The 286,919-nt window shown below is 46.5% G+C and overlaps 4 protein-coding genes and 2 non-coding genes across 24 annotated transcripts; 3 read left to right on the top strand and 3 right to left on the bottom strand.

The window, feature by feature from the left end:
* Positions 1-312: 312 nt before the first annotated feature.
* On the bottom strand, positions 313-44,897 carry Chd1l (chromodomain helicase DNA binding protein 1 like). 2 transcript variants are annotated; one of them, XM_045138211.1, is made up of 23 exons: positions 44,783-44,897; positions 42,223-42,335; positions 41,431-41,537; positions 40,771-40,885; positions 39,524-39,555; positions 36,332-36,413; positions 33,771-33,933; positions 30,713-30,868; positions 29,687-29,779; positions 27,317-27,413; positions 24,851-24,924; positions 23,407-23,517; positions 18,922-19,036; positions 17,586-17,739; positions 14,539-14,704; positions 8,886-9,034; positions 7,409-7,572; positions 6,182-6,387; positions 4,804-4,902; positions 3,992-4,062; positions 3,085-3,199; positions 2,288-2,396; positions 313-634 (listed from the first exon to the last, which is right to left on the bottom strand). In XM_045138211.1, exons 2-23 carry the CDS (start codon positions 42,244-42,246, stop codon positions 571-573), a joined length of 2,466 nt encoding a protein of 821 aa, XP_044994146.1. In that variant the 5' UTR covers positions 42,247-42,335; positions 44,783-44,897; the 3' UTR covers positions 313-570. The 2 variants fall into 2 exon arrangements, with proteins under 2 accessions (XP_044994146.1, XP_044994147.1); XM_045138212.1 differs by lacking the exon at positions 44,783-44,897 and having other exon boundaries at positions 41,431-41,509; positions 42,223-42,334.
* Positions 44,898-61,181: 16,284 nt separating this feature from the next.
* Fmo5 (flavin containing dimethylaniline monoxygenase 5) lies at positions 61,182-98,640 on the top strand. The gene is made up of 9 exons (XM_045138213.1): positions 61,182-61,419; positions 62,132-62,319; positions 71,745-71,933; positions 74,463-74,625; positions 75,672-75,814; positions 78,733-78,932; positions 80,436-80,788; positions 85,526-85,598; positions 97,329-98,640. The coding sequence occupies exons 2-9, from the start codon at positions 62,185-62,187 to the stop codon at positions 97,672-97,674; spliced, it is 1,602 nt and encodes a 533-aa protein (XP_044994148.1). The 5' UTR covers positions 61,182-61,419; positions 62,132-62,184; the 3' UTR covers positions 97,675-98,640.
* A 2,369-nt stretch (positions 98,641-101,009) lies between these two features.
* Prkab2 (protein kinase AMP-activated non-catalytic subunit beta 2) lies at positions 101,010-118,427 on the top strand. The gene is made up of 7 exons (XM_045138605.1): positions 101,010-101,162; positions 105,667-105,833; positions 106,478-106,571; positions 106,985-107,105; positions 113,076-113,209; positions 113,858-113,926; positions 117,090-118,427. Exons 1-7 carry the CDS (start codon positions 101,010-101,012, stop codon positions 117,165-117,167), a joined length of 816 nt encoding a protein of 271 aa, XP_044994540.1. The 3' UTR covers positions 117,168-118,427.
* A 12,864-nt stretch (positions 118,428-131,291) lies between these two features.
* Positions 131,292-131,363, top strand: Trnaq-cug. The gene has a single exon. It is a non-coding gene; the product is annotated as a tRNA-Gln (tRNA).
* Positions 131,364-141,710: 10,347 nt separating this feature from the next.
* LOC101616723 (myomegalin-like) lies at positions 141,711-283,896 on the bottom strand. Of its 18 annotated transcripts, none has more exons than XM_045138654.1 (44): positions 283,820-283,896; positions 278,900-279,023; positions 278,099-278,274; positions 277,094-277,205; positions 238,159-238,284; positions 236,602-236,721; positions 236,221-236,313; positions 234,274-234,486; positions 231,391-231,549; positions 229,748-229,861; positions 229,488-229,625; positions 228,131-228,310; positions 226,287-226,481; positions 223,426-223,593; positions 222,761-222,842; positions 221,177-221,268; positions 217,306-217,422; positions 216,982-217,119; positions 215,390-215,502; positions 213,870-213,994; positions 200,844-200,932; positions 191,672-191,904; positions 187,502-187,937; positions 186,040-186,232; positions 185,156-185,275; positions 182,327-182,855; positions 180,734-180,969; positions 177,511-177,562; positions 175,755-175,978; positions 174,520-174,669; positions 171,044-171,232; positions 165,145-165,378; positions 163,299-163,439; positions 162,611-162,736; positions 159,063-159,252; positions 157,847-157,971; positions 154,017-154,256; positions 149,954-150,070; positions 149,072-149,298; positions 148,081-148,224; positions 146,581-146,767; positions 146,135-146,181; positions 143,318-143,339; positions 141,711-142,620 (listed from the first exon to the last, which is right to left on the bottom strand). In XM_045138654.1, exons 3-44 carry the CDS (start codon positions 278,239-278,241, stop codon positions 142,292-142,294), a joined length of 7,008 nt encoding a protein of 2,335 aa, XP_044994589.1. In that variant the 5' UTR covers positions 278,242-278,274; positions 278,900-279,023; positions 283,820-283,896; the 3' UTR covers positions 141,711-142,291. The 18 variants fall into 18 exon arrangements, with proteins under 18 accessions (XP_044994589.1, XP_044994595.1, XP_044994579.1 ...); XM_045138660.1 differs by having other exon boundaries at positions 146,629-146,767; XM_045138644.1 differs by lacking the exons at positions 277,094-277,205; positions 278,099-278,274; positions 278,900-279,023; positions 283,820-283,896 and adding an exon at positions 247,648-249,419.
* Positions 219,858-219,924, bottom strand: Trnav-aac. Its single transcript has one exon. It is a non-coding gene; the product is annotated as a tRNA-Val (tRNA).
* Positions 283,897-286,919: the final 3,023 nt, after the last annotated feature.

Raw genomic sequence — 286,919 nt, 5'->3', positions numbered from 1 at the left:
CCACTGCAGTGAAACATATGCAACTTGTTTGAGATGGGAAAATGGAGATTCCGATCCTTAGAGAAAACTAAGTTCAGGAAATAGCTCACTTCAATACGACTCCTGGGTATGGCAGGTTGTGGGAACATTCTCTCACACACTCTTAGAAGTACACATTACCTTCTCTAGGCATCCCTCGATTCAGTAATGTGGATATTACAAACTAACCATTACAGAGCCCTTGGGCCATGCACCTCTCTCTGCTGTTTTCTGGTCAAAACAACATAGGTGGATATAGATAGATAGAGATATGGGAGTAGGGAAGCAACAAAATTATTAGTGGTAAAAATTTTATTATTATACAGCTATGCAAACTGAGCCCAAAGGGCTTTTCCCAGTGTGCTGTATCCCACGCACTAGATCATGGTAACGCTTCCACAGGAACCAATTAGAATTCAGGAAGTTCACTAACCCTGAGGTCTGCCAGATCCTGACTGCTCAAAAAATCTCTAACAGTCACTCTGGACAAGGATCTTAATCGTTCACTGTGAAAGACTGGACCTGATGCTGGGCCAACTGTAAGGGAACCAGCTAGGTGGAGGCGGAAGAGGGCTGTGAGGAGTGGGTGCCAGCTTTGCTCCTAGGAAAGTAGTATCTGACACAGGAAGTTAAGGAAGACACAGGTCGTCACTTTTATTTTATTTTTTGTTTTTTTGAGGTAGGGTCTCCCTCTAGCCCAGGCTGACCTGGGATTCACTATGGAGTCTCAAGGTTGCCTTGAACTCACAGCGATCCTTCTACCTCTGCCTCCCTAGTGCTGGGATTAAAGGCGTGCGCCTGGCACAGCTTGTCACTTTTATTTTTTAATTTTTATTTATTTATTTGAGAGTGACAGCCAGAGAGAGAAGAAGCAGAGAGAGAGAGAGAGGAGAGTGGGCACACCAGGACTTCTAGCCACTGCAAATGAACTCCAGATGCGTGCACCCCCTTGTGCATCTGGCTAATGTGGGTCCTGGGGAATCGAGCCTTGAACCGGGGTCCTTAGGCTTCACTGGCAAGCACTTAACTGCTAAGCTATCTCTTCAGCCCAGCTTGTCACTTTTTGTCATGAGAGGAAGAGAGAGAGAATGGGCCTCTAGCCACTGCAAACGAACCCCAGACACATGCGCCACCTTGTGCGCATGTATCACCAGTGTGCATCTGGCTTGTGGGGGCTATGGAGAGTCAAACCTGGGCTTCACAGGCAAGCACCCTCACTGCAAAGCCCTCTCTAGCTCCACAGTTCATCACTTTAACTCAACTCCGCCCAAACCACCAGTTCCCCAGTTATTACTACAATAAAGTCTAGAAGCAGTCTGTCTTCTTCATATCCTAAGTGCTCCCACGGGTTTTATAACTTGTAACTGCTGCGTCATCCACCGACCTGTACAAATGCATCAAATGTGAATAGCTTTTTATAGTGGCTTAACTATCCTAGACCGCTACTGAGTACACTAATTTCACTAAGAATCTAAGGGAAAAGATGAGCCTTGATGACTGAAGCACTTGGGAGTCAATTCAACTTCTAGTAATTTTGGATATAGTTTCATTGTTCAAAATGGCTAACCTATACAGTAAGGAAGGCTTGAGAAGCAATTATTAGTCTAGCTAAAGTGGATTACGACTTAATGGAATGAATTTCACACAGTCTCTTAAGAGATTATCAAAAGGAGGCTAGGGATGTGGAACTATGCTTTCCTAGCATGTATAGGCCTCCGAGTTCAATCTCCAACACTACAATTAAAACAAAAGACTCCATCAAAAATGTTTCACAGAGCCAGGTGTGGTGGTGCACGCCTTTAATCCCATCACTTGGGAGGCAGAGGTAGGAGGATCACCATGAGTTCGAGGCCACCCTTAGACTCCATAGTGAATTCCAGGTCAGCCTGAGCTAGAGTGAGACTCTACATCGAAAAACCAAAAAAAAAAAAAGTTTCACAATAAAATAGTTCATGCGCTTAACTCCAGTGAATAGAATCAAGGGCTCAGAATTGGGCCTCGTTCCATAGACCTCAGACTCTCTCAAGAAGTGAGGAGAAACAGCAACGTTTCTCCCCAACATCTAGAACGCTTGGGCATGTTGACCTCCTTGGGTGTGCTGGAGATACACAAGCTGAAACGTGGGCTGTGTGTGTGTCTCACTGAAGAGAGGCAGAGGGAAGAAAAGGCAGGAGGAGAAGACTTGGCCTCAGATTACATAGTGCTACAGAAAGCACATTTTTCCCCTCTCAAGTTGGGACAGCAAACTATGAAGACCATCAAAGGATACATGTAAGTCGGAATGCCTCTTGCAGCCAAGTGTTTCCGAATGAGTCGCTCAGTTCCATACCAGTTAAAACCCTTCGTGGCATGTCCGATGCGCGGAAGATGGACGCTTGCTATCACACAGAGAAGATCACGATGTTTTCATGCATTAAAATTTGATTATCAGTATAACATAGACAGAGGAAGAGATAATTACCGATGGTCTCATCCAAAGTTTACCATTACAATGTCAAAAACATTCTAGGGACCGGGCATGATGGTGCATGCCTTTAATCACAGCACTCGGGAGGCAGAGGTAGGAGGATCACTGTGAGTTCGAGGCCACCCTGAGACTCCATAGTGAATTCCAAGTCAACCTGGACTAGAGCATGACCCTGCCTCGAAACACACACACACACACACACACACACACACACACACACAGTCAAGCAATTTAAGAAGCACTAACACCCAGTTGGTTTGAATACAAACTGAACTTCTGAGGAGAACTGTCAGTAAGGTGGACTGTGACTTTCCAAGAGGCATGAAAGCACGTCCCGCCTCATCCCCAGCCTTCTCACCCGTACAATCGAGGTGAACGTCCACTGTACGGCTGTAACCCCGTGACACTTGGCCATAAAGGTGATTTCCATGGGGAACAGGCCACACAAACACAAAATGGAACAGACATGGCCCCTGAGGTTTATCTTTAGTGTGCAAATTGAGCAGGGGTCTTGAAATCCCTCCCCCTTTGAAAGATGCACCTCACGTCTAGAAAGAGAGAGATTCATCTCCCTGCGAGGACAAATGGAGGGGGATTACCTTTCCTTTTCTTTGCTGCTAAAAATATCTTCCTCAGGCTCTCTTCCAGGGCTGCCATTTTGATGCCAGACAGGGTGCCAGAGCGATCGCGGTGCTGGGCCACAACCAGGGCCAGCTGGGAGGAGCAACCATCAAACAGCAGGCGTAAAACAAGATGGCCACGCTGCCAACGAAGTGACACCGGGAGCCAACCTGGTACAGGCCACTCAGACTTGGCTCCTTTCTTTTGGACGGTCTGCCTGCACTGAGGCTTTCCAGCCACTGGGGGACGCGTTGTGCCGGCTCTCCACACATACTCACACCTACTACTGCCTTCAGACATACAAATTTTGAGGTTTTTTTTTTTTTTCTTTAATGCACACAGTGTTGTTTCTTTCTTTTTTTCTTTTTTTTTTAAAAGCATTTTAGATACTGCTGAGTAAGAAAATAAACGGGCTGGAGAGATGGCTTAGCAGTTAAGGCGTTTGCCTGCAAAGCCAAAGGACCCAGGTTCGATTCCCCAGGACCCACGTGAGCCAGATGCACAAGGGGGTGCATGCTTCTGGAGTTCGTCTGTAGTAGCTGGATGCCCTGGTGTACCCATTCTCTCTCTCTCTCCCTCTTTCTCTCTCTCAAGTAAATAAATAAAATATATTAAAAAAAAATACCTCAGGCTATGTGGGGGCATAAATTCACATTCGAACCACCACAGTACGTTTTCAGATGAGTAATGAAAATCTCACAGCCCTACGTCAAGTTTCAATAAGTCAATCTGGTTTGACGAGCATATCCTGTAAGCCAATACTGTGTGCAGTAATGATGGTGAAAATACAAAACAAGGGGTCCCTGCTCCAGGAACTGTGTGGAGGGGGGCAGAAGTTTGGGGCTGAATCTTAGTTCTGATACATGAGATCGAGTGTCCACTTACCAAATCTCGTCCCTTGTCTCTTGACTCTTTATCATCAATAGGAAATAAAAGGGTATCTCCCAAACTCAAGTCTGAGGTAAAGAGGAGAAAGAGAAGCAATAAGATGACCATTTAATTAACTGAGGACCACTGTGCACCTTCGCTTTGCCTTCACATTCCAAATTCATTAGGTTTTTATTTATTCACTAGCTTAAGTGGTTTTTGTTTTTGTTTTTCTTTGGTTTTCCAAGGTAGGGGCTCACTGTAGCTCAGGCTGACCTGGAATTCATGATGTACACTCAGGGTAGCCTAGAACTCACAGCGATCCTCCTACCTCTGCCTCCTGAGTGCTGGGATTAAAGGCGTGAGCCACCGCGCCCGGCGGTTTGGATTTTCTTGAGATAGGTCTTACTTTACAGGCCACACTGCCTCAAATCTATAGCAATGCTCCTGCCTTGGTCTCCTAAGTGATGGGGCTACATACAGATGTGAACAAACAGCTCTGGCTCCAGTTAGGTTTTGAACTTGAGCTCTTCCCTAATGGTTACAAGTGTACGTGGCAATTGGCATTTTTCAATACTTGCATGCTCACCATCCCCACTACAGACCCATGGAGTAGGTGGGAAGAGCATCACTTACAAGTGATGGGTGAGAACAGGCACTGAGGACGAGGGCCGCCTCAGAGTCACTCAGCTAGCTCACGACAGACTCTGGCTCCGCGGGCTCCTTCACTCCTCCAGTGGCGCTTGTTAACCGCGTCCCCCCACGCTCTCTCGAGGGCAGCTCCTACCTGCTTCTGCACTCGACCCGGCCTCACCTGCTCTACTGCGTACCTTTCATTTTCCCAGCTAGCTCGTAGATTCTTCGTGGCTCAGCCGATCGCGTATCCAGAGCCGTGAACAAGCCACCTCTGCCCCAGCGGCCAGAATCATCTGACAGAAGAGAGAAAATGTTCATCGCCAGGAGGCAAGGTCCAGGCTGTGACTTACAGAACCAGAGGCACGTGAGACACGTGGTAGTGAGAGGACAGACGGACATCATAGTTTGGCTTCTCAAATAAGGCTAGGTCTTCTAGAAGACATGTTTGGGCATCATAACAAGAGAACGTTAAGAGGGACCTAAGAAATGCGTGTTGTTCAGAAACGCAAAATCTTCGGTTCGTCTGCAACTGCTGGGAAGGTGGAGGGCGGAGAGGATGGGACAAGAGCATGCACGTGGCAAGACCACAGCACACACCGCACCACGAAAAGGAAAGGACTTCCTCAAGCTTGGACTCGCATGGCTGCTTCTACTTATATTGATCCTCACGGATTCTATAGAAACTGGCTCATCTATATAGTACCTGTTAAGCATTGTCCTTATCAGGGGGGTAGCAGAGGATTAAAACAAAAAAAAAAAATCTGGGCCGGAGAGATGGCTTAGCGGTTAAGCGCCTGCCTGTGAAGCCTAAGGACCTTGGTTCGAGGCTCAATTCCCCAGGACCCATGTAAGCCAGATGCACAAGGGGGCGCACACCTGTGGAGTTCTTTTGCAGTGGCTGGAGGTCCTGATGCATCCATTCTCAATCTCTCTCTCTCTCTCCCTCTTTCTCTCTCTGTCTGTTGCTCTCAAATAAATAAACAAAAAAAAATCCCTGCTCCATGAAGCTAATTTTTTAATGCATTGAGATAGTCAAAAGAACAGACACACATAACAGGTGGCAAAACCAACCAGGACACAAAATAGGAAAATAGGCAGAAAGAGCACAGAAAATAGAAGTGGGGACAGAGACTTTTTTGTTTGTTTGTTTTTTGGTTTCGCGGAAGATTTCACTGAGAAGTAGACAAACGTATAATTCTCAGGGAATTATCTGAGGAACAGTATTCCAGACCGAGGAAGTGAGCCATGCGGTGGCCAGAGGAAAAACACTTAGTTCTGCTCTTTCTCAAAGGATGCGATTGTCTACCAAATGTGCTCATTTCACCTTCTTAAGCACCTCACGGAGAAGGTGAAGCAGATAAAAACAATCCAGGCTCAGGGAGTATAGCAAAGAGCCAAGCCTCAAATCCAGGCCTCCGTGCTGGAAATTGTGCTTCTTTTTAACCACACAACACTGGCAAGGCTATTGCTCTTAGGCCACAGTCTTGCTGCATCCTCTCCTCAGCCCCCATAATTTGGCACCATAAAAACTGAGGCACCCGTGGTGGTCCCGGCCCACTCCACTTCTCGTACCTACACAGTGCACAATGACAGCGTCCTCGGCCCCGGCCTGCGGGTGTGTGACGTCCCCGCTGACGTACTTGATGGAGGTGGAACCTGGGTCTTCAAAACCCAGCTCACCAGCACGGTCATCGGCCCCGTCCGCAACACCCTCCGGCTCACTGTCCGCGGAGGGCAGGCAGAAGGATTGGTAGCTGTTGGCCTCCCACCAGGCCATCCTTAGAAAGCCAGAGAGAAAAAGGAAATTGATGTTTTCTTGTAGCACACGGGCTCGTAGACCATAACGCCAAGAAGAAATGCAAACCGCAAATGACTGGCATTTCCTGCTTATTTGAAGCTACACAAGTCTTACTGATTAGCCTAAATGCCTTCTGACTACACTTCAATAACAAGCATCCACCCAATGTGACTATTTTTAAGAACATGCAATAAAATCTTTAAAATGTTAAGATGCTTTAATTCGATGCTTCCTCATAAAGTAGACTAAATCTTAAACTTTATTTTATTTATTTATTTATTTATTTATTTATTTATTTATTTATTTATTTAGTTTTTCGAGATAGGGTCTCATTCTAGCTCAGGCTGACCTGGAATTCACTTTGTAGTCTCAGGGTGGCCTTGAACTCTTGGTGATCCTCCTACCTCTGCCTCCGGGTGCTGGGATGAAAGATGTGCGTCACCATGCTCGGCTTAAAGTTTAATTTTTAAAAACTTATTTTGAAGCCGGGGGTGGAGGCGCATGCCTTTACTCCCAGCACTCAGGATGCTGAGGTAGGAGGGTTGCTTGATTTCCAGACCACCTTTCTGAGGCTGCAGAGTGAGTTTCCAGGTCAGCACCAACTACAGTGAGACCATGCCTTGAAAAAAAATCAAGAGAAATAAAAACATGTTCTCATGCCAGTAACAACTGCCGGAGGAATCTGGATTTCTTAAAAGCAATGTTCAGCTGTGAATTCAGTATACACGACTGTCTCCCTCACAAACTGTGATCCTTAGCCTGGCATAATACACAAATACTGTCAACCTCAAGCTATGTAACGCACACACACCATGACCCTCTGTCTGTATGACACACACACACCGTGACCCTCCGTCTGTATGACGCACACACACTGTGACCCTCCGTCTGTATGACATGCACACCGTGACCATCAGTTTGTATGATGCGCACACACCGTGACCCTCAGTTTGTATGACGCGCACACACCGTGACCCTCAGTCTCTATGACGCACACGTACTTTTTCTTATGTTCCACTTCTTCCTTTTTCTTCTTCTTCTCCTCCATCAGTTTCTTTCTCTTGGCTGCTGCTTCTCGCCTTTTCTTCCGTCTGTTCTCTAGCTCCTCTGGGCTCAGGATCTGCTTCCTTTTGGTGGATCCTTCTGCGAGGCCTGGGATGAGAACCTTAGGGAGACAAGACCGCAGCCATGAGGGTCAGACCTTGCCTGCCCCTCTTCCGGTCGTGTTCCCCCAAAGCACTCTGTGCAGAAGCAACAAGCTGCGCACTTCGCCAAGCAGTGCGCCTGCGTACCGTCTGTGGGGTCGGCACCAACTTACCGGTCACGTGGCGTGGTGGCTGCGGGGACTAAACGCAGCCAAAACAGTGCCGAAGCTGGTACAGACATGTCAAATCACGTCATTAGGAGTAAGGCACTTCAAAAGCAACAGTTTCTTTTTTTTTTTTTTTTTTTCTTGATTGAAAACATAGCCTGTAGGGTGCCATTTTACAAAGAACTAATTCTAATGGAAGTCTTTATACAAATGTATTATAAAACACCTTTTAAAACAGAGTGCTTCATCACCATGATCAGCTTAATGATAGCCAGCATCCAGAGAGCACAGACCAAGCCCCAAACACCGTCAACAACCCGTGTGTCCTCACGACGGCCATCCTCTCTTGATGACGTGGGGGTCACAATTATCAATAGTAGGAATGGTATGTTCACGTAAAAGAGCGATCCCTTTAGGGGTGACTTAAGTGGAGCAGCACAGCTTTGACGTGCATTAGATCATATAATATGCTCACCATCTTCATTACTGCACGCTTGTCCTTGAGACAGTTTCATGTAGTCAAGGATAGCTTTACACTTCTGAACCCCTGCCTCTGCCTCACAAGTGCTAAGATTATGTGCACCACCATGCCTGATTCCGTATTTTTTTTTTTTTCTTTTTGGTTTTTTGAGGTAGGATCTTGCTCTAGCACAGGCTGAGCTGGAATTCACTATGTAGTCTCAGGGTGGCCTCGAACTCACAGTGATCCTCCTACCTCTGCCTCCCAAATGACGGGATTAAAGGCGTGCACCACCACGCCTGGTTCCTTAATATTTTTTGATAGATGTTCAGATCATTTTTAAAAAATCTATCTCAGAGAGAGAGAAGGAGAGAGAAAGAACAGGCACCCAAGGACCCCTTGTCGCTGCAAATGAACTCCATACACAAGCGCCACTAGGTGCATCTGGCTTGACATGGGTACTAGGGAATCGAGCCCAGGCCGACAAGCTTTGCAAGCAAGTACCTTTAACCACTGAGCCATCTCTCCAGCCCCACATCATTTTATATTAGGGTTCTGCTCATTTGTTATACTCAAAAAAAAAAAAAAAAGACATTCTTGTTTCTTCACAAACTATCCTAAGAAGACAGTGATGCCAACGGCACTTTTCATTTTGTTAGGACAGTAGTTGGGAAGAAGTTGTGGTTTTACATGAAATGGTTCTTACACTGCCTTTGTTCCGGAGTGAACGGCCCTCCTGACTCGTCTTCTCAAGAAGACTCTTCTGAAGATTCACTAGCTGTTCAAATGACGCTCTGTCTTCTTTACTGGGCTCTTTGGAGTAATCTTTGCCTTCAAACACATACATATGGTTTCCTAAGAGCGCAAAAACACACGACAATGTGAGACACAGGAAAAGGGATGTGTTTAGACAAAGCCATGGCCAGATGAACACAACAGCAGCCTGTATTCTAAACAGGTTAAGAGCAGCTTATGACCAAAGTATTTCATTTCCTGTCCTGAACAAACACGGTCTATACATGAGAATCCCAGAGGGTCACTTTTCCAGGGACAGAGAGCGGAGCTGAAAGCACTTCTGGTCCATGTGAGATGGTCAGGGAATGTCTGCTGGACCCCTTCACTGATTCTACATCCTCCTGAGCTCAAAACTCTCTGACTTGGCATTCCCTAGTAAAGCGCATCTAGGTTTTTGTGTTGAACGCATGTTTAATATTCTTTTCCTGGTTTTCTATAATATTCAAATGAACAAGTGGCAAACCATCTGAGGAAATGAATAACCATGAAAATTATCACTGGGATTTATAATACACATTGCAGATCTCACACCGCACCTCTCCCATTCTCGCTTCAATCCTGGTTAAGTAACTTGACTCATGAAAAAGGCAACTGAGGCTCACGCAGGGCTTAAGGAACTCCTAGATTCTCACTGTTAAACAAAGGAAAAGGGCAAGTCTTTCAGATCATCAGGCCACTATGTTTTGTTTTGTTTTGTTTTTTTTTCCAGGTGACTGTTGACAGGAGAGGAGCCAACTGTTTGTCAGGTGGGGACTTCAGTCCTGACATGACTGAACAGCGCTCACTCTGCTGAGGCTCAGCAAGCTCACACCCACTGTCACGCCTGCTTCTCTAGCTGTGTAAAAAGGGCAAAGCAGACATTAACAGCGCCATTTTACAGATAAGAACGCGAAGGCTCAAGGAGGTAAGGGGATCTGCCAAGATCAGAAATCAAGGGTTCATTAGCCACCACCCGGCTACCGCAGACAAGAACATGACTAGAAAGTGAAGCATTTTTAATAGCACATGTTACCAAATAATGTGTTTTCACAGCACTATGAAATCAGCTATAAGTATGTTTTCCCTAGGGAGTATGAAAGCAAAACATTTTCATTCTCAAGAGATCAATTGCTTCACACTTGTACCAAAATCTAACCAGCTGTAATTCTAATTGGCATTTGCTAATTAAATCAGCAGGGGGGCTTTCAATGAGGCACTCTATCAACAAGTGGGGAAAGAAAGAGCTGAGAAGTATCACATGTGAGCACCATATGCAGCTCCATACACCATGAAATTCTCAACTTTTAAAATAAATGTGCTTTTTCAAATAGCTGGCATTCTAGATAAAGCAACGCTGCTTGGGGTTTCATTTTGAATGGGGCTTTAATGACCACGCTTTCATGTTGGCTGATGCTATTTTAAATTGTGCGCCTTGCTGCAACCAAGGAGGCTGGAGTCCACAGGTTTAGGCCCTCATCCATGAGCTGCCAGTGAACCATCCATCACACAGGAGGTCTAAGCCAGTCATCAAAGATGGCATCCGAGCCGGGCGTGGTGGCACACGCCTTTAATCCCAGCGCTCAGGAAGCAGAGGTAGGAGGATGGCTGTGAGTTCGAGGCCACCCTGAGACTATATAATGAATTCCAGGTCAGCCTGGGCTACGGTGAGACCCTACCTTGAAAAACCAACAAAAAAAAAAGACGACATGCAAACATGATCCAACTGGAGCTTCCCCCACCCCCAGTAATTAGATGGTTTGAAAAGAGTAAGGTTTTAAGGTAGTTGGATTGACTGAGAAATATAGTATTTCTGAAAACACTACGATTTTATTTTCTTCCAGTAAGTGTTAAGAAAATAAGCTTAAATTAATCTACGTGATTGCAGAACTAGATGCACACTTTGGCATTTAAGGTAATCAAATATAACTTAAAAATATGACCACATGTATCTGCATCTTCCCCTCACCTGCAACCACTACATGACAGTAAAGGGATTTTAAGGAAGATGTATGAGGCAATGGTCGATGGGAAAGTTCAATGAGCCTGGAGGGGCAAACACCCGATTAGGAAGAGCAGGGGCAGCGGAACACAGGGTCCAGCCAGGACGACTCTGGGAATGATTCTCAAGGACAAGTTACTAGGACGGAGAGAAAACACCCACACCAGTGTGCACAGTGTGGGAACGCCACAAGCCCCTGAGTCACCTTGTCTTTTCAACATAGGCAACAAGTCTACTCTAACCCCTAGCTCTTCGAGGATACCAGGAGATTTGTCTCTGGAGATGCCCAATGAAAAGACTTCAAATATAGGTATGTGGAGAGGTTTTAAGAGAGACAGAGAGAGAAAGTGCCAAGGCCTTAAATCACTGCAAATGAACTCCAGACTCATGGGTCACCTTGTGCATCTGGTTTATGTGGGTCCTGGGGAATCAGAACCTCGGTCGTTTGGATTTGCAGGCAAGTGCCGTAACAGCTAAGCCATCCTCCAGCCCCTTTCTCTGGAATATTTCTTTTAAAAAGTTGTAATAGCCAGGCATGGTGGCGCATGCCTTTAATCCCAGCACTCGGGAAGCAGAGGTCAGAGGATCACCGTGAGTTCAAGGCCACCCTGAAACTACATAGTGAATTCCAGATCAGCCTGGGCTACAATGAGACCCTACCTTGAAAAACCAAAAAAAAAAAAAAAAAAAAGTTATAGAGCCAGGCATGATGGCATATACCTTTAATTCCAGCACTTGAGAGGCAGAGGTAGGAGGATTGCTGTAAGTTCAAGGCCACCCTGAGACTACATAGTGAATTCCAGGTCAGCCTGGGCTAGAGTGAGACCCTACCTCAAAAATTAAAAAAAAAAAATGTGAATGGGACTGGAGAAATAGCTCAGTGGTTAAAGGCACTTGGCTGGCAAAGCCTGATGGCTTGAGTTCAACTCCCCAGTACTGAGTACAGTCAGATGCACAAAGTGGCAAGCGGATCTGGAGTTCACTTGCAGTGGCAAGAGGCCCTGGTGTACCCATTCTCTATCTTTCTCCCCCTCTTACTCCCCTTACAAATAAATAAAATTATGAGAGGGAGGGAGGGAAAGAGAGAGAGAGAGAGAGTTGGCATATCAGGGCCACTAGCCACTGCAGCCGAACTCCACACATGTGAGCCATTACTTTCACAAATTTTTAAAAACTATTTTTATTTGGGCTGGTTCCCCGGAACCCACATAAACCATATGCACAAGGTGGCACATGCATGTGGAGTTCGTTTGCAGTGGCTGGAGGCCCTGGCGTGCCCATTCTCTACCCCCCCACTCTGCCTCTTTCTCTCTCACTCTAATAAATAAATAAATAATGTATTTAAAAAATTATGAGATAACTTTTTTAAAGGTGGATGGTTTATCAGAGGATGATACCCAAGGCTGTCCTATGACACCCACATGCATCCATGTGCACTTGTACATTCACATGTGCTGACCACACACATGACCATACATACCACATGCACACGCATCCATGTGGACTTGTACATACGCATGTGTCCACACACATGACCACACATCACATACAAGTTTTTAAAAAATACGTAGAATTGACCAGATTCTCTGAGAAAAGAAACAAGATTGACAAGCCCATTGCCAAACTAACCAAAAGAAAGCAAGAAACAAAATTAATAAAATGAGAGGTGAAATAGGAATAGATAGACTCCAAGGAAATACAGAGCATCACTGGGGAAGACTTTGAAGATTTATATTCCAAAAGCCTGGAGAAGGTGTGAACAAATTCTTATATATAATGTGTCAAAAATTAAGTCAAGGAGGTATAAACAACTTAAACAAATCCATAAGCACCAATGTGATTGAAGATTTTTTTAAAATCTCCCAACAAAAAGAAAAAAAAAGCTCAGGACCAAATGGAACCATGACCAAACTCTACCAAACTTTTAAAGAAGTGCTAACACTTTCATTAAAAAAAAAAAAAAAAAAAAAAAAAAAACCATCCCAGCACTTGGGAGGCAGAGGTAGAAGGATCACTGTGAGCTCGAGGCTACCCTGAGACTACAGAGTGAATTCAGGTCAGCCTGGGCTAGAGTGAGACCCTACCTCAAAACAAAAACAACAACAACAAGAAAACTCAAACTGTTTTATGAAATACACTCTAGTCATCAAGAAAGCAAATAACAACAAATGCTGGTGAGGGTGGAGGGAGAGAGGAGCCCTCGTCCTCTGCAGGCAGGAGCGTTAGGTTTGTACAGTCACTGTGGAAATCCGTATGCAGATTTCTTGAAATGCTGCAAAGAGAACTTCGATAGACCCGCCTGAGTCTGTACCTAACGAACGTGAGGTCAGCACACCATGGAGATACCTGCACATCCAGGGTTACTGGCTCACTATTCACACAGATGGCCAGGAAAAGGAAGCAGCCTAGTCCATCAACAGATAAGTGGATAAAGAAAATGTGGTAAACATACACAATGGAATTTTATTCCATCATAAAGAAAAAGTGGAATCACGACATTTGAGGGAAATGGATGCAACTGGAAATCACTGTTAAGTGAAAGAAGCCAGCCTCAGGAAGACAAACAGCACAGGTTTTCTTTTATGCAGATTGAAAATTATGTATGTGTGCATATATGTGTGTATACTGGTCAAGAAACTAGTAAGGGGATCATGAAAAAGGAGGAAGATATCTTAAAAGGAAGAGAGAAACAGAGAGGGTCATGAAATATAGGTAATAAGGAAGTAGAAGCGGGGGGCTGGAGAGATGGCTTAGCAGTTAAGGCACTTGCCTGTGAAGCCTAAGAACCCAGGTTCAATTCCCCAGGACCTACGTAAGCTAGATACACAAGGGGGTGCATGCATCTGGAGTACATCTGCCGTGGCTAGAGGCCCTAACATGCCCATTCTCTATCTGACTATCTCTTTCTCTAAGACATGAGTAAAATAAATTTTTTTTTAAAAGAAAGAAAATAGAAGCCAGGCATGGTGGCGCATGCCTTTAATCCCAGCACTCGGGAGGCAGAGGTAGGAGGATCGCAGTGAGTTCGAGGTCACCCTGAAAGTACGTAGTGAATTCCAGGTCAGCCTGGGCCAAAGTGTGACCCCACATCGAAAAAAAAAAAAAGAAAAAGAAAAAGAAAGTAGGAAAGGGAGACTAAGGAAAAAAAAAGTGAACTTTGAAGGAGAGTGGTATGGGGGATGGTAGTGGGGAAGGGGCATGAACAAGAACAGAGTATAATGACACACATGTTATAAAGATGCCAGGACCTAAAAAGTCAATATTTTAAAAACCAAGCCATTCTGTCCAGAAGGAGTCACTGCATGCAGAGCACCGTGGGAGCGACGGTTGGCTTTATGGAAATAAGAAAGCACCAAGGTCGGAAAGGCACAAAGTGAACCCCCAAGACAGACGTGGCCGCAAGCATTAATACTCTGGTTTTACTTCAAAGTTTTACTCATGAAGTGTTCTTCAATGGAAGACTGCACCAATGGAGCCAAAGTGCTAGGTAGGAAATCATGTCCCGGGGAGCAGGGCTGGGGACTGCCAGAGGACGACCTCACTCGGGGTGACTGTGCCGTCTGCTCCACCCAGGTTCCCAACTCACTTCCTTCCTCTCGCTCTCTGCTCCCTCCTCCCGCCGCAGGCAAGACATCCGAGACCCACTGGCCATCTCTGGTGGTCCCCACAATGGACTCCAGGTCTATTTCATCCACGGTGCTCCCCTCGGAGGACAGCAGCTTATCCAAGCCGAATTTGAGGATCTCACTTAGCTGGAATGGACGAAACAGAAGTGGTTAGTTCTTCTAAAGACAAACATCAGGATGTGGGCGACGTGGGACATGATCCGAGGCACATCCCTTCCGGATCAGATAGCCCAGCCCTTCTTTTCCCCCATCACAGGTGACGTCAACCACTGGGTGGTGGGGTAGTAGACAGGTGATTGGATATTGACTTTGATAAGCTTCCATGATAATAAAAAAAAGAAAGGAAGAAAACTGCTGTTTCCCATTAATCATCGTAGCCATTTCCAGCATTTTCTATAGCGGATCCCACCAGCTCTCTGACAGGCTTTCCCGGGAACCATACGGGAAGTCTGAGGCCCTGTTCGCTGCTTCGGTGGCTCTCCTCACTGCCAAACGTCTTTACCTCAACGTCAGATGACTCCTCTCTTTTGGCAACTTGCTGCCCTGTCACAGGGTTCTGTGGAAGCCACTGTGGCAAAGACCAGTACCAACTCCTGACAACATGACCTGAAGGCCACTTCTCAGGCTGAAGCTTTCTGGCAAGTCCCTGGGGACTCACTGTCCCGCTTCCTCCCTCCCCGCTGCTGAGGGTACCCTCAGTGTGTCCTCTATGGCTATGGGAACGAGAATTCTCCTGGCTCTCGCCTGCTTACTTCCACCTTTGTACCTTTGTACCTTCCTAAGTGCTGACTTAGAGAGGCAACGATTGACGGTAAGGGTTCGTCTACACTGGGACCCTCCCTTCAGCCTCCTGAACTGGCTCCTCAGGTTATTTTGCATGTGGGAGTCACTAAGGCCTGTGTTGCTGTGAGAAATGATATAAACAGTAATTAAGGTTATGTGCTTTGAGGTTAAAGTTAATCCCCGGGCTGGAGAGATGGTTTAGTGGTTAAGGTGTTTGCCTGAGAAGCCTAAGGACTCAAAGGTTCGATTCCCCAGGACCCATGTAAGCCAGATGCGCATGGTGGTGCATGCATCTGGAGTTCGTTTGCTGTAGGCCCAGATGTGCCCATTCTCATAGTCTCTCTCTCTCAATAAATAAAATGAAATGTCTTTTTTAAAAAAGACACAAAGGCACAAAAAAAGGCACAAAGGGGAAGGAGATCAACGCAGAGAAAAATCAACTCCTACCAAATCAGAGAGCCCGAGCCTCAGAGGCCCCCAACACCTCATCACTGAAGCAGACTAAAAATGAACCCAACATGGCTCAGGGAAATCTTGCGGAAGAGGGGGCGGAAAGAATGTCAGAGTCACATGTTGGGTCATGATTTGCAGAGACATTTATCACACTAATAACTGGGGGCTAACTCCACAATGCACGACCCATTTTCATTAACAAGGAGGGTCTAATGGGAGGGGGTAGATCACAGATGAGCCTAAATAATGGTACCAAACTGCCTGTATTCACTGAAATGAAAACTAATAAATTAAATTAAAAAAAAAAGTTAATACTCAGGCTGGATGGATGGCTCAGCAGTTAAGGCACTTGCCTGCAAAGCCAAAGGACCTAGGTTCAATTCCCCAGGACCCACGTTAGCCAGATGCACAAGGGGGTGCATGCATCTGAGTTTGTTTGCAGTGGCTGGAGGCCCTGGTGTGCCCTTTCTCTTTCTCTCTCTCTCTCTCTCTCCCTCTTTCTGTCAAATAAATAAAAATTTTAAAAGTTAATACCCAAGATAGATATGGTTTCAGTTCACAGTTTCACAGTCAGATGCATCTCCAGTTAGCTTCTGAAGGTCTAAGCATGCATGAAATTGGACAAATCCCCTGAGATGGGTGAAGGTAGGACCAGACACACTCTGTGGTCACTCACAAACGCCGGGCAGAGTGCCTCTGACAACACGCAGCACGCAGCAAGAACTCAGTAACTCCTCACCGCGCCTCCTCCTGCTTCTGCTTCTCCCGTCAGGGCTTCCCAACTCCACACTACTTAGACTTACCTAGCAAAATCACATCTTTTCTTCTTTTTCAACTTTATTTTTATTTATTTATTTGAATGAGAGAGAGAGAGAGAGAATGAGCACACCAGGGCCTCTAGCCATTGCAAACCAATTCCAGATGCATGTGCCCCCTTGTGCACCTGGCTAATATGGGTTCTGGGGAATTGAACAGAGGTCCTTTGGCTTTGAAGGAAAATGCCTTCATTCCTAAGCCATCTCTCCAGCCTTAAAAAAAAAAAACAAACAACACTTAATGTTTATTTATTTATTTGAGAGAGAGCAAAATCACATCTTTGAGGAGGAAAAAAAAAAAAGAATCCAGGTGGAAGGGTGACTTAGCGGTTAAGGCGTTTGCCTGCAAAGCCAAAGGACCCAGATTCAATTCCCCAGGACCCACGTTAGCCAGGTGCACAAGGGGGCGCATGCATCTGGAGTTCGTTTGCAGTGGCTGAAGGCCCTGGCACCTGGTTAGTACACTGCTTTGGGCAAACACAAATGACTCACACAGTCTGGATGGGGAGGAGAGAACACCCACTCATGAGGACCCCAAGGAGCCCTGGAGGTCTGTCTAAAGACGACTCTGTACTGTACCTGGAGGTCAGTCTAAGGAGAAGGACACTGAACTCCACCTAAGGGTTGTTCTTATTTTTAAACATTTTATATACATATATATATTTTTTAATTGACAACTTCCATTATTGTAAACAATATCCCATGGTAATTCCCTCCCTCCCTCCCTCCACTTTCCCCTTTGAAACTCCACTCTCCATCATAACCCCTCTACCTGGAGGTTGTTCTTAGGAGGACCAGGGGGACAGTCTAAGGAGACGGGCACGGTACTCTACCTGGAGATCTGTATGCCCTACCTGGAGGCTGCTCTAGGGAGGACAATGCTTATCTGGAGGTAGCTCTAAGGAGAACACCGAATCTGCCTGGAGGTGGTCCAAAGGGAAGGCGTCTGCACCTACCTGGAGGTCGGCCTCAGCTGAAGGTTTCTGGGCTCCCAGAGTCAAATGGCCTCCTTCTATGACCGTGCTGGTCAGCTGCAGTTTGGAGACTGCTTTTCTGTAGATGATTTCTTCCACAGTGTCCCGACCAAGCAGCCGGATGACTTTAACAGACCTGTGTGCAAGTCAAATGATAGCACAACGTGGCTAAGTGCCTACAAAGCTGGCGGGCTTGCTAAGCGCACCGGAAGGAAACAGCCAACCACTATATACAGGGTCCAGTTGAAAGGACATCTCTCGGGCTGGAGAGATGGCTTCGTAAGTGGTGAAGGCGCTTGCCTGCGAAGCCTAAGGACCCAGGTTTGATTCCCCAGGACCACATAAGCCAGATGCATAAAGTGGCGCATGTGTCTGGAGTTCGTCTGCAGTGGCTAGAGGCCCTGGCGCACCCATTCCCTCTCTCCCTCTCTCTCTCAAATACATAAATTAAGTAATTTTTTTAAAAAAAAAAGGACGTCTTTTTATCTGGAGTTGTGTATTTGCAAGAGATGTCTGGCCCGCAGCTCTCTGTGAGCCTGCCCAAAGGGTCACGGAAAGGGTGATGTGGTAACAGCAACACTGGCACCCCACCTGTTGCCCAGGTGTCTCTGGCAGGTGTGCATTATCCTCAGGTCAGAAAGGAGCACACATCTTTTCGACCAAATTCCATAATCCCTTAAATCCCAAATTTAGGCCCACTCAAGAAGGATGAATTAAACAACTTCTAAAGATTCCTTCTAATTCTTTCATAATTTGACTTTTTTAAATTTATTTTTTTTTTAGGCCAGGTGTGGTGGTGCACGCCTTTCATCCCAGCACTCGGGAGGCAGAGGTAGGAGGATCGCCACGAGTTCGAGGCCACCCTGAGACTACATACTGAATTCCGGGTCAGCATAAGCCAGAGTATAACCTACCTTGAAAAAAAAAATATATATATATATATATAATTTGAGAGAGAGAATGGGCATGCCAAGGCTTCCAGCCACTGCAAACGAACTCCAGATGCATGCGCCCCCTTGTGCATCTGGCTTAAGTGGGTCCTGGGGAATCGAACCGGGGTCATTAGGCTTTGCAGGCCTTAACTGCTAAGCCATCTCTCCAGCGCACTAATTTGACTTGCTTGCTCAACAAAGTTGGTCTGGATGGCGGTGTGACCCAGCCGCACGACTGCAGCTATCATCAGCAGGAAAGCAGGCATCACGCGTCTCTCAAGCCCTAGCTTGGCACTGCCACCCACATCATGGTCTCCTCTTCCTCCCCAACCCAGAAGTGCTCCGGAGCAAGGAAGTGGAGGACCGCCGGTGCTTAACTCGCTCACTTGTTCTGGCCAATTCGGTGAGCCCTGGCAGCTGCCTGCAAGTCATTCTGGGGGTTGAAATCACTGTCCACGAAAATGACGGTATCTGCTGCTGTTAAGTTCATGCCAACTCCCCCTGAAAAGAAGGCAGACGGGAATGCGATCAGCTGGGCTGGTCACACGGCGAGCTGAAATCGGTCCTACCAACACCCCAGCCCACACCAGGGCCTGGCATGGCCACATGTGCTCTCACTGCCTGATGGGAAGACTCAGTGCTGCGCACAAGAGCATAAGGGGGGACAGGGGGGACAGCAAAGGCGAGTGCTTTACTGGACAGTGGCCGGCCAGCGTCTATCTCCTCCATGTAAAAATCCTGACGGCAGTTAGCCTAGGAGAGTGTGAGACAAGAGGCACTTTTCTTTTTTGCCAGAAAACAGCTGAAGCATGAGAGAATCTGCTGTGGGCATTAGTGAGAGGGGAGCCCTTGGCCGCACTTACGGCTGCAGCTGGGGGGCAAGATGCTGGCATGAGAAGAGGGGTGAAGAGTACTCCTGCACAGAGCACGAGCCCACTCCCCGGCTGCCCAAACCACGGAGGCTTCCTGCCACTGCCCGTGTCAGTGGACAGCAATGTAACAAAAGCAGCTCAAGCCGGGCGCGGTAGCGCACGCCTTTAATCCCAGCACTCGGGAGGCAGAGGTAGGAGGATCGCCGTGAGTTCGAGGCCACCCTGAGACTCCACAGTGAATTCCAGGTCAGCCTGAGCTAGAGTGAGACCCTACCTTGAAAAACAAACAAACAACAAAAAAAAAAAGCAGCTCAAGACAGAAACATCCCATGCAACCTCTCTCTGGGTTTTTCCTGGGCGCTGGGGGAAAAGGGTTGAGGAGGGACCTTGGGTGGTGGGAACTGAGAGAATCACGGAAGAAACGTGAAAACAAAAACATGAAGACAAAACGCACTCACTCTAGCCAGGGTCGTTAGAGCTCGGGCCTGGGAAGGGCTTGTTCCCAGAGCCTGAATGAATTAAGGGCTGCTCGTGAGAAGGATGGCTGACTCTCAGCTGGATCCCAAGAGAAGCCAGGCAGGAATATGCTAATTAAGCCTTCATATAAAATTAATGTTGGGGGCTGGAGAGATGGCTTAGTGGTCAAGCGTTTGCCTGTGAAGCCTAGGGACCCTGGTTCGAGACTCGATTCCCCAGGACCCACGTTAGCCAGATGCACAAGGTGGCGCATGCATCTGGAGTTCGTTTGCACTGGCCGGAAGCCCTGGTGTGCCCATTCTCTCTTTCTCTCTCTGTCTGTCACTCTCAAATAAATAAGTAAAAGTATTTTTTTTAATTAATGCTGGAACAAAGAGGTAATAATGACTGATATTGAGAGATGCTATGGTACCCAACAGTGAAAGCTACACTTTAGTTACCACTTATGCATTATTCTAAACACCTCTCCCCCCCCCCTCTCTCTCTCTCACACACACACACACACACACACACACACACAAACGTGCACACGCACACTCTGCTACAGCAACCTTATCAGTTGATATTTACTGCCATTCTGTAGGTATTGAAATGGAAACAGAGAGGTCACAGGACTATTTTGAAGTGGCCGAGGGAGAGGCGAAGAGCTTGGATTCAGCCTCACATGGCTGGACTGAACCTATGGGTTTATCTGAGAGGCCTGTGGCGTTGTCTTCGCAGTTTTAAAAGAGAAAGAGAAAGAGACAGATAGAGAATGGGAGTGCCAGGGCCTCCAGCCACTGCAACTGAACTCTAGACATATGCACCACCTTGTGCATCTGGCTTATGTGGGTCCTGGGAAATAGAACCTGGGTCCCTTGATTTTGCAGGCAAGTGCCTTAACTGCTAAGCCATCTCTCCAGTCCCTGTTTTTGTTTGTTTGTTTGTTTTTTTCTTTTGAACGATTCTCACTAGGTTGCCCGGGGTTAACCTCACGTGAGCTGACACGGTCTTCCTGACCGAGCGTCCCAAGGGGCTGGGACTACGGGCCATGCCACCTCCAGGCACTGCTTTCATTTAGAAGTGTGGAGCACCCTGCTGGCCTCATGCTTAGGATCGGGTGTTCTCACTGAAAAGCACATGCTTTTCATCTTCACTGAGGGCGATTCTTTGGGTTTTGTTGTTGTTTGTTTGTGTTTTTGAGGTGCTGGTAATGAAACCATGGACCTGGCCCAAGCTACACTTCAGCCCATGGGGGCCTCTATGTGTATAATCTCTGCTCATAATTGTTAAAAGCATACTCACGAGCTGTCATTGCCACCTGGTGGCCACAGGACTCCAGCACAGGAACACTTAAAAGGCTGGAGGACATCGGTCAAATAAAATGGAAAGGCCGCAGGCCTACGGCAGAGAAAGGGCGGCAAGCGTGACGTGCAGCGCTTGGGACGGGCGGACATCCAGGGCTGTGTCTGTACCCGCCAGACCAGCGCGGAGGCCTTCGGGAGCTTAACACGCAAGCAGAGAGCTCTGCTCTCCAAATGTGAGATAGTTTCAATAAAATGCTGCTGTCTGAGTAAGGAAGATGACGAAATCTTTAAAGCACGATGGGATTGTTTTCCCCCCACGGATGCTACGTTTGACCTCGAGTTTCTCCCATGACCACTGAAGACAAATAATCACATAAATAGATGGCTGAGATACAAGGTGTGATTGGAAGAAAATGAGGCCAAATGAATTTGATTCTATCTCCTGTTCATATCTTTATCACAGAGCTAGGGCAGACACTGGCGAAGTAATCTCCTTGTATTCAAGCACGGTATCTAATGCTTCCTTTATATACCCTTATTGTACTAAGTACTTAATAAGCTTTCTAAATATGACCAAACTCTCTTTCATTGAGATATTGATCTCTCTTTAATAGAGGGACATGCATCCCTCCCATGCCCCAGACCTATTTCATGAGAATTTAGAGCTGTAAGAAATAAAATAATGAAACTAAGATTATGAGCTAAAAAAAAAAAAAACTTAAAACTTAGAATCTGTGAAAAAAATTTTCATCTCCAAAAACTCATCTCAAAATTATTTAACAGCACATGAAATCAATATAGCTGACAAGTCACCGCAAGGTCACATGTAATATTTATAATTTAAGTCATGTACAGACACTGCCATAGATAATTCTAGGTAGCTGGCAGTTTCGTCACATTTACATTTTAAAACAACTGAGTGTTTGCAAAGCTTTTGCAATGCTGTTGCAGAAGTCTTTCTTGAGACAGGTCCCTAGACAAGAGGTTATCTGCCTTGACAAAGAGGTTTCCCCAATGCAGGGCTGGGGAGGCGGGCTGCCCCCACTGAGTATAAAAGAAATTTTCCAAGCCGGGCGTGGTGGCTCACGCCTTTAACCCCAGCACTTGGGAGGCAGAGGTAGGAGGATCGCTGTGAGTTTGAGGCCACCCTGAGACTCCATAGTGAATTCCAGGTCAGCCTGGGCCAGAGTGAGACCCTACCTCGAAAAAAAAAAAAAAAAAAGGGAACTTTCTGCCAGTCATTTTCAGGACATTCCCCATGCCATGGCCAAAGCAGATTAGATTTACTCCCAACAAGGCACGGAGGGCAGCACCTCTCGGCTGGGGCAGCGCTTGCCTGGCATGGTCACAGACCTCGGTTTGATCTCCGGCACCGCACAAACCAGATGCAGGGGCACACACCTGCAAGACCAGCACTGGGAAGGTGGACAGCAGAGGAGGAGGAGAAGTTCAAGTTTATTCTTTCTTTATTATTGTTTATTTGAGAGTAACAGACAGACAGACAGAGAGACAAAAAGGCAGAGAGAGGGAGAGAATGGGCACGCCAGGGCCTCCAGATGCATGCGCCACCTTTTGTATCTGGCTTACATGGGTCCTGGGGAATCGAGCCTTGAACTGGGGTCCTTAGGCTTTGCAGGCAAGCGTTTAACCGCTAAGCCATCTCTCCAGGCCTCAAGTTCATTCTTAACTACATAGTGAGATCAAGACCAACCTGGCATACATGAGACTCGTTTCAAAAAAATAAAAAAAAGAAAGAAAGAAAGAAAAGGAGGGATGGAGAGATGGCTTAGCGGCTAAAGCACTTGTCTGTGAAGCCTAAGGACCCAAGTTTGATTCTCCAGGCCCTATGTAAGCCAGATGCACAGGGTGCCACATGCGTCTGGAGTTCGTTTACAGCGGCTAGAGGTCCTAGAGCGCCCCTTCTCTCTACCTGTCTCTCCCTCTGTCTCTAATAAATAAATAAAAATAAAAACTTAAAAAAAAAAAAAGAATTACTTGCAACAACCCAAGATTTAGCCTGTTATTTGAGGAGCTCATACCCTGGCTGGTTTGGATAGAAAATTTCTCGCACCCAAGTCCAGAACCTGAGACAGCGCAGCATTACCTCAATCCCTTGCTTTCTTGGTAATAACTTTACCTTTTTCAGAGAGTGTTGGAGAAATGTATTAGTGGCTGGGATACGTAAGTATCAGACCCGCCCTCACTGTCGGCTCTCATCAACACCAAGGAGGCCTACCTGCCCTGGTACTCAGGAGAAAAATAAAAATAGGCTGCTGTCCAAAGTTCTTGATGGCCAGGTGTCTCTCCTCTCCTCTCACGGAGCCGTCCACACGCTCGTAGCTGTAGCCTTCACGAAGAGGAAAAGCAAGAAAACTATAACTCTGTGCTCAGGAACTCCGGGGGCACAGAAACATTTCAGTCGGTCCGCGACCAAGTGTGAGGTTCGTTCCTTTCAACACGCAGGCAGGCATGTCCCTATTTTAAACAATCCCCACGGGGAAAATCTAAATCTGGGGAACAACTCGTTGTTTTGGGAAAGAACACATCGTAATGTACACACATCCTCTGGAGTTCGCAAATACACACAGCGGGCTCCCAAGCAGCCCTCCATGTCCACTACGGCGGCGCGTGTCCACTGGACGCTTGCTAAGGCCAGCAGGAACGAGAGCGCCGCGGAACGGGGCGGAGCCTGGCTGATGCCCACATTTGCCTGTTGATGAAGTCCCAGGTTTTCCCACCTGTCACCACACTATTCTGCAGACCTGGGAGGGGAGTTAGGAATGTGGGTGTGCACTGCACTAGGCACTTCTGAGGCACTGGGGGGAAACCAAGGGGAGCTGGGGACACGGGGGGACACCAAGGGGAGCTGGGGACACACTCTGAACTTGACTTGGGTCAGGGGCTTGTAAGTCCTCAGCACTGAGCTGGAGACCACCCAAAGTTGCAGCTCTTTCTGTCTAGCCCCCATCCATTTTATTAAATATTCAGCAAAGGGCTGGAGAGATGGCTTAGTGGTTAAGCGCTTGCCTGTGAAGCCTAAGGACCCCGGTTCAAGGCTCGGTTCCCAGGTCCCACGTTAGCCAGATGCACAAGGGGGCGCACGCGTCTGGAGTTCGTTTGCAGAGGCTGGAAGCCCTGGCGCGCCCATTCCCTTTCTCTCCCTCTATCTGTCTTTCTGTGTCTGTCGCTCTGAAATAAATAAATAAATAATGAACAAAAAATAAAAAAAAATATTCAGCAAAGTTCTCGGGCAAAAATCTATCTTCCCTTTTGTTTCTAGGGAAATAATTGGCCTCACCTTTCGCCTCCTTGATTTGTGGGGTCTCTGTAAGTTTACTATTCATCCTTCTACTAATCCCAAATAAGTACTCAGTTGCTACGCTGAAGGTTGCGTGACACTGAAAGTTCTTGTCACAGACTTGGTGCATCAAACATTTTCAAAAACATTTAAGTCTTGTAACATTTGCTCCAGGGCCTTGGTGTCACATCCCACAGCCAAAAGGAATGTGGGTGGCATCTCTTTCTACCCACACATCCCCACCCTCTCAATCCTGACTTCAGACACCACTCTGCGTTTCCCTGACGCCTCATCTTCTGTTGGCTCTGAATAATGTTCATGATCCTACCTGACTGTTGAATCTAGGTAGGGTTTAGGGAATGCAGTGGTCAGGGGGCGTCACCTCGGTAATCCATGTAGTCTTGGAGAATATCCAGCATCTGTGTCATCTGAGAGAAAAGTAAAACCCGATGGCCCCTGGCAAGAAAAGAAAAGAGAGGGCTGGAGAGATGGCTTAGCAGTTAAGCGCTTGCCTGTGAAGCCTAAGGACCCCGGTTCGAGGCTCGGTTCCCCAGGACCCACGTTAGCCAGATGCACAAGTGGGCGCACGCGTCTGGAGTTCCTTTGCAGTGGCTAGAAGCCCTGGCATGCCCACTCTCCTCTCTCTCTCTCTCTTTCTCCCCCTCCCTCCCTCTTTCTTTCTGTCTGTCGCTCTCAAATAAATAAATAAAAATAAACAACAAAAAAAATTTAAAAAAAAGAAAAGAGAAGCTGCCAGACCTAGCCTGCTTCGACAGGCAACACTTACTGAAGAATCCAAGCTTATAAATAAGCAAAATACTAGAGCATAAATATAACTTAGAAACTTTCTCAAACACCAAACACTTTACATAAAGCACACACCTCAGGGCAGGAGAGGTGGCTCAGTATTTAAAGGTGCTTGCTTGCAAAGCCTGAACAGCCTGAGTTCAATTCCCCAGTACCCACATAAAGCCAGATGCACAAAGTAATATATATGTCTAGAGTTCATTTACAGGAGGTCCTGGTGTGCCCATACTTATTCTCAACCTGCCTCTTTCTCCCTATCCCTCTCTCAAATAAATAAAAAAGAATTTTTTTTTAAAAAGAACACCTCCACCTGTCTACAAATCTTTCAGAGCATTAGTTAGTCTTAAACAAGAGCAGAGATATTCCCTGAGGCATGTGGCAATGCAGCAGAGAGTCAAAGAATTCCTGGAATCATCAAGGAGCCTCTTACTGAAATGTCAATTCACTCAGCGGAAAGAAATGCCAACTTTCATCCAATAGCAAAATAAATACTTATGTGCAGAGAAAAGTACAAAATTTAGATACACACACACATACATACACTTCATGACCTGGAGGGCTTGGTCAGCCATCTACAGCTATTCCTACCTGAGGAATAAGCCACTAACATCTATAGCCACATTGGTTGAAAAGTCTGAGAAATATCACTTTAGAAAAGGGGCAGGTGACATATCATCTCCCATGACACATAAGAAAACATATAAAAGAATATATGGAGGATGAAGGCAAAATGACTAAGAATGAAGTCAACAAGGGACTCTGTCTCAAAAAAACAAGCAAAAAAAAAAAAAAAAAAAAAAGGCATGGTGGCTCATATTTCTAATTCCATCACCTGGGAAGCAGAGGCAGGAGGATCACCAGATGTTTAAGGCCAGCCAGCCTGGTCTAGTCTACACATCAAAATCTAGGTCAGCCAGGACAAAATAGCAAGACCTTGAAAAACCATGAAGCATGAAGTCAAGGCTGGGCATGATGGCACATGCCTTTAATCCCAGCACAAGGGAGGCAGAGGTAGGAGGATCGCCATGAGTTCAAGGCCACCCTGAGACTACAGAGTGAATTCCAGGTCAGCCTGGGCTAGAGTGAGACCCCATTTCCAAAAGCCAAAAAAAAAAAGAAGCAATGAATTAAGGCTAGAGCCTCCTGTTACCAGATAATACTTTAAATTTCCATAAATAAAGAAGCACAATGCTGTGGAAACAATACTCTCGTTAAGAAAGTTTGCATCCATGAAAGGAATTTAACAGCAACACAGAGAACTCCGGCAGGACAGCCCCATGTGAGGGGACAACTTGAACTGAAAGGGAAGAACCTCAGTTCTCAACTCAACTCTGCCATGGGCTGGCTGGGTAGCCCCCGACAACCACACACCTAACTTTTCTGAGTTTGTGAAATGAAAAAGGTGAGTTTTTGAGTTTCCTATTTATGAGTTTTCAACATCCTTATGGTAGATACTTCAGAGCCAATAAAATACAGCACGATGGGCTGGAGAGATGGCTTAGCGGTTAAGCACTTGCCTGTGAAGCCTAAGGACCCGGGTTCGAGGATCAATTCCCCAGGACCCACGTCAGCCAGATGCACGGGGGGGGGGGGCGTACACGTCTGGAGTTCGTGTGCAGTGGCTGGAGGCCCTGGTGCGCCCATTCTCTCCCTCTCTCTCTGCCTATTTCTCTCTCTGTCTGTCGCTCTCAAATAAATAAATAAATAATTTTTTTTAAAAAAAAGAAATGCTTAGTGTTATCCCTGGCCTTGGGAACAAAGCAGGATGGAGTGAGAAGGACGTGCACTGATCAAGCAGGCTGCAGTCTGGGGGGGGTTCTGCTAATACTGGATTAGGATCCCAACTGTTTAGAGTTCAGGAGCAAAGGACAATAGAGTAAAGGGGGGGGAGGAGAAAGAGAATACCGTGGGCTGGGAGCGCAGTTGCAGAGAAGGAAGAACTGAATGAGGGTCTTGAAAACAACCTCAAGAAACCAGTAGGTTCCTCAGTAGGTCTTAGGAATCACTAGCTCAGAGCGGTGACCACGCGCCTGCGGCCCACCTGGAATACAGGAACGCCAGCAGCTGATCCAGCAGGCGAAGCTTCCCACTAGCTTCAATCAAGTGGTCTCCAACTTCAAAAGGCTCTGGCTCCACACCTGGTAAGGGAAAAACACCCACTGCCAGGCGCGTGTGCCAACAGAGCAGACCGCGAGGAGGCCAGCGGCTGCCGGGCTACAGAGCAAGCACACCGCCGCTCCTAATGCATGACAGGCGCGGGCTGACCTCGGCTCGAGGAATTCCACAATTCCTTGTCTGTGTGATGATCTCAACGCTGCTTCACAACAGGCACACAGCCTGGCACACCCCAAAAAGCCCAATAAGTGCTTATCTAGGGATCAAACCCAGCCTCTGGGAAATCAAGGCACCACAGGGAGACGTTAATGGCCAAGAAGATTCAAACCCGGAGTGTCTCGCGGCTCACAGCTCGCTCTCAAAAATAAATCTAGGCTGGGGGCTGGAGAGATGGCTTAGCGGTTAAGCGCTTGCCTGTGAAACCTAAGGACCCGGGTTCGAGGCTCGGTTCCCCAGGTCCCACGTTAGCCAGATGCACAAGGGGGCGCACGCGTCTGGAGTTCGTTTGCAGAGGCTGGAAGCCCTGGCGCGCCCATTCTCTTTCTCTCCCTCTATGTCTTTCTCTCTGTGTCTGTCGCTCTCAAATAAATAAATTAATTAATTTTAAAAAATCTCTAAAAAACAATAATAAATCTAGGCTGGGAGTGGGGATGCACACCTCTAATCCCAGCACTCAGGAGGCAGAGGTAGGAGGATCGCCGTGCATTCGAGGCCACCCTGAGACTACATGGTGAATTCCAGGTCAGCCTGGGCTAGAGGTAGACCCTACCTCAAAAAAAAAAAAAAAAAAATCTATGAATAGGTTTAGTTGTAAAAACCAGGGACCCTGTGGTAGTCAGAATTTCCTATAGGACTTCCTTGAAAACCTACATGTTCCAGCCAGAGAGCCTGCCTAGCATTGAGAAGGTCCAAGTAGGCCTGAAAGGCGGCTTGAGTTTGATCTCCAGCACCCATATACACAACTGGGCACAGTCACACTCATCCGTAACCCCAGACCCAAAGGGGAACCAAGATGGGAGAATCAGCGGAGCTCACTAAAAACTGTAAGCTCTGGGCTGGAGAGATGGCTTAGTAGTTAAGGCGTTTGCCTGCAAAGTCAAAGGACCCCGGTTCTATTCTCCAGGACCCACATTAGCCAAGCACAAGGAGGCACACGCTTCTGGAGTTCGTCTGCAGTGGCTGGGGGCCCTGGCATGTCCATTCTCTCTCTGCCTCCTTCTCTCTCTCTTTCAAATAAATAAAAATAAAGTTAAAAAGAAAAAACTGAGCCAGGCGTGGTGGCACACACCTTTAATCCCAGCACTCGGGAGGCAGAGGTAGGAGGATCGCTGTGAGTTCAAGGCCACCCTGTGACTCCATAGTGAATTCCAGGTCAGCCTGAACTAGAATGAGACCCTACCTCGAAAAACCAAAAAAAAAAAAAAAAAAAAAAAAACCCTGTAAGCTCTGGGATCAGTAAGAGACCCCGGCTATAATAAGGATGGGTGGAAGAGCAATGGAGTGGGACACCCAGTGTTCTGTTCTGGCCACTAACTGCAGACAAGCACGTGGGCATCTACACGTGCATACACCACCATCCCCCCCATACACACACGCACGTTAAAATATATTCTATATGTTCCTAACATTTCCTCTTTCAGAAACTAACAGCTGGACACGGTGGCACTCGCCTTTAGTCCCAGCATTCAGGAGGCTGAGGTGGGAGGAACGCCATGAGTTCAAGGCTACCTGGGGCTACAGAGTGAGTTCCAGGTCAGCCTGGGCTGGATTGAGTCCCTGCCCGGGTAAAAAACAAAACAAAACAAAACACCGTGTCAGGTTTCTGAAGAGCCAACTAAAAACATGAACTTGGCCCACTGCAGAACCGACATGGAGACCATCACGGGGGAGCTTTTGTGTGCCGGTGCAGAAGGCTGGCCGGTGGGTTCAAAACAATGGGAAACCTAATTATCAATAATGCCCAGATAAATCCATCACACACTGTAAAACCACAGGCTTTGATGCTCCCAAACTGTCAATAATATGAGAGAAAAAGTCAAGAGAAAATGCTTAGAAACATTCCTAGCTGATTGGAGAATAAAGAGATGAATTCATGCAATGAGGATCTTCGACTGGATATTGGATTAAACAAACAAACAAAAAAACTGCCAAAAGGAATCAGGGAGACCTGTGTTAGGTAACAAGCACAGATAAACTGAGCATTAAAAAAAAAAAAAAAGACAGATCTTTCTGCTATGGTTTCAGCCACAGGACAGTTAAGAAAACAGTCATGTGGGAGTAAAGGACACTGCCTCACCATCAAACAAATACGGGTGATCCACACACTTTCGAAGCTGGGATAAGATGTTCTGAAGTTTAACTTTCTTTGCCACCTCATTTTCAAATGCATCTGCAAGTTTGGAGAGACAGAAGAAAGATGGACTATCAAACCAGCCTCCCACAAATTACCTTACACTTTTCACTGTGTATCCCTCAAACCTGTTTCCACATCCCAAACGGCACTGAACTTCATTGAGAACTAACGGCACATCCATGTGAAATTTTCTCAGCCATCACTTTGTTTCAAGAAGGGAGGAGTCTAACTGGGCGTGGCGCACGCCTTTAATCCCAGCACTCGGGAGGGAGGCAGAGGTAGGAGGATCACCGTCAGTTCGAGGCCACCCTGAGACTACATAGTGAATTCCACGAGAGCCTGAGCTACAGTGAAATCCTACCCCCCAAAAAAAAGAATGGATTCTAAATTGTAAGCTCAACTTAGTGGGACTTGGTTATCCTGGAGTCAAGGAACAACCATGATAAAATGCCAGCAAACTGTCTCATTCTGGCCCCCCTTCTCACTCCCAGTTCCTCTGGGAAGGGGGTGGTGGTGATTTGATTCAATAAAGTTTTACAACTTGTTAAGTATCTGATAGGGTAAGAAGATAAAAGGCACAAAGGAGCACTTAAAAGTGCTTGCTTAATTAAAGGCAATGAGGGGGGCTGGAGAGATGGTTAAGCACTTGCCTGTGAAGCCTAAGGACCCTGGCTTGAGGCTCAATTCCCCAGGCCCCACTTACGCCAGATGCACAAGGTGCCACATGCATCTGGAGTTCGCCCTTTTTCTGTCTCTCTCTCTCAAATAAATTAATACATAAAATAAAGGCAATCAGGAAAACTGTGTGAGAGGAAAAAGGAAAACTTCCTGACTAGAACATCCAAATCTGATTAAGCTCCCTGCGGCTGACCTCCGCAGCCCCCCCTCCACTTTCTTGTTACGCAGAATTGGGACTTCCTGTATGAAAATCGTCGTGTCAGTTCTCACTGGACACATCCCCTCGATTACCTAGGTCTTTCATCAGGATAGCTTTGTAGTACTTTTTCTGCAACGCGGACATGCCGTGGTACATCACGACTTCTGTCTTCCTGGGAAGGTCTGCAGCGACCTCGGCTTTCACCCGCCTCAGCAGAAACGGCTGCAAGAGTTTGTGTAGCTCCCTTGCTGGGTGAGAAAAACCACAGGAACGTGAGACAAAAGCAGAACCCACCGGAGGAGACCATACGGCAATTTCTTAATTCTCGTTTTCATATTAATTCTATATTCTATGTCAGTAATTTTTCATACTCCAGACACTCCAGGACTTTCAACGGGGCGACACCCAATTGTGCACCTATAAACTCATCAGTTTGAAAATATCGTTAAGTTGAAAATGCAGTCAATGCACTTAACCTACCAAACACCCTAACTTATCCTAGCCTACCTTAGTCAGTGTACAGTTAGGCAAAATAATCTAGCATAAAGCTATTTTATTTTATTTTTTTAAATTTTTTTTGGTTCATTTTTATTTATTTATTTCAGAGTGACAGAGAGAGAAAGAAGCACAGAGAGAGAGAGAGAATGGGTGCACCAGGGCCTCCAGCCACTGCAAATGAACTCCAGACATTTGCGCCCCTTTGTGCATCTGGCTTACATGGGTCCTGGGGAAATCAAACCTCGAACCGGGGTCCTTAGGCTTCACAGGCAAGCACATAACCACTAAGGCATCTCTCCAGGCCTTTATTATTTTTTTAAACTGTTGAGTATTTCATGTAATTTATTGATACCTGTATCCAAACAACAGGGCAACACAGGACACTACTTTTAGGTCAGGACAAAAAAAAAAAAAAATGGAGTCACAGAAGGAGGGCCACAGAGACATAAGGAAGTGGGTCATCCACATTCCTCAAGGAACCACCCAGCCATCATCCCTTCCTTGCCTAACAACGCCCCAGATCTAGGTTTCCTGCCTCCTTCTCTCTCAGGTCACCTGGTCACTGCTGGTCTCACACCCAGTTTTGCGAAATGGCTAATATAAAGAACAAGGGACCTCTTTTCCCTTCCTCACCTTCCCCCAACTGAAGAGCTCCACACAGCCCACTATCTGGAATCTCAAAAGTCGGCTGAGCTCCGCTCCCGACAGTCAGTCCTGGCAGCCCGTGCTTTTCTCCTGAATAAAAGCTTCCATCATTGCCTCAGAGTGGTCTCCAAGGTCTTGGTCACTCCCAGACCTTACAACTATGATGTGTCCCTCATTTTCATGTTCTACTGAGGAGCGGAGAGTGCAGGGACAGCTCGCCATGACGAGACAGCGTCTTACCACATGCCGGTGATGTGAGAGAAAAGGTCAGAACCCACGTGGTTTCAGTGGCTGAACACTATTCCACTGCGTTCATGCTCCATGTTCTTTTTATCTGGTCACCCAGTGGAGAGCATATAGGTGAGCTCCAGGCCCTGACCACTATGGATAGTGCAGCAATAAACGTGGCTGTTGTGAGGCAATTGCCTCCAGATCGAAATGACCCGGATAGATAGATAGATAGATAGATAGATAGATAGATAGATAGATAGATAGATAGATATAGATATAGATATATGAATGTATATATATTTAATTATTAGATGTGAACATATTTTGTATGTAAACATCACATGTTGGTACCAGTCTTTCCCTCCTCCCTGCCCCTTTTCTGAAGAGGCCTTCCTCATTGGGACGCAGGTCAACCCCATGGGGATTGTGGGTCATGCGTTATGCGGGCAGCAGTCAGTTATGGGGGAGAGGCAATATCTCTGTGCAACATGACCCAACTTGTGGCTCTAACAATCTTTCCACCCCCCTCTTCTGCAAGATTTTCCCTGAGCCGTGCTGGGAGCATTTTAAGTCTACTTCAGTGCTGGGCACTTAGGAGCCTCTGGATCTCTGGTTTGGTAGGTGTTGATGTTCTCAGTGTCTGTCTCCTTCACCCTTGTGCTGATGTCGGCTTAACCGAGGGCCTGACTTCACTCTCTGGCCTGACTCCACCCTGGCCCCAGCTGAAACCACAGAGGAATTGGGGAAATGAGCGAGAGTGCTAGGCTCTCAGGGAAGCTGAAACATCTCCTCTTAGAGGGAACAGGGACGCTCAGGAGGTAGACACCACCAGTCTTGAACAGCTGAAAATCAGAGGCTCCACACCGTACCTCCCCAAGATCACACAAGCGGTTAATAACTGCTTGGAAGAAACTGCCCAGTCAGAGCTGCCTGTAGTCCTGTGAGGGGATCCCGAGACATGGCCTTCGTGAGTCATCCATGCTGAGGTGAGCTTTCTGGCGATACAGCTGCCTTTGAGTCGTCCAGTGCTCCCGAAAATAACTCTTCACTTGTGCTTCTGGAAGTCACTCCAATAAACGTCTGGTTCACCAAGTTGGGCTTCAGTGTAACCATACTTGGGTATGCTAGCTATGCCCAATCTTGGGGGAAGATGTCTGTTCATATCTCCTGGCGGGGGGGGGGGGAATACCACAATGGTGGGGGTGCAGGTATTGTTGACATCTGATTTCACTTCCTTCGAACATATACCCAATAGAGGGATTGCTGGGCATATGGTAGCCCTAGTTTTAGTTTCCTGAGAAACTTCCATCAATGTGTTTTCCATCATGGCTATACTAATGAATGCTTCCCCATGTGTGTAAGAGTTCACCTTTCTCCCCAAGCTCACTGACATGTTTCTTGTTGTTGTTTATTTTTATTTATTTATTTGAGTGAGATAGACAGGCAAAGAAAGAGAGAGAAAGAATGGGTGCACCAGGGCCTCCAGCCACTGCAAACGAACTCCAGACGCGTGCACCCCCTTGTGCATCTGGCCAAAGGGGGTCCTGGGGAATCGAGCTTCGAACGGGGGTCCTTAGGCTTCACAGGCAAGCGCTTAACTGCTAAGCCATCTCTCCAGCCCACGTCTCGCCTTCTCTTGTGGGTCTTTACCTCCCTGCAAGTTGTCTGGTCAGCACTTCTTTCTTACTTACTCTGCTTTACTTAACCATTAAGCAGCAGGGCAGTTTCTGTGACAAGATTTCTTGGGGACGGGTGATTTGCAGAAGAGGAACTTGCCTGATCTGGACTCCTTCTCGATGTCCTGGTAGCGCTGAACAAAATCGTCTGCCTGCTCCTTGGAGAAGAGGTCGGGCTCCACAAAACTGAGGAGGGAGTACAGCTCGCGCAGGCTGTTCTGGATGGGCGTCCCAGTGAGCAAGAGACTGAAGACCACTGAGAACTCAAATACAGAAACGAACAAACCTTAGACCCCCCCACCCCACTGGGAAGGACTGAGCCGCCCGCTGGAACATTGATTCACATGGCGGGCAGCAGGGTTTAGTGGGATGTCGGAGGATTGGGTTTGAGTCCTGTGACGAATAACTCTGGTTTCCACTATCAAAAGGGGTTATTAAACCTACAAAGAAGATGGGGTTACAAGGATGTGGCATCACTCTATGAAGTCCACAGTATTACAAGTATTTGGCGTGGTTGCTGTGCTGCAGTCTACATGGAGATTCAAACTCTGTGTACGAGCTACATAGAGGGGTTTACTGATACAACTGAGGCGGTATGTGTATATTCAAGAGTTTGAGAGGGCTGGAGAGATGGCTTAGCAGTTAAGCGCTTGCCTGTGAAGCCTAAGGACCCCGGTTCGAGCCTCGATTCCCCAGGACCCATATTAGCCAGATGCACAAGGGGGCACACGTGTCTAGAGTTTGTTTGCAGTGGATGGAGGCCCTGGTGCGCCCATTCTCCCTCTTTCTCTCTCTGTCACTCTCAAATAAATAAATAAAAATTAAAAAAAAAAAAAAAAAAGAATTTGAGAAGCTGGACTATAGCCTCAGGCCCCTCCAGGCAAGAAGCAAGATCTATGCCAAAAGATGACTTCTGTACAACCCCATGGTATATCAAGACTCCTGGATGCTTCTGGGCATCCTGCCCTACACAAACACAATGGAAAGGGCTTCCCCAAACCTCAGCCACAAATGAACACACCAAGAATAAGAAATTTCTCACCAATAATTAAACATTAGCAATTAATTCAATAAAAGGCTAGGGAAAACAATGGATATTGACCTAATCCCTATTAGCAAGGTCAACCTCTGAACTGACATTAACAAGAAGTTATACAATCAGAATGACAATTGTGTAGCAAAGTGGGAATGCCACATCCTATGTATGTCTATTATTTTAAACGTCAAAATACTATATTTTCATGAAGGTACATATACTAGATTTGGATATTTAAGGTATTTTTATTTGAAAGTGCTTATGCATGTTTGCATAGATACATCTATGCATGCATACATCTACCAATTACTAGTGTGTTTTCCTTTTCTGCTCGTTCTGTATCCTGACCAGGGAGCAATCAAAAGATACTGTTTTCTTAATAAGAAAAGCGATGTGGGCTGGAGGGATGGTTTAGCGGTTAAGGTGTTTGTCTGCAAAGCCAAAGGACCTCGGTTTGATTCCCTGGGACCCACGTAAGCCAGATGCCCAAGGGGGCGTCTGGAGTTTGTCTGCAGTGGCTGGAAGCCCTGGAGCACCCATTCTCTCTCTCTCTCTGTCTCTTTCTTTCTCTCAAATAAATAAATAAAAATAAAACATTTTTTTAAAATTATCAGTTCTTTAAAAGAAAAGAAAAGTGGCATGCCCCAATCAATGAGCACACTCCATGTGACTAGTATTTGCCGACATGATTGTTCGTGCAGCCCTGCTTGGCAAACACACTGGGAGGAAGCAGATCAATTGATAACCACTTCCATGTAGGTTAATTACAACTTCCATAAGAAACTGAAAACAATATTGAGGATACACTCTCTCCCAGAATCCTGCTTCCCACCTCTCAGCTCCATAAACACATGCACTTTCTTTTCACCCATCTACTGATCTGTAATCCCAGCCATACCTATCAGGAATCCCAAGAGAGGCCGCAGCAATGACCTCCCTGCGTCCCTGAGCTGAGTTCAAGGCCACCCTGAGATGACAGAGTTAACTCCAGGTCAGCCTGGACCAGAGTGAGACCCTACCTCAAAAAAACAAAACAAACAAAAAAAAAAGTTCACCTAGCCCTGCAGAAATATAACTGGGGGTGGGGGGAGTTTCAATTAACTTGATTCTATTCAGGCCTAAACTATTTTTGTTAGGTTTTTTGAAGCACAGCCTCGCTAGGCAGCCCCTCCCCCTTCCTCCCCCCCCCCCCCCGCCCCCGCCACACCAGCCTTCCCAGTGCTGGGCTCACAGGCATGCACTCTGACATGGGGCTGATTATTTGTAAAGGGCGGCTTCAAGGGAAGAGATGAGTAACTGGGACAGAGTATTTGGGGGGCAGTGAACCCACTATGCTTCAACACCAGTGCAGAGATGTCAGTATGCGTTCACCCAACTCACAGATATACAGTACTGGGAGCGAACCTGCACGTCACGGCCTCTAAGAGACAGTGCTTAAGTCAGCACACCTCACTGCTGGGCAGTGCTGGAAATGCGGGAAAAGCTATTCAGGGGAGAGGGCAAGGGGGTAAAGGACAATCTCTGTGTCTTCTGCTCACGTGTGTCCCGAAATTAAAATTCTGAAAAAGAGAGTCATGAATAGGGGGCGAGGTAATATCAAAACTACAACTGTCCTGTCCATTTACCTCTGAGAGTGTCTTATGCAGCAGGGAGCTTTGGTTTTTCAACCTGTGAGCTTCATCCACAACAAGAACATTCCAAGAGAAGCTGCGAGAGAAAACCCAAACTTTCAGTGGTGTTTAACTCGAAACGCAGAGCTCACAACCTGCTCCGACATAAAACTGCAACTATTGCTTTTTTAAGAAAAAATATATTCCAAACTCTATTATAAATATATCCAGGACTAGAGAGACAGCTTAGCAGTTTAGGCACTTGCCTGCAAAGCCTAAGAATGCATGTTTGAATCTCCAAGTCCCATGTAGCCAGATGTACAGCGATGAAAGCATGCAATGTCACACATGCGCACAAGGGGACGCATGTGTCTGGAATTGGTTCACAGAGGCTGAAAGGCCCTGGCACATGCATTCTCTTTCTCTCTCTTTTTTTTTTTTTGAGGTAAGGTCTGACTCTAGCCCAAGCTGACCTGGAATTCATTCTGTAGTCTCAGGGTGGCCTCGAACTCACAGTGATCCTCCTGCCTCTGCCTCCCGAGTGCTGGGATTAAAGGTGGGCGCCACCACGCCTTTAAAAAAAGAAATATATCCATACAGCCTTCCTATCTAAGAGACTCCATAGAAGGGAGTTCAAGGAAGGGAACTGTTTCCAAGATTGGGAAGACTACGCAGAAGGGCAGGAACCAAGCCAGAAGGTGAGGCAACACTTAACGCCCGTCTCCTATGTGCTCAATATTGAGCTCGTGACTGCTGTTCAGCCCAACAGAATATGGCAAGTACCCACAACTGGGTCAACAAGGCACGGAAAGCTCAGAAGGTAACTTGGTCAAGGTCAGAAAAATAGAACTGGGATTTAAACCCACCAAAAAAAAAAAAAAACTGAGAAAGTACCATCATCATAACAGTCAAAGAAGTGGCTTTTTTTTTTTTTAATGGAGAAATAGAAGTGTCCAGGAAGTGTCTCAGGTGAGCTTATTAACATGAAGATCACTGGGGCCACTGTCAAAGGGTGCATTGCAGAGTTAGATAACAACAGTGTCTCCCAAGAGGCTTTGGCTACAAAAACACTTACACTGGGCAGGCTGCTGCTCTTCCCACCGATGGCCTTATTTTGTGAGGATATGAATCCTCACTATCCATCAACTGGACTTCACGTCGCCATAGGGTTATTTATTCTATGACTAACGGCTCTTGGAATAGCTCAGTTCCTTTCCAGCTTGTTGGTCAACAAGAATTCAGATTGATATTAAGAATAAAAACATTACTAGGCATTAATTCCCTCCTGCGGAGCAGGCCTCCAGTCCAATCTGAGAGTAGCTGGTTTCATATATGAAACATAGATGCTACCATCACACCAGTTGGCACATTAGGTCTGTCTGGCCAGATGTAAGGAATTCATGCCTGGTACTGAAAACCTAGTCAAAAGCCTATGGCTGGGGAGGTCATAAACCTTGGGGGGGACTACAACTGTTGTCTGCCTAAATGCATAATATATGGTGCCCACAAAACTGCCTTCTAAACACCTGTGTTTATGCCCATATATTAATGCTACTCTCACTTTTGGTTAGAGAAGCTTTTCTTTTCAGAGGGCGGTGACCTCTTGGGATGGCTCAAAAGGCACCACAGCGCTGAAAAGAAGTGACGGTGGAGTGCTCAGCACTGAGACGTCTCTATCACACCTGCCAAGGCCCAGGGTCCCTTGCGGAAGAGGTGGCGGAGAGAATGTAAGAGCCGAAGCAAGAGGAGGAGTGCTTACGGACGACACTGTCTTCAGACACAAATGGCCTCAAAATTCATGACATCGCAGAGGCTGACCCGACCTACACAAGAACTGCGTGACAATGACATCGAGGCAGAAGAGAGTCTAACTAGAAAAAAGAAGGGGGGCGGGCGTGGCGGCGCACGCCTTTAATCCCAGCCCTCGGGAGGCAGAGGTAGGAGGATCGCCGTGAGTTCGAGGCCAGCCTGACACTCCATAGTGAATTCCAGGTCAGTCTGGGCCAAAGTGAGACCCCACCTCAAAAAACCAAAAAGAAAAAAAGAAGGGGTTCTGCAGAGAGGTGGTTTAGGAAGGTGAAAGAGGGGTCACAGAGGAGATTACGATCATGGTATACTGTCTATACTTATCGAAGTTTTCACTAAGAAGTTAAAAGCCAGGCGTGGTGGCGCACGCCTTTAATCCCAGCACTCGGGAGGCAGAGGTAGGTGGATCACCATGAGTTTGAGACCACCCTGAGACTACATAGTGAATTCTAGGTCAGCCTGGGCTAGAGTGAGACTCTACCTTGAAAAACCAAGAAAAAAAAAAAATTAAAGCAGACAGAGAGAACATATATTCCATAATATATTCTTCTCCTAAAAGCTAAGATGATACGCTCACTTAGTGAAACTTAAATAAAACAAACTTTTGAAAAGACACTAAGTCTTCGGTACTTCAAAGCAAGACAAGTCAGAAGTCCATTTCTGAATATTAGAAATGCAAAATTCCCGCCAGGCTGTGTCATGACTGCACAAGTTCCAGCGAATGAAACCCTGTCAAGATCTCTTCCTTCCTTTCTCCTAACACCAGCTCTGAACTTCTGTGGTATGTATCAACGTGACGTCATCATATACCGTATGTATCAACGTGACATCATCATGTACCGTGACACCCCATCCCTGCAGCCAGGTGGGGGACCAGTACGAGTTTTGTCTAAGTGTGAGTCAGTAAGAAGCCCCAAAATTTAACTGACGATCATGGACTTCAAACTCCCTTCTGCAGTTAATTCCATGGCACTGATGGTTCCGTTAGCATATTTCCAGGAACCAGTTATTCACCTTCTGTGTTACAGTAAGTCAGTCTCCAAACAGGAGTGTGGGAAAACGTCTACGCAGGCTGGCAGCCATGGGAGGAAGCTCGGCACTGCTCGCTACCAGCCTCGAGCAACTGAATGGCACTAACACCTACAACAGCCGTCCGTGGTAAGAACCTTAATGAGCCCAGTTTACAGATGAAGAAGCTGAAGCTTGAGGCTATCGGAGACATGCAGCTGAAGAGAAGGCTCTAACACAGTACGCCTGCCTTGCATGCCTCGCCCCGACGAGGGCTCACAGAACACACCAGACACACCAGGACACACAGGGTGGCAAAGTGCCACCACACAGTGAGGGAAAGACCTGGCTTCGTGACCCCTGGACGGTTTTGAAGTAGTGCAGCCTACTCACGATTTTAGAAATGCAGCATCTTTCAAACAGATCTGAAAAGTAAAGAAAGAGACGTTTAAAAGGATGAATTGATAAATACTGACATTAACAGCTAGTTTCTCGTTCCCTGTTAACTCTCTTAAAAAGTTTATTTAACGCTTTCTTATTCACGAAGTGTGTAAAAAGAAAAATCTCCAAGGGTAACTTTAAGTAGTGCTGCCTTACAAATAAAAGGAGCTATGAGGCCAGGCGTGGTGGTGCATGCCTTTAAGCCCAGCACTCGGGAGGCAGAGGTAGAAGGATCACTGAGAGTTCGAGGCCACCCTGAGACTACATAGTGAATTCCAGATCAGCCTGGGCTACAGTAAGACCCTACCTCAAAAAACCAAAAAAGGAGGTTATGGTTAAAGGGAAGGTCTTGCTTACAGTGGCCTCTTGTTAGCTTAGCAAGCTTTTTTATTTTAATGTTTTATTGCCAGCTTCCATAATTATAGACAATAAACCATGATAATTCCTTCCCTCCACTACCCTTCTCCCCCTCTCAAATCCACCCTCCATCAAATCCTCTCTCCCTTTCAATCAGTCTTTTATTTTGATGTCATCATCTTTCCCTTCCAGCATTACAAAAGTCTTTTATAGCAAGGATTTGAAAATAAAACTGGAGCTAAGTATCTTCCATGCCTATGGTTGTTAGCAAGCATGATGGCTCAGCAAACAGGCCCCTTCCCCTGTTTGCCTGCTGTTCATCACCAAGAGGCAAGAGTGTCACCTCCCTGGGATGCCAGTCTCCTTGATCTGGGGGGGCATGGATCGGGACACATCTAAGTACTGTGAAGCTGTGACATTTAATGTCCCTTCACTTCTTAGGACCACAACGCCTCTTTGAAAATATGATAAAGACAGATTTTCCTCCCGGAGGGTGGGGGAGGGTTTTTTTTGTTTTTGTTTTTTGGGGCAAGCCCAAAAGAACTTTTTTTTTTTTTTTTAATGCATGCCCAAAAGAGAATTAGAGTGCCAGGTCCACTGCGGTTGAATTCCAGATGCGTGCGCCCCCTTGTGTGCACGTGCAACATTGCGTGCCTCTGTCACTGTGTGTCTGGCTGACGTGGCACCTGGAGATTCAAATGTGAGTTTTTCGCAGGCGAGCACCTTAACCACTAAGCCATCTCTCCAGCCCTCTCAAAAGTATTCACATGTAATCTCGGAGGATTTAACAACTTCCAGTGGGCCAAGTTGGGAGTTCTTGCTACAGAGAAACACATGGATACCTCATAGGTGGTCAGCAGCACATTAAAACGTGATGTCCGTTGTAGGTCTTGCTGAAGGCAGGCTCTTTCCTCCTTGTCACCTGCGTATGTTACACAGGAAAGACCTGGAGCAAATCTGAAGCCAAAAAAAAAAAAAAAAAAAAAAAAAGGCAGATGAGCCCAAATATTAGAGCCATGGGACAGGGTGTGATTATCTGGAAATCACACTTCCTGAAATACTACAACATGGAGATCTCACAAGGCCACAAAGTGACCTTGGGCCTCCACATACTACCTGGTAATGGATAAACCTCACGGTTAAGTTCCATGTAACTGTTTCAGCAGAACAGTCAAGTCTAAGAGGGCCCTATGCGGACTCTGGAAATTAAACTACTTTGCCCACGTTGAGCTATTTCTTATTTCACTATGAAAAAGGATGGCTCTCCTTTAGTTCAATAAATGTTACTAAAAACGACTATGACTTTTAAATAGCCATAAAATAGCAACGGCATCCACTGAATGCTCTCTCCCTACCAGATTCCCAGTGTCTACCTTCCTTCAGAGCTTTCTAGAATAAACTCATTATGACAAGATAATAGTTTATCACACTTAGTATATCATCCAGAAAAAAAAAATGCAAGTATTGTAAACGATAAAATTCCATCTACATTTACTCCACACCTTTCCATTTCTTCTTTCCAGTTGCTCAAGACAGACAAGGGACAAAGAATCAGAAATGGTCCTTCATCATTTAATCTTCCTGCCAAGTAAACGAACAGAGCAATTGTCTAGAACACAGAAAAAGAAATCAGTTTTGACCACATCTTCTCAGGCAAAACAACCACAAAGTCCGCACAACCCCAGAGAACAAACAGAACTTGTTTTACAAAGCAGCTGTGTGTTGTCTTCCACACATGAGAGTACCCCATTCCCCTGGGGAAATGGTGTCGCACTCCTCAAACCTGCCCAAGGAACTGATGGCATTCAATTCCTTCACTAGTCAGCAATCAACGGCTTGGTCGGTATTCGTGTGACTGAACCTCCAGTGTCAGGGTATAAGCCACTAAAGAATAGAAATCAAGGCTGGAGAGACGGCTTAGCAGTTAAGGTACTTGCCTGCAAAGTCTAAAGACCCAGGTTTGATTCCCCAGGACCCACGTAAGCCAGATGTACAAGGTGGTACATGCGTCTGGAGTTCCTTTTCAGTGGCTGCAGGTCTTTGCCCATTCTCTCTCTTTTTCTCAAATAAATAAATTTTTAAAAATTAAAAAAAAAAAGCAGTCCAAAAATGCCTTGAATCCCAAGCACTTGGGAGGCAGAAAAATCATTTCCACGTTTGTGGTCTCGTAACAGATTGTAAGCATCTCACATCCTACTAAACACATGCTGTAGCAGTTAAAGATGGTAATGAGTTGTGTTGAGTGAGAAGTTATTTAGATAGAAGTGAACTGTGTTTATTCCACTGTGACTTACCTGACAGGTCTTACCCAGGCCCATCTCATCTCCCAGGATACAGCCATTTTGGCAATGAAAGCACTGGGCTAGCCAATTGACTCCCTCCAGTTGATAAGGGCGTAGATGAATCCCTGGAAATAAAAAATATATATACATTTCAGTACATACATAAGTTAAGGTCACAAGTCTCTGTTGAAGAATATGGCCTAAATTCTCAGAGCTCCAAAGTTTATTGGCCATATCATTTGCTGGGAAGCTTTTAGATAGCTAAAACTCTGCTGACCTCCAATTACTTTTTAAGCAGAATTAAGTCACCCTATACCATCCATTCAAAGTCCTAAAACAACCTGTCATTGTTTCTTTTTCTAAATTTTTTTTGTTCACTTTTATTTATTTATCTAAGAGCAACAGACAGAGAGAGAAAGAGGCAGATAGAGAGAAAAGGAGAGAATGGGCACACCAGGGCCTCCAGCCACTGCAAATGAACTCCAGATGCATGCGCCCCCATATGCATCTGGCTAACGTGGGTCCTGGGGAATTGAGCCTCAAACTGGGGTCCTTAGGCTTCGCAGGCAAGCGCCCAACCACTAAGCCACCTCTCCAGCCCCTGTCATTGTTTCTTAAATCCACTTGATGAGAAAGTCAACTTGGGGAGCTGGAGAGATGAATTAGTGGTTAAGGTGCTTGCCTGCAAAGCCTGAAGGACCCAGGTGTGATTCTCCAGAACCCACATGAGCCAGATGCACAAGGGGGTGCACGCATCTGGAGTTCTTTTGCAGTGGCTGGAGGCCCTGGCGTGCCCATTCTCACACTCACTCTCTCTCCCCTCTTACTCTGTTAAATAAATAAATAAAGTAAGTAAGTAAGTAAAATAAAAATGTGCCAATAAGAGGAGAATATATTACTGATCTAGAACTCACTGTAGTCCCAGGCTGGCCTTGTATTTTAAAAAAAGGGGGGGCGAAATAATTTAAGAATTATAAGTCAGAAAAGTTGACAAATTTAACAGTGAAGATCTTCAAGCAACTGCATCAAAGAGGAGGCTTCTGGAAAGTGTAATTATCTACTTCCCTGAATGGTGGTGTCCTGACCAGGCAAATGGACCCCGTAGGATTAACTCTTAAGGGAGTGGCCAATAGTATGCCTTTATAATATATTTCTGTTAGCTTACAATGTCAAGTCTCCACCCAGGACCAGAGACAGAACTCAGGTTCTATTCTTTTGACCAAAGGGAAAGTAACTTCTTCCTTTATAGCCCTGATACCTCCACCCTCCTTCCTCTCATATGGGTACTTTCATCTTAAAGAGGGCATTTGTGATAATTCCCTTTTTAAAAATTAGTGTTATTGGGGGAAATGAGAGGCAAGCCCACAGCTGATTGAGGCCAGGGTCCATCCTCAATGGCCTCCAAGTCTGCTAATGCCTATCCAGACACCTAACAGAGGGGCTCAACCTCGCTGGTGTCTGCAGTCTCTACACCACCTGCCCAGAACAAAACCTCACAGTTAGTGTTATATTAGGCACACAGCAAGTGCTTAATGAATACTTCCTTATATATATATATTTTTTAAATATCTGTTTTTACATTTTATTTTTATTTATTTGAGGGGGGCAGATAGAGAAAGGGTGAGGGACAGAATAGGCAAGCCAGGGCCTACAGCCGCTGCAAACGAACTCCAGACGCATGTGCCACCACGTTCATCTGGTTACATGGGCTCTGGGGTATCGAACCTGGGTTCCTCACAGGCCTCACAGGCAAGCGCCTTAACCACTAAGCCATCTCTCCAGCCTTATACTTTTAAAAACACTGCATTGGATAGTCTACAAACTCCGAGTTGCTGTTTGGTTCATGTCTATACCCAGAACCTAACAGAACACTATTAGTAGCGTCCAAAACATAATAAACGGATCCATAAGATGTTAATCCATCAGCAGCATCACACCATTCCATTAAGCCACCACTACATTCCCATGGGGAAAGTGAGGAGGAGGAGGAGATGGGCGAGGCTGAGAGCGAGGGTGCGGCTGGGCTTGCGTCCCCCTGGCACCCAGGTACTCAGAAGGGCAGGTGGGCTGGCCTCTGAAAAGGCAGCACTCACCAGAAGACAAACTTTGCTCGGCCCATGCGTCCAAATGCACAGGTCACCAGTAGCGAATCAAGTGCTCACTCAACGCGCTGGGGGGGGGGGGGGGGACGACGACAAACCCACGCCTTTAATCCCAGCACTCGGGAGGCAGAGGTAGGAGGATCGCCGTGAGTTCGAGGCCACCCTGACACTACATAGTGAATGCCAGATCAGCCTGGACTAGAGCGAGACTCTACCTCGAAAAACCAAAAAGAAAAAAGAAAAAAAAAAAAAAGAGGAAAGGGGAGAGAGAAGAGTATAATAAAAAGGGGGGGGGGGGAAAAGATCCCCGCGCGGTGGGCATCGCGGGGAGCTGCCGGGCCAGGCCTCCGGGCACACGGCCGGGCGGAAGTCGGACCTCCCGGGTCCGGGCACGGTCTCGGCGGATCCCGGGCCCAGCCAAGCGGGATCGCCCTCCCCCCGCCTCCCCCCGCGACCTGCGGGCCGCTCACCTGTCAGGCCCCACTGCCGCAGGTCCGGCTCCTGCACGCGCGTGGGCACCCGCGTGGGCACCGCCTCGGGTCTGCCCGGCGCCTGCAGCGCGCGGAGGAAGCGCGGCGCGCCGCCCGCCATGGGACCTCGACGCCCCGCCCCGCAGCCCCGGCCCCGCGCCCTCGGGCTGGAGCGCCGCGCGCCGCCGCTAGAGGGCGCACGAGGCGCGGGTTTCTGCACGCCGCAGGGCGCTCCAGGGATCCCCCTTGCCACCACCACCGCTAAAAACAAAAAACAGCCTTCTGGAAGTTCTAGGACCAAGGACCCTAAAGATTCTCTGTTCTCCCTAGGCGTGCTTGCAAGGGTCTGTCTTAAACTCCGCTTTTGCCGGGCGTGGTGGCGCACGCCTTTAATCCCAGCACTCGGGAGGCAGAGGTAGGAGGGTCGCTGTGAGTTCGAGGCCACCCTGAGACTCCATAGTGAATTTCAGGTCAGCCTGGGCTAGAGTGAGACCCTACCTCGAAAAACAAAAAACAAACAAGCAAACATTTTTGCTAAAAGCTCTGACTCTTTCCTTGGGCCTACAAGATGCCCCATGGGGAGCTAAAAGCAGGATGCAAACTTGGCATCTTTGTCTTCACTTATTAGGTCTCTTTTACTTAAACCTCGGGGTCCATTCCTGATAAATATTCAACATAAGACATTTAAGAAGTGTCTACAGCGGGGCGTGGTGGCGCACTCCTTTAATCCCAGCGCTTGGGAGGATGAGGTAGGAGGCTCACTGTGAGCTCAAGGCCACCCTGAGACTACATAGTGAATTCCCCATCAGCCTAGACTAGAGTGAGACCCTACCTCGGAAAAAATAAAAGGGGGAGGGGGTCTGGAGAGGTGGTTAGCAGTTAAGGTGTTTGCCTGCAAAGCCAAAGGATCCCAGTTCAATTCTCCAGGACCCACATAAGCCAGATGCACAAGGGGGCACATATGTCTGTAGTTTACAGTAGCTGGAGGCCCTGGTGCACCCATTCTGTCTCTTTCTTTCCCTCTTTCTTTCTCAAATAAACAAATAAAATAAAATATGATTTTTTTTGAGCCAACAGGTGCAATAGTGGCACATCTGTCATGGTGGAAACCAGTTGCCCTCTAATTGGACTGGAGGCCCACTCCATGGGAGGGAATACATCCCTGATTCTGAAAACCTAGCCATGAACCCAAGGGGTGTAATGTCTGCTGCTCTCTGGCTAAATGTATACACTATGCTTATCAAACTGCCCAGTAAGCACATCTCTTAATGTTCATACCCTTATATTAATGCCACTCTCACTTTTGGCAGAGAATCTTCTCTTTTCAGATGGCAGTGACCTTGGGATGACTCAGAAGGCATCATGGTGCTGGAAAGAAGTGACCGGAGTGCTCAGTACTGTAACATCTCTATCATACTTTCCAAGGCTCAGGGTCTAATGGGGAAGAGGTGACAGAAAGAATGTAAGAGCCAAAGGAAGGGTAGGACTCCTTACAACGTGCTCCCTCCAGACACAAAATGGCCTGGATATCCATGACCTCACAGTGCCTGACACTACCTACACAAGACCCTCATAATAGGAGGAAAAGATCATGACATCAAAATAAAAGAGAGACTGATTGAGAATGGGAGGGGATATGATGGAGAATGGAGTTTCAAAGGGGAAAGTGGGGGGGGGGGAGGGCATTACCATGGGATATTGGTCTTTTTGGGATATTGTTTACAATCATGGAAGTTGTTAATAAAAAAATAATTTAAAAATATGATTTTTTTTTAAAAAGGAAGTGTCTACAGGGATGGAGAGATGGTTAAGGAGCTTGTCTGTGAAGCCTAAGGACCCAGGTTCAATTCCTCAATACCCATGTAAAGCCAGATGCAACATGGTGGCACATGTGTCTGGAGTTCGTTTGCAGTGGTTAGAGTCTCTGGTGTGCCCATTCCCCCTCTCTCTTTCTCTCTCTGTCTCTCAAACACATAGAAATAAAATTTTGAAATAAACAAGTATCTACAAACTGGTAATGCAGGGTTGATTTGTCTTAAATTTACCCAACCTGTCTTTCCTCATTCAAGATATGCAGATAAGATAAATTTATCTCATATGATCTGTTATTTTCCAAGAACAGGGGCTGTGGGTATATATCTGTAAACCCAGCACATGGGAGGCTAAGGCAGAATTGTGAGTTTAGGTCATCCTGGGCTACATCAAGAACTTGACAGCCGAGAAGGAGAGTCGGTCCAGGTTCGATTCCCACTACCCATGTAAAGCCAGATGCACAATCTGGAGTTCATTTGTCGTGGCAAGAGGACTTGCTATGCCTCCATATTCTTATTTATCTCTTATAAATAAATTTTTTAAAGCACTTGTCAATAAATAAGCATCATAATGGCAGTGACCTTGAGATGACTCAGAAGGCATTATGTTGCTAGAAAAAAGTGACCAGAGTGCTCAGCACTGCAATATCTCTATCACACCTTCCAAGGCTCAGGGTCTATTGCAGAAGAGATAGTGGAAAGAATGTAAGAGCCAAAGGAAGGTTATGACTCCTTACAATGTGCTCCCCCCAGATACAAAATGGCCTGGATATCCATGACCTCACAGGGCCTGACACTACCTACTCAAGACCATCATAATAGGAGGAAAAGATCATGACATCAAAATAAGAGAGAGACTGATTGAGAGGGGGAGGGGATATGATGGAGAATGGAGTTTCAAAGGGAAAGTTGGGAGTGGGGGGAGGGAGGGGGGTATTACCATGGGATATTTTTTGGAAGTTGTTAATAAAAAAATTTGAAAAATAAAATAAATAATAAAAGCTATAAAGAAAGTTTGTAGACCAGAAAAAAATAAACATCATAAGCAAATGTGAGAAAGTTATTAGTTCCCTTTACCGATACTGTATAGTTTTTTCTAAGTTTTTATATTTTACCTACTGGTTTATTTGAGAGAGAGAATAGGCATGCCAAGGCCTTCAGCCATTGCAAATGAACTCCAGAGGCATACTCCACCCTGTGCATTTGGCCTACATGGGTACTGGGGAATCGAACCTGGGTCCTTAGGCTTCACAGGCAAGTACCTTAACTGCAAAGCCATCTCTCCAGCCCTGTTGTATTTTTTTTTTCAAGAACAGTGAGCTAGGAAGTAGCATCAGCCCATGAAAGAACAGAGGCTGCTCCCACTGTGCAGAAGCAATCATCTAATAACGGAGGAAATTCACCCCACTGCTGATCAAGGTTTCCCAGGACTGGACAGAATCAGACCAGAAATAAATTATCAACCAAATTGAGGCTACTTAATTAGGCCTAGCTGTTGATGTCTGGCCCAAGTCTTCTTCAATGAAACCTGAAGCTTGTGCTGGTAATCTCCCACACAGTGGAACTGGCCTGCTGGAACTCAGGGTGCCTGTCACTAGAGAATCCGGTGCACAGGGATAGGAACCAAACCTTTACGTGGCTGTATTCAGAGAGTCAGCAATGTGGGAGACCGAGGAAAGCCTTGAATCACATCTTCTTCTAGAATATTTTTCTAGGAACCAAAGCAAGGATAAGAAATCCATCCAAGGCTGAATCTTGTCCTACTAGCCAGCCCTGTGTCTGACTGAGATTCATCTTTGTGCTTCCAGCCTGCCCCCTTCCTCCATCTCTCTATGTAGCATGGGGTTTGCATACACCGTGGCAGTTTGACTCGGGTGTCCCCCATAAACTTAGGTGTCTTGACTGCTAGGTTCCCAGCTGATGGAGACTTGGGAATTAACGGCTCCTGGAGGCAGTGTATTTTTTTTTGGGGGGGGGAGGCTTTATGGGTGTTATAGCCAATGTCCCCTTTGCAGGTGTTTGGCCCTTTCTCCTATTGCTATTGTCCACCTGATGTTGGCCAGGAGGTGATGTCCACCCTCTGCTCATGTTGTTGTTTTCCCCTGCCATCATGGAGCTTCACCTCAATCTGGAAGCCAAAATAAATCTTTTTTTTTCCCACAAGCTGCTCTTGGTGGGGTGATTTCTGTCAGCAATGCAAACCTGATTGCAACGCATACCAAGGCCACTGAGTCTTGCGTTCCTCTAAGGCAAAGTCCCCATATGGATTCCATCTAGGTTAAAGGGTAATTCAGGGGGCTGGAGAAATGGCTCAGCAGTTAAGGCACTTGCCCGCAAAGCGTGATGACCCTGGTTTGATTCCTCAGTACCCAAGTAAAGCCAGATGCACAAGGTAGCACATGCATCTGGAGTTAGTTCAGGCCCTGGAGCGCCTATTCTGTCTCTCTCTCTCTGCCTATCTTTGCAAATAAATAACATATTTTTAAATGTTTATTTATAAGAGAAAGACAGAGAGAGAGAATGGGCAAACCAGGGCCTCTAGCCACTGCAAATGAGCTCCAGAAGCATGTGACATCATGTGCATCTGGCTTAAATGGGTTCTGGTGAGTTGAACCTGGGTCCTTAGGCTTCGCAGGCAAGTGACGTAACTGCTAAGCTATCTCTCCAGCCCAGTTTTTTTGTTTGTTTGTTTGTTTTTCGAGGTAGGGTTTCACCCTAGCCCAGGCTGACCTGGTATTCACTATGGAGTCTCAGAGTGGCCTCAAAGTCATGGCAATTCTCCTACCTCTGCTGCCCGAGTGCTGGGATGAAAGGTGTGTGCCACCACACCTGGCCCAATAAAATATTTTTAAAAGGGTAATTCAGAACAAAACATGAGCAATGTGTGCATTATGGCTGCTCACAGTGGGCACTTGCAGACACCTTTCTAGACTGTGAAGTAGAAATCGTCCTCACATCACAGAATATTAAGTCTCCCTATCTGTCCCTTGTAAACAAAGTAGAGGACCCGTGGTCCCCCTTGTTTTCCTGATGGAGCCATACTGAACAAATTTCCTACTTCATCATTATTTCTTCCATTTTTGGAGGAAGTCGCTGCACCTGGTTTGTGGGGACTCCCATGAATCAGGTTTCACTCTGGCCCAGGACTCTGCTAACACTTCTGACTGTGCCCTTACATGCTCAAGGCCTGGAAATGGTCACCAAAGGATCCACATTAATTGTCATGGGTTCAACTGGGCTCTGGAGTGAAAGAATTCAGTCACAAAGGATAACACCCATTTGCTTTACACTAGGAATAAATTAGTGTATGCCCTGAAATCCCTTTCCCATAACCAGCAACAAGAATTGCAGACCAGGGGCTGGGGAAATAGCTTAGCGGGTACGGCATTGGCCTGTGAAGCCTTAAGGACCCAGGTTCGATTTCCTAGGACCCACGTAAGCCAGATGCACAAGGGAGCATATGTGTCTGGAGTTCCTATGTAGAGACTAGAAGCCCTGGCATGCCCATTCTCTCCCTCTCTCTCCCCCTCCCTCTCTCCCTTTCTTTCTCTCTCATAAATAAATAAGGTAAATATTTTTTTAAAAGAAAGAATTGTAGATCAATGCTGTCTGCTGTTGCCTGAGGAGGTCTCCCTGAGGGACTTCAACTCAAGTGTGGCTTGGCTCTTGTCTTAAGACCACAAAAAGAATTCCAAGAAGAGTGAGTTTGAAGCAAAGTTTGGGACTTATTAAGGAAGATAAAGTACACACTTCAGATTTAAGTTTGGGCTCTGAGAGAGAGAGAGAGAGAGAGAGAGAGAGAGCGATGTGTTCAAGTGCAGCTAACTTAGGCATAAGTGTGTCTATTTATAACTAGCTGTGCCTAACGTGTGTGTGTGTGTGTGTGTGTGTGAGATTTTGTGATTTTTTTTTAGAGTTATACTGATCAAAGAATATAATTTATAGGGCTGGAGGGATGGGTTAATGGTTAATGTGCTTGTCTGCAAAGCCAAAGGACCCAGGTTTGATTTTTCCAAGACCCACATAAGCCAGATGCACAAGGTGGCATGTGTGTCTGGAATTCATGTGTAGTGGCTGAAGGTCCTAGTGTGCTCTCTCTCTCTCAAATAAATAAAAATAAAAGAATGTAATTTATGAGCAAGTTCAAAGATTAAACAAAGTTTAAAAATTAGGTAAAAACACAAGTTGGACCAGGCATGGTGCCGCATGCCTTTAATCTCAGTACTCAGGAGGTAGAGGTAGGAGGATCGCCATGCATTAGAGGCCACCCTGAGAAAACAAAGTGAATTCCAGGTCAGCCTGGGCTAGAGTGAGACCCTACCTCGAAAAACAAACAAACAACAACAAAAAAAAGAAGCTGGAGAGATGGCTGAGTGGTTAAGATACTTGACTGCAATGCCTAATGACTCAGGTTCAATTTCCCCAGGACCCACATAAAGCCAGATGTACAAAGTGGTGCATGCATCTGGAGTTCATTTGCAGAGGCTATAGGCCCTGGCACACCCATTCTCATTCTCTCTTTTTTCCTCTCTATCTTTGCAAATAAATACATGGATATTAAAAACAAAACAAAACAAAAAGACTAGAATGACTCCACTAATAATATCAGTGCAAGACATGGGATTACTCCCAGCGAGCTGTTGGTCAGGGAAGCTTCCAGAAGCCATCAAAACAATGCAGTTTCCATGGCTCTTGGCTGCCCAGCAGAACTGAAAAGTAAGAGCCTGTTGCTGAAGACAGCACACACGTTGGCTGCGGGACATAGAGAAATCAAATGGGACCAGAGGCGGAAACTTCCTTCCTGCTGATTCCACGGTGCTGGAAGGGATAATGCAAGCTGCTGACGAGAGAGAAGCCATCAACAGTCCCACCCAGAGGTGGGTCCTGCGTGCTGCAATACTGACCCACTGGCAAGACACGCTCTGGGCTGCAGCAGTGGCCTCACGGCTGTGTGTGCAACCACCTCTGATTCGATGTGAGCCAAACTCCACAAGAAGGAATTCGTGGTCAGTACTGAAAGCTAGGTCCAAAGCCCAATGGCTGGGGAAAACCACAGGCTGAAGGGAAGAACCTCCTATTGTATTGTTAAATGGTCGTGTTGCCAAACTGCCTCTTAAAATATTTATCTTCCTACCCGTAAACCAATGCAGTGGTGAGCCCCGTTAGAAAAGCCCCATCGCAAAAGCTCGCAGCGGCCCTGGTGAGCTGCGCGCGCACGATCCAGTCGGCGGCCGTGGTGAGCTGCGCGCGCACAACGGGGTCAGTCGGCGGCCCTGGTGAGCTGCGCGCGCACTACCCAGTCGGCCCTGGTGAGCTGCGCGCGCACGACCTAGTCAGCGGCCCTGGTGAGCTGCGCGCGCACTACCCAGTCGGCCCTGGTGAGCTGCGCGCGCACAACGGGGTCAGTCGGCGGCCCTGGTGAGCTGCGCGCGCACTACCCAGTCGGCCCTGGTGAGCTGCGCGCGCACGACCTAGTCAGCGGCCCTGGTGAGCTGCGCGCGCACTACCCAGTCGGCCCTGGTGAGCTGCGCGCGCACTACCCAGTCGGCCCTGGTGAGCTGCGCGCGCATGGCAGGCCCCGTCAACATTTTGTTATGGATACAGGAGGGTTATGAGGCTACTCCTTTCACTGTTTAAGCTAATGACAATTAATTTTTCGGGTGGGGGGGTAGTGATTTTCATCCATGTTGTAGCTCTGGCTAGTAGTGGGCAGAATAAGGGGTACAGTGAGACCAGAGAGGATGAGGGCGGTACATGTGATCAAAATGCAATATATATGTATGAAAATATCAAAATACAAATTTTGTTTTGTTTTGTTTTTCGAGGTAGGGTCTCACTCTAGTCCAAGCTGACCTGGAATTAACTATGCAGTCTCAGAGTGGCCTCAAACTCAGGTGATCCTCCTACCTCCACCTCCCAAGGGCGTGTGCCACCATACCTGGCAAAAAAATAAATAAAAGAATGAAATTCTGTCACTTAAAGCAACATGCTTGAGCTTTAAAAATACTATGTTGGAGGCTGGAAAGATGGTTTAGCAATTAAGGTACTTGTCTGAGAAACCTGAGGACCCAGGTTCAACTCCCCAGAACCCACGTAAGCCACCTGCACAAGGTCATGCTTTCACACAAGATGGCACATGTGTCTGGGTTTGACTGCAGTGGCTAGAGGCCCTAGCACACCAATTCTCTACTTCTGTCTCTCTCCTAATAAAAACACAATGTTGGGGATAGAGAGATGACTTAGCAAGTAAGGTGCTTGCCTGCAAAGGACCCAGGTTTGATTCCCCAGTATGCTTGTAAGCCAGATGCTCAAGGTAATGCATGCATCTGGAGTTCTTTTGTGATGGCTAGAGGCCCTGGTGTGCCCATTCTCTCTCTCTCTCTCTCTCACTCTCAAATAAATAAATGAAATGATTTTTTTAAAATGTTAATGAAAAGCCGGGCATGGTGGCGCACACCTTTAATCCCAGCACTCAGGAGGCAGAGATAGGAGGACTGCCGTGAGTTCGAGGCCAACCTGAGACTCCATAGTGAATTCCAGGTCAGCCTGGGCTAGAGTGAGACCCTACCTCGAAAAACAAAAACAAAAACAAAAACAAACAAACAAACAATACACACACACGCGCACACACAGACACACACACACACACACACACACACACACACATATATGTTAATGGGCTGAAACTTGCTTCTCTGGGCTGCCCGTCCAAAGTTACAGGAGAGAAAAACTGCACTAGGCTGACCACCCAGATGGTGGCCCCCAAGGAAACATATTTTACCTGCCCTAAAGCTATCCATCGCTTATTATCCAGGAGGGAACTGTAAGCTGGTATTCCTAGCCCCCGACTTGGATGTGTTCCGGGAGATAATGTCCTTCGATACCTCCAACCTGGGGGAGGGGGGCGGGATGGAAGAGTCCTGGTGCTCATGCCCCTTTTGTCAGGATTTGCCCTGGCAGAGGCAGCAGCCATCAGTGCCACCACAATAGTGCCTCCAACAAATCAGCACAGTCGACTTTCCAGCCGGATTCAAAAGGACCTGACCCTGGTCCAACAGAACATAGCCACCCTCCAGACCCCAATAGACTGGTTGGCAATGGTGGTCCAGAACCAGAGAAGACTAGATTTAATTACTGCCGAGAGAGAGGAGTACGTATGTGTTCCTGGGTGAGGAAGGCTGCTTTTTTTTTTTTTTTTGTGCCAATCCATAGGGGTTAATAAGAGAAAATGCTAGGCAATTGTCAGAAAGAATGAAGACTGGGAACAAAAAGGAAGGTACACAACGGGAACTGGTTTGGATGACGTGGGGAGCTTGGCTTATGCCCTAGCAGGACCCCTAACCATGATCTCATTGGGCCCTGCATTCTTATTTTTGTAAAGATTTTATTTTTATTTAATTATTAGAGACAGAGAGGGAAAGAGAGAAAGAGAGAGAATGGGCATGCCAGGGCCGCTAGCCACTGCAAACGAACTCCAGGCGCACGCGCCACCATGTGCATCTGGCTTACGTGGGACCTGGAGAATTGAACTGTGGTCCTTAGGCTTCTCAGGCATATGCCTTAGCCACTAAGCCATCTCTCCAGCCCTCTTTTTAAAATATATATATATTTGAGAGAGGGAAAGAGGCAGAATGAGAGAGAGAGAGAGAGAGAGAGAGGGAGGGAGAGAGAATGAGCGCACCAGGGCTTCCAGCCACTGCAAACAAACTCCAGATGCATGCACCTCCTTGTACATCTGGCTTACATGGGTTCTGGGGAATCGAACCAAGGTCCTTTGGCTTTGCAAGCACGTGCCTTAACCACTAACCCATCTCTCCAGTCCTTTTTTCTTTGGAGTGGGGGCTACATTCTTAACCTTTTATCTAGGTTTACCAAAACTCAGACGCAGTAAAACTGTGGGTGCTATGCCAAGAATACCAATGAGTTCCCCCAAGATAAGGGGAATGACATCAGGTATTATGTAAGTAAAGATGGGGGAATGTGGTGGAATGATGGAAAATTACAAAGTTGCTAGGAAAGAAGGCCTGAGGCTGCTATAGCAACCCCCTTCCTACCCAAGGGACATGGGACCCTCTAGTCCTGCTTGCTAAAGATAAGAACTGTACATTCTCAGTTTTGGAAGCTATCCCTGGTACATCCCCTCCCTATCTCCTTGTGTGAATTGCAGCGGCTAGCCATCATGTATCTGCTTCTGTAACGCCCACTTGCTTGCTTGGATCCACTTATCGCTGAAACTATGCACTGGAAGGACACGCAGCACTTCAGGCCAGGGACTTACAGGAGATCTCCTGGCTCTGGACTGTGCATGAATAATAATAATAATAATAATAATAATAATAATAATAATAACCTTTTCTCTGCCCAATTTGGTGTCAGATCAATTTTTGGCGGAGCGCTTCCACAACAGAATTATTTTTCTTCATTGTTTCTTTTTGCTTGCTTTTGTGTAACGCGGTGTGTGTGGTGCGATGAACGCAATTATCTAGGGGGACATATGGGGGCTCACCAGATTGGAGTACATGCCTACAGAGGACACATTGGCCTATGGGGAGGAGGCAAGACAGAGGGCTCCACTGTGGTGGTCACCAGAGCTGAACTTGGGCATCCAGGGTGTGTATGTGTGTTTTGTATCTCTTGCCCATGTGATAGATATCAATGTTTGTTTGTTTGTTTTTTTCCCTAGCCCTGGTCATTTTCTGGTCTCTGCTCCACTTAGTGGGAATGGTGTTACAGGTGTGTGTGACCATGCTCAACTGTTTCTGTGGGGTCTGAAGACCTGTACTTACACACTAAGCCATTGCTCTATCCCCCAGCAGAATTTTGGTTGCGCTACATTGGCATTGCCAGCTGATGTTAGGAGACTGAAACCACTGGTCATCCTTAGCACCCTGACCCTCTGTCTGGGACACAATACTTACTCCTCACATTCTGTCCTTCAGGCTTTGTTCTTTTATTCACACAGTTCTTGAATATTTCTTTCGGGTTTATCCTTAGGAATTGTTTCGTCTTACCCTCTATAGGTAATGAGCTTCCACATTCTGTTACTTCTCAGGGTCAGTACATAGGACAGCAACAGATTCATGTATGTGATTTTATGTTCTGCCTCTTTTTAAAAATATTATGTTTATATTTATTTATTTTGATTTTTTGAGATAGGGTCTTGCTCTAGTCCAGGCTGACCTGGAATTCACTTTGTAGTGTCAGGCTGGCCTCAAACTCACTGTAATCCTCCAGCCTCTGCTTCCTAAGTGCTGGGATTAAAGGCGTGTGCCTCCATACCCAGCTTAAAAAAGAAATATTATATTTATTTGTATGCATAGAGAGACAGAGAAAATGGTGTGCCAGGGCTGACAGCCACTGCAAACAAACTCCAGATGCATATATCACTTTGTGCATCTGGCTTTATGTGAATACTGGGGAATTGAACCTGGGTCGCCAAGCTTTGCAGACAAGCGCCTTAACTGATGAGCCATCTCTGAAGCCCTATATTCTGCCTCTGCATTGAACTTGATTTTTAAACATTAATACTTATTCACCTCTGTGTGTGTGTGTGTGTCTCTCTCTCTCAAATAAATAAAAAAATGTTAATGAACTCCAAATGGAACAAGGACCTTAATGTAAGACCTAAAACTCTGAACCAGCTAGAGGAAAAGTACATTTCAATGCACAGACATAAGGACTTTCTGAAGACTGCATTTACCCAGGATATAAGGTTAAAAAATCAGCAATCATGAATTCATGAATCTTGAAAACTTCTGTACAGCATAGGAGACCATCAACTGAGTAAAGAGGCAGCCCACTTATTGGGAGGGAATCTTTGACAGCTATACACCTGACAAACAGAAAATTAATATCTAGAATAAACAAAGAGTTAAAAAAAAAACTAGGGGGTTGGGCTGGAGAGATGGCTTAGCAGTTAAGTGCTTGCCTGTGAAGCCTAAGGACCCCGGTTCGAGGCTCGGTTCCCCAGGTCCCACGTTAGCCAGATGCACAAGGGGGCGCACGCGTCTGGAGTTCGTTAGCAGAGGCTGGAAGCCCTGGCGCGCCCATTCTCTCTCTCCCCCTCTATCTGTCTTTCTCTCTGTGTCTGTCATTCTCAAACAAATAAATTAAAAAAAAATTAAAAAAAAAAACTAGGGGCTAGAGAGATGGCTTAATGGTTAAGGTACTGCATACAAAACCAAAGGACCCAGGTTTGATTCTCCGGGACACATATAAAACCAGATGCACAAGGGGCACACACATCTGGGGTTTGTTTGCAGCTGCTGAGTTCCTGATGTGACCATTCTCTCTCTTTCGCAAATAAATAAGTAAATATATTTTTAAAAAACTAAATACCAAGCTGGGTGTGGTGGTGCACACCTTTAATCCCAGCATTGGGAGGCAGCAGTATAAGGATTGCCGTGAGTTCGAGGCCACCCTGAGACTACATAGTGAATTCCAGGTCAGCCTGAGCTAGATTGAGACCCTACCTCGAAAAAAAAAAAGAGAGAGAGAGAGAGAGAGAGAGAGAAAGAAAGAAAGAAAAAATGAACAACCCAATCAAAATGTGGGCTACAGAACCAGAGAGTGATCAAAAGAAGAAATACAAATGGTTAATAAATGTTTTAAAGTAATAGTCTGGTTTCTCTTCAGATCGCATAAATCTTTTGCCTTTTTAAAGTGTTCAACCTCTTTAGCCATCAGGAAAATATAAATTGAAATTGCTTTGAGATTCCAACTCACCAGAGTCAGAATGTCAATCATAAAAAAAAAAAAAAAGCTGGAGAGATAGCTTAGCGGTTAAGCACTTGCCTGGAAGCCTAAGGACCCCAGTTCTAGGCTCGATTCCCCAGGACCCACATTAGCCAGATGCACAAGGAGGCACACCTGGAGTTTGTTTGCAGTGGCTGGAGGCCCTGGCGCGTCCATTCTCTCTCTCTCGCTCTCTCTCTCTGCCTCTTTCTCTCTCCGTCGCTCTCAAATAAATAAATAAAAATGAACAAAATAATTTAAAAATAAATAAATAAAATTTTAAAAATGCCAGGGCTGGAGAAATGGCTTAGTGGTTAAGGCACTTGCCTGCAAAGCCAAAGGATCCAGGTTCGATTCCCCAGGACCCACTTAAGTCCAATGCACAAGGGGGCCCCTGCATCTGGAGTTTGTTTGCAGTGGCTGGAGGCCCTGGCACACCCATTCTCTCCTCTCTGTCTCTCTCTAGGCTCTCTCTCTCTCTTCAAATAAATAAAGAAAAATGAAATATTTTTTAAAATGCCAGTGAGGATGTTGTGAGAAGCGAACTATTACTCACTGTGGATAAGAGAGTAAACAGGCACCACTACTATGGAAATCATTGTGGGAGTTCCTCAAAACATCAAAAATAAAGTTACCCTGTGACCCGTCTGTACCGCTCCGGAGCACATACTCTGAGGACTCTGTAGCCTGCTACACAGATACTTAACACCCACGACCATTGCTGCTCTATTTGCAATAGCTAGGAAATGGAACCAGCCTAATGGCATCGGCTGAATAATGGATAATGTGAATGTGGTGCATGTACACAATGGATTTTTTTTTTTTTTTTGAGGTAGGGTTTCACTGTAACCCAGGCTGACCTGAAATTCACTATGTAGTCTCAGGGTGGTCTCAAATCTACGGTAATCCTCCTACCTCTGCCTCCCCCAGTGCTGGGATTGAAGGGGTGCACCACCATGCCCAGCCACAGTGGAATTTTATTCAGCTGTAAAAAATGAAATTTTCAGGAAAATGGATGGAGCTGGTATTTTATTATTTTTATTTATTTATTTGACAGAGAAAGAAGGAGAGAGAAAGAGAGGGAGAGAATAGGTATGCCAGGGCCTCCAGCCACTGCAAACGAACTCCAGACAAGTGCGCCCCCTTGTGCATCTGGCTAACATGGGTCCTGGGGAATTGAACCTGGGTCTTTTAGTTTTGTAGGCAAGAGCTTTACTGGCTAAGCCAACCCTCCAGCCCGGAGATGGAAATTTTTATATTGAATGAGATAACCGGGCCCAGAAAAACAAGTGCTAATATATTTCATATATACACACATATATGTATATACATATTTGAATAAATGGAAGTTCACAGATGGATAATGCTATCCCTAGTGGTTATCAAACAATAATATCAGTGCCAGACATAGGATAACTCCCTGTGAGTTGCTCATCAGGAAGGCCTCCGAAACCCCGAAACAATACAGTCTATGACTGTGGCTCTTGGCTATCCACCAGAACTGAAAGGTGAGTACATAGTGCTGATGGCATTCCACAAGTTGGTTGCAGAACATAAAGAAATCAATTGGCGGGCTGGAGAGATGGCTTAGTGGTTAAACACTTGCCTGTGAAGCCTAAGGACCCTGGTTCGAGGCCCGATTCCCCAGGACCCACATTAGTCAGATGCACAAGGGGACGCATGCATCTGGAGTTTGGTTGCATTGGCTAGAGGCCCTGGCATGCCCATTCTCTCTCTATCTATCTATCTATCTATCTGCCTCTTTATCTCTGTTGCTCTGAAATAAATAAATAAAAATGAACAAAAAATTTTCAAAAAAAAGAAATCCATTGGCACTGAATCAGTAACCTTCTTCCTGCTGCTGAATTCTCACAGTGCCTTGAGCTGCTGTGCAAGCTGGTGGTAGAGAGGAGTTAGTTATCAATGATGTCTCCTACGGGAGAACCCTGCACCCTTCAATGCTGGTACAGAGTTCTGGATGGGCAAAAGCCATCAGGAAGAATTAAGTAAATCCCGATGAAGTATGGGCTTGTCAATTTTGGTCCACTGATCACGAGCACTGGGTCATATTAACTCATGTAAGATGTTAAGAGTGGGCTTAACTAGAGGTGAGGACTGTGGGAACTCTGTACTACTTTCCTAATCAATTCCATAAATCTAAAACTATTCAAAATTGGACATATACTTGAACGTTTGTTTGTACAAAAGTAATTTTTTTTTTCGCTTTTTCAAGGTTGGGTCTCACTCTGGTCCAGGCTGACCTGGAATTAACTACGTAGTCTCAGGGTTTCCTCGAACTACTGACAATCCTCCTACCTCTGCCTCCCGAGTGCTGGGATTAAAGGCATGCGCCACCACGCCCAGCACAAAAGGAATTTTTAAAAATTTAGATTAATGATTGGAAGAGTCATTTTTGGATCAGGATGTTTGTAAAGGGCACATTCCTAACTTCTGCATTTGCTGCGTGATCTTTGCTGGTTGTTTAGCCTCGCTGCCTCTATTTTCTAACTGCCCAGTGAGGCTGACCACACTAGTCCTTGTCTTCTGAGGTTGTTGGGAGAGTTAACATGGCTTGATTCCATGCAAGGTAAGCCCTCGACAGACAGTACAATACCCCTGGGAAGAGCGCTTTTAGTGTTCAGTCAGGAAGTCTGAACCCAGAGCCAGCTCTGATTTGACCCAAGTCAACCCAGGAAGTGTATGGTCATGACATGGCTTCAGCCACCATCCAGGCTGACTACAAACCCTTACATCCGTCACACTAAAGCTGGGCTAGAGGTTCCCTCATACTGCTCCAGGGTCAGAAATCCTATGCCCAGTGGGTTCTACATATTATTTTTAAATCTTACCACATTTCAGAAGTGGATTTTTTTTTAACTACTCATTTATGACTATAGGAGAGAAAACACATTTTTGCACCACACCCCCTCATTGTGGGCATGTTTGACCAGTCATCCCAATGATCCCCGCCTACGCCTCCTTAGCACTGGGGATATAGGCATGTGGCCAAAATTTGAGAGTGACAGAAAGAGGCAGATAGAGAGAGGGAGAGAGAATGGGCACGCCAGCGCCTCCAGCCACTGCAAACTCGTGCGCCCCCTTGTGCATGAGGCTAACGTGGGTCCTGGGGAATGGAGCCTCGAACCAGGCAAGCGCTTAACCGCTAAGCCATCCCTCCAGCCCCACAGAGGAGTTTTAAATGCTTGCCTTGAAGGGTGGATTCGAAGGATTCCTGTCTGTGAGACGGTGTAGTGGAAAAGAAGAGGAAGCTGGAATGGCGCACTAAGTCACTGTAAGACAGACAGACGTCTTCAGCAGCTGAAGGAACTCCCAAAGACAAAACCGTCTAGGGGGACCCAGAGGGAAGGACAGTTTAGGCTAAAATGCAGCCACACAGAGCTCATGGTTAGGGTGACCCGACTACACGATCCACATGCACGTTGATTCATAGGCATGTTTTGAAACATTGTCTTGAATCCTTCTGTAAACCAGCTGCCCGGCTTGCTCGCTCTCCCCTCCCCTCAGCTGTGAACATTATAAAACGAAAGTAACATCCCAGTTTAACCCCGACGTTCCTTTGGAGAGCGATCCCAACCTCTGTCGTCGCCTCCCCCCACCCCACCCCCCAACCCCGGGGAAATCAACTCCTCCACTTTCACGCATGCTGGCGTTGCAGGGATCTTTTCCGGAAAGTTCCGCAACGGTGGGGAGGGAGAAGCTGGGGAGCACGATGCCCTGCTCCCACAGATCCCAGGTCGGCGTCCCCGTCGCAGGCCTTGAAGTTCGCTTCCGACTTGCCCGAGCGTCGCCTCCTAGATGGGCCTTTGCCACTTTAAGATCCAAGCAGGAAGTTCGTGGTGGAAGAGAAAAGGAAAGTGGACCGGGGTGGTGCGCCCCAGGACCGCTCTCTCTCCAGCCGCTGGCATTACGGGCACAGGCAGCTGTGAAGTTGTGTGTGTGTGTGTGTGTGTGTGTGTGTGTGTGTGTATCCAGGCGTGGTGGCGCACGCTTTTAATCCCAGCACTCGGGAGACAGAGGTAGGAGGATCGCCGTGAGTTCGAGGCCACCCTGAGACGATACAGTGAATTCCAGGTCAGCATGGGCTAGAGCGAGACCCTATCTCGAAACCCCCTCCCCCAAGTATATATATAAATATAAATAAGTTATACACACACACACACACACATACATACACATATATATTCGTTCCCAGGGTGGAATCAATCCACGTTTTCTTCGCGGTTAAGGGGGGAGGATGCTGGGCCGGGCGTTGGCTGCCAGCGGGAGGGACGGCGCAGCCTCACCCGGTGGGCGGCTGCCGAGGCTTGCCCTTGAGTAACTGGGAGGTGCGCCGCGCACCTGCAGAGCGCCAGCGACCGACTCCGGGGCAGGTGGGGCGCGGAGCTGGGAGCCCAGAGCACCGAATCCGGGACGCGGAGCGCAAAGCCCGGAGCGCAGAGCGCCAAGCCCGGATCCGAGTGCGCCAAGCCCGGAGCCGAGAGCGCAGAGCCCCAGCCGAGAGCGCGGCACCGCCGTTACTTTCCACGCACAGCTCCGGGCGCGGGGCGCAGCGATCCTCTCCCTCCCCTCTCCCCTCTCCCCTCTCCATCTTCCCCCCTCCCTCCTTCCCTCCCTCCCCCCCCCCCCTCTCTCTCTCTCTCTCTCTCTCTCTCTCTCTCCCTCTCTCTCTCTCCATCGTCCAGGGGACACCCCACCACCACCACCACCACCGGCTTCCCCCGACGCACCTCTGGTTACATTCCCGTGGATCACTGGCCTCTGCGTGTTTTCTGTCTTTTGTCAGGCTTTAGGACAAGTGACAGGGCCCTCCCGCGGGCGACGCGCTCTGGAGCCGCGATGGCCAAGAAAAGAATCGCCGTGATCGGGGCAGGATCCAGCGGACTTACTTGCATCAAGTGCTGCCTGGAGGAAGGCTTGGAGCCCGTCTGCTTTGAAAGGTCTAATGACATCGGAGGACTCTGGAGGTTCCAGGTAAATCTGGCCCCCTTAAGATACCGAAGACGGTGCCAGTGACCGGACATTCTGGAATTCAACCTGAGCAGCCATCACCTGAGGTTTTTAGGCAAGGAGGTGCCGTGCACAAGTCATTTGTTGCCTTTTTTTTAAATTGTCCATGAAACTGCAGAGACCCGTTTCCATCGCAAGAGGTTTGCTTCTGCCAGGAGAGAGAGAGAGAGACACCTTGTGGAGTAAAAGCTAGAAAAGTGTTTCGTGTGCTGTGAAAGTGAATGTGGTGGAATAGTTAAGTGGGTATGTGGAGAGAGGAGGCATGGGAGGAGGGTCAACCAAAACTAAATATGAAAATGCCTTAGGAAGCTGGGCATGGTGCCGCACGCCTTTAATCCCAGCACTTGGAAGGCAGAGCTCGCCGTGAGTTCGAGGTCACCCTGAGACTACATAGTGAATTCCCGGTCAGCCTAGACTACAGTGAGACCCTACTTCGAGAAACCAAAAAGGAAAAAGAAAAGAAAAGAAAACGCCATAGGAAATTCTGCTATTTTGTTAGCTACCTTAAAAAAATCATATACCTATGTTAGGCTGGAGAGATGGCTTAGCGATTAAGATACATGCCTGTGAAGCCTAAGTACCCAGGTTCAATTCTCCAAGTCCCACAGTAAGCCAGCTGCACATGGGGGCACATGCATCTGGAGTTTGTTTGCAGAGACTAGAAGCCCTGGTGCACCCATTCTCTCTCCCTCGCTCATAAATGAAAATACAATCTTTTTAAAAATTACATACATATAAGCTGAGTGTGGTGGTGGACACATTTAATCCCAACACCTGGGACTCAGAGATAGGAGGATTGCTGTGAGTTCGAGGCCACCCTGAAACTACATAGTGAGTTCCAGGTCAGCCTAGGCTAGAGTGAGACCCTATCTCAAAAATAAATAAATAAATAAATTACATACACATATATAACTTAAAGGAAGGAAACTGTAGAAGATTATCTCAACCTCTGCTACAGCAGGTAATGATCTGGAACTATCTACTTACAGCTCCCACTAAAAACCCCTGTTCAACCTTCAACCTTTTTTTGGTCATTGAAATAAGAAGAACTTTTGATTCACTTTAGGAAATTCTTTGACAACCCTTTGCCCTGTTTGCATTGAATTTTTCCTTTCTTGGAAGTCCAAAGTACTTTGTCCTTGCAAAAGAGGCGAGAGAACACCCAGTGCTGTCTCACACAGCTATTGGTTAATGATGGTTCAAAGTACCATCTACTTAAGTAATCAATCCTTGTGCCATTGTGTTTTATTGCATGCTAAAGAGTGTCATCCATCTTCATTGATGCCCAAATGGGCTTGCACTGGACTTGGTTTCTAAAGTCATGTTCATTTGGAATCAGTGAGCGATATGGAGGTGCCACATTATGTTTCATTTTTTTATAAACATTAACAGTGTTTTCCTAGCACTCCTCAGTTGAATAGAAGTACAGCCCTTCTGTTTATTTTTTTTATTTATTTGAGAGCAACAGACAGAGAGAGAAAGAGGCAGAGAGAGAGAGAGAGACAGAGAATGGGCACTCCAGGGCCTCTAGCCACTGCAAACAAACTCCAGACATGTGCGCCTTCTTGTACATCTGGCTAATGTGGGTCCTGTGGAATCGAGCCTCGAACCCGGGTCCTGAGGCTTCACAGGCAAGCACTTAACCAATAAGCCATCTCTCCAGCCCAGTACAGCCCTTCTGTGTCCTGGCTGTGTTCTGAGGACTGGAGCTGTACAGTGACCTCCTTAGCCTTTATCATAATCAATCCTGGGCATAGGCTAAAAAGCTTGTGAATTTGTGTTTGTTTGTATTTTGTAATCAGAAGAAAATTCTACTTTCCGAAACCAGCCAAAAACTTGTTAAGATGGAGACAGGCATGGAGGTGCACGCCTTTTATTTATTTATTTATTTATTTGAGAGCGACAGACACAGAGAGTGCATCTGGCTAACGTGGGACCTGGGGAACTGAGCCTCGAACCGGGGTCCTTAGGCTTCACAGGCAAGTGCTTAACCGCTAAGCCATCTCTCCAGCCCAGTGCACGCCTTTAATCCCAGCACTTGGGAGGCAGAGGTAGGAGGATCACTGTGAGTTCCAGGCCACCCTGGGACTACAGAGTGAATTCCAGATCAGCCTGAGCTACAGGGAGACCCTACCGTGAAAAACCAACCAAATAAACAAACAAGCAAAGAAATCAAAGCCAGTGTTGGTCATCTAGTAGGAATGTAGCCCCGGGGAGATCATTAAGCTTCTCTGTGCCCAGGGTTGCTTCATCTCTAAGAAGGAACTGTAATGCCTACATTGTAAAATGGGGAACAAGTGACTGTGTAATTGTACCTACCGGTCACTTACCACGGTGCAGGGTGTCCAGTACTACTTGCCGGCTTTTGGTAAGCCTGCATCAGAACCCGTACGTTTGGTGTCTGTACTAAGTATCCTGGCTACGTATGGCTACTGTAAACAGGCATGAAATCAACTCAAGAAAGGAGTTGGGGGCCGGGCGTGGTGGCGCACGCTTTTAATCCCAGCACTCGGGAGGCAGAGGTAGGAGGATTGCCGTGAGTTCGAGGCCACCCTGAGACTCCATAGTGAATTCCAGGTCAGCCTGGGCCAGAGTGAGACCCTACCTAGAAAAAGCAAAAAAAAAAAAAAAAAAAAAAAGAAAGAAAGAAAGAAAGGAGTTGGAAAATCTCCAACATCCTGCCTGGATATCCAGTTTGTGCACTTGGGTCTCCAAAGTGATTCGACTCGTCATTGTTTTTCTGGTTATTTTCTTGACATAATTTTAAGACCTTATGAATGCTTCCTGAGACATTCACAGTGCTTTGGTGTCTGTTAGGGTTAGAGCATGCCTGCCTGCTTGGCTCGACATTCTATTCTAGAGCCACGTGCAATATCTGGCACATATTAGTTTCACAATATGCTTAAGTTTAATAAAAGAATCAGATGGAGCCACGCGTTGTGGGACACGCCTTGAATCCCAGCCCTTGGGAGAATGCATAGTGAATTATTCCAGGTCAGTGAGACCATACCTAAACTCCATCCACCCCCCCCCCCAAAAAAAAAGGCGGCAGTAGATGGTTCTGATGGCTGCTTAAAATACCGTGGAGCTGAAGACTTGCGTTCTCCTATTTGCTACGGCTCCACAGTTGTGAGCCCCGGGGTGTTAGGACGCCTGCAGTTGAACTAGACATGTCACATGCAGGCAGCGTTGCCCTGCAGAATGCTCTCCGTGTGAAATGTGCTTCTCCGTCTCTCCCTCACTTATTCTTTGGAACCTTGCTATCCTTGTCTCAGTTCTCCCAAAAGGCGAGTGCCACCATGCCTGGCTTTGATCACAGATTCTGACAAAGACAATCTTATCTCGGGCACTTTGGAATTTCACCGCTGGGCTGCCAGGAAAAAAAAAAAAAACCTTGTTGCACCTGCCCAACAGGTATCCGCCCAGATGTTGACATTCCTACTTTCCACCTCTGTTCTCTTTCTGTCCCACCTGCCTAGCTGCTATTGCCCTCCTCCTTTAAATAGGTTAATATTTTCTGGCAGTAATTACATAAGTTCTCATTAGGTGTGGTGCTTCACGCCTGTAATACCAGTCCTTGGGAGAATCACCACAAATTCAATGAATACAGTGAAAAATGCAAAATGACAATGGCAACGTCAATAAAAGACAAATTAAAGCCTGGGAAGATGGCTCAGTGGTTAAAGATGCTTGTTTACAAAGCCTGTTGGCTCGGGCTCAATTCCCCATCCACCCATATAAGCTGCACACAGAAAGTGGAACAAAGCCGGGCGTGGTGGCACACGCCTTTAATCCCAGCACTTGGGAGGCAGAGATAGGAGGATCGCCATGAGTTCGAGGCCACCCAGAGACTACATAGTGAATTCCAGGTCAGCCTGGGCCAGAGTGAGACCCTACCTTGAAAAACAAACAAACAAACAAACAAAAAAGTGGAACAAGTGTCTAGTTAATTTGCAACAGCAAGAGGCCCTGGTACATGCACATAAGCAAATGAATAAATATTTTAAATATATTTTAAGGGCTGGAGGGATGGCTTAGCAGTTTAGGTGCTTGCCTGCAGTCTAAGGACTCATGTTCAACTCTCCAGGTCCCACCTAAGCCAGACGCACAGTGACGCAAGTGTGCAATGTCACACATGCACAAAAGGGCACACACATCTGGATTGATTTCAATTGCAATGGCTAGAGGCCCTAGTGTACCAATTCTCTCTCTCTCTCATAAAAAAGGCCAGTATGTTGGGCTAGCTTCCCTCTCTCTCTCTCTTTCTCTCAATATATATATATTTTAAGTCAGAAGTTAAAGATGTACCCTTTATAAACAAATCACTCTTCCATTTATTAACCTAATTTTATAAATATTACTTTTGTACAAACAACATGTTTAAGTATATGTCCAATTTTGAATAGTTTTAGATTTATGGAATTCATTAGGAAAATAATACAGAGTTCTCAAAGAGCTCACATCTAGCTAGCCGACTGTTAACATCTTATATTAGTTAATATGACCCAGTGTTCATGAGCAGTGAACCCATATTGGCAAGCCCATGCTTCCTCTGGAATCATGTAATTCTTCCTGATGGCTTTTGCCCATCCAGGATCCCACAAGATATTTGGTAGCAGTGTCTCCTGAGCCTCCTCTGAAGTGTGATAATCTCTGAGATTTCCCTGTTTTTGGTGCCCTAGGCAGTTTTGAGGATGACTGGTCAGGTGTGTTGTAGAATAGCCCTTGTTGGAATTTGTCTGCTAATTTCCATGGTCAGCCCTATTTCTGGAGTTTGTGAAGGAAAACCCTGGAGTTGAGGGTGCCATTCTCACTGCATCACATCCAGGGCACTTACTCCTGGCATGTCGTCTCTGTTTGCGTTAACTTTGATACACTGGCCTGGACTTTGTCAGGTTTTGCTGGTGTAAAGTTCAGCTTTCCTCGCATTGGAAGTTAGTACTCTGGAAGCAAGTTACCGTGCACAGCTCACAGCTAAGGTCAAAGATGAATTTTGTTGTTGTTTTGTTCTCTCTCTAGCCCAGGCTGATGTGGAATTCACTATGTAGTCTCAGGGTGGCCTCAAACTCATGGCGATCCTCCTATCTGCCTCCTGAGTGCTGAGATAAAGGTGTGTGCCACCATGCCCTGCTCCAAAGGTGACTTTTGAAAATATTTTATTTGTATTTATTTATTTAACAGAGAAAGAGGGAGAGAGAGAATGGGTGCGCCAGGGCCTCCAGCCACTGCAAATGAACTCCAGACGCGTGCGCCCCCTTGTGCATCTAGCTAATGTGAGTCCTGGGAATTGAACCTGGGTCTCATAAATGATTTTTGTTTTTTGTTGCTTTTTTGTTTGTTTCTTTGAGGTAGGGTTTCACTCTAGCACAGGCTGACCTGCACTCACTCTGTAATCCCAGAGTGACCTTGAACTCACAGCAATCCTCCTACTTCTGCGTCCTGAGTGCTGGGATTAAAGGTGTGTGCCACCACACCTGACATAACTGATATTTTTAAAATATTTTTTAAATTCATTTTTGTTTATTTTTATTTATTTGAGAGTGATAGAGAAAGAGGCAGAGAGAGGAGAGAGAGAGAAAGAATGGGCGCGCCAGGGCCTCCAGCCACTGCAAACGAACTCCAGATGCATGCACCCCCTTGTGCATCTGGCTAATGTCGGTCCTAGGGAATCAAGCCTTGAACCAGGGTCCTTAGGCTTCACAGGCAAGTGTTTAACCACTAAGCCCTCTCTCCAGCCCTAAATATTTTTAAATATATATATATTTTTTTATTTGAGAGAGATAATGGGGGCACCAGGGCTGCCATTACAAATGAACTCCAGATGCATGCCTCCCCCCTCCCCCGTGTATCTGGCCTACGTGGGTCCTGGAGAATCGAACCAGGATCCTCTGTCTTTGTAGGCAAATGCCCCAACCACTAAGCCATCTCTCCAGCCTATAAGATTATTATTATTATTATTTTTTTTTTTTTGGTTTTTCGAGGTAGGGTCTCACTCTGGCTCAGGCTGACCTGGAATTCACTATGTAGTCTCAGGGTGGCCTCAAACTCTCGGCAATCCTCCTACCTCTGCCTCCCGAGTGCTGGGATTAAAGGCGTGCGCCACCACGCCCGGCTAAGATTATTTTTATATTTATTTATTTATTAGAGACAGACAGAAGGAGAGTAAGAGAGAGAGGGAGAATAGGTGCGCCAGGGCCTCCAGCCACTGCAAATGAACTCCATACACAAGCACCATCTTGTGCATCAGGCTTATGTGGGACCTGGAGGATATAGCCGGGGTCCTTACGCAGAGGCAGGAGGATCGCCATGAGTTCGAGGCCAGCCTGAGACTACATAGTGAATTCCAGGTCAGTCTGAGCTGCAGTGAAATCCTACTTCGAAGAAAAAAAAAAGGGGGGGGGGGGCGTTGCTGGAGAGGTGGCTTAGTGGTTAAGCACTTGCCTGTGAAGCCTAAGGACCCTGGATCAAGGCTTGATTCCCCAGTACTCACATAAGCCAGATGCACAAGGGGGTGCATGCATCTGGCATTCACTTGCAATGGCTGGAAGCCTGGTGTGCCCATTCTCTCTCTCTTGCTCTCAAATAAATAAATAAAAATAAAATAAAATAAAAGCGGGGCAGGGTTGTACATGCCTTTAATCCCAGCACTGGGGAGGTAGAGGTAAGAGGATCACCATGAGTTTGAGGCCACCCTGAAACTACAGCCACCCTGAGACCACATAGTGAATTCCAGGTCAGCCTGAGCTAGCGTGAGACCCTACCTCAGAAAACAAAAACAAACAAACAAAAACCCCAAAACAAAAAGAGGAAGACATAGTCCATACTCTCAGGTCCCTTAAGATCACAGACACGAGTACATAAATACATAATAACACAGCGTGTTTAATTTTTTTTCTGTGTCCTGGGGGTGGATGGGCTCCCAGCTCTCCAGGGAGCAGGAGAGTCTTCCTCGGTGAAGTGGCATTGGACCTGACTTGTGACTGACACATAGGAATATTCCAGGTGAGCCAGAGTAGTGGTGTGTGTAAGTTTCGAGTGTGTTGCAGGCTTACAAATGACATACAAAGGAGGGCTGCATTACGGGGAACACTAAGTGAAAACTAGCAGGTAGATTGGGCCCAGTTTTCCAGAAGAAAATCAGAAAGCCAAGAAGCAGTGACGGCGGGGTCTGCTGTATGGTTGGCGGCGGCCTGTGACGTGGTGGATGGAGTTCTGCCTCTTGTTGACACACTACAACTTACTAAACTAGTAAGGGGACTGGAGACATTTTGTGTTGTTTTTCCTTGATCTGAAATTAATTAATTAGGGGTTAGAGAGATGGCTCAGTGGTTAAGGCATTTGCTTGCAAAGCCTAAGTGTCCAGGTTTGATTCCCTAGGAGCCTTGTATGCCAGATGTACAAGGTGGCACATGTGTCTGGAGCTTGTTTACAGTGGTTGAAGGCCCTGGTGTGCCCATTCTCTCTCTCTCTCTCTCTACCTCTCTGTCAAATAAAAAAATATATTCCTTAGGATTTATTTTTTTAAAAAAAGACTTATATTTTGGCAAAATCCCCAAGTGATTCAGATGCACATTGAAACTAAGAAGCTGCCCCTTCAATTTTAAGGGGTTTTTGTTGTTGTTTTCTGTTTTGGTTTCTCGAGGTAGGGTCTCACTCTAGCCCAGACTGACCTGGAATTCACTCTGTAGTGTCAGGGTGGCCTCGAACTCATGGCGATCCTCCTACCTCTGCCTCTTGAGTGTGGAATTAAAGGTGTGTGCCATCATGCCTAACCTAAGGGTTTTTTTGTTTTGTTTCTTGTATAGGTGGTGGCCTTGCTCGGAAAACATTATCTTAACTTTTATTTTCCTCAGTAGATGTTCCCAAGTATCCTGTTTTTGTCCCCTGCAATGGCCAATACTCAGGCTGGATGAAAACGGGATAAAGATGAGTAGACCGTGGAGAAAGCATGAGTCAGCACAGTGTTTTCTGGGAGCAATGCGGGTGACAGGTCCTAGGGGGTCACCCACAGGCTGAGAAGTTCTTGCCTGGAATCTCAGGGGACTGCACTCAGGCGACAGCGTACTTTATGGTGCCTCTTTCTTTGCATGTTTAGGACTTCAGTTGAGAGAGCTGTCGTTTTGGAGGACTGAGCGAATACTTCAATGCCCCAGATATTCCCTTTCTCGGCCTATGTTAGCCGTCCGGCCAGTATGGTGGTTTCAGAATAAATCGGACTTCTTTTGGCTTCCACCAGCGTGAGGCCCAGGCAGAGGCTGTGAGATTACTTATGACGTAGCCTTGGAAGTCATTCGGTGCCATTTCAACTGCATCCTGTGGGTCAAAAGCGAGTCATGAAGATAATTTAGGGGCTGGAGAGATGGCTTCCTGGTTAAGTCACTTCCCTGCAAAGGCTAATGACTGGAGTTCAATTCCCCAGTACCCATGTAAAGCCAGATGCACAAAGTGGTGCATGTATCTGGAGTTCATCTGCAGCAGCTGGAGGCCCTGGCATGCCCTCTCACTCTCTCTCTTTCTCACTCTCTCTACCTCTCTCAAATAAATAATTACATAAATATATATATTTTTAAATTTCTTTTTGTTGTCTATTTTATTTATTTGATACTGACAGAGAGAGAAAGAGGCAGATAGAGAGAAAAAGAGAGAGAATGGGCATGCCAGGGCCTCCAGCCACTGCAAACAAACTCCAGATGCATGCGCCCCCTTGTGCACCTGGCTAACGTGGGTCCTGGGGAATCAAGCTTCTAACTGGAGTCTTTAGGCTTCACAGGCAAGCACTTACCTGCTAAGCCATCTCTCCAGCCCATAAATATATTTTAAATTATTTATTTATTTGAGACAGAGAAAGGGAGAGAGAGAATGAATATGGGCATGCCAGGACCTCTAACCACTGCAAATGAACTCCAGATGCATATGCCGCCTTGTACATCTGGCTTACGTGGTTCTTGGAGAATTGAACCTAGGTCCTTAGGCTTCGCAGGCATGTGCCTTAATGGCTTAGCCATCTCTCCAGCCCTAAACTAGTTTTTAAAAAGGTAACAGACTTAAGAGTAAGGGAACAGCTGGGTGTGGTAGTGCACACCTTTAATCCCAGCACTCGGAAGGCAGAGGTAGGAGGACCCCGTGAGTTCAAGGACACCCTGAGACTACATAGTGAGTTCCAAGTTAGTCTGAGCTAGAGTGAAACCTTTCCTCAGAAAACAAAACAAAAACAAACAAACAAACAAAAAAAGAGTAAGGCTCTACAAGAGATACGAATATTGGGAGATGTGGAAGTGTGTTTATGTGGATTACATTTCATTCAGAAAACTTTTCAGATGCTTCCTGGCTATTTATGAGATCCTGGAGCTAATTCTTAAATTGTCATCGATGCTTCTTTCTCGCCACAGGAAAATCCTGAAGAAGGTCGGGCCAGCATTTACAGATCGGTGATCATCAATACCTCCAAGGAGATGATGTGCTTCAGTGACTATCCCATCCCAGACCACTTCCCGAACTTCATGCACAACTCGCAGATCATGGAGTACTTCAGGATGTATGCCAAGGACTTCGACCTGCTAAAGTACATCCGGTTCAAGGTAGGCGACTCTGTGGGCCTCCTTGTGCTTGAAGTTGTTCATCAAGTTAGTGAGGAATGTGGCTTCATTTGCTTATGCGTAGGTAGCAAGACTGGCTTCATAGGGAGCTGGAGAGAGGGCTCAGTGGTTAAGACACTTACTTGCCTACAAAGCCTAAGGACCCAGGTTTGATTCCCCAGATCCCACGTAAGCCAGATGCACGATGTGGCTCATGTGTCTGGAGTTCATTTGCAGTGGCTGGAGGCCCTGGTGCACCCATTCTCTCTTTCTCTTTACCTCACTCTCATAAAAAATAAATAAAATGAGCTGGGCATGGTGGCACATGCCTTTAATCCCAGCACTCACAAGGCAGAGGTAGGAGGATCTCTGTGAGTTCCAGGCCAGCCTGAGACTACACAGTGAATTCCAGGTCATTGTGGGCTACAGTGAAACCCTACCTCAAAAAGTAATAACAAATAAAATAAAATAAAAATTTTAAACAGTAAATTAATTTTTTTAAAAAAAGATTGGCTTAATAGTCATATACATCATCCTGGCTAAGACTCCATTCTTTGTCATCTCTGAATCAGAAAAATATGCAATGGAAGGCCTTTAGAATACATTTTGGCTAAGGAGATAGGAAGTCTCCTGCTGGAGTGTTTTCAATGGCCTCATTTCAGAGTCATTGATCTTCATGAAATGGGTGATGGGAACGTGTAGGGAGGGCGGTGTTAAGACCCGGTTCTGGTTCTACAATGTGTCCACAGTCACTTGCCTCCCTTGCATGTGCTCCCACAAGCCCGAAGGGACCACAGACTAGTAAGGAAGCCGAGAACTGTGGATTCCAGGAGGACACCAAAGTAGGGAGCAGAGCCCACAGTTAAGGACCATGCCCTACCACAAATGGACTTGTGATCCGGGAAGCTTCTCAACAACTTCAGTGTGTCTTAATTTCCTTGTTCACAAAACATGATTATCCCACATCATTTCTGCCTCCTTTTGCCTACGAACTCTTCCTCCTCCCCTACCCTTAGGCATCCTCAGACCCCCAGTGTCAGCTTACCCCAAATCTTATTCACAGTGGCTAGCCTTAAGCATGTGACTGACATACACAGCTCCCTTTCCACTGAAAATGGAAGTGCCCCTCACTTTATGCAATGGAGTCTTGCTACCATCTACACATGCCCATGCCTGTTTCACAAGTGACCACAAAGGGGATGTGAGATGGGACAGTCAGTGGCACTATTTTTAGCTTTGTAAAAATAATAATAATAAATAAATAAATAAACATGGGTTATTCTACTGAACACCTAACTTAATCTCCTGAATGGGTTTCTAGGGCCTGATCATAATAACAGGGTCTTGGTGGATTAACAGAGATCGTCCATTCCAAGTGTTACTCATCCTGAACTATGCCTGGTTGTTCTCTACCACGAGTGCTGACCCAGGTTTTTACTTCCTCTGCTTGGAGGGCAGATCCCCACTCATCCTGCAAGGTTTAGCCTGAACATTCTCTGCTTTGAAATTCCATTCTCCATCATATTACCTCCCCATACCAATCATTGTACTTACCTGAACATTCTCTGAACTTCCCTGAAGCCTGATACTTCTTGCCCTAATGCTCAAACATCCTCCTCTGAGCTGCAGTGTACAAGTCTCCATAACACTTGTCATTCCATAATTCTTTACTTTTATTAATTAAATGTATAATAAGCCGGAAGTGGTGGCACACACCTGTAATCCCAGCACTCAGGAGACAGAAGTAAGGTCAAGGCCAGCCTGAGACTACATAGTGAATTCCAGGTCAGCCTGAGCTAGAGTGAGACCCTACTTCAGAAAAAAAAATTTTATATATATATATATATATATATATATATATATATAAGTGAACATGTTCTCCAGGGTTGGAGAGATGGTTTATCAGTTAAGCGCTTGCCTGTGAAGCCCAAGGACCCCTGTTTGAAGCTTGACTCCCCAGTACCCATGTAAGCCAGATGCTCAAGGAGATGCATGCATCTGGAGTTTGTTTGCAGTGGCTGGAGGCCCTGGTGTACCCATTCTCTGTCTCTCTCTCTCTCTCTCTCTCTGTCTCTCTCAAATAATTAAATAAAAATAAACAAAAAAATTTTTTTAAGGTTCAGCTATTCTTGTCTTTGCATTTTCATTGCTTATCACAGTGATACTTCTTCAAGCAAGAAGTATGAGGCTTTAGGGAAGTGTGTCTCTTAAACAACAGAAATGCCACTGGATTGTAAATGACAGGCCTTGGAGGTTATAATTGAATACTACCTTTTCATTACCCTCATTAAGCACAGAAAAGGGCATGATTTAGTGGCATGGTCAGGAAAGGCCTTGGACTTCTGCCTGATCTCATAAACATGTGCTCTTCTATGGCCATGATTATATGAAAGTATAGAAAAATTGTGGAAGACTTTGTAGGCAAAAGGAGGCAGAAATGATGGAGGATAATCATGTCATATACATATATATTTCTTTCTCAAATTAATTAATTAAACTGTGCTGCCACTCTTTTTTGGCATCACTTTTCAGACCATTGTGTGCAGCGTGAAGAAGCGGCCTGATTTCCCTGCTTCAGGCCAGTGGGAGGTGGTCACTGAGAGTGAAGGGAGAAAGCACACGGATGTCTTCGATGGAGTCATGGTTTGCACGGGCCATCACACTGATGCCCACCTGCCCCTGGAAAGCTTTCCTGGTGAGTAAGCTACCAAGAGGGAAGACCCTGGAGCCATGACTTGGGCTGATCCATGAGGAAACTGAGGGCTAAAGCCTTTAAAAATAAAGGCTTACCCTATTAGGCATGCTCCCCTGAAAATGTTGGGTGAAGAGTATGGCACTTTGGAGGATTAGAATAAAATGTGAGGTCTATCCATAGTCACGAGTCACATAATGTCATTTTATCCAACGATGGGCTGCATAGATGTTGATGACGCCATAGGATTATAATGGAGCTGAAAAATTCCCATTGCTGGGGCTGGAGAGATGGCTTAGCAGTTAAGGCATTTGCCTGTGAAGTCTAAGGACCCAAGTTTGGTTCCCCAGTACCCACATAGGCCAGATGCACTAAGTGGCACATGCATGTGGAGTTCATTGCAGTGGCTTGAGGCCCTGGTGTGACTATTTTCTCTCTCTCTCTCTTTCTGTCAAATAAATAAATAAAATATTTTTAAAACCCCAGTGCTTAATGCTTAGCCATTGTAACATTGTAGCACTAAACTGCTTGTGGAGGCTGGAGTGATGGCTTAGTGGTTAAGGCATTTGCCTGCAAAGCCAAAGGACCCAGGTTCGATTCCTCAGGATCCACATTAGTCAAATGCACAAGGGGGCTCACACATCTGGAGTTCATTGGCAGTGGCTGGAGACCCTTGCACACCCATTTTCTATCTCTCTCTCTCTCTCTCTGTCTCTGTCAAATAAATAAATTAAAATAAATATTTTTAAAGAAGAGAAGACAACAGAATGGAGGTTTTCTGAGGCAGTTTGGACTTGTGAATCTGAAAATCCAAACTACAAATCACAAGGTCCTATCCTGAGATGAAGAGAGAAGAAAATAAGCAAAAAAAATGGGCAGAAAAGCAAAGCTATAGATTCATAAAGGGGGAATGTGCCAAAAAACATACTGTTTTTTTTTCCCCTCACTTCCTTAACTTGAAACTGCGAAAGAAAACAAAACAAGTGATTTGACACATAATATCTGACATATAATCCATCCCCCGATAATTATTCTTCTTTCTCTTCTAGGAATTGAAAAATTCAAAGGACAGTACTTCCACAGCCGAGACTATAAGAACCCGGTGGGATTCACTGGGAAAAGAGTCATTGTAATTGGCATTGGGAATTCTGGCGGGGATCTGGCTGTCGAGATTAGCCACACAGCCAAGCAGGTTTGAACCCACAAGTGACTTACGTTAAGGAAGCTGACTCAGGGATGGTCATGGGGACAAGCGCAGAGCCCATCTGGGCCAGCCGTAAACACACAGCGCCTGGCTTCTCTGCCTGCGTCTGGACTGTGCTAGATGCCAATGGAGGAAGCCAGTCAGAATCCCACTGTTAACTGGGCCTCCTGTTAAGGAATAAGTTCATGGCTGAGGACAACCCTCATGACCCACGTTAGCTTTTGGGTTTGTTGAAGACCAAGTGATTGTTAGAAAAGAACTGTTTAAACATAACAGTGAAAATGTGGGGGGGGGGATGGAGGGTTATGGTAGAAGAATGTAAAATGAGGGGCTGGAGAGATGGCTCAGCAGTTAAGGCACTTGCTTGCAAAACCTAATGACCAGAGTTCAATTCCCCAGTACCCACATAATTCCCATAAAATTGTAATAATAGCTGGGCATGGTGGTGCATACCTTTAATCCCAGCACTCCAGAGGCAGAGGTAGGAGGATCGCAGTGAGTTTGAGGCCACCCTGAGGTTACATAGTGAGTTCCAGGTCAACCTGGGCTAAAGTGAGACCCTACCTTGAAAAAAACTAAAAACAAAAACAACAAAAAAGCTATATTAATGGCAAAAATGACAGAGGGTTTTGTATTAAATAATCTCCAACTGTTTTCAGCTTTAGCATTCTATCATTTTTTTTCCACCTGAGGCAAGCCCAACAGACTGGCCTTTTTTTTTTCTTTTCAATGCTTTTTTTATTAACAGCTTCCATGATTATAAAAATATATCCCATGGTAATACCTTCCCTCCCCCCCACTTTCCCCTTTGAAGCTCCATTCTCCCCCTCTCAATCAGTCTCTCTTTTATTTTGATGTCATGATCTTTTCTTCCTCTTATGATGGTCTTGTGTAGGTGGTGTCAGGCACTGTGAGGTCATGGATATCCAGGCCATTTTGTGTCTGGGGGAAACACGTTGTAAGGAGTCCTACCCTTCCTTTGACTGTTACATTCTTCCCTGCACCTCTTCCGCAATCGACCCTGAGCCTTGGAAGGTGTGATAGAGATATTGCAGTACTGAGCACTCCGGTCATGTCTTTCCAGCACCATGATGTCTTCTGAGTCATCCCAAGGCCACTGCAGACTGCTGGCCTTTTTTTCTTTTTTTCTGGTTTTTCGAGGTAGGGTCTCACTCAAGCCCAGGCTGACCTGGAATTCACTATGGAGTCTCAGGGTGGCCTCAAACACATGGCAATTCTCCTACCTCTGCCTCCCGAGTGCTGGGATTAAAGGCGTGTGCCACCACGCCCGGCTAAGACTGGCCTTTTTTGATGCATGAGAGCAAAAGAGAGGGAAAAAGAGTGACAGAAAGGATAGGGGCATCAGGGCTCCCAGCCCTGTATTTAAACTCCAGACCTGTGCGTCTCCTTGTGTGCATGTGCCACCTTGCATACTCGCATCACTGGGCATCCGGCTTATGTGGGACCTAAAGAGTTGAACATGAGTCCTTAGGCTTTGCAGGCATGCACCTTAACTGCTTAGCCATCTCTCTAGCCCCACTCTATCATTTTTTAAAAATTTTTTATTTATTTATTTGAGAGCGACAGACACAGAGAGAAAGACAGATAGAGGGAGAGAGAGAGAATGGGCGCGCCAGGGCTTCCAGCCTCTGCAAACAAACTCCAGATGCGTGCGCCCCCATGTGCATCTGGCTAACATGGGACCTGGGGAACCGAGCCTCGAACCGGGGTCCTTAGGCTTCACAGGCAAGCACTTAATCGCTAAGCCATCTCTCCAGCCCATCCCACTCTATCATTTTTAATGAGTTCTATAGTAGTTAAGTACTGGGAAAGCTCAAGAGGTGGAGAGAAAATGATCACCTTGAAAGATCAGTGGTGTCCTCATGGAGGAGGGAGACTTCAGTTGGGGCTTGTTAACAAATGCAGGTTTGGGAGGAGTAAGAAGAGATGTGGGGAGGGGGCCAGGGCTGGGCAGATGACTCCGTGCTTAGGTGGGCCTCCTGCGTAAGCATGCGCACCCAAGGGGTGCTGAAAGTCCCTGAATTCGAATCTCCAGATCCCATGGTAACAGCTGGCCATGGCCACGTGCGTCTGTAACCCCAGTCCTGCAAAGGGGAGCAGAAAGCAGGCAGGCTCAGGGAAGGCAGCACACTCCAGTATCAGTAAAGAGACTCAACTAGGAATGGGTCGAAGAATGACGGAGCAGGCTACACCATGTTTGGCTCTGGCCGCTGCAGGAGAGTGCCCCCACCCCCCGGCACAGGCAAGCACATGGGACTCTGAAAGGGCACATACACACGCATACACCACACACGTGCACCGCAGGAACATACGATCTGCAAAAAAGAGGGTGGGGAGCTCGTCAGGCATACTTCAGAAATGCAGCGGCCGCAAGAAGTATTTACAAACAGTGAAGCTTAATGGTGAGCTTAGTATTTGGGAAGGAAACAGCAGGATGTTTTCCGCAAAAGACTGTGCAGACAGCTGGAGAGATGGTTCCGCTGTTAAGGTGCTTGCATGCAAAGCCTAATGACCTGGGTTTGATCTTCCCCAGTGCCCACGTAAAGCCAGGTACACAAAGTGGCACAGGTGTCTGGAATCCATCTGCAGTGGCTACAGGCTCTAGGGTGGTGTGCCTGTTCTCCCTCCTCCTCCCCCTCCTCCTCCTCCTCCTCCTCCTTCTTCTCTCTCTCTCTCCTTGGAAAGAAAGTAAGAAAAAAAAAAAAAAGAGGAAGAAAAGGAAGGAAGAAGGGGGAGGGGACAGAAAGGACGGGAAGAAGAAAGACTGTATAGAACTAAAAAGTCAGACTAGTGGGTTTGAGCTTAACCTTGACAAAAAAACAAGGGTAATTTTGAAAGATTATGAGCCAGACTGATAACAGCTAACAATGTTTTTCATCCCCCAGGTATTTCTCAGCACCAGGAGAGGGGCTTGGATCCTGAACCGTGTAGGGAAACATGGATACCCTTCCGATGTGTTGCTCTCTTCTCGACTTTACAATTTTTTGTCAAAGTTGCTTGGTAAATCACTAGGAAGTAAATTTTTGGAAAACCAGATAAACCACAGATTTGACCATGAGTTGTTTGGCCTGAAGCCTAAACACAGGTATGTTCCCACGATGGGCAATGGCCATGGTACAAGAATAAGGACTTACTGGGCTGGAGAGATGGCTTAGCGGTTAAGCACTTGCCTGTGAAGCCTAAGGACCCCAGTTTGAGACTCGATTCCCCAGGACCCAAGTTAGCCAGATGCACGAGGGGGCGCACGCGTCTGGAGTTCATTTGCAGTGGCCGGAGGCCCTGGCGCGCCCATTCTCTCTCTGTCCCTCTCTGCCTCTTTCTCGCTCTGTCTGTTGCTCTCAAATAAATAAATAAACAAACAAAATTTAAAAAAAAAAAAGAATAAGGACTTACTGACATGGGCTCACCATAGAGCTACCTCTGCCCAGATGTTAAGAAAACCCGTGGAGGGGCTGGAGGGATGACTTAGGGGTTAAGGCACTTGCCTGCAAAGCCCAAGGACCCAGGTTCGATTCCCCAGTACCAACATAAAGCCAGATGCACAACGTGATACATTTATCTGGAATGCACTTGCAGTGGCTAGAAACCCTGGCGTGCCCATTCTCTCCCTCTTCCTCCCTCCCTCTCTCTCTCTCTTTCTCTCAAATAAATAAATAGGTAAATAAATAAATATAAAAACCCATGGTATCTGAAATCATTTTTCTAACTTGTCTAATACAGAAAATCAAGATCTGGTGATCTGAAGGTTTTCAGTCTGCCATTCTCCTTGGCATTAGCCATTTTCTCACGAGATCAGTTCTTTTTTTCTTTTTTTTTTTGGTTTTTCAAGGTAGGGTCTCACTGTAGCCCAGGCTGACCTGGAATTCACTACGGAGTCTCAGGGTGGCCTCAAACTCACGGCGATCCTCCTACCTCTGCCTCCCGAGTGCTGGGATTAAAGGCGTGCGCCACCACGCCCGGCTAGAGATCAGTTCTTTAATATGACACTCAACAGCAGTGAAAAGGTAGTAGAGGGTAGTGTTCATTCGTCCAACAAACATAAGGAGCTTGATAGGAGCTAGGCACTATGCAGTGCATGGAACACAAAGGGAAAATATATAACCGTAATATTAATACAGATAGTAAATACCTTACCTTTTAGAGGACTTTATATATGGCAAACACAGTGCTCATGGTGGCACACGCCTTTAATCCCAGCACTCGGGAGGCAGAGGTAGGACTGCTGTGAGTTCAAGACCACCCTGAGACTATATAGTGAATGACAGGCCAGCCTGGGGTAGAGTGAAACCCTATCTTAAAAAAACAAAAAAAAAATTAGTCTTATAGAAATGAAGTGATTTTTTTTTTTCAAGGAGCAAATGACAGACTTCAAAATGGACCTTTTAAATATATCAATGAAAAGAAAAGCAACAGGCTTGTATAGATTTGAACTTGACTCCATCTAGAGACCAAGGGGAAAATGCTCACACTGTTTAACTGCCTCCGCCAGAGTAGAATTTTACTTATATGGTGTCAGCTTCTTTCTTTCTCTCTCTCTCTCTCTCTCCACTCTCATTTCTCCTTTTTGTCTTTTTTTGATCACTTACAGACTTCTGAGTCAGCATCCAACGGTAAATGATGAACTGCCCAATCGTATAATTTCCGGCTTGGTGAAGGTGAAAGGAAATGTGAAGGAGTTCACAGACACAGCTGCCATATTTGAAGATGGCTCCAGGGAGGATGACATTGACGCTGTCATCTTTGCCACCGGCTATCGTTTTGACTTTCCTTTTCTTGATGGTTGTGTCAAAGTGGTCAAAAACAAGGTGTCCCTGTATAAAAAGGTCTTCCCTCCTAATCTGGAAAAGCCAACTCTCGCAATAATCGGTTTAATTCAACCCCTGGGGGCCATTATGCCCATCGCAGAACTCCAAGGACGCTGGGTCACTCAAGTATTTAAAGGTAAGTAACAGCGTTATGGGGGTCCGGTGTCACGCAACTAAGACCAATGACTCACAGGATGTGAGGCAAAGTTTTATTGGGTAAAAACAAAGAAAAGGTAAAGAAAAAGATAGAAAGTCGGGGGCTGGAGAGATGGCCTAGCGGTTAAGCGCTTGCCTGTGAAGCCTAAGGACCCCGGTTCGAGGCTTGATTCCCCAGGACCCACGTTAGCCAGATGCACAAGGGGGTGCATGCGTCTGGAGTTTGTTTGCAGTGGCTGGAGGCCCTGGCGCACCCAATCTCTCCCTCTCTCTCTCTCTCTCTCTCTCTGTCACTTTCAAATAAATAAATAAAAATAAACCAAAAAATTAAAAAGAAAAAAAAGATAGAAAGTCGGATGCACCAGGGCTACACCCCAGAGGTGGGGACCTCAGGATGCAGCCCCGAACTGTTCACTGTTCGGAGTGTCCGCTTTTGTTGGAAATCACCACATATTTGTAGCGCAAACAGGATGGAAGTTAAACCACAAAAGTTAAACAAGGGGGAGGGCTCTTACAAGAAGTCACAAGGTTACACAGGTCACATAGGTAGAACTGAGGCAAGAAACGTGCTACGCTATATAATCACAAAGATATTTAGAAACAAAGAGACCCAGGAAGGCCTTGGTACATTGCACAAAGGGATCATCCCATTCCTTTCACATTCCATTATCCAATAGTACAAATTTGCTACTGAGTTTCTTGATGCTTTTAAACACCTAGAGAATATGTGTAATTTTAACCATGCCTGGCACAAAGCTAGAACTAGAAACTTTTATTTTAAATGAATCTAAAGTAGTAATCCATAACCATAGACATATATAAAAAATCATATCAGAAAATTTTCAAAATTAGGCATGTTTCAATGCTATCCCTAGCAATACTTGGTAGGGTCGGCATCAGATCTTTGAGAAAAATGTTCCCTAGACAACCATGTGTCTAGATTTTTAGATAAGTGGTGACTTGTGAAGCAAATGAATTTCATATTTCATTACAGATAAAGTCAAATATAGACAAAGAATGACTTAATTTCAGCCAAAAATTAAAACCGCTTGGAGATTAGTCCAGAATCTAGAATATTCGTTCAGTGTCTCAAATGTTCACTTTCCCCACTTCATGTTTCCTCTTTCCGTTTCTGCTATAAGCAAATGAAAAACATTTTGGGGTTTAAGATAGAAGAAATATGAGCCAGAAAAATGATAAAGCTTCAAAAGGCATCTGCATAATTATAGGATTATAGGAGTAATATTGTTCTTCCGTAATCTGGTCATAACAGGCATCTGAAGACACACTGTGAAAGACGGTGCAAGGAAACAGACAACAAGGGTTTAAGGGATTTGAAAATACATTTGAATGCAAATGAAGAAGCTAGAGAAGCTTAGGCTGGGGATGGGTTAAAGGAGATATGAGTTCCTTTCAAATACTTTACTCAGTGTACTTTGTAGGGTCAAACTACAACCAAGAAGTGACGTCTTATGGGTTACGTAACAAAACAAAACAAAAATCACTTCTTCCTATCAGTTAGTTCCACATCTGGATGACACAGACGAATAGACAGCCTCTGAAATAGTAAGGAATCCAAGCAAAGCAGAAAAAGACCAATGGCTGGCTGGCCACTTGGCTGGGAACAGAGGTATGGAAGAGATGCCTGCCTCGAGATACAGATGACCTTTAAGGTTCCTTCTAAGATTTTTATATTATTTACTACCAATACTTAATTAATGCTATTTAATTTTTTTTTGTTGTTGTTTTGTTTTTTGAGGTAGGATCTTGTGCTAACCCAGGCTGTCCTGGAATTCACTATGAGTCTGGCCTCAAGGGTCTTTTGCAACTGCAAACACCAGATGCGTACATCCAGTTTTATGTGAGTGTTGAGGAACTGAGCACAGGCCATCAGGCTTTACAAGCAAGTGCGTAAACAGCTGAGCCAGCTCCCCATCCCTGAGCATCCTAAGGGACCTGTGCTTAATCTCATGTGAAGCATTCCAGTGTTTCCTCATTGGTTTGTGAGACATAATTCTTTTTTATTTTAAATATTTTATTTTTATTTAGTTATTTTTAGACAAAGAAGGACAGAGAGAGAGAGAGAGAGAGAGAGAATGGGCATGCCAGGGCCTCCAGCCACTGCAAACAAACTCCTGATGCATGTGCCCCTTTGTGCCTCTGGCTTACATGGGTCCTGGGGAATCAAACCTGGGTCCTTTGGCTTCTCAGTCAAGCACCATAACACTAAGCCATCCCTCTGACACATAATTTTTATGGCTAAAATAAGACTCATGAAAAACCACAGAAGGTTTCTTCTGAACGCTGGATTTCTGAGACCTGTACCCAGAGCGGGTGAGCCAAGATGGCAGAGAACGTGAAACCTGTTGTATAAGAGTTTAGGATTAATCAAAAAGATTACAAAGCTTACAGGAATTCTAATGTTTCAAGACTTGCCAAATGTTAAAGTTCAGCTCTAAACAATTATATCATCTCCTTGGAAAGCAATGAGCAGAGGTGTTTGAGGAGTAATGATATAACTGCTCGACAGCAGTCTCATAGAGAGGAGGCCTGCATTAGGTGAGATCTAGTCCCGTTCTGAAATTCTGTATTCCAGAACTTGATGAAATAGCACTTTAGGAATGGCTGTGGGTAAGAATGTATACATGGCATAGAGCCTACCTGTCTGTGCATAAGACCAACTGTTTGAGCTGGAGTTGTTGATTTGTTTGGTTTGGTTTGGTTTGGTTTGGTTTTTCAAGGTAGGGTCTCACTCTAGCCCAGGCTGACCTGGAATTCATTATGTAGTCTCAGGGTGACCTTGAACTCATAGCGATCCTCCTACCTCTGCCTTCTGAGTGCTGGGATTAAAGGTATGTGCCACCAGGCCTGGCTATGGAGTTACTGATTTTGAGTTAAGTACTATTTGTCCTTGGGCTCATATCTTTGGTGTTAAATTCCTACTTTTGGAACTGTGTGTTCATTGGTGCTTAAATAGCGAAGATTGGGTACTGGGAGCTGCTCTTGACCTTACTGTAACCCCACTCTTTTTTTTTTTTTTGGTTTTTAGAGGTAGGGTCTCACTCTAGCCCAGGCTGACCTGTAATTCACTATGTAGTCTCAGGGTGGCCTCGAACTCATGGTGATCCTCCTACCTCTGCCTCCCGAGTGCTGGGATTAAAGGCGTGCGCCACCACGCCTGGCTCCCACTCTTATCAAATATAAGAATTACCGAATAAAAATTGGATTTAGTGTAAAATGCCCCTGAGAGGTGTGCGCGTAGCAGGTGTGGGCCATGACATGCGTATAGAGGTCAGGGGACAGCCTGGGGTTGTTTGAGGCAGGGTCTCCTTATAAGTCTCCAGGCTGGCTGACCTTCGAGCTTCCAGAAGATTTTTCTGCTTTCGCTTTCCTCTTCTCCCTAGGGTCCCTGGGATTACAGGTGCCCACTGTATCCAGCTCGCTGAGAGTTTGTTTGTTTGTTATTTTTTTCGAGGTAGGGTCTCACTCTAGCCCAGGCTGACCTGGAATTCACTCTGTAGTCTCAGGGTGGCCTCGAACTCACAGCGATCCTCCTATCTCTGCCTCCCAAGTGCTGGGATTAAAGGTGTGCACCACCACACCTGGCTAGGTGTTTTTTTTTTTAATTATTTAATTTAATTTATTTATTTGCAAGCAGAGAGAGAGAAGAGAGACAGACAGAGAGAATGGGCATGCCAGGGCCTCTAGTCACTGCAAACGAATTCCAGACGCATGCACCCCTTGTGCATCTCGCTTATGTGGGTCCTGGGAAATTGAACCTGGGTCCTTTGGCTTTGCAGACAAATGCCTGAACCACTAAGCCGTCTCTCCAGCCCTTGTTTTGTTTTTTAATTCTCCTTTTTCTCTCTTGATATCTGATGTCAGCGCATGTTTGTCTCCCTGCTGCCCCAGCTGTTGACATTATGCTTCCCTTCCCATGGACTTTCCAGACCCCTATCATTTCCTCGTGTTCATACTTCACTGCCTAACCTGGAGACAATCTTGGGTATTGGTTGGAAGGCTGAGAAGGACAAATGCCTTCCCAGGACAAAGCGGGATAGGGCAAGGCACACTTGTTCCGGTGAGAGGATGCTTAAGACCAAATGAAGTGGTCCAGATTTCAGTTTTGAATTTGTGTGTACACAGTGAGGCATCTTGGGCACAGAGCCCAAGTCTAAACACGAAAGCAATTCGTTTCTCATAAACACCTTTGTACAGGACTTTGTACAGTCACAGGAATATTTTATATAATTGTGCCTGTGTTTTGAGCGTCATTTGTGGGATGTTGTACCTGTTGCATCTTACCAGTGTTTGAAGGATTTTGGATCATTTCAAATGTCTGCTTTTCAGATTCAGGGTGCTCAACAGATTTTGGTAGTGGTTGACTAAGCAAACTTTTTAGTCTCAGCCGGGCATGGTGGCACATGCCTTTAATCCCAGCACTTGGAAGGCAGAGGTAGGAGGACTTCCATGAGTTCAAGGCCACCCTGAGACTACAGAGTGAATTCTAGGTCAGCCTGGGCTAGAGTGAAACCCTACCTCAAAAAAAAAAAAAAAAAAAAAAAGAAATAAAAGTGAAAAAAACTTTGCAGTCTCTGAGTACAGAAAATTATCCAGTAATTCTGACTTCTCCATAGTATAATAATTATTAGTAGGGTTATTGTTCCTCCTGAGGTAATTTTATACATACATACATATATATATTTTTTCTTTTTAGGGTTGAAGACATTGCCTTCACAAAGTGAAATGATGGCAGAAATAAATAAGACTCAAGAAGAAATGGCCAAACGGTAAGAAATTCTCTGAGGAAGATACATCGTTGTCAACTTATTTTTCAGTAAGAACAACATTGTGATACAGTTAGTTTGTTGTTGTTTTTTTTTTTTTCTTTCCCATTACTGTAAGGATTTATGTTACACTTTGAAGAAATAGCACCAGTAGTTTCCATGTGGAGGACAGGAAAGAGGCTGATGAAAAGTGGTTAAAGGTAGGGCTGGGGTGATGGCTCAGCAGTTAAAGGCACTGCTGACCCAGGTTCAATTCCCTAGTGCCCATGAAAAGCCAGATGCACAAAGCGGCACATGCATCTGGAGTTTGTTTGCAGTGACAAGAAACCCTGGTACACCCAAGTGTGCTCTTTCTTTCTCTCTCTCTGATCAGAAATAAATAAATAAAATTAAAATATTTAAAAAGAAAAGTGTTTAATGACTGTGTTTAGGGCCTAAGAGAAAAGCTAAGTTGGGAGAAGCACACACAGAGAGGATCAGGTGTACCCCTCGGGGGAGGATTACTTACATGTCAGAGAGCCAGAGGAAGGAGATTATGCTAGATAACTCTCCCTTCTCAGAGAGAGGCCATGTAAGATTAGATGTAACACCTGCACCCTTACTTCAGCTTATGGAAAGAAAATTCAATGTGTGTTCTCTCCACTGAAGGGTGTAATTTCCTGTGTTCTGCCCACTGTCCACTGCTCGGCTTCTGCAGTGCACTGCCTGAACCCAGGGCTCTCTGGTCTGCCCTCTGTTCCTTCTCCCCTTTCTGAATTCCTGAAACTGCCCACTTGAAGGTCACTCACAACCAGAGTCAGCTACTTTCCTCTCACTCCTGAGGTTGGCACTTCAACATCCTGCCTTCCTGGAATGCTTTCTGTTCTTTTTGGCATGAAGCTATAATTTTTAATTTTTTAAGTATTTTTATGAAATAAAAAATACTTTCTTAGAAAATTTACATAACCCCTTCCCACCATCCACCTCCCCCCGCCTCCACTGAACCCTGACTTTCCCCTATTCTGTCTTCTATATTAATGCCTAGCATATTTGCTTTCTTCCATTACCCACAACAACCTGTTGGTGGGCCCAATATTTTGCAGGTCTTGTGCAGATAATGACAGCTGCAGTGAAGTCATGAATACAACAAACATTTTACATCTGAGGGACAGTATTCCAAAGCATTCCTCCCTATTCTGTGCCTCTTACATTCTTTCTGCTGTCTCTTCTGCTGTAGCTCCTGAGCTACTGGAGGATTTGATAGCAATGCCTCCTTAAGTGCTGAACATCCCATTGTCACTTGTCAGCACTTGTATAAGTTTTGTGTCTCCCCAGCAGTCACTGCCATCTGAAAAAAGAAGGAATTATTTAATTAAGAGTAAAAGAAGGGCTGGAGAGATGGCTTAGCGGTTAAGCGCTTACCTGTGAAGCCTAAGGACCCCGGTTCGAGGCTCAATTCCCCAGGACCCACGTTAGCCAGATGCACAGGGGGCTCACGTGTCTGGAGTTGGTTTGCAATGGCTGGAGGCCCTGGTGCACCCATTCTCTCTCTCTGCCTCTTTCTCTCTCTCTGTCACTCTCCAATAAATAAATAAAAATAAACAAAAAAATTATAAAAAAAAGAGTAAAAGAAGCACTAATATATATGCATAAATGTAAATATTTAGAGGGCAATTTGGTAATATATATATTATATTATATATATATTATATTGCATATATATATATATACATATATATATGCAAGTGTGTGTGTGTGTGTGTGTGTGTGTGTGTGTGTGTGTGTGTATGTGTGTAGGCAAACAACAGTAGTCATTCCTCTAGGGGTTGAGACCTTCCCAGTTATAGGCTTTTGACTAGTTTTCAGTATCTGACATGAATTCTGTCCCAAGAAGCAGATCTCAAATCAAAATCAGAGAGCAGTTGGTTATCTCCATAACAGACATGCCACTTTTTTTTTTTTTCTTTTATTCTAGTGGGCACATCTTGCCTTGGTGGCCAGTGGTGTAGCTTGCATGGCAGGGTCTACTGCTGTTTAAGCCTGTTAATGATTTTTCTTTTTAAAAAAATACTTTTATTTAATTTATTAGAGAGAGAGAAAGAGAGAGGGAGTGGATGGGCACACCAGGGCCTCCAGCCACTGTAAATGAACTCCAAATGCATGCACCCCCTTACGCATCTGGCTTACGTGGGTCCTAGAAAATCAAACCGGAATCCTTTGGCTTGGCAGGCAAATGCCTTAACCACTGAGCCATCTCTCCAGCCCATGACTTTTCTCCTCTAGCAAGTTACATAGCACTTTCCAGTACTATGACAGCTAGTCAACAGAGAAGCAGCTTCCAGCTCAGTTCTAGTTGGATTTCTCAGTGTCCTGCAACCGAAACATGTGGTGTCTTCAGCAGTAGGGTCTTACCATCTAGTTCTGGTAGGTAACCAAGAGCCTTGGCAATAGCCTGTGTTGTTCTGGACACCTTGCTGACCAACACGCCTCACTGGGAGGCATCCCAACTCTGGCTGTGACATTTCTCTGTAAAAATCTATGGCTTCTGGACACAGTATTTATATCTGTCCCTCCCAAAGGTACTTCTGATTTTGATATCAGGGTAATAATACTGGCTTCATAAAAGGAAGTAAGTAGTGTTCCTTCCTTTTCTATTTTATGGAAGCATTTGTGTCAGTTCCTCTTTGAAGGTCTGGTAAAACTCACCAATGAATCAATCCATCTGGTCCTGGACTTTAAAAAAATATTTTATTTTTATTTGCTTGTTTATTTGACAGGGAAAGGGGGGGGAGAAAGGGAGAGAGAGAGCATGGGCATAACCAGGGCCAGCCACTGCAAATGAACTCCAGATGTGTGCATCCCCTTGTGCATCTGGCTAACGTGAGTCCTGAGGAATCGAACCTGGGTCCTTTGGCTTTGCAGGCAAGCCCCTTAACCACTAAGCTATCCCTCCAGCCCAAGTCCTGGACTTTTTGTAGTTGGGAGCTTTTTGTGACTTCTTTGAATCTCATTGTTACAGGTCTGTTTAAATGGTTTATTTCATCTTGATTTAATCTTGGTAGGTCATATATATGTAGAAATTCCTGATAGGTTTTTAAAATTTCACCAGTATCTACTGGAATGGTGCCCTTTTCATCTCTGATTTTATTAACTTTGGGTTTATCTCTTTCTTTTAGTTAGTTTTACTAACTAAATCTTGTTTATCCTTTCAGAGAACCAGCTCTTTGTTTCATTGATTCTTTGTAAATTTTTTTGTTGCTATTTGTTTCTATTGCATTAAGTTTTGCCCTGATCGAACTCACAGCAGTCCTCCTACCTCTGCCTCCTAACTTCTGGGATTAAAGGTGTGCGCCTCCACGCCCAGCTAAATATAATCTTATAATAGAAAAACCAGAAATCTTAATCTTTAAAAAAAATTTTATCCATTTGTTTGCAAGTACATAGAGAGAGATAGAGAGAAGAGAGAGACAGAGAAAGAATGGGCACTCCAGGACCTCCAGGCACGGCAAACAAACTCCAGACGCATGTGCCCCTTGTGCATCTGGCTTACGTGGGTCCTGGGGAATTGAACCTGGGTCCTTTGGCTTCGCAGGCAAATGCCTTAACCTCTAAGCCATCTCTCTAGCCCCAGAAATCTTAATCTTAAAATTCAGTTTTCCCAGTAGTTGAAAACTGGATAGATAGAGGAACATAGCTAACTCAGTTAAGCATTTTAAAGCTAGGGGTTTTTTTTGTTTTTTTTTTTTAATTATCATAAGCAACAAGTTAGGATTTCCTGTTTAGTCTGGCATAAGCCCCAGGCAAGTCCAGTGGTAGTCTTTTGTACTTTAAGAAGTTTAATAACTTGATTAAGCACTTCAAGACTCAGTTTACCAATTTTATTCTTCTGTGTGGCAAAAATCTTATATTCTAGCAGGAAATAATGGAATTTTGGTGAGCTGACAGAGAAGTACACAAGGCAAGAGCAAAAATCAACTTATATTACCTTGTGCTGTTTGTTTTCCCTTGTCTTTATCATTGGGTCAGATGGCCAGGCTGAGTCAAGAGAAGGTCTTGGGACACATATGAATTAATTTAAATCAGCTTAGGTCTGACACAGGGGAGCCTTGACCTTCAACTCACCACCAGCTTGTACCACTGTTAAGCAGCACATGACAGACTATTAGTTATAATTTATACTATCAAGGCCAAGAAAAGTAGTAGAACAGAGAATTGGATCTTTGCATATGTCTAATAAATTTTTCAGTTACAGCTAAATTGTTTTGTTTTACTCTGAGTTCACAGAGAATCATATTAGAGTCATTTTAAAACCCATGTGTGGGGCTGGAGAGATGGCTTAGCGGTTAAGTGCTTCCCGGTTCGAGGCTCGGTTCCCCAGGTCCCACGTTAGCCAGATGCACAAGGGGGCGCATGCGTCTGGAGTTCGTTTGCAGAGGCTGGAAGCCCTGGCGCGCCCATTCTCTCTCTCCCTCTATCTGTCTTTCTCTCTGTGTCTGTCGCTCTCAAATAAATAAAAAAACAAAACAAAACAAAAAAAAAACAACCCATGTGTGGGCTAGAGAGATGGCTCAGCAGTTAAGGCACTTGCCTGTGAAGTCTAATGACCTCTGTTCAATTCCCCAGTACCCACATAAACCCAGATACACAAAGTGGCATGTGAGTCTGCAGTCTGCAGTGGCTGGAGTCCCTGGCATGCCTATTCTTTCTGTCTGTCTCTCTTCTATCTCTCTCTCTCTTTGCTTGAAAATAAATAAATAAATGAAGAGAAATATTTTTATTTTTTATTTATTTATTTTTTTTAGAGACTATTCTTTTTTTATTTTTTTTGTTCATTATTTATTTATTTATTTGAGAGTGACAGACACAGAGAGAAAGACAGATAGAGGGAGAGAGAGAGAATGGGCGCGCCAGGGCTTCCAGCCTCTGCAAACGAACTCCAGACGCGTGCGCCCCCTTGTGCATCTGGCTAACGTGGGACCTGGGGAACTGAGCCTCGAACCGGGGTCCTTAGGCTTCACAGGCAAGCGCTTAACCGCTAAGCCATCTCTCCAGCCCAAGAGAAATATTTTTAAACCCATTTGTTAGTATAAGCACTTGAGATTGTCTACTTAATATGCCCAAATAATAAACATTTTTGGAATCATCTGAAATCTTGGCCTTAGATTAAATCTGAAATGTAATTTAGTAACATCTTAAAACAATCTAGGTAAACATCTCAAAATATCAACATTTGCTGGCCAGAGTCAGTTAAGTAGCTCTTGAACATGAAACATAAACAATTTAGGCAGAAATATGACTATGTAGGCATAGGCATTTTTAAAGACTGACTACATGAAACACACATGAGCACACAGTAGCTAGCCAGACAGAGAGAATGGGCACGCCAGCTGCTGCAAACAAACACCAGTTGCATGCACTATTTTATGCATCTGGCTTTATGGGGGTACTGGGGAATTGAACCCCAGTCATTAGGCTTTGCAGACAAGCATCTTAACTTCTGAGTTATCGCTCCAGCCCTAGCAGCTTGGATTTTAAAGGGACACATCTTTTTCTAACATGCAGACAGTAGGGGATGAGCAGTTACAACAGCAGCTCTGTGGCTCTGTCCTGGACTCTGTGATTCTTTGTCTTAGAGAGGGCACGTGGTGGCCACTCACAGGGACTGTGGAGTCTTATCTGTTTAAGCGTATGGGGGCAAAAATAATTTTGTCTTGGGGCTGGAGAGATGGCTTAGTGGTTAAGCATTTGCCTGTGAAGCCTAATGACCCTGGTTCGAGGCTCGATTCCCCAGGACCCACGTTAGCCAGATGCACAAGGGGCGCACGCGTCTGGAGTTCATTTGCAGTGGCTGGAGGCCCTGGTGTGCCCATTCTCTCTCTCTTTCTCTCTCTGCCTCTTTCTCTCTGTCTGTCACTGTCAAATAAATAGGAATAAACAAAAAAAAAAATGGCTTAGCAGTTAAGACATTTGCCTGCAAAGCCAAAGGACCACAGTTCGATTCCCCAGGACCCACCCACAAGGTGGTGCATGTGTCTGGAATTTGTCTGTAGTAGCTGGAGGCCCTGGTGCACCCATTTTATCTCTCTCTCTCTCTCCCCTCTTTCTCTCTCAAATAAATATATAAATAAATAATATGGGGGCTGGAGAGATGGCTTAGTGGTTTGTTTGCAGTGGCTATAGAACCAAGTGGCCCCGTTCTCTCTCTCTCTCTCTCTCTGCCTCTTTCTCTCTCACATTCAAGTACATAAATATAAACTATATATATATATATTTATTTATTTATTTTTTTTTTTTTTTTTTTGGTTTTTCGAGGTAGGGTCTCACTCTGGTCCAATTAACTGGAATTAACTCTGTAGTCTCAGGGTGGCCTCAAACTCATGGCGATCCTCCTACCTCTGCCTCCTGAGTGCTGGGATTAAAGGCGTGCGCCACCACGCCCGGCTTTAAATTTTTTTTTTAATTAATTATTTATTTATTTGAGAGCAACAGACACAGAGAGAAAGACAGATAGAGGGAGAGAGAGAGAATGGGCACGCCAGGGCTTCCAGCCTCTGCAAACGAACTCCAGACGCATGCGCCCCCTTGTGCATCTGGCTAATGTGGGACCTGGGGAACCGAGCCTCAAACCAGGGTCCTTAGGCTTCACAGGCAAGCGCTTAACCGCTAAGCCATCTCTCCAGCCCCACTCCCGGCTTTAAACTAAATAATTTTTAAAAAATTATCAAAAGGGGCTGGAGACATGACTTAGTGGTTAAAGTGTTTGCTTTCAAAGCCAAAGGACCCAGGTTTGATTCCCCAGGACCCACGTAAGCCAGGTGCACAAAGTGGCACAGGCATCTGGAGTTCGTTTGCAGTGACTAAAGGCCCTGGTGTGCCCATTCTCTCTCTCACTCTCTGTCTGAAATAAATCAATTAATTTTAAAAAATACACAAAGAAATTGAAAAGTTTTTAACAGGATGGTTTGATCGGCAGCTAGCTGTCATGTGGGTTTCCATGGGTGACTTTTCTATGAACAGCCTGTCCAGACTGTAGTGGAACATCCCAGTCACTGGTGGGCTTTTAGAATGTGATGGAATATGAGAAGGAGTGAGATTTTAGTGGGAGAGATCGAAATTGCTTATGATTAACAAAAGCCGGAGGGCCCTGGGTGGGGGGTGTCTAACCATTGGAGCCAGTTTAGGAAATGTCAGCCGAGGGACCTGGTGGGTCTTAATCATGATCTGTGCGACTCTGGGGAATGTACTGAAGAGTCAGACAGACAGAGAGGGAGGGGCCAGCCAGTTCCCTAGCCAGTGGTCAAGTGGCCCTCTGTTCTCGCACATCCCTCTGGACTGTGTGACCTGGTTGCACACAATGACCATGGACAAAACTGAAACGTCTCTCAAATTCCTCTTGGGTCCAGGCCCGGTGAGCTGTGTCCAAGCAGGATCTGAGCCACAAGTCCTCGCAGGACAGGTGGGCGTGGTGGGATCATCTGGGATTGGTCCCAGAGAGTAACTCCATCCGATGGATGTGAAGAAGGAGGTGGGTGGGGGCCGGGCCTGAGGGTCGGCACTGTTCGGACAGGAGCCTTCTCACTGCCTTGGAGGAGGAGGTTCTTTTGCGAGGCGCACCACGGGCAGCTGTGGCTCATTGCGGTAGGGAGTTCAGGGTCCAAGTGTGGATGTCTGAGCCAGGAGCGGGGGCAACAGATCAAGGCCGAAAGTAGGAGCGAGAGAGAACAGAAGCCCATGAGTGCAGTGGCCCCAGAAACACCCCTTTCCCGTTCAGGGAACCGGCGGTGTGTCAGTTTTGGGTTCTGATAAAGAGATTGCGTGATGGCGCACGCCTTTAATCCCAGCACTCGGGAGGCAGAGGTAGGAGGATCGCCGTGAGTTCGAGGCCACCCTGAGACTCCATAGTGAATTCCAGGTCAGCAGCCTGGACCAGAGTGAGTGAGACCCTACCTTGAAACACGAGAGAGAGAGAGAGAGAGAGAAAGAGAAAGAGAGAGATTGCGAGTGGGTTGGTTAAATGGGGGGTACTCATTGCCTGAGAGGGGGAGGGGAAGGCTGCAGGGTGAATTGCAGGGGACATCCCAGGGAGCTGCTGGCACATGGCTGTGGAGCTGAGAGAGGAGTGGAGAAGGGAGTGGGAGGGAGGAAGTGAGAAAAGAGAACAAGCAAATGAGAGACTAGAGGCAGAAGGTAGGTTGTGTTGGACAGGCAGGAAGATAGAAAGAAACGCACGAGATCAGAACAGAGCGAGGTGGGTGGCGGCGAGCTTTGCACAGGTGTCTCCGGGCACGAGGGAGCACTCTTGAGGCGCCCAGTTGTCGGGGTCCTCCATGAGGCAGGGGAGACTTCCATTGGGAAAGGAAGGGAGCCTCTGGGACTGACAGTTATGTGGCGTTGATTTTTTGTTTTGCTTGTATTTCTCGTATCACCGCGTTGGGATTTTCGCATCTCGGGTTACTGGCATTGCTTGCATTCTCTGTTTGCGCTGTCAGCTGTGAAGCCAGTTTCCTCTTGGGCTTGTGACAGCTGGCCGTGTCAGTCACAAGTTTGGAACAGCTGGTCTAAAGACTGCACGGGAGAGGGGCGAACCCTTGGCTTCCCGCTGCCATGTGAGGGATGGGGGGCCCCCCCGGAACTCTGCCTGGAGGTACCCTGCAGCAGCTGGTCCCCTGTGTTCTCTCCCCCAGGCTCCCCTGATCCTTGGGGGATGCTGGTGTGAGTGGGGAGAGCCCCTCCCAGCGGTCCCTAAGGCTCCTGTGGGCTCAGGCAGGGCAGGGGCGCAAGACAGCTTCCGGGTCGCAGCAGGTTCTCTGTGGGGAGCCTGACTTTTGCAGAAAATGTGGGAAAAAGGAGTGGATCTTGTATTAACTTGCCTCCTTTTTTTTTCCCCCCTCTCAGATTTCTTTGGTGAGGCTCCTATTCAGCCATGTTAACCAGAAGTCTGGGGGAGGGGGACGTGGCATGAAGATACCTTATTTGAATTGCATTGTTTCCTTTCACTTACAGGTCTCTAACCACCCTCTGGCTGTCCCCAAGGATATAATTCAACCTCCCGTGAGGGTTGGCAGTGTGCCCACATTTAGCGTTTCATGCGCATAGCACTGATTCATTCCTCACAACCCTGCAAGGCACAAACCAGTGAAGCCTTTTTGTGAAACTGTCATGAATACTATAGCTTTGGTTAAAATCTTATTTATTAACTTATTTATTTGCAAGAAAGAGAGAGAGAGAGAGCCGGGCATGATGGCGCATGCCTTTAATCCGAGCATTTGGGAGGCAGAGGTAGGAGGATCACCATGAGTTCAAGGCCACCCTGAGACTACACAGTGAATTCCAGGTCAGCCTGGGCTAGAGTGAGACCCTAACTCGAAGAAAAAAAAAAAAAGAAAGAGAGACAGAGAGACATACAGAGAGAGAAATGTCACTGCTAACAAACTCCAGATGCATGTGCCACTTTGTGTGTCTGGCTTTACACGGGCACTGGGGAATCAAACCTAGGCCATCAGGCTTTGCAAGCAAGTGCGTTTAGCTGTTGAACCATCTCTCCAGCCCCAGTGAATACTATGGCTTTTGACCTCCGACTATGGGATAAGTGGGTGCATGGCCATAACTCTGCAGCCTGCATAGCCCCCAGAAAGGCAGGTTTCACAGTCTCCCTGCCTCTTCCACACCCTCTGCCGCCACATCTCACTGGTTCTACTCAAGGGCAGCTCCTGCGACTTGCTCCTGTCTTTTGGCTTCCCCGATCTCACGTAGCTTGGCAAGGCTTTTCCTACGCCCATTCTGTCCTACCGCTCTCTTATATTGTCATCAATGTGGGCAGTTTTTCACCTGCTGAAGCAAAAGCATTCTACTTACAAAACACTCTCTGCTGACACTATTTTTTATGTTTTGGCTTTACAAGGTAGGGTCTCACTCTAGCCCAGGCTGACCTGGAATTCACTATGGAGTCTCAGGCTGGCCTCGAACTCACAGAAATCCTCGGGGGCCACTACGCCCGGATAGGACACTATGTTTCGAGAAGGACACCTGGAAGGCTGTGAGCAGTGTTGAGGTGTCTGTCCCCCAGCTGCTAGGGAGGTCTGGTAGAGGCATCTACAGCCTCAGGTCAGCCAAAGCCGTCTCCCGTTTCTGAGATAAGGAAGGGCTACTTACTTGGTTTTGCATGAGCCATTGTCTGTATCAACTCAGCTTGACCCCTGGACACTGAGCTGTTATCATCTTGTAAAGTGCTGATTTTGGCACTCTTAGCGGGTATGGCTTTGAGTTCCCTGGTTCTGTTGACTCGCCGCCAACCCCCCCCCCATCCCTCGGGCTCAGGTTCAGTTCCTCAGCACACTGGTCTTTCAGGATCTGGAAACAAGTTCACTTGCACCAGCACGTGAGGCCGACGGTCACAGAAGGTGAAATGTGAATGGCCTGTTTCCTTTCCAGATCCATTTCCTCCCAGATACTCCTGTTTACCAGAGCTCCCTGCCGTGGTGAGATCATTCCACCTGACTCCACGCGAAGGGCCACTTTACCCTTGAGGGATGTCACCATCCCTCATCCTTTCAGGGCTCCAGAATAACAATGGCCCCAGGAAACCTTGCTCCTTGGACTTGCGTAAATCACTGAGGGGCCAGTGCACGGCATTCTCTCATTTAGCATTGCTGTCCAGGCATCCTTTGGCTCTGGCTCGGCTAGGCATGCCTCTCCACACCCGCCGTCTTCCACTGCTGTAGGCATGTCATGCCACCGGCATTTAGTGCCCAACGTATACCCATCCCTGCCTTCCGTCTTCACGGTGCTCATCACCTCATTGGCAATATTGTAATGCTTCCCTTTGTTCTCGCCTTTTCCTTGCCTTTTATTTCATTTCTTTACCTTTTATTCATTTGAAAGAGAGAGAGAAAGAGGCAGATAGAATGGGCGTGCCACTTGTTGTCAGCTGCTGCTAGCGAACACCAGACGCATGTGCCGCCTTGTGCATCTGGCTTACGTGGGTGTTGGGGAATCAAACCCATGTCCTGTGGCTTTGCAGGCAAGTTCCTTAACCACTAAGCTATCTTCCCAGCCCTTCTATACCTTTTCTATCCTTCAAGAATCTGCCACAGCCACTTTTTTAATAAATATTTTTATTAGCCGGGCGTGGTGGCGCACGCCTTTTATCCCAGCACTCAGGAGGTGGAGGTAGGAGGATCGCCGTGAGTTGGAGGCCACCCTGAGACTACAGAGTGAATTCCAGGTCAGCCTGGACCAGAGTGAGACCCTACCTTGCAAAAACAAAAGCAACAACAACAAAAAAAACTAGATAAATATTTTTATTTATTGGAGAGAGAGGAAGAGAGAGAATGGGTGCACCAGGGAATCCAGCCACGGCAAGCGAACTCCAGATGCATGCACCACCTTGTGCATCTGGCTTATGTGGGTCCTGGGGAATCAAACCCGGGTCCTTAGGCTTTGCAGGCAAGTGCTTTAACTGCTGAGCCATCTACCCAGCCCCCACAGACACTTTTTTCCTGTTCTCCATGTTTCCATTTCACGGTCGTCCTCAGACACGTACCAACACCCTGTCACTCTGGACTTCATCATGTCTAGCTAATCTCCTTCACTGCATTATAAGATCCTTAAGGATGGTGACAAACATCTTGTCTGTTTCCCACAGTTCCCAGCCCAATACTAAAGCCATCAGCAGGCATTCCTAAAGCACCGACTGGCTGCTGGTTGCCCTCAACTGTTGTTGATGGCCTGTGACCTTTGTCTCTCTTGCTTTAGGTATGTGGACAGCCAGCGCCACACCATCCAGGGAGATTACGTAGACACCATGGAAGAGCTTGCTGACCTGGTGGGTGTCAAGCCCAATCTCCTGTCCCTTGCCTTCACCGATCCCAAGCTGGCATTCCAGTTACTGTTTGGCCCCTGCACTCCAGTCCATTATCGTCTGCAGGGCCCTGGCAAGTGGGATGGGGCTCGAAAAACTATCTTGACCACGCAAGATCGTATCCACAAGCCACTGATGACAAGGCCAGTGGAAAAGAGCAGTTCCGTGATGCCAGCCGCGACAGTGGGCATGTTTATGGTAGCTGTTGTCTTCCTTGCTGTGTTCCTGGCTTATTTTTAGGCGTCCCAGGGCCAGTGTTCCATCTAGAGATGCCTTCAGAGCCCAAGACCAAACACTCAGCTTCATACTGCCCAGAAATCGACTTGTGTCTCTCTTTCTCACACACACACACACACACACACACACACACACACACGCACACACTCTTCCTGTACTCCTTCACTTGTCGGCTCACGTGCCCTCCTCTCTTGGCCTGCCACTTCTCTCATCGTTCCCACACGGTGAGCTTAAAGCTGTAAAAGTCACCCTTAGGTCTTCTAGCCCTGCCCACTCTGGACCTCACACGTGATGCATCTTGGGAAGAGAGCCGGCATCAAGTGATGTTGGGCTTTAACTTGGAAGTTGAGGCAACGCGTACTTTTCAGGGATTCCAGCAGAGGGCAGTCAAGAAAGAATAATCATGGGGGCTGGAGGTATGGCTTAGCCGGTAAGGTGCTTGCCTGCAAAGCCAAAGGACCCAGGTTCAATTCCCCAGGACCCACGTAAGCCAGCTGCACAAGGTGGTGCATGCGTCTGGAGCTTGTATGCAGTGAATGGAGGCCTTGGCATGCCCATTCTCTCTCTCTCTCAAATAAAACAAAAATTTTTTAAAGAATGTCTTTCTGAAAGTTGGGGAAGTCCAAGATCAAGGGGACAAGATTGAGGGCTTCCTTGCTGCATCATTAACACAGGTGTGTCCTTAGCAAAGTGTATATATAAATATAATGTAATTTTTCTAATAGGATTTTGTTTTCTGGGAGGAGATTAATTTTGCTTTAATATTGTAACTGAATGTATGTTTTCTGAGATAAGGGCTACATTGATCTCACAATGGTTATGTATAACTAAGACAAGACATATACTTCCCTAGCCCTTTGCTTTTACTTTCTGTTCTCTGGTGTACCTGGTAACTGGTTAGTCTTATTCCTTTTCCCTAAGTAATATTTGTGTAATTTTATTAAAAAAAAATTACTAGGGGTGAAGCTACTACTGTTGTCTTGCTAAATTGACGTGCTGTGTCAATCAAGCTGCCTTATAAACATTTGCGTCCATGCCCACAGATCAGTGCCACCTTAGCCTCAGTCTGAGACTCTTTTCAGTGGGTGGTGATTCCTGGGGAGACTCAAAACTCATCAAAGTGCTAAGAAAAAGTGACTGTGGGGCACTCAGCACTAAATGGTGGCATCTATTATGTCCCTGCCCAAGGCTCAGGAAACACTGTGGAAGAGGGGATGGAAAGAACAGAGTCTGGAGGGCGGGGAAGAAATGCTGTGGAGCGCTGTCTTTCCAGACATGACGTGGGCAGTCTACTCATGAACTCAGTGTAGCTGCAATCAAGACCTGGGCAAGACTGGGGCGGTCCTCATGGGGACCTCATCCATCTCTGAGGAGCTATTAATGGTTAATGGCTGCTAAGGGAATGGGAATCGTTTTGTAGTAGCAGTGTAGACACTGCTGGGTGGCTCATGCTTTGGTAAATAACACCTGCTTCTCCATGTTTGTGCAAACAACCCTAATAAAACTCTGCATTACAAAAAAAAAAAAAAAAAAGAAAGAAAGAAATCAAAGCAGAAGGGGGACCAGTTGGGAAGGAGTGGGAAAGGGCCAAGAACAAGGGAAGGTAATGAGGGGGGGCAAATGTGATCAAAGCACATTACATACACTTGAATCAAACCACCACACCCACGAAACACTAAGTAGAGTCTCCACCATATCCACGAGCCATTCTTCATTTTTCCAGTCACTCTTCTTCTGTCCCACTATTCTAGTTGATTTTTTAATGCCTCCTAACTGGCGGAACCTCAAACAATTTGTCCTTTCTTCTCAAGCTACCTTCTCAACTTTTGTTCTCAAGAAAATAGAAGCAGGGCTGGAGAGATGGCTTAGCGGGTAAGCACTTGCCTGTGAAACCTAAGGACCCTGGTTCGAGGCTCAATTCCCCAGGACCCACGTAAGCCAGATGCACAAGGTGACGCATGCATCTGTTCGTCTGCAGTGGCTGGAGGTCCTGATGCACTCATTCTCTCTCTCTCTCTCTCTCTCTCTCTCTCTCTCAAATGAATAAATAAAAAAGAAAAGAAAGAAAGGTAACAGGAAAAAAAAAAAAAAAAAAACCTGCCAGCGTTTATATGAGGCGTGCGCAGGATGACAGATACAACTCTGGACAATTCGATGGGACAGTTGTCAAAGTAAGGCTTCTCGTAGTTCTAAGAACCAGGCCTTAGATTCGGCATTTCTAATAATGAAGAAGCAAATGGTGCGCAGGAGGGTTTCAAGTTGGGAGAGAGAACGGATGTAATGCTAATACAGCTGCTATCTGTAAATATCCCATCAGTTCCCTCATCCCCTATAATACAATCCTGGACCGTTCTCAATCCTAGGATTGCGTGTCTTATTCATTCCTTTCGTGTGTTTGCCTCAGCTCTTATTTCTTCCGGAATGAACCCATCTACATCTCATCCATTGCTCAAGCGCTATCTCTTCCTTGGGGGACTCCATTTGGGGCTGACGGCCCATCCTCGCGTCTCCCCCGCCGGGGTTCCGGGTTTTACCCTCTAGCCTCGCTCCACTGCTCTCTTCTGCCTCAGCACAGGCTCCGTGTTCTCATTCCCTTTTAGGTCGGCCTCTCCGGGTCACCTTTCCCAAACAGGAGTCGAGAAGATGCCCGCGAGGCTGCCCCTCGGGCGGGCACCACCCTCCACACTGCCCTTCCCCACCCCCTCGCCCCCGCCCCCGCCCCCGCCCCCGCCCCGCATCCTTTGGCGCCGCCTAGCGGCCGGGAAGCTCCGCCCTCCTCCCTCCCCTCTAAGCGCGCGCCCACCTACCATCGAGACGCGGGCGCCTGGGCTGCTAGAGCGGCGGGCGGCGTCGGGGGCGCGCGCGGGGTTGGGTGGGAAACGAGGGAGGGGGGCGGGGAGCGTGCCCGCGCCTGCGGAGGAGCCTTTGTAGCCATTTTAGGAGGAAACCCCGGATCGCCCGGCCGCGCGCGCGAGGGTGGGGCGGGGCGGGGCGTGGGCGGAGTGGGCGTGGCTTCAATTTCAACAACTTTATTGGTCGCCTTGTGTTCCGGACAGCCGCCGCTCCCTCGGCCCGGGCGTCCGGGGAAGCGCCGGGGGCGTTGAGGTGAGCGGCGTGCGGGACGTCCCCGGAGCCGGCTCGCGCGACAGGAAGCCGGGAAGGGAGCGGGTGTCGCTTCCCCGGACCGGGGATTCCCTTCCGGTCCCTCCCCCTCCGCTCCCCCCGGGCGCAGGGGCGGGGCCGGGGCGTCCTGACGCGGTCGCCGGGTGTTCTCGTCCCCCATCACCGCGGCGCAGGTGCCCGTAGCGGCGGCGGCAGCAGCAGCAGCAGCAGCAGCCATGGGGAACACCACCAGCGAGCGGGTGTCGGAGCGCCACGGCGCCAAGGCTGCCCGCGCCGAGGGCGGCGGCGGCCCCGCGCCCGGCAAGGAGCACAAGATCATGGTGGGCAGCACCGACGACCCCAGCGTCTTCAGTCTGCCCGACGCCAAGGTGAGGGGAAGGGGCGGCGGCGAAGAGGCCCGGGTGCAGGCTCCCGCCTCCCCTCCTCCCCAGCACCCGTCCCCTCCGTGCGGGGATTCCCCGCTGTCCTCCGCCTCCTGGTCCACGCTGAGGACCGTACGGGAGACGACGTCCATCCCGTCTCCCTCCCTCCCAGCCACCTACCCAAATCCTTGCAAGCCAGAATTGAGGTTGGGCAGCTTGACATGGGGTGCGGGGGTGTCTGAACGGCTGACCTTGGTGGCACTTCTGGCACATTTTCCTTCACATGGTTAAATGAGTATCTTTTCCTGAAAAATTGCTTGGTATAAGTAGCTTTTCTTTTTTGCTCTCCTGGAAAGTCTGCACGTTTGATCTTCCCTATAGCGTGGCTCTGAGCGGCCACCACTCGCCTATTTCTCCATATATATATATATATATTTTTTCACATGTTCGCCTAGTCTTGGGGATTGATCCAGAACATCTTTTGGTCGCTGTCACTTTTTGACCTGTACTTGGTAGTTGTGGTGGCCTGTGGTTGTGCTTTTCACACCCCGCTGCGCCTCTAGTGGGACCTTCGGGTTTCTTCACTCTTTAGTACTACCAGCTGCAGCCTGGAATGCGATGACTGCCTGCCCGCTGCTGCCCTGGACGCCTTGTTCTTAATCCCAAGGACTTTAAGCAAGAGGCAACTTGTGTGTGCTCTAAAGAAAGGGCCGTTAGAGCTGTGCTTACCTGTCCAGATGGTTGTCATCGCTTTTAGAAATGTCAGCAGTAGGGCTGGAGAGATGGCTTAACGGTTGAGGCGCTTGCAAGGATCCAGGTTCGATTCCCCAAGTACCTACGTGAAGCCAGCTGTATAAGGTGGCACAAGCATCTGGAGTTCGTTTGCAGTGGCTAGAGGCCCTGGAACCACCATCCTCTCTTTCTGTCTCTCAAAAAAGTAAAAAAAAAAAAAAAAAATCTGCTTGGGTTTTATTTTTTACTTATTTATTTGGAGGGGGAAAATGGGTGCACCACAGCCTCTGGCTGCTTCAAATGCATGAGCCACCTTCTGCATCTGGCTTATGTGGGTCCTGGAGAATCGTACCTGGGTCCTTTGGCTTTGCAAGCAGATGCCTTAACTGCTGAGCCATCTCTCCAGCCCAAAGAAAATATTTTAACAGCAAAAGAGAAATGTCAGCATTAAGTATATTCAGTTCCTCCAGGTAGGCTCTCTGGAGTGAAATAGAAACACTGGAGGGATGGAAGAGGTTAGGAAGTATTTGATGGTTATCATTTCATCACCTTCCATGGAACCAGGGCTGTAGACAGTAGAAAGTTTAATTTGCCACTTTGAAGGAACACGAGCTTCAGGTTCTGTCATTTGTTGTTTCCTTGGACCCCAGTCGAGAACACTGTCACAGGAAGAGAAGTGAGAGCGATGGGCAGGGGCATTTCTGGGATTTCTTTCCTGGCCCACTTCAGGACTTCCTCGTTTGCACTGTCTGCTGGGCCTGGGTTCTCTTCTTCAGCCCTGTCTGAGGGTGATCGGCCTAGCAAGATTTTTGCTTTGGCCCTACGCTGATGACTCAGGGTTTGAGTACCAAATGTGATTGCAGTATTTGGTGTCCAGGAGGCTCTGTGTGAATCTGGGCCTGTTAGGGGTCATTTATTCTCAACCTCCGTGGTGCCATTTGTGAAATGAGAGACCCGGTTCAGGCGATTCTGAACATCTCATCCAAATCGAAAGCCCCGTTTTCCTCTAAGTGTCTTCGGGCTGTAGCTTGAACTGTCGCCTCGCTGCTCTCCGTGGTGGTTTTGCTGGCTGGCTGACTGGGCGTACACAGTCTTGCTGCTGGTCGGCTGCCTCCATTCCTGCCATAGAAATGTCATGTCAGAAGTGGAGGGGCTTTATTCAAAAGTGTGATGTACAGATCGTTTGCAGCTTGCACGTTTTAAACTGAAGATCTGTCATAAAAGTAATTGGCAGAAGTAGTGGCAGTGAGGTCTCCTCCTTTTGCTTTGGATGCCAGCCAGTGATTCTCAATCCTGTTGTCACATTAGATTCATCCAGGGGTTGCTTAAAGACTTCGGAAATTTTGAAACATTTATGAAATAGAACAGAAGGGACTGTATATTCCCATCACTTGAGCTAGACAGTGATCGTAAATGAATATATATCACCTGTACCGAAATCATCGTCCCCCCAGTTATTGTGAAACAAATGCCAAACATCATAGCAAATAGTATCTGTGACATTTTAGCATGCTCCTCAAAAGATGGTTTGTAGCTGGGAGTGTTGGCTCGATGCCTGTTTACCCCAGCCCTTGGGAAGTTGAGGCAGGTGGGTCACCAACAGCTATAGTGAGACCCTACCTCAAGTAAAAGAAAAGCCTCTTTCCCTTTGATGATTGTACTATAATCAGAATAATTTTTTAGAAAGAGATTCCCAGGTCCTATGTCAGAGTTGGAATTCGAGGATTGTTCTTGGGAATTCTGCAGCCAGGCAGGCAGAGAGCATTGCTTGGAGAATGTGGAGACCAAGGTTTTCTCTCAGGCCTTAGTAATTCCCTCAGTAATGTAAAAGTCCTTTCTTTCCTCCCTCCCCATTTTCTTCAGTTTCTCATACTGTTTGAAGGAATATCAAGACACCGAATGAAAAGTAAACTTTCCCATTTAGCGGTGGAAGAGGGAATCCCATGAATAAGCTGGTCATTTATTTATTTATTTGAGAGGGAGAGAGAGAGAAAGAGAATGAATGGATGTATCAGGGCCTCCAGCCACTGCAAACGAACTCCAGTTGCATGCGCCCTCTTGTGCATCTGACTTACGTGGGTCCTGGGGAGTTAAACTTGGGTCCTTTGGCTTTGCAGGCAAACACTGTAATTAGTGTGTTTGTTTTTTCTTTGTCTTGATCCTGTACAGTCTTATTTCCTGTTGAGCAGTTGATTAAAGTCAGTTTTTCTGTGGAAGGCCAGAGAGCATGTAGACTCTGTAGATCATGCAGCGTCAGAGCTGCCCAGTTCTGTCAAAAGCAGATGTGGGGAACAGGTGTTTACCAATGAGCGCAGCTGTTTCACCACAAACAAACTTCACGAAAGCATCTGACTTGCTGGCTAGGCTTGGCCAGCTGCTGTCCCGAAAATGGTCATGAAAAGAAACTAAGGTGTTAACTTTTTTCCAGAATCCTACAACCCTCATTTGATATGGAACTGCTTTTATTAAAGGAAGCTGTGTTTTCGATCTTTTGCTCCTTCAGGCACCAAACTTTGCATCCCTGCTCCTGAAATAAGTAGTATAAATCTGGCATAGGTGAGCAAGAAAGATTTCATAACCACTTCTTCAATTTTACTGAATCAGTGATCAGATTTAAAATTTTTTTTTCATTGATTGATTGGTTTGAATGATTGATTGTGCTGGGGATGGAACGTGGGGCCTCAGGCTTACTAGCAAGTGCTCTCCCTTGCTGCATGTCTCAGCTCTTAAATGTTTTAACTTGTAATGTCCTTTTGTGTAACCTGTTAGCTAAAATGGAGTTGTTAATTAGGAATTTTAGTATCTGTAACTTTTAAAATTTTATTTATTTATTTGAGAGAGAGAAAGATGCAGACAGAATTGGCACGCCAGGGTCTCTAGCCACTACAAACAATCTCCAGACACATGTGCCACATCATGCATCTGGCTTACATGGACACTGGGGAATCAAACCTGGGTCCTTAGGCTTCATAGGCAAGTGCCTTAACTGTTAAGCCATCTCTCCAGTCCCTGTAACTTTCTTTATAACGGATAATTGACAGCTTCTTCTATTTGCCTGTGAAATACTTATTGCTGACTTAATTTTTTTTTAATAGAATCATGATTTTTCTCGTAAGAGGTACTATGGGCTGGGAAGATGGCACAGTGGAATAAATGTTTGTCACCCAAGCATGAAGACCTGAGTTCAGATCCCCAGTACCCAAGTAAATGCCAGGCATGGCAGTGCTTGTCTGTAATCTCAGTGCTGCAGAGGTGGGATCAGGGAGCCCTGGGCCTTGTTGGAAAGCTCGTCTACCCAAATCAGTGAGCTCTAGTTGAGTGAGAGACCTTGCCTTCCAAAGATGAGGTGGAGAGCAGCTGAGGAGGGCACCCAGTGTTGACCTCTGGCCCCCACAGTACATGTTCACGTGTGCATACACACACATACATACACATGAGGTATTTATTCAGAGGGTATATAATGACTTGCCTATGAGTTAGACAGGCAGTCAGAAGTAGTTTTTGAAGGATGATGCTGAGGCCTTGAGAAGGTGAGTGACAGATGTGGGGTCCGAAATTAGGCTGTGATTTAAGCAGCACTTGAACATCAGCCATTTGCCTATGGTTCCTTCCGGATCAGTTCTTTCTCTGTAGTCTGTTCAGAATCTGATAAATTGACAAACTTCAGGCTGATGCTGTAGCTTAATCCTAGCACCTCTCTTAGCCTAAGAAGGAGACTAACCTCTTGAAAATTCTTGGGTCATGATTCATTCCAAGGATGACCTGCTCCTCCTTGCAGCTCTCTGGAGACAAAGAGTTTGTGTCCTGGCAGCAGGATTTGGATGACGGTGTCAAGCCCACCCAGCAGGCCCGGCCCACTGTGATCCGCTGGTCCGAAGGCGGCAAGGAGGTCTTCATCTCCGGGTCCTTCAACAACTGGAGCACCAAGATTCCACTGATAAAGAGGTGAGGAGCCGTGTCTTGGTTGAGTCTGCAGGGTGCAGGAATAGAGACGTGATTTCCATCCATACCCCAAGAGGGGCAGTTTTGTGGCTGCATTCTGTAGGGCTGGGTTACACAAGCCATTTCTTGCTTGGAGGAAGTCGTCCGGAGCTGGCTGATTCCCTTGCTCTGACTTCTGTATTAAAGCAAAACACATTGTGACATTCTAGGTGGCAGTGTTAATTCATTGCTGGCAAAGCAATAGTGGATTGTGGAACTGGTTGTCAGAGTGGCAGCTCATTTTCCAGAGAAGGCTCACCACTGAAATACTTCATAACCCGAACGTGCCTCTTGCCTTATTTATACTCGTGAGGACTCTGTTCTGCTGGAGCAAAGTAATTGTACTAAGGTGAAACTTTGGGGGGGATCCATGACTTTATTTTTTTTTTTCCCCAGAAATTGGTTAAGAACTAGCGTTATTGGGAGAGGTTGGCAACTACATGTCCACAGTGATCTAGAAAGGGAGACTGGATTTGTACGTGTTTTTACCCAGGACTGTAGTGGCTTAGGAGTGTGGAAGGTCGCTGCTGTGAGTGCCACCTGCTCTTTAAAACACTCTGTCTTCTGAAAGGAGCCGTGTCTGTGTAACCTTTCGTTTTCCTCCCCAGCCATAATGACTTTGTTGCCATCCTGGACCTCCCAGAGGGGGAGCACCAGTACAAGTTCTTCGTGGACGGACAGTGGGTTCACGATCCGTCTGAGGTAGGCCTTGGTCTTGGGGGGAGAGGCCGTTGGTGCACCGCGTCGTCAGGGCTGTCACTGCCCTCGGGGTTCGCTAGGTGATTCCTCTCTTGATACGAGATGGAGGTGCTGAGAATTTGCATTTCTTTAATATTTTATTTATTTTTATTTGGGGGGGCAGATAGAGAATGGGCACACCAGGGCCTGTAGCCACTGCAAACAAACTCCAGACACATGTGCGCCCTTGTGCACCTGGCTTGTGTAGGTCCTGGGGAATCGAACCTGCCTTAGGCTTCACAGGCAAGCACCTTAACTGCTAAGCCATCTCTCCAGCCCAGGATTTTCATTTTTAAGTTAATAAAAGCAGAGAGGAAGCTGGATGAAGAGAGGAATTTGGAAAGGAGGTTCAGTACTTCTTTTATTCTCTGTTTCAGCCTGTGGTTACCAGTCAGCTTGGCACAATTAACAACTTGATCCATGTCAAGAAATCTGATTTTGAAGTATTTGATGCTTTAAAGCTTGACTCCCTGGAAAGCTCTGAGACATCGTGCCGAGGTGATTTTGTGCTGCTTGCACTCTGCGCCTTTCTTAAGATGCATGTTCCTTCCCCAAGGCAGACTTATTTATTTATTTATTTGAGAGAGGGAGGGAGAGCGTGAGAGAGAATGGGCACACCAGGGCCTCCAGCCACTGAAAACAAACTCTAGACACACGTGCTACCTTGTACATCTGGCTTACATGGGTCCTGGGGAATTGAACCTGGATCCTTTGGCTTTGCAGGCAAGCAGCTCAACTGCCAAGCCATTTCTCCAGCCCCCAAAAGTAGACTTCTCTTTTGTTTTGTATTTCCATCTTCTGAACCCTTCACACATACACACACACCACTGTTAACACAGATCCATGGTATAATATCTACCTTCATTATATCTGATGCACTGTATTTTCTAGTCTAATCAGTGACGTGCCACTATAGTTCCAGAAGGTGTTTCTGGTAATACCGCAGTTTCCCAGCGATCTCTGGTGACATTACCTGGTAGGGCTCAGGTGCCTGGTTTCCCTGGCACCCCTCCGTTTCCTCTTCCCAACTGGAAAGCTCACTTGGCAGTTGTCGTTGGATGAAGCCTTCAGTGGCAAGCACCGAGGGAGTGTGGGGAGCAAACAAAGCACCCGCAGTTGTTCTCTGTGTAATTGAAAGTTTGGTAAGGAGAGAAAGGCTTGCAGACTTTGGCTTCCTGTCATGCTCATTCTCTGTAGGTTGTTTTATTTGTCCTGTCTTCTCTCATGGCAGGAACGTTTGGCAGACACTCTGAGTTAGGGTTTTGTTGTGCAGAGTGAAGAGCAGCTCTGGATTTCCCCGGAGCACGCCACTCCTGACAGTCCGCAGCCTACCTCTGCGACTAGTTGTGCCATCCCCCACAAGCTCCCGGCAACAGGACCAGGGCTTGATCTCCCTGATTCTAATCAGAATATCTTAAGTTAACCATAGTGGGCTCTCAGGACCAGATGGCTCATACAGTTCCTAAACAACCCATAGCATAATGATTACATATTAGAAATTATTTTAATTATTTTTTTATTAACAACTTCCATGATTATAAACAATATCCCATGGCAATGCCCTCCCTCCCCCCACTTTCCCTTTTGAAGCTTCATTCTCCATCATATCCCCTCCCCATCTCAATCATTCTCTCTTTTATTTTGATGTCATGATCTTTTCCTCCTAGTATGATGGTCTTGTGTCAGGCACTGTGAGGTCATGGATATACAGGCCATTTTGTGTCTGGGGAGAGCACGTTGTAAGGAGTCCTATCATTCCTTTGGCTCTTACATTCTTTCTACCACCTCTTCCACATTAGACCCTGATCCTTAGAAGGTGTGATAGAGATATTGCAGTGCTGAGCACTCCTGTCACTTCTTTCCAGCACCATGTTACCTTCTGAGTTGTCCCAAGGTCACTGCCATCTGAAAAGAGAAGATTCTCTACTAAAAGTGAGGGTAGCATTAATATATGGGTATGAACATTAAGATAAGTGCTTACTGGGCAGTTTGATAAAGCATTTAGCCAGACAGAAACAGACGTTAACACCCCTAGGGAACATGACTACCCCTGTTTTAAGTTTTCAGTGTCAGGGATTTATTCCCTCACATGGAGCAGGCCTCCAGTCCAATTAGAGGACAGTTGGTTTCCACCATGACAGACGTGTCACTATTGCACCCATTGGCTCATTTGGCCTGGCTGGCCAAATATAAAGCTTATAGTGTCCACTGTTGAGTATTTTCACTGGTGATTTCTCTTTTTCCCATTGAACTGCATGCAGAATGGCTTCTTCCAGCTTTCTGTCAGCTGGTCTACATGGAGGAGGTTATCAGCTCAGTTCCAGCAGGATTTCTCAGTGGCCTTGCAGCCCAAGTATGTGGAATCTTCAGCTATAAGGTCTTACCATCTACTCCTGGTGGGAAACCAAGGGCCTCAGCAATGGCCTATAGTGTTTTGGTGGCATCAGGGACCTCCCTGGCCAACAACTCATTGGAAGGTATACCATCCCTGGCACTGAAAATATTCTAGCAACAATCTACGGATCCTGAGTGTTCCATTGTCCAACAAAGTAGGTTTCCATATGATTTATTTATATGCTCTTAGATTTTGATTAGCCCTCCCTCCACCTTTCCTTTACTCAGTCTCTTACCCCGACCTCACTTGGGCCTTTCCACCCCATTAATCTATTCTTCTACTTACATATATACAATACCATCCTATTAAGTACCCCCTCCCTTCCTTTCTCTTCCCTTTATATCTCTTTTCTAGCTTACTGGCCTTTGCTTCTGAGTTTTCTTTCATATTAGGAAATTTTTGAAAATACCGTTAGCTTGTTAATTTATTTTTATTTGAGGCAGAGAGAGAGACAGACAGACAGACAGAATGGGAATGGGTACACCGGGGCCTCTAGCCATTGCATATGAACTCCAGAGGTATGCGCCACCTTGTGCATCTGGCTTACTTGAGACCTAGAGAATCAAATCTGGATCTTTAGACTTCGCAGGCAAGCACTTTAGCCACTAAGTCATCTCTCCAGCCCTAAGTTGGACAGCTTAATAACTGTTGGGGCAATGATTTTTAAAAGTTTAAATTATGAATACTCTTGTGACTAAATTTTGCCATTATGTTATTCTAACGTAGTCACAAATGCATATCTGATGAATATTTGACAAGCAGTCATTAAAATGATACAGTCATAAGACTAGCATACCTTTGGTATTTCCTTTCTCTTTTACTCAGTTTCCTCACACACTAATGTCAGTCCTAGAATCCATTTGATGATGAACATAATGGGTTTTACTCTACAGCCATGTAGCACATAGCCTTACTTGTAGTTTTGAAAATCACTTAGCTGTTTGTACTTTATAAATAATGGGAAGGACATAGAGATATTCTATGTCCTTCCCATGGTGTCTTATGGATGACATGACCAAGCAACCGAAGGTGCCATGAGAAGTGTCACGTTGTGTGCGTTGAAGGCAGCGTTCAGTGATGCCGTCACTCTTGCTGCTGCTGTTGCTTTCCTTTTGCCCGTGGAATGTGACTGGAGTCGGAGTTCATAAAATGAACTAGATAGTAAAATCTTTTCTCTGGAACTATAAGGCACTTGAGATTTTTAAAGACAAAACACATACTATTAATCCCAGCACTTGGGAGACCACAGTAGGAGGATCACCATGAGTTCGAGGCCAGCTTGGGCTACAGAGTGAGTTCTAGGCCATCCTGGGCTAGAGTGAGACTCTACCTTGGGGGAAGAAAAAAAGTCATAGTTCATCTCATTTTTGTAGATTTCCTTCTATTCTTGCCTATATACTTTTTTCATTGTTAAATATAATCCACATACTACAAAGTTTACCCTTTTAAGTTGAAAAGTTCATTTTTAGTATACTTCATTTTTTGATCCATCTGCCTACTTCCTCCCTCCTTTTTTCCCTCCCTTCCTTCCTATTTACTTATTTGAGAAAGAGGCAGATAAAGACAGAATGGACATGCCAGGGCCTCTAGCTGCTGCAAACAACTTCCAGACACATGCATCACTTTGTGTATCTTGATTACGTGGGCCCTGGGGAATAGAACCTGGGTCCTTTGGCTTTGCAGGCAAGTGCCATAACCACTAAGCCATCTCTCCAGCCCTATACTGCATTTGAATCCATAACCCTTGATAGTCACTTTCTCTCCCTTCTTCTCTGCCCCTGTTGGCCACACATCTCTATTTCTGTGGATTTGCATGTTCTAGACATTTCACGTGAACGGAGCCAGGCAGCATGTGCTCCTCAGTGTGTGGCTTCTTTCACTTAGCACATGTTCAGAGCGTATCCACGTTGTGTGGCAGGACTTTGCTTCTATTCATGGCTAAGTAGAATTCCATGGTATGTCACACTGTCATGGTTATTCATTTATTTTCTTTAAATATGTGTGTGTGTGTGTGTGTGTACACACACATTTGAATGAAATAATATGGTTTTATTTAGAAGCTGTTGGTCACTTGAAGGAAAGACATATATGGTACAAAGTTGCATCATCCCATACAAACCATCAAGTCTGTACAATGCATTCCAGAGTCTTTGGATTTCTTTTAACTGTTCTTAGTGTGCCCCAGACACTGTGATCCTGGAACACACATCGCTGTGTCCTCAGGTTTTCACCATCCACACACAGACAGTGCTCCCAACTCTCCCAACGCTGTGAGCATCTTTTTAAAATACTTTTATTTATTTGCAAGCAGAGAGAGAGAGAGAACATGAATATGGGTGCATCAGGACCACTAGCCTCTACAAATTCTAGACACGTGCACCACTTAGAGCATCCATCTTTATGTGGATTCTGGGAAACAGAACCCAGGTCATTAGGCTTTCCAGGCAAGAGCCTTAACTGCTGAGCCATCTCCCTGCTTATTCTTTTTGTTTTTGGTTTTTGAGGTAGTATCTCACTCTAGCCCAGGCTGACCTGGAATTCACTATGTAGTCTCAGGATGGCCTTGAACTCACAGCAATTCTCCTACCTCTGCCTCCCGAGTGCTGGGATTACAGGCATACACCACCATGCCTGGCATTCCCTTGCTTATTCTTGATGGACATTTGGATTGTTTCCTCTTTGGGGCTGTTATAAATAATGCTATTAAGAATATTTGTGGGCAAGGGCTGGAGAGATGGCTTAGCGGTTAAGCACTTGCCTGTGACGCCTAAGGACCCCAGTTTGAGGCTCAATTCCCCAGGACTCACGTTAGCCAGATGCACAAGGGGGCACACACATCTGGAGTTCATTTGCAGTGGCTGGAGGCCCTGGCACACCCATTCTCCCTCTCTCTCTCTCTATCTGCCTCTTTCTCTGTCTGTCTGTTGCTCTCAAATAAATAAATAAAAATAAAAACAAAAAAAAGTTTAAAAGAATATTTGTGGGCAAGATTTTGTTTGGACATGTTTTATATTGGGTATGTACCTAGGAATATAATTGCTATGTCATAAAGTAAGTTTTTGTTTAACTGTTTGAAGAGCTAACAAACTGTTTTCCGAAGTGGCTGTGCTGATCTATATTTCCACTAGCAGTGAGAGTAGCGTAGTGCACGGGTTCCAGGCCCCCCACATTGCTGTCAGCACCTGCTGGCCTGTCGTTTTGATTATAGCCACCCCAGTGCGTGTGAAGCTGGGTCTTCCTGTGAGTTTTGAGTTGCATTTCCCTAATGACTGGCACTGCTTGTGTTTTGTCCTTATTGCAATAATCAGTTGTAGACTTAGAGTTTATAACCTTGTCTGTTGATTGGATAAAAAAATAACCAAGAAGCTGGGCGTGGTGGCCCACGCCTTTAATCCCAGCACTTGGGGGGCGGGGTAGAGGTAGGAGGATTGCCATGAGTTCAAGGCCACCCTGAGACTACAGAGTGGTCAGTCTGGGCTAGAGTGAGACCCTACCTCGTAAAACCAAAATAAATAAATAAAAAGAGGAAACTTCATCATTTTATGGAGTTTGAAAATTTACAGGGTCTCTTCATTTCCATTATCACTTTGATTTTCTCAAAACCACTGTGAATTAGGGCAAAGATTTTTATTTTATTTTATCTTATAGATTAGGAAACTGACCATAATGAAGAGGCCTGTCCAAGGTCACAGTGGAGTAGCCCTTCTGAGATCTCAGACCTTTGACCCCTCATCCTCTGGACATCATGGTGGGAAGTCTCCTGGTTTATGTCCACAGTGAATGACCCACATACTTCATTGTCCTTCCTCATTGTTGAGACACAAGAGCTCACAAGCTTATGATCCATGAGTGGCTTTTTTTTTTCAAGGTTAGTTCTTGCTCTAACCCAGGCTGACCTAGAATTAAACTCAAACTGGCCTTGAACTCACAGCCATCCTCCTACCTCAGTCTTCCACCACGCCCAGAAATCCATGACTTGTATTTAATACTGATGGCCATGTTATTGGTAGTTTTTCCCATGAATTCTTACTAATTCTACCACCTTCTTTCACCTTTGCATAAATACCTTTCAGATCTTTCCAGCTCACCCCCAGGGCCTTATGGTCAAGAAATGTACGTGTTTCGATCCGAGGAAAGATTTAAATCACCACCTATCCTTCCTCCTCACCTACTCCAAGTTATTCTTAACAAGGACACTAATATTTCTGTGAGTACCCTGAGAGTATTTCGGAGCAGCTGGGAATCCCTAGAGCCATTTGGACCAAAATTCAGTCATTTTATAGAATGGGATTGTTACAGAGGTGTGTTTTGGCACCATATCATATCGATGTCAGTAGCATTGCTGACTGTTTGTCCCACGGCCAAATTGTGACTGCCTCAGGCATTGACAGCAAAATTTGTAGTTGTCTCTGTTCCTAAGAACATCAGAACCAAGGTGGACAAACCTGACTTTCTGGGGCTCCTGTTCCACCACAAGATAAGATGTACTTCCCATATGAGGAGGCACAAAACACTAACGGTTTTGCAAATAATTTACAGTGCTGTTCAGTCTAAGTGGTCGCAATAAGATTTGTTTTTCTGCCACTTAACACAAATTGTCCACATCTGTAGGCAAGATTTTTGTTTTAGCTCTGTTAAAGAAAAATCCAAATATGTTGAGGTGTTTCTACCAGGAACTGAGAAGTTTCAAGATTTGCTGACATGGGAATGTATCGTTGATGTACAGAGTTGAGCACATTTTTTTTTAAACTGGAGATAGATAAGGTGTTCCTTAAGAGGCCCACAGCGTTCCGAGGAGGAGCCGCTTGACCTGTCTGTGCCGCTAATCCCACTGCGGGGCTCTCCTCTCCCGTAGTGCGACCCAGCTCTGCTTCCCGAGCCCAACCACGTCATGCTGAACCATCTCTACGCGCTGTCCATTAAGGTAAGCGGTGGCCCTGGTCTCCCACAGCCTCCGGGACAGACAGGTGCGGGTGACATGGGGGTGACACATGTTTTCCAGTGGCCACCTGCTCTTCCTTCAGAGCTTAAGCTGATGGCACTAGTCAGGTTGTAGACAGTCAACTTAATTAATTAATTTATTTATTTAACAGAACAAGAGAGTGAGAGAAAGAGAGAGAGAATGGGCACGCCAGGACCTCTAGTCACTGCAAACAGACTCCAGACGCAAGTGCCCTCTTGTGTGTCTGGCTTATGTGGGTCCTGGAGAGTTGAACCAGGATCCTTTGGTTTTGCAGGCAAACGCCTTAACTGCTAAGCCATCTCTTCAGTCCAAAGATTATTATTCTCTTTACATATTTTATTTTTATTTATTTATTATTTGACAGAGAAAGAGGAGGAGAGAGAGAGAATGGGCACGCCAGGGCCTCCAGCCACTGCAAATGAACTCCAAACACGTGTGTCCCCTTGTGCATCTGGCTAACGTGGGTCCTGGAGAATTGAACCAGGGTCCTTTAACTTTACAGGCAAGCACCTTAACCACTAAGCAATCCCTCCAACACAAGATTATTATTCTTTTAAGAAGGAGAGGGTATGATTAAAAAAATGACAGCTTGTGCCAGTCATGGTTGCACATGCCTTTAATCCCAGTGCCTGGGAGGCAGAGATAGGACTGCTGTGAATCTGAGGCCAGCCTGACACTACACACTTCTTCCATAGTTTAAAATGTGGAGTTGAGGTGTGATCACATGTCATGTCCCACTTGTTTATGCCCAAGCACCTCCATAAAGGATGTGCAAGTGCTGTGTGACCAGATTCCCTCAGCTCCACTGCCCTCCTCAGGTCTCTACTGCTGAGAGTCTCAGTTGAAAATGCCTGTCCTGTTCTGTCTCACCACATCTTTGTCATCAGCAATGCTGTTGTTGACACTTGTTTTTATTTATTTACTTGTGAGCAGAGCGAACAGATGCACCGAGGCCTCCAGCCACTCCAAGTAAACTCCACGGGTGCCACTCTAGCACCTGGCTTCATGTGGGTTTTGAGGAATCAAACCCAGGTTGTTAGGCTCTGCAAGCAAGTGCCTTTAACCCCTGAGCTATCTTCCCAGCCTGTCCTTAGCTATTAAAATGAAGCTGTCATGCTAAGCTTGCTGTCAGAATCCCCTGGAGAAGCTGATGTGTGTTTATTAAGTGGTCCCACCACTGGAGATTGTGAGTAAATCCATCGATGATAGCCCCAATAATTTCTGTCTATGCTGCTTACACTTCTTAAATCATTGATAGAGCTGATGTTAATAGATCACATGTAAATTATGTGTGTGTGTGTGTGTGTGTGTGTGTGTGTGTGTATACGCAGAATTTTTAAATACATTATTGAATTTTCATTTTTCTATTAACCTTGTAAGGTAAGTACTATTTTTAACCCCTATTTCATAGATAAAGAAACTAAGAGTCAGAGAAGGTCAAATTGCCAGTAAGTGTCAGAGGCTGGTGTCCGGTCGTCATGCTCTGTGTTCTTTCCTGTGTGTCAGTGGTCTCTCACCTGCTCCTTATGCCTGCAGTCGGGTTTTAGCTGCCTTCCTCTGCCCGGTGAGGCGGTGTCAGACCACTGTGATCACAGAACGTTAACCTGTGACACGTTCCTGGCCCAGCGTGCCAGGCAGGAAGCCACGCGGGTTTCTCAGTTGGATTTGCTGTGGTGTGAGATCGGATTGAATTTCCAGTAGTGCTTGCTGACTATCAGTCGGTGTCATGGCGTTACGGGTCTGTCACCTCCTGTGGCACACCTGGAGTCTTTATCATGGCCCAGAGGGCGGGGCTTCCTGCTTCCTTCTAAGTGAAGGTCTTGATTACTGTTGTGCAGCTGGGCTTTGGCTCTGTTGGGTTGTTCCAGCCATTTGGGATTTGCCCATCAGATTGTCTTTCTAAGAAAGCTCTTACCTGCTGTTCAGGGATAGAGTGCGGTGCGCAGTTCCTGCAGACCAGCGAGCACGCTTCAAGGTCACCCCTCAACAGGAAGGGCTGTTTCCTACCTAAGATTGCTCCTAGAAGTGATTACCAGAGTCTGTCTTTTGTCTGCTGATGTTCAAGTCTAATACTGTACTTTGAAAGGAGGAAGGGAGTAAAGTAGGAATTTCTTCCTCATTCCCTATTAGGGGTCAGGCTGTGTCAGGTAGTCTGAAGTCATTGGGACCACTTCAGTGGTAGGTGCCGGCCTTTGTATAAAGAAGATGTTTCTTAATGGCCTAGAGGCCTTTAAATAGAGTAGTTAGGGCTATAGTAACAATAACAACAGTCAGGAGTCTGGATTGAGAATGAAGTTGATTTAAAACCACAACCAACCTCTTTAAAAAATTAATTTTCAAAAAAAAATTAATTTGCGGCCGGGTGTAGCGGCATACACTTTTAATCCCAACACTCGGGAGGCAGAGGTAGGAGGATCACCGTGAGTTCAAGGCCACTCTGAGACTAAAGAGTGAATTCCAGGTCAGCCTGGGCTAGAGTGAGACCCTACCTCGAAAAACAAAACAAATTAATGTGTGTGTGTGTGTGTGTGTGTGTGTGTACATACACATGCACATGTGTGTATGCCATGACTGGGATGTGGCCAGAGGACATTCTCAAGGTTTCTTTGAGACTGGGTCTGTTTTGTTTTTTGCTGTCCTGTGTGCCAGAGTAGCTGGCCCGTGAACTTCCAGATTTTTCTGGCTCTGTCTCCCATTGCTATAGGTGTGTTGGGATCATGGACACATGTGTCCAACTTTCTGTGTGTGCTGGAGAGGATTCAAACTGTGTACAGTTTACGTGGAGGGATTTACTGATACAACTGAGACAGTATGTGTATATTCAAGAGTTTGAGAGGGCTGGAGAGATGGCTTAGCCATTAAGCTTGCCTGTGAAGCCTAAGGACCCCGGTTCGAGGCTTGATTCCCCAGGACCCATATAAGCCAGATGCACAAGGTGGCACACGCATCTGGAGTTTGTTTGCAGTGGCTGGAGGCCCTGGCACGCCCATTCTCTCTCTCTTCTCTCTCTATCTGCCTCTTTCTCTCTCTGTCTAGTGCTCTCAAATAAAAATAAAAAATCTTTTTAAGAAAGTGAAGAGCCCAACATGGACGAATCACTGCCATGTGCTTTCTTCCCTTGCAGGACAGCGTGATGGTCCTTAGTGCGACCCACCGCTACAAGAAGAAGTATGTCACCACGCTGCTGTACAAGCCCATCTGAAGGCCTGCGCCCCGCACGCAGGAGAGGTGGCACCCGGCCTGTGAACTGAGCCAGTCCACGCAGACTGGGAGGCTGATTTGCTTTGAGGCTGACGTGTGTGTTTCAGAGCCTCTGAGTAGGGCTCTGCTTTTGCATTTGATTGCACATGAGAGCTTTATGAGTTCATGGAGTTTATTTTAAGAAAAAAAAAACCATATATATACCTATGAGAGAAAGGTTACTGGGAGCCTTCTAGCCCCAGCTCGATACCGTCTCTGCCTGTGGGCACTTGCCACACTCACGGGGAGCTTCAGGAATGACCATTCAGGAAGCTTTTCCTGCAATGAAAGAACAGCAGCTCCTTGTTGGGCTCAGGTCTGCCACTGCACCTTGGGTGTCCGAGGGACAGATTGCTTCCAGGGCTGCCGTCCTCACAGCCGCCTCGTTGCCGGCGGCCTCTCTCGCGTGGGTTCTCTGTACTCGCGTGTACGTGGCACAGTCTGCTGAGTTTCCATGCAGCACCAGATGCCCCACAAGAACCCTTTTCTTCTCATTTCATAACTCTCTGTTCTGGAACAGCCTCTGTAGATCTTACCCTTGACTCCTCTACTGCAGAACTCATAGGGCTAGTGACCCCTTTGAAAAGCTGTGACACCTGACCCACCTTCGACTCTAGACTGCCAGGGGTCTCCCTGTTAGCCCAGCACAGGCCCAGGGCACTTTGTTACAGCTTGTTTTAACTTCTAAAGAAAAAAAAAAAAAGGCATAGTAAGAAAGGCAGAGTGCAGAGATGTGTCTGTTTTTGTTTGGATGTGGTCCTGGCGGACGGCACAGTTCCATAGGTCTTCCCACTTAGCCTGGCCCTGTTCGCAGCCTGGCCCGGTCAAAGCCGACAGCTCAGCAGGCAGGTGTTGGACCAGGGATTGCTTCCATGTCTTTCGACCCTGAAAGATTTTCATGTGCCTATGTTTTTCTGTAATTTAAAAACCTGCATTTCCATTGGTCATAACAGACTATTGAAGATTTTCAGGCTTTGGACAAATGGTTAAGATGTTGTTCTTTAGAGAATTCTGCAGTCTTACATTAATACAGCCAGCCCTGTGTACATGATCGCACCAGGCGGTACTCTAGATGCACGGCTTTCAGGCCCATTTGATATTCGATGCACATACTAGATCCTCTTAACTCTAACAATGTGTAAGGCCAAGAAACAAAAAGTTATCACTGGTATTCATTACCATGAAAAATACTGCTCTCTCCATAAAGTGCTAACAGATTGGGTTTGTTGTTGTTTTTGTTTTCTCATTTTTCCCTTTTTCTTCTTCCTTTTAAACGTGCTTGATGTTGAACTGGGGTCACTACTATTTACCGAAAACCATTCTATCCAGACGCAGAGAGAAAACATCTGTTTTCCAAGAATCTTAGCCCTTCCACCTTAACAGATAAATGCAGCTCTGACAGTCAACATGGAAAGAGGCCAAACTGTGTGTGGTTGAGAGGTGCCGAGCTGAGGCCAGCCGCACTGAGCGGGCGTCTCTGGGGCAGTCTTTCCTGCCCACCCATGGCGCAGGGAGGTGTGGGGTTCTGCAGGGAACCGAAGTACTGAGTGCTGTGGTGACTCAGTGATGGAGCAAGTGCTGTTTTAGGTGTACGGACAGCTGCCAGCCAAAGCCAGGTGTGGAGGGCCTGCATGGCCAGAGTGCTTTGAACACCGGCACCAAATCCTGTTTCTACCAACTCTTAGGGTCCTTAGTGGACCAGAAGTGGCTAAATCCAGTGCCATGTGTTGTAAGTGGCTGCCTGTGAGGATTCGTTGTTGGCTCTTACTCCAAATGTATTCACATTTCCTGTCAGCAGTATTGAGGAGGAGTCCCCTCTAAGTCCACGCACAGAACTTCTGCTGCAGTGTCACGGCGGTAGAGTGGGTGGGAAAAGTGCCCTCCAGTTTCTCCCAGGCCAGAGGCTGCTGCGTGTCGCGTCTGGCTCCGGTGAGATTGGTAACCTGCCGGTCTTCGTGACCTGGAACTGTGCAGGGCGTCGGGTTGTAGGATAATCTCCCAGCCAGCCGTGACCTGGGGAGCTGCCAGCCAGAGCAGAAGGGGTGTGTGAGGAGAGCTGGACGATAAAGCGTTGACACTGTCCCCGCTCTTGAGAAGCCTTGTCTTGGTCTGTCACCAAGAAACCATTTCTTAGGAGAGAGAAGCTAGCCAGCATTTAACCCACTTGCCCTTTTATATTGCTTAGTAAGGAATATTTTATTTTATGCACAGGAGAATTTGGCAGATTTTGAAAATAGCTAAAAGCCAAAAGAGAAGATAATTAGTCTTGTTTTATTTACATATTTCTGCCTATGGGAATTTTTCAAAGTTGAATGAACTAATTGTCTCTAAGGAGGGCTAATCCTTAACCACACAGATTTGGAGTTGTGAGGCAAACGAAACAAGGAAATAAGGTCTTGAGGATGTGAAAATACCCTCTTTTAACCAAACAAACAAACATACAAATAAAAACAGTAATTCCAGACAACCTGGTGGTGTCTTTGGCTCTCAACTGTGCAGAAGTTGGCAGTGTGTCAAATGGCTTCTGCTTGGGTCTTGTTCCCTTTCTCCTGTGTCCGAACTTCACTTGTCAGTTGCACGGACTTCACCAGTCAAGTCACACATTGCCTAAAGCCCTGGCTGCAGTCATCTAACTGGAATGCAGAACTTTCACGCCATGGTCATTAGCTTCCTGTAAGCTTAGACTTGAATTGGATTTAACTACTGTAGACAGCACCCCAGAAGGACAGGCTTTTAGAGCATTTATATGGTAGAGAAACTGTTAAAAAAAAAAACAAACCCAAGGGGTTTCTAAGAAGAGCCTACAAACCAGGCCTACTCACTCACAATTATTTTTAGTCTCTTGAAGTCTCTTGTGGATCTGAGGTAAATCCTTTGAAGTGCCAGTGCTCCACACCGCAGAAGGGAAGGGAAGAGAAGCTTGGGAGGAGCGATTCCTCCAGACTGGACTGATGCTCGTCTGAGCATAAATCAATGAGAAACACTAATGATAGACTTCCCTGCTGATAATTGGGGAAATAGGGCTTTTAAATTTTTGACCTCAACTAAAAATGATATGCAATAGTCTGTGTTTATGTCTGTGTAAAATACATTCTATCCTCATATTCTAGTGATTCGGGGCATTGGTGTAAGAGCAGATACATGGTTGGTTTCTTCCTCATTCTGACTCATCCTCAAAGCCAAACTCTGCTGTCTTCTCCCGGGGCCTCAGGCTCCAGTTACACAGGGCGGAGGCCCTGCGGGGCGGGGCGGGGGGGGGGGGGGGGGGGACGTCAGAACGAGCCTCTGGGTCTAGGAATTTGTCCTCCAGTGCCGACGACAGCTGGAGACTAGGGCCGGATATCTGCAATGAACCGAATGAACTTGGAGTAAAAAGCCAAATCTTTTTCTTTTTTTTAATTATAGGAAAGAAGAAAAAAAAAATCTCAAGTCTGTTACTTGTAAAATCCAATTATTACCAATGGAATCTTAGGATCCTAACTTGGATTTTGTCTGGATTTGATTTTTCTCACCAGTGCTCTGAAGTGAATAAGCTTCATTAACAAGAAAGGTTTCTGTTATTCGCTGGACCTGAATTGTGTGCAGTGCAACACTGATGGGTGTGTGGTGGTGAGTGTCAGGTTCAACAGAGCTACCTGCGGCCATCCTTTCTCTCTCCCTCTATACAGCACCCCGCCCGGCCTCCCGTTTTATGATGGCCCAAGGTCGCCGTTGATCTGTCCTCACTTCTGCACTGGGTCCTGTATATGAGGTGTGTTTGGATTTTGCCGAGTTGGAGGGTGCTGGTTGGTATTACGCTGAAGGATTTGAGGGAGAGGAGCACTATCATGAAAGGGAGATAAGGCTGAGTTCTTTAAATGGTGCTTTTTGTAACCTAACCTAAGGACAGAGCTGCTTTTCAGCATTTCACAAAGGTGTGACATTCTAGTATTGATTTTAAAGCTTTTCTCCAAATGTAATTTGTCACTGGACTCTGACATGCCTGAAAACTCTGATGTAACAAATGTGGTGGTGGTCTTTTTTTTTTTCATAAAACTTGAATAAAAAGTGTTAAACAGCAATAATACTTGAATTATTTACTGGTTACTGGTTTAGGCCCCTTTGCCTTTATGGTCTCAGAGCCTAAAGAATGAATCATCAGGATGTGGGGGTCGCGACTGCAGAAGACAGCGTGACGTCCTTCCACCCACTTTCCTTTCCTCGGGCGGTATGCTAAATTTCGCTGCAATGCAAACTGGACGTACTTGGTTTAAGCTCTGGGATCAGTGACAATCCTCTCTGGTTACCCATTCTTAACACCTTTGGAGAGCCTGCAAACATTCCTGGCCATCTACTGCCGCCACCTCCGTTAGCGGCAAATATCCCATGTGGGGCCCAGATTCTGAGGTCTGCCATGCTGGACCTGCCTGGCTTTTCTGTATTTTCTTACAAACTTCCACATGCACGGAAACACATTATAGACTTGATTCTAATAGCAGCCTAATCTCCAGATGGTTATCTCCAGAGCAATGAGCATACCATGACGATTTTTGTTTTCTATCCCTTCATTGCACAGTTCAAACAGCTAGGCTCTGGATTTTTCCCTAAAAACAACCAAGTTCTCCATTTGCTACTCAAGTTGTCAAATCTAAGGGACAGAATGACAGTGTGGAAGGGACCAGAATGAGGGAGTTAGAGAGGATGGAGAAGATGTTACGAGAACTGTGAAGGAAATCTGTAGGAAGAACAAAGCTGAGTAACAGGCCCAGAGATGACTTGCAGACTCGATGGGGGATGGTTTGCTGTGACATCCACCTCTGGGACAACGTACCAGATATCGTCTGCGCTGGTCACTGTAACACCAAGACGGTGTCAGGATTCCACCGGGGCCCTCCATGCATCAGCGCGTGCTTTCTACAGCGTTTCTTCCTGGCCTGTGTGGCTTGGGGGGCTTTCTTGGATCTGTTCCAATCTCCGTCCCTTTCCTGCAGTGGCAATTGCCAGTGACACAGGTGGTCCAGGGACATTTGTGCAGATCTCCCTTGCAAATGAGTTCTTTTAGGATATTATTTTGGCCGTTGGAGTTCAGGAAACTTTGCATGAGTGATAGATTCTTTTCACTATTTCTGCAAATGAATTTTTTTCTTTATTATTTTCATTTGTTTGAGAGAAAGGGAGAGTGAAAGAGGCAGATAAAGAATGGGTGCACCAGGACCATTGGTAAACTGCAAATGAACTCCAGATGCATGTGCCACCTTGTGCATCTGGCTTACGTGGGTCCTGGGGAATTGAACCTGGGTCTTTTGGCTTTTTGGTCAAGTTTCTTAACTGCTAAGCCATCTCTCCAGCCATAATTTTTTTCTTAAAAGAATTTTTTTATTACTATTATTTATAAGAGAGGAGAATGGGCTTGCCTAGGGTCTCTAGCAAATGAACTCCAGACCTGTGTGCCACCATGTACATCTGGCTTACATGGGATCTGGGGAATCTGGGTCCTTAGGTAACAAGCTTCGGGGTCAGTGAGACTGGCATATAAACAAGGAAGACAGGCCGGGACACCTGCCACAGTTACATGGGGTCTTGTATGAGCACATACACGTGTAAACACCATACCACACACACATGAAAAAATAAGTTCTGGGGGGCTGAGAGATGACTTAGCAGTTAAGGCATTAGCCTGTGAAGCCAAAGGACTTGGAAGGCAGAAGTAGGAGGATCACCGAGATTTCAAGACCACCCTGAGACTACATAGTGAGTTCCAGGTCAGCCTGGGCTAGAGTGAAACCCTACCTCGAGAAAACACACACACACACACACACACACAATACCCTTGTGATGTCGTACGAAAAGAAGAATGTGCCTGCTCTCTGGATGCAGTAACCCTTTTTCCTTAGCTCTTCCTGGCCTTGAGAAGAGCTACTCCTTCATGCATCCTTATTTCATGTCACTCCAGCAGTTGTTAGGCTCTAGGGTGGAGGGCAGGGTCTCATGATCCCTTCCTAGGCCTCAAGCTGTTGCTTCCCAGATTCAGGTCCGTCCTGTGGATATCCTTGACCAGTCCACAAGTTTCCTGTGGGACAAGGTTCCCCCAGTCCTCCCTCCTAGCCCAGGCTGCTCCTTAAGGACCTGAATATTGAAGACATTTCCTACTGTGGTGGTTTGACTCAGGTGTCCCCCATAAACTTGGGTGTTCTGAATGCTAGTCTCCCCAGCTGATGGCACTTGGAAATTAAAGCCTCCTGGAGGTGGCGTATTGTTGGGGTTGGGTGTTGTCGCCGTCAGGTTCGCATTGCTGGTAGAAATCACCCAACCTTGAGCAGATGGTTGGGGGAAAAAATAGGTTTATTTTGGCTTACAGGCTCAAGGGGGAAGCTCCATGATGGCAAGGAAAACGATGGCATGAGCAGAGAGAGGGTGGACATCACCCCCTGGCCAACATCAGGTGGACAACAGGAACAGGAGAGTGTGCCAAACACACTGGCAAGGGGACACTGGCTATAACACCATAAGCCCGCCCCCAACAATACACTCCCTCCGGGAGGCGTTAATTCCCAAATCTCCACCAGCTGGGAACCTAGCATTCAGAACACCTAAGTTTATGGGGGACACCTGAATCAAACCACCACATTCCGCCCCTGGCCCCCATAAACTGATATTCATACGTGATATAAAATACAATGCAGTACAACTTTAAGAGTTCCCATAGTTTTTATCAATTCCAGTGATGTTCATACATACCCATAGTCCAAGATCTTTTAACTGAGCTATAATACTGAAATCCCAAAAAAAAACACGACGGCACAGAATAAACATTCACACTGCAAAAGATGGCATCGGGCATAGCAAAGAAATATTCAAACAATACAAGATTTAAAACAACGAGGGAAAACATCAAACTTTGTAGCTTCAGGTCCAACTCTAGCCAGGACAATTCTCCAAGTCCGATAATTCTAACCAGCAATAAGTCTCTGGAGTTCCAACTCTGCCCCTCCAGCTAGGCTACTCACAGTCCTGGAAAACTTCATTGGGGCCGGCAGCTCCTTAGCTGCCATCTCGTGGTCCCAGCATCTCTACTGGGTCTCCACTGCAATCCATGGTTCATCCTCATGGTTCCATCAGGCCTCCATGCAGGCATTCAGTAAACCTGCTTCACACTGCCCATGGTCGTTTCCAAGACACAAGACCATGTTGCAAACTCAATGACCCTCTCTTTCCTGCAGGTGTCTAGCAGCAATCCCACTCCTCAGCACCATTTTACTGTTGCAGTCAGGTTTGCATTGCTGGTAGAAATCACCCAACCAAGAGCAGCTTGTGGGGAAAAGAGTTTTATTTTGGCTTACAGGCTCCAGGGGGAAGCTCCATGATGGCAGGGGAAAATGGCGGCATGAGCAGAGGGTGGGCATCACCCCCTGGCCCTCATAAAGTGGACAACAGGAGCAAGACAGTGTGCCAAACACTGGCATGGGGAAACTGGCTACGACACCCATAAGCCCGCCCCCAACAATACACTGCCTCCAGGAGGCATTAATTTCCAATTGCCGTCAGCTGGGGAACCTAACATCCAGCACACCTAAGTTTATGAGGGACACCTGAATCAAACCACCACAGGTGTTATAGCCAGTATCCCCATGCCAGTGTTTGGCACACTATCCTGTTGCTGTTGTCCACCTGATGTTGGCCAGGGGGTGATGTCCACCCTCTGCTCATGCCATCATTTTCTCTGTCATCATGGAGCTTCCCCCTTGAGCCTATAAGACAAAATAAACCTCTTCCCCATCCCCCCCCAAACTGCTCTTGGTTGGGTGATTTCTACCAGCAATGCGAACCTGACTGCAACACCTACCTATTGTGGACTTTTCCTACCTGAACACCATCCTCTGTCTCACTTTTTTTAAAAATTTTTTATTTATTTATTTGAGAGTGACAGACACAGAGAGAAAGAAGAGGGAGAGAGAGAGAATGGGCGCGCCAGGGCTTCCAGCCTCTGCAAACGAACTCCAGATGCGTGCGCCCCCTTGTGCATCTGGCTAACGTGGGACCTGGGGAACCGAGCCTTGAACCGGGGTCCTTAGGCTTCATAGGCAAGCGCTTAACCGCTAAGCCATCTCTCCAGCCCCTCTGTCTCACTTTTGGCAGACAATTTTCCACTACCAGTTTAGTCTGCCACGTGTTCTCGTTCTCAGTTGTGCACACGCATCTGTGCGTCTCAAGCTATGGCCACCGTGCGCACCACCAAGCACAGTGTTGAGGTAGCAAACACACCAGGGATTCACGTCTAGTCTAGGCTAAGGTTCCTAGAGCCCAGGGGTCGGGGGGCTGGTGGGGACTTTGAACTCCTAATACAAAGTGAGGTCACTGATTCAGCCGTTAAAAAGACTGAGCCATGTTTTTTTTTTAAATATTTTATTATTTATATATTTGGGAAGAGGAGAGAGAAAGAGAACTGGCACACCCAGGCCTCTAGCTGCTGCAAATGAACTTCGGGCACATGCATTGTCTTGTGTATCTGACTTACATGGGCACTGGAAAATCGAATCTGGGACCTTTGGCTTTGCAGGCAAGTGCCTCAACTGCTAAGCCATCTCTCCAGCACCCTAGACATTTTTTTTTTCTTTTTAATTTGAGATAGAGAATTGGTACACCAAGGCCTCAAACACTGCAATTGAATGCCAGATGTTTGCGCCACCTAGTGGGCCTGTGTGACCTTGCGTTTGCCTCACCTTTGTGCATCTGGCTTAGGTAGGATTTGGAGAGTCAAACATGGGTCCTTAGGTTTTACAGGAAAGCACCTCAACTAAGCCATATTCCCAACCCCTGAGCTATGTTTTTTTTTGTTTGGTTTTGATTTTATCCATAGACTTTATTTGTCTATCTTTGTTGGTAAAACAGGCTCACATATTTTGTTCTTTTTACTGGATTTTTTACATTCTTATTTACTTTTTAATATTTAGTAATTCACACATAATAGGCTATAATATATAAAATTTGCTTTTCAAAAGTTGTCTTGGATATTCTGGGGCTGTTTTGCATTTTTAAATCATTTTTGTAATCTTTAAAAAAATAAGTTACTGGTATTTTGACTAACCATATATTGAATTCTGGGATAAAAGTTTGAAATATTAAATAAGTTAGGAACAAGGCAAGGATATTTATTAAAAAAATATTTTATTTATTTGTACGTGCACACACACACACATTCACCAGGGTCTCCTGATGCCAGATATTTATGCCACTGTTTGTGTCTGGGAAATAGAAGCCAGGCTGACAGGTTTTGCCAGAAAGTAGTTTCAACAATGAACCCATCTCCCCAGCTCCCTGATGTTTATGTAAATAGCACACGGTGGTACCATCCTTTTCCTCATTCCTGCCCCTTTTCCAAAGGAACCCTCCTTGTAGGGAAATGCAGGTCATCCCTATGGGAATTGTGGGCCACGGATTGTGGAGGCAGGCGTCGGTTATGCGGGAGAGGCAGTGTCTCTTGCATAGTGTCCCAACTGGTGGCTCTAACAATCTCTCCGCCCCATCTTCTGCAAAATTCCCGGAGCCATGTTGGGCTCTTTTTCAGTCTGCTTCAATGATGGGCTCTTAGAAGCCTCTGGATCTCTTGTTTGGTAGGTGTCGAGTGTCCTGAATGTCTACCTCTTTCAACCCTGTGATGATATCTGGTTTGCTGAGAAAGCAGCAATCTCGCTCATTTCCCTCCTTCCTCTGTGGTTTCAGCTGGGCTGGGGTGAAGTTCACTGGGTCGTTTCTCTCCTCAGGTTCTTCGTCCATCTGAAAAAGAGAAGCAGATTCTCCAACAGAGAGTGAGAGCAGCACCGGTTAAATGGGATAGCCATCATTAGTTTAGAGAGAATTTAATGGGTGTAGACCCTCCTGTGGCCCAAGATTAGCGGGAACTTGATATTGGAAAGGAAAATCATTATCTGGATATGACTTAACTTGTTTCCCAGTTCCAGATATGGTTTCCTTTCCACTGAGCGGATCTGTTAGCCAATCCAAGGGCAGCTGGTCACCCACCATGGCTGTGTGCCACTATTGCGCTTCTGTGAGCATCATGCCCGGTTATTCGCTTCTGAGTAGCTTAGATCTCGAGTTGCTTGGACTTTCCCCCAGCAGCTCACGTAGCACCTTCCAGCACTAGACAGGCTGAGTGTCTAGGGACTGGCTCTTTTCCAAATTCCAGCCAGGTCTCTCCATATTCCGAACTGACAGCATATGGTGTCTTCAGCAGTAGGGTCTTACCATTAACCTCTAGTGGGTCATCAAATGCTGACCCATGTTGTCACCCAGAGTATTAGCTGCACAGATGGTGATAGGAAGGCTAGACGGCGTGTCAGCTTCCTGGGCCCTTGTCCTATGCATTTTGTGGGACACCACCCAAATGAAAGAGCTCTCATGATAGCAGTGTGTGGGCTTCCTCGTTCTGCTGCGGAGTCAGTTCGAGACCTGAGCTCTCCACTACACCGCAGAGGAGGTGGGCCGTACCGTGTCTCACACTGGAGCTTTGTGGGTGCTGATGGTTTCTGTCTCAAAGGTTGATCCGGGGAAATGAGGGAGGTAGAGTCTGCCTGGCAACCGTGCAGCTTCCTGTTCTCTCCCAGAAGGCCTTCCGCCAAGGTCAGCTGTAACTGACGCCTCTCCGCGCCTGGCACAGATGCAGCCAAGGCCGCCCGGGCTCCCGTGGTGGGGCTTCATAGGAAACTTGGAAAACGGAAAAGGGAAAAAATTTAAAAATATGGTCTAATTTCACAGATGAAACTGAGACTTGAGAAGAATAAGAAGCTTGCCTAGGGTCTGGAGAGATGGCTTAGATGTTAAGGCGTTTGTCTGGAAAGCCAAAGGATCCCAGTTTGATTCTCCAGAACCCATATAAGCCAGATGCACAAGGTGGTGCATGCATCTGGAGTTTGTTTGCAGTGGCTGGAGGCCCTGGTGAGCTCATTCTCTCCCTCTCCCTCTCTCTCTCTCTCAATCTCTCCCCCACCCCTTTGTCTCTCTCAAATAAACAAATAAAATGTGTATGTGTTTTTTTTTTAATTTTATTTATTTATTTGAGAGCGACAGACACAGAGAGAAAGACAGATAGAGGGAGAGAGAATGGGCGCGCCAGGGCTTCCAGCCTCTGCAAACGAACTCCAGACGCGTGCGCCCCCTTGTGCATCTGGCTAACGTGGGACCTGGGGAACCAAGCCTCGAACCGGGGTCCTTAGGCTTCACAGGCAAGCACTTAACCGCTAAGCCATCTCTCCAGCCCTGTGTGTGTGTTTTAAAGAAGCTTGCCTAAGTGCCCACAGCTTGTTGGTGGCAAGGCCACCTTTATAAATATGGGTGCCCCGTAATTCCCAGTTTAGCATTCTTTGCCCTGTGTGTCACAGCTTTACTTTAAATGTCAGGAACTTGGCAATGAACCATGGGTCTCTCCCTTGTAGGAAAAGAAATGAAAAGTTCTTGCCAAAAAACCATAGATTCAATAGGTACATTTTATTTTATTTATTTTGGTTTTTAGAGGCAGGGTTTTACTCAGCCCGGGCTAACCTGGAATCCACTGGATACTCTCAGGGTGGCCTTGAACTCATGGCGATCTTCCTACCTCTGCCTCCTGAGTGCTGGGATTAAAGGCGTGCGCCACCACGCCCAGAAATAGGTGCAATTTTTTTTTTTAGAAAGTTTTGGGTTTTTTTTTTTTAATTTTTATTAACATTTTCCATGATTATAAAATATATCCCATGGTAATTCCCTCCCTTGTTTTTGTTTTTTGAGCCAGGGTCTCACTTTAACTCAGGCTGACCTGGAATTCACTACATAGTCTCAGGGTGATCTCGAACTTCAACAGTCCTTCAACCTCTGCCTCCCGAGTGCTGGGATTAAAGGCGTGTGCCACCACTCCAGGCTAGAAAGATATTTTTAACTTATTTTATTTATTTGAGACAGAGAGAGAATGGACATGCCAGGTCCTTCAGCTGCTACAAACAAATTCCAGATGCATGTGCCACCTTGTGCGTCTGGCTAACATGGGTCCTGGGGACTCAAACCTGGGTCCTTTGGCTTTGCAGACAGGCTCCTTAACCACTAGGCCATCCCTCCAGCCCAATAGGTGCATTTTTAATGGCTTTCTTTTTAATCAGACCAGGCTAGTCCTAAGTTACAACATCCATTGCCACTACAACGTATATTGTAATTATCAGTGTCGTGTTTAGCTGTCCTAGAAGATAGCCTTCATGTGAGTAGAGCCTGTCTACTTACTTCATGTCACTAGTACTTACACAGGTCCCTGTCACACAGAATATTCAATAAATACTTGTTGAGTGAATGAGTAAAACTGTCTACAAACAACTAATTTTTACCAAGATTCCTGCAAATATCTTTCTCATCCTACCTTAATGGGATGGATTGAAGCAGTAGAATGGATTTAGAAAACACTTTTCTGAAAGGCATATTTGATTACCAGTTAGTGTACCACTTAACTAAAACTAGAATTTTCCTTTGATCGCTTTGGGTCTTGTTATATTACTGTAGAAAGTAGAGTATACATGTATATATACACATATACATGGAGAGAGAGAGAGAGAGAGAGAGAGAGAGAGAGAGAGAGAAAACCTGAGGTGATTTTAATGATTTTTGTATTTGTTTATTTGCAAGGAGAGAGAGAGCGCGCACCAGGGCCCCTAGCCACTGCAAATAAGCTCCAGATACATGCATCACTTCACTTTGCGCATCTGGCTTTCCGGGGGTTACCTGTGTGTAGAGGGAGAGGTGAGGCAGTCCCCTGGTCAGGGTCCGGTAAGTCACTCAACATGAATCCCTCTCTCACCCTGATATTGGCAGCAGATTGGATGCAGGACCATGTAAATCAGCACATAGAGTGGTTTTCAAGAATTTGGACAGAGGAGGGTTTGGAACCTTCCTTTTTCACTCAATTCCCTAGAGAATTCTATACACCCCTGGGTCGTTATAGAAGTGATTGAATTGAAAGACTCCAACTGCTCAAGAGCATGAGCGCCATCTCCTGGCTCAGATTTGATATTCTCCAGTCTAGGAACTGGGACGAGTGATTGGTGCGGCATCCAAGAAAAATGCTTGAAAACATGGGAATTGAGACAAAATAATTAGGACACGATATCTCAATATGGGGGAGATTTCTTTCTTTCTCTCCTTCCTTCCTTCCTTCTTCCTTCCTTCCTTCCTTCCTTCCTTCCTTCCTTCCTTCCTTCCTTCCTTCCTTCCTTCCTTCCTTCCTTCCTTCCTTCTTCTTTCTTTCTTTCTTCCTTCCTTTCTTTTGGTTTTTCAAGGTAGGGTCTCATCTAGCCCAGGCTGACCTGGAATTCACTATGTAGTCTCAGGCTGTCCTGAAACTCACAGCAATCTTCCTACCTCTGCCTCCCTCCCGAGCGCTGGTATTCAGGGTTTGCCCCGCCACACCTGGCTGATTATTTTTAGTCACCCCAACTCTGAGTTTGTCCTCCTCTGCGTAAGGCCCCGGGCTGCCCAAGCCAGAGGGGTGAGTCTCACTCAGTTTCCTGTGAAGTCTTGCCCAGGAGTCTCCCAGATGGTGCTTCTCCCTGGGTGAAAGATCCCAGAGATCTGACAGCCTGGGGGTGTGGTGAGGGAGGAGCAGGAAGAGGGGAGGTGTGGAAGCCAAGGAGATGGAAGACACTGGAAAGAGGAAGAAGAGGGAAGGGAAAAGGTGGGAATGGAGGAGGAGGAAGATCCCAGTAACCCCCCAATATGCCTCTGAAGTTATCAGTACTTCCTGGATTGTGGGAAGAAGACAATTACTGAATAAACAAATTAAATATAAATAAATAAATGCCTTTTGGGGGAGGGAAGGGGCCAGGAATTTAATGTCAGGGCAGGAAACCAGCAACCAACCTGTATTTAAGAGAGGTCTAATTCCCTGATCTCAAACTGGATTTAATCTCTTGTTCCAAGAGACCCGTGTCGCTCACACACTCAAGAGCTAAACAGAGGCATGGTGGGTGTATCTCGGTGGTTGGGTCCGGACAAGGAAAAAACAAGAACAAAAACACCACAAAGAGGAAAGCAGATCTCAAGGAAGGCTGAGAATGGAGCTTCAGATCTACAGCAGGTCAGGAGAAGCCTTTGTGGTTCCATGGTGTAATGGTTAGCACTCTGGACTCTGAATCCAGCGATCCGAGTTCAAATCTCGGTGGGACCTTTCTGTTTAGTTTGCGCCAAAGGCATTTTCTTCCAGCTCATAGTGCTGGTTTAGGGAATAGGAAGGGTTGGATGCCTCTGCCACCGGTCCCACATCCTCCCTGCTCCGGGTCTTCCCAGAGGCGGGACCGCAGGGAAGCACCCCGGGGTGCCCCGGCCTGCGCCTCCCTGTCCCGCGTTCGCGGGCATCCAGCCTGTCCTCCGGTGACCCTGGGCGCGGTCAGTGGCCGCTGTCCCGCTTCCAGCCCCCTTAGGCGCCCCGATTTGTCTTCTGAGTGTCTCTTGGAGCCACCAGCGATCTCTGCTGTCCTCAACTGCGTCGGCTCTTGGGGAAATCCTTTCACCCCCACCTTTTGAAGTTTCTTTATAAGCTACATGAATAATTTTAAACAAATATGTAGGGACAACCATGAAGCTGTAAACTGGATCCTAGATCCTGTTTCCCTAAGGGCAGCCCATTCTTGGTTCTTGGGGAAATCCTTTTTTAAAAAAACTATTTTAAATATATATTTTAAAAATATTTTATTTAGCCTGGCTGGTGGTGCACGCCTTTAATTCCAGCACTCAGATGGCAGAGGTAGGAGGATCGCAGTGAGTTCGAGGCCACCCTGAGACTACAGAGTGAACTCCAGGTCAGCCTGAACTAGACTGAAACTCTACCTCGAAAAACCAAATATACATATATATTTGGTTATATTATATATATTATATTTGGTTATATTATATATATAATTTATTTATTTGGTTTATATTTATTTTTATTTGTATTTATTTATTTTGTTAATATATATATATATATATATATATATATATATATATATATATATATTTTATTTATTTGAGAGAAAGAGAGAATGGGCACACCAGGCCTTCAGCTACTGCAAGCAAACTCCAGATGCATGTGCCCCTTTGTGCATCTGGTTTACTTGGGTCCTGGGAAATCGCGAACCTGGGACCTTAGACTTTGCAAGCAAGTGCCTTAACCTATGAGCCATCTCTCCAACCCCTTTGAAAAATATTTTTTAAATTTATTTTTATTTATGAGAGAGAGAATATGGGTGTGCCAGGGCATCCAGCTGCTGCAAATGAACTCCTGGATGCATGCGCCTCCTTGGGCATCTGGCTTACACTCCAATGCAGCCCCAAAGAATCCCTGAGCAGGGATCTCAGCGTCCCAGGTGGCTGGTCCTGGTGTCGCAGGCCAAGAGCAACAATTGGAAAGTGCCAGACTAAGCTTTCGGAGGGAGGGGCGGAGAGAAACAAGGTGACAAGTTTAGATGCACATGTTAAAGGAATGTTATCCACCCCCCCCAAGAGCACTTAAAAAAAAAAAAAGGGGGGAGTCTAGAGAGATGGCTCAGTGGTTAAGTCGCTTGCCTGCAAAGCCTAAAGACCCAGGTTCGATTCTCCAGTACCAACTTCAAGCCAGATACAAAAGGTGACACATGCTTCTGGAGTTCGATTGCAGTGGCTGGAGGCCCTGGCGCGTTGTCTCAGTCTCTCCCTCTCTCAATAAAATAAATAAATAGAATGTTTTTTAGTTACAACAGACTGAAGAATGCTACTCCACTACTTGGAGGATCCGAATGGGGCCCACAGGAAGGGGGAGGGCAGGAAGAAGCAGAGGGGAGGGGTCGTGGCTTTGACCTGGACACTCGCGGGGGAGGAGGGGGCTTCGTGTGAACCCTTAGTATCCACCCAAAAGCGCTTGACGGCCTGAAAGCCTGAAGTGTTCGTGTTTGATTTCGCTGTATGCATGACATGGTGGGTCATAAACATTCTTTGCAATGTCTGTGGTCCCTAAATTAGGCGTCCAGCTGGTTCTCCCTAAAGCACGTTTTCTCCAGGTACTTAAATGGATGCATATAAGTCTTTCCGCCCCCACAGCTTCTCCCCCTGGCCGGCTGATGGCCTGCAGGGCCTGGGGCTGGTCAGGCTGAGGGCAATTTCAGGACTTGAACTCAAGTCCTTCTGGTTGGGGTTCCACTCTGTGTCTTTCTGTTCAGTGAAAGGTGTATGGAGGCCATCAGAAAGTTTCACCACAGCAAGCTAGACATTTCTACTCTGTTTTTTTTTTTTGTTTGTTTTAGTTTTTGAGGCAAGCCCAACAGATTGGCCTTGTTAAAAAAAAATTATTATTCTTCGTGAGAGCGAGGATGAGAGAGAAAAAAAAGTATTAGCATTCCAGGGCCTCCAGCCAATGTAATCGAACTCCAGACGCGTGTGCCTCCTTGTGCACATGATAGAGAGAATGGGCGCATCAGGCACTCCAGCCACTGCCAATGAACTCCAGATGCATGTGCCGCCTGGTGCATCTGGCTTACGTGGGTACTGGGGAATTGCACGCGGGTTTTTAGGTTTCATAGGCATTAACCGCTAAGTCCCTAAAGACCTTTTTATGTTGTAAAAGTTGTTGGGATGTGCCCCCCCCACCACGCACCCAATAACACACATTCAGTTGTGTAACTCCATATACAAGATTATATATTTTTTTAAAAAAAGGGCTGGAGAGATGGCTTAGCGGTTAAGCGCTTGCCTGTGAAGCCTAAGGACCCCGGTTCGAGGCTCGGTTCCCCAGGTCCCACGTTAGCCAGATGCACAAGGGGGCGCACGCGTCTGGAGTTCGTTTGCAGAGGCTGGAAGCCCTGGCGCGCCCATTCTCTCTCTCTCCCTCTACCTGTCTTTCTCTCTCTGTTTGTCACTCTCAAATAAATAAAAATATTAAAAAAAAAAAGATTATAGCACACCCTGTAGGAAGGGAGGTCCTGAGCTCAAATCTTTTTTAAAAAAATTTTTTTTGTTGTTTATTTGTTTGAAAGCGACAGACAGAGAGAGAAAGTGGCAGAGAGAGAGAGAGAGAGAGAGAGAGAGAGAGAGAATGGGCGTGCCAGGGCCTCCAGCCACTGGAGTGCAAACGAACTCCAGATGCGGGCGCCCCCTTGTGCATCTGGCTAACAGGGATCCAGGGGAATCGAGCCTCGAACCCGGGTCCTTAGGCTTCACGGGCAAGCGCTTAACCGCTAAGCCATCTCTCCAGCCCCTGAGCTCAAATCTTGACAGACAGAGACACTGGCAGGGGAAGACGTTTGGCCAGGTGAGGGTACTGAGACCGTGTAGAAGCACACATTTCCACAAGAGGAACAATTCTGTGGAGGTTCTTGGGGAGAAGAAACAGAACACCTGATGTGGGGGGCTGCAAAGACTGGAGTCTGCACTGCTGGATGACACCTGCTGGTCTTCTAGCCAGACCCCCACCCCCTACCCTCCCCTGCCTGCCTACCCTGCAAGGGCACAGTTGGCTCTGCCCTGGCATCTCCACCCACCACTAGTCCCTGAGGACTGGTCCTGTCTGAAAACAGTCTCCTGTAATGGGAGGTATCGGAGAAGGAGGCTGCCTACCAGTTCTCAACGCTACGGGAGTCCTGGCATGACTCCCCATCAACCTAATTACTGGCCCTACCCACTCCCTAGTGAGACAAGAACCTCACCTGGCAGTGTGGACTTTCCCTGACCACCAAGTTTCCTAGCATAGCCCTGGGTTCTATCCGGAGCAGTTTGGAGAGTGTGAGATAAGCCTTTGGGCATGGCATGAGGGGCGACCTTACTGTCTTGGGAATGCATGCCTACCTGCCTGCTTCCTCCCCTCTCCCCTCTCTCTTTATCTCCCTATTTTAGTGCCTGGGAGCCCCACCCCCACCCAGCCAGGGATCACCTGAGGAGATGGAAGGGATTTGCCCTTGGGAACGAGGGGGAACATTTGATGTCTGCCAGCTGTACCCGCCCCCCCCCCCCCCATGTTTAACAACAGGGCTCCCGGGCCGGCGCTCTGTCCGGTGCAGCTGAACTGAATCCTGTAAACCTTGAAGGGGCCTCGTTCTAAGAACGAGATGGCATTCACGAACCAGGGTAAAATACGGCTGCGCTGTCCAATAAATTGAAAAGTCCCGCTGGGACTTGAACTCGGATCGCCAAATTCAAAGTCCAGAGGGCTAACCACTACACCACGGAACCGTGTGGAAGGAGGGTGTTTTAGGCTTCCAGTAAGTCCCTTTGCCCTGTCTGAGTCGCTGGAGTTTTCTTTCTGGATTCCTGCCCTTGACTGTTCGCAGCAGTTCTCTCTTTGCTCTCTTCTCCGGGTGACTTTTGGGGCGGGGTGTGGACTCCCCGCCTCTCTCCTTCCCCCTCCCGCTTCCACTCCAGGGCCCGCGAGGAGTCAAGTTGAGGGGACGCCGACACCCCCCGTTGCTGAAGGTCCATTCTTGCTGGCTTGGGATCACTCCATGCCTGGTGCGTGCGCCACCTGTGCAGCTGGCTTACCTTGAGTCCTGGGGAATCGAACCTGAGTCCTTGGGCTTGACCCGCAAACGCCCATCTCTCTCTCTCTCCAGCCACAGCCCGAGAGGAAGGGTTTCGGCGCCTCCTAGTGGACACTCAGGGCGGTGCACAGAAAAGTCGCATCACTTCTGAAGCGGTCGGCCTGGCTTGCAGGAATCCAGGGCTCCAAGTGGACAGAGATGCGGTCATCGCAACAGGTCATTGTCCCTTCCGGGTCCTCTTGGCCATGTCGGTAGATGAGCATTGCCGTCGGCCGGCACCCCGCGGCCTCCCGCAGCATGCCCCTCTGGGAACCTCGGCAGGCTACCCACGACCCCCAGGAAAAGTCCAGACGTGGGGTATTTGGCCTAAGGAGAGGATGGTGTGTCCGCTCTCTCTCTCCCCTTTCCTCCGCCTTCCCCCCACATTCTCTCACTCCCTCCTCCTCCTGGGCAGCCGCTCTTCCCATTGACTCTTCACCCCGCACCGGCGAGTCCAAGGCCAAGGACGCGGGTGGGCGGCTCAGGACAGTTTCAGGTGGCATCCTCTAAAGTTTCAAAGACCTTGCACACACTCCCAGTTTGGGGACACTCTAGGACTAAAACTTGATAGCCCACGGTGGGATTTTCCTTTTGTTTTCTTTCATAGTTACTGATTTGCAAGAGGAAAGAGAGGAGCGGGCAATGCATGAAATGGGCATGCCAGGGCCTCTGCAAAGGAACTCTCAGGTGCGTGCGTCAGTCAGTGCATCCAGCTTTAGGATGGGCACTTGGGAGGCCACTTTCCCTAGCCCCCATCCTCCATTTTCCTTTCCTTTTCTTTCTTTTCTTTTCTTTAATTTAATTTAATTTAATTAATGAATTAATTAATTTTTTTTTTTTTGGTTTGTTTTGTTTTTTCGACGTAGAGTCTCACTCTAGGTCAGGCTGACTTGGAATTCACTGTGTAGTCTCAGGGTGGGAACTCCTGGCGATCCTCCTACCTCTGCCTCCCGAGTGCTGGGATTAAAGTCGTGCGCCACCACACCCGCCTCACAGGGGACTTGTTGATTTCCTTGGGGCTGTGGCACATTGTCTTTCCGTGGAACATCTATTGGATGCTCCCAGGTGCCAGGTCCTGGCCAGGGTGAGACACAATGTCTTTCAAATCAAAAGAACACCCACCTACTCCTTTAAGGTTTCCAGATGCCAGATAGTCACGCCATCAGCTCAAGTGAGAAAGGTCACCTAGGGCACAACATGCCAAGAGTCCAAAATCTCAGTCAAAGAGAGATTAACACAGAAGGGGGAGGGGATTCGAAGGACAGCCGAGCTGGGAAGGGGGAGGTGGGGGAGGGGAGGGCATTATCATGGCTTATTGTCTGTAAGTATAGAAGTTGTCAATAAAAAATGATTAAAGAGCTGGGCATGGTGGTGCACACCTTTAGAGACCTTACCTCAAAAAAAAAAAAAAGAAAAAAGAAAAAGATTAAAGATAAATAGATAAATGGGGAAAAAATGTCCAAAATCTCATTTTAAATAATGTGTATTATGAGGTTTCTGAGGGTGACCATTAAGAACAGATCCTCGGGGGCTGGAGAAATGGCTTAGCGGTTAAGAGCTTGCCTGCAAAACCTAAGGACTCAATTTCAATTCCCCAGGACCCTTGTGAGCCACATGCACAAGGTGGTGCATGTGTCTGGAGTTCATTTGCAGTAGCTAGAAGTCCTGGTACACCCATATTCTCCCTCCCTCCCTCCCTCCCTCCCTCTCTCTCTCTCTCTCTCTCTCTCTCTCTCTCTCTCTGTATGTGTCTCGTTTGCCTCTTTCTCTTTTTCAAATAAATAAATTATATGTATATATAAAGAGTAGATCCTTGGAGGTTTTCAGTAGTTAAAGACCCTCAACTTGCAAAGCTTACCAGCCTGGATTTAATTCTTCATAAAATATTTGGAGTTCATTTGCAGTGGTAACAAGTCCAGCCCACTGCTTTGTCTTTAAATGCTGATCTTTCTGCTGGCTTTTCATCCCTTCCTCCAGCTCTGTGGGGTATGAAAGCAGACACGGAGTAGCTGTCATGTCTCTTTCCATGGCAGGACTCTAATCTCCGTGGTGACATGGTAGTTATGGTGACAATGAGCGAGTATTCGGTCCTAGTTTTCATTGTTTTCGTTTTTAAACTGTTTTTAGGAAACAGTTGTGGAATGACAGCTTAATTTGAATTTTGGAAGGTACAAGGACATAACTAAAAGTTTTTTTTTAAAGGAACCTTTTTCATTTATATGATTTTTTGTTATTTACTTATTTACTTACTTATTTATTTATTTATTTATTTATTTGAGAGAGGGAGTCAGAGAGAGGATGCAGATAGAGAGAATGGGTGCGCCAGGACCTCTAGCTCCTGCAAACGAACTCCAGATGCAGGTGCCACCTCGTGTGGGCAAGCTCCTTAACCCCTAAGCCATTTCTCCAGCCTAGGTTATGCACCTCTATACCCTCTCTCCTCTGCCCTAATCCCCTTGAGGTATCTTTTGGTAATCGATATGGGTGTGTGGGGGGGGTGTCATAAATTCATCAGTCAGTCTCTGAGGGTGGGGAGGTGGACAATGACTCGGGATATTCCTTCCCACCCCGAGGCTCTTACAATCTTTCTGTCCCCTTTTGAGCCTTGGGAGGTGTGTTTTAGTGTGTAATTGAATATCGAGCTTTCTGCAACTGAAGGAGAAACAGGAGTAAGGTAGTTATTTTTATTTTTATTTTATTTAAAAAAAATTTTTTTTTTTTATTTATTAGAGAGCGACAGACACAGAGAGAAAGACAGATAGAGGGAGAGAGAGAGAATGGGCGAGCCAGGGCTTCCAGCCTCTGCAAACGAACTCCAGACGCGTGCGCCCCTTGTGCATCTGGCTAACGCAGGACCTGGGGAACCAAGCCTCGAACCGGGGTCCTTAGGCTTCACAGGCAAGCGCTTAACCGCTAAGCCATTTCTCCAGCCCTATTTTTACTTTTTTACTGACAGAAGCAGAAGCTCAAAGAGGGAACAAGGATATGCCAATGTACATCCTGGCAAAACTGAAAGTCCTGTCTGGTCCTGTCTCACCCAAGATGACAACACCCCCCAGCGCTTCAGCTTCCAGCTCCTTCCCCAGCTCAGCCTCAATGGGTCAGGCCCCCTGAGTCCATGAATCAATCAGTCCATGAATCAATCAGATCGTCACCCCGCCCCCCCTGAAGCCATGAACCAATCAGGTCTTGTCCCTTCCTGAGTCCATGAGCCAATAGGCCTCTTTCCCCACCTGAGTCTGGTAACAAGACTGACCCTAGTTGGATGTCTGATCTGCATGCCGGAGGTTACCCACGCAGCCCAGCCCTCTCCTTGTGAATTTGGCTGGGGAGAGCCCTTTTCTTACATAGGATCGTTTTCTGCTTGTTTTTTTTTTAAAAATCTGTGTCATACATTGAAGTAATTTCACACTTTGATTTTGTGTATGACACTTAAAAAATGTTTATTTATTTGAGAGAGAGAATGGGCACACCAGGGCCTCTAGCCCTGCAAAAAAGAACTCCAGATGCATGGACAACCTTGTGCATCTGGGTCCTGGAGAATTGAACCTGGGTCCTTTGGCTTTGCATGCTAGCTGCTTCTTTTTTTTTTTTTTTCAAAATTTTTTGTTCATTTTTATTTATTTATTTGAGAGTGACAGAGAGAGAAAGAGGCAGATAGAGAGAGAGAGAGAGAGAATGGGCGCGCCAGGGCTTCCAGCCACTGCAAACGAACTCCAGATGCGTGCGCCCTCTTGTGCATTTGGCTAATGTGGGTCCTGGAGAATCGAGCCTCTAACCGGGGTCCTTAGGCTTCACAGACAAGCGCTTAACCGCTAAGCCATCTCTCCAGCCCCCCCCCATTTTTTAAACAATTTTATTTATTTATTTGAGACAGAGAGAGATATAGAAATAGGCAGGTAGTTCTGTGAAAGGACACCCATTGACCACATTATCCAGCCTCCCCCATAAGTGTTCGTCGCCCCGTAAGGTCAGCATGAAGACACTGACAGAAGAAAACCCTGGTCACTAACAAAAGGCTGGAATGTTAGGTCAAGATGGGCTTCCTCAAAATGGAGTCACCAAAGTCCCCCCAGGGTATGGGTCATCCACATTCTTCAAGGAACCACCCAGCCATTTTCCCTTCCTTGCCTAACAATGCCCCCAGGTCTAGGTTTCCATCCCCCTTACCTCCCAGGTGACCTGATTACCGGTCTGGTGTCACACCCTGGCTGTCTTAGATCTTCCCTAAAGAAACCTTTTCTTTTTACTTCCCCCCTTCCTCATCTTCCTCCAACTGATACAACCCACTATCTGTAATCCCAAATTGACCGCTCAGATCTTGAGAGTCAGTCCTGGCAGCTCATGCCTCCCCACCCAATAAAAACTTCCATCTTTGCCTCCAAAAAAAGAAAGAAAAAAATAGGCACTTAGAGAGAGAGAGACAGAGACAGAGAATGGGCACGCCAGGGCCTCCAGCTTCTGCAAACGAGTTCCAGATGCGAGCAGCCCCTTGTGCATCTGGCTTATGTAGGTCCTGAGGAGTTGAACCTGGATCCTTTGGCTTTGCAGGCAAGCGCCTTAATGACTAAGCCATCTCTCCAGCCCTGACATTTTTTTTAGAATTAATTTATAATATTTATTTGAGAGAGAGAGAGAGAAAGAATGGGTGCTCCAGGGCCTTCAGCACTGCAAACGAACTCCAGACACCTATGCCACCTTGTACATCTGGCTTATGTGGGTCCTGGGGAATCGAACCGAGGTTCTTTGGCTTTGCAGGCAAGCGCCTTAACTGCTAAACCATCCCTCCAGCCCATGTATGACTTTTTTTTAAAAATTTTATTTATTTGAGAGCGACAGACACAGAGAGAAAGACAGATAGAGGAAGAGAGAGAGAATGGGCGCGCCAGGGCTTCCAGCCTCTGCAAACGAATTCCAGACACGTGCGCCCCTTTTGCATCTGGCTAACATGGGACCTGGGGAACCAAGCCTTGAACCGGGGTCCTTAGGCTTCACAGGCAAGCGCTTAACTGCTAAGCCATCTCTCCAGCCCCATGTATGACATTTTTGATCTCTGAGTCCTTCACTACTTCTTAACCCTCTCTTGTCTTGTTTGAAGGGGATCCTTTGTTTCTTATGCAATGCCTTCCACGTGTGAGTGTATGTGTCTCCTCCAGAGCTCTCTTTCCCCCAGAGATTCTCTGTGGTGGAGTTTCTCCCTGTCTCTGCTCTCTCTTTCCTGTTATTACACACTTGTTCTAGGAATGGGGACAGAAATGGAAAAAAAATCTTCTCTAGCTTGTGTTTTTCAGTAAGCCATCGCCCTGGATATTTTTTTTGGGGGGGTGGGGGTTTGAGGTAGGGTTTCACTCAAGCCCAGGCTGACCTGGAATTCACTAGTCTCAGGGTGGCCTTGAACCCTCCTACCTCTGCCTCCTGAGTGCTGGGATTAAAGGCATACACCATCACGTCTGGCTCTAACCCTGGATTTTTTTCAATTTATATAAATGCATATATTTTACATAAGTTATAGTGTTGTTTCCTTTTACCCGTGGTCTCCATTTCCCTGAGGGCCCTCCTCAGTAGGGTCCTTGATGTTCTATGGGGGTAATTAGGACCTCCATCAATCTCTGCGGGGCTCCCTGGATTTTAATTCTCCTCTGGTTTGAGTTTTTTTAGTAGCTTCCTCCCTATATCTTAATTCCCCTACAATAAACCTCATAATTCATGTTTTTTTCCCTAAATAAACTTAATAATTCATGATGAATCCTACTTGAGTCAGTTTTTTTTTTTTTAAATCAATTCTTTGTTAGAAAAGACAAGGGCCCAAAAGTTGGGGCTCACAGGTCTGGGGAATCCCACCTGAACGTAGAAATCTTACATCACGACTTCTGGATTTCTGCTTTGATGAGTTTTAAGTGGGAGCCTGAATTTGTACATGGCAGTCTGTCTTTCCTGCTCTTACACACTCATCTGGGAGCCAGAACAGAGACGGGAAACAAAACAAAATAAAATGCTTTCTTTATGCGCACTTGCTTTAATAGCCACCAAAAAGAGTGTTTGGTTTCTTCTCACCTTCCCATCTGCGATTTATGTTGGCCTCCAACATACGGCTGTAGCAGCACATGGAGATATTTCTACACACACAGCCACATCCCATAAGCACTGGGAAAAGCACAGTGAGCCCTGGGCCGTGCAGACCCCTCCACGCCACTAACGGCGCCCAGGTCTGCGGTGTGGGAGACTGTCCACAGGCGTGGTGCGGGCCACCTGTCTCCAGTCCCCCCCCCCCCCCCGAGGGACGTTAGGATGACAAGGGGAACAGCACATTTGCGAAGGGGTGGGGAGGTCAGGACAACTTGGGGATCATGTTAAGAACAAGCAGTACTAGGCTAAGCGTCCGGAAAGTCCTCAGTGGACTGAGGGCCCCGCTGGAGCTGGGCCAGGGTGGCTTTGCGAGCTGAGCTCCTGAGTCCCCCGGGTGCTCTGCGTAGGGCAAGGCTGCTCAGTGGTGTGCTTTTAGAACTGAGGAGCTTCGGTGTTGGGACCACACGCCCCCCACCCCCCTCCCCTTGGTGAGAGGCAGGATCCTTTTTCATTTCCCCCTGAGTTGATCATCAAGGACAGATGCTGAGTTGGAAATGTGGCAGGTGCTTAGTACTGGCCCAGTAGGCCTTGGTTGAAAGTATTTATTCATTGCTGCCAGGAAGTCATCCTGCTTGCTGCCTGCCCCGCCGGGACCCGGGACACGTCTCTGACTCCTCTTCTGGACCTCTCTGCCTGCGGTGGGCGGCGGTGCGGAGGAGTGGGGTTCCTCCCCCCCCACCTCCGAGCTCCTCAGCAGATGGGCAGCTGCACCCGTGCAGGGCCGGCCCAACTTTCCTGCTGCTTTAAGGACCTCTGGCTTCTCTTCCGGTGCGGCTCCTGGAAGGCAAGGGTCACAAGGCTGGAGCGCACAGCAGAGTCCTTAAGGATTTCACCTGCAAGCAAAGAGAAAACAGATCTCTGCTGCCAGGGTCTTCAACCGCTGCCCATGCGGAGCCCCGGGGTGGGGGGTGCGGGGGGGGCTGGAAAGAGACAGAAAGGTGCTGGGTGGCAGCCACGGACACCTTGAGCTGGTTAGGAGGGTGAGCACGGAGTGGTTGCTTGGAAGAGCCAGCTTAGAGGAAAGCCTCCCACAGCCTGACACCCCGCTGCTCGCTACACCCCATCTTTCGGGAGCCAGTCCACTGACACTCGGCGCACACAAGCAAGTCAGGGGCTCCCAGTGAGCCAGAGGCAAGCTCAGTACAAAAAGGCCCCCTGAGGAAGGAGAGGACATTTTACAGCAAGCCCCCCAGCCCCCTGCTAAGTTCCTATCCCAGTTATCTGAAAGAGGTCAAACTAGCAGGGACGCCCCACCTTGTATAGATGAAGAGGCGGCCAAAGGCATAAACCAGTTAGTGGTGACCCGCACTCCCCCACCCCCCAGGCCTGGAGGCTTCCCCAGTGCCTAGAGAGAAGCTTTTGCCTGTGCTGGAAGCTGCGGAAGTTAGTGTCAAGCCCGAGGGCATCGGGGATTCTAGGAAGAGGTGGGCAGGTTTGCAGAGGAGGTGCCAGGCCCTGGAGGCAGCTGGGTTACCTTTGCTGGGACTGGAATAAGGCTGCACAGAGGCAATCTGGTAAGTGGTGTCTACAGAGGCTCGAGAAAGAGAGGAATCATCAGAGAAGTCCAAAGGGAATCAGACAAGAACAAGAGAGTGAACAAAACAAAAGAAAAAAGCCACTTGGCGGCTGGCGCACGCCTTTAAGCCCAGCGCTTGGGAGGCAGAGGTAGGAGGATCGCCGTGAGGCCAGCCTGAGACTACGTAAGTGAATTCCAGGTCAGCCTGGGCTAGGGTGAGACCCTCCCTTGAGAAACAACAACAACAAAACAAGAGTGCGTTAAACCACAGGTAGACATGGAGCTCCTTCCAAGTTACATAGACCCCATCATACACCTCAAGGTTTTCTTCTAGGCACTTCCTAGGGGACTGATCAGCATTGAGCATTGTACAAAGTGTGGAGACCACCCGGGATAGTTAAGTCTTTCCTGTTAACGGTCAGTGTTTATTACCAAATTTTATTTTACATTTTTCTTTTCGAGGTAGGGTCTCATTCTAGCCCAGGCTGACCTGGAATTCATTATGTAGTCTCAGGGTGGCCTCGAACTCAGGGCGATCCTGCTACCTCACACTCCCGAGTGCTGGGGTCAAAGGCGTGCGTCGCCATGCCTGGGTTTCAAACTTTCTTTTAGATGACGAGGCGAAACATCTTTTGTGATGTTCTGTGAAGAAAAGGATGCATCGCCATCAAATCGCTGTTCTCAACCCCACAGCGAGAAGCTCTATGGGCCTGTCCCGGGGCGAGGGCGCGGGCAGAACGGAGGCTGCCAGTCTGTGCGCACAGAAACAACAGAGAAGCCCGGCAGCTTGGGGGTTACGGTATTGTGCTAAAGCGGGGAGGCCTGATGGCAAGGGGTCCTCAAGAACTGAAGGAAAGCGGGGCTGGAGAGATGGCTTAGCAGTTAAGCGCTCGCCTGTGAAGCCTAAGGACCCCGGTTCGAGGCTCGGTTCCCCAGGTCCCACGTTAGGGGGCGCACGCGTCTGGAGTTCGTTTGCAGTGGCTGGAGGCCCTGGCGTGCCCATTCTCTCTCTGCCTCTTTTTCCCTCTGTCTGTCGCTCTCAAATGAATCAATAAAAATAAACAACAACAGAAAAAGCTTTAGTGTCCAGAATCTCTGCCTAAGCCAAGAATGAGTAGAGGTTGGGTGCTCCCAAAAGGGGGGACTCCTCCTTCATTGAGCCCAGGTTCCCAATCCCTACCTGCCCGTGATGGTACTTTTTGGTGTATGTGTGGCCATTAGTAGTAACTCTGTACTGGTCACCAAATGTAAACGTCTAACCTCCAGTCTACTTCTTCCCCCGCCCTCTAAGCAACTGTGATAAACTCTGCTTGCTTTTCTTCTGTAAACTCCGCCCAACAAGTTCAGAGAAAGCAGTCGGATGTGAGTATCTATCACCCAGTATGGGAAAGAGAGAGAGAGAAAGTCTCTGGACGTGAATCCATGGAACCCATTCTGTCACAGACAGCTGCTTCCTGGCAGAAAAGCTCCTGCATCCAGCCTCTTTGTCTGAGAGTCCTTACCTCACTTAAAACATTTTGTGATATTTATTTATTAAATAAAATTAAATTTATGTGGGTACTGGGGAATCGAACCTGGATCCTTTGGTTTTTCAGTCAAGCGTCATCTCTCCAGCCCTATTTACTAATTTTATTTATCTGAGAAACAGAATGAGAATATGGGTACGCCGGGGCTTATAGCCACTGCAAATGAACTCCAGGTGCATGCACCACCATGTGCATCCGGCTTATGTGGGTACTGGGGAATCGAACCTGGGTCCTTATGCTTCCCAGGCAGGTGCCTTAGCTACTAAGCCATCTCTTCAGCCCCTTACCTCACTTTCACTATTTTTATTTTTTGAGGCAGGGTTTCTCACTCTAGCCCAGGCTCGCTTAAAACTCACAACAATCCTTTTAGCCCAGGCTTGTGAGTTCTGGAATTAAAGGCATGAGCCACCAAGCCCAGCTTCCCACTTTTATTTGTTTATTATTTTATTTTAAAATGCTTTATTTTTATTTACTTATTTGAGGTAGGAAGAGAGGGAGAAAGAGGAAAATAGAGAGAAAGAGAAAGAATGGGCGCATCGAGGCCTCCAGGTGCTATAAACGAACTCCAGACACATGCGCCACCTTGTGCATCTGGCTTACATGGGTCCTGGGGAACGGAACCTGGGTCCTTTGGCTTTGCAGCCAAGTACCTTAAATGCTAAGCCATCTCTCCAGCCCTATTACTTATTTAAATTTATCATTTATTTGCAAGGAGAAAGAGAATGAGTGCGAATGAGAAGGGGTGTGCTGGGGTCTCTTGTCACTGCAAACCAATTCCAGATGCATGTGCCACTTTATGCACCTGGCTTGAATGTGGACATCGGGGGAATCAAACCAACCAATACTTTCAACTGCTGAGCCATCTTTTTGGCGCCCTCCCCCTTTCATTTTTAGCAGTCCTTTAGAGGATTCTAGAATGCACAAGTGGCCTCACGTTCCCTGTGCAGACAACCAGCTCTCATCAGGCCCCACATGTTCCCTGCACTGCATGTCCCCGGCCTACTCACTTGACATAGAGGAGGCAAAACTGGCATGAAGGGGAGAGGCAGAGGATAAGGTCAGGAAAGAGAGGCCACGAGGGAGGGGACAGGGTGGAAACTACGAGACTCACTGAGGAACCACCACTGACAAGTTGACCGGAAATTTTCCGGGAAGGTCAGAGTGGTCCAAGGTCCCCTCAGATGAGACGCCAGATGGTGATGGGCGGAGGGCACACTCTGCAACCTCGATCGGCGCAGTGGTTTCTTACCTCTAAATTAGTCCTTGCTTTCTTCAAAACATCATGGGTCCTGGTCACTGGAACAATCAAACAGCCCCACACAGCAGACATTACCAGCTAGGCTGGCACATGCATTACAAGGCATTTCCCTCTGGCTACTCAGTTTTGGGTACTTTTTCTTTTCTTTTCTTTCTTTCTTTTTTTTTTTTTTCCCCCGTGAGGTAGGGTCTCACTCTAGCCCAGGCTGACCTGGAATTCACTATGGAGTCTCAGGGTGGCCTTGAACTCACGGCGATCCTCCTACCTCTGCCTCCCGAGTGCTGGGATTAAAGGCGTGCGCCACCACGCCCGGCCTAGTTTTGGGTACTTCTGATGACCGCAATCCCCCTCCCTCAGCACCCAGTTACTCAGTCTCTTCCCCTCCTAACACCCCTGGGTGCCTCTGGCCACTGTCCATCTGCTGCGGAGCAGGGCACCTGGAAGGGCTCCCCTGCATGCCCGCCGGCGCAGGGGCGCGCGCCTACACTGGCTCACGATGAACTGCTCCAGGCTCTGCTTCTGCTGGCTGACCAGCTTCAGACGCTCGGCTGTGCCCTGAAGCTGCCGCTGCTGCTGGCACACTTGGTTTCGCAGGTCCTGGAGCTCCCTCTGCGCAGACTCTCCCTGGGTTTGAGGGACAGGCTCTCAGACAGAAGTCACACGCATTAGCAGTGCAGAGCAGACACCATCAGCATCTCAACACTCTGCACTGAGCTCCTCCCGTGACAGCCTCTGCAACCCCAGCCACTGAGGACGAGGCCACTGGGAGGAACATTGAAAGCCCAGAAGTCCCCAGTAGACCAGTACACGTCTGCTGCTGGAGAGAACTTCCCTTAAGGCCAGCACAAAACTCCAACAGCAGGGCTAGAGGGATGGCTTAGTGGATAAGGCACTTGCCTGCAAAGCCAAAGGTCCCAGGTTTGATTCCCCGACGACCCACGTAAGCCAGATGCACAAGGCGGCACATTCGTGTGAAGTTTGTTTGCAATAGCTGGATGCCCTGGCGTGCCCATTCTCTCTGTCTCACTTTCTCTATATATATATCTTAAAAGTAAAAATTAAATAAATAAAAACTTCAACAGCAAGAGCTCCATTTAGTTAGTGCTCCATGGGTGTGGCTAAAAGAGGCTCTCGGGGGCTAGTGGTAACATTCCGTGACCTTTTGTTTAGGTGAACCTGAGGTGTGGAGACTGGAAAGTGTCCACAGGTTCCTGAATTTAGCTCAGCCACACTTCAGAGTGATAGAACCTGGACATATCTGGGCCAACAGGCTTGTTTATGCCTTTGCTTTTCCATTTCCTCCCCTTCTCCTCTTATTGCTTGTCAGGAGCTGGAGAATGGGGGCTGGAGAGATGGCTTAGCAGTTAAGGCTCTTGCCTGCAAAGCCAAAGGACCCGGGCTCAGTTCCCCAGCACCCACTTAAGCCAGATGCACAAGGTGGCACATGCGTCTGGAGAACATGGCGTGCCCAGTTTCTCCATCTGCCTCCTCCTCTCCTTTCTTTCTCTCTCTCAAATAATAACTAAGATATACTTTTTAAAAAAGGAGGATGGGGGCTGGAGAGATGGCTTAGCGGTTAAGTGCTTGCCTGTGAAGCCTAAGGACCCCGGTTCGAGGCTAGGTTCCCCAGGTCCCACGTTAGCCAGATGCACAAGGGCGCACGCGTCTGGAGTTCGTTTGCAGAGGCTGGAAGCCCTGGCGCGCCCATTCTCTCTCTCTCCCTCTATCTGTCTTTCTCTCTGTGTCTGTCACTCTCAAATAAATAAATAAAAAATTTAAAAAAAAGGAGGATGGGAGAAGGATGATCCTGGGTACCACAAAAGCAGCTCCTCTGGTTCCAGGGTCTCCCTCCAGGATGCTCCCCCACGGCCAACTCCGCTCCCTATGCAGCGCCTGATGAAAGGAAACCAACTGGGGGATGAGGAGACAGAACTTACCAGTCTGCCCAGCAGCGCAGGGCCAGGGGAGCTTGGCAAGGCCGCCCGCCAGAACATGGTGAGCAGCGACGCGGACTCCTCCAGGGTGTGACGCAGGGCGCTGGCGCTGCTCCGCAGCTCTCCCACACCTCTGCTGCCCGGAGCCTGCAAGGTGGGGACAGGTAGTGTGGCCTTTAGTGGAGCCCAGGTATCCATCCCATGTTGCCCCAAGCACGGGGGCTCACAGTGCCTGTGCGGGGGAGGCACGGGGCACAGACCTGGCAGACCTTGAGAGACCCTGGCTCTTCCCTTTACAGTGCCAGGGCAGAGGCGCGTGTACTGGGAAAAGAGGGAGAAGGAGGAAGAAAGGGTGCAAGGAAGGGCGCATCTAAGAGCTGAGGGTGTGCGGGCTGGGCAGACAAACCCAGTCAGTAAAGTACTTATCTCTAGAGCATGTGGGCCTGAGTTTAAAACCCCAGAACCCGGGCTGGAGAGATGCCTTAATGGTTAAGGCACTTGCCTGTGAACCTAAGGACCCAGGTTCAACTCCCCAGGACCCACATAAGCCAGATGCACAAGGTGGCCCACGTGTCTGGGGTTTGTTTGCAGTGGCTGGAGGACCTGATGGGCCTATTCTCTCTCTCCCTTTCTTTCTTTCTTTCTTTCTTTCTTTCTTTCTTTCTTTCTTTCTTTCTTTCTTTCTTTCTTTCTTTCTTTCTCTCAAAATAAATAAATGAATATTTTTTAAAAAACACCCTAGAACCAATGTAAAAATGCTGGGCAAGATGGCGTGTGCTTGTAATCCTAGCACTGGGAGGCAGACACAGATCCCTGGAGCTCACTGGATAGCCAGTCTAGACTAAAGGGTGAGTTCCAGGCCAATGGGAGACCCTTCTTCAAAGGAGGTGGACGGTGTGCGAAGGGATGGCACCCAAGGTTGACTTTTGGCCTGCATACGCATGCGCAGCACACATGCATTAAAAGAAAGAAAGAAAGCCACAGGTGTGATTACCTCTGTGCCCTGAGCTTCCGGGCCAGGGAAGTTGCTGGCTGGCCTCAGGAGAGAAAGGATCTTCTGGGCCAGCAGCTGGCCTTCCCCAACCTGCTGCCTTAACGCGCTGAAGTCATCAATGTGGCCAATGACATGGCGGCCGCGCTTGTTGGCAAAGGACCCATCGGTAGCATCCCCCTCCAGTTGGGAAGGGTTTCTCGTTACTGTACAGGCATCCAAACCCGGCTCTGAGGGGGAAAATAGGATCCATTGTTATTCACGTTAATAATCTTAGCTCATTTCAGTCCAAAGGGACCACGAAAGACCACGCGCAAGAAAGGATATCCTAAAAACATGGGGTAGGTAAAGTCCATAGAGACATTCTGGCTTCTAGGTGTTTATAATTATTCATTTTCTTGAGGTAGAGTCTCACTCTGGCCCAGGCTGACCTGGAATTCACTATGGAGTCTCAGGGTGGCCTCGAACTCACAGTGATCCTCCTACCTCTGCCTTCTGAGTGCTGGGATTAAAGGTGTGCGCCACCAACGTCCGGCTCTACAATCATTCTTACATTACTTTATTATGATAAACTTGCCAGAAGAAACATTTTATTTTTATCAACATGTGAAATGTTGAGGGTAGCTAGTATTAATAAGTAACATGTTTCTAGGGAAAAAGACACAAAGTAAAAAGCTGGATATGGAGACACTTCTGGAATGGAGAGATAGCAAGGCTGCAGAAGAAGCGAGCAAAGGACAGGGAGGGCGGCCAGGGAGAGCCTGGGTAAGGAGGAGGAGCCCGGGGTGTGTGGGTTGAGAGACAATGTGTTCCCGTACAACCAAGGGCTGTCTGATTTAATCATGTGCCATCATCATCTCGGGGCCCTTTCATGGCCATATTTACCATCTGTGCTGGTGACGATGGCAGTTCCTGAGCCCAGGGCAGAGGAAGAAGAGCCGGAGAGAACTGGAGCTGGAGTGTTCAAGCCAACGTCCCGGACTGGAGGAGAAACGGCTGGCTCTAGTGAGTAAAACCATCACAGTTCTCAGGCCCCTGCAACACGCCGCTTGCTAAGTAAGCCACACGCACACACGCACACATGCACACACGCAGCCTAAAATGGGGGACCATGGCTCACCTCATGTGATCAGCATCTCTATGCCCCTATACAAAGCAAGAGGGAAGCTGGACGTGGTGGCGCACGCCTTTAATCCCAGCACTTGGGAGGCAGAGGTAGGAGGATCATCGTGAGTTCGAGGCCACCCTGAGACTACATAGTGAATTCCAGGTCAGCCTGGGCTACAGCGAGACCCTACCTCGAAAAATAAAACAACAAACAAACAATAAAGCAAGAGGGGTCTTGAGAGATGGCCTAGCGGTTAAGGCGCTTGCCTGCAAAGCCAAAGGACCCAGGTTCGACTCTCCAGGACCCACGTAAGCCAGATGCATAATGCGGCACATGCATCTGGAGTTTGTTTGCTGTGGCTGGCGGCCCTGGCGTGCCTATTCTCTCTCTCTTTCTTTACCTGCCTGCCTATTTCTGTATTTCTCTTTCTCAATAAAATAAATAAAGCACACACACACACACACACACACACACATATACATATATATATTAATTATGTTTTTTTTGAGGTAGGGTTTTGCTCTAGCTCAGGCTGGCCTGGAATTAACTATGTAGTCTCAGGGTGGCCTTGAACTCACAGTGATCCTCCTACCTCTGCCTCCTGCAAGAGAGAATGAAGCCCTTAGTTTGGTATGTTCCCTTTCTTCATAACACAAGGCTTTTCCTTTAATTGAAGGTGGCTTCAAGAGAAAGCAACTTCTTGCTGGGTGTGATGGCACATGCCTTTAATCCCAGCACTTGGGAGGCAGAGGTAGGAGGATCAGCATGAGTTCAAGGCCACCCTGAGACTACAGAGTGAATTCCATCCAGGTCAGCCTGGGCTAGAGTGAGACCCTACCTCAAAAAACAAAGCAAAACAAAAAAAAAAAAAAAAAAAAGAGAATGCAATTTCTAGTTTAAAAAATTGCTAGGTATAATTTTCTAAACTCAATTTTGAGTATAATTATACATGTGGTGTCTAATATAATGCTTTGAAATGAAATATGAATATGCATAAGTATATAGTATAGATAGTAAAATGCTGAGCAGGGGCTTGGAGTATGGTTCAGTGGTAGATTACTTACTTAACTCATATGTTTGGAGCCATGGGTTTGATGCTCCTGCAGAGATGGCTTAGCGGTTAAGGCCCTTGCCTACGAAGCCTAAGGACCCAGGTTCAATTCCCCAGGACCCACGTAAGCCAGATGCACAAGGTGGCGCATGCATCTGGAGTTCATTTTCAGTGGCTGGAGGCCCTGGCATGCCCATTCTCTCTCTCTCTCTCTCCTTCCTTCTCTCTCTCTCAAATGAATGAATAAATCAAATATGAGGTTGGGAAGATGAAGATGGCTCAGCGGGTAAGAAGGCCTGCTTCTTAAGCATGCAGGCCTGAGACCACTTCAAGTTCAATTCCTAGCACCCACGTAGAGAGCTGAGCACGGCAGTGCATGCCCACACCACCAGTTCTGCGGGGAACAGAGGCCAGAGAATTGCTGAGGAAAAAAAAAAAAAAAGGCCGCTCTGGGTCAAGAGAGAGGCTCTGTCTCACAGAAATACCCGGATGGGTGTCAGAAGAGGACACCCACCATCCTCCTCTGGCCTCCATGTCCAGGGCTCGTACACGCGCCCACACGCGTGCGTGTGCCACACACACATATTACACCACACACCACATATCTCCCTCACACACTAAACCAAAACAAGTGGGTTTGCAAGAGACAAAATTCAACGGTCCAGTCACCATCTTGATGAGTTAGGACTGCAAAAACAGTTCGGCGTCTCGTCCTGACCTCAGCTCTGCCTCTCCCGCTCTCACTTCGCCTGTCCACCAGTGTTCCCAGGGCCTGGGTTTTCTCATGTGAAAACACAGACAGTAAAGCCTGCCTTACTCCAGATTTGCCAAGTTAACAAAATTAACTTGCTAAATTCAAAAGAACAACACAAATAATAGATACATTTTAAAACTATTTTTAGTTATTTATTTTATTTATTTGAGAGAGAGAATGGGCACGCCAGGGCCTTCAGCCACTGCAAGCAAACTCCAGACACACGTGTCACCTTGTGCATCTGGGTCCTAGGGAATCAAACCTGGCTCCTTTGGCTTCACAGGCAAGTTGCCTTAACCACTAAGCCATTTCTCCAGCCCACAAATAACAAATATTAATATATACAACTGTCAGTTACTGCACAGTTCTTATTGTTCCATACATTGGAAAGTTATTTCATTTCATGCTGCAACCAGCCATATTCTTATTATTCCCATTTTCCAGAAGAGGAAACTAAAATTTAGGCATTCAAGAGTCTAAATACTTAACCCAAAGATAACTTAAATGGCAAGCTTGGAGTCCTTGAGACAAGTTGACCCTATATCCCACATGCACTCAGGAATCTGGGGACAGGTTGATCCACATTCCACACTCACTCAGGAATCTGGGGACAGGTTGATCCACATTCCACACTCACTCAGGAATCTGGGGACAGGTTGATCCACATCCCACATGCACTCAGGAATCTGGGGACAGGTCGATCCACATCCCACACGCACTCAGGAATCTGGGGACAGGTCGATCCACATCCCACACTCAGGGATATGGGGACAGGCTGATCCACATCCCACACGCACTCAGGAATCTGGGGACAGGTCGATCCACATCCCACACTCACACAGGAATCTGGGGACAGGTCGATCCTCATCCCACATGCACTCAGGAATCTGGGGACAGGTCGATCCACATCCCACACTCAGGGATCTGGGGACAGACTGATCCACGTCCCACACGCACTCAGGAACCTGGGACAGGTTGATCCACGTCCCACATGCACTCAGGAATCTGGGACAGGTTGATCCACATCCCACACTCACTCAGGAATCTGGGGACAGGTCAATCCACATCTGACACTCACACAGAAATCTGGGGACAGGTCGATCCACATCCCACACTCACTCAGGAATCTGGGGACAGGTTGATCCACATCCCACACGCACTCAGGAATCTGGGGACAGGTCGATCCACATCCCACACTCAGGGATATGGGGACAGGCTGATCCACATCCTACACGCACTCAGGAATCTGGGGACAGGTCGATCCACATCCCACACTCACACAGGAATCTGGGGACAGGTCGATCCTCATCCCACATGCACTCAGGAATCTGGGGACAGGTCGATCCACATCCCACACTCAGGGATCTGGGGACAGACTGATCCACGTCCCACACGCACTCAGGAATCTGGGACAGGTTGATCCACATCCCACACTCACTCAGGAATCTGGGGACAGGTCGATCCACATCCCACACTCACTCAGGAATCTGGGGACAGGTCAATCCACATCCCACACTCACACAGAAATCTGGGGACAGGTCGATCCACATCCCACACTCACTCAGGAATCTGGGGACAGGTCGATCCACATCCCACACTCACTCAGGAATCTGGGGACAGGTCGATCCACATCCCACACTCACTCAGGAGTCTGGGGACAGGTCGATCCACATCCCACACTCACTCAGGAATCTGGGGACAGGTCGATCCACATCCCACACTCACTCAGGAATCTGGGGACAGGTCGATCCACATCCCACACTCACTCAGGAGTCTGGGGACAGGTCGATCCACATCCCACACGCATGCAGGAATCTGGGGACAGGTCGATCCACATCCCACACTCACTCAGGAGTCTGGGGACAGGTCGATCCACATCCCACACTCACTCAGGAGTCTGGGGACAGCTTGGCCTCTTTCCCACACTCTCACTCGGGACATTTTTGCGTGGTGGTGGGGTCGGTCTGTCCTTTGCAGCACAGGCCTCCTGGCAACTCTGCCCGGTTGAGGCTCCCCGCTTGCCTTGCCTGCCTACCTTGGAAGAGCGATGGCGTGTTTCCAGGCTCGGGGTTGGCTGGGAAGCTCTGGCTCACGGAAGAGGGAGGGAGGCTGGCTTTGCCCACGCCACCATCCAGCTGCTGCTCCAGCTGCAGCCGCAGACGGTTGTTCACCTGGATGCTCTGCTCCAGCTGCCCTCTGAGAGCTTGTATCTCTGCCACCAGGTGGCTTAAGTCGCTGCTCAGAGGGGCATGGTGGCAGGCATCTGGGCCGAAAGCTGAAAGAAGGAAGGAGAAGGCGTCTAGCAGCATGGCCAAGAATCAGCACACACTGCTCAGAACGCAGCTCCAGGACATTCCTTTCTGCTCAGGATCCCGTTGTTGTCTCTGGGGCTTCTCAAGCACATCTGTGAGAGATGTGACCACTCCCGTGTGGACCCAGGGCACGTCACGGTGACATATCCTCTTCATCTTAGACATTCTCTGAGCCTCACATTATCCACGTGCAGCTACAGGACATTTGACTAGTGGACAAGAACACCATCATGTCCACAGTAACCTTTGTCCTGCGGGCAGGAGACCAGGGTCCTCCAGGCAGGAGGGAGGTGAGGTCTGAGAGGGGAGGTGATGGACAAACTCCATACTCAACCTCAGGGAGGAAAAAGAGCAACTCATCAGGACGCTTGGCAACATGGAAGAGAGGAGTCAGGCACTTTTTTTTTTTAATATTTTTTTGTTCATTTTTTATTTATTTATTTGAGAGCGACAGACACAGAGAGAAAGACAGATAGAGGGAGAGAGAGAGAATGGGCGCGCCAGGGCTTCCAGCCGCTGCAAACGAACTCCAGACGCGTGCGCCCCCTTGTGCATCTGGCTAACGTGGGACCTGGGGAAACGAGCCTCGAACTGGGGCTGTGAGTTCGAGACCACCCTGAGACTACATAGTGAATTCCAGGTCAGCCTGAGCTAGAGTGAGACCCTACCTTGAAAAACAAAAACAAAACAACAACAACAAAAAAAACCCAAAGATTTGAAGCCAGTTATCTCCTGACTCCTCCTCTTTTCTTCCTTCCTTCTTTTATAAGTTTTTATTTATTTGAGATAAATAGAGATGATAGATAGAAGATAGATAGTTTGATAAAGATTAGATAGATAGATAGATGTGGAGAGAGAGAGAATGAGCATGCCAGGGCCTCTTGATGCTGCAGAACAACCACACATGAGCCACTTTGTGCACCTGGCTTTATGTGGGTACTGGGGGTCAGTGAGACCAGCTCAGGATTTCTGGAAGCACATTGTTGTGGTCACTTTCTTTACTGGGTTGCATAACGTGCCAATCTTTTCTACAAGACACTTGCAGTCTAGCTGTGTGTCGGGAGAGGTCTCACCACAGGGATATCATACTCACGCCACCGTGTCTGAGGCCGAGTTGGCTTTTCAGCAACCCTTGGTCTTCCTTGTATCAAAGCGCTTTTACCAAACTCCCCTACCCTCAAAAGCATGAACAGCTACGGAGCCGGGTTTCCCCACCACGGACTTCTGCCACTAACGTGTTTAATCAAGCTCATGATTTCATTTTTCTTAAAAATTTTATTTATTTGAGAGAGAAGGAAAGAGGGACAAAGAGAAAGATAGATAGAGACAGAGATAGAGAGAGAATGGTCATGTCAGGGTCTCTAGTCACTGCAAACAAACTCTAGACACATGCACCACCATGTGCATCTGGCTTACATGGGATTGGGAAATCGAACTTGGGTCCTTAGACCTCATAGGCAAGCGCCTGAAACACTAAGCCATCTCTCCAGGCCTAATTTCACCTTTTGCTCAATCTCCTTACATTGACGTCAGCCCTTCTGTTGTTGTTACTTATTATCATGCTTCAAATATCTCTCTCCATTAAAGATTCTCAAACCCACCGGGCGCGGTGGCGCACGCCTTTAATCCCAGCACTTGGGAGGCAGGGGTAGGGGGATCGCCGTGAGTTCGAGGCCACCCTGAGACGACTTAGTGAATTCCAGGTCAGCCTGGGCTAGAGGGAGACCCTACCTCGAAAAACCAAAACCAAAACCAAACCAAACCAAACCAAACAAAGAAAGGATTCTCAAACCCTACATTATTATTTCCAAAGATAGCAAAATTACTCAATAAAAGTGCTCAATATTTAAACCTGCACTTGAAGTTTGAGTATAAATAAGTGGTATTTCATAAGAGTGTTTTTTTCTCTTTTTGTTTTTTGTTGAGTCACTTCGTTTTTCTACTGGAGTAGAGGAGAAGGGAGAAGACACTGGCTACATGGGTATTTAGGACTTTTTTCTGTTTTTGAGACAGGGTCTGAAACTCATTGCACGGCTGGTCTCTAACTCAGTGTGTTGCTCAAGCTTGTGTGAGCCTCTTGCCTTGGTCTCCTAAGTGCTGAGCTTCCAGGGAAGAGCCGCCACACCTGGATGCACTGGAGGTCGTTTTTTAAAAATATATGTATTTGGGCTGGAGAGATGGCTTAGCGGTTAAGCGCTTGCCTGTGAAGCCTAAGGACCCCGGTTCGAGGCTCGGTTCCCCAGGTCCCACGTTAGCCAGATGCACAAGGGGGCGCATGCGTCTGGAGTTCGTTTGCAGAGGCTGGAAGCCCTGGCGCGCCCATTCTCTCTCTCTCCCTCTATCTGTCTTTCTCTCTGTGTCTGTCACTCTCAAATAAATAAATAAATAAAATTAAAAAAAATATATATTTATATTTATTATTTATTTATTTGAGAGAGAGAGATAGCGTGTGAGAGCAAGAAGCAGAGAGAAAAGACACACAGAGAATGGGCTCGCCAGGGCCTCCTGCCGCTGCAAACAAACTCATGCGCCACCTTGTGCATCTGGCTTACACGCGTCCTGAGGAACTGAACAGGGGCCCTTTGGCTTTGCAGGCCAGCACCTTAACCGCTAAGCCATCTCTTCGGCACAGGGAGATCTTTTGAAGCACTAGGACAGTCCTTTGCCATTAAGAACTATTTGTATGTGCTAGCAGGTGAGTATGTATGTGCCTGACAGGTGCAGCGTGGCTTCTTGCAACTGCAAACAAATGCCAGATGCACACGCCACTTTAGGTGGTGGGGGACCAGCCAGCTTTGCAAGCAAGGCCCCCTAACTGCCTGAGCCCTCTCCCCAGCCTGGTGCCTTCCACTTCAGCAAAACCATGAGATAACTGAGCCCTTGATTATTTCTTAAGTGAGTGAGGCTTGGTTCTTGTGGGCTGTTTTTAAGGATTCTCAGGATCTTGCCCGTGCCATGAGCATCTCCCTCCTGGGCTTTATAGGGGAGGAGGAAGGAGCAAATACCATTATGGAGGAGAAGAGAGGGCCTCGTCCTTTTTATTTATTTATTTATTTATTTATTTATTTATTTGATAGCGACAGACACAGAGAGAAAGACAGATAGAGGGAGAGAGAGAGAATATGTGTGCCAGGGCTTCCAGCCTCTGCAAACGAACTCCAGACACGTGCGCCCCCTTTGTGCATCTGGCTAACGTGGGACCTGGGGAACCGAGCCTCGAACCGGGGTCCTTAGGCTTCATAGGCAAGCGCTTAACCACTAAGCCATCTCTCCAGCCCTCGTCCTTTTATAGAAGAGAAGGAAGGGGTATATACCTTCACAGGGGAGAAAGGAGGGGTATATACCTTCACAGGGGAGAAGGGAGGGGTATATACCTTCACAGGGGAGAAAGGAGGGGCATATACCTTTACAGGGGAGAGGGGAGGGGTTCATATACCTTTATAGGGGAGAAGGGAGGGTCATATACCTTTACAGAGAAGGGAGGGACATATATCTTTACAGGGGAGAAGGGAGGGACATATACCTTTACAGGGGAGAAGGGAGGAACATCTACCTTTCAAGCCCTTCTTCGGATTTCCACAAAGTGACTCATAGATCTGCAGCTCCGACTGCAGGGTCTGGAAGAGCTGCTGTTTCTCCTCACACTGTTGCTGCAGGAGGGCCAGCTTGTGTTTCAGCCTGCCAGGCAGGGAGAGAGAGAGAGAGGCGGGGGGCCACTGAGCAGGCCGGGCCACTCAGCCACACCAGGGTCATACGCCGTGAGCCCAGCTTTATCTATCCCGCAGAGTCAGCTCAGGGGCCAGGCAGATCCTCACTTCCACTCTGCACATGGAGAAGGCAGGGCCCGGGGCACGGAAGCTAGCATGAAGTCCCAGCTTAGCGTGCAGTCACAGCATTGTCGGGAGCCACAGAGCAAAAGCCTCTCCATTTTGCCTGGGCCTGCTCATAAGCTGACTCATTACTCAGAGAGCTGGTCCACCCAGCTTTCTGTTAGGTGCTTCTGGAACGTCGGTCAAGAGACTACTTACAGAATCTTATCTTTTGCTAAAGGCTAGTTTATGGTCAGGATGTGAAGCCTGGTGCAGTCAGGATGTTAAGCCAGTTGGGCAAGATTAGATGAACACCTAAGTACATCCCCTCTAGGTTTCCTGACAACTCCTTGCCCTGACCACGTCCCCTTCCCCCTACAACCCTATGTAACCCTACATGTAAGAATAAACTCTCGAGGCCGTGACAAACACCTAGCATGGTCTCCTTCTTGTGTCTGTTTGCCTTCTTTCATTCAGGTTAATTTCCCCCTCGTTTCCTTGTTCGACTCCCCGCTGGCCGGGGCACAGCATGAAGTTCTTCAGCCAGCAGTTGGGCACACACGCATGTGCATACACACACACACACACACACACACACACACACACAAAACCTCTCTTCACTGGCCCTGCAGTACCCTTCATCAGACAGCGGGGATGGAGGGCTCTGCCTTAGATACATGGTGAGAGTTGTGTCCCATATCCACCTGCAAGTACGGGAATGTTCTCTCACCAGACTTTGATACACGGTAGCCTCTGTAACAGGGCTTTCGCCTCTCTACTTTGGGGTGCAAAAGGCATGCCTTGGCTCAAAGGAGAGAATCTTCCCGTTGCTTAAAGTCATTCACAATGCAGGAATAACAGGTGAGAAACCGAGGTTTCAAGACCAGGGTACCACTGTCTTGCCAATATCCCTCCTTCACTGAAAAGGGGGCCCCGTTCCCTACCATGGGCCCCTCCTACCTGGAGTCACTTTCCTGAAGGGACAGACGTTCCTTGCAGAAGTGCGAGATCTCCCGCTGCTTCTCCTGCAAGTCTTCCAGAAGTTGCTGCCTCTCCAGCTTCTGCCGCTCCAACTCCTTCTCCAGTTCTTGAAGCTGTGATCGGGAGGTGAGCAGAGCCTCCCGCAGGCTCTCCGTCTCCTGGCAGTGCCCTGGTGGGCAGAGCACAGAGGGCATTTATAGAATGGACCCAAACCTCTGATGGTCAGATGGGTTGTACATCTCTATGTTCCCCCCCCCAAATATTTATTTATTTATTTGCAAGCAGAGAGCTAGAGAGAAGAGAGAATGGGGACACCAGGGCCTACAGCCACTACAAACACACTCTGGACACATGCGCCACTTTGTGCATCTGGCCTCATGTGGGTACTGGAGAATTGAACCCAGGTCGTTAGGTTTTGCAGACAAGCGCCTTAACTGCAAAGCCATCTCTCCAGTCCTGGGCTCTCTCTATCTTTGCAGTGCCTGGTTCCTCTAGCTCATGAAGTCTCCCTTTGCTAGTAGAGGAGACAGCATGGTTTCTCAAGCTGACTGTTATTTTATTTTTTTCCTATGTCCTCACCCACTAGCTGTTTAACATCCCGGCTTGAATTTTGCCAAAGATCAACACTGATTTCTTGTCTATGAGTTGTAGAATGTGGTGTTCTCTTCATGCTGAAAACTGGGGCGTTTGCTGCTTTCTGGAACTACAGCATCCCTCTGATCACAAGTTCTCAGAGACGGGCCACAAGGACACTGAGTTTAAGCTGAGGTGTGGTCAGTCCTCGGGGAGGAGCCGTCTGGTCCTTCCTGTACAACCCTTGCCTGCGAAGACTGTTCTAATCTCGCCACACCTGCAGTGGTAGCTCAGTCCCTCTGCCTTCCCCTCACCTGTCGCCTTCCACAATAAGGGGGTCTTGCCACTTCAGTCTTTTTGTACTGGGGTCGCTCACATAGAAATAGCCCTTAAAGTCTTTAGTTTCACGGATATTCTTTTATTCTGGGCCCAATCCTTTCAAATATTATCCTTAGCTTTTTTTTTTTTTAATGGATGTCTGGTAAATATTTATAAATAAAAATAATTTCTAACTGGCACGGTGGTGCACGCCTTCAGTTCCACCCCTGGGGAGGCAGAGGGCAGCCTCAGGGCCACAGAGTAAGCTCCAGATCGGCCCGGACCAGGGCGAGACCCTTCCTTGGAAACAACAACAACAGCTAATCATTTGTCACTAGTCATACGTCAATTGAATCAAGTCAAGTCCAGGCCACATAGAAAATAAGTCCCGCCTATGGCTGCGCATGGAATAGGGTTGGGAATGTTCTGCAGACACGTCCTGGTCCCTCTCAACTGGAAGAATGGACCAGAGAGAAGCCCAAGATTGGGGATGGGGCGAGGAGGCAGACGGAGGGCTGGGAAGGACCAAGAGGAACACACAGAGCTGCAATACAGTGTGGGAGAATGCAAGAAAAAATGCAGACAAGCATTCCCTTCCTTTGTGGGTTCAAAGCAGCTGTCACTCAGAGGGAGGAGAACAGATACCTGTTTATTTCAGTTTTTTTAAACCTTTTTAATTTTTAAAATATACTTATTTATTTTAGAGAGATACAGAAATAAGCTGGGAGACAGAAAGAGAGAGAGAGAGAGGGAGAGAGGGAGAAAGAATGGGCACGCCAGGGCCTCCAGCCACTGCAAACTCCAGATACATGCGCCCCCTTGTGCATCTGATTACGTGGGTCCTGGGGAGTTGAACCTGGGTCCTCTGGCTTTGCAGGCAAGTGCCTTAACAGCTAAGCCATTTCTCCAGCCCATCATTTAAAAAAAAAAAAAAACCTTTTTAAATTTTTTATTTTTTTTAGAGAGAGAGAGAGAATTGGTGCTCCAGGGCCTCAGACACTGAAATCGAACATCAGAGGCTTGTGCCACCTAGTGGGCACGTGTGACCTTGCGCTTGCCTCATCTTTGTGCGTCTGGCTAATGTGGGATCTGGAGAGTCGAACATGGGTCCTTAGGCTTCTCAAGCAAGAGCCTTAACCGCTAAGCCGTCTCTCCAGCCACATATCCGTTTAACAGTCACTATGAGGGCTCTGTGATCCTACAGTAGTTAGCACTCGGCATTGTGATCACCACCGTGGTGGTTTGTACGGGAAATGTCCCCATAGGCTCTTGTGTTTGAACACTTGGTCCCCAGCTGGTGGTGCTGTTTGGGACCTTTGTAGTCCTTTAGGAGGAGGAGCCTTGCTGGAGGAAGGGAGGGAGACCCGAAGGTTTTGTGGCCCAGCCCCACTTCCTTTTCCTTCTCTGCTTCTGACTGGTGAGATGTGACCAGGCTCTCTGCTCCAGCCTGCCATGCTCAGGTCCCCCCACGATTAAACTTCTCCTTCAAAGCTGAAATGAATCCTTCTCCTTCCTTAAGCTGCTTCTGGATGGATATTTTGTCCCAAGAATGAGAAAGTAACTGGTAGAGCCACTAACCTTGGATCTGTGTGGGTTGGCTTTCAGGAAGGTATGTGTAAGGCTTGGGAGTGACCAAGACCACAGAAAACACTCGGAGGCAAAGATGGAAGGTTTTATATTTGGAGGGGGGCAAGCTGCCAGGACTGACTCTCAAGAGCAGTGGGCTTTATAGGGCTCTTCAGCTAGGTGAAGGAGAGGAAGGGAGAAGTTCTTTTTGTTGTTGTTGTTGTTCATTTTTTATTTATTTATTTGAGAGCGACAGACACAGAGAGAAAGACAGATAGAGGGAGAGAGAGAGAACGGGCGCACCAGGGCTTCCAGCCTCTGCAAACGAACTCCAGACGCGTGCGCCCCCTTGTGCATCTGGCTAACGTGGGACCTGGGGAACCGAGCCTCGAACCGGGGTCCTTAGGCTTCACAGGCAAGCGCTTAACCGCTAAGCCATCTCTCCAGCCCATCTTTTTTTTTTTTTTTCTTTTCCGAGGTAGGGTCTCACTCTAGTCCAGGCTGACCTGGAATTTACTATGGAATCTCAGGGTGGTCTCAAACTCACGGCGATCCTCCTACCTCTGCCTCCCGAGTGCTGGGATTAAAGACGTGCGCCACCACACCCGGCGGTGACTCCATTTTTGGAGCCTGTCCCAACCTAACAGTATGGACTTTCTTTTCTTTTTTAATATGTTAATTTATTTGCAAGCAGAGAGAGCATGAAGAGAGAATGCGTGTGCCAGAGCCCCTAGCCACTGCAAATGGACTCCAGATGCATCCTATGGCTTTATGTGGCTACTGGGGAACTGAACTCAGATCCTTAGTCTTTTGCAGGCAAGCACCTTAACTACTGAGCCATCTCTCCAGCCTGAGAAGATATGGACTTTCTATAGTCATTTAGCCCTGAAGCCTAGACCACAGTTAGGACCTCTCAGGAAGTAACCCCTGGTAGGCTGAAAACAGCTGTGGGGGCATCTTGGGTTGACGAATCCGGGTAGCCATGACATCAACCTTCCCCTTTGCCTTTCCATTCGGCGATCAGTACGGGACCTGGGAACCACCACACTTTGTCCCTTGTCACCACCCACCTCTGGACAGGTGACTGAGCTGAGCTTGCAGCTTCCGGTTTTCTTCCCTGAGGGCTCGGTTCTCGGCGTACAGTGGAGGCACTGACTCCAAACCCTGACCGTAGAAGTGAGGGGCCGACCCCGTTTCTGGAAAACACATTTGTTCAAGGTGACAGATGGCTTGTGACTTGGCAGGCTTACTGTTGTTACCACCCCGCAACCAGCCGCAGCCCCAAAGCCTGGGGTGGACAGGGCAGCTGCTGGACACTGATCGTTTGGGTGCTGCTTAGTGACTCTTCCCTGTCTCATGCCACAGCTGTCACGATTCTGGTGGCTCTTTCTGCCTTCACTAGCTGGGGCCGTTTGTACCAAGGGTGACCTCCAAGTGAGAGTCTTTCGGCAAGTTAACGAGGGAGGAAGGTCACCACGGTGAGGTGGCTGGGAGCAAGTCTCCATGGTCCTGACTCTGCCACTGACCAGTCACAGGGCAATGTGTGAGTCCACTAAGGACAAGGACTGGGCCCCTGTGTGGCTGAACGTCACTCTCTGAACTCAGGCACAGCGTGGAAAAATGAATAGCTCGTTATACCCCCATCTCACTGCGCTGACCCTGAGAAATGCTGGGAGATTCTGCCTAGCACCTTAGCACCTTCCCTTCCGAAACTCCCCAAACCCAGGCAGAAGCAGGAGGAGCGGACGGCTCGCCTACCGCTGCCCCGCACGGTGGTGGCCGTGGCGCTGAGCCGGTATTGCAGCTGCTCCCGGAGCCGGTCGTTGACACAGATGGACTCCTCCAGGCGCTGGCGCAGGTTCCGGATCTCTCCCAGATGTTCTTCCAGCAGGTCAGCCCCTGCGGCCAGCCCAGGACGTGAAGAGAAGCGGTCAGTAGAGCATCAGTGGCCAGGGTCGAGGCGGAACTTGGCCGGGGCCCCTCCACCTTTTCCCCATGCATCACCAATCCTTCCAATGATTGTCCTCACCCCACCCGCCACCCAGGGGTACACAGACAGCTTTGCATAATAAGCGTGAAGGCCTTTCAAGCACAGGATGGCCCCCTAGGTAAGTAACACTTGAGGGCCTCCTTTCACATAGGGGTCTGGTAAGGGAGAGGGGCTCACAGAAGCTCTGTTCAGGACTTGCCTACCTCCTAGGTGTGGTTTTGAGGATGACAGGCAAGCCTACTGCCTGTTTTCAGTACTCTTGTCTTACTGATATATGACTGAACTGATATATATATATATATATTTTTTTTTTTATTTGTTTTGTTTTTATTTTGGTTTTTCAAGGTAGGGTCTCATTCACTCTAGCTCAGGCTGACCTGGAATTCACTATGTAGTCTCAGGGTGGCCTCAAACTCATGGCGATCCTACCTCTGCCTCCAGAGTGCTAGGATTAAAGGCGTGCGCCACCATGGCTGGCTAAACTGTTTTTTTTAAAAATATTTTTATTTTTATTTATTTATTTGAGAGAAAGGCATGGAGAGAGAGAGAGAATGGGCATGCCAGGGCCTCTAGCCACTGTAAATGTACTCCAGACGCATGCGCCACTTGGTGCATCAGGCGCTTGCTGGAGGCAAGCGTCTTAACCTCTAAACCATCTCTCCAGCCTTGATCTGGTTTTTAACACAATTGCTCCCCTCCCCCGCCCCCGCCATCTCTTCACCTCCCTAGTGAGAAACCCTAAGGTCAAAACTACATGACCTTCACTTAGTAGCATAGGCCAGTAAGGTAAAAAGGAGACATAAAGGGTAGAGAAAGGAAGGGAGGAGGATACTTAATAGGTTGATATTGTATATATGTAATTACAATGATTGTAATGGGGAGGTAATATGATGGAGAATGGAATTTCAAATGGGAAAGTGTGGGGATGGGGAGGGAGGGAATTACCATGGGATATATTTTATAATCATGGAAAATGTTAATAAAAATTTCTAATTAAAAAAAAAACTACATGACCTTCAACTTAACCTATGTAGTTAATTTCTGATATTTTCTCTAACTCACTTTTAGGATAGCCTGTATGGATCTAGGGATCTGAACATGGATTAGAGAGGAGCAAGGAGCACCGCTGTTAACGAATGAAAAGCATGCAGAAAACAATGGGCAACTAAAGACAGACTACATCAAGTGTCCCGTTTTGTCTTGGGTCAGCTTTTTCTGAAAATTTCCGTTGTCACTGTTGAAACTAAGCTGCATTCTGCTATTTGCCTGCTTATTGACATCCGTCTTTTATTCATTTAATTTTGAGAGAGAGAGAGAGAATTGGCGCACCACGGCCTCAGTCACTGGGATCAAACTGCAGACACTTGCGCCACCTAGTGGGCATGTGGGACCTTGCGCTTGCCTCACCTTTGTGCATCTGGCTAACGTGGGATCTGGAGAGTCGAACATGGGTCCTTAGGCTTCGCAGGCAAGCGCCTTGACGGCTAAGCCACCTCTCCAGCCCCACCCCTCTTTTTTAATGTAACTGTGTTTTGCACACAGGACAGATTTGTGGTCTTGAGGGGCCATGTCCCTTTCTGTAAAATATCTGACTGACTAAGCTCTGTGCCTCACCTGTGGGTTTAGAGCTAAGCTGGCACATCGACGAGCCTGAGGAAAGGTCTCCAGAGACGCTCCCTTTCTGAGGTCTCATCATATCCCACTGGCCACTGCTACCCAGGTATCCAGGCTCCAGGATTCTGCCCAGTTCTTCGGTGCACTGGGCAGGGTTGAGGTAGCGGGAAGAGCCGGCTTCTGAATGAACGTTTGGCAATGCAGCAGTGGGAGCCGGAGGAGCATTGACAACACCTGGGCAGAAAAGAAACATGCGTGAGAACCAAAGAGGACGTCCGAAGGCAAGGATTAGCAAGGCCATGTGTGTGTGTGTGTTAAGCATGGAGACACCCAGGGGACATGGGAGATGTTAGAGAGCCCCAGCCGATGGTGAGTTATCAGTTAGACAGCCCGTGTCTTGAGCCCGTGCCTTTCATCCTTAGTATTCCCAGCACAACACACCCAGAGGTACATATGAAATATCTGAAAGTGACCTGAGCACGCAAAGTCCAGGGCCCCACCCTTGACTCCCACTGTGACGGAATTCAGGAAGTAAGAGCCCTGCCACGGGTAGAACGTGCCATCAGAGTGAGGGGTCAAGAACGTGAATGAGCCGGGTGTGGTGGCGCACGCCTTTAATCCCAGCACTCGGGAGGCAGAGGCAGGAGGATCGCCGAGAGCTCGAGGCCACCCTGAGACTACAAAGTGAATTCCAGGTCAGCCTGAGCCAGAGTGAGACCCTACCTCGAAAAACCAAAAAAAAAAAAAAAAAAAAAGAACATGAATGAGGGACTGGAGAGATGGCTCAGCAGTTAAAAGGCGCTTGCCTGCAAAGCCTAAGGGCCCATATTGGACTGTCCAGATCCCATGTAAGCCAGATGCACAAAGGTGAGGCAAGCACAAGGCGGCACATGCCCACTAGGTGGCGCAGGGATCTGGAGTTCAATGTCAGTGGCTGAGGCCCTAGGGTGCCAATTCTCTCTAAAAAATATATAATAATAATAATAAGCTGGGCATGGTGGCACACGCCTTTAATCCCAGCACTCGGGAGGCAGAGGTGGGAGGATCACTGTGAGTTTGAGGCCATCCTGAGACTACATAGTGAATTCCAGGTCAGCCTGGACTACAGTGAGACCCTACCTCAAAAAACCGAAATACATAACTAAATAAATAATAAAAATTTAAAAAAAGAACGTGATGGGCTCTATGACTCAGCTCGCTCACTGGTGGGAGTATACATCTGCCTGAATTCTTCTCTCCTTTACACAGTATAACAAGTCAATCTTTCCATTTTTCCTTTGGGGTTTTCAGACAAGAAAGGGACGTGTAATCCAGCTGTACTTTTTTTCCCCCTGTCCCACTGTGTGAAAGAGGATCCCAGCGGCTGGGTTAAATCCCTCTGTCAATTTCACTTCACCGGTTTGGCACCCGTTAAGTTTCTGCAGGTTCTCCTTCGGATCTGGCCCTGCCGGCATGAAGATTCTTTCTGACACAGCATTCTTGTTGGTGAGACCTTCATCGCTGGGGTTCACGATGGCTGCACAGTTCAGTAATGCCACATCTCCTTTCCAGAGAATCACCTTCCTGTTGATAGCCTTACTGTAAAGAAATGGCAATCCACGAGTGTCTTCCTGAAATGCTTCAGGCGTGGTATCAGAACTTAATTCATCTTCGCGTGAGTCGCCCCAGCTTGTCAGCGTATCCACATCCACACGCTGGGAAGAAGGTGCACCCAAGGGATCCATAGAATGAGAACTTTGGCTTGTCCTTTCCCAAACTCTTCAGCAATTCAGTATTTCTTGGAAATTTTAGAGCTCTCTGGCGGGCGCCCCGTCCGGACAGCAGCAGTGCAGGCTAAGCGGTCGTGGACAGTGGCCGAGCGACATCCCTGACCCACCGCAGTGTCCGGGGCGCGGTGGGGACAGGAGCCGGTCTCCTGGGCTGGCGTGAGCAGCTGCCGACAAGCCGGCGGATTTCCAGCTGTCTCTTTAATCACTAGCATGGTAAGCTCCAAGTCGATCAGGGACAGTGATCAGTGATCTCATGATCCAGTCTCCTCTGGTCACGCAGTCGAGAACACCTAACCTAAGCTATGCAGAGACATCATAGGAGAGGACCCGGGGCTCTTAGCGCCACACAGACCCGTGAGTCTCCCACACACCAGTATCTATGTGATTCTCAACAAATATGAAGCACTGGGGATGGGGAGAGGGCTTAGTGGTTTAAGGCACTTGCCTGCAATGCCAAAGGACCCAGGTTCAATTCCCCAGTATCCATGTAAAGCCAGATGTACAAGGTGGCACATGCATCTGGACTTCGTTTGCAGTGGCTGGAGTCCCTGGTGTGCCCGTTCTCTCTCTCCCTCTCAAATAAGTAAATAAATGAAATGAAAATAAACACTGAGCACTAAGTTGTGGTCTGGAGAGGCCCATGCTTTCAGGTGAAGAAAAAAAAAAGGCTACATAGTCTTCCTCACCAAGGTGGGATCATCTGAATCCAGGCAAAAGGTCTCAGACTCTAATCCAACACCCGGGCTTTTCTTTATACACAGGGTTCCTGTCGCCGTCAGGTTCACACTGCTGGAAGAAATCACCTGACCAAGAGCAGCTTGTGGGATAAAGGTTTATTTTGGCTCACAGGCTCACAGGGGAAGCTCCATGATGGCGGGGGAAACGATGGCATGAGCAGAGGGTGGACGTCACCCCCTGGCCAACATCAGGTGGACAACAGCAACAGGAGAGTGTGCCAAACACTGGCAAGGGGGAAACTGGCTATAACACCTGTAAGCTGGCCCCCCAACAATACACCACCTCCATGAGACATTAATCCCCAAATCTCCATCAGCTGGGAACCCAGCATGCAGAACACCTAAGCTTATGGGGGACACCCGAATCAAACCACCACAGCTCTCCTTTCCCTCCTTCCACTTGGACAAAGACAAGTGTGGAGAAGTCAAAGACTACTCATGTCTTTTGGCATGGGGCATATTTGGCACCCAAAAGGTTTTGGCATCAGGACTGCTAACAGGATGAGTGGGGAAAGAACATGTTGTAGCAATGAATGATGGTATTTCAGGAGAGCTCAGCGTAACAAAAACCACCCCAAGTACAAAGGAATCATGCGGCCATGAGCGGCAGCCAAGGACTGGGCACCAGCTCATCTCTCCCCCTTGGCAGTTACTTTAGCCTCAGCTCTCTTGTCTGGCTCCATACATCACCCGGGGCAGCGTGAGGCTCGGGTCAGACCCTGCCATGTTAGCTAAGCCCTCAGCTGCTGTTCTGGGGAAAACTGATGGCAGAGAAGTTAGTTCCTCAGACTTCACAGCCCATAGGATGGATAAGCACTCTTTTTTTTTTTTAATTTTTAAATTTTTATTAACATTTTCCATGATTATAAAAAAAAAATCCCATGGTAATTCCCTCCCTCCCCCCTGACACTTTCCCATTTGAAATTCCATTCTCCATCATATTACCTCCCCATTATAATCATTGTACTTCCATATATACAATATCAACCTATTAAGTACCCTCCTCCCTTCCTTTCTCTTCCCTTTATGTCTCCTTTTTAACTTACTGGCCTCTGCTACTGAGTATTTTCCTTCTCACGCAGAAGCCCAATCATCTGTAGCTAGGATCCACATATGAGAGAGAACATGTGGCGCTTGGCTTTCTGGGCCTGGGTTACCTCACTTAGTATAATCCTTTCCAGGTCCATCCATTTTTCTGCAAATTTCATAACTTCATTTTTCTTTACCTCTGAGTAGAACTCCATTGTATAAATGTGCCACATCTTCATTATCCACTCATCAGTTGAGGAACATCTAGGCTGGTTCCATTTCCCAGATATTATAAATTGAGCAGCAATAAACATGGTTGAGCACGTACTTCTAAGGAAATGAGATGAGTCCTTTGGATATATGCCTAGGAGTGCTATAGCTGGGTCATATGGTAGATCAATCTTTAGCTGTTTTAGGAACCTCCACACTGTTTTCCACAATGGCTGGACCAGATTGCATTCCCACCAGCAGTGTAGAAGGGTTCCTGTTTTTCCACATCCCCGCCAACATTTATGATCATTTGTTTTCATGATGGTGGCCAATCTGACAGGAGTAAGCACTCTTAAAAAGAAACTCGATCGAGCTGGTGCTGTTAATCAGACTGGGTGCACACTACAGAAGCTGTTAGAGAAATAAGCTGCTCTTAATGCCATTGAAAGCTCCAAATGGCAGTGTCATCTGCAGACACAAGTCTTGGCTGTGCCCTTGGGTCATTAAGATACCCTCAGTCTCATAAACCTAGTTGGGCCAAGCTTTGCTATAGGCATAGATGTTACTTTAACACAATCCAAAATCTCTTTATGGTTGTCTGTTAAAAGAATTATTACAGGGCCAGGCGTGGTGGCACACACTTTTAATCCCAGCACTCAGGAGGCAGAGGTAGGAGGATCACCGTGAGTTCAAGGCCATCCTGAGACTCCATAGTGAATTCCAGGTCAGCCAGGGCTAGAGTGAGACCCTACCTCAAAAAAAAAAAAAAAAAAATTACAAAGTAAATTCATAATGTGAATTTCCCCCATTTTTATGCACCTAAAGAGATTATCGATATATAACATTTTACAATAAGGCATATGGCCCATACATACCACAGATTCTATCTAAAAAGAAAAAGTACATGGAGGCTGAAGAGATGGCTTAGTGGTTTAGGCACTTGCAGGCAAAGCCAAAGGATCCAGGTTCAGTTCCCCAGTACCCATGTAAAGCCAGATGTAAGGTGGCACATGTGTCTGGAGTTAGTTTGCAGTGGCTCGAGGCCTTGGTGTACCCATTCTCTCTATCCGTCTATTTTCTCCCTCATATAAATTAAATTAAATTAAAAAGTCATACATTGGCCGGGCATGGTGGCATACGCCTTTAATCCCAGCACTTGGGAGGGAGAGGTAGGAGAATTGCTGTGAGTTCAAGGCCACCCTGAGACTACCTAGTGAATTCCAGGTCAGCCTGGACTAGAGTGAGACCCAACTTAAAAAAAAATATATATATCATTTCTTAGCCGGGCATGGTGGAACATGCCTTTAATCCCAGCACTTGGGAGGCAGATGTAAGAGGATTACCACGAGTTCGAGGCCACCTTGAGAGTGCATTGTGAATTCCAGATAAGCCTGGGCTAGAGCAAGACCCTACCTTGAAAAAAAGAGTTGGGGGCTGGAGAGGGGCTTAATGGTTAAGGCATTTGCCTGCAAAGCTAAAGGATTCTGGTTTGACTCTCCAGGATCCATGTAAGCCAGATGCACAAGGGGCGCACACATCTACAGTTCGTTTGCAGTGGCTGGAGGCTCTGGCGTGCCCATTCTCTCTCTCTCTCTCTCTCTGCCTCTTTCTCTCAAATAAATAAATAAAATATATTAAAAAAATAAAAAAAAGAACATTTCACAGCAAGAGAATATAATAGACTCCCCAAAGGAGCCTAAGGCAAAACATAACAGCCCTCTCTCCTCTTCCCATAAGCAAGTCTCAAGGCTGTCAAGAATTCTGCCTACTTGGTGGTTCCAAACTTTATCAATAATATTACGTGAGTACCATATCTAGTGCTTCCTGAACGTATTCTGCAATTGATGATATACATGCCCAAAAGTTAGTAGTAAGCACATTTCCAAAACAAGAAAGAAAATGAAAAAGAGAAGCAGTACAGCTCTCCCTCCATCTTCCGTTTGTGACACATGCCGGTCTTTTCCAGTTGCATCATCACAAGCCAAAGCCATGCAGAGCAATCCCGAGACAGCTGATCTTGTGCGCGCACTGGCGCCCCCTGGTGGCTGAGCTCATGCACACACTGGCGCCCCCTGGTGGCTGAGCTCATGCACACACACACTGGCGCCCCCTGGTGGCTGCGCCCCTGCACACACTGGCAGCAGAAGTGCTCACTTTCTCCCAGCTGCTTCTGCAGCATCTGCAGCTCCTGTTGAGCCTCAGCCAAGGACACCACGGGTGCCTCACAGCAGCCAAGGAGGGGAGGGCCAGAGGGACTGAAAGGCAGGAAGCCGGCTGGAGCTGAGGGCATTGGTGGTGCCTGGGGAAGGCTAGTCGGCTTAGGTGTGGAGTTAAAGTGAAAGCCTGGAAACAGAGGTAGGGAGAAAGGCGACATCATTACAGAGAAAAGCACAGGTGAAAGAGAAGGCGACGCCATTCGCTGACAAGACATGAGACTGTGGAGTGGCTAGCACCTACTAGAATTCATACTGAGGCTGTCAAGGTCAAGTGTCACTGCAAAGGGGCAGCCTGGCTGACCTCTCCACCTTCTGGCCTGCCGGGATTGACCTGCGAGTATATCACGTGCTCATCTTGGAAGCAACCGGTTACAAAAGGCAAGATGGCATGAATGCCCCCCGACCCCATCACATGTCAGGAGAGCTGTGTCCATGCGCTCTCAAGGGTCCCTGGGGTGCTGTTCTCAGTAAGGACTAGTCCTTGTCCCAGAACTCCCCTCTTGAAAGTGTCAGAGTCCATTCTGAACGGGGCGGGAGTGGGCAAATTCTCTGTTACTGCTAAGTACAGTGCGGGACCCAAATGGGGATAAAATTCAGCGGGCCCAAAGTGGTGTTCATTCACCAGAGACGTGGTGGGTGGAATGGCTGGCACACAGTAGCTTGCAAGTCTGTCTGTGTGTTTAAATCACTGAGGAAAACCTCTCTCTTTTTTTAAAAAAGAATTATTTTTAAAATTTATTTATTTATTTATTTATTGGAGAGACAGAGAATGGGCACACCAGGGCCTCCAGCCACTGCAAACGAACTCCAGATGCATGCGCCCCCTTGTGCATCTGGCTTACGTGGGTCCTGGAGAGTCTAACTGGAATCCTTTGGCTTTGCAGGCAAACGCCTTAACCACTAAGCCATTTTTCCAGTCCTTTCCCCCTCCTTTTTTTTTTTTTTTTAAATTAGTGCATAGTAATTGTACAAAAGAATGTGCATTGCCGGGCATGGTGGCACACACCTTTACTCCCAGTGTTTGGGAGGCAGAGGTAGGAGGAGCGCTGTGAGTTCAAGGCCACCCTGGGACTCCATAGTGAATTTCAGGTATGACATTTTCATAGCACTTACATGATGTACCTTGATCATACTCACCCCAAGATGCTATTCTCTTATATCCCCATTTCTCTGGCACCCTTATTTTTTTCTCAAATAATTCTACCCCTTCTTTTTCTTCTTTTCCTCCTCCCCAATTCCTTGACTGTGTAGCACAGACTACACTTGAACTCATGGTCTTGACTCACACTCCCAAGTGCTGGAATTATAGTTTTGTGCCACCAAACTCAATTAGGAAACTATGTCTTTGTTTATTTAATATAAGTAGGTTTACCCAAATGTAGACCTGCAGAATCACAAACCATGGGAGCTTGCATGTAAAAAGATCTTTTCCAATTGATGTTTATTGAGCCCATGTACAGACAGATTTATAGGAACCCTGTGAAACCCAGTGGTTAGAACTGTTTTATCTTTCCTAAAAATAGCTAGGGCAGGCAGCCAATGGATGGGGCAGAAATCAAGACTGCCCTGGAGAATGTCTAAAACACACTTCTTGACTCATGATGCCAATCATGTCAGAGCAATCCTGCAGACACTCCAATTGTGAGATGACTCAGCCCTGGCATCTTTTTAGGGAAAGCATTCGCATTTTACAGCTCCTGGATTTCAATTCTATTGGAACTGAAAACATGTTAGCGGAAACCTCAGCTCTGGACAGACAGCCTTTCCTCATGATCATTTGGTCCAACTGCTACCCACTCAGGCACAGTTAGAGGAGGGTCACTTCCTCTTCCTTAAGACTGTGGTTGATGGGGCTGGAGAGATGGCTTATTGGTTAAGGCCTTTGCCTGCAAAGCCAGAGGATTCTGGTTCAACTGTCCAGGATCCACATAAACCAGATACACAAGGGGGGCGGGCACACATCTGGAGTTCGTTTGCAGTGGCTGGTGGCCTGGCATGCCCATTCTCTCTTTCTCTGCCTCTTTCTCTTTCTCACATAAATAAATAAAATATATTAATAAAAAATTGTGGTTGAGTTGTCCACAGGAGGGAGGGAGGTGGCAAAAGAAAACACTGTGTAGGGACACTGGGAATGTCCCTACCCAAGTCAGATGTTACTACAGAGTATACTAAAGCCAGCCAGGGAGGGAGGTGGGTGGTAAAGGCCAACCCAGCCCTTCTCTCTCACCCCTGGTGCCACGCTGTGAGTGAGCAGCATGGCTCCTGGGAACAGCAAGGAGCCATGTAAGTGAGTGTGGCGTGCTCCAGGCTGCGAGTCCATGCAGAAGGCCATGAACGGAGATGGACAATGAACAGAACGGCATTTGCTGGGACGTAAGGTGCGCCAGCTGAGATACAGTGGCTAATTAAATGAGTAACATGTTCATGGAATCAGATGTGGATTCCTTTCTTGTTTTTGGTTATTGACATTCTCTCTCTCTCTCTCTCTTGCACACACACACACATACATATCTATATAAAGACTTCTGTTTCCCAGAGTGAATGGGAGGAAAAAAAAAAAAACGAAAACTCTTATTTAAAAAGGATTAGCCACCAAGCAGAATGAGTGGTGCGCGTCTTTAATCTCAGCACTTGGGGGGTGGGGTGGAGGTGCGGAGGTAGGAGGATCACTATAAATTCAAGGCCAGCCTGGGACTACAGAGTGAGTTCCAGGTCAGCCTGGGCTAGAGTGAAACCCTTCCTCAGAAAAACAAAAAGGACAAAAAAAAAAAAAGATTAACTGGGGCTGAAGATATAGCTCAGTGGTTAAAGATGCTTGCTTATAAAGCTGGGCATGGTGGCGCACGCCTTTAACCCCAGCACTTGGGAGGCAAAGGTAGGAGGACCGCCATGAGTTCAAGGCCACTCTGAGACTACATGGTGAAATCCAGGGCAGCCTGAGCTAGAGACAAAATTTACCTTGGGGAACAAAAGAAAAAAAAATAAATGATGCTTGCTGATAAAGCTGGATGGCCCGGGTTTGATTCCCCAGTAGTTTGATTATAGAGGCGGGATACCCTGGCGCATCCATTTTTCTCTCCCTCAAATCAAGATGTTTTCAAAAAAAGAGAGATGCTCCAGGATAGATGTAGAAAACAATACAAAAGATGTACACATTTGCCACTTAAACCAAAGAATATTTAAAACAATGATTAGCCGGCTATTGATTCAACCTAGTAGGCGGATCAAATCCCATTTGTGTAATGCTTATTTTCTAAAGCGCTTAAACAAATCGGACCCGGATGGCAGCGAGGAAGTGAACGCCCTGGTGTCATCGGGGATGTGATCCAGGTGGACGCCCCACAGTCTCACCTGTGACCCTGAAGGAAAGTCAAACAAGCCAGGGAGGGCGCTGCTCCCTGCGGGCGGGCGTACCTGCGCAGGCCTGCCTGGCCTCCTTGGGGGAGATCTGGGGACTTGACAAGCAGATGGGGCTGCGGCTCCAGTCGGCCTTAACCTGAGACGCACTGGCCGCGGATGGTTTAGAAGACAACGCGGCAGGAGGGCTTGGATGACGGATGGAATCTGTAAAACCCACGAATGAGAGAAAACATTGGATGTTCTACAGACAGCTGGAACGCTGGCTTGATGTGTAAGCAGGGCTGTCAGGGTTAGAGGTGTGGTCATGGGAAACTCCAAGCTCAAGGTCTGTTCGCAGTCTTCATTTTCTTTCTTTCTTTTTTATTTATTTATTTATTTATTTGGTTTTTCAAGACATGGTCTCGCTCTAGCCCAGGCTGACCTGGAATTCACTATGGAGTCTCAGGGTGGCCTCGAACTCACGGTGATCCTCCTACCTCTGCCTCCCGAGTGCTGGGATTAAAGGCATGCGCCACCACGCCCGGCTACAGTCTTTGTTTTCTGGCTTGCAGATCGCTGTTTTGGTAAAGGAAACTACCCTTAGGGGTGATAGCAAAGCTCAGAGTCCAGAAATCATGAAATAGCAACCCCCCCCCCGGGAAAAAAAAAAACCTACTGGGGAAGCCTGACAGCGTCTGTGCGTACCCACAGACACCCAAGGAGGTTGCTCAGGAACCACACGCAGCCTTGCAGGAGACATGAGATGTGTTGTCTTAAAGAAGGAAGTCTGGTGGCACACGCCTTTAATCCCAGCACTCGGGCGGCAGAGGTAGGAGGATCGCCGTGAGTTCGAGGCCACCCTGAGACTACAGAGTGAATTCCAGGTCAGCCTTGGCCAGAGTGAGACCCTACCTCGGAAAAGAAAAACAAAAAGGAAAGAAAGAAAGAGAGACAGAGAGAGAGAGAGAGAGAGAAAGAAAGAGAGAGAGAGAGAGAGAAAGAAGGAAGGAAGGAAGGAAGGAAGGAAGGAAGGAAGGAAGGAAGGAAGGAAGGAAGGAAGGAAGGAAGGAAGGAAGGAAGGAAGGAAGGAAGAAAGAAAGAAAGAAAGAAAGAAAGAAAGAAAGAAAGAAAGAAAGAAAGAAAAGAGAGAGAGAAAGGGAACAGAGCAGAGATCCTAAGCTATGGGAGCCTCTGTCTGACACTTGATCCCAGAGCTCGTTTCCATTGGTGGGGCTTAGCCACAAGGCTGGGTGTCTGACTTCTGCCCCCTGTCCACACAGAGATGGCACCTGCTCAGAACGTGGAGCTACCTGAGCGACCGGGCGAAGGGTCCTTGCCCGCACGGTGTGTGTACTCGCTGGCGACGTCCACGTCAGAGCAGCCTTCCAGCTCGTCGGACAAGAAAGAGGCGCTGCTGGTGCAGCGCTGGGAATCGGACAAGGCGTGGCTGCTGGGGGGCGAGAGCGACTGGGCGTCCAGCTTGGCCTGCAGGACCTCAATCACCTTCTCCTTCTCCTGCAGCTCCCTGCTGAGCCTGATGGGAGACAGGGAAGGGCGACAGGTGAAGCAATGTCACCAGACCCCAGACCAGACCAGCTAGTCTTCACTGGGCCTGATGGGAAAGCCTGTGTAATCTTTTATTTTTTATAGAATTTTAAAAAAATGTTTATTATTTATTTATTTATTTATGAGAAACAGACAGACAGAGAGAGAAAGAGGCAAAGAGAGAGAGAGAGAGAGAGAGAGAGAGAAACAATGGGCACACCAGGGCCTCCAGTCACTGCACACCAACTCCAGATGTGTGCACCCCCTTGTGCATCTGGCTGACATGGGTCCTGGGGAATCAAACCGGGGTCCTTAGGCTTCACAGGCAAGCGCTTAACCGCTAAGCCATCTCTCCAGCCCTCAAAGCGCCATTCTTTTGTTTTTATTTATTTGTTTATTTGAGAGAAAGAGGCAGAGAGAGAAGAAAAGAGAGAGAGAGAGGGAGAGAGAGAGAATGAGCATGCCAGGGTCTTCAGCTCCTGCAAATGAACTCCAGATGCATGCGCCACCTTGTGCATCTGGCTTACGTGGGTACTGGGAAATTGAACCTGGGTCCTTTGGCCCTGCAGACAAGTGCCTTAACCGCTAAGCCATCTCTCCAGCCCTCAAAGCACCCTTCTGTACGGAATAATCAAAAGAACTCATCTGTAGTTGGGGTAGCGGGTATGTGGGAACTGGACGGAGAGACAATTACGTGATATGCTGAGGACCATGGAGACACGGCCGGTCCGCTGAGACACTGCTGCTCCATGAATGGTGCCCTAAGCAGCTGCTGTCTCAGGACTGTAATTATCTCTAGCAAGTAGAAAAGCTGAAAGGAAGCCTCGAGAGATAGGGACCAACAGCCTTGTCCCAACATCCAAGACCATGATAAGGAAAATCATGTAGCTGATTGAAGTACAGACCACAGACCTGGGTCTGTGATAAATCAGAAGCACAGCAGTATCACCAAGCAACTGACCGTGTTTCCCACACTTTAGTGATCTAAGGCACAATCATGACTCAAAGAGCTCAAACCGGCGGAAATGGAGTGTTTAACCAGGTTCTAACCTGACTCAGAGGAGGCCAACCTTGCAGAGAGGTCACAGGGAACAGCAGGGACGGACTCAGATGGTGAGAAGACTCCTGAGCCCCTTGGTTCATTTGTAGGTCAGAGGGCTTCTATGTTACTAAGCCTGTGTAATTAATGCACCAACAGGATTATATCAAAAGAAATCGGAGCCGGGCATGGTGGCGCACGCCTTTAATCCCAGCACTCGGAAGGCAGAGGCAAGAGGATCGCCAAGAGATCGAGGCCACCCTGAGACTACCCAGTGAATTCCAGGTCAGCCTGGGTTAAAGTGAGACCCTACCTTGGAACCCCCAAAAGAACAGGAAGTGGGAACAACAATACTAAAGTGTTTGGTGGATAAATGAACCATTGCATTCGTTTCTTCTCTTTTTGTCCTCCTTGAATCGTGACATTGGGCTTGTCCTCGATTCCTTGTCCTGGTCTATTGATCAGATTCTTGTTTGAATTACCTGAGGGTCAGTGGCTCTAGCCCAGCTTGTTCTTTCTCACTCTTATGATCCTCTGCAAAGCAAAAAAAAAAAAAAAGCAAAAAAAAAAAAAACAGTAAGAAATCAAATTTAATTAATTAATTAAACAGGTCCCACTTCACACAAACCCAGGGGCCCATTAGGATACAGAATAGTGACGACGTAAATGTTCTGGGTAATCATCTTCACTGCCTCTTTTTATTACCATAAACTGTTCAAAATAATGGTGTCTTTTTTTTTTTTAATTTTTATTTATTTATTTATTTGAGAGCGACAGACACAGAGAGAAAGACAGGTAGAGGGAGAGAGAGAGAATGGGCGCGCCAGGGCTTCCAGCCTCTGCAAACGAACTCCAGACGCGTGCACCCCCTTGTGCATCTGGCTAACGTGGGACCTGGGGAACCGAGCCTCGAACCGGGGTCCTTAGGCTTCACAGGCAAGCGCTTAACCGCTACGCCATCTCTCCAGCCCTTTTTTTTTTTTTTTTTTCTTTAAGGCAGTGTTTCACTCTATCCCAGACTGACCTGGAACTCATTTTGTGGCCCCAGGTTAGCTTTGAAGAATTCATGGTCATCTTCTACTTCTGCCTCCCAAGTGCTGCGATTAAAAGCATGGGCTACCATGCCCGGCTAATAATGTGTTTTTTTTTTTTATATATTTTACTTTTATTTATTTGTTAGAGAGAGGAGAGAGAGACAGAGAGAGAATGGGCATGCCAGGTCCTCTAGCCACTGCATATGAACTCCAGACACATGTGCCACCATGTCCATCTGGCTTCTTTGGGTCCTGGGGAATGGAGCCTGGGTCCTTAGGTTTCACAGGCAAGCGCCTTAACAGCTACGCCATCTCTCCAGCCCTAATAATGGTTAAATTGTGACATTTTTATACAAAGTCCTTTTGTCATATGTGCCCCCATGACTTATATCTTTCCTGCTGGTTCCTTTCCTATTCCCTAAGAATTTCCCCTCCTCTTTTATTATTTATTTACTTACTTATATATTTTGGTTTTTCAAGGGAGCGTCTTACTCTAGCCCAGGCTGACCTGGAACTCCTAGCGACCCTTCTACCTCTGCCACCCAAGCACTGCCATTAAAGGTGTGTCCAGCCACGCCTGGCATCTTTTACTTCTTATAGCTTGTTTGTTTTCAGATTCCATGTATGAGGCAATACCCGCAACCTTTAAGAAGGCAGGCTCCGGCTGGAGGGATTGCCTAACAGTTAAGGCATTTGCCTGCAAAGCCAAAGGACCCAGGTTCGAGTCTCCAGGACCCATGTTAGCCAGATGCACAAGGGGGCACATGCATCTGGAGTTCATTTTGCAGTGGCTAGAGGCCCGGTGCACCCATTCCTTCTCTCTCTCTCTCTCCATCTTTCTCTATCAAATAAATAAAAATAAAATATTTAAAATAAAAAACAAAAGAAGGGGCTGGAGAGATGGCTTAGCGGTTAAGCGCTTGCCTGTGAAGCCTAAGGACTCCGGTTCGAGGCTCGGTTCCCCAGGTCCCACGTTAGCCAGATGCACAAGGGGGCGCACGCGTCTGGAGTTCGTTTGCAGAGGCTGGAAGCCCTGGCAGGCCCATTCTCTCTCTCTCCCTCTCTCTGTCTTTCTTTCTGTGTCTGTCGCTCTCAAATAAATAAATAAATAATAAAAAAAAATTTTTTAAAAAAAAACAAAAGAAGGCAGGCTTGCTGGGCAGGGTGGCGCACGCCTTTAATCCCAGCATTCAGGAAGTAGAGGTAGGAGGGTCACCGTGAGTTCAAGGCCACCCTAAGACTACATAGTGAGTTCCAGATCAGCCTGGGCTAGGGTGAGACCCTACCTCAAAAAAAAAAAAAAAATCAGGGCTGGAGAGATGGCTTAGTGGATAAGGTGCTTGTCTACAAAGCCTAAGAACCCAGGTTTAGTTAGTTCTCCAGGACCCACATAAGCTAGATGCATATGGTGGCGCATGTGTCTGGAATTCATTTGCGGTGATTAGTGGATCCAGTGCATCCATTTAAAATAAAGAAAAGAAAACACAGTATCCATATTGGAAGTACAGGTGTGCACAATACCCTGCCACAGATGAAGAAATGGTCTGAAGAGGAGAGGTCATTCTCCTCCAGCAAGAGAATGGCTGTACTCCGACTCTGCGACGTCTGTTTCCATCCTGGCTTCAAGGCCCTTTGACCTCATCTTTCTTCCCCGGCCCCTCAGCACTGATGCTGCCTCCTGCCCTGAAGGTCACGTGCCATGTGTGATGACATCATCATGGCTTTTGTGGCTGCTGCTGGGGGTGCTTTGTGTGTGTGTGTGTGTGTGTGTGTGTGTGTGTGTGTGTGTGTGTTTGAGACAGGGCCTTCCTATGTAGCTTAGGTTGACCTCAGACTTGGCAATCTTCCTGCCTCAGCCTCCTCTGTTCTGGGATTATAGGGGTGTGCTATTAATTAATCCCTAGCTCATCGTTATTCCTGTAGCCTTGGTGCCTCCAGATCTACAGGTTCCCCTCGGTGCTGCTCACTGGAGCTCGTTGTGAAAATTACATCAATGTGTGTGTGTGTGTGTGTGTGTGTGTGTGTGTGTGTGTGCCAGGATCTCTTGGTGCTGCTCACTGGAGCTCTATGTGAAAATTAAATGTGTGTGGGGCTGGAGAGATGGCTTAGCGGTTAAGCGCTTGCCTGTGAAGCCTAAGGACCCCGGTTCGAGGCTGGGTTCCCCAGGTCCCACGTTAGCCAGATGCACAAGGGGGCGCACGCATCTGGAGTTCATTTGCAGTGGCTGGAGGCCCTGGCGCGCCCATTCTCCCTCCCTCCCTCCCTCCCTCTCTCTCTCTCTCTCTCCCTCTTTCTCTGTCTGTCACTTTCAAATAAATAAATAAATTTTAAAAAAAGAAAATTAAATGTGTGTGTGTGTGTGTACACGTGTGTCTGCCAGGATCTCTTGCTGCTGCAAATGGACACCTGATGCAGGCACTGCCTTTGTGTCTGGCATTACATGGGTCCTAGGGAATTGAACTTGGGTCAGCAGGCTTTGAAAGCAAGCGCCTTAACCACTGAGCCATCTTCCTAGCCATGCTCACTAGAGTTGGTGATTCTGTAACAGCTTTCAGGAGATAAGAAGAAACTGAATTCTGGGATCAAAAGTTACTATACAGGTACGGCGGCCACCTGAGCTTGGGACCGTGAGAGTGACCGAACGTTCTTCCGACGTCCTGTGGCAACTTACTCATGCTGAGCCTGCTGGTGAGCCTGTCGGTCAGCTGACCGCCCTGGGCAAGCTGCTCCCGGAAGCTCTGGCCCAAGTAGTAGTCAATGTCATTGCTCCTCAAAAGGTCCTCAAAAGATTTCACTGTGTCTTTTGCATGCTGGGTGAGGAGATAACAAATACCTCTGCCTTCTCGGATTTTTTGCCGCAGATAAGAGAGCTCTCGGGCCTGATCCTGAATCAGGGAATCATATTTTCTAAGAGGGGGAGAAGAAGAATGAAGAGGGGTGAATGATAAGTTATGGGGGATTCCTTAGAGATTTCTGTGAGAAGATATATAGAGAACTTCCTCCACCCGCAGAAATGAGGATTTAATCATATAACTCGCAGAAGGCATTTAAGAGTAAATTCTTTTTTTATTTTATTATTATTTTTTTCCCAAGGTAGGGTCTCGCTCTAGTCCAAGCTGACTTGGAATTCACTATGTAGTCTCAGGGTGACCTCAAACTCACAGCGATCCTCCTAACTTTGCCTCTGGAATGCTGGGATTAAAGGGGTGCGCCACCACGCCCAGCTAAGAGAAAATTCTGATCTAAGGGCTGGAGATATGGCTTAGTGGTTAAAGCACTTGCCTACAAGCCAAAGGGCCCAGGTTTGATTCCCCAGGACCCACGTAAACCAGATGCACAAGGTGGCGCACACATCTGGAGTTTGTTTGCAGTGGCTGGAGGCTCTGGCGCGCCCATTCTCTCTCTCTCTAATAAATAAAGTTTAAAAATGCCGATCTAAGAAATCACCACCCCAAACAAACTTAGGATGAGTGTGTTCATCAACTATTTTATGTATGTTGGTCTTATGTCCACAGCTAAATCATAAATTCTGTGAGAGTAAAGACAATCTCACACTTCACATCTTGTATAGCCCCTGCACAGCGCAGACGCACAGCAGATGTCAATCAATACTTTGACTCCTAAGGGTGGCTAGGACCTCCCATGTCTTCTATGCAAACCCCAACAGAGGCATGGATTTCTTCCATGCTGTGACCCGATGACAGATGGTATTTTGTGCAAAGGGCCATTACGTCATCGCCCATCTTCTGCAATATGGTCAGCCTATCAGCAGGTGAAAGCTATGGCTCATTACCTCCTTAAATCTGGACTTTGGTCACAGTGCCTGCCACTACCTACACAAGACCACCATAAGAGGAGGAAAAAAAACCACGACATCAAAATAAAATAGAGACTGATTGAGAGGGGGAGAGGATATGATGGAGAATGGAGTTTCAAAGGGGAAAGTGGGGGAAGGGAGGGTGTTACGATGGGATATTTTTTATAATCATGGAAGTTGTTAATAAAAATTTGAAAACGAAATCTGGGATTTGGGAGGTTGACTCTAGCTGGCAGAGGTTGTCACTTGAGAGCCAGCTCATTTTTGCTGCTATGATGTGACAAGATGCTGTGCCATGCTTTCCTGCCGGGATGGAACTTTCTCTCGAGACTTTAAGCTGAAATAAAGCCTTCCTGCCCATCTTCTGGTTGGGTGTTGTTTTTTGTTTTGTTTTGTTATTTTTTTTGCCCTCAGCAAGGAGAAGGTAGGTGCAACAGGCCTCCTTACCCAGGCCACGAAGCGGACCTCAGCTCCTCAGCCAGCTTCCCCTCGAGTCCTGTTTTGGGGAGCTGGGCCTCCAGCTGCGACACTCTCTGGATGAGGTTCTCCAGACCCTTTCTGGACTGAAGCCCCGGAGGACAGAAAGCCCCGGCGCCATCAGACAGCCACCCCTCATCCTCATCAGTGGCACTGTGGGGAGAAGACCCCTCGAGGGGGCCGACGGCTCTCAGCTTCCGCGGTCTCTCCAGGCTCGACGAATAATCGCTGGTGGTGGAGAGGGAGCGGACCCGGCTCCGCAGGTTCTGGATGACCTTGTTGGCATTCTGCAGCTGGGCTTTCAGGTCTCTGATGTCCCTGCGCAGGACAGAGGTGTCTTCCGACTTTCCGTATGCCTGCAGTTCCTCCTGCTTCCCTAGTCTGTTCCCCACTGGTTTCTTCACAAGGTCGCTGATCACAGCGTCACCCAGGCCCCCTTGCTCAGGGTACGGCCCCTCCGCCAGCCCTGCGGGCCTCAGGTCATGGGGCTCCTCACATTCTGGAAGAGACAAAGACATCTTCCTAAGAAGAGGCTGGACATGCCACTGTGGCCACCCTGCTCAGAGAACAGGCTGCCCACAGGAAGAAAGACTGGAGCCCAACTTGAAGAAGTACTTAAGCAATACCAGGCAGGCAAGTGCAGCATTTCTTCCTTTTACTTTTCTTTTTTGAGGTAGGGTCTCGCTCTAGCCCAGGCTGATCTGGAATTCACTATGTCGTCTCAGGCTGGCCTCGAACTCACAGTGATCCTCCTACCTCTGCCTCCCAAGTGCTGGGATTAAAGGCGTGTGTCACCACGCCCGGCTGTCCACCTCTTTTTGAGACAGGGTCTCTCATGCCACCATTCTCAGCATTTATGTGGGTGCTGGGGTTTGAATTCAGATCCTCGTGGTTGCAAGACAAGTACTTCTCCCCATTGAGCTACCTCCCCATTCTTTAAACATCTCTCATTTTTTATTTATTTGAGACACAGAGAGAGGGAGAGAGAGAATGAGCACTCCGGGGCTTCCAGCCACTGCAAACAAACTCCAGACGTATGCACCTCCTTGTACATCTGACTTACGTGGGTCCGGGAGAATCAAACCTAGATCCTTAGGCTTCGCAGGCACACACCTTAACCGCTAAACCATCTCTCTAGCCCACGTCCCATTCTTACTTGCACTTTTTTATCCCAACAACAGCTCTGCAAGTGAGGAACAGTCACCTTCCATTTACTGACTGCAGAAACCAAAACTCAGAAAGAGGTAAGCTAGCTAGTTACAGGTCACACAGGCACAAACAGCCAGCATTCAAATTCGTCACTGTATTGTGTCCTTTCCCCACAAGTCAGTGCCTCACAATGAAGACAGTAACATGGCCTTTCATATTTAAAATGACCACAGGGGCTGAAGAGATTGCTTAGTGGTTAATTAAAGTGCTTGCCTGTGAAGCCAAAGGACCCAGGTTCGATTCCCGAGGACCCATATATGCCAGTTGCACAAGACAGCACCTGTGTCTGGAGTTTATTTGCAGCGGCTAGAGGCCCTGGTGCACCTATTATCTCTCTCTCTCTTAAATAAATAAGTAAATAAAATATTAAAAATAATTGAGCAGCACACATTGAGGTCCCCCTGTGTCCGCATCTTGCTTCAAAAGTATTTGGACAGAACAGATCCTCCTTTAAAATGACCACAAGAGCTGAAGGGCAAGTTGTGTTAATGCTGTCAGGCATTTCTTTTTTTTTTTTTTAATTTTTTTTCGTTTTTATTTTTATTTACTTATTTGAGAGCAACAGACAGAGAGAGAAAGAGGCAGATAGAGAGAGAGAGAGAGAGAGAATGGGTGCACCAGGGCTTCCAGCCACTGCAAACGAACTCCAGACATGTGTGCCCCCTTGTGCATCTGGCTAACGTGGGACCTGGGGAATCGAGCCTCGAACTGGGATCCTTAGGCTTCACAGGCAAGCGCCTAACCGCTAAGCCATCTGTCCAGCCCCTGTCAGGCATTTCTATGACTTAAAATGACTGGGTTACAATGGCTAAAAAGAGGCCAAGGAAAAAGTGTCCGCACACGAACAACATCTCTGTCGGGGCAGTGGCAGTCGGAACGAGAATAACACTAGCCATTTCTCTGGGTGCCAAAAACCTATTGTCAAGTGTTTATGAGAATGTATTCATATAATTGACATGATTACTCAATGGGTTAGGTAGTTGCTTCATAAACATGTTAGCAGAAAAGGAAACTGAGGCACAGAGCAGTTCACAATAGAGGATTTGAACCAAACAGTCTGGTCTCCACTAGGCATTCAAATGTAGCATTTGACAGGGAACTGACCAAGATCTCTGCTCTTAACTGCCATCCTACACCACTTTAGGATGAGAGAGAGAGAGAGAGAGAGAGGGACACACAGAGAGAAATATCACAAGTGTTTCTCTCCTTTTCTCAGCTTCAGTTTCACGGGCACCCTGTAATTATAATCCTTTGTTAATACAAAATAAAAGTTTTAGGTTAAACTTGTGGTTTACATGTACCCTAAAACTCCTAAGTCTCTTCTTTATTAAATAGGCACATCTTTCTACAATAATCAGTTGGCTAGAATTTCTCTATTAGCAGTACGATGGAAGCTAGTTATCCAAGCCCAAACGGACATTCAGCCTCATTTGAACAAGAGTTCTCCAAATTGCATGCCCCTTCTGTGATCCTGTGACAGCTTCAATTCACCTCACCCGACCCCACCACTCATCAGGTGTGGGAGTGACCTAAGGCATTCTTCCAGACAAGTGATTGGCAGGAAAGGTTAGCGCCACTCTCTGAGCTTACCAGGGCTGGTGGTCTCCTCACGCTCAGCCTCATTCTCACTTCGACCACAAGTCTCGTAACCCAGGTCCTGGAAGTCTACCTGGATCTGTTTGCTGTCCTGTTTCACCAGGGATTCACCTGCTGGGGAAGACACGGTGGGTGTCAGAGGGCATCTGGATTTCACATATACTCCTACACTTCAGGGCTAAGAGGACTGTTGGAGGGAGATAGACACCTGTTCCAGACAGCAGCCTTTCTTCCCACTAGGACAAGCCTGCATTAGCCAAAGGGCGTCTCTCTCCTGATACCTGAGGCTCCTATGGGAACCGACACCTCCTAGTGAGGCACTGCATCCTGTCTCCTCTGGAAACATCATGAAGAGCATTGAGCCTCTCGCCTCAGGCCTTAGCACATGTTTACATGGAGCTGACCTGATTGAGAATCCCAAGACTTTGTCCAATAAAGTAGCTCCTAGCAAAAGGAATCCTGACAAGAGCATCAGAATACCACTGTAAGAACTCATTAGGGAGCTGGAGGTATGGCTTAGTGGTTAAGGCACTTGCCTGCAAAGCCAAAGAACCCAGGTTCGATTCCCAAGGACCCACGTAAACCAGATACACAAGGTGGCACTTGTATCTGGAGTTCATTTGCAAGTGGCTGGAGGCCCTGGTGTGCCCATTATCTCTCTCTCAAATAATAAATAAATCATAATAACTATTTTTAAGAAAAATAAAATATAATATAAAATGCATGACATAGGCATACCATCTGAAATACGATACAGTTCTTATAATTTTGCCAACCATACAACCATTCATATAGTCATTGTTTTCTCTAAAATTAGTAGCACTGATAGACACTAATCCACCTTTATTCTTCTTTTCAGGGTTATACCAGGTCCTTACTGAATATGGCCCTGTATTTCTCCAGCTGGTTGGCCTGGGCAAAGACGGTGGCCTCTGAGATCAGGAGCTTCTCCTGGAGGTCTTGATAGCGTTGTCTGCACTGGGCCAGCTGGGAGCGTAGGTGCTTGGTGGACCCTGGCAGGTTCAATTCTGACCGAGGCCCAGAGTCCCGCGCCTGGGGCTTGTGATCTAGCTGTGACACGGATGGTACAAAGTCAGTCTGAGGTCACTCCGCGTGCAGTGACAGTCATTTCCCACTCCGAACGCTACGGACTGCCCCTGCTTGTGTTCCTGGCACAGACCCGCTCATGCCGCTGGGCAGTTGCCCGCCGTCCACTCCCTGCACCGTCCTTCCAGGGGTCCTCCTGGAAATCCCCTGCGCTCTCCACCTCACCTAATCCTCAGCAAAAGATCCTTCCCTCATGAGGATGCTTGCAACTCCCAGGACCCAGGCACAGACGCATGAGTGAGTGGCTATGATCAAAATGGCAGTGATAGCCGGGCACGGTGGGCACGGGCCTTTAATCCCAGCTCTTGGGAGGTAGCGGTAGGAGGACTGCTGTTGCGTTCAGGGCCAGCCTGGGACCCTTTCTTGAACCACCACCACCACCCACCACCCCCCGCCAAAAAAAAAAAAAAAGAAAGAAAGAAAGAAAAGAAAATGGCAGTAAGGAAGAGATGTCAGTATACACTACTGGCCTTGGCTGCCTCAAGACCCAATGGCATGTTCATCCTGTTAAAAGTACCCACGCCACACTGATTACGTCAAGGGCAAGTACTGGGTTATTGCCCACTGCCAAGGCATCGTGGGAAGCTGAGTGCCCAAGATTTATACAAAAGGGCTGGAGAGACGGCTTAGCAGTAAAAGGCGCTTGCCTGCAAAGCCAAAGGACCCAGGTTCAATTCCCCAGGACCCATGTAAGCTAGAGGCGCAAGGTGGTGCATGCATCTGGAGTTCATCTGCAGTGGCTGGAGGCCCTGGTGCACCCATTCCCTCTGTTTTTCTATGTGCCTCCCCTCTCTCAAATAAATACATAAAAAGAGCTGGCTTAGCAGTAAAGGCGCTTGCCTGCAAAGCCAAAGGACCCAGATTCGATTCCCGAGGACCCACGTAAGCCAGATGCACAGGTGGCTCATGTATCTGGAGTTCATTTGCAGTGGCTGGAAGCCCTGGAGTGCCCATTCTCTCTCTCTTTCTGTCTCTTTCCCTCTCTCAAATAAATAAATAAATAAAAATTTAAAAAATTAAAAAATATATTAGAGAAAAGAAGCATACATGAGATAATGTAAAGTCCTTTCTAAGACTGAGTGGTTGCCTTTACTATTGGCACAGAGCTGCTTGGCATACCAAGGTGCCTTCCTCTCACTATCTCCTGACCCACAGGCACGACAGTTCAAATGTCAGCTAACGTCCCCAGCCTTTCTCCAAGTGCTTCTCACACCTCCCACGCTCTTGCTTTACCTGGTGGGCATCCACGGACAGGGCCACCCCGAGGCTGAGGCTCTGAGGCCGGAGCCGAGGCTCTGCGAGGGCACCCTCCTGCTCTGGCTGGCGCAGGTTCTCAGGAGAAGATGCCACGCCCGTGTCCATCCTGTCCACGTCCCCGGCCCCAGGCACCGGGAGCCCTGGAGCCCGCTCACTCGTCCCTTGCTCGCTGCTCAGTGCCAGCTGCTCTTTGAGGAGGCTGATGGTGCCATGGGCGCTCTTTAGCTTTCCCTGGACTTTCCTGAACCCAGCCTGCAGGCTGGTCGCATTCAGAGCCCCTCTGGCCACCGCGGTCTCGGCCACCACCGCGCCCTTCTCCTTGTCTTCCTCCATCTCCCATCCATCAGACATCGCTTCTCCCATCCGCTCTTTCAGCTCTGCGTTCTCAAGGCAAAGGCTCAGCATGGTGTTCCTGCGAAGACACGCAGCCAGGGCAGGACTGTCCTGTATTACAGCTCCCAAGAGTCCCTTCAACCACATCCCAGTGCATAACGGATTCACAGTCATTCAAGAGTAAGAAACAGGGCTGGAGAGATGGCTCAGTAGTTAAGCATTTGCCTGTGAAGCCTAAGGACCCCCGTTCGAGGCTCGATTCCCCAGGACCCACGTTAGCCAGATGCACAAGAGGGTGCACACGTCTGGAGTTCGTTTGCAGTGGCTGGAGGCCCTGGGGTGCCCATTCTCTCTCTATCTGTCTCTTTCTCTCTCTGTTGCTCTCAAATAAATAAATAAAAATTAAAAAAAGAAAATGGGACAATTTCTGTCCTTTAAAAAAAAGTAAGAAACAATTTCAGAGACACGGCCTCTGTCATACATGAAAAAAACTCAGGCTCAACGGGTATTGCAATAGTGGCGTGTCTGTCATGGTGGAAACCAACTGCCCTCTAATTGGACTGGAGTCCTGCTCCATGGGAGGGAATACATCCCTGATTCTGAAAACCTAAAACAGGGGTAGTCATGAGCCCTAGGGGTGTAATGTCTGCTGTTGTCTGGCTAAATGTATATACTATGCTCATCAAACTGCCCAGTAAGCACTTCTCTAAACATTCATACCCATATATTAATGCTACTCTCACTTTTGGTAGAAAATCTTCTCTTTTCAGATGGCAGTGGCCTTGGGATGACTCAGAAGGTATCATGGGGCTGGAAAGAAGTGACAGGAGTGCTCAGCACTGCAATATCTCTATCACACCTTCCAAGGCTCAGGGTCTAATACGGAAGAGGTGGTGGAAAGAACGTAAGAGCCAAAGGAAGGGTAGGACTTCTTGCAACATCTTCCCTCCAGACACAAAATGTCCTGGATACCCATGACCTCACAGTGCCTGACACCACCTACACAAGACCATCATAAGAGGAGGAAAAGATCATGACATCAAACTAAAAGAGAGACTGATTGAGATGGGGAGGGGGTATGATAGAGAATGCAGTTTCAAAGGGGAAAGTTGGGGGGGGGGAGGGTATTACCATGGGATTTTTTTTATAATCATGGAAGTTGTTAATAAAAATTTGAAAAAATCCCACAAAACTCAGGCTCAAGAAGAGAGAGTTCTGCCTCACATTGCTGATTTACGCAGCTACTTGGTAGCAGCATCTTTGAAACACTTAACATTTTTTCAACGTTAAATTTATTTTAGGAAGAAAGGCAGAAAGAGAGAGAGAGAAAAAAAAAATGGCCATGCCAGGGTTTCAGCCACTGCAAACGAACTCTAGAAGCACATGTCACCTTGTGTGTACCTGGCTTACGTGGGTCCTGGGGAATTGAATCTGGGTCCTTAGGTTTCACAGGCAAGTGCCTTAACTGCTAAGTCATTTCTCCATCCCTAAAACTCTTGATCTCAAGACCCCTGGTTTGTTTTTCTTTACTTAGTGACCTTAGTGACACAGCCTCATATGTTTTTTTTTAAGTTTTCACTGGTCTCTGGAATACACGGGAGTAATTACACTAAAAACAAGTATGACAAGCCGGGCGTGGTGGTGCGTAACTTGAATCCCAGCCCTTGGGAGGCGGTGGTAGGATGATCGCCGTGAGTTCAAGGTCACCCTGAGAGAACACAGTGGATTTCTGGTTAACCTGGGCTAGAATGAAACCCTACTTTGAAAAACCAAACACTAACAAAAGCATGGCAAAGCTATTACTACTTTTTCAGGGGGAGGTTCTATCAACGGAGTGTGTGGATGCATTCATGTGTACATAGAGAAGTCGCAGAACAATTTCCAGCTACTGGTCTTTGCCTTCCGCTCTATCTGAAGCAGGCAGGGCCTCTCCTTCTCATTGCTCCCCGCTGTGTTTGCCAGACTAGCTTCCAGGAAATCCTCCTGTCCCTTCACCCAGGCCATTGGAGTGCTGGGATTACAGAAGGTCACGAGAGTCAAACTCAGGGACTCATGCATGGGTGACAGACACTTTATTTACTGAACCATCTCTCCAGCCCCAATAAATGTATTATTGTGAATGGTAGTAATAATAATTGTGAAATTTATTATTGTTTTACATGTGCGTGTGGATAATAATAACTATTATTATTGTGAAATTTATTGTTGTTTTCTGTGTATGTGTGAGCACATGCATGTGTGGGTGCATTAGCACATGGGAGTGAGTCCCCGTAGAAGCCAGAGTTTGATTTCAAGGTTTCCAGGGCTCACAGCTGTCCCGCAGGGCTCACAGCTGTCCCCCAGGGCTCACAGATGTCCCCAGGGCTCACAGCTGTCCCGCAGGGCTCACAGCTGTCCTCCAGTGGCTGAAGGCCTTGGTATGCCTGTTTTCTCTCTCTCTCTCCTTCTCAAATAAATAATTACATTCATGAATAAAAAAAAAAAATTCAAGGAGTGACTAAAACAACTAATCTTCACCAAGAAAGTGATTCCAGCTCTTCTCTCCATGTCAACAAACAAACACTCTGCTATGGTTGAATGGAAGTAATAAAAACACGGCTTTGGGATTAGGGGTGTATCTCAGTGGTTACAGCCCTTGCCTACCGTGCCCTGGGTTTGATCCCAAGCACCATAGTGAAAGCACGGTCTTTACAAGGTGACAGCTTCCTCAAGGCCCAGCCTCCTACTACATAAAGGAAGGATTATGACTTCCTCTTCTTCTTTTTAAAATTTTTTTTGTTTATTCTTACTTATTTATTTGACAATGACAGACAGAGAGAAAGAGGCAGAGAGAGAGAGAGAGAGAGAGAGAGAGAGAGACAGAGAGAGACAGAGAGAGAGAGGGAGAGAATGGGCGTACCAGGGCCTCCAGCCACTGCAAAGGAACTCCAGACACATGCACCCCCTTGTGCATCTGGCTGACGTGGGTCCTGGGGAATCGAGCCTTGAACCAGGGTCCTTAGGACTCACAGGCAAGCGCTTAACCGCTAAGCCATCTCTCCAGCCCCAGACTTCCTCTTCTTATGACATAGTGATCACCTCATTACCGGATGCCAGTGAAATGACACATTAAGGCATGGACCAATAAGCCGTGGGCAGCATAAATTTCTTGGTTGCTGCAAGGCAAGTCCCTGGTGGTGGTGACTCATCATCAGCAGGCTTCTCTTCTCTGGGAAAAGGCCCTGCCTGGGCTAGAGAGATGGCTTCATGGTTAAGGTGTTTGACTGAGAAGCCTAAGGACCCAGGTGTGATTCCCCAGTAGCCATGTAAACCAGATGCACAAGTTGGTGCATGCGTCTGGAGTTCTTTTTTTTTTTCCTTTCTTTTTTTTTTTGAGGTAGGGTTTCACTGTAGCTCAGGTTGACCTGGAATTCACTATGGAGTCTCAGGGTGCCCTTGAACTCACAGGAATCCTCCCGAGTGCTGGAATTAAAGGCGTGCGCAACCATCCCCAGCCTGGAGTTCATTTTTAGTGTCTGAAGGCCCTGGAATACCAATTCTGTCTCTCTCTCTCTCTCTCTCTCTCTCTCTCTCTCTGCCTCGTAAATTAAAATATATATATATTTTATTTATTTATTTGAGAGGGGGAAGAGAATGGGCATGCCAGGGCCTCCAACCACTGCAGACCAACTCCAGATGCATGCACCCCTTTGTGCATCTGGCTTACATGGGTCCTGGAGAGTTGAACCGGGATCCTTTGGCTTTGCAGGCAAACATCTTAACTGCTAAGCCATCCCTCCAGCCTGTAAATAAAATTTTTAAGAAAGGTCCTACCTGATGTGGGACACAGAGGAGAATCCTGCTTCCTCCATTTGAGTCTTCAGCTCCTTGAGCCCTTCCTCAGCTCTCCTTTTCTCCTCCAGATGCTGGTGGATCTCAGCCCTCAGGCGGAGCACTTCCTCCTGAAGACACCTGTTGCTGTCCCCTCCAACGGGGGTGGGGGGCTGAAGGCATGTGTTCTGGGTATCCATGGTTACCAGGCTTTTCTCCAAAGCCACCTTGATGAGCTGAAAGAGAATTGAGGTGTCGAGAAGTTAGCCACTAACTTAGCATCCATTAATGAGATGATTGTCATTTTATATGCAAAGGAAGTCTCACTATGTACCCCAGGTTGACCCTAAGCTCTTGATCCTCCTGCCTTGTCTTCCCAAGTACTGGGATTACAGCCAGGTGCCACTAAAGAGGATCCAAGAGGAACATGGGGTCACAAACAAGAACAACCTTTAGTGGGGGGAAAAAAACAAATACAGGGCTGGGGAGATGGCTTAGCAGTTAAGGCATTTGCCTGCCAAGCCTAAGGACTCAAGTTCAGTTCCCCAGTACCCATGTAAGCCAGATGCACAAGATAGTACATGCTTCTCGAGTTTGTTTGCAGTGGCTGGAGGCCCTGGCAAGCCTGTTCTCTCTTCTCTGTATTTCTCTGTCTCTCTGCTTGCAAATAAAGAAAATGCAGGGGCACGGGGGAGGGGGTAAAACAGCTGGGCATGGTGGTGCACATCTTAACTGGCACTCGGGAGGCAGAGGTAGGAGGATTGCCATGAGTTTGAGGCCACCCTGAGGCTTCCTAGTGAATTCCAGGTCAGCCTGGGCTAGAGTGAAATAAATAAATAAATAAAACAGAACAAACACAAAACTAAACTAAACTCTTATTCAAGGACTTCCCTCCATCAAAGGCCCCTAGAACTGTTTTGAGAAGGAAAGCCAGGGCTAGTGAACAAGGGGCCACGGTTGCCAGGAAGTGGGAGAGAAGGATCCAGAGGTGAGCGAGATCTTATACTTAAAATAAATGCAAACAAATAAGGTCTAAACCAGCCTGGCATGTGTGGGTAATGTGTAATCTCTTTGTAAGGGGATAAAGTCCCCTGGTGCCCTTCATGTAAGTCAGGAAGCTTCACACAACGGAACCTGACCATGAGAACCGTAGGCTCAGTTGAGGCCGAGGTCCTGCGCGTAACTCACGCTCCAAAGAGGCATTCAGGACGCGGCGGCAGCCAGTCCTACCATTAGAACCGCTGCGCTACAGGGAAGATGAAGCAAGCTTCATTTTGTTGACAGCAAGAATCACATCTCGTAACCATTGAGAGGGTGAGGGTGCCACCCTGCCGGGCACCCAGATTTCCTTTTCAGTAATTACCCTTGTGCCCATGCCAAGTTCTCACTAGAAATCCCAGCATGTGAGAAGGAAACAAGTTAGAAGAAACAAGATCCAGGTGCTTTTCTTCTTGAGGACATGAGTTTAACACTCAGTTTCAATTCAAGCCCATTTGAAAGTTTTTTTTTTTTTTTCCACAAGGGGGAAGTTGTGAATATTTAGCCCTTCTTATCATACATTTTGAGCCCATCTCTACTTGTTTTTCACATTTTTTCAATCTTTCTTCTCCTTCTCCTCCTCCTCCTCCTTCTTCTTTTTTAATCTTTTGAGAGAGAGAGAGACAATGGGCATGCCAGAGCCTCCAGCCACTGCAATCAAGCTCCAGATTCGTGTGCCATCTTGTGTGCATGTGTGACCCTGTGTCCCTGCATCACCTTGTACACCTGGCTTACGTGGGACCTGGAGAGTCAAACATGGGTCCTTGGGCTTCACAGGCAAGCACCTTAACCACCAAGCCATCTCTCCAGCCCATTTTTTTCACATTTTTTAAAAGATAGAAATGAAAATCTAAATATGATAAACTAAATATATGCTATTTTAATACAAAAATTCTCTTCCTGCTATTTTTTTTGGGGGGGGGTAGGGTACAGGTCACATTGACCTCAAACTCAGTATATAGCCAAAGTTGACCTTAAACTTACTTTTAAAAATATTTTATTTTTATTTATTTATTTGAATCAGAGGGGGGGAGAGAGAGAGGGAGAAAGAGAGAATGAATGCACCAGGGCCTTTAGCCACTGCAAATGAACTGCAGACACATGTACCACCATGTGCTTACATGGGTCCTAGGGAATCTAACCTGGGTCCTTAGGCTCTGCAAACAAGTGCCTTAGGCACTAAGCCACCTCTCCAGCCCATCCTTAAACTCATGATCCTCCCGCCTCATCCTCCCAAGTACTGGAATTTCAGGCAGCTGCCACCTTGCCCAGCTCAGCACTTATCTCAACACTTCCAAGTGTTGACTTCTGCTCAGCAGAGGCATTTGCGAGTTATGCTAAATTTCAGGTCAGTTTTGACTCTCACTTTCCCATCCTTTTTATGTCATCATGTTTTATTTATTTACAAGGAGAGAGAGAAAGAGAGAGAGAGAGAGAAAGGAGAGAGAGGACATGTCAGGGCCTCCAGTCTCACTTGCCACTTTGTACATCTGGCTTTATGTGGGGACTGGGGAATGGAACCCAGGCCATGAGGCTTAGCAGGCAAGCACCTTAACCACAGAGCTGTCTCTCCATCCCCCAACTCCAAGCACCTGCTTTCTTTTATGCCTAGTAATATTGTGACTTGCGCCTGTCCATTGTGGGTCACTTGACTAGGGATGGTTTCTAGAATTAGCCATATTTCACACTGCCATTTAGGGTACTGACATACTGAATAGAGCATGACCCAGAGAAAATTATATGGATCCATGGTTGACAGAGCCGCTTGGGATGTCTCGAAGCCATTGTCTGTTGCTCTCCTCCATAACGAAGCATGATAATCTCTGGATTTGGGTGTGGTTAATTCACAGCCAGCGTTTGCACTGCGTCACAGCATAGTAGCTGAGGTGGAAAAGAGATGTGAACCCAGGTAGGAGGAACAGAATCACAGACATGGCTACTTATAAATAATAAGTAAATAAATAAAAATGCTTATAAAAGATGATTACGTAAAATAATAACTAAATAAAATAATTCATGGCATTCCATCCCATGTGGGCTTTGAAAGCCTAACGCTTGGCACATGCTAGACAATGGCTGTCTTTAAGACTGCTGCCAGGCTTCGTCAGGTCGGGTGTCACCTCTGCATGTGCCACCAAGCATTGGTGACAAGACAAAGGATGGAGAAGCATTGTTGAAGACGCACGACCAAACCCCTCATTTGAACTGTGTGATGTGCATGACTGTAATCCTAGTACTTGGGAGGCTGAGGCAGAAGGATTGAGAGTTCAAGGTCTGGGCTACATAGTGAGACCCTGTCTCAAAAAAAAAAAAAAAGTCTAAAATAGGGCTAGAGAGATGGCTTAGCAGTTAAGGCGCTTGCCTACGAAGCTAAAGGACCCAGGTTCGATCCTCAGGTCCCACGTAAGCCAGATGCACAAGGTGGCCCATGCATCCGGAGTTTCTTTGCAGCAGCTGAAGGCCCTGGAACACTCTTTCTCTCTCTCTTTCTCCATCTTCCTCTTCCTTGCTCTCTCAAACAAATAATAATAAAATCAAAAGTTAAAAAAAAATCTTTTCAAAAAACCCAAACTATTAAATAGACAATTTAAGTAGAAACAAGTATACTATGTAATGTAACTTTTCTGTGTAAACTTTTCAAATAGTATAGCAAAAAGGAACAGCGCCGTCAGACTTGGAAATGGACACATGTTTAGTCTTTTCTGAACCTTAAGTGTTCTTTATGCTTAGAAATAAGGACTGCTGGGGCTGGAGAGGTGGCTTAGTGGTTACGGTGTTTGCCTGCAAAGCCAAAGGATCCCAGTTTGATTCTCCAGGACCCATGTAAGCCAGATGCACAAGTTAGCGCACGCGTCTGCGGTACATTTACAGAGGCTGGAGGCTTTGGTGCACCTATTCTTTCCCTCCCTCCCTCTTTCTCTCTGCCTCCTTCTTAAATAAATGAATAAATAAAATATGTTTAAAAAATAAGGACTGCCTTTAATAAGCTGTAGCCTTATTTATTTATTTTTATTATTTATTTGACAGAGAAAGAGGGGGAGAGAAAGAGAGAGAGAGGGAATGGGCATGCCATGGCCTCCAGCCACTGCAGACGAACTCCAGACGCGTGCGCCCCCTTGTGCATCTGGCTAACGTGGGTCCTGGGGAATCGAGCCTTGAACCGGGGTCCTTAGGCTTCACAGGCAAGCACTTAACTGCTAAGCCATCTCTCCAGCACCCCCGCCCCCATTTTTTGAGGTAGGGTTTCCCTCTAGCTCAGGCTGACTTGGAATTTACTAGGTAGGCCTCGAACTCATGGTGATCCTCCTACCTCCGCCTCCCGGGATTAAAGGCATGCGCCACCACGCCCGGCTGCTCCAGTCATAGGAAGTGTCTTCATATATGTATGCTGTATTGCTCTATTGGTTTCATACACTGATTTTCTTTTAAAGGGGAAAAAAATGTATGACTCATGAACTACAGATACCAGAAAGACCTTAAAGTCCATCACTTTAAATTGAGAAAATAAAGAACTGTTTAGATATTTGATTTTTTTCCCCCAGGCTAATTTGGGTTTTCATAGTTGCATCTGAAGGGTTAACTTTACAATTTAAGTACGCATAGGGCTAGAGAGATGGCTTAGTGGTTAAGGCACTTGCCTGCAAAGCCAAAGGATCGAGGTTCGATTCCCCAGGACCCGCATAAGCCAGACACACAGGGTGGCGCATGTGTCTGGAGTTTCTTTGCAGACCCTGGAAGCCCTGGTGTGCCCATTCTCTCTCTATCTGCCCCCCTCAAATAAATAAATAAATAAATAAATATACATGTATTTTAGATATTAACATGTGAAAGGTGGTTCAGGTTCTAGCCTTTCCCTTTGCTCAATCATCTATAAGAGCAAATATTTCTGTTCTTTCCTGCAAGTAAAGCCCACGTTCAGTGTGTGTGGCGGTAGAAATACTCTATTAGGTATAGTGTAAATTCTATCACTTACAGCTTTTTTCATATTAGCAGATACACTTGTGCCATTTCTTCTATATAATCCAACTCTTTTTTGTTTGTTTGTTTGTTTTTTCGAGGTAGGGTTCACTCTAGCCCAGGCTGACCTGGAGTTCACTGTGTAGTCTCAGGGTGTCCTCAAACTCACAACAATCCTCCTACCTCGGCCTTCCAAGTGTTGGGATTAAAGGCATGCACCACCAAGCCCGGCTAATCCAACTCTTTTTTTTTTTTAATATTTTTTGTTTGTTTTTATTTATTTGAGAGTGACAGAGAGAGAAAGAGGCAGAGAGAGAGAGAGAGAGAGAGAGCGAGGGAGAGAATGGGCACGCCAGGGCCTCCAGCCACTGCAAACGAACTCCAGATGCATGTGCCCCCTTGTGCATCTGGCTAACGTGGGTCCTGGGGAATCGAGCCTTGAACCGAGGTCCTTAGGCTTCATAGGCAAGCGCTTAACCGCTAAGCCATATCTCCAGCCTAATCCAACTCTTTTGAGTGCTGCAGTGGTCTACTATAGATCTGATCGCTTGCTTAGCCAGCATTGTTTTGTTTTCACTCTATTGCTTCATATCTCTTACTATGTAAGGCCGGCTTCCTGACAGCCCTAAGAACATGAAGAAATTAGTTTTCCTTAAGTGCTCAGCATCAGTAATCATTAAGAAAATGAAAAATAAAATCACAAGGAGCTATCACCTCTCATCTATTAGAACCACATAGCTTACCAAGTCAGCATTCATGACGCTCTCGGAGTTAACCCCAGTAGCAGACAGACAGACAGACAGACAGACAGACACACCCCCCCACACACACACACAGGTGTTGGAGAGGATGCCAAGAAAAGGGAACTTATTTTTGTTGGCAAGAGTGCAAACTAATATGAACCAGAACTGGAACTCATGTATAATGCAGTATTTCCACTTCTAGATGTATTTCCACAGGAACTGAAGTCAATGTACGACAGGGATGTCAGTACACTCATGTTCTTTGCAGTGCTATCCACAAAAACCACAAATGGAGTCAACATAGGTGTCCACCAACGCATGAATAAAGAAAACGTGACAGCCACATCACATACACTATGCATAATGAAATTATGATTTGATGATAAAAATCTTAAATTTTTGAATTTAAGTTTTCCTCATTTGTCACAGTCTACTGACTTCTTTGTATTTGAAACTTTGTTGCTGATGAACTTTTCCCCACCGCAAATGAGGAAAAGCACTCTGTTCACTCTGGTGTCTTTCATGAGAGTTTCTTGCCATTTATTACAGATCTTCCATCTGCTTGAGATTGGAATTTTACAGGCAATATCTGGGGGAAATTATCAGTATGGCCAGACCTGAAGATTTTTCATGTGTGTCCAAGAAATGCAGAAGCAACTTGCTTTGGTTAAAAGGTGATTCTTGGGCTGGAGAGATGGCTCAGTATGGTGCTTGCCTGCAAAGCCTAAGGACGCAAGTTTGATTCCCCAGTGCCCATGTAAGGCAAGATGCACCAAGTGGTGCATGCATCTGGAGTTTGTTTGCAGTGCCAGAAAGCCATGGCATGCCCGTACTCACTCCCTGGTGTCTACCTCTTTCTCTCTCTCCCTCTCTTAAATGAATAAATAGATAAAATTTTTTTCTTTTGGCTTTTTGAGGTAGGGTTTCACTCTAGCCCAGGCTGACCTGGAATTCACTATGGAGTCTCAGGGTGACCTCGAACTCACAGTAATCCTTCTACCTCAATAAATAATTTTTAAAAAGGTGATTCTTGCTCAGGAATGCAAAGCTGGATGTGTGTGTTGGGGAAGTGTGTGGGGTGACAGAATAAGAGCATTTGGGGTCTAGAATGAAGTGCGTCTTCCAAGAACAAGCAAGGCGCTCAGCCCCTCCACCTTGAAGGATTAACATCCCTGGTAATAAGCAAAGCAGACTTTGAGACTCTAGACACAGAACCGTTCTGACAAAGCAAACTTTATTTAATTGGAAACAAGAGACTTACAACTGAAGCTTCAGAAAAGATGAAGTGAGCTTACACAGATTTCAAAAACGAAACTTCTTCCTGCCCCAAACTGAAAACGTCTTTTCAAGGGAAGGCGACCAAGAGAGACATGGTGCTTACCTAGGCGTCTCCATCCAACAGGCAAACACTTTGTCTGTGAGTCAAGCCCCATCCGAAGATTTGTTCACTTACTGTTACACCAGGTAATCAGACAAAGGCTGTGACGCGCCCCAGTGAAAAAGTTGGCTCCAAGAACGGACTGAGCTTCTCACAACAGAGCCTGGTCTCACTCTTGTCACGAGAGCCCAGCAAAGAGGCCGGGGAAGAAATGACTTCACAAACAAGCTTGCCCGCGGCCCCGCGCGACCAGAAACAGTGCCGATCGCACGAATGGGAACGGGCTGCCCTCGCGTCTCTGCTTCCTGTTCTTCATCCTGCAGCCGATCCTGTCCCACCGCTATCACAACCCTCAGTGGCCAGCCGACACCCCAGCCCAAGGGCCTCCCAGGGGACGTCCGCTCATCCCGGAGATCATCTCCTCTCGTCTGATGTCCTTCGTGAAATCAGAAAGACAGAGGCCTCTGTGCACTGATGCATGGAACTGAAACCTCAGTCTTCAATGAGGAGGAGGCCTCAGAAGAAACCGTTTAAGCAAAACGGGTGGAACTGATACAAAAACCCCGGGGAGGCAGGGGGGGGGCAGGGAAGTGGAGGTTAGTCACGGCTACCGCCACCAAGATGAGATGTTGGTAAAGAAACTCTTGATAACGTCAGCTACCCCAGACAAACTCATGTCCTTAAGAGTCCCAAACTGCCAAAGCAAAGGATTTGGAGACTGTTCTCAGAGACTCCTTACTTGTTTAACGGATGTCTCCTCTGTTCTTATGCAGGACATAGACCCAGGACGCCTCACTTCCCCCATAAGTGTTTCTGGTAGACCAAAGATAGCCATTCACTCGAAAAACCTCGCTTTTTCTTCAGGCTTTCTACCAGCGATCTACTTTCTCTAAAACAACCCAAGGATCGTGGGTGTGGACCACGAGAGCCCACTATGAGGGTCACTGGGCACGGTGCGGACACAGGGAGTTCCACTTTTGAGTGCTTTGGAACGAATCGTTAGCAGTGACTCGGTCACCGAGAATCCAGCTCGTTGGCTTTGTACTTGAGAACACGCGGGGTTCACCTCTGGCCATGGTGAGGAGCAAGGGTTGCAGCCTTGGGTATCAACATTCTGGGACTTGCTGCCGAAGTGCCATCTGCTGGTCAGATGTTGTCATGACTGGGCAGTCTGTCAGACTGCACAGCCGAGTCTTCTGTATTAATGCAATCTCACTGGGAAAGACCCCTGCTTTGGAGACATCCCAGTGCCCTGGAGAGTTTCCCAGACAGCATTCTCCTAAGCAGGTCCTAGGTCCTATCACCTATCCAGACAGCTCTTCAACATCTCCCTATCTTCCGTTGTGCGTTTCAGTTGCAAAAGCCCAAGAGGGAAAGAATTCATTGCTTGGTAAGTAAAAGTTCTCCAGAGCTACAACTCTAGACAATAGACAGGGACAAAGGTGGGTAGACAGAGAGGGAGGAAGCAGCAATCAAAAAGCAGCAGTAAGGGCTGGAGGGATGGCTTAGCGGTTAAGGCATTTGCCTGCAAAGCCAAAGGACCCAGGTTCGATTCTCCAGGACCCACGTTCAGCAGATGCACATGGTGGCACACGCGTCTGGAGTTTGTTTGCAGTGACCGGAGGCCCTGGTGTGCCCATTCTCTCTCTCTCTCCCCCTCTTTCTCTATCAAATAAATAAATAAATAAATAGGCTGGGCACAGTGGCACGCACATTTAATCCCAGCACTCGGGAGGCAGAGGTAGGAGGATCACCATGAGTTTGAGGCCAGCCTGAGACTACAAAGTGAACTCTAGGTCAGCCTGGACCGCAGTAAGACCCTAGCTTGAAAAACAAACAAACAAAAAAAAAAATTTAAAAAAAAACGTAAATTTTAAAAAAAAAAGCAGCAGTAATAAAAATCAAAAGGGTGGACTGGATGGAAAATCCAGACTGGGAAGTGATTTCCAAAAACCGTGTCTTCCCTTTCCTGGTTCAAAAGCTGCAGGAGCCAGTCAGACCCAGAAGGACCGTGTGCCTTCCCCCCCGCCCCGGGCGCCGGGGCCTGACGCTGACTTACTTGCTGGTGGCCGTGGGGCGCAGCCTCCTCCTCAATGCTGTCGGTGAACTCGGTGCCTGCATCTTCCGTGTCCTCGCCCACAGCCGTGCCTGCAAGAGAGGCCGGTACGGAAGGATGACTCCCTTCACAGATGGCTTCCAGACAGCAGGCTGACACTACCTCTTGCTATCCATCTCTGAGTTCCTCCGGTCCCCACATGCGTGGCCCTGGCTGGCAGGGAGGCAGAGCCAAGCCCTTTCCAACGGCACTGACATTTTCTTCCTCACATTCAGTCCCAACTCTCAGAAGCTGGCTCTCACCGGACACATATGTACTTGAAAGGCTCTCCCTTGTCTCAAGAAAGCCTGAATTAGTCTCCATCCTGGCCTCCTAATCATTTTCTCTTTCCTGGCTCCAGCACAGGCTGGCCAACAATTCACCTACGTAGTCTCAGAGTGGCCTCGAACTCATGGCTATCATCCTGCTTTTGCCTCCCAAATGCTGGCATGAAAGGAGTGCGCCACCACGCCCAGCAATGCTCTCTTCTTAACATGAGTCAAACATAACTCACGACCCCCCCCCCATGAATGCTAAGAGGGTACCATATTTCCTGGAGTGTGGGATAGCTCCGCTCCTTCACACTTTTCCATTGTCGGGATTAGCTGCACATGGGGTGACAATATCTCTGAGGAACTTCTGTGGGGGTCCTGTGCCCTGAGTCAGGTCAAGTCAGGTAAACCACAGGATGGTTCAGGGATTTTTCCAATTTTTTCCTCCAGCTACCCCTCCTCCACATCTCTCCCTCAAACTCTTGTTCAGACTAACTGACATCCTTGGAGGAGTTTCTTGGATGGCTTTGCCCATTTGATGTTTAATGCATCCCTTCATTCTCCAGAGATGTTCAGTCGGACCCGAGCACTCACCCCCACATCTACTCTATGGGATAAGGAGCTGCAGCGCGTGGTCTGGGCGCATGTGTAGGGTGGTGCTGGCCAATAGAACTTTCTCTCAGGGTAGCAATGTTTTTATCTGCACCACCCAATACAATAGACCCTAGCCATTGAGTTTTAAAAGGTCATGTGTGGCTAGTGGCTACTATGTTGGAAAACACAAACATTGGGACCCCCCCCCACCCCTGCTTTTCTGAGGTAGGGTCTCGCTCTAGCCTAGGCTGACCTGGAATTCCCAAGTGCTGGGATTAAAGGCATGCACTACCATGCCAGGCTATAGGGAATTACTTTTTATTTATTTATATATTTTTTAGGTAGGGTCTCACTTTAGCCCAGACTGACCTGGAATTCATCATGTAGTCCCAGGCTGACCTCGAACTCACAAGTGATCCTCCTACCTCTGCCTCCTGAGGGCTGAGATTAAAGATGTGTACCACCACACCTGGCAGGAATTCCTTTTTTTAATTATTTATACTAAAAGACTTTGTATAATTCTAGACAGAGAACCAACCATAACTCACCTTACTGATTTCTCCCTAGAACAGCAAAGAAATATCTGTTGTGACACTTTCCATGTCTCTCAGAACTTGTCTTGTCTGCTCAGAGACTATCAAGATTGGGTTCTGATCTCACCCTAACCCTCAGCATCCAACCTGACCATTGAAATAACCCAGGGCTCAGACTCTGTGGCTTGTCCAAGGTTACACAGCTAGATCTGACAAGAGCTGGGCTGGTAAGTCAAGTGACTGGATTCAAAAACCATTCGTGGCTGTCTGTGGTGGCCAATCAGAGCTGTGCCGAAGACTCCTGGGTTTGGACAATCATCAATGAAGGCTGTACATGAACAATGAGCATTTGCTGTCAGACTGGCACCTCATGAAAGCCTAACTAGGTGTAGGCCTAGTTTAATAGACCTACACCTATTAAATTCTGTATAAAAAAGTAAGGGTTATCTCATTTGTCCTGGTGCTAACTTACTCTCCACTGGAGAATCTGCTTCTCTTTTTCAGATAGATGCAGATCGTAAGGAGAAAGCCACCCCATCATACCTCAAAAGGGCCCCGGCTGAAACTAAGAAAAACTGGAGAAACAAACAAGGGTGCTGTTTTCTTGATGAACCGGATACCAGCGCAAGGGTGCAGGAGATCCACACAGAGAAAAATCAACTCCTACCAAATCAGAGAGCCATAGACCCAGAGGCCCCCAACACCTCATCACTGAAGCAGACCAAAAATGAACCCAACATGGCTCAGGGAAATTTTGCCAAAGAGGGGGTGGAAAGAATGTCAGAGCCACATGTTGGGTCAGGATATGCAGAGACATTTATCCTACCCATAACTGTGGGCTAGCTCCACAATGCATGACCCATATACCTCAACCAGGAGGGGCCAAGGGGAGGGGGCAGGTCATGGATGAGCCTAATAATGGTACCAAACTGACTGTATTTGCTGAATACAAAACTAATTAATAAAAAACAATTAAAAAAAAAAACAACCCTGGGCTGGAGAGATGGCTTAGCGGTTAAGCGCTTGCCTGTGAAGCCTAAGGACCCCGGCTCAAGGCTTGATTCCCCAGGACCCATGTAAGCCAGATGCACAAGGGGGCGCACGCGTCTGGAGTTCGTTTGCAGAGGCTGGAAGCCCTGGCGCGCCCATTCTCTCTCTCTCCCTCTATCTGTCTTTCTCTCTGTGTCTGTCGCTCTCAAATAAATAAATAAAAAATGAACAAAAAAAAAAATATTAAAAAAAAAAACAACCCTGAGCCACCAGGGCTCAGGACTCAGGCTCTAGAAGTTATCACCTGAGTCCATGTTGACATGAATAAATTTTGTTTCTTAAAAAGAAAGAAAGAAAGAAAGCCTAACTACCCCGTCCTGCAGGGGGAGATGAACCTTTCTTCATCTATCAGAATATATGTGACTGCCTTACTGATCTCATCAGGGAACCTTAGTTCCTTAGGGTAGTAAGCATGCCGCCCTAACAGCTAGCAAGACCTTGACCTGAACTCAGGGAGGCTTCACTGAAACTCTCCATCATGGGCTAGAGGAATGGCTTAGCGGTTAAGGCGCTTGCCGGAAAAGCCCAAGCACCCACATTTGATTCTCCTGGACCCACATGAGTCAGATGCACAAGGTGGCGCATGCGGCTGGAGTTTGCAGCAGCTAGAGGCCCTAGAGTGCCCACATTCTCTCTTAAGTAAATAAATAGTAGAATATTTGAGAAGTCCTCCACAACGGGGAGGCACCTTGACCATTCAGCATCTTTAGAGATCCGTGGCGGCCAGGGCACGGTGAGAATTTCCAATACTTATTCTCTTAAAGCAGCCTCACACCACCATCTCCCTCAGGACTCTGGTAAGTACGGGCACATGAACACACTCCCTAAGTCTGGGCAGCTCTGGAGACTCACTAGAACCAGGGCGTTCATTCACCTAGGCACACACCTGTATCATATTATGCACAATAGCAGAGAACACATTGCTTTTTTTTTTTCTGCAAAGAAAATGAATTGTCCCACTCACTGACACAGACAGGCTGGAGAGATGGCTTAGTGGTTAAGACAGTTGTCTGCAAAGCCAAAGGAACCAGGTTCAATTCCTCAGAATCCATGTAAGCCAGATGTACATGGTGGTACAGGTGTCTAGAGTTCCTTTGCAGTGGCTAAAGGCCCATTTGCGAGCTCTCTCTCTCTCTCTCTCTCTCTCTGTCCCCTTTCTCAAATAAATAAGTAAATAAAGATTTTCCAGGCATGGTGGTGTGCATGCCTTTAATCCCAGCACTCGGGAGGCAGAGGTAGGAGGATTGTCGTGAGTTTGAGGTCAGCCTGAGACTCCATAGTGAATTCCAGGCCAGCCTGGGGCAGTGAGGCCCTACCTCGAGCAACCAAAAAATAATAGTAATACATATTTAAAAATATAAGAAAAGAACAGAATGTTTTACATTTTTGCTTGTCTTTGAAGCCCTGAGCTACAAAATGATCCTGAGGCTCAAGAGAGCTCAGCTGTGGGGTCAGGCTCCTCACTCCCACACCATTCTCAATGGGCTGTGTGGTCTGTGCTAAGCACACGTCCCAAGATGATGCCTGTACGAGGCTCCAGGGGGATGCTGCATAGGATCTGCCCTCAACTTACCTTGAATGTGCTGGGAGGGGCAGGATGCCTTGTTTCTAGCTTCAGGGATTAGACAGAAAAGGGATTAGATGACAGATAAGGGAAGAGTGTCTGTCTCGTCCCAATACGCTACCACCTATGGGTTCTGTTTTGGCTTTTCCTCTCCATCTAGCTCAGTCTACTTCAAAGCCGCTCGGCCCCTTACTGACTTTAATGAGAATGCTGAAACCTTTTACTTTTGGCATGTTAGAGGAAAAAAGATCAAAACGTTTTATAGAAAATATGGGGCCGAGGGTGATGGCGCATGCCTTTAATCCTAGCACTCGGGAGGCAGAGGTAGGAGGACTGCCACGAGTTCAAGACCATCCTGAGACTACATAGTGAATTCCAGGTCAGCCTAAGCTAGAGTGAAACCCTACCTTGAAAACCAAAAAGTAAAACAACCACAACAACAACAAAAAAAGTACCCAAACATGGTGGCACACACCTTTAATCCTAGCACTTGGGAGGCAGAGGCAGGAGGCTCGCCATGAGTTCAAAGCCAGTTCACCCTGGGATAGAGGGAAACCCTATCTTAGAAAAACAAAACAAATAATAAGAAGAAAAAAAGAAAGAAAGAAAGAAACTATGGGAATAAAAATAGCATGTTGCCGGGTGTGGTGGCATGTTAGAGGAAAAAAAGATCAAAACGTTTTATAGAAAATATGGGCCGAGGGTGATGGCACATGCCTTTAATCCTAGCACTCGGGAGGCTGAGGTAGGAGGATCGCCATGAGTTTAAGGCCATCCTGAAACTCCATAGTGAATTCCAGGTCAGCCTGGGCTAGAGTGAGATCCTACCTCAAAAAAGCAAAGATAAGTAAATAAAATAAAATTAGCATGTTATCTCACACAACACAAGGTCCTACATATAAGTCAACTCTTTCTGATGCTACTCCCATTTAAAAAATATTTTATTTTTTATTTATTTATTAGAGAGAGAGGGAGAGAATGGGTGCACCAGGGCCTCCAGCCACTGCAAACAAACTCCAGATGCATATGCCATCACGTGCATCTGGCTTATGTGGGTCCTGGGGAGTCGAACCTGGATCCTTAGGCTTCGCAGGCAAGCGCCCTAACTGCTAAGCCATCCCTCCAGCCCTATTTCCATTTTTTAATTGAATGAAAAGAAAAATGTTTTATGGGCTATTCCCTCTTCTAAGCCTTTCACAAGGAAAGACTATCCTCAGAACTCTGACCCTTTCAAACTGGTATCTGCTCGTTTTTGACAACATGCGGTTCTCTGAAAGCTGCTTTAACTTGCTGCTGTCAGATTGAGTTCTCAGTGTTGCCATAGAAACATGACTGCAAGTTTATGAAACACTTTGATTTGAATCTCAAAATTTGAGTCTCAATAGAAGTTCTCAGTTCATGGACTGGAGGATGGCTTAGTGGCGAAGGCACTTGCTGACAAAGCCAAAGGACCCAGATTCAATTCCCCAGGACCCATGTAAAGCCAGATGCACAAGGGGGCGCATACGTCTGGAGTTCGTTTGCAGTGGCTGGAGGCCCTGGCACACCCATTCTCTCTACCTACCTCTCCCTCGAGTAAATACGTAAAATATTTATAGTTCTTAGAAGTCTCTAGGCTCTGAACACCACAAAATGGAGGAGAGAGTAAAACGTTCACCATTTTGATACAGACATGCAAAAATGAAACAAACTGTTAAATATACCATTAATCCTTGAGTGATAATTCAAACATTGTGTGAGTACCAGGCATTCTTAGAACTGCTGAGGCAGAAATCTTTGTAAAAAACTTAAAATTGATGGGGTGGAAAGGTGGCTTAGTGGTTAAGTGCTTGCCTGTGAAGCCTAAGGACCCCGGTTCGAGGCTCAATTCCCCAGGACCCACGTTAGCCAGATGCACAAGGGGGCGCACGCGTCTGGAGTTCGTTTGCAGTGGCTGGAAGCCCTGGCACACCCATTCTCTCTCTATCTGCCTCTTTCTCTCTGTCTGTCGCTCGCAAATAAATAAAAATAAACAAAAATAAATTAAATTGATGATGGCATAGTGATACAATATGGACTCTAGAGTCCAGCTTATCTACTTAAATTCTGCTTTTTTTTTTTTTCCTTTTCTTCTCATAGCAAGTTATGTCTTTAATCAGGGTTAATAGTGTTATCCAGTGCACACACTTCACAGGATTTGCTGATTTTACAGTAATTTGATGTGGCCAGTGCCTGGCACAGTGTGAAGTCGACAGGCTCGCCTATAAGCAGTACAACTGTTTCATTATAGGTGTTGACGGGCTCACGTGCTCCCTGAGCTGAGAGGTCAGGGGCCGGTGAGGCCGCGGGCCGCAGAACCTAATCATGGCAGGGGAGGCTGATGCCACCAGCCGGGCGATCTCGACTGAAGCTGTACTTCACATCTGAACACCTGCTCCCCACAACACGAGGCATCGCGTAGTGCCTTCTCTCCCTGCGTCTGCCCGTGAAACAAGCCCCCCGAAAGATGCCACGTGGGCAGGCTGCGTCGCCATGAAATCGCTAACTGCCTTGGCATTCCACTGGGCATGAATAAGCTTTACAGGAGAACTCACTAAGTGCCATTTTACTTCTCAGTAATGGGTGGGAACTGCATGAGGTCAAGGCCATTTCCAAGTTCTATTCCACTCATTATTACTTTCCCAGGTAGTTACTTCAAACCTTGCCAGGGTCATATTTTTTGCTCACGCTTGAAGACCTGAAGCCCTACAGCACGGGTCAATTTGCAGGCCAAATGTTCCCGTCGGGAACACTCGCATCTCGTGGCACCAATCGGCTCCTGCTTAGTATTAAATTATGACGCTGTATCAGACTCAAGAGAAAATGCCTCCCATCAAGCTGCAGTCCCGCCCGCGTCCCCTCTCTTTAGGACCACGAGAACTCATCCAGGTTCCGTACAGACTTCCTGAGAAAACTCTTTCGACAGATGCTGGGAATTCAGCAGTAGAGACTGCTTTCCACAGGGAAGCCCCTTCCTGGCTTACTCCTGTCTTCAAATTGTAAGGTCTCTAAAGTGGCTAAAGAGTGTGTCTGGCCTGAACATTACTCAGAGACCAGCTATTTTGAGCTTTCCAAAATCAAATTATAGGGCTGGAGAGATGGCTTAAAGGTGGCGTCTGGAGTACCTCTGCAGTGCTTAGAGGGTCTGGCTAACCCATGCTCTCTCTCTCTCTAAAACAAATAAATAAAATATAAAAGACAATAAAACCAAATTATAATCCAAAATACTTTTCAGGCTGTGCAACTTCAGTATGATTTCAAGCTACATTTTCAAAAAGATGATGGTTCAATAAATTCATCACCTACCCTTAAACTAAGCAGGCTATGTAAAAATTAGGGCTACGTTGGGCAGAAGCTATGCCCACAGTCTGTACTGGGTTAACACTGTACTTCCGTATTGTCAAGGGGTTCCCCTGCTTCTGGTCTCCGCAAGGAACAAATGAAACAGCTCTTGTAAGAATAAGAATCTACCGTCTGATGGCTTGGTGGTTAAAGCACTTGCCTGTGAAGCCAAAGGACCCAGGTTCAATTCCCTAGGGCCCACATAAAGCCAGATGCACAAGGTGGCACATGAGTCTGGAGTTTGTTTGCAGTGGCTGGAGGTCCTGGAGCTCCCAATCTTTCTCTCAATTAAGTAAGTAAATAAATAGAACCCAACATCACAACTGGATCCTCAAATCTGTCCTATTTTTTTTTTTTCACTCTGCCTGCAGTAAGGAAAACAAGAAAGGGATTTTTTGTTTGTTTGTTTTTTGTTTTTCGAGGTAGAGTCTCACTCTAGCCCAGATAGAAAGGGATTTTAAGGTAAAGCACCCCACTGTACTTTGGAGGTACAGTGATGCTTCTTTATTCTCACTTCTTTGGGAGGAGAAACATTTGGATTTCTTCTTCCTTTACCTAAAACCCTCAGAGCCTTATTTTGACTTGGTATTTTAGTATCAATAGATTAACTCTCCTATGAAGGAAAAGAAAAAAAAAGATGATGTTTCTCTATTTCTTTTCTCATAAATCTTTAAGAATGAAACCAAGTAGTTTCTGTTGGCCTTTGATACTTTTATTGGGTCCATAACAATTGGTTTCTCAACTAAAATAGCTGATATTCTAACATATAAAGAAAACACATGCTCTAAATTTTAGCACAAATGTGAACAGTCTAGCAGCATGATTCCACGAAGAAACGAACTTGCAGAGAGAGACACACAGCGTCAATTTGGCGGGGAAAGTCCTGGGAGGAATTTAATGCCAAGTTAAAACGATCACTTCACTTCTTCTTCATCGGGAGCTGTTAGAACTCACTTTTCCCCAATTAGTCTACAAAATTTTCAGTTATAAAAGCAAACAAATTGCTTTTATCATTAAACTAAGAATACCTCAAGCAGACAAAAAATCGTTATTTATAAAAAATACTCGTATAGTCTAAAGTTTATAGATGGAGAAGCCAGTCACCTTGGAGGGTGACCAAAGACTGCACAAAGCCACCCCGGGGTTGGTTACAAGAGCAAAGCTCCCAGCACCCAACCCAGGGAACAGGGAAGCAGCCTGCCTGCCTGGCTTTGAACTTAACTGCCCTGGCTCCCTACGTAGCTTAAATCAGACATTTTGTGATTCTGAATTTTCTATTTTATCCTCCCAGCATGAGGAAGCTCACAGTCAAGATGTCTATTTCTGGAATTTGACTTTTACACAACAAAGGGGGGAAATAATATGAAAATGAGTAGATCCCTTTATGAGTTAACTACTGTCAGTTATTTATAATAATTTCAACTGAAAACCTGGTAAAACTTGCCAGTTCCAAAGTTTTGTATTTCCCTTCTATTTTTCATTCGCTGTTGCAGATAAAACCGTAATGCTGATTTGTTTTGGGGGGGAGAGGGCACTCAGGCTAGCTCGTGTGATTACACAGAAAACAGTTGAGGACTTACCTTCGGTCAGCACTCAGACTGCATAAAAGCAACGCTTGTTCTCTAACTGCAGTGAAATACTTTATCAAAGCTGCTGCTGAAATGGCACGGGAACACCTTAAATCCACACCCCAAAATGCAGCGAGACTCGGGAATGACAGCTTCAAGAAATCCCCATTCATTCTTGTTTTTTAGTATTAGATTGCCAAATAGGAGCTGCATGTTTCCGGCTTTTTTTTTTTTTTCCTGAGAGTGCAAATATCAAAAGAAGAAAAGCGGGCTGGAGAGATGGCTTAGCGGTGAAGCGCTTGCCTGTGAAGCCTAAGGACCCAGGTTCAATTCTCCAGGTGCCACGTAAGCCAAATGCACAAGGGGGCGCACGCGCCTGCAGTTCGTTTGCAGTGGCTGGAGGCCCTGGTGTGCCCATTCTCTCTGTTTTTTTCACTCTCTCTCGCTTTCTCTGACTCTGATAAATAAATAAAAATAATTGAAAAAAAAAAACAATGCACACTTTTAACAGCATGTTCATATTTCTGATTCTTACGCTCCTGTGTTTTTCCTGTGGGGAGCTGGGCATTCTGTCCTCTCATTCCCATTTGCCAATTAAGAGCCACGAGTAAGCCGCGCGTGGTAGCGCACACCTTTAATCTCAGCACTTGGGGGACAGAGGTAGGAGGATCACTGTGAGTTCGAGGCCACTCTGGGACTACCTTCCAGATCAGTCTGGACTAGAGTGACACCCTACCTCAAAAAACCAAAAAATAAATAATAATAATAAAATAAATAAATAAATAAAAGAGCCATGATTAAGATGGGAGTCAGGGGGCTGGAGAGATGGCTCAGCAGTTGAGACACTTGTTGCACAGTGTTATGGCCTGGATTTTATTTCCCAGTATCCCTCTTCCCCAGTACCCATGTAAAGCACGATGCACAAAAGAGGTACATGCTTCTGAAACTCACTTACAGCAGTACCCATTTCCTGCCCCCTCCGTGTGTGTGTGTGTGTGTCACTGTCTCCTCGCTCTCCTTGCAAATAGATAACTTTTTAAACAATGGGAAAAAATTTTTTAAAAATACAACAGAAAGATGCCGATGGAAGACTTTAGCAGTCATTGGATTCCAGTAGAATGTAAGCCTAGAACAGACGGCAAGGTTTAGCTCAGCGGTACGGCACCTGCCTAGCGTGCATGAAGGGCTGGCTGGGTTTGAGGCCCAGCAACACAAAAAGAGACATAAGCAACAGAAATATTCCGTAACTGAGAGGAGCATGGAGAAAAATGTCACAAGGACTTCTCTTTTATTCATCGAATAAATCCTCTTAGAAATCATTTTCCACTTTATAGTTCTGAAAAGCACAGAATTGTCTACTCTGACCTCTCTCAACCATTGCTCTGCATGCTATCCACTATTTAAAAGAAAATGTGACGTAACTGTAATCTGCCAAGGTGCATATTTCTAAATTTATCTTCTCTGTTTCTAATTAAGCATATGTAAATATTTGCCTCACTGTGTTTCTTTTATGGTTTTTTTAAATAGAAGCTTCAATGAGCAAATAATGCTTTATCTGAATTTATTATAGCATTGAAAAGCACCTGACAGAGACAAAATAATCCAGTTAACAGCCTGTGCTCTTAAGATAAAACGGAAGCATATTATGACAGGCTAAATGTGATTTACTGAATGATGTATCTAATCACAGTATCATCTATCCGTGGGTTGGAGACTAAAATTTATTATAAGTGTGCACTGGAAGGAGATGTCAAATCACCACACAAATGTGTTAAGACTAGTACCTTCTCTCCAGGTAGCCATGTATGCAAGCCCCATTCTAGCCATTAAAGCCAGAAAATCAGTACCAGATTTTAGTCACATTTATGGTGTAAGCAACAAATCTACTCTTAGTAGAGGCTGACAGAAACAATAATTACTATCATACATTCCTATAATCCCTGCGAACATTAACCCAAGAATCACCCATGGTTGAAAACAGCAGACTTACAAACCTTCCACGATCTATCAGTAAACTCCAGGGAGGACCATTTCCTCAGTACCTTACAATGACAAGATCAACTGGTCTTTGACTGGCTGACATTTCTGCAGCTCAACTCTATTGCTTTCCTCACTTGTTAAAGGGTACATCAGGTTTTAAGCAGAAATGGGTCTCCTAAAATGAGGAGGCTAAGAAAACTGGATGGTTCTGCTTACACATTCTCATTAAGCAACCTCCTTTCCTCTCAAGGCTATTAAGACTAGAACACTGTACCATTAAGAGGAAGGCTCGTGGCTCAGTCTTTGCAGAATACTTAACTGGGTGGTTCTAGAGTGCTTCCCTGGTGGACCATGTCTCCCTGCCTCCTTAAACTGACCAGTGCCCTGGTGTTCATAAGTTACAGGCACAGCCGAGGTTACAGACGGAACACAGGCTATGTCGACGTGTGAATGTGTGAAAGAAACAAAGAGCCATGTGAAAAAAACGGGGCAAAGAAAAAGTCATGTGCCCAGGCTAGTTTAGATAGGGGACTCAGCTATACTTAAGGTACTAGATGAAGCGGAATCATGTTCCTTTAATACCATGTTTAAGACAACTGAACTCTCCACTTCTAATTTGGAGAAATTTATATCCAGCGGGGATAAGAAGCCTTATGGTGCTGAACCCCCAAGCTCTGCAGAAATCTCAGCGATCCTTCACACTCTTGACATTGAAGATGCCATCTCTGGGGTCCTTTCCTTAGTCCTGTTATGTCGTCACAGGAGAGCAGAGACAAGGACTAAAACCTACACAGCCAGGCCTGTCTGCAACAGTCTACTCTAAGTGACTCAAGCACCTTAGATCTGATCACAGATTATAATGTGGAGAAAACTATGCACACACTAACGGTGCCAAATAAAAGGAATACAGTAGAAATGATACACTTTTTCAGCTATGGGATAATTAGTAAGACACTGGTTTTAAAAGGACCTATCACACTGAACATTATTTTCATAATTTTGACTCTGAAAGACTTTTCTTAAAGCCGTGTTCTGACTAAAGATTATGCCCTTGACTTAAAGAACCCTTGAGAAATCTCAATTTAAAACGGTTTATAGAATTTTATAGACCTTCACGTGCATGAATCTAATTTCACCGGTGTCAATCAACAGTCAACTCTAAAACAGCAGAGGGCGGGCTGGAGAGATGGCTTAGCGGTTAAGCGCTTGCCCGTAAAGCCTAAGGACCCCGGTTCGAGGCTCGATTCCCCAGGACCCACGTTAGCCAGATGCACAAGGGGGCGCACGCGTCTGGAGTTCGTTTGCAGAGGCTGGAAGCCCTGGCGCGCCCATTCTCTCTCTCTCTCTCCCTCTATCTGTCTTTCTCTCTGTGTCTGCCTGTTGCTCTCAACTAAATAAATAAAAACAAAGAAAAAAATTACCTTTAAAACAGCAGAGGGCAGGTCACTGTCAACACTGATGGTCTTGCCTCTGCTCCTTAAGCTGGCCTAGGACCACCCTTCTGCCTTTGATTATCTGGTTTTGGTGTAAGGATTGCACCATGTTTGTAGTCATTTTTATGACTCTACATCTTCCTTCCTCTCCCCTTGAAACTTCTATTTTTTTTAAAAAAAATCACTCTCACTCAAAGAGCAGGAGCTGACTGGATGGCAAAAAGTAATACACACACATGCACTTTATCACATGATATGGAACATATGAAATGGACTGTGGAAGGGGGGAGGAACAAACTTTATTGGCCCGTAGAAGGGATAAGGGAATAAGGAGAGGCTAGGGAAGAGAATGAGTGTGTGGGAAAAATTAAAATGGAATGATTGAGAATGTGCAAATATAACTGATGGCCTCCACCATTCAATTGAGAGATGCAGGGAGGCTAAGGTGAGTGCCAAGTTTGTAGTTGGCGCTACTTGTACCAGTCCTATCATTAGTAAGTCACCGCTTAGTTTTCTGCCAAGTCAGACCAGGCTTTCTGTGGTGAGTGTCAACAGGGTTTCCATCCCGGGCTGCAGTGTGACCCGCCAGCGCTCAGAGGGTGCCCCTGGGAGGTCGCTCACTCTCCAGTTCCCCACCTCCAGTGGCGGCCAGGGTCTCCAGCCTGCTCAAGCGCTCCAGGCTTCCTCCGAGGGCTTCCAGCCGGCTGCGCAGCACCTGGGACCCCTCCAGTTCCACCTGCAGAGCTCGGTCTCTCTCAGAGCTGATCAGACACGGCACACGGAAGGAAAAATGCATTAGCCATTGATTGGAATCGGTCCACGTTTTCAAAGAGCCGTCATGGCCACCCTGGGCTGGGGGGCTTTCTCACAGTAAACCCATTCTCCAGGACACCGTGAGCAATTGCTGTGATCATTGCTGGCGGACGAGCGAGGCCCGTGCCCTTCTGTAAAGCTTGTCCCTTTAGACTAGATCTCAGGCCAATCTCACTAACATCATAGCTCTTAGGGAGAAGTTTCATCACATGACTAAGAGCTTTTGGGATGGCAAAGCCACGGGCCTGAGAAAAACCTGATGGAAGCTAAAGCGAGATGGAGCCAGGGCCCGCTGCTGAAGATGTTTTCTCATTTGCACCAACTTGACAGTGCTCTAGGGAAGAACCTGACTCGCAAAGACTAACGTCCCAGAGGCTCTTTAAAGGTAACACAAGCATACCTTTCTTCTGCTTTAACTTTCCTGAAGTAAAAAGGGCACATTTGCACACCTTTAGTCCCAGCACTCGGGAGGCAGAGGTAGGAGGATCGCCATGAGTTCAAGGCCACCCTGAGACTACATAGTGAATTCCAGGTCAGGCTGGACTAGAGTGAGACTCTATCTCGAAAAACCAATAAATAAGTAAGTAAGGATACATTAAAAAAAAAATTAGAAGCAGCAATTAATTGAAAAAAATAAAATTTGTGAGAGACAAAGTGGATTGGGGGAAAGCAAAATGAAAAAGAAAATAATGGATAATGACGATATTACACAATGAATTAGAAAGATATACATAAAGTTGAGAGAGATAATAAAATACCTCCTGTGATGGCTGCCAATGATTCTGGGGTGAGACCAGCCCAGCCATCACAATGAATGTGATTTCTTCAGTTATAATAAATGAGTGGTCGTGCCTTCGAGAGCCCTGTTTATGCAGGACAGTCTTTCACAGGGCATGGAGCAGAAAAGGAACGGAGTGCACCCTGAGTGTTTACTGAATACGAGACACTGCTTAGGGCACCCGACGTGCCTTCTCAGGCAATCTTTGTAACCGGATGGGAATGATGGCTAATTTAAAATTTAGACAGTGTTCGCCGGGTGTGGTGGCGCACGCCTTTAATCCCAGCACTCGGGAGGCAGAGGTAGGAGGATCGCCATGAGTTCAAGGCCACCCTGAGACTCCATAGTGAATTCCAGGTCAGTCTGGGCCAGAGTGAGACCCTACCTCAAAAAAAAAAATATTTCGACAGTGAGGTTCTAGACAACAGATGGTTAGGTGGGCAGTTTTCTTTTTCTCTCCTCCTTGGTATTAAAAGCATTTGTGCTCAATAAAAGAACAGAAGAAAAAAAAAAAGAATATAACTTTTTTTTTTTTTTCAAACAGGAAAACCAGCCACTTTCTTACTTCTCTGGATGGGCATGGAACTTCACCAGACTGCTGTACAGCTGCCTCTCGGCTCTCAGCGCCTCATTGAGTCGACCTCGCTCATCTACTAATCCTTCTAACATCAGCAGCAACTGGGGAGAGAAGAGAGGAGAAGCAAGGTGCGCAAGGAGAAAATGAGACATGAAGCCACAGTCAATCCCGAGGAAGAGACAAGCACTTGGCTAGAACATCCGATGTCGTAGCACTTGCTCTCGTTTTCCTACGGCGTCTTACAGCTTTCAAACCAGTATCCCGTTTGTTACCATCTCATAACTTGGAAACCTCTATCAGCTGAATCCAAACACGGCAGCAAGAAGGAGGAAAAAAAAAAAAAAACATGGGGAGAAAATCTAGAAGCACAGAAAGAGGCTGAGAAAAGTGAAGGGGAAGGAGGAAGGAGGAGGAGGAAGAGGTAGTAGTTTTCAATGTTCATCAGTCAATAAAGACCAGTTCTGGTAGCATGCAGTGGGAGCAAACTGTACCATCAATGTCACGAGCTGTGATAATGTTTACCTGGCAGAGATCTACGCTAAAGTGCATGCTAGCCTGCAGTGAGACGAGCAGTCAGTGCGATAACTGTGCAGAGCGGAGCAGAGGGCAAGGAAGGCTGTTTGAAAAACAAGGCAAGGGCTGGAGAGATGGCTTAGCGGTTAAGAAGCCTACGAATGCTTGTCTGAACCTCCACGTCCCCAAGTGACACAAGCATGCAGTGTCACACATGCGGCACAAGGGGGCGCTCGCGTCTGGAGTTTGTTCACAGTGGCTGAAAGGCCCCGGCGCGCCCATTCTCTCTCTCTCTTTCAAAAATTAAATTAAAAAAAAGAAAGAAAGAAAAATAAGGCAAGGAAAAGGTTGAAACGTAGGGTTGGAGAGATGGCTTAATGGTTAAGGTGCTTGCTTGCAAAGTCTAAGGATCCAGGTTCGATTCCCCAGGACCCATGTAAGCCAGATGCACAAGGGGGCACACACATGTCTGGAGTTCGTTTGCAGTGGCTGGAAGCCCTGGTGCACCAATTTTCTCTCTATGTGCCTCTTTCTCTCTCTCAAATAAATAAATTTTTTTTTTTTTTAAAAAGAATTAAGAGCCAGGCATGGTAGTGCACGCCTTTAATCCTAGCACTCTGGAGGCAGAGGTAGGTGGATCGCCGTGAGTTCAAGGCCACCCTGAGACTGCATAGTGAGTTCCAGGTGGGCCTGAGCCAGAGTGAGACCCTACCTTGAAAAAATAAAAATAAGTAAAAGAAGGGTTAAGACAAGAGGTAGTGACTACCAAGGAGCCTGTAGCAGAGATCCCGTCCACTGGGAGAGGTCTGAACACGCCTGAATGAGGCAGAGCAGGATTCAGCTGGGCAGGGGGCCTGAGTGTACAAGGGAGGAGCACAGAAGAAATGCCGCTCCTTTCAGAGACTCGGGTGTCACAAAGGAGCGTCTGGGGCTGTGACTGACCGAGGAGGAAGCCGGACCTAGCAGGCTGTCGCACATCACCTGACCTCTCCAAAGGGGCCCGACACTGACAGCCTCTTTGTAGCTTACTTCAAACACACAGTAAAGCCTGCCTTCTACTAACCTACCTGTTGCCTGCGGTTCCCTGCATTTCCTTGACCCTGGGATTCCACTGAAGCAACTTTCTCCCGAAGAAGTAAGACTTCCTGGGTGAGCCGCTCCATAGCCGGTATGTCCTCAGTGTCGACGAGCTGCATTTGCAGGTCCTGGAAGATCAAGGCAGACGAGCATGAGGCCCACTCGTGACACGCTCTCCCGCCGGAGCCAGAGAACAAGTGCTCTGCAAGCAGTCTGCTCTACTCTCAAGGCCCGGGGACCCGGTACGTTCACAGCGGTCTACAGGCACGCTGAGCTAAAACACTTCCAGCGGCCTTCGAGGGACTGAAAGAAACCTTTATGAGGTCTTCTTTAATCTGGATGTTCCTGGTCAGAGACTCCAGGTCCGCAGCCTGCACCTGCAGCTCTTCTTCTTGCACGGCCACCATGGACTGCAGAGCGGACAGCTCCATCTGTGGAGGGGAGGACACCCGGGGGTCAGTGGCCAGCAGAGAGCTACACTCAATCTGTCACGCTCGCAACTTAACGGTGAGCCGTACGCTTTCCTGCGCGCTCTCACGACCGACCAGTAAGAGAAGGGGAAATTGCTGTTACATCGGTGGTGTTACGCTGGGTTAAGATCACAACTCACGCAGCATGGGGCCCGACGATGTTCTATAGGAAAACTGCGGTAGCTGTTGTCAATGATGCTTTCTACTTTAAACACATCAAATTTGGTTAACTAGTGAGCTTACTTGATTATTACAAGCGAGCCATCGGTTTAGGCGTTTGCCTGCATAGTCAAGGGATCCCGGTTCGATTCTCCAGGACCTATGTGAGCCAGATGCACAAGGGGGTGCTTGCATCTGGAGTTTGTTTACAGAGGCTAGATGCCCTGGTATGCCCGCCCCCCCCCCTCTCTGTCCCTAAGAACCTGGGTTCTTAGGCTTTGCAGGCAAGTGCCTTAACCACTAAGCCATCTCTCCAGCCCTAAGCAACTATTTCAAGATGGTACAGCGTGGCAGAATGAGCCAGGCATGCTTGACTTTGCCCTATCCTTCCTTTCCTTGGAAGATAGCGGCCTACAGGAAACCTGCTCTCACCATTACCTCTCTGAGGGTAGGCTATTTTCTAACATGCGGCGGACTTCTGAAGCCCAATGCTGCCCGTGATTGGTCAATCTTCCCATTTGGGGGCACGAGCATTAAGTGTCCTCCCTAGCAGTTTACGAATAATGAAACTGATGGACAATCTGCTGTGTTTTATTTCTCTATCCGTTCAGAGACAAGGCACGCAAAACGGGTGCATCTACTGGGTCCTCTTCAGAGACGGCTGTCTTTACACAGCTATTTCCTTCACTGAAGAAAAACTGAAAACGCAAGGAAGAAAACAGTTTTTGCAGCACCATTAAGGTCTGCGGTCAGAGGGATGGGTGTTAAATCATGGCATAAACTACCCAGACAAGAATTTCAACAGAGACCTGCTTTCTTCAACCGTAAATGTGAATATGTGTTTTCAAGGCTACAGAGAATTACAGAAGTTTTTGGAGCACTTGGCACGCAGCAGAAAAAAAAATCGGTGAATCGTAACTGCTCCTGTTTCCACTCTAATCTCCACCCAGAAGAGACAGCAGAGGGATGCTCTCAAATACGTGAAAATCTACATAGCTTTTAGTAAAGACCTAATACCCGAGGGACTATCAGAGTGGCATTTGATTTGGAAGTGGGGAGCTCACTAAGGTCACATAAAGTTAAGCAATAGTGAATCCCACTCATTCAAAACACCCATTCCTAAACATTATAGTTTTCACGATCCTCAAATAGAACAGAAGCAAAGAATACCTTTACTTTTGATTTCAAGTACATGAGAAGAACAGAACAGCACGTGGGAACTACAAGACCTGCCGTAAGTATCAGATAACGGCCAAGGCAGAACGAGGGAGGGCAGCCAGGGGGCTTTGAAACTGGTAATTTTCAAATGTCACAGACTCCCACAGCCTCAAAACTGAGTCAGGTAGAATGAGTCTGTAAGATGAAGTATGACAATGAACTCAACAGCTTCAATACCAGCAATCCACACAAGCAGGAGCCCATTTAGAGATCGCAGTCAAGGCTGGGGGGATGGCTTAGCGGTTAAGCGCTTGCCTGTGAAGCCTAAGGACCCCGGTTCGAGGCTCCACTCCCCAGGACCCACGTTTAGCCGGATGCACAAGGGAGTGCACGCATCTGGAGTTTGTTCGCAGTGGCTGGAGGCCCTGGCGTGCTCATTCTCTATCTGCCTCTTTCTCTCTGTCTGTCACTCTCAAATAAATAAATAAATAAATAAATAAACAAAAAATTTTTTTAGAGATCACAGTCAAAAGGCAGAGAAAGCCGAGGAACCGAGCTCACTCAGCTTCCCTCAGGAATAAGAGCTTCAGGTTGTCCAACCTGGGGGCTTTCGGTGGAGTAGCCTGTCCCCTCGGCTGCTAGCCCTCCAACTTCTTCCAATCCACCTCAGAGTTGGACATGCAACTGGCTATATAGGGAAGTCAGGATTCTGTAAGGCCTCTTCAAAGAAATTGCTGAAAACTAGGTTTTTCTTTCTTTTTTTTTTTTTTTTTTTCAAATGCACTTTTTGCTGTTCTGGAAATTGAACTTAGGGCTTCACACATGTTACGCAAACGCTGTACAATAAACTGTATTCCCAGACTTGAAATGTGTTAGCTCTTTACAAGAGCCTTAAAAAAATTTTCTTTTCTTTTTTTTTTTTGTGGGGGGAGGGTTTGAGGTAGGGTCTCACTGTAGCCCAGGCTGACCTGCAGTTCACTCTGTAGTCTCAGGGTAGCCTTGAACTCACAGCGACCCTCCTACCTCTGCCTCCCGAGTGCCGGGATTAAAGGCGTGTCCCACCATGCCTGGCTTTATTTTGTACTACTGGGAATTGAACCCAGGGCCTTGTGCATGTTAGGCAAGTGCTCTACCACTGAGCTATCCTCGGTTAAATCAATAGGAAGCATGAAGTAGGGAAAAATATCTGCCCCAGAAAATGACTTCTTAGGAGGTATCTGGTAAAGGTGTAAGGTTAAATCTCTGCATGAGCATTTGCTAAATATACAACTATCCCCCTTCCCATGTTAAAACCACTTGTATTTCCGCTTTGTTCATCTATAGATCAGGGAAGACACGTGTCTTACGTAGAGCTGTGGGCACTGGTACAGCTGGTAGTGTGCTGCTAGAAAAATGCTCAATAACATCCTCAATTTCTCAGACCCAAACTTCTCATCTAATGTTTCTAAACTCTAATTTTTTAAAATTTTTAAGTTTTTTTTTGTTTTGTTTTGTTTTTCGAGGTAGGGTCTTACTCTAGCCCAGGCTGACCTGGAATTCACCATGTAGTCTCAGGGTGGCCTCGAACTCACGGCGATCCTCCTACCTCTGCCTCCCGAGTGCTGGGATTAAAGGCGTGCGCCACCACGCCTGGCTTAAAGTATTTTTATTTATTGATTTGTGAGGAGAAACAGCGCATGGGTGCACCAGGGCCTCTGGCTGCTACAACAAACTCCAGATGTGTTGCAGCTAGCTTTACAGAGTACTGGGGAATCAAAGCCAAGGCAGCAGGCTTTGCAAGCAAGTGCCTTTAACCGCTGGAGCCATCTTCCCAGTCCCTAAATTCTAATTTCAGAGGTCTAACATCATTAGTTCTAAGCAGAAATCATATGGCACTTTCTTATTTTCACAAGCGATTTACAATTATTTTTATTTTACCGAAGAATAGGAGAACACAAAGGCCTTAATGCTTCCCATTATGAGAATCAGTGCACCTTGCTGAGGCAATGTGCACGCACACATCGGACAATTTTAGATTTCTCTCCAAGGGCTGAAGAAATGGCTCAGTGGGTAAGCTGCTGGCCTGTAAAGCCTAATGACCCGGGTTCGATTCCCCAGTACTCATGTAAAGCCAGATGCACAGGGTGGCATATGCATCTGGAGTTCGTTCACAGTGGCTGGAGGGCCTGGAATGCTCATTCTTTCTTTCTCTCTGTCTTCTATGCTTGCAAATAAATAAAGAAATAATTAGAAATATTTAGATTTCTTTCCAAAAAGAAAAAAAAAAGACATATCTTGCATATGGAGTCAGCTACTATACTTGGAGAATGTTACTTCTGAAATTCTGAAATGCAAACTATTTTGAAAGAGGAAAACAGGAAGTTGTTTATAAACTGGGCTTGACTGGAAGACAGCTTACTTGACTCTCTCTCTCCTTCTTCGCCATGAGTTCAAGCTCCTCCTTGGCATTGCTCAGCTCTTTCTCCAGCCCAGCAATGGTGTCCAAGTCTCCTAGAATGAATACACAGAGGTAATTTTAATTTCTACAAAAAAAAAACAAAAAACCACATGTGATCCCGGCTGCCTCCTTTCTGAGAAATTCACTCTTATCCCCCGCCCCCAACACTTCAACCTTTATACACACAGGCTCTATTTTGCAGCATTACTTGAAACGGGAAAATGGTGCCGCCCGACTTCATGCTACAAAGAGCAAATGGGATGGGCTACAGTACATCCATCCACATGACAGACCACCCCACCCAGCTGTGAAAAACGAGGGAGGTGTTTATGAACTCATCTGGAGTGATTTCAAGGATATGATAAGTGGGCTGGAGAGACGGCTTAGCAGTTAAGGTGCTTGCCTGTAAAACCAAAGGACCCAGGTTCAATTCCCCAGGACCCAAGTAAGCCAGATGCACAAGGGGCGCACGTGGCTGGAGTTTGTTTGCAGCGGCTGGGGGCCCTGGTGTATCCATTCTCTTTCTCTCTGTGCATCTGGCTTATGTGGGTAGTAGAGAATTGAACCTGGGTCCTTAGGCATCGCAGACAAACACCTTAACTGCTAAGCCACCTTTCCAGCCCCCAAAGGCGTCAATTCTAAGAAAAACTGCCTTGGGCTGTGTGCCAACCTCAGCCCTATCCAAAAGATGGTAACAGAGCTTGAACTGCTTACAGACAGCAAGTTTATGTATTTGATGGGCGCAGAACTCAAGTGGGTACGTTGCATTAGAGTCTCGGACTTTCACAGAGGAAAAAGTTGGCATTTTAGGTAGACTTAAGAAAAATATTTCCCAGGGAGTTCTGGAAATAGGTAATAAGAGAGATTATCAAGCTTAGATAGTTATCTTAGCATTTTTAAATTGATATTAAGAATGTAGAAACTTTGTGTCTATGTACTAATAAAGGCAATCACAAATTGTTATTTTTCTAGTAGGAAATAAAGAATGATAGGAAAGATGGCTTAGCAGTTAAGGTGTTTGTCTGTGATGCCTAAGGACCCAGGTTCAATTCTCTAGTACCCACATAAGCCATATGCACAAGATGGTGCATGCATCTTGAGTTCGTTTGCTGTGGCTAGAGGACCTGGCATGCCCATTCTCTCTCTAAATAAATAAATAAAAATATTTGAGGGCTGGAGAGATGGCTTAGTGGTTAAGCACTTGCCTGTGAAGCCTAAGGACCCCGGTTTGAGGCTCCATTTCCCAGGACCCACGTTAGCCAGATGCACAAGGGGGTGCACGCGTCTGGAGTTCATTTGCAGTGGCTGGAGGCCCTGGCATACCCATTCTCTACCCCCCTCCTTCCTTCTCTCTGTCTGTTGCTCTCAAATAAATAAATAAAAATTAAAAAATTAAAAAATTGTTTTTAAAAAAGAATTGACATTTTCAATCTTTTAGGTGAATCCAAACTTACATTTTTTTTTCCACTGAGAGTCTTGGCTAACCCTATTAACACAGAAATATGGGAAGGAAAATCTTCAGGTGTCTTCATGTAGGACACTTACCTGAGGTGGACTTGGGGACACTGGCATCCTCGTTCATAGTCACTGAGGTGCAGTCGTCTCTGGATGGGATCTGCATTGAACCCTAAAGTTGGAAGAGTTGGGGGTTTTTAGAAAGACACAGGGACTGTGACCACAATGGCAGGACTTGGAATATGCTCACTTAATTCTGTGTTCAAATTTGCACCTTGGGCTGGAGAGATGGCTCCACGGTCAAGACGCTTGCCTGCCAAACCTAACAATCCGAGTTTGATTCTTCAGTACCCACGTACTGACAAACAAACAGACGCACAAAATGACACATGCATCTGATACTCGTCTGTAGTGACTGGACACCCCACCATGCTCATATTCTCTCTCCCTCTCTGCCTGCTTACAAGTAAATAAATAAATAACTATTTAAAAATCAAAACTTGGGCCGGGCGTGGTGGCGCACACCTTTAATCCCAGCACTCGGGAGGCAGAGGTAGGAGGATCGCCATGAGTTCCAGGCCACCCTGTGACTATGTAGTGAATTCCAGGTCAGCCTGGGCCAGAAGGAGACCCTACCTCAAAAATAAATAAATAAATAAATAAATAAATAAATAAATAAATAAAAACAAACTTGGGCCTCAAGTGTAAGGAGGAAATGCAATCGACATGAACATCCACATGAATACAAGGCTTACTTGATCGGCCTGCTCTCCAAGATGGGGGCGGATGGAGGTAACTTCGGCTTGCTGGCTTGAGACGAACGCTTGGGATGTCATCAAGTCTTTCCCTCCAAAATACTGACGCAGGGCCTGTAATTCTGAATTTCTTTCCATGAGGGCTTGTACCATCTTCTCTGCAGCAGCCTAGTAGGAGGAAATCACATGCAACATTAGAAAGATGCTAGACCACGGGAAAATGTATTTTCAAGTGTTAGTGCATTTATTTATTTATTTATCGGTTTACTTATTTAATTTGAGAGAGAGAGAGAGAAAGAGGCAAATAGGGGGAGGGTAAGGAATGCACACCAGGGCCTCCAGCCGCTGCAAACGGACTCCAGACACACACGCACCACCTTGTGCATCTGGCTTACGTGGGTCCTGGGGAATCGAACCTGGGTCCTTAGGCTTCACAGGCAAGTGCCTTAATTGCTAAGCCATCTCTCCAACCCTCAAGTGTTACTTCTTAAGAAGCAGATTTATTTTTTAATTCAGTAAGACCCTAAGTGAAAATTTCCTTGCTTTTAGTTCATAAAGAAAATCAATTAAGTGGAGTCTCTCCTGGGCAGAATATTGAAAAAAGCAAGTGAAACACATCTATCAGGGCTGGAGGGATGGCTTAGTGGTTAATGCACTGACCTACAAAGCCTGAGGACCCAGGTTTGATTCCCCAGGACCCACATAAGCCAGATGCACAAGACAGCACATGCATCTGGAGCTCATTTGCAGTGGCTGAAGGCCCTGGCATTCCCATTCTCTCTCACTCTCTGTATTTGCTTCTCTCTCTCAAATAAAATAAATAAATACACTTTTAAAAAGAAAAAACCCCATCTAGCCAGGCATGGTGGCGCACGCCTTTAATCCCAGCACTCGGGAGGCAGAGGTAGGAGGATTGCTGTGAGTTCGAGGCCACCCTGAGACTCCGTAGTGAATTCCAGGTCAGCCTGGACTAGAATAAGACCCTATCTCAGAAAAAAAAAAAAAAAAAAGAAAGAAAGAAAAAGAAAAAACCACATCTAACAGAGAAGAGAATCTGAAACGGGTTCTCCCTTAATTCTACCAAGCTATGGTCTTAAGATTCAGGTTTGAACTGGGTTAACAAACGGCTTTCTTTGCTCTGTTGCTTCAGCCTTAATTGTTTTTCACCCAAACATTTGTCATGGTTTGCTCTCGTCAGGTCTTTGTCAAACATCACCGGATCACACTGACCTTTTCTGACTATCCTAGCTAAGAGGGCAAGCTGGTGGGTCAAAGAGTATGAGCCCTCAGTTATGAGTGAATATTGGGTATCGTGGTATAGCACAATTACTGTAGTCGATAACACCATATAACACTTGATGCTGAGTGCAGACCTCAAGGGTCCTAATTATGAACATACGCTCAGTGGTAAACGGCCATAGGCAATTAATTTAATTTGATTACAGTAATCAGGTTGCAGTGTGTATATATGTCACACATACTGCATACCTTGAACACATACAATTGTTGTTTGCTAATGATATCTTGGTAAGGCTGGGGAATCGACCTTGTTTCCACCCTTTTCCCGATTTCTCCTGCTACGGCTAACTTTTTCCCAATGTACTTACTGTTATCAAATGAATCTTTTGATTGTCTCTCGCCCTTTCACTCTCCTCCCCAACTAGATGTATATTCTAGAGTGCTGCGTATTCTCAACGTGGCCTTTGAAAAAGACCCCAACTTTTTATTTTTCCACTTAAAATAACTCAGATTTTCAAGAATAAAGAGGGAAAATATGGGCTGGGCATGGTGGTACACACCTGAAATCCCAGCATTCTGGAGGCCGAGGCAGGAGGATTATAAGTTTGAAGCCAGTTTATACTCTTTAGGGAGTTCCAGGCCAGCCCAGACTACATACCAAGACCCTGTTTCAAACGAGAAGGGAAAGAAAGAGAGGGAGAAGGAAAGACAGACAGAGATAGAGAAAAATGTATTAAGTATAAGTTTTTTTTCCATATCTTAGTTGGAAATATAAAATATTACTCAAGTCTTAATAATTTAGAACCAATCAAAATACTTCAGATCTCCCGTTCCCCTTACTCTCATAATAACCAGAATAGAATAAAGGAAGTTACTAGATGCATGTATTACTTAGGCCACCAGCCTTCCAAATGCAGTGTGAAAACATTTCATACTAGCCAAAGGAAGGGTAGAACTGTTTACAATGTAATCTTCCAGACACAAAATGGCCTGGATGTCCATGACCTCGCAGGGCCTGACACTACCTACACAGGATCCTCATAATAGGAGGAAAAGATGATGACATCAAAATACAAGAGAGACTGACTGAGAGGGGGAGGGGATATGATGGAGTGGATTTGTGAAGGGGAAGGTGGGGGAGGGGAAGAAATCATCATGATTTATCGTCTATAATGTTAGTTGTTAATAAAAAAAAAAAGTTGAGGGCTGGAGAGATGGCTTAGCTGTTAAGCGCTTGCCTGCGAAGCCTAAGGACCCTGGTTCGGGGCTTGATTCCCCAGGACCCATGTTAGCCAGATGCACAAGGGGGCACACGCATCTGGAGTTCCTTTGCAGTGGCCGGAGGCCCTGTTGTGCCCATTCTCTCTCTCTCTGTCTCTGCCTATTTCTCCCTCTGTCTATCACTTCCAAAAAAAAAAAAATACACCAAAAAAATTTTTTTTAAAAAGTTGAAAATATATTTCGTACTGACTGATGTACAACTGCAATTAATACCCTGGTGGAAAGAAACTGGGTTCACTGCAAGCTGAAATATACATGCAAGTCGCAAGGTTCGGTTGCTTCGCTTCCTATCTCAGAGTACACCCGCGGCGTGGCGTCTGTCGCGCTGTGAGGGTCCTTACCCGGCTCTCCCGCTCCCTGGCGCTCATGGACTGAAGCAGGCTCTGGATCTCCACCTCATGCTCCACAGCCAGCCTGTTCCGGTCACTCAGCAGGTCCTGCAGCATCCTCTCCTTCCGCTGGAGACGCTGGCACAGCTCCTCGGCTACCTCACCCTGCCCCGGGCCGAGTTTGCACAGCAAGGTTGCGCTAAGGTCCTGACACAAAAGGGACAGTGTAAGTTTTTAAAGGAAAGAATTCCCGGGCTGGAGAGAGATGGCTTAGCAGTTATAAGGTGTTTTTGCCTGCAAAGCCAAAGAACCCAGGTTTGATTCCCCAGGACCCACGTAAGCCAGATGCACAGGGTGGTTCACGTGTCTGGAGTTGCTCTGAAGTGGCTGGAAGGCCTGGCGTGCCTATTCTCTGTCTGTCTGTCTGTCTTCTATCTCTTTCTCTCTCTGCTTCCAAATAAATAAATTTAATTTAATTTTAAAAAAATTTTTAAAAATTAAAAAAATTAAATTAAAAAAAATTTAAAAAATTACTGCAGATCAAAGGCCTTGTAAGAACCTACCACAAAAGAGAGTTATACTTGAAAGTAAGTATGTTTGGTTCCTTTCTCTTTCCCCAGATCTTGCACAGGCCTGTGACACACATGCTCAGTGACTGCACAGTAACAACACAGAAAAATACCTAGAGTAGCCACTTCCATATTATTCTGAAATGAGTCCTTTTCCTTATTCTTTCTTTAAATTTTTTAAAAATTTTTATATATTTATTTCAGAGTGACAGACAGAGGAGGAGAGAGAGAGAGAATGGGCGCGCCAGGGCTTCCAGCCTCTGCAAACGAACTCCAGACGCGTGCGCCCCCTTGTGCATCTGGCTAACGTGGGACCTGGGGAACTGAGCCTCGAACCGGGGTCCTTAGGCTTCACAGGCAAGCGCTTAACCGCTAAGCCATCTCTCCAGCCCCTTTTCCTTATTCTTGAGGCACATGCCAGTTGATGCTAGATGTGAACGACATAACACTCAGCACACCTATTTCCTCTGCAGTGCGACTTTAAGAGACAAGGGCACGAAATCCCGGATGCTGGGATCCTGAGACACGAGCAGGCGGGTTTCAAGCCACAGCCGGGCATACCATACCCTGCTGCTCCCGTCACAGCACTGAGGAACTGTGTTTGTGAGTAGGTCGATGCAAGATAGCGCATCACGGGGAGAACCGAGACGCATGCGTCATCTGCGTTGAATACCTTGTTAGCTGTGTTGCTCTGGGCAAGTTGCTTAACTTCAGAAGCCTAACGCCTTGTTTGTAAGACAGAGGTAATCGTATACTCCCCATAAACTTGTGAAGACTCAGTTAATATCCACTAGTTAACATCCTGACCCAGCATGAGCACCATTGCTAATAAAGGTTAAATTTAATATAGATGTACTTTATAGATCTAATGAGTTCTCACATAACCTCTCTGAGAGAGATAACTGGCATCTTACATTTAAGGGATGAAATAAAATTCTCAGTGAGGGCTGGAGAGATGGCTTAGCGGTTAAGCGCTTGCCTGTGAAGCCTAAGAACCCCAGTTTGATGCTCGATTCCCCAGGATCCACGTAAGCCAGAAGTACAAGGGGGCGCACACATCTGGAGTTCGTTTGCAGTGGCTGGAAGCCCTGGCGCGCCCATTCTTTCTCTCTCTCTCTCTCTCTCTCCCTCTTTGTCTCTCTGTCGCTCTCAAATAACTAAAAATAAACAAACAAACAACTCCCAGTGAAAGTGAGTCACTTGCCCAGGCACAGAACAGAATTCACAACTGGAGTGTGATCCCGGGCAGCCCCTGAGCCGATGCCTTCCACGGGAGGGGAGCCTTGCCTCCACTTCCTTGTTCCTGTCGTGCAGAGACGTCTGCAGCTGCTGGATGATGCTCTCGTGTTCCTTCTGCCAGTGGCTCAGTTTGCTCTCTAGCTCTTCTTTCAGCCACTGGAGGTTTTGGCAGGTAGCAGTCAACTGCTCCACTTCCAGGCCCTTGGCCCTCAGGAGACTCTCCATGCTCTATGGTGACAAGGGAACAGTGAGCAGCCATCCTCCGCAGCATAAATAACACGTCCCATCCACCTTCAAGCTACTGCCGTCAGCTTTGTTTGCAAGAGGAGGAAACCGTATCATCTGATAACGTCATACTCTTTTTTTTTTTTTTTTTTTGTTTTTCGAAACTCTATTCTGGTTTGCGGAGAGGTAAGTATAGAGTACATTATAAAACACAGTGTTATGAGGTAGCAGCTTCTTTATAAAGTGAATGACTTTTTTAAAAAGTGGTGGCATGGGGCTGGAGAGATGGCTTAGCAGTAAAGTGCTTGCCTGTTGAAGCCTAAGGACATCGGTTCGAGGCTTGATTCCCCAGGACCCACGCTAGCCAGATGCACAAGGGGGGTGCACGTGTCTGGGGTTTGCTTGCAGTGGCTGGAGAAACTGGCATGCCCATTTTCTCTCTCTCTCTCAATTAAATTAAAAAAATGACCAAAAAAAAATTTTTTTAAGCGGTGGCACACACCTTTAATCCCAGCACTCGGGAGGCAGAGGTAGGACAATCAATGTGAATTTGAGGCCACCCAAGACTATGTAGTGAATTCCAGGTCAGCCTGGGCTAGAGCAAGTCCCTACCTTGAAAAACAAACAAACAAAAAAACCAAAAAAACCTCCAAAAAAACCAAAATCAAAACAAAAAACAGTGGAGAGATGGCTTAGCAGTTAAACACTTGCCAGCAAAGCCAAAGGACCCAGATTCGATTCTCCAGGACCCATATTAGCCAGATGCACAAGGGGGTGCATGTGTCTGGAGTTCCTTTGCAACGGCTGGAGGCCCTGGCGTGCCCATTCTCACTCTCTCTCTCTTTTTCTCTGTCAAATAAATAAAAACTAGATATACAAAAAATGTACATATGTGTGTCCATATTAATCTAGAGTGGGCACTGGTGGTATAGTGGTGACCACAGCTGCCTTCCATATTAATATAGAGACAAAGATTAAAACTGGAGTAGAAGTATGTAAATAGAAATCAATATGCCTTACCTCCCACACTGCAAAGTCGATAAACAAAAGAAAACAGAAACACCACAATTTCTTACTCTGGAATCAACAATGGTGTGGGATCAGTTTTTTGATTTTTTTTTCAGGACCTGATGGACAAGGGGGAAAAGAAGCCAAGACAGGGGCAGACTTCGGCCCTTACTTGCATGGTGGCCTCGTTGGCCGAGAGGACGCCACGCAGCCTCTCCAGGTCCTGGTCGCGCTGTCTCACGGCAAGGTGAAGCTGCCGCAGCTCTCGGTCTTTTTCTTCCAGCGCAGCGAACTTTTCATCTATAGCCCGCTACGAGGAAAAGGAAGGTTCCTCAGTTTCCCAAGATACACTCTCCCGGTGAGCTTACGCAGTAAGACCCCAAGGGCAGGGCAGGGCGGGGCGGGGTGCCAGGACGGGGGGGGGGGGGGTACCTCCAGAGCCACGGCTCGGTCCTGCACCCGCTGCCGAAGCTTTGCAAGCAGCACGTCCTGCGCTTCCAGGGATTTGTCCGAGCTATCGCGGTACTGTAGCAGCTCTTGAAATTCCTAAGGAGAACCACCACCAAAAAAGTCCCCATTATTCGTTCATCTAATAGAGCTGAATGTCTTCATTTTGACAAGTCACTTGTTATTCCGGATAATAGATGTGATGTGGGTGGGGGGAGCGCTGGAGGGATGGCTTAGCAGTTAAGGCATTTGCCTGCAAAGCCAAAGGATCACTGTTCGACTCTCCAAGACCCGTGTAAGCCAGATGCACAAGGGGGCGCACGCGTCCAGAGTTCATTTGCAGTGGCTGGAAGCCCTGGTGGGCCCATTCTCTCTCAAATAAATACATAAATAAAAATATCTTTTTAAAAAAAGGAGGTGATCCATCTTCAGGGGGAACAAGTTTAGCAAGATAATAGACATGTAAAATCTTAACCATCCTGCAACATACAACACATATTTTCTACAGAATCTATTCATCTCTGCAATGACCACGTTAGCAAGCAGGTCAGTTAGCTTAGGGGGATACAGGATGCATGGCCTGGCTCTGCCTAAATGTGCCAGTCAAGACCTGACAGAGGTGGGAACGTCTGCATTGTGTCTTTAAGAGCTAAGACTTGCCAAATGAAAGGAAAGATGGTGTGTGTGTGTGTACGCATATGTCCCTACATACACTCAATAAAATTTAGGTTTCAAACTTACTGAAGCTTACTGTAGGTGGCAGAACTGATCACTCTCCTGAATGCCCGTTTCCCCTGAAACTTTCATCCTATCACTGAATCCTATGGCAGACTCCGTATAGATGTTGAAAGCAGTAATCAACCCCTGTGTCTTCTCTGACAGACCCCCAGAGGTGCCGTTTACACTTGATGACTACTGCATAGGTCACTGAGGCCTACACATGTTTCTTACTTGCTGAAAAGTGTATCGATTCATGGACTGTATTTCTTTTTTTTTTTTAAATATTTTATTTTTATTTATTTATTTATTTGACAGAGAAAGAGGGAGGGAGAGAAAGAGAGAAAAAAAGAGAGAATGGTGTGCCAGGGCCTCCAGCCACTGCAAACAAACTCTAGACACGTGTGCCCCCCTGTGTATCTGGCTAATGTAAGTCCTAGGGAATCAAACTTGGGCCCTTTGGCTTTGAAGGCAAATGCCTTAACCACTAAGAAATCCCTCCAGCCCCTGTATTTCTTTCTATTTTATTTTATTATTATTTATTTATTTGAGAGCGAGAAAGTGGCAAAGAGACAGAAAGAGAGAGAGAGAAAAAAAATGGGTGCACCAGGGCCTCCAGTCACTGCAGACAAACCCCAGATGTATGCAACACCTTGTGCATCTGGCTTATGTGGGTCCTAGAGAATTGAACTTGGGTCCTTTGGCTTCGCAGGCAAGCGCCTTAACCACTAAGCCATTTCTCCAGCTCCACGGACTGTGTTTTCTACCAGTTTTAAATCTTCCTGATTCTCGCCACTCAATGTTCTACATGTTGCAGATATTCAACAGAGGCAACCAATACCTTGAGATTATCCAGGCAGGAATTTCCAGGCTCGGTGAGGCCGGCTCTTACTGAAATGCTGCGAACTCACCTGGAGCTGCTGGTCTTTGTGACTCAGACGATGGTTCAGATGTTGGATGTTTTGCTCCTGGGTTCGAATCTCATTGTACTTTTCAGCCTCTAGGGTATGAAGCTGTTGGCTCTTATTCTGGAGCTCTCCTTGGAGCTGTTGTAAAGCTTTTTGTAATTCCTTTAAAATAAAAAACAAAAGATAGTCCACTTTTCAAACACTCCAAAATTTCCAAGTGGAGCCTGAGGCAGAAGGATCCCAAGTTCGAGGAGAACTTGTGCAACATGGTTGAGACTCCATCACGAAAACAGAGCAAGCAAACAAACAAAAAAAACTTTCAAGGCATATAATGAAATACAAAGTAGCAGAAAATGTCATTATTCAGATTGATATAGAAAAAAATATATATATATCATATATGAATCAAATAGGATGATGAAAATTGTGATAACAGCCAGGCATAGTGGTGTACACCTTTAATCCCAGCACTCGGGAGGCAGAGGTAGGAGGACTGCTGTGAGTTCAAGGCCACCCTGACAATACATAGTGAATAGCCTGGGCTACAGTGAGACCCTACCTTGCAAAAAAAAAAAATTGTGAAAACTGTGGGTGCAATATAAAGTAAACTGGATATTATAGATAAATACTTCTTGGTTTAAGAAAAGCTGCTCTCTATGAGTACTAATGAAGTTCTGCCTGAATCCTTTATACTGGGTTCAGTATTTCTAACATTCTCTCTCTAAAGAACTCATAAAGGTTATCCTCACTGTTTAAAATTTGACATAGGCAGTATTTCTCTAATAATAAAATTGGTAATATTTAAACCACCTGTTACTTTAGGTAACCCCCAAACTATGCATCCATTAAACAAAGCTTAGGATACATTTCCTGTAGTGAATATAAAAAAATTAAGAATTATTCTTATCCCCAACCTTCTACCACCCTTAGCCCTACCAAAACATCTGAAATTTGAGCATCTCTAAAGAAAAAAATTTTTTTAATTATTTTTGTTTATTTATTTATTTACTTGAGAGCGACAGACAGAGAGAGAGGCAGATAGAGAGAGAGAATGGGCACACCAGGGCCTCCAACCACTGCAGACGAACTCCAGACGCGTGCGCCCCCTTGTGCATCTGGCTAACGTGGGTCCTGAGGCTTCACAGGCAAGCGCTTAACCACTAACCATCTCTCCAGCCCAACTAAAGGAAATTTAAGGTAGCTATTCAACCGCCAAACTACTAAAACAGGGAGATCCTTCAGACACTATACTTTTAGGGGCTGAAGAGATGGCTCAGCAGTCAAAGGCGCTTGCTGTCATAAAGCCTGGTGGCCTGGGTTTGATTCCCCAGTACGTAGATAAAGCCAGCTGAGCAACCTAGTGCATGCGTCTGAAGATTCTTTGCAACTGCAGGAGGCCCTGGTGCCCCCATCTTCCTTTTCTCTCTCTCTCTCTTTCCTTCTCTGTTTCTCTCTCGCAAATAAATATTTTTTTTTAGAAAACGATACTTTTAAATTTGAATGTTAAAAAGTCCAAGAAAAGAACCAAAAAGATCTTTAGTATTTTTAAAACTATTTTTGTTATTTATTTGCAAGCAGGGAGAGATAGACGAGAGGTAGAGAATGAGCACACCAGGGCCTCCAGCTGTTGCATGTGAACTCCAGATGCATGCACTACTGCGTATCTGGCTTTACGTGGGTACTGGGGAACTGAACCCAGGTCATTAGGCTTTGCAGGCTAGCACCTTAACTGCTGAGCCATCTCTCCAGTGCCCCCCCCCCATAGAACATAAGACAACTGTGTTCTAAGTGAACGCAATAAAGGAACCACTTAAAAATTATGTGAGTGTACTTGTGTAATTACATGGATAATTATGCATGCCATTCCTTTGGCCTTAGATGTCCTTATTTTTCTGTCTAGCTGACTTTTCTCTGTCCTGTCAGTACAACCTCAGACACCTCTCCTTTTGTGAGGTACATTCTCTCCCTAGCCCAGGCTAACTTGGAACTCGCTATGTAGTCTCAGGCTGGCCTGGAACTCACAGTGGTCTCCTAATTCTGCCTCCTGGATCTGGGATTAAAAGCGTGTGCCACCATGTCTAGCTGCTTATTGTTGTTATTTTGGGAGAGAGAAAGAGGCGGGAGGGAGAGAGAGAGAGAAAGAGAGAGAGAGAGAGAGAGAGAGAGAGAGAGAGAGAGAGAGAGAGAGAGAGAATGACTACGCCAGAGCCTTAAGCCACTGTGAACAAACTCCAGATGTGTGCGCCCCCTTGTTTACATGTGTGACATTGCATGCTTTTGCATTATTGTGCATGTAGCTATGTGGGACCTGGAGATTTGAACTTGAGTTCTTAGGCTTCACAGGCAAGTGCCTTAACCACTAAGCCGTCTCTCCAGCTCTCCTTTCTGTTTTGGTTTTTGAGGCAGGGTCTCACTCTAGCTCAGGCTGACCTGGAATTCACTATGTAGTCTCAGGGTGGCCTTGAACTCACAGCGACCCTTCTACCTCTGCCTCCCGAGTGCGCCACCACGCCTGGCTCTTTTTATTTTATTTTTTTAGTGAAGCTTCCCCTTACTTCATTTTTTTATTCCCACTTAGATAATCCTAGAGAAACTCACACATGCATCCTCAGCATTCATTACTCCCCATGTAGAAATTCTGTTGCTGGGACTGTCTTTCCAACTATCCTGCAAGTAATTTACGAGGGAAGAACTTACGACATTTTCCATTTTATCTCCAGGACATAGCTAGATACCTGGCGTGTGGCCCATGGGCAAGGAAGTCTCAACCAAATTATCCAGATTAAGCAAATGAGTCAGGTTCAGGTTCAATGGAGACTGTCCTGCCAGCAAGTGACCCTAAGGGCAAAGTCGGCATGCTGGGCAGTAAAAGAGTTAATGATTCACCTGGTTATGCTTCCGCGAGGCCTCCATCTGCTGTTCCTTCTCTCCCGCCGCTGCCTCTGCAAACCGCACGCACCGGTTGGCGTCCGCCAGGCGGCGCTCTTTCTGCCGCAGCAGCCTTTGCAGCTTTTGTATTTCCAGCTGGCTGCAGAACAAGGCGCTCTGAAGGTCCAGCAGCGCCACCTGCTGTTGGGCTGGGGAAGCGGCCTCGGAGCTCTGCAAAGGACAGGAGAGAGCAGGGACAGAGAACACAGGGCACTCATTATGTAGAGAGAACTGAGCTTAGCTAACAGATGTCTTACTAGTAAGTCCTTCCTTCCTTCCTTCCTTCCTTCCTTCCTTCCTTCCTTCCTTCCTTCCTTCCTTCCTTCCTTCCTTCCTTCCTTCCTTCCTTCCTTCCTTCCTTCCTTCCTTCCTTCCTTCCTCCCTCCCTCCCTCCCTCCCTCCCTCCCTCCCTCCCTCCCTCCTTCCTTCCTTCCTTCCTTCCTTGAGAGCGACAGACAAGAGGGAGAAAGAGGCAGAGAGGGAGAGGGAGAATGGGCGCTCCAGGGCCTCCAGCTACTGCAAACGAACTCCAGACGCATGCGCCCCCTTGTGCATCTGGCTAACATGGGTCCTGGGGAATTGAGCCTCAAACCGGGGTTCCTAGGCTTCACAGGCAAGCGCTTAACCACCAAGCCATCTCTCCAGCCCATATATTCTTTTTTAAAGATTTATTTTTAGGCCGGGCATGGTGGCACATGCCTTTAATCCCAGCTCTTGGAGGCAGAGGTAGGAGGATCGCAATGAGTTCAAGGCCACCCTGAGACTACAGAGTTAATTCCAGGTCAGCCTGTATCAGAGTGAGACCCTACCTTGAAAAACCAAGCCAAACCAAAACAAAACAAAACAAACAAACAAAAAAGATTTATTTTTATTTATTTATTAGAGATGGCGGGGGGAGGGGGGAGAGTAAGAGAATGGGTATGCCAGGACCTCCAGCCACTGCGAACCAACTCCAGACACGTGCCACCTTGTGCAACTGGCTAACATGGGACCTGGAGAATCGAACCTGGGTCCTTTAGGCTTCGCTAAGCCACCTCTCCAGCCCTTACTAGTATATTCTTAAGACAAATGTAGAAAAAAAGAGAAACTTAATCAATGTACGTACAAGTAGAAAGGTCTATGTTGTCTGATTGATGAAAAGACATTCTTTTGTAAATCTTAAAGGAGATGTGATTAAATGGTGTTATCTTTTCCTCCTGAACATTCACCTCTTAGCAAGTGGTTAATATGGTGGCTTTAAAAGTCTAGTAGTTGCCTGAAGGGGTGGCGCACGCCTTTAATCCCAGCACTTGGAAGGCAGAGGTAGGAGGATCGCCATGAGTCTAAGGCCACCCTGAACTACACAGTGAATTCCAGGTCAGCATGGGCTAGAGTGAGACCCTACCTTGAAAAACAAAAACAAAAAAATAAATCAGTAAAATGTAGTAGTTGATAAAGGATTTTAGGTGGCCAGGCGTGGTGGTGCACACCTTTAATCCCAGCACTGGGGGAGTTGGGGGGGGACGGACAGAGGTAGGAGGAACACTGTGAGTTCAAGGCCACCCTGAGACTACATAGTGAATTCCAGGCCAGACTGAGCTGGAGTGAGACCCTACCTCGAAAGACCAAAAAAGAAGAAAGAAAGAAAGAAAGAAAGAAAGGAAAGAAAAAGGTTTAGGCACAGATAAAAATATATCTTGCTTGAAGAAAGTCTTTGACTAAAGAAGCAAGGTCTATCATTTGTAAATTTTCTTGTTCTAAAGAAAACAATTATGTTCTATAGATAAAGTTATATAAGTAAAAGTTATTTTATACCCCAAAAAAAGAAAAGAAAGAAAGCACCAGAGAGGCTTGTGCAGCCAAAACCAAGCCTGCCGTGAAGCATTCCCCCACAGGACACTGCTGCTCTCTGGGACCCTCACATACGTGAAGCTGTCCGAGCTGGCTTTGGTGCAGCATTTCTCGAAGCTTTGCCATGGTCTCATTTTGACCTTCAATCACCTGGTACAACTCCTCCGTCTGTACATGAGAGGAAGAATGCCAACACGTTAGTGACCGAATGTGGATTGCACGATCTCTTCTTACAGATTGTACTAACAGAAACATTCCCGAATATTCATTCGGGGGACGGGTTTTCTAGGCGAAGGTCTGTGAGTTGGGCAAGAGAGATTTCTATAAAATCTAGAATACTTGTCTACTTGGATGGGATAAATTGTTTCTTCACAGGTCCTTGATTAAAAAGTACCATGGGTTATTGTCTATAGTTATGGAAGTTGTCGATAAAAAAAAAATTTTTTTTTAAAGTACCTCACTTTCTCTGCTTTGTAGAGTTTCTCTGAGGTTTTGAATTGCAGAATCTTGCTTCTGAGCTGACTCCTGAGCAGACTTGAGTTCATGGTTCATTTCATTCAGTTTCTCTTGAAGCATCTGAATTCAGCAGGAAAAAAAAAGTTTGTTAGGTCGGGGATGACTTCTAGTCTGAAATGCAATCATAATATTCTTCCTCAAATCTAGGGTTTAAAGAACTGCTTGGGGAACATTAGCTTGTCACTTGTCTCCCAGGTTTAGTGATCATTAAAGTCTTAGTAAGGAGAAGCAGAAAAGATGAAGTCCTTCTTTCAATACTCAAATGCCTCAGCACTCCCATCCTGTCCTTCCTGTACCAGCAGCCACATGATTTATTGTCTCCTCCACAGCACCAGGAGGGTCTACTATCACTCTGGGCAGGATCAGGGTACAGGGGTACACCATGCCAGATGGCCAGTGCCCAAACGGTGACAACTTTCCTCTAAGCACACATTAAAACCCAGGAGTTACTGAGGAGTGAGAATTTAGGCTAAAATCAAATGCAAAAGCTTCCTGTCTTAAGAGTCTCGTTTGTGTAAAGACTGTATGAATGTTTTAATCTCACACCTAAAAGGCATCAGAAATGGTGATATTTGCAGAACAAGCTAAAGTCCTGGTGAGAAGCAGAGGGAAGAAATATAGTTTTATTTGTTTATTTTTGAGGTAGGGTCTTGCTCTAGCCCAACGCTGACCTGAACTTACTCAAGTCTCAGGCTGGCCCTGAACTCATGGTGATTTTCCTACCTCTGCCTCCCGAGTGCTGGGATTAAAGACATGAGCCTGGCTGGCTGGATGGTTTAGTAATTAAGGCGCTTGCCTGCAAAGCCTAAGGACCAGGACCCATGTTCAATTAATTCCCCAGGACCCACATAAGCCGGACGTGCATGGTGGCACATACATCTGGAGTTTGTTTGCAGTGACAAGAAGCCCTGGTGTACCCATTCTCTCTCACACATAAATAAATAAATAAACAAACAAGCCTTTAATCCCAGCAGAGGTAGGAAGATCGCTGTGAGTTCGAGGCCACCCTGAGACTCCATAGTGAATTCCAGGTCAGCATGAGCTAGTAGTGAGACACTACCTCAAAAAACCAATAAATAAATAAATAAGCAAGCAAACAAATAAATAAAGGTATGTGCCACCATGCCCAGCAAGAACTATACTTTCTTGTTTGTTTTGTTTTGTTTTTTGAGGTAGGGAAAAACTATACTTTGATTTGTTTATTTTTGAGGTAGGGTCTTGCTCTAGCCCACACTGACCTGGAACTCACTGAAGTCTCAGGCTGGCCCTGAACTCATGATGATTCTCCTACCTCTGCCTCCCAGAGTGTTGGGATTAAAGAAAGAAGTGTGTCACCACGCCCAGCTAAGAACTATATTTTTAAATGAAATATTCCACAGAGCACCAGGAATCCACAGTATTCACCTCTCAAATCCTATTCTGATAGACAGAAGCAGGTTAGAGCCAGTTATATCCTCAGGAAAACCCTGTATCCCCAGGGCACAGTAGTGACCGTACCTTGTTGGTGGCCTCAGTTTGCTGGACTTTCTCTTGGAGTTCTGCCAAGTGGGAATCAGACTGCTGGGTTTCAGCCATGTCACTTGAATTCAGCCTCTGTTGGATGAGTAATTCCTTGGGCATGGGCTAGAAGGAAACAGCAAGGCAAGCACATTGAGTGAAGGCAGTCAGTGATAATTTGTATATTCAAATCTCTGGCATCTTTTTTTTTTTTTTTCCCTAGACACCTGGAAAACCACAGTTGCTTCAGGGCTGATGAGCAGGCCTTTGCAAAGACAAAGCTGTTACTTGCTAAGAAGACTGCTTCATTTTTACCCTCCACAGCTATTTGTCAATTTTTCTAACTCTCATGAATTGCTCATACGGGGAACACTGTGAGTGTCATTGTGGGGACCACATTGCTAAAACACAGTTCCAAGGAAGCAGTCATGTCAGAAAGTAAGAGTATACTCATTTCAACAGGACATACAGAAAAATGGTTTTTGGAAGAAACAAATTTGACCCTGGATCTAAACAGGGGGTGTGGCTAAGATGGACAAGGAGGGGCGTCCTAGGCAAAGCAAAAGGAGAAAAGGGTAGGACTAATGAATACCATCCACCGAACTTGTTATCTTCATGAACAGAATTACCACACAACTGACAAGTCATATCAAGCCACCCTTGCTTTTTTTTTTTTTTTTAATTTATTTGAGAGCGACAGACACAGAGAGAAAGACAGATAGAGGGGGGGAGAGAGAATGGGCGCGCCAGGGCCTCCAGCCTCTGCAAACGAACTCCAGACGCGTGCGCCCCCTTGTGCATCTGGCTAATGTGGGACCTGGGGAACCGAGCCTCGAACTGGGGTCCTTAGGCTTCACAGGCAAGCGCTTAACCGCTAAGCCATCTCTCCAGCCCCACCCTTGCTTTTTGAGACAGGGTTTCAGTGTTTAGGCTAGCTTTGAACTCACATTCTGCCTGCATCAGCTTTCTAAGGGCTGAAATTGCAAACCTGCACCCACTGTATTCAGCTCTGAATCGCTTCTAAAAGTTGGAAAGGGTATCATTAATAATTACATCAGGACACTGGATCTAAACAAGGATTTTTGTTACCTTACTTCTAAGTCAGTTCACAGCTATTTAAGAACAGCCGCTAGAGTCCATTTTCTCCCCACTAAGCTATTTGCTAAAACAAAAATCCCAAAACTGAGCTGGGGAGATTGCTTAATGGTTAAGGTGCTTGCTTGTGAAGCCTAAGAACTAGGAACCCAGGTTCGGTTCTTCAGATCCTGCGTAAACCAGACACACAAGGTGGCTCATGTGTCTGGAGTTTGTTTGCAGTGGCTAAAGGTCCTGTCATGACCATTCTCTCTTTCTCTCCCTTTCTGTCTGTCTCAAATAAAAATTAATTAATTAAAAAATTCAAAACAACTTTTGAAATGAGCCTAAGTATACTTCTGCCATTTTGTACTATGTATTTATGCAAAGCAGTGTTCTTAGCATTGAAAATTTTTTAAAAAATCAAACAAACAGACAAACAAAAACATCCCAAAATTTTAAAAGGATAGCAAAGAGGTATTAAGAAATATTCTCAGAAGAAAAAAAAAAACAAAAAGAAAAAAAGAAATAAGAGGAAATATTCTCAATTATAAACAAAGAAAAGAAAATAACAAGGGCTTTTGAAAAGTTGGCAGAGCTTCTCGTAAAACCTAGCCTCTGGCATCAGCTAGCACCTGGGCCACACTCCTTATTTAGACAGAAATGGGAGTGGAACAGGCCCAGGCACCTTGATTAGAGTTTTTCATAATTTATTTACTGAAATATATATATAGTATCATCACAAACATGCAATCAATATCAAAATCAATACAATTGTTAAGTCTTTGAAATTTGAGGTGCATTTTACACTCAGAGCCCATCTCAATTCAGAGTAGCCCCAAGTTCTCAACAGGGCCATGGGCTCGCCTCAGAGGATGTTGGCGGTGGGGGGGGGGGCATCCATAATATGATGAAAATGTTAAATTAGGCAAGTTCCTAGCCTCACATAACTCCTGTGTAATAGAGCTAACTAAGCTGAATTTTTTTTGCGGGGGTGGGGATTTCAAGGTAGGGTCTCACTCTAGCCCAGCCTGACCTGGAATTCACTATGGAGTCTCAGGGTGACCTTGAACTCATGGTGATCCTCCTACCTCTGCCTCCCGAGTGATGGGATTAAGGGTGTGCGCCACCATGCCCAGCTCTAAACTGGACTTTCTCCAGACTAAAATAAAAACTGACTGAAGTAACTCACTGTTTCCGGCTGGTGTTGCTGAGGATCAAACCCAGGGCCTTGTGTTTGCTTTCTAGGTAAGTGCTTTGCCACTGAGCTACATCCCTATCCCCCATTGAACAGAGAAGTAGTCATATTTAAGTTTCCAGAACATCATTCTAGCGGTCTGGGGGTGACGGGTCGTTGGGGAGCACCAGCAGAAGCAGAGGAAACCAGTTAGAACGCCTCACTAGTGAGGTGAATGGTGAAAGTGGCTTGAATTATACTGGTGGCAGATGAAGAGAAGACAAACGCACGGATCTGCACGTTGTGAAAGAACAGGTAATAGAGGCCGGGCGTGGTGGCGCACGCCTGTAATCCCAGCCCTCGGGAGGCAGAGGTAGGAAGATCTCTGTGAGTTCGAGGCCACCCTGAACCTCCATAGTGAATTCCAGGTCAATCTGGGCTAGAGTGAGACCCTACCTTGAAAAACCAAAAAGAATAGGTAATAGGACTTGGTGCTCTGGACAGTGAAGGCAGAAAGAATAAAGAGGATGACTCCTAGAAAAATATCTGAGGGGCTGGAAGATGGCTTAGTCATTAAGGCACTTGCCTGGGAAGCCTAAGGACCCAGGTGTTTGATTCCCCAGGGCTCACGTAAGCCAGATGCATATGGTGGCCCATGTGCCTGGAGTTTGTATGCAGCGGCTAGAGGTCTGTGGGACCATATTCTCTCTCGCTCTCTTTCTCTCAGATAAGCAAAAATAAAAATATTTTAAAAAAAAATTTGGGATATTTGTTGTGAGCACAGGAAGTCTTTCCCTGCAGTTATACCACACGTGGGCTACAAGCGGTAAGTAAAATAGATATTTACAATTATGGTAAGTGAATTTGTCATATTTAATGGTAAAGCATTTTCTATAAAACTTGGCTTTTATTTCCCCCATGTAAAATAACTTTGCAACAGTGACATCTGTAATTTTTAAATTTAAACTATAATAAGCAGAATTAAAGAAAGAAGGGAAAAAAACAACCTTCAGGACTGGAGATGTAGCACATTTATCTAGCATATGTAAGACCCTGGCTTCAATCTCTAGCAACCCTGGCTGCAAAAAGCTCACTATTAAAAATGTCAAGGTCAGGCTGAAGGGATGGCTTAGCGGTTAAGGCATTTGCCTGCAAAGCTAAAGGACGCAGGTTTGACTCCCCAGGACCCACGTTAGCCAGATGCACAAGGGGTCGCAGGTGTCTGGAGTTTGTTTGCAGTAGCTGGAGGCCCTGGTGCACCCATTCTCTCTATCTTTGTCAAATAAATAAATAAAAATAAAATATTTTTTAAAATGTCTGGTCCTATTCATTTATTCAGTTTAAATCAAAGTCTCTTAAGAGTTGAGAAGGAAACAGTAAACTAATCAGCTGACCCAGTTCCATTTTATAACAAGGACAAAAGGTAAGTGATTTCTTCAAGTTACAGAGGAAATCAGAAAAGGTATCCAATTAAACTGAATCCAGTGGCCTTGGCAATGTACCTTTCACTCTATAAACCCACTGTCTACTGTAATGCTAAGAACATGTGGGGGATCAGAAGTTTTTGTTTAATGAGTAACAGTAATAAAAACAGAAACAGGTCTAGCTCCTAATTCCCAAACATTCTAATCCTTCAGTGGCTCTCTTGGAAATGATTAACATAAGATTAAAAAGAAAAGAAAAGAAAAAGAAAAAGAAAAAGAAAAGGCTGGAGAGATGGCTTAGCTGATAAGGCATTTGCCTGAGAATCCCAAGGACCCAGGTTTGATTCTCCAGGTCCCACATAAACCAGATGTACAAGGTGATGTATGCATCTGGAGTTCCTTTGTAGTAGCTAGAGGCCCTGGCATGGCCATGTCCATTCTCTCTCTCTCTCTCTCATAAATAAATAAAAATAAAATAAATTTTAAAAAAGACTAACAAAAGATTACACACACATTGGTATGTAAATATATATGGTTTCTATACACACATACATTTGTGTTTACATATTTATGGCTTACACACACACAGGTTCATGTATGAACAGCAACTTCAAAGCCAAATAAAGCCACAGGAAAAGCCATGATGAGTCTGGATCTCACATGACCCCATCTTGTCATGACTAAGCCCAGGAAAGTTCTTATTGTGTAAATGTGCTGATCTAAAAGGTAGAAGGTGGGCTGGACAGATGGCTTAGTGGTTAAGGCATTTGCCTGCAAAGCCAAAGGATCCCCGTTTGATTCTCCAGGACCCACCATAAACCAGATGCACACGGGGTGCACGTGTCTGGAGTTCATCTGCAGTGGCTAGAGGCACTGGTGCGCCCCTGTCTTTTTCTCTCTCTCAAATAAATAAAATATTTTTTTAAAAAGGTAGAAGGTGTTATTGTCTCTATTTGAAATAATTTATTACTTCACACCCTAAGAAAAAATGTCTTCACAGAGATGTCTGGCAAAAAAGTACTTGGTAAGTTGCACCAAATCAAGAATTCACCACAAATTCTTGGAAGTACCAGGCACGCAGTGGGAGAGATCCCAGGAGCCTGAAGTCAGCAATTCTGCCGTCCGTTTCAGTGTTATGCCCTGGATGCCCGCTTCGAGATCATGTCCCAACACAACGAAATTTGAAGTTAAATCAGTTTCCACTCGGTCGGCGTAAATGCTTCCTCACATGAGAAAAAGAGAGTTGCTTCCAGGCCAAAATGTAAATGAATGTAAACGTGTACGCTAAAAGGCAGTTCTTTATAGCTTCTAGGTTACTGTGTTTTTCTTTGCACTTTCTAATCCTTATGATGGTGAGCTTCAAATGGCTATCATTTCCTACCCTGTTGTTAATCACAGCCAAGAGTCATCAGCTAGCATCCAGCTAAAGGCTTCATCTTTGACCAGAATCTAATGTCTACATTTTTTTTTCCCCAAAGATCTACTTAAACTTATAGCTAAGCTACAAGTGTGACAAATTGACCATAGCCAGGAAGACGGCCTTGACATTGAAAGGTTCAAAATGAGGGAGACAAAGAAGAACTGCAAGTGGGCCACAGCTTGGTGAACTACTGTTTACTAACAGAACACACGCCTCTTTTCAGAGATTCTCTACTTCAGGGCCCAAAAAAAAATAAATAAGGAAATTACTATCCAGGAAAAGACTTCAAACTTTTTTTTTTTTTTTTTAACATATCTGAAGAGCCTGGCTTTTCAGACATAAAGTACACAGGAGGAAAAGCCGGGTGTGGTGGCACATGCCTTTAATCCCAGCACTCGGGAGGCAGAGGTAGGAGGATCGCCGTGAGTTCAAGGCCATCCTGAGACTCCGTAGTGAATTCTAGGTCAGCCTGGGCTACAGTGAGACCCTACCTCAAAAAACGAAGAAAAAAAAGTACATAGGAGGAAAATACATTATTTGCATAATATCAGAAAATCACTAAGCAAGAGAAATACACAGTAGCTGTTTATCTTAACATAAGGAAGGAGAGAGAAGAAACGCTATCAAGAGAAATGAGAGGAATCTTAATGTTGATATTTCATGGCACATACAGTGGACTGAGAATTGAACAAAAGCATCGGAATGACAGAAAAACCTCCCAGGTTTTCTTCCTCCTGTAGTGAAATTTGACTAAAGGAAGATTTCTGCTTTCATGAATTTTTCTTTCTATAAACTAAAAAAGAAACTAACAAAAATCATAATTTTTTTTATTCTTTCCACATTGCTCAAATAAATAAGACAAGACCCATCTGGCTCTTACTCTGCCCTAAAGCGCAAGAGCTATTAAGAAGATTAAGTCAGTCAGATTTAAATAACAGTAAAAGGTTCCAAATAAAATCAAACATTTACAAACACTTTAAGCTCATTTTATCTATTTTCCACAGCCTTAATTATTAGAGGAAATAGCATAATAATTTAAAAAGAGGTCCTTGAAGGTGAATGCTATTTATTTTTTCTCTCTCCTCCCAATGTTCTATTATTCTACAAGGCAAGTGACCATCATACCTACTTTATATTTTTTATCTTATTTATTTGAGAGACAGAGAGAAAGGTAGGAGAGAGAGAGAGAATGGGCACGCCAGGGCCTCTAGCCACTACAAACAAACTCCAGACGCATGCGCCCCCTTATGCATCTGTATACAGGGATCTAAAAGATGCTATTTTGTTTCTATGGCAATAGAAAATAGCTAGGTTCAATTAACTTCGTGAAACATTCTGGGATGTTCCAATTGATAGGTTTTTCTGGTGGTACAGGGGCAACCATGAACAATTTAAAAGGCATTTTTGGGAACCCAGTACTTACTAGTCAACAAAATTCCAGAAAGTACAACAGCAAATGAAAATTGTTCATTGTTACGTGAGTCCTTAGGCTTTGCAGGCAAGTGCCTTAACAGCTAAGACATCTCTCCAACCCTACCACATCTACTTTAAAGTGTCCAAAGGTGCTATAGTAAAGGGATTTGACCTAAGGTTACAGTTATCATAGCTGACACGTGTTCATTTAGAGGACGATTTTCTTCACAGAATCCCTGAAAAATCTTCCTGCGAATCCTTAGGTTATAGAAAGGGGCTTTTAAAGTAAGTTTCTTAAGTTGATGTACATCAGGCAATATGATTTAATGTACGGAGTTATAGTGCTTGATTGAAAGTAGTCAGGGGGGCTAGAGAGATGGCTTAGCGGTTAAGCACTTGCCTGTGAAGCCTAAGGACCCTGGTTCAAGGCTCGATTCCCCAGGACCCATGTTAGCCAGATGCACAAGGGGGCGCACACATCTGGAATTCGTCTGCAATGGCTGGAAGCCCTGGCGCACCCATTCTCCCCCCCCCCCTCTCTGCCTATTGCTGTCAAATAAATAAATTTTAAAAAAATAAACCAAAAAAAAAAAAAAGAAAGAAAGTAGTCAGGGATCTTTGGCACTGCAAGGGTGGTTATTTAAATCATCAACTCTTCAATGTTCCAAATTGAGAGATGATATGAGATGTTCTTTAAAAATCCTTCCCAATTCCCAAACTTGCAGAGTCCAGGCACCAAAGATTTAATTACATAGGGAGAAAAAAAAAATTCCTCGTTTGCCTGTAACTTTCTAGATCTTTTACACTTTCTACAGTTTTGGCCATATTTGAGTGAGGAAAAAAAAACAACACAAACTTTCCCACCCATCATGACTAGCCTACTTTAGATTCTATTATGAGAGTAACATGGTGACTCTGTAGCCAGCCTGAATTCAGCGGGGGGCTCCCCCAGAAGGAAAGAACAGAACAGGAAACAAGCAGACAAATGCTTAGTATGCAACACTTAATCACACGACCAAAATCTTTATTTTTAACACTTTTGTATGTGTAGTTTCTGAAAGTTTTATGTAAACGTTAATGTTAAAACGTTTCTTCTGCTTTCTGCTAAAATCTCCTATGATACAAAAATCTGTAAACTTTTTATGACACAAAGTTATTTATTTATTTTGGTTTCTTTGAGGCAGGGTCTCACTCAAGACCAGGCGGACCTGGAGCTCACTCTGTAGCTCAGGCTGGCCTCAAACTCATGACAATCCTCCTACCTCAGTCTCCTGAGTGCTGGGCTTAAAAGCATACACTACCAACACCCAGCCTAAAATACAAATTTTATATACAATGTTACTCAAGAAAATCTCAAGTAAACCGGGCACAGTGGTGTACGCATTTAACCCCAGCATTTGGGAGGCAGAGGTAGGAGGATTACTGTGAGTTCAAGGCCACCCTGAGACTACATAGTGAATTCCAGGTCAGCCTGAGCTAGACTGAGACCTACCTCAAAAACAAAACAAAACAAAAACCCTCATATCACAATGAACAATTTTATTTGATATCGTGCTCTAATCCTCCAGAACTTCGACTAGTAAGTACCGGTACTTCCCAAAACTGCCTTCTAAACTGTTGTATCAGTACCACTACCAAAAATTGTATCAAGTGGAACATCCCAGAATGTTTCACAAAGTTAATTCAACTAGCCATTTTCTGTTGCTATAGAAACAAAATAGCATCTTTTATATCCCTGTATAGAGCTGAATTTAAAGGAGAGGTGTGAAGTCAACTGGGCAGACAAGAATATCTCAAGTTAAGGTCAACTGCCATTTTCTACTTATCAAGAAGTCAAGAGTAAGCTGGGTGTGGTAGCACATGCCTTTAAACACTCAGGAGGCAGAGGTAGGAGGATCGCCGTGAGTTTGAGGCCACACTGAGACTACATAGTGAAGTCCAGGCCAGCCTGGGCTAGAGCAAAACCCTACCTCAATAAACAACAAAAAAAAAAAAAAAATTAAGAGTATAAATGAATCCTTCCTTCAAATCAAATATCTTCTAGTAGAGTGCGGTAGTGAGACTGCTGTGCAGTTTTCATATTAACATTTTGAGTGGCAATATCAAGTATCTTCTCTGAACAAGTCGCCATCAATCTGCAAATGATCCCTGAATTACCCTAAACGTTGTCCAGATGTTTTAAGGCTGTCCTGGTAGATTCTGGTGGGTTAATCGGGTTTCCCCAAACCTTTACCCTGTGCAGTGCAGAGGGGGGAAAGCTTATCGCTCTAGGCAGGTAGCCAATGGGATGAAATACCAGAAATTTAAAAACAAAACATAACACCTATGAGAAAGAGAGAGAGAGAGAGGAGAAAAATTAATTCCAAATGTATGATTAAATATGTTGTTTCTGAGGCTGGGTATGGTGGTGCACGCCTTTAATTCCATCACTTGGGAGGCACAGGTAGGAGGATTACTGTGAGTTCAAGTCCACCCTGAGACTACATAGTGAATTCCAGGTCAGTTCGGGCTAGAGTGAGGCCCTTCCTTGAAAACCAAATATATATATACATACATACATACATACATACATGTATGTATGTATGTATGTATGTATCTTCTTTCTGTAAAACGAAAAATCTTTACCTTTTGATCCTTAAAAGTATGCAATTTTGATTGCTCCAACAGGCAACGTGACAAAGAAAATTACAGAAAGCAAATTATCCGCGTGTAAACCATATTTACTAAATGAGACAAAAGCCAAAAGGTGCATTCAAAATGGGCTCAATGATTTCTTTTTTCAAGTCTAGAGGATGATTAACCTCCAGCCTGGGGCCTTACAAAAGCCATTTTAATATATATATATATACCTGTGCGCGGAGTGGCAAATACTCTTCGCAGAGATCATCCCACAGCTCCTGCAGGTCTGCAATCTCCAAGGGATACGTCAGGGGTGTCCTGTAAAGGGGTTTCAAAGACCTGCTAAGGAAACCGTAACTCACTCCATCTGTCACGACGTGGCCAGGCTTGGCTCCAGGTGGGCTGGATTTCACTGGAATAGGAAGCTTGCTCCCTCGGGGACTCTGGATGGGCTTATAATCAAGACCTTTAATCATGCTGAGAGCCAGGTCCAGTTTGTGGTTACACCAGTGCTGCGGAGCCTGCTCGTCCGCGCAGCAGTCACACTTGACAAGTTCCTTCGCCCCTCTTTCGGTTTCCTCGTCTTTCTGCTGCGGCGGGCTGGCCTGGGCACTGGCATCCAAGGACTCCACGGAGGAGCCTGGGGTGCCCTCCTCCATGCTCTCTCCATCCGGGGCCACCTTTGCGTTCGCTAAGTCCGACGGGCCAACCTCCGATAAGGCCGGCTCTTCGGTGCAGATGCTGGTGGACCACCTGCTGGAGGGGCCGCAGGAAATACTCCTGGCCACCTTGCGAGGCACCTTGCAAATGGCTTCGTAATCGGCATCCGCCACGCGCAGGGCGGCACAGCCTCGGCATCTCCTGGGTCGGCTTCCGGGGCCTTCGGAAACATGACAGCTGTGCGACTCTGGGATCTGATGATCCTCGTTCTCCACCCAGCACTCAAACCCCGAATAGGCGAAGTCTTCCTGGAGCAGCGCGGTGTACCTCACGTCGGGCAGGCCGGAAATGTCCACCGTCCCGCTGGCCGCCCGGGGCTCGGCGCCAGACTCATCGTTATTCTTGCGGTACATGTTGGCGATGCAGAACTTGAGGCGATCCTTCTCCAGCAGCAGCTTGTGCAACCGCTCGATGGACAGGGCTTCGATGCGGGCGATCACCGTGTCGAACCGATAGATCCGATCGAGCATGAAAGCGCACTTGCTGCAAGCAAACTCGCCTTTGCCATCCCGGGAGACGTCTTTGCCCAAGACGTGCGAAAGGAGCACCTGCAGGTTGAGCTTGGACGCCGTGTGGAAGATCCAGCGCCGCTGGTTCCCGCACAGCTCGCGGGCGCAGATCCTGCAGATCTCCTTCATCTTCGCTCCTCCGCCGGGGCCCGGGCTTTTCTTCTTCTTCTTCTTCTTCTTTTTTTCCCCCCCTCTCTCCCAGGGTTGCTCACGGGCTCAGCACGGCGTCTCCAGCTCCCGCCTCCGTGGCTCTCATGGCACGGTTTGCAGCGGGTGCCCCCCTCGAGTCCCCCCACCACGACCCGGGCTCCCGCGCGCCCCGCTCTGGGTACCACGGCGGCCGGCCCCGCCCCTCGGGCAAAGGGAGCCGCTGGGGGGGGGGGGGTGCGCTGAAACGCCTGGGGGGATGCTGAGTGACAGACAGCGCCCGGATGCTGCCAAGCCTCCCGCTACAGCTGTCCTTTCCCTTGCAGCCGCCGTGTCCTCCACGCCCCTCCCCGGATGAGCAGGCTCAGCTCCTGGGCCAACGCCACCACCTCCGAGCGCCGCCGACGCGCTCGGGCTGATTCAAAACCCCGAGCAGCAAGAACAGCAGCAGCAGCAGCAGCAGCAGCAGCATCAGATTTCAAAATGGCTCCGGTGGGCGGGCGCGGGAGGCACCCGCTAGGCGCCTCTGGGAAATGTAGTCCGGCCGGGCTCTATGGACTCCGCGCACGCGCGCTGGCGTGTAAATCCCTTATCACTACCACCACCAGCTTTCGACCTTATATTAGGTCATCTGCGTAGCGGTGAAACCCCGTGGCGGAGCAGCGCCTGGTGGAGGGCGAGGGGGGCCCTGGCTCTGCCCCGATCATTTCAAGGATGCCCTCGCCTCCCGAAGGAGGTCCTCACCCGGAGGAGAAAGGCAGTCCCTCCTCGCTCCTCCCTCGGTCCACGGGCAGTGCCACGTACACTGCATGGAGCCGCCCGGCCACGCCACTAGGGACCTCCGCGCGCCGCCTCCTCCCGCCACGGCCCCTCCTCCCCGGCCAGCCCCGGTCCCGGTGCCCGGGTCAGAACGCCCCGGGGCTGCTCTGGCCGCTGGGGAGGAGCGGATAACCAGAGGCTGCAGGTAGAGCAGGTTTTGAAGATGCATGGTTAGGTTCAACCTTTCCTTCGACCTAGGGGAGAAGTGTATCTCACACCCCCCATCAATGTTTGGGGTCCCCAGGGTTGGCACCCCTAGGTGATCTGCCTTGCTTTTAAGAGGGGGTGGGGCTGTAGGGAGGCCCAAAAAGCAGTCGCCCCGTGAACCCAGCAAATACCACGTGAACGCATATATTAAAATCTTTGACGGTAACGAGAGAAAATTGAGTGTTTTAAAAAAAAATGTAGCCACCCCGGGCGCGGTGGCGCACGCCTTTAATCCCAGCACTCGGGAGGCAGAGGTAGGAGGATCGCCACGAGTTCGAGGTCACCCTGAGAGTACATAGTGAATTCCAGGTCAGCCTGGGCTAAAGCGAGACCCTACCACGAAAAACAAAAAGGGAGGTGGGGAAAGAAAAGAAAGAAAGAATGTAGCCACTTGAGAGATGATTTCTCGCCGAATTCTCTGCGTTCTGGTAGAGAGGGTAGGCCCGACACTAAGCCCCAGTGTATAGCCCAGAGTGCTGCTGGCTTTAGAATCAGAGCTGGGAATTCACTGACTGCAGCTAGAATCCTGGTCTTTTAACCGTACGATTTTAAGTCCCAGAACTTGGAATGCAGACAAAAGAGGCGAGCTGGAGCTCTGGCTAGGTAGAACGCTGCTATCACTGGCCATTTCTAGTAGAAACCGTCTTCCTGGTTTGAGAGGTGTGCAGATCTCAGAGTAGAAACAACCTCAGCCACCTCCCAATTAAAATAATGCTAACATGCTGGGCGTGGTGGTGCACGCCTTTAATCCCAGCACTCGGGAGGCAGAGGAAGGAGGATCGCCTTGAGTTCGAGGCCACCCAGAGACTACATAGTTAATTTCCGGGTCAGCCTGAGCAAGAGTGAGACCCTACCTCAAAAAAAAAAAAAAAAAAAAAAAAAAGCTAGCATGCACCGCTGAGCTTGCAAGAGACCTGTGACAGGGTTACTTCTGAGCCTTATCTCGAGGGGCACAGCTCATGCTCCTAAACGTGGGGAGACTACAGACGCCCTCATTGTGAGCTCATAATACATCCCAAACTCCATCGTGAGGGTTAAATGAGATGCTTCGGGAAAAATGTTCCAACGTTTCTTAGCTCATGAAATTACAGCTAACATTGTTCTTATTTTAATATTATAATAATGGAAATATTTTAAAGCATTATGGGTTTCTGTACACATACGATTGTATTGGTCTAAGCACCTAAACAAAATCTTGTAGTTTCGTGGACAAAAGTTTGCACATGTAATTTCATCTAACTATGCATTTTTTTTTTTGGTCCTAAATTCAAGAATGAAAAATAGAATTACAGGTGAAAAACACAGTTGCTTTTTTTTTTTTTTTTTTGCATCCTCTGAGTAATGTAAGCTCTAAAGTTGTAAGAAATTAAGCAACTATGGTTGAAATCTACCATGATCTCTAGAAGGGCAAGGAATTTCTGGACTAGAACTGACTGATGGACAATAGACTCCCTGTCAGGACATTCCACTGCTGCAGTCCAGTTTTATTTGCCTACCAAAGTAGCAAGGTCTCAAATACAGTGGCCCATAAAACTGCACAGTGAGACACCAATCAAGATTTCTATTGAAATAAAGCATCCTGTAGAAGTGAACACAGAACGATACTTTGTTATTCTCTGTTGCTTAGTAAAACTTTGTATATGATAGTTTCTACACTTTAATGACAATATGCAGATACTTTAGTTTAGAAGTTCAAGTTTCAAATACTGAAAAGGTTTTTGTTTGTTTGTTTGTTTTTTGAGATAGGGTCTCACTCTAGTCCAGGCTGACCTGGAATTCACTATGTAGTCTCAGGGTGGCCTCGAACTCACAGCAATCCACCTACCTTTGCCTCCCAAATGCTGGGATTAAAGGCATGCGCCAACATGCCAGGTTTAAAAAAGCAATTTTAATTGAAGACTGTGTTTGCTATTGGTAAAGGTCAAAATACCAACAATGGGTTTTTTTTTGGTTTTGTTTTTTTGAGGTAGGGTCTCGCCCTAGCCCAGGTGGACCTAGAATTCACTATGTAGTCTCTGGATGACCTTGAGCTCATCACGATCCTCCTCTGCATGTAACTGGCTTCCTGTAATAATATTCTTTCCTGAGCGATCAAAGAAAAGAGCTTGATTCCCTCCTGGAAAAAATACTTTAGAATTATATCTCAAAATTGATAGTAAGCTATCCTTCTAGAATTAGTCCTAACATGATCATAAGGGATTATAAATTACAACGAAGAGGTCACTGCTGTGTACATAACAAAACTTGAAACTGAAGATTTCAAATGATAACTTAGATTATCATAAATTCAGCACTTTGTGGTTCTTATCAGCATCGTTGTCACAATTTTGCAGTTAACACTGAGGAGTAAGCAAAACTGTGGTGGAGGTATAAATTAAGGCATTTATTGTATATACTGTGTAACATTTGAATTTTTGGCAGTCAATGTTCAGATGTCATCCTTAAATTTTTAATTTTTTATATTTTATTTATGTTTGAGAGAGAGAGAGAGAATGGGCATGCTAGGGCCTCTAGCCACTGCAAAGGAACTCCAGAAGCATGCACCACCTTGTGCATCTGGCTTACATGGGACCTGGGGGAATTGAACCTGGGTCCTTTAGCTTTGCAGGCAACTGCTTTAACGGCTAAGCCATCTTTAATTTTTTTTTTTTTTTTTTTTTTTTTGGTTTTTGGAGGTAGGTGTGGCCGGGGCTGACCTGGGATTCACTATGTAGTCTCAGGGTGGCCTCAAACTCATGGCGATCCTCCTATCTCTGCCTCCCGAGTGCTGGGATTAAAGGCGTGCACCACCACACCCAGCTCATCTTTAATTTTGTTAATTTGTAAAATATTTCATAAGTGAAGCCAAAAAACTTCAAGTTAACATACTAATTACCAGTATCTAAGTGATAAGACTGGAACCTATGGGGAGAAATTTTGTAATATGTGTGGTAAATACAACTATTATCTGAACAACTTAGTTAACAAAAAGGCTCCATGTGGACACACAATTTACTAGTAATGGTTATGTCTGAGGAGTATTATTGTGAATATTTCCCCTCATTTTTATTCTATATTTTTTTATAATAAATACACATCATTTTGTGAGAAGAAAAAATATGTTCCTTTTAAAAAAGATAAGGGCTGGAGAGATGGCTTAGCGGTTAAGTGCTTGCCTGTGCAGCCTAAGGACCCTGCTTCGAGGCTCAATTCCCCAGGGCCCACGTTAGCCAGATGCACAAGGGGGGCACATGCATCTGGAATTTGTTTACAGTGGCTGTAGTCCCTGGCATGCCCATTCTCTCTCTCTTTCTCTGTCAAATAAATAAATAATAATAAACTATTTTAAAAATGTATATATATAGTCTAAAAAGAGATACTGTAAGTGGTTCAGTTGCAACTGAAAAATTTTATAGCTCTTGCTTATATGAGCTTTAGAAAATACTATTTTAGTTGCATGTCATACATGCATTTATGACATACATGTGTGCATATATGATTAATTAGAGGAGAGAGAAAGTATGGGCACATCAGGGCCTCTTGCCACTGGAAACACACACACACACACATACACACACACACATCCATACCACTTTGTGCCTGTGGGGAATCCAACCTGGCCCCTTAGACTTTGTAACCAAGCACCCTTAACCACTGAGACATCTCTCCAGCCTGAAAATACTATTTTACCTGCATGTGCATGCTGTATACCTGTGATTGAAGCCATGTATATTATAGTAAGACTGAGGGCTTTTGTGATGATTTCATATAAAATAATTACTTTAAAACTTAATGGAGGCACATAATAAGCACAGGAATAGACTTCACATTATAATAATCTACTATAAGGTTTTTGTCTTTGGTTTTGGTTTTTCGAGGTAGGGTCTCACTCTAGCCTAGACTGACCTGGAATTCACTATGTAGTCTCAGGGTGGCCTCGAACTCATGGCGATCCTCCTACCTCTGCCTCCCAAGTGCTGGGATTAAAGGCATGTGCCTCCACACTGGGTTTTAAGGTTTTAAATAAGTCATTAATGTTATATGTCAGTAGTGTGTTCTAAAAATTGGTAAGAACTTGGGTGTGGTGGTGCATACCTGTGGGAAATTCTAGCACTTGGGAGCTGGAGGCAGGAGGATCAGAAGTTCGGGGTCATCCTCAGCTGCTACACTGTGAGTTACTAATTCACAAAGGGGGGCTGGGTAGAGAGGGGTGCTAACAAATTCACAAGGACTTAGAAGATGTGTGTCCTAGTCCTGCGTAAAGTCCCTTTCACATGGCCCTCAATATTCTCCCTTCCAAGTATTAACCAGGCCCAACCCTGCTTAGCTTCTGAGATCAGACAAGATCAGGCGTGGTCAGGGTGATATGGCCTAGATGGTTCTCAATTTCCTAATGTACTATGTGAAGATGTTGAATTGAAACAGTGCTTTAAAAACCTCAGCAGGGGACTGGAGGGATGGCTTAGCAGTTAAGGTGCTTGCCTGCAAAGCCAAAGAACCCAGGTTCAATTCCCCAGAACCCGCATAAGCCAGATGCACAAGGGGGCGCATGCATCTGGAGTTTGTTTGCAGTGGCTGGAGGCCCTGGTGCCCCCATTCTCTTTCTTATCTCTTCTCTATCTGTCTATCTATCTATTTATCTGTCTATCTATCTATCTATCTATCTATCTATCTATCTATCTATCTATCTGTCTATCTCTTCTCTCTGTGTGTCTCTCTGCTTGGAAATAAATAAAATAAAACAGAAACCTTAGCAGGTATCATAATCAGCTAGAGGGTTTATTCACACGGATTGTCAGGGTCTGATGAGGTCCAGGGTGGGACTCAAGAATCTGCATTCCTCACGGATTCCTAGATCTTGCTGATGCTGCTTTCTGGGGGACACACTTTGAAAGTCCCTCAACTAGAACTATGCTGAACTGCATTTAGAAGAAGAAAAAAACTCAGTCCAGAAGATCCTGTGCATAAATGGGAAAACTCATACCTGAAGAACTACTTACAAATTCTATGTAGGATGGAGAGAATTATATGCCAGCCAGGCATGGTGACGCCTGCCACTCTGGAGGAAGGGGCAGGAGGATTGGCACCAGTTAAAGGCCAAGCCTGGGTTACATAGTCATTTCCTGGCCAGTCTAGGCTACAGAGACACTGTCTCAAGGAAATAGAGGAGAGAGGGAGGGAAGGAAGGAGAAAGAAGAGGGAGAGAGAGAGGGAGGCACCATATCCTCATTTGGAGAAAAGAAAATTCCAGGTTTTACTGTGGTAGGCTTTTATGAACCATCTCTATTTTAACCTCTAGGTTTTGCAATCTCTTAGAGCAAATCTGTTATACTCAATGTGTGGCAACAGAACTGTACTGTTTCTAATACCTAATTCTGGGCTGGGAGGGAGTTTCCAAGAGAATCAGAAGTGGAAAATCCCCATGTCCCAAACAAATTTTTTGAGGTTTCACTGCCCTAATTGTCCAAGTGGAAATAGCCATTCTAGTTACTAAAAACTATTCTCCCCCTGAAAAAAAAAAGAGAGGAAATTAAAAAGTTTAAATATATAAGATGAGACAAGGATGTCAAAGGGAAGCCAGTAAGGCTTGGTGGTAACGCATAAGTGGGAGCATGGTGCTTCCATGCTACAAGCCAGAAACAGTCATGTTTGCACCAATGAAAGCAGCCTTTGGGAACATGGTTTAAAACTAGATTTCCAGTATGTCTACAAATTGCAGTAATACGGTTTGGGGTAAATCTATATTAAAATAGTAAACATCACGGGCTGGGAACATAGCTCAGTGGGACAAGCAATGGCTGTACAAGCGTGAGAACTTGAGTTTTATCCCCGGAACACACATGAAAAGCCAGGTGTGGGGGCTGGAGAGATGGCACAGCAGTTAAGGCACTTGCCTGCAAAGCCAAAGGACCCAGGTTCCATTCCCCAATACCCCTGTGAAGCCAGATGCACAAAGTGGTGTGTGTGTGTCTAGACTTTGCAGAAGGTGGAGACACTAGTATCTCCTCTCTCCCTCTCTCCCTCCCATTCTCTCTCTCTCTCCCAATTTAAGGATAAGCCAGTTGTACCCACCCACACATGCCCATAACTCCAATGCTGAGGGGTGTGGAGACAGGCAGTCTAGCCAAAAAATGATGAGCTCAACTTCAGAAAGACAGAGAGAGAGGGAGGGAGAAAGGGAGAGAGAGAGAAAGACTGAGCGAGACCAACCCTATCTCAAGGAATTAAGACAGAAGAACACACAGCAGAGGTTACCTGACATCCTTCACTGGCATCCACACAGGAAACATGCACATTCATTTAACACACATGCATACACACACTAAACCATACATCCTACACTCACACCAAAAAAAAAAGAAAAAAGAAAAAAAATACCCATTCACCCGAGTCTTTAAGTTATGCTATGAAATAATCATGGTTTGCTACATAAAATTTAAGTATATTAAATATGTGAGCCAGCAAACAAGAAATTATGCAAACTACTTTCTCTGTCTTCATTGACCCTTCAGTTGCATTGGAAAGATGGATGTAATTAGAGGGCTGGAGATGGCTTAGTGGTTAAGGTGCTTGCCTGCAAAGCCTAAGGACTCATGTTCGACTCTCCAGATCCCACGTAAGCAAGACGCACAAAGGCGAGGCAAGTGCAGGGTTCGCACATGTCCACTAGGTGGCGCAAGTGTCTAGAGTTCAATTGCAATGGCTGAGGCCCTGGCATGCCAATTCTCTTTCCCTGTCTCTCTCTTCCTCTATCTCTCACTCTCTTTCTCTAAAATAAAAATAAAAGACTCCATATACTTGGGCTGCAAGGTCACTGAGAAATCCTGCTGGAGCTGAGCTGAAAATCTCCTTCATGTAGATCAGCTGACAGGAAGCTAGAAAAAGCTATGCTGCATGCAGTTCAATGACAGGGAGAAAAATCACCAGTATAAATACTCAACCATGGGCACTGCAAGCCTTAAATTTGGCCTTCCAGGCCAAATGACCCAACAGGTTCAATAGTGGCATGTCTGTTATGGGGGAAACCAACCTCTCTGTAATTTGACTAGAGGCCTGCTCCATGGGAGGGAATACATCCCTCATATTGAAAACCTACAACAGGGGTAGTCATGAGCCCTAGGGGTGTAACAGCTGCAGGTGTCTGGCTAAATGTATACACTATGCTCACCAAACTGCCCAGTAAGCACTTCTCTTAATGTTCCTACCCATATATTAATGCTACTCTCACTTTTGGTTAGAGAAGCTTCCCTTTTCCGATGGCAGTGACCTTGGGATGACTCAGAAGGCACCATGGTGCTGGAAAGAAGTGACAGAGGAGTGCTCAGCACTGCAATATCTCTATCACACCTTCCAAGGCTCAGGGTCTAATGCAGAAGAGGTGGCAGAAAGAATGTAAGAGCCAAAGGAAGGGTAGGGCTCCTTACAATGGGCTCCTCTAGATACAAAAATAGCCTGGATATCCATGATCTCACAGTGCCTGACACTACCTACACAAGACCATCATAATAGGAGGAAAAGATGATGATGTCAAAATAAAGGAGAGGCTGATTGAGAGGGGAGGGGATATGATGGAGAGTAGAGTTTCAAAGGGGAAAGTGGCGGGGGAGGGAGGAAAGCACCATGGGATATTTTCTATAATTATGGAAGTTGTCAATAAAAAAAAAATGAAAAAAGAAAAGGCGGATGTAATTAGAAACAACTGGCAAACTAAATGGTGCTGACATAATCCAGTGAGTGCAAACGTTCAGATTAGCGTGGGCTGACCCGTCAGAAGGTGGGGCAGGAGTGGCACGGGAAATGTATGCCAAAGCAGAGAAGGCAGTGGAAGGGATCCCAGCAAAAGAAGTAACGTCACCACGCGTCTTAGAATTGGGTAGCATTAGCCTGTAGGCTAAGGGAGATGTTGGGATTTCTAACTGTCCACATTCATTCTTTCGTACATGTCATCCTCTGCGATGCTCATGCGACTGGGAGCGTGGTGGCGCACGCCTTTAATCCTAGCCCTCGAGAGGCGGAGGTAGGAGGATCGCCGTGAGTTCGAGGCCAGCCTGAGACTCCATAGTGAATTCCAGGTCAGCCTGGGCTAGAGTGAGACCCTCTCTTGAAAAACAAAAACAAAAAAAGAGAATAAACCAAGACACTGTGCCATCTCCAGGGCCTTGGTAACTAGACTTCGTCCCAATGTTTTGACAAAAGCAAAAGAATTTGGACTTAATATCATAGACTTGTGCAGGAAATGGCACCATGCATTCTATTTTGGGAAACTTAGCCACACTGCAGGACAGACTGCAGTTTCAGGGAGAGGTTTTCAGATGGTCCCAGGATGAGCTAAGGTCATTTACTAATAAGTCCTGGTGTAGAAATGGAAAGATAATAAAACAAGGGCTGTCTTGAAGGAGTGAACAGCAAGGCTCGGTGCAGATACAGAGGATGAAAGGATGGATTGAAGAGAAAACCTGGGGGAGAGAGGGCTGCATGACTGGAAGACAAATGCTTAAACTAACAGAGATTTGGGAGCTAGAGATCCTATTTGCAAAAGATACTGCCTTAATCGAAAAGAAAATTAAGTGCACACGTGAGCGAGGAAGGGTTTTTTTTTTTAATTTTTTAAAATTATTTATTTATTTATTTCAGGGTGACAGGCACAGAGAGAAAGACAGATAGAGGGAGAGAGAGAGAGAATGGGCGCACCAGGGCTTCCAGCCTCTGCAAACGAACTCCAGACGCATGCGCCCCCTTGTGCATCTGGCTAATGTGGAACCTGGGGAACCGAGCCTCGAACTGGGTTCCTTAGGCTTCACAGGCAAGCGCTTAACCGCTAAGCCAAATCTCCAGCCCAAGGAAGGGTTTAAAGAGCTGAAGACACCCCCAGAAGCCCAAGAGAAGTTCTCCGGGTCAGCACTGTCAGACACAGCGCTTCCTGGCACAACTGGGTATGGCAAGATGGACTTGAGAACATCGCAATTGTCTTTCACGCCTCAGAATCCTCCCTGTGAAGCCACCGGAGTGGGATCCCAGCACCGTTGAAGGTAGGGCGCCTCTTAACCTCTTTCGCCGGACTCTGATGGGTGGTCTCCAGGCAGCCACTCTCTTGGGCACCCTACAAGTTTGTCTAAGGTGAATGAAGTGACCCAAGGGCCCACAGATGCCCCGCTGCTTTCCTAGAAAGGTTGCAAGGAAGCATATAGGACATACCCCCCCCATAGATCCTGAGGCCCCTGAGAATAGGCGAGCTATTAACATTGTTTGTCACTCAGTCCGCACCAGATATTAGAAAGGAGACTCACAGAATAGAAGGCTTTGAGGGTAAACTTCTTTCAGAGTTGACAGAGATTGCTGCCAGGGTATATAATAATAAAGACACTCCAGAGGATAGACAAGCTAAGAAAATGGCTAAAGTTATGGTGGCCACCTTCCAGAAGGCACAAGGCCCCATGAGACAGCCCTTATACTTTGCTCAGTATGAGTTCATCTGAAAGGCAAATATATACTGTGCTGGACCTAAAAGATGCTTTCATTTTTTTAAAAAAAAATTTGTTCATTTTTATTTATTTATTTGAGAGCAACAGACAGAGAGAGAAAGAGGCAGATAAGAGAGAGAGAGAATGGGCGCACCAGGGCCTCCAGCCACTGCAAACGAACTCCAGATGCGTGCGCCCCCTTGTGCATCTGGCTAACTTGGGTCCTGGGGAATCGAGCCTTGAACCGGGGTCCTTAGGCTTCACAGGCAAGCGCTTAACCACTAAGCCACCTCTCCAGCCCAAAAGATGCTTTCTTTAGCATCCCATCGGCAAAGGGAAGTCAACCCATTTTTTGCCTTTGAATGGACAGACCTGAAATAAGGCTTCAGTGGGCAACTAGGCTTCCACAGAGATTTAAAATTTCCCCCACCCTCTTTGATGAGGCTCTTTATAGAGAAATGCCTGAGGCAACTCTCCTGTGATACATGGACGACTTCCTCCTAGCTGCGGGTGTGGAGGAGGAATGCCTGTCTGCCACCAAGCATCTCCTGGACAACTCACAACATCTGGGCTATTGTGTATCAGCCAGGAAGGCTCAACTGTGTGTGCATAAGGCAGCCTACTTGGGACACGAACTCCAAGGTGGGAAGAGTATGCTGTCAGCCTCTAGGGAGACCATCACTCAAATCCCCACTAAGAGACAGATCTGAGAATTCCTCAGAGCTGTAACGTATTGCAGAATTTGGATCCCAAGGTTTGCTGAATTAGGCCAAGCCTCTATGTGAGGCCACGAGAGGAAGATTTGAATTGGACTGAAAATGAGAAATAAGCATTCTAAGAACTAAAGTCAGCTCTGACATCAGCACCTGCCCTAGCGCTTCCAGACTTAACCAAACCCTTCCACTTGTACATGGATAAAAAGAAGGGGACATCCAGGGGTCATCTTAACTCAAAGACCAGGGCCATGGCACTTCCTAGTGGCCTACTTGTCTAAGAAGCTGGACCCAGTAGCTGCTGGCTTGGCCCCCTTGTCTCTGGGCTATTGCAGCTGCTGCTGTTCTGACAGAGGACGCTGACAAATTAACCTTGGGCCAGACTTCATCAGTTATGGCTCCACATATGATAGAGACACTTTTAAAGAGACCCCCCCACCCAGACTGATGGCTCTCCAACTCTCACATAACCTACTATCAGGCCTTACTCTTAGATCAACCAAGGATACAGTTTCGCCACACCAAGGCTCTGAAGCCAACTCCCTGCTGCCAGAAACTGGTGAGGCGTCAACTCCTTTGCATGACTGCCTGCAGGTCACCTCCACCTTCCATGGACTCCCCCCGGACCTGACATGTGGCGTGGCCGAACCCCGATCTGGTGACGTATTCTGATGGCAGCAGCTTTGTCATGGATGGAATCAGGTATGCAGGGGTGATGGTGAGGACTTTGGAAGAAACCCCGTGGGCTGAGGCCCTACCTCGGGGAACATCAGCTCAGAAAACCAAACTGATAGCACTGACCAAGGCTCTGATACTGGGAAAAGACAAGACAGTAAATATCTACCCAGACGGCCATTATGCCTCTGCCACGGCACAGGTACATGGGGCCATCTACTTGGAGTGAGGGCTATTGACAGCAGAAGGTAAGGACATTTAAAATTAAAAAAATGAAATTTGGACTTACTGGCTGCCACTTAGACGCCTGTTAAAGTGGTCATAATCCATTGTCTGGGTCATCAGAATAGGGGAGACCACAAAAGCAAGAGAGAACAGACTGGCAGACCTACCAGCAAAAAGTGCTGCCCCTCAGCTTCCATAACATTGTCTGGACACCCTCCTGACACCCACTCTTCCTGAGAGACCAACATAAGGCTCCTTCCTATCCAAGTCTTACAAAGAGTCCAGGAGTCCATTGTTCCAGCAATCAAGGCTGCGTTGCAGACACACCCTGTTTGCCCCCCACCAACATCTCTGTCAGCTCGATTACTGGCTTTAGGTAAAACTTGTTGCTTTTATGCCAATAAGTCAGGGAAAATCTGAAATATACTGTCTTTAGATAGAGAAAATCTCACAGAAAGAGAACTTCAGAGACAAGCCACTAGTAACTGGTTTCAGTCTCTGTTTAGTTACTCCCCATGGCTGACTTCCCTTGTCTCTTCTATTGCTGGCCCCCCAATACTTCTGCTCTTAGGCCTTACCATAGGACCCTGCATCATGAGTGCTCTAAGTAGGTATATAACGAACATAATAAGTTCTGTTAAACTCGTGTTTTTGCGGACACAATACACCCCCTTAGATAAAAGCACCCTAGACACAGTTATTCATGAGTCAAAGATTTGACTTACTGTCATATCAGAGGGGGAAATGGAAAATGGAATGTGAAGGGAAGGGGGTGAGCCCTCTATGCAGTGCAGATGTTTACTGTTGCCTAAGGAATGGGATGAGCCCTCTAATGCAAAGTACCATAACCTTCCTGTATCTCTTTGTTTCTAAATGTCTTTGTGATTACAGAGTATAGTGTTTCTTGACTTCTGGTTAAGATAGCAGTGTAGGAACCACACCAAAGCAGCCTAGGGGAGAAAAAGCCAAAGAAAACCCAGCAAAATACACACTTTTACTAAACAGTGATGTGTATAAAGAAATTAAAATGGCAGCAGAGAAGTAGGAGAGATCCAGGGCATCCAGAGCCCACACGGGCTGGCCGAAGCGGCTCCGGCAGCAGCGGGTGTGCTGATCTGCAGGGCCACAGCTGCCAGGCTCGGCTTGCCCCGCAGGAAAAGCCAGGACCCAGCTCCAGAAAACAGAACAGTGGTCCAGCGACCCAGCCAGCCTACTTGAACCCACAGGGCACCAAAGAGGGACCCAAGCAGGAGCGCAGCATAACTGAGACCAAAATCATCCCAAAAGGTAACTGGGATTGCACCAGGGAAGGGTCTCACTTGATCACAAGCTGACTTGGATCCCTCAACAGACCAGAAATCTTAACCTCTTTGTTGATAGAGGATCTGGCTGTCATAATACCTACTCTTGCATAAATACTCGGTGCTATTTTTCATTGAATGTGTACATTGTTTAGTTAAATTTTAGAATCTGCCTGTATTTTGTTCCACTCAGCCTACTTGAATACTCCCATAGCAGGGAAACTCAACCCCTAGGAACACCTTTGCAGATACTTTGAGAGTCTTAAGAGCCACACCTAACACCTTAAGCTCCTATCCTGAGGATATATAACATCAGATCGATTGATACAGCTAATAATTCCCAGCTAACTAGAAAATCCAAGAATTAACTTAATCCAAGATGCAAAAATATATTCATTATAAAACAAGAAACACCAAAAATCAAGACAATATAAATCCACCAAAAAGTATTAATGCATCAGAAATGACCTCCAGTGAGAACGAGTTAGAGGAAATGCCTGAGAAAGATTTCAAAACAAGGATTGTAAATATGTTCAAAGAAGTCAAAGAAGAAATCAAAGGAATGAAAGAGGAAATCAAAGGAATCAAAGAAGACATAGGACACCAATTTAATGAAATAAAGAAGTCAACACAAGACATAAATAAGGAAATAGAAATAATAAAGAAAAACCAGTCAGAATTACTAGCAATGAAGTACACAGTTAATGAAATAAAAAACTCTGTAGAAAATCTCACCAGTAGAATGGATGAAGGAGAGGACAGAATATCTAAGCTAGAAGACCAGGTGGCAGATGTAATATAGACAAACAAAGAAAAAGACAAACTAATAGAAAAGTATGAATGGGAATTTCAAGATATTCGGGATACTATAAAAAGATGAAACATAAGAACTCAGGGTATAGTAGAAGGAGAAGAATTCCACTCCAAAGGCATAGTAGGTGTCTTCAACAAAATCACAGAAGAAATTTAAAATTTTTTTTTAAATTTATTTGAGAGCGACAGACACAGAGAGAAAGACAGATAGAGGGAGAGAGAGGGAATGGGAGCGCCAGGGCTTCCAGCCTCTGCAAACGAACTCCAGACGCGTGCGCCCCCTTGTGCATCTGGCTAACGTGGGACCTGGGGAACCGAGCCTCGAACTGGGGTCCTTAGGCTTCACAGGCAAGCACTTAACCGCTAAGCCATCTCTCCAGCCCTTTTTAAAAAAAATTTTTTTTTAACACAGAAGAAATTTTAAAAAGGTGATGGAGAGATGGCTTAACAGTTAAGGCACTTGTCTGCAAAGTGTAAGGATCCAGGTTCAATTCCCCCAGTACCCACATAAAACCAGATGCACGAGGTGGCACATGCATCTAGAGTTTGTTTGCCGTGGTTAGAGGCCCTGGCATGCTCTATGAGCCTCTCTCTTTTTCTCTGTCAAATAAATAAATAAAAATTTAAAATCATTTTTTAAAAAAGTATTTACCACAGGAAAGGTTGATTGCCATCTTCCTTTTATTTCCAGTCTCTTAATCCATATTTTATTGTCCACAGCTTCAGTCAGCTGTGGTCCCAAACTACTAATTATTACAGAAATGAATAATTCACAAGTTGGAGATTGGTCATTCTGAGTAGCATGATGCTGTCCCATACCATCCCAGTGGGGTGTGAATTACCTTCCTGAGGTGTGCACACTGTACACGTTACCTGTGGTGGTGTGAAGGCGTGTGCTGGTGGTGTGTGTGCGTGTACTGGTGGTGGTGAGGTCTTGCCTGCTACAGTTTCTCTCTCTGCTTCTTCTGCCATTGATGGAACATCCCCTTTATTTGTAAACTGAAATAAACCCATTCCTCCGCCAGACTGATTCCAGTTTGGATGTTCACCCCTGTAAGGTGGAGCTGTCTTCCGTACTACCTTCTACTGGTTTGGGGCTTTCCAGACTCCATTACTGTGAGAAATAAGTTTCTTTTGTTTGTAAGATGCCCAGCCCATGGTATTCTGTTCTAGCAGCATCAATGGACTAAGACAGTACTTCTAAAGTACTTAGAACAGTACTATTCGGAATCTAATAAGTGACTGAATAAATGAATAAATCCTTTTAGACCCAACTCTTCACTGCCCACCCTGTCTGCCGTGATTCTCCATTGCTCTGCTCCATTTTTCTCCACCAGTGACGTTCTTAGGTTGTAATCACTAGAAGACAGATGAAATCTTATATGTCTGTCTGTGTCCCTCTTCTTTTTTTTTTTTTTAACATTTTTTTCTTTCTTTCTTTATTTATTTGAGAGTGACAGACACAGAGAGAAAGACAGATAGAAGGAGAGAGAGAGAATGGGCGCGCCAGGGCTTCCAGCCTCTGCAAACGAACTCCAGACGCGTGCGCCCCCTTGTGCATCAGGCTAACGTGGGACCTGGGGAACCGAGCCTCGAACCGGGGTCCTTAGGCTTCACAGGCAAGCGCTTAACCGCTAAGCCATCTCTCCAGCCCAATGTGTCCCTCTTCTTTCTACTAACAGCCCCTTCAGCATCACATGTGCTCATAAAAAGGTTTTACTGTTTGTTTGTTTTGTTTATTTATTTGTTTATTTGAGAGGGACCAACAGAAAGAGAAAGAGGCAGATGGAGAGAGAGAATGGGCGCGCCAGGGCCTCCAGCCACTGCAAACGAATTCCAGATACATGTGCTCCCTTGTGCATCTGGCTAATGTGGGTCCTGGGGAATTGAGCCTCGAACCAGGATCCTTAGGCTTCACAGGCAAGTGCTTAACTGCTAAGCCATCTCTCCAGCACCCCCCCCCACTTTTATTGAGGTAGGGTTTTGCTCTAGCCCAGGCTGACCCGGAATTCACTATGTATTCTCAGAGTGGCCTCGAACTCACAGAGATCTTCTACCTCTGCCTCCTTGGTGCTGAGATTAACAGTGTATGCCACTACACCTGGTTTATAAATATTATAAATATATATTTTTACTTTTTTTTGTTGTTTTCTTGAGGTCGGGTCTTGCTCTAGCCCAGGCTGACCTGGAATTCACTATGTAGTCTCAGGGTGGTCTCGAACTCACAGTGACCCTCCTACCTCTGCCTCCCGAGTGCTGGGATTAAAGGCATGCACCACCACACCCAGCATTATTTTTTACATTTTTATTTATTTATTTGAAAGAGAGAGAAAGAGAGAGAATGGGCATGCCAGGGCCTCCAGCCACTGCAAACAAACTCCAGATGTATGCGCCACTATGTGCATCTGGCTTACATAGGTCCTAGGGAATTGAACCTGAGTCTTTAGCCTTTGCAGACAAGCACCTTGACCACTAAACCAGCTCTCCAGAATGCATGCATGCATACATACATACATACATATATGTATATATTTTTTCGAGGTAGGGTCTCACTTTAGCTCAGGCTGACCTGGAATTCACTATGTAGTCTCAGGGTGGCCTCAAACTCAACACGGTCCTCCTACCTCTGCCTCCCAAGTGCTGGGATTAAGGGAGTTCGCCACCATGCCTGGCTTCCTCATAAATATTTTTGATGAAACTCAAAAGGATCAAAGCTATGATTGCTTTAGCTGATAAGACCTGCTTCCGAGACACATGACTAATAAAGGCTATCTCTGGGAGTGGGTAATAATACCCAGTCGGGGTTTATAAGCGAGTCTCCAAGCTTCAGCATTTGTCAGATTAAGAAACTGTCAGATTAAACAACTCTCCTTGTATGCATTTGTCTGGACCTGCCAAACTACTGATCCGTACAAGGCTTCCAGTCTCTCCGAGAGCACTCAGAGCCCATTGCTGCCTTCACTTCCACGTCAGCTCTCTCCATGGTAACAGTGGAATGTTTGCTATTTTAGGAAGTCCAGCCTCACTGCATGCGGGATTATTTACATTAGGTTCCAAACAAAGAAACGCAATGGATTCGGTGCCTGATGATTTGTGAGTGGGCAAGTCCAGTTTGATTACTGCTTGTTGAATTCTAGTGTTCTGTGTCATTTTGAAGCCAAGCACAGTGAATTTACACGTTAATACATTTTGTTTATCTTATGTTGGAGAAAAATGCGGGAAAGACACAGGTAAGAATTCTTCTAGATCTCCCTTTGTAAGTACAGGATTTACTTGCTTTTGTAGCCTCTAAGTCTCTTTTTTATATTATTTTATTTTATTTATTTATTTTTGGTTTTTTGAGGTAGGGTCTCGCTCTAACCCAGGCTGATCTGGAATTCGCTATGTAGTCTCAGGGTGGCCTCGAACTCACAGTGATCCTCCTACCTCTGCTTCCCGAGTGGTGGGATTAAAGGCGTGCGCCACTACTGGCAATTATTTGCAATTTTTTTTTTTTTTTTTTTATGAGAAAGAGCGCGGGAGAGAATTGGCACACCAGAGTTTCCTACCACTGCAATCGAACTCCAGACGCCTGCGCCACCTGGTGGGCATGTGCGACCTTGCACTTGCCTCACCTTTTTGTGTCTGGCTTATGTAGGATCTGGAGAGAGATGGAACGTGGGTCCTTAGGCTTCGCAGCCAGTCCCTTTTTAGAAGCTTTTGTTGTCCGGTAGAAAGGAATAATACTGAAAGCTGCACTCACTGCTAGCTTTTCCTACAACTGGGTACCTTCACCAAGGAAGAGAAAAAGGCCCCTGGAGTCTGTGAGCTTCCTGAGTGCCTTAGGGAAAGGGCAGTGGACAAGATGTGCTCACACCTACGGCGCCTGAGCACCCTGACCACGGCTCACTGCGGATGTGGAGGGACTTCGAGCAGCACTGTGGGCAAACCGGGAGCGACGTCAGCCGCTGGCCTGTCACGTTGATGACATGGTTTTTTTTTTTTTCAATAAAACTTTATTGTAATTTATTTATTTAAAAGAGAGAGAGGGAGAATGAATGGTTGCTTCAGGGCATCTAGCCACTGCAAACGAACTCCAGACACATGCGACCCCCCTTGTGTAGCTGGCTTACGTGGGTCCTGGGGGATCAAACCGAGGTCCTTTGGCTTTACAAGCAAGTCCTTTAACCACTGAACCATCTCTCCAGCCCCGTTAGTTTGTTTTTTGTATGGCATTAAATATATATTATATAAGAGAAGTTCATAAATATTGTACAAATACACCCCCACTAAAATGGATGCTGTACAACATTTTAGTAAAATGGACAAAGAAAAAAAATAGGTGGTTAATAATCTTTCCCAGAAGTGTCTGTATTACCTGAGGGACTAAGTAAGGGCTCCAGAGTGAAGTCTTCTGTACCCAGATTATGCTCTCTCCACACTTGCATAGGGGCCCACATGAGAGCTACATCTCCATGGTGGGGTAAATGAGTGTTCTTCTCTTGCATTATCCAAACCCAGAAATGCAAGATCTGTGAATGCTCCTCCCTTCAAAGGCCAACTGAGGTGCTCTCAGCTGTGAGAAGAGTGAAAGGAGAGGAGAGGAGAGGAGAGCAAGGGAGAGGAGAGGAGAGGAGAGGAGAGCAGAGGAGAGGAAAGAAGAGGAGAGGAGAGCAGAGGAGAGGAGACAAGAGAAGGGGAGAGGAGAGAAGAATAGAGGAGAGGAGAGCACAGGAGAGGAGAGCAGAGGAGAGGAGAGGAGAGCAGAGGAGAGGAGAGCAGAGGAGAGGAGAGGAGACAAGAGAAGGGGAGAGGAGAGGAGAGCACAGGAGAGGAGAGCAGAGGAGAGGAGAGGGGAGCAGAGGAGAGGAGAGGAGAGCAGAGAAGAGGAGAGGAGAATATAGAAGAGGAGAGGAGAGGAGAGGAGAGGAGAGGAGAGGAGAGGAGAGGAGAGGAGAGGTGAGGAGGGGAAAACAGAGGAGAGGAGAGGCAGAGAAAGTGAATACCAGCTCAGCTGAGAGCTCAAGAAGCTCTTTCGTCCTCCAGCATCAGTCAGAGATTACAGGATGGTTCTGCTGGCTGTGAGGAGATCCACTGTCCTTTGCAGAGCAGGGCTAAAAGTTTAGAAATTAAAAGTTTTGCTTTGTGCACTAGAGGGTGTGAATCTTGTGTGAGTTGCATGGCAGCCAGAGGTTTGGGTTGAAGACACTGCTGCTGTTGGCAGACAGGGTGATGCCCACGGTGTAAGCTTTAGCCTTCTGGAACAGTGGGGTTCATCATGTGTTACTGTGCGTGGAGAGGAGAGACAGAGCACCTTGCCATCTGTTTACGTAGTCTTTATTCCTATCCAATTCAGAGTAGATCAGTGAAGCAGCTACTAGTCATGGAAGCCATCATTGGCTCTCAAGAGGTGACATCAGCTCTCTGCTCTCCAAACAGTCCTATCCCATCCGCTAGGGCTGCCATTCTAAAGCACAAAGGAGAACTGGAGAGATGGCTTAGTGGTTAAGGCACTTTTCTGCAAAGCCTAAGGACCCAGGTTTGATTCCCCAGTACCCATACAAAGCCAGATGCACAAGGTGGTGCAAGTATCTGGAGTTTGTTTGCAGTGGCCAGAGGCCCTGGTGTGCCCATTCTCTCTCTCTCAAATAAATAAATAAAACATTTAAATATAAACTGTATGTTTTATTCTTTGCTTTTGTTTTTAGTTCTCTCTTGCTTACATGTTCTTAGCATCCAGAGCACCGCCACCAGCCAGGGGCCAGGTATCCGAACAAACACATGAGCCTGTATGGGGACATTTCTGACTCAAGTCCCGAACATTAATCTCCTCCTATTTCCCTCCTGACGTATCCAGTCTTCAAGGCCCAACTCAATGGGTAATGTCCGGGCGAGTCTCTCTTTGCCTTCCAAAGACATAATCACTGCCTGTTTTCTGTGGGTCCCTTCAGCACTCTTTATTACACCACCACATGCCAACAGCTCACTGGCCCATATGCCCTTTGAGGGCTAGAACCCATCCCTCCCCAGACCAGAGGTTCACGCTGACCAACACAGTTACTCCATCATTCCCTAGAGGGAATTTTGGGAACACATAGGGGTCCTTACTTTTGTTGTCGCAGTGATGAGGGGGACCAGGGATGTTATATAACTTGGAGTGGGCAGAGCAGACCATTGCCTCAAATTCCAAATGGTTTCTGGATGTCCAATCTGAACCTAGAACTTAATTATGCTGCACATAGAGCATAATGTTAATATATGTTCAATTTTCCAAAAACTGAATTACTAAATAAGGGAAGATTTCATTTATTTACTTATTTATTTATTTTTTATGCAGGAGAGCGAAAGCAAGACAGACAGAGAGAATTGGCGCGCCAGGGTCTCCAGCCACTGCAATTGAACTCCAGACGCTTGCGCCACCTAGTGGGCATGTGTGACCTTGCACTTGCCTAACTTTTGTGTGTCTGGCTTACATGGGATCTGGAGAGTCGGGCATGGATCTTTAGGCTTCATAGACAAGCGCCTTAACCTCTAAGCCATCTCTCTAGCCCAAGATTTTATTTCTTGGGGGAGCGCTTGGAAATTTGCCACTTCCTCATTACTAATGGCATGGTCACTTGCTACTTTTGAATTGACAGCCTTGCATACCTGGATCATGCTACATTTGAAGCTTTAACATTCACAGTGGATGTTCTGCACAAGTAGGGACCCTTGTTTTTTTTTTTATATTGTCTCATACAATTTTGTTCAAACTTTTGAATATAAAAGTAAGCACTATCTTATTACAAGTTAAGCTGTTTTAGTATCTCTTTTTAAATATCTATTTCATAGTTGTTTTAAGGGTTCAACAAATTTGGAGCTGTGGAGATGGCTGAGCAGGTGGGAGTGCTTGCTGCTCAAGTATGAGGATCTGAACTAGATCCCCAGCACCCATGGGAAAAGTCAGGCATAGAGCTGGAGAGATAGCTTAGTGGTTAAGGCACTTGCCTTTAAAGCCTGAGGACCCAGGTTCGATTCCTCAGGACCCTTGTAAGCCAGATGCGCAAGGCGGTACATGTATCTGAAGTTCATTTGCAGTGGCTGGAGGCCCTGGCACACCCATTCTCCCTCTGCCTTTCTCTTAAATAATTAACTAAATATACATGTGTATATGTATTGTATATGATATATATATAAGCCAGGATAGCCATATATGTGCCTGTAACTTCCAGCACTAAGAGGCTTGAAACAGGAGGACCCTGGGGCTTGACAAGAGGAACTGTTTCAGGTTCAGTGAGAGGCCCAGTCTCAAAGAAATAAGGATGAGTTACAATAGACACGGGGCATCCTTTTCTGGCTTCCACACATGTGTGCACAGGGCACATACACTGGCAGACACAAGCACACATATACACACCTCACATGTACCACATATGATGCATACATGTAAATCCATACACAACACACAAAAAGGAAAAGAAGAGCTCAATTAGTCTGAGTTCATCTAACTGAAGTGTTCAATGTAGTACTTGGCGCATCAGAAATGCTGCCATATATGACGGTACTAATATGATAGAAAAGTTGTTAGCTATCCATTGATACGTATTTTTAAAATACTGGGAATATGTATTTTAAAATCCTATCAAGTCCCTTCTATGTTTTCTATGATAATACCCTCAGGGCTGGAGAGATGGCTCAGCAGTTAAGGTGCTTGCCTGTGAAGCCTAAGGACCCAGGTTCGATTCCTCAGTACTCATACAATCCAGATGCTATGAGGTGGTGCACGTGTCCAGAGTTTGTTTGCAGTGGCTAAAGGTTGTGGCATGCCAGTTCTCTCTCTTTCTCTCTCAAATAAATAAATAAATAACAATCACAACCATTTGTGGGCTAAATGTTCCCAGGATGTCACAGAAAGTGTTTCAATTTTCTTTTTTTCTTTTAAGTTCATTATTTATTTATATATTTTTTCAAGGCAGGGTTTCACTCTAGGCCAGGCTGACCTAGAATTCAGTATGTAGTCTCAGGGTGGCCTTGAACTCATATTGATCCTCCTACCTCTGCCTCCTGAGTACTGGGATTAAAGGTGTGTGCCACCATTGCCTGCCTTTCTATTTTCTTTTTGTTTTGCAAAGAAATGTACTAATTATCAGGACCAGTTTTCTCTGAGCCCTTCATACCACTGGCTGTCCTGGGGAACAATAACACAACTGGACATTTGGGTTCAATCTTTGCCTGTGAAATGGACTTCTGTGTGCAAGGCTAACTGAGAGAGAGAGAGAGAGAGAGAGAGAGAGAGGGAGAGACAGAAAGAGAACTGTGACCGTGAGCGGCTTTAATAAACAACTGCTATACTTAATTTCTTTGTCTTTTGTAAGATAATGACTACAATGTGAATGAAGTTTGCAATGGATGATTCATTGATGGTATCTTTATGTATATACTACTCATCTTAAGAATAATCTTGGGACTGGAGAGATGGCTTAGTGGTTAAGCGCTTGCCTGTGAAGCCTAAGGATCCTGGTTCGAGGCTTGATTCCCCAGGACCCATGTTAGCCAGATGCACAAGGGGGCGCACGCGTCTGGAGTTCATTTGCAGTGGCAGGAGGCCCTGGCACGCCTCTCTTTCTCTCTCTCTGTCTCTTTCTCTCTCTGTCACTCTCAAATAAATAAAGAAAAATAAATAAAAACAAAAAATTTAAAAAAAGAATAATCTTACTGCCTTTCAGATTGTTGATGTGGATAATGGTAATAGCAATTATTGTGTTTCAAGCAGAATATATACAACCCACTGCGTGTATATTATTTCTCATAAGTCCTCATAAGTGCTTGACTATTAGGTAATAATATGTCTATTGCACAGAAGAGGAAGCTGAAGAGTTATTGAATTTGTCCAAGGTCATGGATCTGAACAAATGATGATGCTGGGATTCAAATTTCAAGACCTGAGCATATGGATTGAAGGCCCCTGAGAAATCAAGCTGCAGCTGAGCTGGAAGCCTCCTCCCTGTGAACCAGCTGTCAGGATGCTAGAAAGAGCCACATAGCAGGCATAGATTTTGAGGAGAGAAGTCATCTATGATCTTTTTTTCTTTCTTTTTTTTTTTTTTTTCTTTTTCTTTTTTCAAGGTAGGGTCTCACTCTGGTCCAGGCTGACCTGGAATTAACTCTGTAGTCTCAGGGTGGCCTTGAACTCACGGTGATCCTCCTACCTCTGCCTCCCGAGTGCTGGGATTAAAGGCGTGCGCCACCACGCCCGGCTCATCTATGATCTTAATGAGCAGTGGACCCTACAAGCCTTACAGTTGGCCATATAGGCCAAATGCGCCAACTAGTGCAATGGTGGCAGGTCTGTTTTGGGGGAAACCAACTACTCTCTGATGCACTGGAAGTCCACTCCATGGGAGGTAATTCGTGCCTGGTATTGAAAAATCTAGTCAAAAGCCTATAGCTGGATGGACATAAGCTTAGGAGGGAAACTATTACTGCCTAAATGGATATATTATGCCCACCAAATTGCCCTCTAGTCACTCACATTTATGCCCATATATTAACGATACTCTCACTTTTGGTTAGAGAAGCTTCTCTTTTCAGATGGTGGTGACCACTGGGTTAACTCACTGTAGAAGGAGTGACAGTGGCGTGTTCAGCACTTAATGAGGCATTTCTGTCACACCCTTCAAGGCTCGGGGTCCACTGCAGAAGCGGTGGCAGAAAGAATGTAAGAGCCAAAGGAAGGGCGGGACTGCTTACAATGCTGTCTTCCAGACACAACGTGGCCTTGATATTCATAACCTCACAGTGAGTGACACTAGTAAACAAGACATGCATGACAATGGCATCAGAATAGAAGACAGTCTGATTGGAAAGCAAAAAGGAGTTCAAGTGAAATGAGAGGAGGAATGAGGAGGGGGCTCATGGTAGGGAATTATGATCATGATATATTGTCTATAATTACGGAAGTTTTCAATAAAAATTTGTTTTTTTAAAAAAAAACCACTAAGCATATTGATAAGAGACAGAAATTGGTTAGGCAGTCAGGGTAACAGAACTCCAAAAGTAATTTTTTTTTTTTTAATTCCTTGACTCGAAACAGGAAATGTCACTAGGCTTGCAGAAACCTGGATGTTCCACCCTCCAGGAAAGATCTCTAGATTAAGCTTGCCCCCTTCCTAGACACAGCAGCTCTGGTCCTTATCTAAGATCACTGGCAAAGCTGTAAAGTCTGGACTTGGTCCATAGTAACCTGCCGACCTGGTCCTCCTCACGTGGCCACGCCCCGTAAAAATCCCCGACCTGAGTCTCGAGGTGGGCTTCTCAGACCCCTCCTGCCTCCCTGGGCAGGAGCTCCACCCTGCTTCCTTCTCTTATGTTCCAGGTTTAAGCCTTCTGTCTCTCTGTCCTCCTAAAGCTCTAAAATATAATAAAATCTTTCTGAAATCTAGTCCTCTGGTCCATGGATTTTATTCTTTGAATTCAGAGGACAAGGATCCAGGAATACCCTAATTCTTGGTGCACTGTCATATAAGGAACCCCAAACTCCTGCATCACTATTCCTTCTTATCATCCCACTTCCCTAGTGACAAGTCAGGAAAGCTTACACGGGAATCCCTGGGGAAGAAGCAAGTTTGTTCTGGGAACTTGGACTTCACTGGAACCTTGGGTGTTGGTTACTTTTCTCCCCACGATGCTAAAACATCTGAGAGAAGCAGCTTCTGGGAAGAGAATGGATTCTGGCCCAGGTTTGTGGAGACGCAGCCCATGCAGGGTTACGCCTATGGTGGTGGGAACCTTGTTCAAACCTGGGTCCGTCCATAGAGTGAAGCAGGAAGCAGGGCCAGGCTATGAGCTATAGGTCTGTACTTCCTCCAGCTAGACCCCACATCTTGTTTTTAAACATTTTTATTTATTTGAGACAGAGAGGAAGAAAGTGGCAGGTAGAGAGAAACAGGATGGGGGTGCCAGGGCCCCCAGCTGCTGCAAACGAACTCCAGACGCATGCATCGCCTTGTGCATTTGGCTCATGTGGGTCCTGGGGATACGAACCCGGGGTCTTTTGGCTTTGCAGACAAGTGACTTAACTGCTAAGCCATCTCTCCAGCCCTAGACCATGAATCTTAAAAGTTCCACAACCTCTCAAACTGGCGCCACCAGCTGGGGACTGATGTTCAAACACTTTCAAACCATAACGCCTTCCACAAGCCAGTAAGAATCAAAAGTGTCCAAAATATTATAGAGATAGCTTCAACATCTTATTCTGTCGAAAAGCACACTGACCAAAAACCACATCCTTTCATTCAGAATGTGAATACAGACTGGAAGAAGGGAGGTTTCACTGAATGACTGATGTTTGCTCAAAGATTTCATGTCTCTCTCTTGTAGGGATGATAATATAAAATGATCCTTCAGGGCTGGAGAGATGGCTCAACAATTAAGGCACTTGACTGCAAAGTGAAAGGACTCAGGTTCAACTCCCCAAGACCAACGTAAGTCAGATGTACAAGGTGGCACATGCGTCTGAAGTTCATTTGCATTGGCTGGAGGCCTTGGCACACCAATTCTGTCTGTGTGTCTCTCAAGTAAATAAAATAATTTTTAAAAATGTTTAAAATGATCCTTCATATGCTACTAGTCCTGATTTCCTTTCCCCATAAGCCACTGACTCAAAGGGAGACATGAGGAGATAAGCCTTGGGAGCTCTTTGTCCTTCACACCTGGGAGAACCTACTCTCACCGGCCCCTGGGCTAGAGCCTCCCAACGTGGGAGCTCTGCCCCAGTGAGCCCAAGGTGGTCCCATCAGATCATAGGTGGCAGTCAGGTCCCGGGGTGGCCCCCAACCAAAAATGGCCAAAGTTACTTCTTACAGTATACTACAGCTATAGAATCATTTATTGTGAAAATGAATTTTATGGAAAAGACTAGAAAGCACCACATAATGAATAGCTCAGTATGATTGTGTTTCTAAATACATAATGTGTTGAGTAATAAGAACAAATCTTTGTTGATAGCAGGTCACATTTTAAAAAAACATATCAATAATTTAGGGAGAATTTATGTGCCTTAATAAGCCTTGTCTGCCCAGTAATATTATTCTGTGCATACTGCACAGTCCTTGTTCAAAGCATTCTTTTAACATATTTTATTATTTATTTATTAGAGAGAGAGAGAGAGAGAGAGAGAGAGAAAGAGAGAATGGGCACACCAGGGCCTCCAGCCACTACAAATGAACTTCAGGTGCATGTGCCACCTTGTGCATCTGGCTTATGTGGGTACTGGGGAATGAAACCTGGGTCCTTTGGCTTCACAGGCAAGCACTTTAACCACTAAGCTATCTAAAACATTCTTTTTTTTTTTTTTTTTGGTTTTTTGAGGTAGGGTTTCACTCTAGCTCAGGCTTTCCTGGAATTCACTATGTAGTCTCAGGGTGGCCTTGAACTCACAGCGATCCTCCTACCTCTGCCTCCCGAGTGCTGGGATTAAAGGCGTGCGCCATCACGCCCGGCTTAAAGCATTCTTTTTTTAATTTATTTTTTAATTTATTTATTTGAGAGTGACAGACACAGAGAGAAAGACAGATAGAGGGAGAGAGAGAGAATGGGCGCGCCAGGGCTTCCAGCCTCTGCAAACGAACTCCAGACGTGTGCGCCCCCTTGTGCATCTGGCTAACGTGGGACCTGGGGAACCGAGCCTCGAACCGAGGTCCTTAGGCTTCACAGGCAAGTGCTTAACCGCTAGGCCATCTCTCCAGCCCTCTAAAGCATTCTTTTAGAGTATAATATAATTTGGTCTTCTTGAAATGATAATCTTTTTGTACTTTAAATCCATTCTGAAAACTGATTCCAAATCAATTAGCATCACTAGTATTCTAACCACAGAACTATATATATTTACTTCATAAAACTACATATATTAACTTAAGTGCTTACCAAAGGTCATGATGAAAATAATAAGTATATGTACATAAGTATTTCAGTATATGTGTGTCAAGAAATATTCAGCGAGCAATGAGCATGGTTTTACTTCAGAACTGGACCTATTGTATTATTTCTTTCAAAATACTCTAAAGTCATAATTTTTCCAGGGCTGCTGGATGTCATTGAAGAATGGTAACATTATGGTCTTTAGTGACTGGGCGAATCTAGTTTTACACTCATGGGGGTGGAAAAGTGATATATCCATCGTCACAACTATAATAATTAGTCAAGACCGAAATCTAATTCTTATTGCTAGTTGCATTTTCCTAATAAAAATGTATATAAAACATTTTTAAAATTTATTTATTTGCAAGGAGAGAGAGATAAGAGGGGAGAGAAAGAGAATGGGCACAGCAGGGCCTCTTAACCACTGCAAACGAATGCCAGATGCATGCACCACTTTGTGCACCTGGCTTTACATAAGTACTAAGGAATCAAACTCAGGACGTCAGGCTTTGGGAGCAAATGCCTTTAACCACTGAGCCATCTCTCCACCAGCCCTAAATAATTTTGTTTTGTTTTGTTTTTAAGGTAGGATTTCACTCTAGCCCAGACTGACCTGGAACTCACTCTGTAGTACCAGGCTGGCCTTGAACTCACAGTAATCCTCCTACCTCTGCTTCCTGAGTGCTGGGATTAAAGGCACCACCAGACAGAGAGAGAGAATGGGCGCGCCAGGGCCTCCAGCCATTGCAAACGAACTCCAGACACGTGCGCCCCTTTGTGCATCTGGCTAACGTGGGTCCTGGGAAATCGAGCCTCAAACCGGGGTCCTTAGGCTTCACAGGCAAGCTCTTAACTGCTAGGCCATCTCTCCAGCCCCAAATTTTGCTTCTAAGTAACAAGGTAGGGCAGAGGTGACAGACCGTCACTAAACAACTGCGCTGCTACACGGCAAAAAAATGGACAGTTTCCAGATGCAATTAAGCTGCCTAGTCCTTTGACTCTTAGTTAAGCAAAAATGGGCAAAATACTAGTGGCTCTGACTTAACCGGGTGAGCTCTTGAAGAAGCATCTAGAAGTTACGGAAGCACCAGTCTCTTCTCTACTTCTGGCTGCGAAACCTCCACGTACAAACCGTGCAGAAACAACTTCTGCCAGCGGGCCCCCGAGAACTCCTTGCCCAGCACACACCTGGATCTCCCCATCGGAGACCCTGCGCAGAGAAGCAGCCGAGCCCCGGGTGTTCTCCTGACCCGCAAAAGCACGCACGTTCTTTTCAGGCGCTGAATGCTCAGCAGCAGGGAAGAAGGAGCCGTGCTGCGGGCGGTCCCGGGGCCCAGGTCGCGCCCGCCGCTGCCCGCCTCACCTGCACCTGCGCGCGCTCCTCCAGCAGCCGCAGCAAATGCTGCTTCTCCTGAGACAGTTGCTCCAGGCGGCCCTCCTGGGCGGCGAGGCTCTCCCGCAGCTCTTCGATTCTCCTAGCCAAAGAAAGGCAAGAACGGGGCTGGAGAGGTGGCTTAGCGGCTAACGAATCTGCCTGCCAAGCCAAAGGACCCAGGTTTGATTCCCCGTGACCCACGTGAGCCAGATGCGTGTGCATCTGGAGTCTGTTTACAGAGGCTGAAGGCCCTGGGGTGCCTGTTCTGTCTCTGTTTCTGCCTCAAGTAAATAAAATAAATTTCAAAAAAGAAAGGCAAGAACAAACCCATGCTTGTCACCATTCAACCGGGCACTTTATTATCCCACTTTTTAAAAATTTCTACATTTTTTTTGTATATTTTTGTATATTTTTAGTTATTTGAGAGCAACAGACAGACACAGAGAGAAAAAGGCAGATAGATAGAGACAGAATGGGCGCACCAGGGCCTCCAGCCACTGCAAACGAACTCCAGATGCATGTCCCACCTTGTGTGCATCTGGCTCACGTGGGTCCTGGAGAATCAAGCCTTGAACTGAGGTCCTTAGGCTTCATGGGCAAGCGCCTAACTGCTAAGCCATCTTTCCAGCCCTCCCCCCCACCTCTTTTTTTTTTTTTTTTTTCAAGTAGTGTCTCACTCTAGCCCAACTGAATTTTGCTAACCTGGAATGCACTATGAAGTCTCAGGCTGGTCCCAAACTCCCAGTGATCCTTCTGCCTCTGCCTCCCAAATCCTGGGATTAATCTGCTTATACTCCTGACTGCCAACAAACGAATGGTCTACATGGAAGACTAAGTCATAACAACAAAATTCTTTGGCTGTGGGGCCATCAAATCTCAGAAATGGTGGAAGCTTCCGCCATCAATCCTCCAAGGGGACATTGTGGCTCTCAGCATGGGGGAGGGGGGGAAAGGCAAAAGACAAACAATGAAATGACCACCGAAGACATCTACCTGTCCCTCTGAGCCAGCGCCTCGGCGTAGCGGTCAGGCTCGCCCTGGCCTCCCGGCGCATCGTCCCTGTCTCTGGTGGCGCTCCTCAGCTTCTCCGCCAGCTCCAGGTTACACTCCTTCTCAGCCTCCGCCAGAGCTGCCATCCGGGCAGCCTCACCCTTGGCTAGCCTGGATTCCTGCAGAAAAGAAGGGAAGTTCGCCGTGAGTTCAAGGCCACTGTGAGACTACATGGTGAATTGCAGGTCAGCCTGGGCTTGAACGAGACCCTACTTGAACCTTGAAAAAAATCAAAAAAAGAAAAAAATAAATAAAAGCTGGACGTGGCGGTGCACGCCTTTAATCCCAGAACTCAGTGGGCAGAGAGGTAGGAGGATCGCCGTGAGTTCGAGGCCACCCTGAGACTACATAGTAAATTCCAGGTCAGCCTGGGCTTGAACGACACCCTACTTGAACCTTGAAAAATCAAAAATAAATAAATAAATAAAAGCCAGACGTAGTGGCACACGCCTTTAATCCCAGCCCTCGGTGGGCAGAGGTAGGAGGATTGCTGTGAGTTTGAGGTCACCCTGAGACTCCATGGTGAATTCCAGGTCAGCCTGGGCTAGAGCGAGACCCTACCTCGAAAAACCATTAAGAAAAAAAAAAAAAAAAAAGGAAAAGATGGACAGTTGAGAGGTTGCTAATGGCTCTAAGACAAAAGGACACTTGATGAACTGCAGAGGGAAAGTGGAGGCGGGAGGCCAGAGGGCGAGGTGGCAGGGAGGAGGAGGAGAGGTGAGGGAGCCCAGCATCACCGCTCACCTCCTGCAGCAGCTGGATCTTGTTCTCCAGGAGAGCATACGCATGCTCCGTCTCCTGCTGCCGCTCCTCAAACTGGCGCCGGAGCTCAGCTTCATTCTGGCTGTTGAGATTCTCCACATCAGCCCTAAAACCACAGGGCGTTCGCGAGTTAAGAGCCACACACACATAACTTCACGAGCAGACTCCCCGAGATTGCTCCAGCCAGGTAAAGCCCCTCTCCTCAGTGTGACCACGGGAGAAAAACCGAGGGCTGTATTCCGCAATGCCGGAGGGACCGCTCTCTGTCCAGCCCCTTCAGGTGATCTTGGCAGACCTCTGGCTTCTTTGGTGCCGATCCAACAGGATATGCCTGACTGCCTAGACACTCCTCGTTACGGCTGTAGCCTCAAGAGGAGGAACTGGGCTATAGAGATGGCTTAGCGGTTGAGGCACTTGCTTGCAAAGCCAAAGGACCCAGGTTCGATTCCCCAGGATCCACATAGGCCAAATGCACAAGGTGGTGCATGCATCTGGCGTTAGTTTGCAGTGGCTGGAGGCCCTGGTGTGCCCATTTTTTTTTCTCTCGCTCTCTCAAAAAAAATAAATTAAAATATTTTTTAAAAGACGTGCTGGAGAGCTGGGTTAGCAGTTAAGGCACCTGTCTGTGAAGCCAAAGGACCCAGGTTCAATTCCCCAGGATCCATGTAAGCCAGATGCACAAGGTGGTGCATGCCTCTGGAGTTCGTTTGTAGTGGCTGGAGGCCCTGGCGCAACCAATTCCTCCCCCCCCCCCTTTCTCTCTCTCTCCATCTCTGCCTCTTTCTCTCTCATAAATAAATAAATAAATCATTTAAAAAAAAAAGGGTTAGCCAGGCGTGGCGATGCATGCCTTCCTTTAATCCAAACACTTGGGAGGCAAAGATAGGAGAATCACCATGAATTCAAGGCCACCATGAGACTAGGCAACACAGTGAATTCTAGGTCAACTTGAGCTATAGTGAGACACTACCTCAAAAAAACAAAACAAAACAAGAATGAATGAATGAATGAATGAATGAAAGGAAAAAGAAAAGAGGAGGAACTATCGACGGGAGGCTGGGCGTCAGCACCCTTTCAGAGCCGTCCATCCCTGGACTCTTCCGTTCACGTTGCTTTCCTATAGGAATTGGCTACTTGTCTGCCTTCCTCTCTGTGTGAGTGTAATGTGTTCATTCCATGGAGGTTGCTGGGGAAGGATAACCATTTGAACAGCCGCAGGAGTGACCTCTTCCTTCAGAGCTGAAATGCCCACGGGACTGGCCCGAGGATGGGCCACCTGTGGTGCTTTGGGCCAGTTTTCCGTGGCCCCATGCCGACGGCAGACATCTAATCGGTGGAAGCTCAGGGCTGTGGCCCAGCTTCCCTTCTCTGATATCCCCGGGAATGGCTGTCCGGGCGCTAACATGAAGCGAGTAAGGTATCATCGGTTTATTTATAGCGGACAACAGCTGGCCTTGGATATCTGAGGATTAGGAATTTGGGGACAGTATCAGGTGTAGAGTGACCTTAATTCCGGTTGGGCTTTATTCCTGACCTAAGCCGTTTGTTGAGAACCATGAAACATCTTGTTCCCACAGCAAAGAATGACCCTGAATTACAGGCTCATGAAGCACCAAGACTGGTGAGCTTTAATATTTGGATCAGGAGGTTGTGTCCATGGAGACGAAATTAAGCTTTCCAAAAGATCACAGGGTTCCCTGGCTGACAGTGGTCACTAGTACTCAGTACCATCCCGAAGGCTCACCCCACCGGAGTTCTCTGGTCACTAGGCAGCCTTTGGAAAGCGTATGGTTTTGGTTGGACAAGAGACAAAAGTCAAAAGAAATAACCCGAGACTCCCAAAATGTCCAGTCCCAGGAATCAACCTTTACTTTCATACCACATCCTTTGCTAGCCTCCACAGATGACCCCTGCCTATAAGCTCTAGGGAGTGGAGTAACTTCTCTGAGTAACTCAGCCTCAAATGCCCCATTTAAGAGGGCTTGTAACCGTTGTAAAGCCAGGAGGTCCTGGATATCATTCAGATATCAAGAAATACTACAGACATAGAAGGAAGATGGGATCAGACCAAACATATACAGATCATGAGATACCATCTGAAGATATTTCAATAACAACTTTGATAGTACCTATTGTTTTTAAAAGTAATACGAAATGCAAATTATAAAAGTAATCTATTTGCTTTGAAACAAGATTTTGCTGTGTATGCCATGTTAGGCTTGAACTTGCTGTGTAGTCCAGGATAGCCTCAAACTTGAAATCCTTCTGCCTCGGCCTCATGAGTGCTAGGATTATAGGTGTGTACTGACACACCTGCATAAAAATAAATATTTGGGGGGTGCTGGAGAGATGGCTTAGCAGTTAAGGCACTTGCCTGCAAAGCCAAAGGACCTAGGTTCGATTCCCCAGGACCCACATAAGCCAGATGCACAAGATGGTACATGTGTCTGAAATTTGTTTGCAGTGGCTGGAGGCCCTGGTGCACCCATTCTTTCTCTCTCCCTCTGTCTGATTCTGCGTCTCTCAAATAAATAAATAAAAATAAAATGTAAAAAAACCTTTTTTTTCTTTCAAGTCATTTTGTCTTTAATACAAAACATGGGGGCTGGAGAGATGGCTTAGCAGTTAAGTGCTTGCCTGTCAAGCCTAAAGACCCCGTTCAAGGCTTGATTCCCCAGGACCCACGTTAGCCAGATGCACAAGGGGCACACGCGTCTGGAATTCCTTTGCGGTGGCTAGAGGTTCTGGCATGCCCATTCTCTATCTATCTGCCTCTCTCTCTTTCTCTCTCTGTCTGTCGCTCTCAAATAAATAAATTTAAAAAAAAAAAACAAAAAAAAACAGGGAAACAAAATCCATTCAAACTTGTTGAAGGGAGGTTCCCATCAGGATTGACCCAAACAACCATGACTAAAGGCCATGATGGTATTTTTCTCCAGTGAGCATGATTGGGAAGAGTTACCATTTTTTTTTAATTTAAGATTTTTAAATTTTTTGTTTGTTTTTATTTATTTATTTGAGAGCAACTGACAGAGAGAGAAACAGGCAGAGAGAGAATGGGCGTGCCGGGGCCTCCAGCCATTGCAAACTAACTGCAGATGCGTGCACCCCCCCTTGTGCATCTGGCTAACGTGGGTCCTGGGGAACCGAGCCTGGATCCAGGGTCCTTAGGCTTCACAGGCAAGTGCTTAACCACTAAGCCATCTCTCCAGCCCAAGAGTAACCATTTTGACAAAAGTATATAAAGAAAAAATTAAACTCTTCTACCCATCAAAGACTCCTTTTAAAAATATTTATTTATTTATTTATTTAAGAGAGGCATACCAGCACCTCCAGCAACTGCAAATGAACTCCAGACTCATGCTTGACCTTGTGCATCTGGCTTAGGTGGGTACTGGGGAATCAAACCTGGGTCCTCAGGCTTTGCAGGCAAGTGCCTTAACTGCTAAGCCACCTCTCCAGCTCCCATCATAAACTATTATCTTACTCTCTTAATGTCAGCAGTTTTAAAGAGTTTTGTAGCAAACTGTCCAGAGATTTTGTTTGTTTGTTTAATTTTGTTTGTTAATTTAATTTATTTATTTATGTATTTATTTGAGAGAGAGGCCGGTGGGGGGGGGGAATGGGCGTGCCAGAGCCTTTAGCTACTTATAAACGAACTCTAGACACATGTGCCACCTTGTATATCTGGCTTACGTGGATCCTGGGAATTGAACCTGAGTCTTTTAGCATTGCAAACAGGTGTCTTAACCACTAAGCCATCACTCCAGCCCCCATCACCAGCTCTCATCTTACTCCTGTGATGTCAGCAATTTTAAAGAGTTTTATAGCAAACCCTCCAGAGATTTTTTTTTTCTAAAATAATCAAGCAAGTGCATGCACACGCAGAGAGGGTTGTCAATCTTTACCCAAAGGCCTACGTTATGAGCACTATTCAGTGCTTTCTTCCTTCCTTACTCTATCAAGGACTTTGGGGCCCATTCTTTGTAATAACTGCATAATAGTTGACCATTGTTTTATTAGTGGATAGTCATTTTAGTTGCATTTTTTTTTTTTTTTTTTTTTTTTTGCCATTACAAAGAATAACGAAGTAACTATCCTTAGGTTTATCATTTCATGAGTATTTGCCGTTATGAGAATGGAGTCCTTTTAGGGATTATATAATCAAGAAAATACCTCCTTTTTACTTTATTAGTTAATACACCATATACAAAATGCTGTTATAATTCTTACTTTAACCAGAGTATTAGAGTGCCCATTTTCCTAAACATTATGTCAGTGCTTAATATTATTGGATTGACTGATTTTTTTTTTTTTTTGGAGGCAAACCCAACAGACTAGCCTTTTTTTTTAATGTGTGTATGTGTGTGTGAGAGAGAGAGAGAGAATTGGTGTGCCAGGGCCTCCAGTCACTGTAATCAAACTCCAGACGTGTGTGACACCCTGTGCACATGCTTGCGTGACCTTGTGTGTCCTGGGTCCTGCAGAGTCGAACATGGGTTCTTAGGCTTTGCAGGCAAGCACCTTAACCATTAAGCCAACTCTCCAGCCATTGACTGAAAATATTTGATAAAGGTTATTTTCATATGTCTCTTTTATTAAAGGTGGAGGCATTCACTGTTTCCTGTTCTTTAACGTTTAGAAGGAAGTATCAATACAATCTTTAGTCTGATTCATTTATTAATCTATGGCAAGGTCTACCTGACTTAATAACATAGTCCAAAGAAAATCAAACATGAAAATCTAATGTTTCACTTCCCAAACTGAATTCCACATTCAAATGTTAGTGATAAGGGCAAGGGCTTTGATGCCAAATCTTACTTTCAGACTCTGGAGCTCGACTGTGGAAAAGCGCAGTGCTCACCTATGCAGACGGTGTAGAGCGCTCAAGCTGCGACTCACCATGTTTTATCCAAATGATGGTTCTTGTCCTGAAGTTCTTGTTTCAGGCTCTCCACTTCAACTTTCAGCTCGATGTTCTGAAAAGCACATAGACGTTCGTCACCATACTCTGACATGCCTCTTCACTCCCAACTCTTTGTGATGCTGGTCTGGGTCCACGGCTCGTCTCATCTCAATCATATATATAATCATATATATATCATATATATATATATATATATATCATATATATATATATAAATCATATATATATATATAAAACCCTTGACTTAAATGGCAAGCCAGGTGGACCCACAGCACAATCAAGAACAAATGAACTGCCTAGCTTCAAGATTCCCCTTCTCTGGGGCTGGGGAGATAGCTTGCGCTTGCCTGCAAAGCTAAAGGACCCAGGTTTTACTCCCCAGGACCCACGTAAGCCAGATGCACAAGGTGGCACATGCATCTGGAGTTTGTTAGCAGTGGCTGGGGGCCCTAGTGCGCCCATTCTTTCTCTCTCTCTCTCGACCCCTGCCAATTTCTCTCACTCTCTCAAATAAATAAAGGAAAAGAAAATATATAACAAAAAAAGAAGAATAGAGAATAAAGAAAAACAGCAAGAGAGACCCTGTCTCAAACAAGGAGGAAGTGAGGACTGACACCCTAGGTTGTCCACCGACCTCCACATGCACATCATCGCACATGGGTGTGCGCGCGCGCACACACACACACACACACACACACACACACAACAAACAATTCAACCAGGCGTGGTGGCGCACACCTTTAATCCCAGCACTTGGGAGGATGAGGTAAAGGGATTGTCATGAGTTTGAGGCCATCCTGAGGCTACATACTGAATTCCAGGTTACCTGGGGCCAGAGTGAAACCCTACATCAAAAAACTAAAAAGCAGCCAGGTGTGGTGGCGCACGCCTTTAATCCCAGTCCTTGGGAGGCAGAGGTAGGAGGATCTTTATGAGTTCGAGTCCACCCTGAGACTACATAGTGAATTCCAGGTCAGCCTGAGCCAAAGTGAGACCCTACCTCAAAATAAATAAATAAATAAATAAACAAATAAATCCTCCCCCACTGTGCTTATTCAGCCTCAACAAATAGCCCATCTATTTGCTCTCTAAAACATTAAAGGACGGGTGGTATACTAAAACGAATGTTTCCCACTAGTACAGATGCATTACTGCAAACAAAATTGCCATACAAACACACACACACACACATACACACACACACACACACACACACACACACACACTCCCTGGGGATTTAATTATTAAGGAAATTTTGCTGTGAATATTTTAAAGCGATGTTGTAAAATTTTATCATAAAGTTAGACTTCCATAAATTCAGCTGAGAGGGATCTCTGACAGTAAATCTAAAAGGGAACAGTCCTTCCTGAGGTAAGGGGGCAACATGTAAGATTTTGGCAAAAAGAAGAACATAGAGCATAACCAAGCGAGGTGACGTATGAACAGAGATTTGGTGACAAGGCAGGCGTGGTGGCGCACACCTTTAATCCCTGCACCTCGGGACGCAGAGGGAGGAGGATCGCTCTGAGTTTGAGGTCACCCCGAGAATACATACTGAAGTCCAGGTCAGCCTGGGCTAGAGTGAGACCCTAGCTCGAAACAAACAAATGAAAAAAGATTTGGCGACATATGCATGGTGCAGGTTAAGTGGCCCGGTACGTGGTGAGGAATGGGAAATTAGTACGGAAACCAACTGCCAGCCATTTTGTCAAAGTCAGGCCGAGGTGACTGGAGAGTGAGGAGCAGAGCTCACCAGGGAGCTCTGGGCGACCGGCCACCAGGACCAGGTCTGTGCTCAGGAAAGGACTTGCAGCAGACGTGGGAGATGGTGGAGAAGAAGGGGCGAACTAAACAGAAGAGGCACGGGAGCTGTCTAAAGCCAAGGGGGCAGAGGGAAACACGCAGCGAACATTGCGTGGGCAGACTCCATCCGACTTGCTGATTTGGGAGATCAGATTAGACCAGAGGGAGGAGCAAACAGGATGCCGGAGTGGGGGTGAGGAGATGGCCCACGGATTAAAGGCGCTTCCTTGCAAAGCCTGATGGCCCAGGTTTGATTCCCCAGGACCCACGTAAAGCCAGATGCACAAAATGGTGCATGCACCTGGAGTTTGTTGGCAGTGGTGAGAGGCCCTGGCACAGCCTATACTCAATTTCTATCTGTTTCTCAAATAAATGAATAATTTTTTTTTTAAATGATGATACTGGGCTGGAGGGATGGCTTAGCGGTTAAGGCATTTGCCTGGACAGCTAAAAGGACCCAGGTTCGATTCCCCAGGATGCACGTTAGCCAGATGCACAAGGGGGCGCACGTGTCTGGAGTTCGTTTGCAGTGGCTGGAGGCCCTGGCGTACTCATTCTCTCTGTGTCTCCCTCTCCCCTCTTCTCTGTCAAATAAATAACTAAATAAAAATAAAATATTTAAAAATAAATAAATAAAAATAAAAACTGATGATACTGAGATATCTTGCATGCAGGTGATGACACACACTCTAAGTTAAAATAGAAAAAGAAAGAACATGGAAAATGTTAATAAAAATTAAACAAATTTACAAAAAGAAAAAAGAAAAAGAAAAAGAAAGAGGAGCAGTAGGACTGTGAAGGGCAGCTATGAAGTCTGTAATTTTTGGCTAAACAATTATTTGAAAACCTTAAAACTGAGTGTTAGAGATGAATTTGTCCCCTTCCCGATAAAGCCCACACCACAGAATTAAGCAGGAAGAATGCTAGCAATTAAAAGAGTAAAGAGAATTTTAAATATTTTTTTAATTTTAGTTATTTATTTGACAGAAAGAGGGGAAGAGAGAGAGAGACAGAGAAAGAATGGGAGCGCCAGGGCTCCAGCCACTGCCAACGAACTCCAGACGTGTGCACCACCTCGTGCATCTGGCTAACGTGGGTCTTGGGGAATCGAACCTGGGTCCTTTGGCTTTGCAGGCAAACATCTTAACTGCTAAGCCATCCCTCCAGCCCTAGAGAGACTTTTAAAACAGAGACTGGCAAAGAGATTGAAGGCTTAGGGGCTGAAGTATGAGAAGGCACATTGTGAGTACCAGGCCAGGGCAAGGATTTTAT

Source organism: Jaculus jaculus, chromosome 19, assembly GCF_020740685.1.
Source record: "Jaculus jaculus isolate mJacJac1 chromosome 19, mJacJac1.mat.Y.cur, whole genome shotgun sequence".
NCBI lineage: Eukaryota > Metazoa > Chordata > Mammalia > Rodentia > Dipodidae > Jaculus > Jaculus jaculus.
Note: the sequence above shows the minus strand (reverse complement) of the source record. Positions and strands in the feature narration are given on the sequence as shown.

Bases quoted from the DNA above. Each gene is read 5' to 3' on its own strand.
- Chd1l (XM_045138211.1), bottom strand. From the start codon at position 42,246: ATGGGCCTGGGTAAGACCTGTCAG. The intron at 41,538-42,222 runs GTAAGTCACAGT...TCTGTGTTCTAG, and splicing joins GCCTGGGTAAGACCTGTCAG to ACAATTGCTCTGTTCGTTTA. The intron at 6,388-7,408 runs GTACGTGTGCGT...TGGCTTTCTAAG, and splicing joins GAAGTGGAACATAAGAAAAA to GATGGCCTGGTGGGAGGCCA.
- Fmo5 (XM_045138213.1), top strand. From the start codon at position 62,185: ATGGCCAAGAAAAGAATCGCCGTGATCGGGGCAGGATCCAGCGGACTT. The intron at 80,789-85,525 runs GTAAGTAACAGC...TTTTCTTTTTAG, and splicing joins GGTCACTCAAGTATTTAAAG to GGTTGAAGACATTGCCTTCA. The intron at 85,599-97,328 runs GTAAGAAATTCT...CTCTTGCTTTAG, and splicing joins CAAGAAGAAATGGCCAAACG to GTATGTGGACAGCCAGCGCC.
- Prkab2 (XM_045138605.1), top strand. From the start codon at position 101,010: ATGGGGAACACCACCAGCGAGCGGGTGTCGGAGCGCCACGGCGCCAAG. The intron at 105,834-106,477 runs GTGAGGAGCCGT...TTTCCTCCCCAG, and splicing joins AAGATTCCACTGATAAAGAG to CCATAATGACTTTGTTGCCA. The intron at 107,106-113,075 runs GTGATTTTGTGC...AATACCTTTCAG, and splicing joins CTCTGAGACATCGTGCCGAG to ATCTTTCCAGCTCACCCCCA.
- LOC101616723 (XM_045138642.1), bottom strand. From the start codon at position 248,643: ATGAAGGAGATCTGCAGGATCTGCGCCCGCGAGCTGTGCGGGAACCAG. The intron at 182,856-185,155 runs GTAAGCTCAGAG...TGTCTCTTCCAG, and splicing joins TGAGGAGACCACCAGCCCTG to AATGTGAGGAGCCCCATGAC. The intron at 177,563-180,733 runs GTAAGTTGCCAC...TTTGCTTTGCAG, and splicing joins CACCAGCAGGCTCAGCATGA to AGGATCATAAGAGTGAGAAA.